This window comes from Cnephaeus nilssonii, assembly GCF_951640355.1.
Source record: "Cnephaeus nilssonii genome assembly, chromosome: 21".
In the NCBI taxonomy this organism is placed as follows: domain Eukaryota; kingdom Metazoa; phylum Chordata; class Mammalia; order Chiroptera; family Vespertilionidae; genus Cnephaeus; species Cnephaeus nilssonii.
In genome coordinates, this window is record NC_137092.1 from 39693784 (window position 1) to 39980663 (window position 286880).

General features: G+C 48.3%; 5 protein-coding genes and 1 pseudogene across 18 annotated transcripts; 4 read left to right on the plus strand and 2 right to left on the minus strand.

Annotated features, from left to right (window-relative positions):
* The first annotated feature begins 23284 nt into the window (after nt 1-23284).
* On the plus strand, nt 23285-41418 carry SLC19A2 (solute carrier family 19 member 2). The gene is made up of 6 exons (XM_079760699.1): nt 23285-23673; nt 30712-31314; nt 35622-35844; nt 36671-36863; nt 37212-37353; nt 39200-41418. The coding sequence occupies exons 1-6, from the start codon at nt 23470-23472 to the stop codon at nt 39326-39328; spliced, it is 1494 nt and encodes a 497-aa protein (XP_079616825.1). The 5' UTR covers nt 23285-23469; the 3' UTR covers nt 39329-41418.
* Nucleotides 41419-46715: 5297 nt separating this feature from the next.
* On the plus strand, nt 46716-74957 carry CCDC181 (coiled-coil domain containing 181). 8 transcript variants are annotated; one of them, XM_079760423.1, is made up of 7 exons: nt 46716-46923; nt 47640-47717; nt 52017-52136; nt 53227-54168; nt 58369-58515; nt 63638-63792; nt 65341-65674. In XM_079760423.1, the coding sequence occupies exons 3-7, from the start codon at nt 52020-52022 to the stop codon at nt 65498-65500; spliced, it is 1521 nt and encodes a 506-aa protein (XP_079616549.1). In that variant the 5' UTR covers nt 46716-46923; nt 47640-47717; nt 52017-52019; the 3' UTR covers nt 65501-65674. The 8 variants fall into 8 exon arrangements, with proteins under 8 accessions (XP_079616549.1, XP_079616544.1, XP_079616546.1 ...); XM_079760418.1 differs by having other exon boundaries at nt 47640-52136; XM_079760420.1 differs by lacking the exon at nt 47640-47717 and having other exon boundaries at nt 51997-52136.
* On the minus strand, nt 67013-85774 carry BLZF1 (basic leucine zipper nuclear factor 1). The gene is made up of 7 exons (XM_079760427.1): nt 85420-85774; nt 84399-84472; nt 79337-79776; nt 77286-77485; nt 74965-75093; nt 71365-71584; nt 67013-68350 (listed from the first exon to the last, which is right to left on the minus strand). Exons 2-7 carry the CDS (start codon nt 84427-84429, stop codon nt 68165-68167), a joined length of 1206 nt encoding a protein of 401 aa, XP_079616553.1. The 5' UTR covers nt 84430-84472; nt 85420-85774; the 3' UTR covers nt 67013-68164.
* Nucleotides 85775-85957: 183 nt separating this feature from the next.
* Nucleotides 85958-190836, plus strand: NME7 (NME/NM23 family member 7). 6 transcript variants are annotated; one of them, XM_079761037.1, is made up of 13 exons: nt 85958-86041; nt 103910-104017; nt 104702-104868; nt 109177-109287; nt 111533-111583; nt 112674-112881; nt 118425-118530; nt 130793-130857; nt 134268-134336; nt 136334-136435; nt 148618-148725; nt 183302-183487; nt 190005-190836. In XM_079761037.1, exons 1-13 carry the CDS (start codon nt 86039-86041, stop codon nt 190035-190037), a joined length of 1317 nt encoding a protein of 438 aa, XP_079617163.1. In that variant the 5' UTR covers nt 85958-86038; the 3' UTR covers nt 190038-190836. The 6 variants fall into 6 exon arrangements, with proteins under 6 accessions (XP_079617163.1, XP_079617165.1, XP_079617162.1 ...); XM_079761039.1 differs by lacking the exon at nt 183302-183487; XM_079761036.1 differs by lacking the exon at nt 190005-190836 and having other exon boundaries at nt 183302-184101.
* On the minus strand, nt 190091-211308 carry ATP1B1 (ATPase Na+/K+ transporting subunit beta 1). The gene is made up of 6 exons (XM_079761042.1): nt 210758-211308; nt 206315-206443; nt 195258-195413; nt 193595-193779; nt 192258-192338; nt 190091-191422 (listed from the first exon to the last, which is right to left on the minus strand). The coding sequence occupies exons 1-6, from the start codon at nt 210852-210854 to the stop codon at nt 191159-191161; spliced, it is 912 nt and encodes a 303-aa protein (XP_079617168.1). The 5' UTR covers nt 210855-211308; the 3' UTR covers nt 190091-191158.
* A 12910-nt stretch (nt 211309-224218) lies between these two features.
* On the plus strand, nt 224219-225307 carry LOC307093811 (zinc finger CCHC domain-containing protein 7-like; annotated as a pseudogene). Its single transcript has 2 exons — nt 224219-225107; nt 225250-225307. The product of its transcript is annotated as a zinc finger CCHC domain-containing protein 7-like (transcript).
* Nucleotides 225308-286880: the final 61573 nt, after the last annotated feature.

Genomic DNA, 286880 nt, shown 5'->3' on the forward strand with positions numbered 1-286880 from the left:
GAACCCAGGATCCTTCAGTCTGCAGGCCTGCGCTCTATCCACTGAGCCGAATCGGCTTGGCCATCATCATTACCTTTTAGAGCCGCTCTATTTTCTACCTGTAACTCCATGCTTTTCCCTCTAGGTGGAGAGTCTGATTCAACTGCACACCCAGCCAGAGGTCGGAGACTTTCATGCAGAGGCCAGGCTTTAATTATCCAGGCTAAACGAAGAATTGAACAGTTGCATAGACTTTCTTCAGTGGGTTTAACTGACCTAATTATGTTTTTCTCTGCGGTGGAGACTAGAAATTTTTTAAAAATATATTTTATTGATTTTTTACAGAGAGGAAGGGAGAGGAATAGAGAGCTAGAAACATTGATGAGAGAGAAACATAGATCAGCTGCCTCCTGCACACTCCTCACCAGGGATGTGCCCGCAACCAAGGTACATGCCCTTGACCGGAATCGAACCTGGGACCCTTCAGTCCGCAGACCGACGCTCTATCCACTAAGCCAAACCTGTTTCAGCTGGAAATTTTTTAACAATAGATGCAGACATTAACATTACATCCTGAGTCCACAGCCCTAGAATGTGATCCAGAAATTATTGTAAACTATCCACAGACAAATTGGATAATGTAAAACAGTATTAAGTAGAAATTTACTCAATGAGAAAATTTAATTGTTTGCCAATTGGTTTAAGGAGGCTTAAAACAGGGAGAAGTAGGCCCAGCTGGTATGGCTCAGTGGTTGAGCATCAACCTATGAACCAGGTAGGAGGTCATGGTTCAATTCCTGGTCAGGGAACATTCCCAGGTTGCAGGCTCAATCCCCAGTGTAGGCCTGTAGGAGGCAGCTGATCAAGGATTCTCTCTCATCATTGATGTTTCTATCTCACTCTCACTCTTCCCTTCCTCTCTGAAATCAATAAAAAACAAACAAACAAAAACAGGGAGAAGTAGATATATTGCTAGAGTCTAAATGGGAAAGAATGGTCAGCACGCTAGATTGCAGGACTGTCTAGATTCACACGTAGACTGTGAAGACAGGACTTTTAAGCAATGCACCATATAGGTCTTTAAAAACTGCTAGCTGATGATAAGAGTGTGGTTTGATATAGTCAGGTTATTACAAAGAATGTTCTCTGCCCCCTTAGCAGCTAACATTCTAAAGCAAAGGTTCTCCTACTTCTTCAGGTGGCAAAGTAATTGGAATGCACCATGCTCTTAGCAAAACAGTAACACATATATACAGTAATACCTATATATATAAACAGTAACACATATATACAGTAATACCTATATATATAAAAGCCTAAGCGACTGAACAACTGACCAGTCAACTTGTCGCTATGATGCACACTGACCACCAGGGGGAAGATGTTCAACACAGGAGCTGCCTCCTGGTGGTCACTGTGCTCCCATAGCTAACCTTCTGCAGGCCCTCCCCCCGGCCGGTTGGCCCTGATTGGCCCCCATTGCCGGCCAGGCCGAGGGACCCCACCTGTGCATGAATTCATGCACTGGGCCTCTAATATATATATATATATATATATATATATATATATATATATATATATATATATATATATATTTGTCTCATCTTATTCCCTCAAAAGATTTAAGGTTGCTTAAAAGAAAAACATAAATACTACTAGATAACATATGTTAGAAGTATGAGAGAAAGCAGTGACAGAGAGAGGTAGGCACCTACACAAGGAAGCAAGAAAGAGGATGACATGATTGTGCCAGTCACCTTGCTATGGGCTTGGGTTTAGCAGGAAGTGGTGTTTGTTTTTTTAATAGCAGATGCAAAAAGAAAAAGTGTATTAGTTATACAATAGCATGTCCCCCCAAAAAAAATATTCAAAAGAGGCACATTTCTTTAAATTGAAATTAAAAATAAATCCCTCCCAAGGGTCCACAAAAGAGGTCACCATGCAGTGCAGAGCATCTGAGCAAGAGCAGGTTCAACAATGCTGTTTCCTGCGCATCCTCAGGATTCTCATCTAAGCGCAGCTCAATAACAACAAGACCTGGAAGGCCACACTGTGGGGTCCAAGTGCATGGCTCTCCGCTGGTCTGGCTTAAGCCAAAGGCAGATTTTATAGTTTCTAAAGGAAAATCGTTTTCCTTCAGACAACAGCTCATATCATAACTATTTTCTCTATGTCATAGTTTTGATAGCCATTCCGTACCAGTGAGCTCAAGATTGTAAACTTTGCAAAGTATAACAATTGAATTTGTGCAATGGTGTTATGCTCTTACACCAGAATCCATTAAGAACAATTTGTAGTAAAGCCAAATGTTTCAGAACAATTAATGAGAGAAAACAATTTAAATGGAGAAAATCATTTCCATTCACCTAATTTTTGCCTGTAATTGTAGAGTAAAGCAACATTCTGTTTTGGTAATAGAAGACCATAATCTGGCTCTCAGAAGAATATTCATATGAAACACATCAACATTGTGCATACAGACATAATTTGACTCTTATTTATAACAAGTGGCCCAGTGCATGGATTCATGCACATTGAAAGGGAAATACTCGGAAGAAATATTTTCATATTGCTATTTGCCTTTTCTCCCTCAGCACCTGGGAGCCGGGCGGCAGCCCCGACCTCCCGCCGCTACTGCTGTTCGCCATCTGCAGGGTGATCAGCAGGGCGATTGGGCGCCCGCCTGGTTCCCTCAGTGCCTGGGAGCCAGGTGGCGACCCCCCCCCCATCCCCCGCTGCCGCCGCTGGTCACCATCTGCGGGGTGATTGGTGGGGCAATTGGGCCCGTGCTCACACCTGCCTTGGCCTGGCGACACCCACTCACCTGTTCCACTATCCTGCCACGGTCCCCTTCTCATTGGGGCCCATCGGGGCTGGCAGCACCTCCACTGCCGCCTGCTGCCAGTGCCACATCACCAATGCACGCCATGTTCTGCACCGCCCCCTGGTGGTCAGCGCACGACATAGTGAGCAGTTGAACTCCCAGTGGAGGGGACAATTTGCATATTAGGCTTTTATTATATAGGACTAGAGGCCTGGTGCACGAATTCATGCACAGGTGGGGTACAGCCGGCCTGCCCCAATCGGGGCTGATTGGTCTGGGCTGGTGGTGGGGAGGGGGTCTCAGGAAGTTGGCCCACCGGCCTCACCCCCTGGTCGAACTCCTGGTCCAACTCCCAGTCAAGGGGACAATTTGCATATTAGCCTTTTATTATGTAGGATTTATTTCATTGTGCAAAGATTAATCATTTCAAATCATCCTCTTTCCTGAAAATGAATATAACATGTTTGATATATTTCAATTCAGTTAAACAAATATTCACCGTTACTCATTTATAGCAAAAGAAGTCTATCTACTGCAGAGAAGTGCCTGGCAAATGAAGAGTCCTCAAGGAATAATAGACTTATCTACAAATGTCTACGTATTAAGGCCTGGTTTGAGCAATTACATATTAATTTCTTCTTAACCGTTAGCTCCTTAATATTTTATGGTTTGCCATCATGTTAATGCTCAGTACAAGAGACTCTAAATAAATAGTTTCTCCAGAATTTGAAATGGTTTGGACTCTTGCCTTGATTTTGAAACATAAATAATGCTATAAGCTCCATGGACAAGGTGTTTGCTTTAAGAAGGTGGCATTTATCAAGACTAAAGCTTTGCCAATAAAACCAGGTTTATATTTAACTACCTCTCCCCATTCTCCCCTCCATCACACACCCTTTTCCCTAATACTTCACTAACTGTACTTTCTCAATACTCACAAGATGCACGTTTTTTTCTCTCTTTTTCTTATTAAGAGAACTTCTTTAAAAGTATTGTGTGTTTTTTTATTACCTACAAGACACATCTTAGCCCCCTTTTAAAGTGCTGGCCTACTTAAACCTAAAACCACACTTTAAAAAACATCCTTTCTACTCATCTACTCCTCTGCTGATGGGCACTTGGGCTGTTTCCAAATCTTAGCTATTGTAAATAGCATTGCTATGAATATAGGGATTCATATATTCTTTCTGATGGGTGTTGCGGGTTTCTTAGAATATAGTCCTAGAAGTGGAATTGCTGGTCAAATGGGAGTTCCATTTTTAATTTTTTGAGAAAACTCCATATTATTTTCCACAGTGGCTGCACCAGTCTGCATTCCCACCAGCAGTGCACTAAGATTCCCTTTTCTCCACATCCTCGCCAGCACTTGTCGTTTGTTGATTTGTTGATGACAGCCATTCTGACAGCTGTGAGGTATTACCTCATTGTTTTAATTTTCATCTTTCTGATGATTAGTGATGTTGAGCACTTTTTCATATGTCTCTTGGCTCTTTGTATGTACTCTTTGGAGAAATGTCTGTTTAACAGTATGTCCTCTGCCCATTTTTTGATTGGATTGTCTTCCTTTTGTTGAGTTGTATGAGTACTTTATATATTTTGGAAATTAACCCCTTATCAGATGTATCATTGGCAAATATGTTCTCCCATAGGGTGGGCTCCCTTTTTGTTTTGTTGGTTTCTTTTGCTGTGCAGAAGCTTTTTATTTTGATGTAGTCCCATTTGTTTATTTTCCCCTTAGTTTCCTTGGCCCTAGGAGATGTATCCATAAACATATTGCTATGAGAAATGTCTGAGATTTTGTTGCCTATGGTTTCTTCTAATATTTTTCTGATTTCATGAGTTACATTTAATCCATTTTGAGTTTATCCTTGTGTATGGTGTAAGTTGGTAGTCTAGTTTCTTTTTTTTTTTTTTTTTGCATCTACCTGTCTAATTTTCCCAACACCATTTATTGAAGTGACTTTCTTTACTCCTTTACTCCATTGTATGCTTTGCCTCCTTTGTCAAATGTTAACTGAGTGTAATGGCTTGGGTCAATTTCTGGGTTCTCTGTTCTGTTCCACTGATCTGTATCCTGTGGTACATTTACGCAATGGAACACTATGAGGCTGTAAAAAGAAGGATATCTTACCACTTGCAACAGCATGGAGGGACCTGGAGAGTATTGTGCTAAGCAAAGTAAGCCAGTCAGAAAAAAATAAGTATCACATGTTCTCGTTTATATATGGAAGCTAATGAACAAAATAAACTGATGAAGAAAATAGAACCAGGGACATAGAAGCATGGAACAGACTGTCAAATCTCAGAGAGAAGGCAAGAGTGAAGGGAGAGGGGAAAGGTTAACCTGGGAACTTATCTATATACTAGAGGCCCAGCGCACGATTCAATCGTGTGGGTAGGGTCCCTAGGCCTAGCCTCCTGCGATCAGGGCCATCTTCTGCCTGTTCGCCAGTCCCCAGGCCCAATGTGCCTCCGCCGCCGCCACTGAGCTGCCAGGCTGTTGGGATCCCCAGCTCATCCCCAGCCGCTGCCGCTGCTGCTGGGGCTTGAGGCGCTGACGAAGGGGAGCACGGCAGGGGATCCGGGTGCGGACAACCGGCTCCCCGCCTCCGATGGCAGCGGAGCTGGGTGTCCAGAGTGTCCGAGGCAGCCCCCCTCAGCGGCCGCCAATCCAGCCGTTGAGAGGCAGGGCGGGGAGGGGCAGGAGTCCCGCGCCTCTCAATGGCCGGATATGCCACCCCGAGTCCCGCCCCCCAGCCTCCCACCGCCCAATCGTGGGCGTAGCGGAGTGATGGTTATTTGCATATTGCCTTTTTATTATGAAGAATATAAAAGACTAATATGCTGAGTGTCCGACCACCCAGGTAATGACGTCGCATAGCAACACATGGCTTCCTCTCCCTAGTGACCAGCCTCCTTGCAGTTTCTTCAGCCCAGGAACACAACTTGTTTTACAGCCAGGTGGAATCCTATTTTCTTTTCATTAGCCAGAAAACAGAGATTTAGAAAGCTTAGAAACTTGACCCAGCTGAAAAGAAGTAAGAAATGGTGGACCTTGAAAATGACTTCAGGTTTTTTCACTGTGCAGAATATAGTCAAACACTGCTGCAGTTAAATATTTTAATCTTTGTTCTCCCTGTGTGATCCTATATAATAAAGAGATAATATGCAAATTGACCATCATGCCCTCACACAAGATGGCTGCCCCCATGTGGTCACAAGATGGCCACCACAACATGGCCAGCAGGGGAGGGCAGTTAGGGGTGACCAGGCCAGCAGGGGAGGGCAGTTGGGGCAACCAGGCCTGCAGGGGAGGGAAGTTCGGGGCAACCAGGCCTGCAGGGGAGGGCAGTTGGGGGTGACAAGGCCTGTAGGTGAGGGCAGTTGGGGATGAACGGGCTGGCAGGGGAGGGCAGTTGGGGGTGACCGGGCTGGCAGGGGAGGGCAGTTAGGGGCAACTGGGCCAGCAGGGGAGGGCAGTTAGGGGCAATCAGGCCAGCAGGGGAGCAGTTAGGCATCAATCAGGCTGACAGGGGAGTGGTTAGGGGGTGATCAGGCTGGCAGGCAGAAGCGGTTAGGGGCAATCAGGCAGGCAGGCAGGCAAGCGGTTGGGAGCCAGCAGTCCCAGATTGTGAGAGGGATGTCTGACTGCCAGTTTAGGCCCAATCCCTGTGGGAGATTGGAGAGGGTACAGGCTGGGCTGAGGGGCACCCCCCTCCTGTGCACAAATTTCGTGCCCGGGCCTCTAGTCTACAATAATAATCTACTTCGTGTTGATATTTATTGCTGTGTTGCTGACAATTACCTGAAAAAGAAGTTGGGGTGCTTCACTGGGCTGGAAAATGTTTAGCTAAATCAGAAAGCAGGTCTAATTAAGCAAGTTTATCCTTTATCTATAAAAGGCTAAGTTGACTTGCACATGCACGATACATATAAAACTTGCTGGCGCCAGTCGTGTGTGTTTCCATCTGTCATTGTCAATCATTAATTTGGTTGACACTTCTATTATGGAGAAAGGGTGAATAGCAATATTAAAATATTTCTTCTAATTAATTTCCTTTCAATGTGCACAAATTCGTGCACTGGGCCACTATTATGCATATATGCATAGCCCATGGACACAGACAATAGTGTGGTGAAGGCCTGGGAGGGGTGGGTGCAGGTTGGAGCGGGTCAATGGAAAAAAAAATCAAAGGGTACCTCTGTAATACTTTCAACAATAAAGATAAATATTTAAAAATAAACAGTATAGAAATGTATAAAGTAAAGGATAAAAAATAAAGTATATTATCTGTTCTTTCCCTAAAAAAAATAAATTAAATTAAATAAACACGCTTTTTAATGATGTGCTGAAGTTTCTTTCAAGCTAAATTTGTATAAATGTGGAGGGATGTCAAATTTGATGGCTGGAGGGACAGGCTTCTGGCTGATTTCCTAAATCCTCCTCCTACCTCTTGATTTTCTCTCCCTGACCTTCGGTCTGCCTCAGTCTTTGGACTGTCAAAGATCTGTTAGTAAACATTAGCAGCATTTCCTTTCTCCTCTCTTCTGTCTTTTTAATTTCCCCTTTCCTTTTTCCAGATAAAATGACCTTTTTGTCACGTCTTTTTCTCCTTTGTCTCTCTATGGAAGCTTGCATTCCATTTCATTTCATCGTCAGTTGTGAGCTAATATCTCCTCAGTCAGTTCCTGTATTGGCTGCTTATAAAGTGCCAGGCACTGTTCTAGGTACTGAAGAGAACAAGAGACCAACTCCTCCTCTAATGGCGTTTACTGCATGTTGAGAGACACATACAGTAAACAATAAGAACAACACGTTAGATGTCAGACAATGTCCAGAGGCAAAAATACATTCGAGGAAGGAATATGGTGTTTGTGGACAGGAGCAGGTCAATAATGTTAAATGGCATGGCCAGGGAAGGCCCTGGAGTGGAAGGTGACATTTAAGCAAAGACTAGGAGGAGGAGAGGCAGTAAATGGCACAGGTGTATGGGAGAAGGAATTAGCAGGCAGAAAGAACACCTGTAAAAGCACGCAGGGGTTGATTCAGGAACAGCAAGCAGACCAGCAGCTGAAACCCACTGAGCAGGGGTGGTGGTGGAGGGAGCTGGGAGGGTGATGTGGTGAGAAGTGGTGGGTGGGTGGGGGAAGGGGGTGGCAGCGCGCCCTTGGCAAGTCCTGGGACTTGTTTCCTCAATGAGATGGGAAGTTGCTGAGGAGTTCTGAACAGAAAAGTGATATGTGAGGTATGCTTTAAATGGATCTTTCTGGCTGCTGGATTGAGGACAGATGGTAGGGGAGCATGGATAGTCACAGGCAGACCCCTTTAAACGCAACCGCAGATAGCCAGATACAGGGATGGTGGTAGCAATAAAGGTGGTGGGATTCTGGATGAACTTAAAACCACGAAATTTGCTGCTGGATTGGGCAGTGTTCAACATAACAGCTGTATGCCCAAACAGTGGGGAATCCTCCCCAGAGAAGCGTGGGCAGTGTTTTTTGACAGCCCTAAAGGATCCTGTCTTTGGGTGCTGATTGGTTGTTAACTGATCACTTTGCACTCCGCTGGACTTCAGCTGCCAATTCCTGTGAGTGTGACCTGAACCTTGTCATCTCTCAGAGCAGGTCCACCTGTTAAACCCAGCCAGCCAGAAAGTCCTGTGGCTCTCACAACCCTCACCCACCCACCGAGGCCTGTTGTTATCTCAACCCCATTGTCTCCCGCCTCCGGCTCCCTCATGGCTTCCCTCCCACGGGTCATCCTTGCAAACCCGCAGAATACTCTGGTCTCTGACCTTCTGTCCCTCACCCATGTCCTGAGAAACCCTCAGCCGTGGCTTCTCCATGGCACAGCCAGGCTGTGGCCCAGAGGCAGGCGGGCTGAGCTGGGCAGTCTCCATGCACATGCCAGTCACTCCCACATAAGCTAGTTTTGACTTTCATACGCTATGGCAGAACCTGTCCCATCCCTGTTTACCCTTTCCTCAGTACATTCCTAACCTCCTAGCACGCAGGAGAAAGAAGTAGATAACATCAAGGAATACTTTCAGTGTTACTCACACTCCTACCCAGAGCCTGTGCACCCACATTTCCATCCACCGGCCCTTCTTCCCGAGGGAAAAGGAGGGCTCCCAGGCCAGACCTGGCCTTTCACTTCTAGGTTCCAGGAGCTCCCCACCTCAGAGGCCTGTTTCAAAAACCCCTGAATCTCATCCTGGTAGTTATACAAGCGTATATATTTGAAGTATACACTTAAAATGGGTGAGGGTTTTTTTAAATATATTTTATTGATTTTTTACAGAGAGGAAGGGAGAGGGATAGAGAGTTAGAAACATCGAATAGAGAGATACATTGATCAGCTGCCTCCTACACACTCCCTACCGGGCATGTGCACATGCCCTTAACCAGAATCGAACGTGGGACCCCTGAGTCTGCAGGCCGATGCTCTATCCACTGAGCCAAACCGGTCAGGGCAAAATGGGTGAGTTTTACTGGATGAAAATTATACCTTAATAAAATTAAGATTTAAAAAAAAAACACACCTGAATCTCTGCTGGTCTGAACACTCCAGCCTCTGACAAGACAAATAAAAGCTCCATTTGAAAGTGTAATCTGTATTTGCTACCTGCACAAACATGAAAGAGTTCCTACTATGATCCCTAGTAGGTTCTCCCCTAAGTGGGAAGCTGACCCACTATGGTACTTAGAAAATAGTAGAACTTATTTGTTAGATCAATGTTGTGCCAAGCACTGTGCATGGCATTTGTCATATCTAACTTCATGTAATCCTCCCAACTCCCCTAAGAAGTAGTTATTATTATCTACATTTTACTTGGAAAGACTGAGTGTTAGAAGGCTACCAAAGGGACCGTGGGGGAAAGGGCCCTAAACCCAGGTCTGTCTAATGCACCTCACCACTAAGCCTTCATATAGGCCAGGTAATGAGGTTTCAGGTGGTGTAGGTACGGAGAGAGAACAGATCAGAACAATCAGCTGCTCACAGGTTTATGCATTTCTCTAGGCTGTGTGAAGCCCCTGTTCTCCTTGTCCTCATTCCCGAGGACACATCGGAGTGCTGCCAAACAAACTATCCCGCCCCAGAATAATTAAGGCGCAGAGTCCTTAGTGGACCACCAGACACAGTACCCTGAATCTGTAGGTCCTCTCTTATATTTCAAAGTAGAAAGAGCTTTTGCCCTGGAACACAGGGCGAGAGCTAGACAAGGTGAAGTTAGAAATACAAACTGATATGAGTTACAGGTGAAAGCATGTATGAATTGTTCTTCTTAAAAGAAATTCATATTCTAATACAGACTTCCAATGTAGATGCAATAGCCTCATATTGGAAGAAGATGACATCTAGGGTTTTCATATCAGAGATAAGTCAATGTCTGGCTTCAAAGCTTCAAAGACAGGCTGACTCTCTTGTTGGGGACTAATGCAGCTGGTGACTTTAAGTGGAAAAGTGCTCACTTACCATTCTGAAAATCCTGGGGCCCTAAGAATTAGGTTAAATCTACTCAGCCTACATGGGACAACAAACCCAGATGACAGCACATCTGTTTACAACATGGTTTACTGAATATTTGAATCTGACCTCTGAGACCTACTGCTCAGAAAAAAGATTCCTTTCAAAATATTGACAATGCACCTGGTCACCCAAAAGCTCTGAAGGAGATGTACAACAAGATCAATGCTGTTTTCATGCCTATTAACACAACATCCATTCTGCAGCCCACGATCACAGAGTAATTTCAACTTCCAAATTTTATTATTTAAGAAATACATTTCATAAGGCTTTACCTGCCATAGCTAGTAATTCATCTGATGGATCGGGGCAAAGTAACTTGAAAACTTTCTGGAGAGGATTCACCATTCTAGATGCCATTAAGAACATTCATCTGTAATAATAAAAGGGTAATATGCTAATTAGACCAGACATCTTCCGGACATCCTTCCTGATAAAGCCAGGGCCTGAGGAAAGCCAGCCAGGGTCCTGGGTGCCTGCGGGCAGCCCGAGGGAAGCCAGCCCGGGTCCCGGATGTCTGCCAGCGGCCGGAGGAGGGAAGCCCGGGCCCCAGGTGCCAGAGGGAAGCCGGTGCCGGCAGCCAGGGGAAGGAAGGCCTACTCTTGCATGAATTTTTGTGCATCGGGCCTCTAGTAATTTATAAAAAGAAGTCAAAATATCAACATTAAGAGGAATTTAGAGGAGGGTAAGTTCAACCCTCATGGATGACTTAGAGGAATTCAGGATCTCAGAGGAGGAAGTAACTGCAGATGTGGTGGAAACAGCAAGAGAACTAGAATTAGGAGTGGAGCCTGAAGATGGGGCTGAATTGCTAGACCTCATGACCAAACTTGAACATATGAGGAGTTACTTCTTGTGGATGAGCAACAACAGTTAAGATGGAATCTGCTCCTGGTGAAGGTGCTGTGAAGATTACTGAAATGACAACAAAGGATTTAGAATATGACATAAATTTAGCTGGTAAAGGTGTGGCAGGGTCTGAGAGGATTGACCCCAATTTTGAAAGAAGTTCTACTGTGGGTATAATGCTATCCAAAGGCATCGCGTGGTACAGAGAAATTGTGAGAGGAGGAGTCAATTGATGCAGCAAAATTCATTGTCTTATTTTAAGAAATTGCCACAGCCACCCCAACCTTCAGCAAGCACCATCCTGATCTGTCAGCAGCCATCACCGTCAAGGCAAGACCCTCCACCAGCAAAAATAATATGACTCACGGAAGGCTCAGATGATGGTTAGCTGTTTTTAGCAATAAAGTATAAGGCGTAGACTTTGTTTTTTGGACAAAATATTATTACACACTTAATATACTACATTAAGTATAAACATAACTTTAATATGCACTAGAAAACCAAAAATTCATGTGACTCGCTTTACTGCAATATTCACATTTTTGCAGTGGTCTGGAACTAAACCCACAATACCCCCAAGTATGCCTGTACTAGTTAATACACAGAAAGAAGAAAAAAAAAGGCATGAATGAAAGTTGAAAGGATAACTCATGAGGTCTGGGAAATGTGTCCGACACAGGTCCAACAAACGTTTATTGAACCACTTCTATGCTGAAAGCACCAGCGTCAACTCAGGGGATACAAAGATAAAGATGACATTCCGTTTCTGAACATAAAGCCCACAGTGGGTGGGAGAGAAGTCATGCGTACAACCACCCGGAATTATTTACCAGGACGATGTGACAAGGGCCGAGCACAAGTACAGGACCCTTGAGTAGTCATGTCCCCTCGTACCTGAATACCTCACCAAGAACTGACCCCGTCCTCTGTATTATAAGGAGTCCATCTAAGACGCCTCGCCCTAGAATTGGGAGGAGATGAAAGGTGAACGTCTGAGTGGGAATTTGGGGGTGTGAGGGCCTGCCCAGGAGGTCCTGAGTCAGTACTCAGATTAAGGGCTGGGAAGAGCATTTCCTTTCTCTCTCCTATCTGAGTAGACTGTAGATAAAATGTTTTGAACCCTTAATTTTCCATTGGAAAGTGTTTTGAAAGAGCTCACCAAGCCACATGGAGAATACATAACTGAATGAGAGGTGAGAAAATAAGCACATGATTGTGTCTGTATCTGTTTATACACTGTTGAGAGGAAGGTGGAGGGTGACACAGAGGAAACATTTGAATTCATAGGGCCTGACTGTGGCTGTGGGAATCTCATGAAGCACTTGATCTACTCCTGGGTCAGTCACGTGGCCGCAGATGAATATTAGATGAGAGCAATCAGCATGCCCTTTAGTTCATTCAGGATTGCCTAACTTATGACTCATTCACAAGTGGTTGTGCCTGCCGTTTTGGGAGGCTGCCACAAGAGGCCACATGCTTTTTATAAAATAGGGCTTAGAACACTTTTCTAAAAAGTGCTATGCATTCTTTAAAAAAAGATAAAGTATATCAGAAGGCAAATTACTTCACCACCTGACTCAGCCACATAGTCCAGTCAGTTCTGGCCTCAGATGTATAATCCATTCTCTGTGGTTGGCCTGACATGAGCAGGCTCTTCAGCTGAGTCACAGCCAGGACTTCCCGCGCTGCTGCCTCATGAGTGACTGTCTGCTCCCCGGGTGCCCCTGGCTATCTCCAGGACCCCCGGGAACTCTGAAGGACGCACCCTGAACCCTGGGCCACACTAACCTAGTTCTCAGAAAAGCACCGTGTAGCAGAGCTGAGACAGCCAGCACAGTGCTGGCAGGTTCGCAGCCCCTGGTTAAGCCCTGCTCAGCTGCACATATTGCTTACACCCCACTGGAGGGGCTTCCCCACACCTCCCCACTTCCCTGCCATCTGGTGAGAGCCCAGCTGCTGGCAGGTTGAGGAAAGCAAATGGGATTTGAGGCCCAGGTCCAGGCTCTGCCAGGTGTTACACTCTGTCGTCACACCCTCAGCATGCAAGGTCATTGGTGTTGACAGATAATGCGTTCCTTCCCCAGACTGAATTTATTTTTGACACTTGGGGACAATCTCCCAGCTGAGTCGGTTGATGGACCTTCTTAGCTGGAAAGGCTTTAAGAGATCATCTGGTCCCAATTCCCATGTTAGAGGACCTGAGTGCCAGCTGCAGCCATTTATCCAAAGTCACACCTCCTGTTTGTAAAAACAACCCGAGCTAGAACTTAGGGCTCCCTATCCAATGCTCTTGTCTGCCGCAGTGAGTTTTATCCTTAGACTGGCTCCTAGAGTGTGTATGATGTCCGCGGACCCCAATGGCCAGGCACTGTTCCAGAGCAGCAAACAAAAACAAAGTCACTACTTTTATGGGACTTTCATTCTAGTGCTCATGCTAGGAAACATGAGAGTACAACAAAGGAATATGTAAAATAGCAAGTGGGGGTGAGTACTAAGATGTATATAAAGCAGGGTAGAAGGACAGAGTGGTGCCAGGATGAGGGTATGTGCTATTTTAAGTAGGATTAAGGTGATAATTAGGCAGAAAGTAGGGAGGAAGGGCATCATGCAAGTTCCCAGGAAGAAACCGTCCCAGGCAGAGGGGGCAAGTGCAGGAGTCCTGAGGTGGGTGCTTGGTGCCTACAAGGAACTCTGAGAAAGCCACATGAGAGGGGAGCTGGAGTAGGAGATGAGGTCAGAGATATACTGAGGTGGAGGGAGCAGACCAGGCAGGGCAGCCTGACATGGTAAAAATTTAGAATTTAATTCTAAAGGCAATGGGGAGCCAGAAGAATGGCATGATTTGATTAGGTGTTAGGAAGACATTCTGGCTGATATGCACATAGAATAGTGGGGAAAGTGCCCTAACCGGTTTGGCTCCGTGGATAGAGCGTCGGCCTGTGGACTGAAAGGTCCCAGGTTCGATTCCGGTCAAGGGCATGTACCTTGGTTGTGGGCACATCCCCAGCAGGGGGCAGCTGATCGATGTTTCTCTCTCATCGATGTTTCTAACTCTCTATCCCTCTCCCTTCCTCTCTGTAAAAAATCAATAAAATATTAAGAAAAAAAAAAAGAATAGTGGGGAAAGGCTAGGGTCCAGAAAACAAGCTTCGGGCTACTATAGTTTCTCAGTGAAGAAATGGTTATGGTTTGGACTAGGGTTGTAGTGATAGAGGAGATATGATATCTGAGCAGCATCTTGAGAAATTGGTGGGCACCTCATAGCTGAATATAGGGAGTATGTGGGCCAGTAGTGGAGAATGAGACTAGGGGGGTTAGCAAAATTCAGAAATAAGCACCCAAAACTCTTAAACAATCAGAGGTAAGGACAAGGGTAATAGTTGATTTTAGGAAGATTAGTCTGACGGTTGTATGGAGACTGGCCTAGAGGAGGGAGGGACTAGAGGCAAGAAGGTTGTGGTTTAATAATGTCTGAGTTATCATTAACAACAGGTTCGTTCTCGTAAGGGGCACTGCTCACACTGAATGGAAGATTTTAAGGTTGGTGAGTGATTGAAGCATTCCAATTTAGATGCCAAAGGATGGCAGAAGATAGGGGCGGCGGGACGGAGGACTGAGCCCTTTTCCAAAGGGCCTTCCTGGTGCCAACGCCTGGCCTATAAGGTCCCACATTCCCAGCCCACACAGGCTGAGCAGGCTGATGAGTAGGCACCCCTTTAGATGGGATGTCCCATGACACAGCTCAACTGTGGGCCAATGTCTTAATGACTTCATACAAAATTCTGGGTCAAGTATGTAAGAAACAGGGAGGAGGGTCACTTGTGAGCTGAGTTGGCCTTTTACTGAATAGCACAGCACAGTCATTGAGTCTATGATTATTGTCAGGATACAACTTGCTTCTGTTTGTGACAAAGGTCATCAGTTTAGGGGCATTTCAGGGGCACAGCCTGGAGTAGGACTTGGATGCCTGATTCACCACAGATTATCATATGAGTGCCCTGAGGTGGGGACTGTCTTTTCATTGTTTCCCTATGGCACCAAGAACAAGGCCCTGGACAGTAGCTCATGTTGAGGGAATAAAGGTCACTTGGAAGGACTGAGATTCCCTGTCCCCCAGTATTTCTATCTATAATCTAAGAAAAATGTCCATTCTACTTACAGGGATAAAGTCAGAATAGAAGTTCTAAAAAATACATTTGAAAGGCACTTCAATATTCCAATTTCCATGATAATGTCTGTGTGGTAAAAAGTAAAAATTTTTTTATTGAAAAGTAAAAAAATAACAACAACAAAAGCAAACAATCTGATTAAATAATGGGCAGAGGACCTAAACAGACATTTCTTCAAAGAGGAAATACATATGGTCAAAAAACATGAAAACATGCTCAATCACTAATCATCAGGGAAATGCAAATCAAAACCACAATAATATACCACCTCACACCTGTCCGAATGGCTAGTATCAATAAATCGACAAACAACAAGCATTGGCTTGGGGGTGGAGTAAAGGGAACCCGCAGACCCTGTTGGTGGGATTGTAAATTAGTGCAGCCACTATGGAAAATGATATAGAGATTCCTCAAATGTTAAAAAAAAAAAAGAATTTCCATATGATCCAGCAATTCCACTTATGGGTATTTATTTATCCAAAGAAATTCAAAACACTAATTTGTAAAGATACATGCACCCCTGCATTCACTGTAGCATTATTCACAGTAGCCAAGATATGAAAGCAACCTAGATGTCCATCAATAGATAAATGGATAAAGAGTACATCATGTGTAATATATGCATTATACATATATACAAATATACATTAGGTATACAGAATATTATTCAGCAATAAAAAGAAATTAAATATTGCCACTTGTGACAACATGGATGGACCTAGAGGGTATTATGCTAAGTGAAATAAGTCAGACAGAGAAAGACAAATGCTAAATGACTTCACTCATATATGGAATCTAAAACAACAACAACAAAATAAATGAATAAACAAAACAAGAAAAGGAATATTAACTGGAAAGAAAACATAAAAGGCTACTTGGCACAGAGGATTAGTATTGGACTGTGAGTCTGCACAACCAAAGACTATTTTGAGTTTGTTTCTACTTCTCTTGGTGATCTTGTTAAATGGATTTACATTTCTTGGCTTCAGCTTCAATATTATTTCCAAAATTAACAGTCTATGGTTATGATTATGTTTTTATAAACTCTGTTATTTCTATTGTACAACAAAGGGCAATTTGGGCCAGCCATCATGCTTCCAGTTTCATCATATTATGTCCCTTAACTTCCCTGATCCTTAGAGTCTTTCTCTAGAACATAATGTAATAGACAAGCTATCTTAACTCTTCCATTTGCTCCAGAATTCTGTATGTCACACAATGGGGTTGGATCCATCTTTCCTGCCTACACTACACGGTAGGTTAAAAATTATTGACTCTCTCATTTTTGTAGGTTACTGCTGGCTCATGAACTGTCCTTGAGGTTTTATAATGGCTCACTCTAGAGATTAGAATCAATGATCTCGGGAAGGCCATTCATTCACCAAGATTCATTAAGTTCCTTCAGTTTGTCAGGTGCTGTGCCAGAAAAACAGGAGATAAACACAAGATCTCTGTTCTCAGTCCAGTAATCTCCTCAATAAGATCAAGTTTATAAATACAACCATTTTATCATTCTGTTCTTATTTTTATATTTTATATTAGTGCATTTCCATTCTTAGTTGAAAGGTTTCCTTGTCCTCTAGAATACAAGGTTGTCTTCTAGATTTTTCTTGAGGATTATTAAATTTAAGTCATTTCTACATCTGGAACTTGTTTTATAAATAGTTTGAAAAAAGTTGTTCCAAATTTAATTTCCTTCATATTGATAGACAATTTTTCCAGTAACATTTATTAAGTTATCCATCCTTTTTTCATTTTATTGAACAAAATAGTTGTCACTTATTAAATCTTCATATATAGTAAGTCCTATTTTTTGATTCACTAGTATGTTTCACTTATATATTTGTCTATTTCAGTTATATTGCCAAATTGATTTGATTCTAGAACTTTTAAAGTATGTTTTGATATCTGGTGAGGCAAGTATTCCCTTACTAGTCTTATTCTGCAAAATTTTATTCTTGTGTATTTATTATTCTATATAAACATTAAGGTAGTTTGGATTCCTATTGAAATTTCATCAAAGTTATAAAATTAGCTTTAGGGACGTGAATATTTTTATGCTATTTTCTTATCCAAGGACACAGTATTTCTGACCATTTGTCCAGACCTTGTTTTATGTTCTTCAATAAGATCTTACTATTTGGCAAAAGATATTGTAAACAAGTCAATATAAGTATATTTGAAAAATAATATTTTCAATGAAGAAGACAAATAAAGGGTTTATAAAATAAAAAGTGTTCCTATAACTTGATGAGAGGGATAAACAACCAAAATAAAAATGAGCGAAAGGCATGAATGGGCAATTTATAGAAGAGTAAATCCAAATAGCTGGCAAATATATGGAAAGATGCTCAGTCACCCATCAAGATTTTCAAATTGAAGATAAGATGAGGTCTCACTTTATACCAGGGTTTCTCAGCCTGGGTACTGGTGGCATTCTAGGCTGGATAGCTCTGTTGTGGGGGCTGCCTTGAGTAATGCAGGATATTTAGCAGAATCCTTGGCTTTTCCCACTGGAAACTAGTAGCACTTACCCCCAACTATGATTGACAGTTATGACAATCAAAAATATCTCTATCTCCAGACTTTGGCAAACATCCTAGAGGTTGGGGGGTGATGGGGAACAAAATCATTACAGGTTGAGAACCACTAATTTCCACCTATCATACTAGCAACAATTTAAAACATAACTTATAGTTTTAAATAACTTATAGTTGCCAGTAAAAACATAACTTATAGTTTTTATGGAAAATGACTGAAAAATGCCTACCCCTCTCCTGAGAATAAATCCCATAAAAATGAAGCAAACAACACACAGACATATATTATATAAGGATGTTAATTTCAGCAGCTGGCAGTGACCAAAAACGTAAAGACAGAATGAATGACTATAAATAGGAAATGGTACACTCACACAATAGAACATTAGAAAGAATTACAACTTAACCTTATCACATGAAATGTTTCCATGAATTATTCCTGAGTGAGAAAGGCAAGATTCAAAAGGGTGTGTAATGTAATTCTATTTTTTGTTGTTGTTAATCCTCACCCGAGGATATTTTCCGTTGATTTTTAGAGAGAGTAGAAGGGAGGAGGAGAGACAGAGAGAAAGAAACATCGATGTAAGAGAAACACATCGATTGGTTGCCTTCCACATCGAGCCTGCAACTGAGGTACGCTTTTGACCAGAATCGAACCCAGGACCCTTCAGTCTGCAGGTCAACACTTTCCACTGAGCCAAACCGGCTAGGACTGTAATTCTACTTTTTGCAAAACACCCATCCCCACATGCTTTTATAGAGAGAGAAAAATGTCTGTTGACATTGTATTTACCCCTACAAAGTGGGCAAAAATATTTGCACATCATCTATCGGACAAGGCTTTGGTTTCCAGAATATGCATATAATGAACTCTTACAACTCTACATCAGAAAAACAAGCAATCCAATTAAAAAGTTGGCAAAAAACTTGAGTAGACATTTTCCCAAAGAAGACAAGCAAATGGTTAATAAATACATGAAAAGATTCTCAACCTCATTGATCATTAGGTAAATGCAAATCAAAACCACTTTACACTCCCTGGAATGGATTTTGTTTTTTTAAAGAGGAAAATAACAAGTGTTGGCAAGGATGTGGAGAAACTGGAACCCTCATACATTGCTGGTGGGAATGTTAAAAGGTGCAGGGTCTGTGGAAAACAGTTTGGCAGTTCCTCAAATATTTAAACACAGAATTATAAAGTGAGCTAACAATTCCACTCTTACATACCTCAAAGTATTGAAAACAGGTATTCAAAGAAATACATGCACACAAATGTTCATAGCAGCACTATTCATAATAACCCAAAAGTAGAAATAACCCAAATGTCCATCAACTAGTGAAAGAATAAACAAAATGTGATATATAGATAAAACGGAATATTTTTCAGACATTAAATGGAATTACGTACTGATTCATACTACAATGTCCATGAACTTTGAAAATGTTATGCTAAATCAAAGCCAGACACAAAAGGTCTCACATTGTATGATTCCATTTGTATGAATTATCCAACATAGATAAATCCATAGAAACAGAGAGCACATTAGTGTTTGCCAGGAGCCATGGGAAGGTGGGGGGGGGGGGGGGGCGGGGTTAGGGAGTGATTGCTTAACGGGTACAAATTTCCTTTTGGGGTGGTGAAATGTCTTAGAACTAGACAGTGGTGATGGTCGCACAACATCGTGAATGTACTAATGCCACCGAGTTGTACACTTAAGTAAGTTTAATGGGTAATCTCATTATGTAAGTATTACCTCAATTTGTAAAATATACAGTGACCCAAGAAAATGTATATACACACTTTGAGTAATTATAAAGGCAGTGTTTATTAAAATACCTACATTTCATTTTCAAAATTGAGTTATCAGCTGTTAAAGAGTATAATACGTTTTGGGGAGACACCCTGTATATTCTCTTTAGCTCTGTGTTAGTTCCCTCTTGCTGCATAAATTACCACAAATTTAATGGCATAAAAAATTATAATAACTTAGCTCACGGTTCTGTAGATCAGAAGTCCAGGTGGGCTTGGGTAGCTCCTCTAGAGTTTTACAAGAAGAAATCAAGGTGTGGGCCGGGCTGGGCTCTTCTCTGGAAGCTCTGAGGAAGAATCTACTTCCAAACTCCTTTCGGTTGTTAGGAGAATTCAGGTCCTTGTGAATGTAGGACTGAAATCCCTGATTCCTTACTACCTATCAGCCAAGAGTTAATCTCAACTGCTAAAGGGTACCCCATCCTTGGCACGTAGCCTCCTCCAGCACCAGTACACCAAGTCTCTCATTCTTCAAACATCTCTAACTTCCGCTTCTGCTGCCAGAAGAAAAGTCATTGCTTTTAAAAGGAAATGGCTGGTGTGATTAGATGGGGCCCATGTGGATATTCTCACTTTTGCCATATAATGTAACAATCACAGTTGTATTAGATCATCAAATTGGATTCTACCCCACACTCAAAGGGGGAGGGATTTTACAAGGGCAAAGATCAGTCTTAGAATTCTGTCTACCTTGACCTCTTGGAGAAAAATTGTAAAAAACAGTTTGTACCCAATTCAAGAACAATTATTTGTTAACTAGAGGCCCGGTGCATGAAATTCGTGCATGGGGGAGGTCCCCTCAGCCCAGCCTGCACCCTCTCCAATCTGGGACCCCTCAGGGGATGTCCAACTGCCGGTTTAGGCCTGATCCCTGTGGGACATCCCTCTCACAATCTGGGACCACTGGCTCCTAACTGCTCACCTGCCTGCCTGCCTGATCACCCCTAACTGCCCCCCCTGCTGGCCTGGTCACCCCTAACTGCCCCCCCCCCCCGATGGCCTGGTTGCCCCTCACTGCCCCCCCTGCCGGCCTGGTCACCCCACGCAGCCTGCTGTTTGGTCGTTACTGTGAGGGCATCCTGACCAATTTGCATATTACCCTTTTATTAGTATTGATGCCCAAAATTGCAAAGGTATGAGGTGTCTGTGATTTATACCAAGGAAAATGTTCAGAACCAGTGATTTACAGGTTAGCACAATTCAGGGCTGTAGGCCTCAGGCAAGAGACAGAGTGGCCTTCTCTTTCTAAGGCCTCTCCTGGTTTTCTTTTTCTTCCTTCTATTGAAGCACTGAATGTTAATGCAAAGCAACTGCCAAGAGGACCACTGGTGCCCGCTCTGTAGTCATGATGAGGGGACTACATAATTGTATTATGTACATTAAAAGATCTCAACTTTTAGTCTTAAGACTCTCATTTTTGAGGACCCTAAAGATTTTATTTTTGTGGGTTATATCTATTGATAAATGCCATATTAGAAATTAAGTCTGGAACGTTTTTTAAAATATATTTTTATTGATTTCAGAGAGAGGAAGGGAGAGGGAGAGATAGACTCATCAATGATGAGACTCATTGATCAGCTGCCTTCTGCACATACCCCACTGGGGATTGAGCCTGCAGCCCAGGCATGTACCTGACCTGGAATTGAACCTTGACCTCCTCGTTCATGGGTTGATACTCAACCACTGAGCCACACTGGCTGGGCAAGTCTGGAAAATTTTTTTAAACTTTATTATTGAAAGTATTATATATGTCACCTCCCCACCCCCCATTGACCTCTTCTAACCTACCTCCACCACCACCCTAGGCCTTCACCACCTTATTGTCTGTGTCCATGTGTTATGCATATGTGCATTCAAGTTCTTTGGTTGATCTCTTCCCACCCACCTCCCCCCCCCCCCCCCCCCCCGCCTTTCCTCTGAGATTCCACAGTCTGTTCCATGCTTCTATGTCTCTGGATCTATTTTGTTTATATGTTTATTCTGTTCATTAGATTCCACATATGAGTGAGATCATGAGATACTTATCTTTCTCTGACTGGCTTATTTCGCTTTGCATAATACTCTCTAGGTCCATCCATGCTGTTGCAAATGGTAAGAGTTCCTTCTTTTTTTACAGCCATATAATATTCCATTGTGTAAATGTACCACAGCTTATAGATCAATGGGGGCAGAATAGAGAACCCAGAAATTGGCCCAAGCCAATTAAACACAAAAATACACAAGCACACATTCTCTTAGCCTTTGGAGTGATGATTTCCTCACACATCATGTGGTCTCTAGAGTAAAAAAGGAAAGTCTTCGTACCATTATGAAAGTAGCTTGACCTGGAGGAACTCTGAAAAGATCTGAAGGACCTTCTAGGGCTTCCTGGACCACATTTGGAGACTCTTTGATAGATGTAAATGCCAACAATTGGATTTCTTCGGAGATTAATTATGTCATATATTTTGGCGCATTCACTTGTACAGCCTTCTTCCCTTTCACTAGTATTGTTCCATCTAGGAGACTATATTTGTGTGTGTGTGTGTGTGTGTGTGTGTAGCTGTTTGCAAAAAGTATCCTTTTGGCAAAAAGCCTCATTTGCTTACAAGAGGAAAATTGAGGTAGATGGGCCGTAGCATACATTAAAGCAAAATAGAGAGTTAAAAAATGTCTTACTCTGCAAATACTGCACAGAGAAAATTGCTTTAAGCGGCGCAGCTTGGTCTGCAGTGGCAGGACTGGGAAGGAGCCGGGCTGTGAGTCAGGCCGAAAGAGGCTTACAGCAACATGAAAGGAAGCACGGGGACTTCTTGTCTCTATTTGCCCTTGAAAACTATGCCAAGTCTTTTTTTTTTTTTTTTTTTTTTTTTTTTTTTTAACGAACAAATAGGTAGTATTTAATAACTGCTTTAACGATTCAGAATTTCCCACTTTCCTTTTAAACACAGGCTATGGCATTCAGTTGTGTTTGTTCTCTTTGTATCCTGCTTGCGAAAAGTGACAAAATAGAGCTAAATCCCTGTGACTAGCACTCCATGGAGGTCCTTCTGTTAATGACGAGCTGGCTCCTGCTTCTCACAATGGTTTATGCACTTTCTTCCGGTTCGTTCTCTCGGTAAACGCTCCCGGGCTTCTCACCTCCCTGCGGCCGCTGAGCACCGCGGAGAACAGGTGAGGCAGCCCCTGCCCCAGGTGTAATCTCTGCCCGGCCTCGCCCGCGAAGGCGCCGGGGAAGGAGAATCGGAAAGGGCGTCCAGAGGGACGGTGGCCATGAGAGACCGTGGCGCCTTCCTTTCGGTGGGGAGGGGACCCACACGGAGCACCCCTCACAGGTGAGCGGCGGCGTGCAGGGCGAGCGAGCCCCCGGCGCCCGCAGCCCCTTTGGCCGTGCGCCCGACCAGCGCGCGCCGCCGCCACAGCTCGGCTGTCCACCGAGCCCGTCCTCCACGCTTCAGCCCGCCGACGTCAGCCGTCTGGCGTGCCGCCACCGGCCAATGGGAGAGAAGCCAGGTTCCAAACCTCTCCTGTGATTGGCTCCCTGCCTGGAGGCGGCGGCGGAGGGTGGGCCTTAGGGCGTGCCTGCCCTGGGCCGCGCGTCGCCGGGCTGCACTGGAAACTCCCGGCGCGGAGGAGGCCGGAGCGACACCCAGGACGGCCGGGCCCTGCCGGGAGGAGGCGCCGCGGGTGGTGACAGGTGCCGGCGCTGGGGCGACGCTCGAGCCTCACTTCAGTTGGCGAAGGAGGAAGAGGAGGAGGAAGGGGCCGGGTCTCCGCCCCTCGCGCTCCGGATGGATGTGCCCGGCCCGGTGTCCCGGCGGGCGGCGGCGGCGGCGGCCACCATGCTCCTGCGCACGGCGCGGGTCCCGCGCGAGGGCTGGCTCCTGCCCACCTCGCTGCTCTGCGCCTACGGCTTCTTCGCCAGCCTCAGGCCGTCCGAGCCCTTCCTGACGCCCTACCTGCTGGGGCCCGACAAGAACCTGACGAAGAGGGAGGTACGCGCGGCGGGGAGCGGGCGCGGGCGCGGGCGCGGGCGGCAGGTGTGCGGAGGGGCTGCGGCGAGGGAAGGGGCGGGAGCCTTTCTGGGCAGATTTGTGACTTTTCCCCGTTGGAAGGCGGCCCGCGCTGTGCGCCGCAGTAATTCAGGCTGTCTGCCCGTTGGTTTTGGGGGCGCGCCTTCTCCGGGCTCGGAGCCGCGGCGCTGGGGTGCTCCAGGCCGGCAGTTCCTGCCGGGGCCGGGGGAGGGCTGGCGGGGAAAGGGGGATGTGTTTGGAGAGAAAAAAAAAAAAGTGAAAACAGCAAGCTGTACTTTGCACACGGTGGAGGTCTAGTAAATATTTGTTGTTTGAAAGCGGGGACCCACATGCTGAGTAACCCCTGCTTTTCTCAAAGGATCCGCCCTCCCGCTCCTGCAGCCCCTCCCCTCCCATCCCTTACTTTGTTTTCCGTTGACTTGATGGATGTGCTCAAACTAGGACAGTCCGGGACAGCGAGAGCCCGTCGTCTTAATTTGCCTTGATTCTTAGTTGGATGGGACTGTGTCCAAGGGTATGCTCCCCCCGCCCCCCTCTCCCCCCCCCCCCCACACACCTGCTGGGATAAAAGCAGATACTTAGATGGTATCGCAGAGTTGGCCCTTAATTACAGTTTTTCTTGCATTGTGAATTGTTGCTTCACAGATGTTAGTTTTGCTCAACTGCACGGTGAGATCTTGCAAAACTGTCCCTCTGTGATGTGCAGAGTGATTGGGAGCCCGCAGTCCGTGATCAAGAACTTCTTGCTGGTTGATTTTCCCCAGATGAGGGGCTATACGTACTTCACAAGTGCACTGTGTACTTTAAAAGCGTCCCAACTCTCACACCTTATGGTCAGCCTCAACACTTGTGTTTTCTGAAGAAGAAAGACATTATATTAACTGAAAAAGGAACGACACTCAGGGTGACCCCACAAAACCAGAAGAAAGCAGGTTCAACATGCTCTCCCTTGAAGGCTACAAAGCCTGAAAGCTGAGGTCTGGTGCTCCTTTCTGGAACGCTGGGTGGGACCTTGCTCGCTCGCCCGTTTTGCCCAGGCTCACTTTTCCTCCCAGTTGCGGTGACATGCTCCTGTCTAAACCTGGCTCTTCTCCCTGATTCATCACCTCTCAGTATCCCTGCATCACAGGTCAGAGCAGGGTGGCATTACTCACAGCCCACTCTGTTATTGCATCGCTCCTCCGTTTTCAAGGTCCCTCATCAGGGAATTGAAGGTTGGGTGTTGAAGTCTGGATGGAGGGTTTCATTTGAGTTTCTCATAGTCTCACCTCTAGCAAGTATCACTGACTTTGACCCAACTTCAGGTCTTCTACTTTGCAGTCTTATGGCCCACTCCACTCCACAAGGGACTGCAACGGTTACTCATTACATATTTGAATTGTAATGCTGTAATAAAATGGAAAGGGCCAACTCCTGTGAACAGAGTGGTTTTACAAGAAGAAAATTACTGCAGTAAATGTGAGAGAATGATCCTGGACACCCCACACAGCCACTGGGTCAGAGGTGTAGGCACTGAAGCAGAGGTGATACTGCTGGTGAGCTGCTGACAATTAAAGTTTCATGTGAACTGCCATGTGATCAGTGTGTGTGCCTTGCCTGACCAAGCGCAAGGCCAAGAAACATTCTCCCAGTGTTGATGTTTGAAAGGCAATCTGTTTTGTCACGTGCCCTGGGCAAAGAGTTGCTGTGGGATGTTCCATGCTGTGGGACGTGCCCTGTCTTACCAGCAAGCTTTCGAGGGTGAGTGAAATATGTTCAGGGGCACAGGAATAAAGCAGGGGGCGGGGGTGAAGGCCCTGGAAGTATTTGCTGATTGTGTAACAAAACCATAGCACACTTCTGTTATTGCAAATTAGATAAGGAAGAGGGCAGGGTTTGGAGAGAAAGCGAGTGTTTGGAAAAAGGGATGTCATTTGTCTCTGAGGCCTCTGGAATTAGGGCTGAGTCTGTTGGTTGTGTGCAGTGTGGCTCTGTTCACCCTCTCCAGAATCCTAGATTTTTAAAAATAATCTAATAATTGAAATAAATAGAACAATGTGTTCTTTCTGACTGAGTGCATGCTTTCACCGATGACAGTGAAATAAAAATCTGACATGGTTTTCAGGCAGAGTGAGTGTTAATCATGCTCAGTGATGTTTGTGTTGAAGTTTGTATTTCCCCCTAGAAGACTTGAGAAGGGCCAAGCTGGATCGCCTTAAATAGAGCAGTTGTTAGCCATGTCCAAAGACAAAAGGAGGGAAGGAAGGACAGACTCTCAAAATATTTTTTTCTTATATTTTAGGAAAAATGTTCACCTCTGTTAGGCACCACTTTATAAGTTTTAAACAGGTTAAAATTTGATTGTTTCCCAAGAGTGGAAAGACAAACATTTAATAAAAGAGAGCTCTTTACCTACAAAATATTTTTAATCCTTTCATCTTTTTTAGCATGTGATTTGACAGACATTCATTACCTTCCTTTGATTTCCTTAAAAAAACATTCCACCTTCGCTGCCTGGTATTCAGAGCCTTTCAGAATTTGGCTCTGAATTCCGGAACAGCCTTATTTTCCACTGCCTACACCCTTCTTCCCCTTGCCCTCTTCCCCATGCCCTAGCTCCTTCCACATTCATCTCAGAGTCCTAAGTCCAGCACGGCCAGGGACTCATCTCCTGGTCTATACTCGAAGAGGAGATCTCAGCTTGGAGAAAGCCTCCCGTACATATGTATCCATTGATACCATATCTTTCTGTTCGCCTCCAACTTCCTCATCCTTCAGGTCCATCTCACAGAAGCAACCCCGTATTTCTGATCTCCCTGATCAATAGTGTGTGTGTGTATTCCACACTAGTTCACAGCTCTTGGAGAAATGGTTTCATTTTATTCTTTTTTCTTGTAATCTTCATACAGCTTGAAAACAGTGTTGTGCAAATAAATGCTTATTAGTTTAATTGAACTTGATTCTAAAATAAAGTCTAAATCTGAATTAGAAATCAAAACCGAACTCTTCCCCCTTGACTTTTCTATTTCAGAGGAAAGCCACAAACAAGTCCTGACCCCAAGAGTTGTGACAGGTGCCTTACAATAAAATCAGTTCCTTTTCCTCACATGCCAGGTTTTACCTGGCATCAGACATTGTCCAGGGTCTGGACAATAGAGCCTGTAATTTGTCCATTTTTGCATGTAGGAAGTTCCCCTTCAAGATTCAAAGTATCAATCAAAGAAGTATTTTTGGCGTGACAACTTCTCCTTGGAGGCATTGAGAGAGAAGGGGTCCTTTTTTTGGAGACCCAATGGCTAACCTCTGGAGATGTGGTCTTTATCTCTTCATGAATACCCTATACAGGCGCCTCAATGCAGGCTGAAAAGCTGCTGTAGCCCTAGTCAGTGTGGCTCAGTTGGGTCAAATGTCCTACCATGGACCAGAAGTGAAGGGTTCAATTCCTGGTCAGGGCACATACCTAGGTTGCAGGTTTGATCTCTGGCCTGGGTGCATATAGGAGGCAACTGATCGATGTCTCTCTCTCTCTCTCTCTCTCTCTCTCTCTCTCTCTCTCTCTCTCTCTCTCTCTCTCTGGAAAAAAAGCTGCTGCAGGCATTAGAAGTAACCTTGGAACACAGTAAATGATCAATAAGAGTTTTCTGATTGAAGAAATGAGGCATTGAAGTGTGGTGGATTCAGAATATCTAGGTCCAGTTTCTCCCTCTGCCAATTACGACCTATGATAACTTGGGGGACAGTTTATGTAACCTTTCTCTGAGGCCAAGTTCCTCAGTTTTAAAATAGGGATGACAAGCATTTCCCTCCTGGGGTTGTTGTTTGGATTAAATGGGGTCATGTAGGTGTGATTAGCACAGTGTGTAGCTCCTCAGTAGAGATTTGCTGTTCTAATGCAGGTCATACTGTGAGAGGGACATTCCTGTTAGGTGGATCCTCTCTCACAGGAGGAAAGTCTGGGTTCCTATTTACAGTGAGTTAAAGAGAAGCCATCTGGTCTCTGCCTGCTTGCCTTTTGTTTTTGTTTCTACTTGGCATTGCAGGTCTGGCAATGTTACTTTTCCTCATCTTCATGATCTATATTGTGGTTTTGTATTAGGAATAGCAACAGATTTGTAAGTATAAACACTTTAAATCATTAATTAAAAGGATGAGATTTATGTAATGAAAATTTGGCAGGTAATCATTTGGGGACAATTATTATTGAAAGGTGTATAAAGCTGAAGCTGGTTTGGCTCAGTGGATAGAGCATCGGCCTTCGGACTGAAGGGTCCCAGGTTCGATTCCGGTCAAGGGCATGTACCTTGGTTGCGGGCACATCCCCAGTGGGGGGTGTGCAGGAGGCAGCTGATCGATGTTTCTAACTCTCTATCCCTCTCCCTTCCTCTCTGTAAAAAATCAATAAAATATATTTTTTTAAAAAAAGAAAGGTGTATAAAGTCTCAGTACAGACCATATTACTAAAGTGAAGAAGTAAGTTGAAGTCCAGAGGGGTGTGGTAGAAAACAAAAGAAGGTGGGGTATTGAAGGAGGTGATGGAGGGCATTTCAAAGGAGAGGTGTGATGGCTAATAGCTTTGTGGTGCTTTGTTGGGGAACACAAGTTGGGGAAATGGGAAGGTGAAGAAACATGCTAAGTCAAACCCAGGAGGCACTTTCAAACTTAAGAAAACTGTAGGAGAGTATCTATAAAACTACAGGCAAAAAAGCAGTGGGAACTTGTTAATGGAACACAACTACGAAAAGTCGGCCTTCATCTCAGGGTATACTCTTGGTCCCTTTGGTTTTCTACTGAGAGGCATCTTCCACTGTGGTTAAGCCAGCTAAGTGTACTTTGTTCCTCATTTGCTAAAATTTCCACACTTCTGAATTAGAATAATTTCCACAGTTCTCGATTATTCTTTCATGCACATGTTCAGGTGCTAGAACATTTCCTGATCAAGTGGAGGTTGCTAAATGACTTACAAACACAAGTTAGATAAAAATTCATGAAGGTGAGGCTCTTAGATAAATCACTTTTGGTATTCGGCCAGTCAGAAAGAGAAATCAAGTCTGGAATGTATTTCAGATTATGTTTTACTTTTATAGTTGTGCTCTGCACTGGAAAAAGATTTCACAATAATTGTTTACTCTGTTGCTCCTCTAAAACCTTAAAACAGCCCATTTTATACTTGGGTAAACTGAGGTATACATAAAAGTTAAAAAGAAAGTCATCCTTGAACTTAGATTGTCAAAGTCTAGGGTTACAGTGCACCATTGCAAAGTATTTAGCCTGTTACCAAGACAACCTTTTAGAAAGCACTTAAAAACTGGGGCCATTGTTCTAGCCAGTTTGTTCAGTGGATAGATCATCAGCCCAAGGACTGAAGGGTTCCAAGTTCGATTGCAGTCAAGGGCACGTACCTCAGTTGCAGGTTCTGGCCCTGGTCAGGGAGGCAACCAAGTGATGTGTTTCTCTCACATCAATGTTTCTCGCTCTGTCTCTCCCCCTCCCTTCCACTCTCTCTAAAAATCAATGGGAAAAAATATCCTTGAGTGAGGATTAACAAAAAATAAATAAATAATTGGGAACATTGATGCAGAATTTGAAATGATCTTTAAAAACTGGCTGGTCTAGACCTTGCTAGACACGAGGCACATATAAGAGGAAGGAAAAGTCTCCTATGATGATTTTATTGGAAGAATGGGGATGACAGTTCAGTTAATTTAGCTAATTCATATTGTTCCAAGTGGTCTGTATGTTCATGTTAGTCCTCAAGTCTTCAGACTATGAATAAAGTGGAGTAAGTGATTTACACATATTCTCTCATTTATTCCTTGCAACAATAACCCTATGGTGTAGGTCTTATCCTTCTTTTATTGATAATGGAGATTAAGTCTAACGGGAACTAAAAGAACTTGCCTAGGATCACACAGCAAATGATGAAACTGAAATTCTAGCTGGGAGTCTTAATGGTTTAATGCTTATTTTAAAGATTATTTCTATTATATCTCAATTTTAAAAATACATTGAAAATAAATAGCCAACACTACTACTTTTCAAGCAAAAAGAACATCAAAATTGCCCATAATTCTACCACCCACAGATATTCTATCAAGATTGTAAACAGCCCAGCCACTGTGGCTCAGTGGTTGAGCATAGACCTATGAACCAGGAAGTCGATCCCCTGTAGGGGGTGTGCCGGAGGCAGCAGATCAATGATTCTCTCTCATAATTGATGTTCCTATCTCTCTACCCCTCTTCCTTCCTCTCTGAAATCAGTAATATATATATATATATATATATATATATATATATATATATATATATATCTTTAAAAGATTGTAAGCAGATTAACCCTCTTATTCCTGGGCTCCCAAAGAAATGAAACTTAAAATTAGAGGATTCAAATCATTCCTAATCAGTCAAGCAGAAGGATCAAGGCTTCCTGTCCTGTGCCCCGAAGAAAGAATTGTCAGTGATTCCAAGGCATTTATTTGTTTTGAAGACATTTATTGAGCCAGGTATGTCCTAAACAGTAGGCCGGCTATTAGGTTGTGCAGATGAGTCCATCCTTAAAGAACTATAAGGCAATGGTTCTCAGATCTGACTCATGTTAAAATCTCCTGGGAGGTTTTTAAAAAATTCTGATGGCTGGGCATCCAGAATTCTTAAAGCTCCTCAGGAAATGTGCAGCCATGGCTGAGAACCAGTGATGTGAGGAACTGGGAGATGACATGTACAAAGCAGTGTCCAGAGAGCTTTTGAGTGTTGTGGTACAAAGATTGTCAGCGCCAGCAGTCTCCCTGGACGGGGAAGCCTAAGAACGAGGCCTTGATGAATGGGCAGGATTTTAAGAAAAAGATGGAGAGGAAATAGGGAAGTATATTCCAAACAGTATTCAGAACTGTTGTCATGATTTCTTTGGTTGGTAAGGATGAGGTATTTGAGGTATTAGTAGGTTGTTTTATAAGAATAAATTGTTATGAATATTCCAGGTCCTTTGGTATCACTAATAAGTTTTTATCCTTCTTTGCCTGTCAGGTCTTCAATGAAATTTATCCAGTATGGACTTACTCTTACCTGGTGCTGCTGTTTCCTGTGTTCCTTGCCACAGACTACCTCCGTTACAAACCCGTTGTTCTGCTGCAAGGGCTCAGCCTTATCGTCACATGGTTCATGCTGCTCTATGCCCAGGGACTGCTGGCCATTCAGTTCTTGGAATTCTTCTATGGCATCGCCACAGCCACTGAAATCGCCTATTACTCTTACATCTACAGTGTGGTAGACCTGAGCAGGTACCAGAAAGTCACAAGTTACAGTCGAACTGCCACCTTGGTGGGCTTCACAGTGGGCTCAGTCCTAGGGCAAATCCTCGTCTCAGTGGCAGGCTGGTCCCTGTTCAGCCTGAATGTCATCTCTCTTACCTGTGTTTCTGTGGCTTTTGCCGTGGCCTGGTTTCTGCCTATGCCACAGAAGAGCCTTTTTTTTCACCATGTTCATTCTACCTGCAAGGGAGTGAATGGTATCAAGATACAAAATGGTGGTATTGTGACTGACACCTCAGCTTCTAACCACCTTCCTGGGTGGGAGGATGTTGAGTCAAAAATCCCTCTAAACGTGGAGGACCCTCCCATGGAGGAACCGGTAAGTCCAACTTTAAATGTCTTGTGGTTGCTACTCTGGGGGCCAGGCCAGCAGTGAAAAATCAGACAGGAAACCCCTTATGCTAGACCTTGTGTTCACGTGGATTCGGGTTTTATCCTGAGTTGGACGGAGGTTCATTCATTCATTGAGTCAAGATAAGGTTGATTTAAATTAGGAATGACAAATGTATTTTCCTCTGGAGTGAATGACCTTCAAGGTCAGACTGGCACAACATTCTATTGCTTGTGTCAGAGATGTTTTAGAAGCCACAGCAAGGGCTATCTCTTCTTTCATCTTTCAATCTTGGCATATAAATACAGCACTCAGAAGATTTTTGCAAAATGAATAGGTGAAATGATTCCAACAAATGATGAATATCTACTTCCAGTTTCTGACTTGAAGCCAAAGTGTTTACGGATAGGAGTTACTGTCCTCTTCTGTGCTGGAAATTATACTTTGCCGAAGTGCGTGGTAATGAATAATACAGAAGAGGATCAAAAGGAATAGTTAAGAAGATGAAATAATGTTAGAAGTGTGACTATGAAATTATTTCTTAGAAGAGGTATGGCATCAAAATAATTCATCCATCCATTCTCTCTAGACAGGAAGATTCACCGCCTCCCCCAGTCAGTCACCCTTTTCATAAAAGTGTATCTTTCTATCAGGTTATAAGCTATGAGGGGCAAGATTCATTTCAAACATACTGAATTAATCTTAGTTTTCCTGGGATGTGTTTGTTAGTAAGCCTATTAACATTCCATCTTTGTAGACGGGTTCTGTCAGGCATAAAGCCAAGCCCTGTATGCTTTGTGGGCTGTCTGAGAGTAAAGGACCAGCATGAATAGAGCCTGACTCTCCACCTGGAGTTAACCCAACTTGTTTCAACGTGGCATCTAATGTCCTCATCGAAAATTACTCTCTTTCGCCTTCCCCCATTCTTCACTCTGGTTACTCGTTGAAATGTAGGTTATCATCCCAAAGAGCTTGGGTCACACTGTAGAGCCTGGTGACACTTACCATAAACTCACTTTGACTGTAAGGGCAGCTTCAGTCAGAGTTACCAGGAACTAAGTAGAAATGAAACGCTGACTCCTTCAGTTTGTTAGGTGACGCCAGAGAGTCAACAAAGAGTTGTTGAGGGAGGGAAAGGTGTACGAGTGATCGTTCGATAGATCTCATGTAGAAGAAAGAATAAGAACCTTTTAAAAATCTGTTTCAAATGTGTCAAAATGGCTTTAGCTAAGACTAATATGTATATACATACCTATAATACATATATACATTTTTTAAATATTAACATATTGACCATAGTTCTAAAGATTTTTATAGACCAGTAAGTTTTAAACTTTTTTGAATATAAACAGGAAACTACTTAGTAAGAAACATTTTATGTAGCAACCAGTACACAGGTGTGTGTGTGTGTGTGTGTATGTGTATATTAGAGGCCCGATGCACAAAATTTGTGCAAGGGGCTCGGCCCTTGCCACTGCGGCTGCCTCGGGGGCTTCGTCCAGAAGTTTGTCTGGACGGTTGTTCTGCTGTTCGGTCTAATTAGCATATTAGCTCTTTATTATATAGAATATATATATATACACACACATATATATACACACACATACACATATGTGTGTGTGTGTGTGTGTGTATATATATATACATATATATACTTTATATGTAACTGAAACCATGGTTTTTAAAATACATTATTTTATTCTGACACATTCCATTCACTTTATTTTTTATCATGTGATCGTTGCTCACTAAATTGATTTTATTACCTACTAATGAGTTGAAACCTAGTCAATTAATGAGTTGAAATTTACATTCATAGAGCAACTTGATATTTGTTACTTATAGATAGGCAAAGTGTAAATACTTGACATGATGAATAATTATAACATTTTAGAGTTAAAAGTGATTCAAACCACAAGTCTTTGAATAATAAGAGCATCTTAAAGTTACAAGGGACATTAGATCTCATCAACCCTCTCATGTTAGAGAGGAGGATCAGGATCAGAGATCATGACTGTAGAATTACACAGATATACTCCTAAACATAGGTGAAGAATATACGTGAGATGCACTTCAACCTATACTGTGCTCCATGAAGTCTTTCACGGGGTGACAGCAGTCAGAACCATCCTGTTGGTTACAGTGTGGTAAAAATTAGGATTCAAACCCATACCATGATGTCCTTGGCTTTGCTCCTGGCACCCCAACAGGCAGGCAGTGCTGCTTGGCTCTTACAGCCCTAAAATACTGCTTTTCTTTGACAAGCTTGAAGGAAAGTCAAAATACGGATGTTGGAGATTGCACTGTCATTTTAAGTTGACAAAGCTCATAACTGAACCATAAGTTATAATTGAAGTAATTATGGTAAAGAAGAATATGTAGGTAGGTGGGTGGTTTGATCTTGATTTTATAGAAAGGAAAAATGGGCTAGCAAGTGATGTAGTATCGAGAAGTAATGATTGGTAAGAGTACTGAATGGCTTCTGAAAGCTGTTGTCTGAGTTGAGACCTGAGTAACATAAAGGAACTAGCCATGAAAATCAGAATAAAGTGCAGTCCTGACTTATAGAACCATATTTTGACAAATAATAAGTTTGTCAAACTTATTCTCAAAAATTTCCATCGTAGCCATTGGTTTGACTATAGATAAATTTCCCTTTGCATGACTGAGCTCAATAAAGAGTGGCCTTTCACTTGTAAAGTTATACCCTGTCAAGGTTCTATTTAAAGGAGAAGAGGCTACACAAAATTAACTCAAACTGGATTAAGATTTGAGACAGTAAGACCCGAAACATTAAACTCTTAGAAGAAAACAAAGGCAGTAAGCTTCGTGACATTGGTCTTAGCAATGATTTTTTAAACCTGACACCAAAAGCAAAAGCAGCAACAGCAAAAATAAGTGGGTCTACATCAAACTAAAAAGCTTCTGCATAGCAAAGGAAACAGTCAACAAAATGAAAGAGCAACCTACTGAATAGGAGAAAATATTTGCAAATTATATATCTGACAAGGGGTTAATATCCAAAATACATAAAAAACTAATACAACTCAATAGTAAATAAAATCCAATTGAAAAACAGGCAAAAGATCTGAATAGACATTTTTCCAAAGAAGACATGCACGTGGCTAACAGATACATGAAGAGATGCTTCTAATCACCAGGGAAATGCAATCAAAACCACACAGACCTGTTGGAATGGTTGTTCTCAGAAAGATAACAAGTGTTGGCGAGGATGTGGAGAAAAGGAAGCCCTTTGTCACTATTGATAGAAGTGTAAACTGAATATCCAGATGATCCAGCAATTCTCCTTCTGGGTATTTATCTGAAGAAAACAAAAACACTAACTCAAAAAGGTATCTGCACCCCCATTTTCATTGTAGCTTTAGTTAAAATAGCCAAGATATGGAAACAACCCATGTGTCCATCAGTGGATGAACAAATAAAGAAAATGTGTATAATAATGAAAAATTATTAGCCATAAAAAATGAATTCTGCCCTTGCCGGGTGACTCGATTGGAGCTTTGTCCTGTGCACCAAAAGGTTGCGGGTTCAATTCCCAGTCAGGGCACCTACCTTGATTGTGTGTCCGATCCCTGATTGGGGGAGGTATGGGAGGCAGTCAGTTGATGTTTCTCTCATACATCAATGTTTCTCCTTTCCTCTCTCTCTAAAAAATAAATACATAAAAACATATCCTTGGGTGAGGATTAAAGGAAAAAAAAAAGAATGAATTCTTGCCATTTAAAAACAACATAGATGGACTTCAAGTATATTATGCTATGAGAAATAAGTCAAAAAGAGAAAGACAAATACCATATCATTTCATTTATATTTGGAATCTCAAAACAGAACACACACACACACACACACACACACACACACACACACAACCAAAAATCTAAAAGCTCATAAAGACCAGATTGGGATTGGGCGGTAGGAGAAATGGGTGAAGGGGGTCAAAAGGTACAAACTTCCAGTTATAAAATAAATAAGTCCTGGGGATACAATGTGCAATATGGTGATGATAGTATTGCATATTTGGAAGATGCTAATAAAATAGGTCTTAAAAGTTCTCATTACAAGAAAAATTTTATAACTATGTATCAAGAGTTCATTCTTGTATTTATTATTGTTATTTTCCATATGAACAACTGTGAACCTACTTTTGCCCCACCCTGTATATTTTTCACAAAGGAAAAGAGTAACACCTGTTAAATTAAATATTGAGTCTATACAGTTGCTTCCTGTCCAGTTGCCTTCGAGATGGTTGAGCTTTCTTCCCTTTGGTTGTGTAGGAGCCCCAGCCAGACCGGCTCCTTGTGCTGAAGGTACTGTGGAATGACTTCTTGATGTGCTACTCCTCCCGCCCTCTGCTCTGCTGGTCCGTGTGGTGGGCCCTCTCCACCTGTGGCTATTTTCAAGTGATCAACTACACACAGGGCCTGTGGGAGCAGGTGATGCCTTCTCGCTATGCTGCTATCTATAACGGAGGTGTGGAGGCCGTTTCCACCTTACTGGGTAAGCAGTGCTGAATTAGGGATGGTAAGGAGGGGGATTCCTCTGGTAGTCGTCAACCATAATCAGGTTTTCTCTCCTCTCCCAAACGTGAAGTAACTCCAAAGAATGATTTACCTATTTTGAGCTCAGATATTATAACTTATGTATATTAACTCAGTCCTTACAAAATTCCTGAGATAGCTGCAATTGCCATCCTACTTTACAGTTGAAACCATGGACAGATATGTTATTAACCTGCCCAAGGTAATATAGATGGTAAGTAGTGAGGTTAAGACTTGAACTCAGAGCCGGTGTCATTGACTGCTTTATTCTGTTGTCCCTTTCTAATTTGTTGACATGCCTCATAAGGTTTTTGGAAGACTTTACATGATTTCTATAAACACTTATCACTGCACCTGTCACTCAGGAGCACACCATACATTTTAGCTGTCATTATCATTGTCATCATTTTACCAAAGGGCAGAGATGCCCTTTTGCCATGTTCTCAATGGCTCCTCAGGGAGGAGAGAGGCCCTGTCCTGCCACGGTGCCAAGCTTAGGAGCAGTAGTTCTTTTGGACATGGCCTCTGCCTCAGCCGCATTTCTTCATCAGCCTCCCTGGATCTGTGGCCTCCTTTCCCATCTCATTGCCAACTGCCCTGATTCAGTCTCTCATCCTCTCACTGGCTCTATAGCATTTATTCCATCAAGTCAATTCTCTGCCTCCCTTTCAAGGCCCTCCCTAATAAGTTCCCTCTATATAAGTTCCCAGCATTAAAATGGAATAATCTAAGCTGATTTGAATTTTTTTAAATAGTCTTTCTTTATTGCTCTTTTCATTCTGCAGGTGCTGTTGCCGTCTTTGCAGTTGGTTACATAAAAATTTCCTGGTCCACCTGGGGAGAAATGACACTGTCCCTGTGTTCTCTCCTGATTGCGGCCGCAGTGTACATCATGGACACCGTGGGTAACATTTGGGTGTGCTACGCGTCCTATGTTGTCTTCAGAATCATCTACATGTTACTCATCACTATAGCAACGTATGTATTTTATTCAAAGAAGTATTAGGAAAAGTTGTGATTGGATAAACCTTTTGGTTTCTTTACAAAGAAATTAAATTTTCTAGTTAAAAGAGGCAAATGGGAGAGAGCACTGTATTGTTTGTTTTCTCCTGAGGAAGCATTTAGGCAAGGTTCATTTAATTCCTCGTTCACGTGTTCCCGCTGTTTCCAGATTTTGCATGAGATTGACATCATTTAGCAACAAAATACTTTTCACTTGGTTGGGAAGGTGATTGACAGTAGAAGGAAGGGGGTACCCTTCCCATTTAAATTAAAATTTTACCCAGGAAGAAATTCTTATCTATTTATTCTTCTTTATTTGTTAAGTTTTCAGATTGCAGCAAACCTCAGCATGGAGCGTTATGCCCTAGTGTTTGGTGTCAACACCTTCATTGCTCTGGCCCTGCAGACGCTGCTCACACTCATTGTAGTCGATGCCAGTGGCCTTGGCTTAGAAATTACCACGCAGGTAAGAGCTGTTTTGCACTGAAGAAGTTATGCCTTGATCAGGGTGACACAGTGGGAGATGCCTAATGAAAAATTCAAACAGTATAGACTGACATAACATAAAAAGTCACGGTGTGCCCTCCTGTCAATCCTCCCCCTTCTGTAGTTCTTTGCTACCTGGAGCATGTTGGGGGCAACCTGCCTTATCTTGCAGCTAAGTCTCCTCCCTTCTTTATTTGATTCCCCTCCCCCAGATACAGGGTAATGACTTGCTGTTGATGAATAGCATTCTGATTCTCAACACACGACCTATTGAGAAAACACCTGTAACAAACACCCAAGATTATGTGAACACATTTCTTCATTGAGGGATCGTATGGTTGCATATGCCTTCATGCATTGTGAGCCTATAGGTAGGGTTTGCTCTGTACAGGCGATTAAATCAAAAAGTGCCCCATCCCAGGCCAGAAAATTGCTTCTCGGTCATTCCCTCCATACTTCCACATTAGTTTTGTTAGAATAGAAAGTCCCAACATATCAGCAGTAATTAACTGTATTTTCACTGGTGAGCTCTAAAAGAGAAATCATAATAATAGGTAATGTGCACTGAGCGCTTTCTACGTACCAGGTACTTTATACAGGATTTTGTAGAGTTGTCAGGTTTAGAATGGAGAAAATAATCTGAGAGTTAAATAATGTTAAGTGTTAAGGTCACCGAGTCAACAATAGTGGCGCAGAGCTAGGATCTCAACCAGAATCTAACTCTGAAGCCTACTTGTCTCGCTCTGCGTTTGCTGCCTCCAAAAGGTGGAGGGGGGAGCAGAGGAGGGGAGCTTATTACTTTGTATGTTTCCCAGTTACTACTGGAAGTAGAAACCTCAGGAGACCTTGCAAGAGTTAGGTGCTTCATTAAGGATGGAGGGTAGGACAGAAACTAGAACCTGCTATCCTGCTATAAAATTAGGGGTTTAGACATATGGGGTAATAAGAATGTGTGGGCTGTGCTACCTCTAGCTACCGTGATTAACAGATTTCCTATAGGAAAATGTATCCAATCTTTTAAAAATCTAGTTCAGAACTTAGAGCTACTCTCTTCTTGAACCCATGAACCAGCTTATGTATATTTAGTAAGATATTTTAAGAAGAATATGGTGGTGACTATGTTGCTAATCTATATAGCCACATTAAAAAGCTGGCTTAGAGAGGATCCATATAAAATGTAATCCTATAATGGAATATACAGGGTGGGGCAAAAGTAGGTTTACAGAAACACAGTTTATTCATTATTATTATGTATTAATTATTGTATTATTTTCCATACAAACAACTATAAATCTTATTTTGCCCCAATCTGTAGTTGACCTTCTACTGCCCTCTTCTGGGGAAGAATCTAAGTTCTTGATCTTCAGAACTTGGCCTGTTAGTCATACCCAGGTACCAATCTACCAGCTTGAGGGTAGAGACCATGACTCAGTGACAACAACAAAAATACCAACAGTAGTATTAACAGCATCGGCATGGTACTAATAAACATTGACATACATGATCTCATCCTTCCCAACAACCCTGTGAAGTAGGAAATATGAATTCCATTTTGTAAATGAAGTTAAGGTTCAGAGATTAGGTATCTCAGTCAAGGTCACACAGCTAGTCAAGGGTGTCAACAGGATTCACACGAGGCATCCAGGCTTCTGTACCACCGCACTCTGCTGCCTCTGTGTTTTCAGTGCCTCGTACATTGGGCACACTACTTTTTAAAGTTCTAGTGAGAAACTGAATTCCTTTTAATTATAGAGTATGTTTTCATATGTGTGATACAACAGCTCTTCTTACTAATAATTCTCTACGTGACTTGTTTCCCCCTTTAGTTCCTGATCTACGCAGGTTATTTTGCACTCATCGCTGTGGTTTTCCTGGCTAATGGTATAGTCACTATTATGAAGAAATATACAAAGCAGGAAGATCCAGAGTCAAGTTCTCAAGTAACCACTTCATAATTCACTACTGACAAGCTTCTTATAGCAAGAACTCCGCACAGCCACAGTCCCTGGATGTATTTAATTTTTTAAGGTGTAGAACATATATTTATGAATGTGCATTTCATGGCTTCAAAGCAGCCAAATGACTATACCCGTGTTCCCAGCGTAACATAATCGTGTTCAGAGGAACAGAAGGAAAGTTTGTTTATTTAAGGATGACTTTTTTCTGATTCAGAAGTGAACTTGATTTTGAAAACCAAGCCATGGCGAGCAGTAAAACAGCACATGGTGTTGTATACTTGATAGAAAGTGAGCTTGGTGTCTCATAGGTCAAGTACTTCTACATCTGATTAAACAGAAGCTTGAGACCAGGGTCTCACAGGGGCCACAGATGTTACAGGTCAAGATAGGAATATGTTGTAACAGCACCTGTCTCTGTACAACTTAATTCTTATTTTGTGTTACTCATGTGCACTTGCTTTCTACAGATGAAAGTTGTTCCTATCACAGGCAGTATTTGCCCTAGTTTGGTGTCCTGCCCTCTAAGGAGTATGTGTTATTTCTAATAAGTTATGTTTAAGAATTCATTGTATGAATGTTCTCAGTTCCCATCTTGCCAGTTACGTATTTGTGTAGATTTTTGTTTGAAATACATGTTTGCATCATTCTATGCTTCCCAGAGGAGCTCATTTAGTTAGAAAATAAGGCACGTTTTGAAGCCTGCTAATAAGCTGAGTGAAGAGACCTAATCAGAAAATGCAGGTAGATTTCCTCGTCTTTTACTCCTCCATAGGAAGGACTGTTAATTCCATGATGAAAAGTTAAAATTTGGGCTAAAGACACAACTAGCCCACTCTGTGTTTGCATTCCCTTTTATTTCCAAAATAAAATGAAAAAGTCTTTTTTAAAATAACTTCATCTCCATTTATAACTTTTATATTTGTCCTTCTTATCCAAGATAAGGTTGTCATTAGGAGTTGGATTATTCCAAGGCCTTTTTCACAAACTGAGCCTTTTTGATTTCAATGGGACAGGAACCAGGATAGAGACGATTCCTGCATTTTGTACATTAAATCTGCCTTTGCTCTAAAGGTGGATCATCTTTAATATTTGCTTAAAATAACTGCTAGTGATTCCAGTTCCAAGGTACTTGAAAAAATATTATGTATACATTTATACATTAACAAATCAGCCAACCTACCTAGTGGCTGCTAGAATATGTGAGACGTGAAGAGGACTTTAAAGCCAATTTTGTTGCCTTATCTTGAAAAGAACCTCGTTAGCCACTTTCATCTGGGGGTGTTAATATTTTTCGAATGACACAGCTAAACTGTGAATAATAGTGTCAAGATTGCAAAATTGACATATATTTGGTTTAAGCAGGAACTCTAAAAGTAAATGAATAGAATAAGAATAGGTCATTTTCCATTCAACATCTTTTTGGATATAGGGAAAGGAAAAGAACACTAGCTATGGAAGGGAAGGGGACGTGATGTCTTAAAGTAACAGCCTGGAATTTTATCTTTTATCTTTTATTTTATTTTGCTATATAGGGAATTGTTTATGAAGAAACAAGAGTGGTACTTGAGGGATTTTATTTAATCTTTTTAAATAAAATGGACTGTTATATAATCAAAGTGTTCACATTACCAAAGCATTATCTCCCTGGAATTTAATTTGAAGTCTGTGGCACACAACTGGAGCCTTTACTTATTAAGACAGTAACAGGTTCACGTCTTGGTGGGTGGCCATGTTTGCAGAATGCTGAACACTATTTGCAAGTTGTACTGTATGCAGTTTTGCAAAGTGGAAATAATTTGTTGTACTTTTTATTCAATTCTGTATAGCTTATAAAATTATTTTTATTAAATAAATATTTTACGGTATATTTCCCTTTTTAAATCAAAATCATTTTAAATTTATCTTTCGTTTCAGTGGGACCTTTGTATTATACCTTTAAATCTTTTAATAATTTCTCTTAAGACAAATTTCATATTAAGCCTTCCCCTCACCTGACCTTCCTAATTAACCTTGATGTCTTATTAATTCTTCCATTGTTTTGTGGTCTTTACCTTTGACTCTTCCCCTTATTTCTGTTGATTTCCTATTTTTTCTAGCACTGCATTGCACTGTTCATTTTTCTTGATCTTCATCTTGATATCTCTCATCTCTGTTTTTAAAGCATTCTCCGTTTTAGAAACCGAAAGGCCCACATTCTCATCGGTGTTAACTGCATTTTTAAAATAAATGAAATCAATTCAAGGGCAGAGGCTATCATCTTGTTCTGAAACTTCCCAGCTTCTTTGTTCCCGCCCAGAATGTTCTGACACCCAGGGAAGCATCTTCCTGCCATCCGTCGAGAATCATTTGGTCATCATGTCCCAGAAACAAATCCATCTTTTCTTACAACCAATGAGCACCTTCCCTTTAATACCCACTTTCAAAGCCTGCTTCATTAAGGCATTTTATTGATTATCACCAAAGACTTGGGGATTTTTCATGGAAACACAATTTTTTAAAGATTAAGTTTTCTGTTCCTATAGTTCTAACCCTTGTATGCCTTTCCAATTGTATGCCTCCTGTGCAGGGATCCTGTCTTATTTTTGTCTTTTGTTGCAGAATACATTCCAGTGCCATATGAATATCTATAATAATAAAAACATAATATGCTAATTAGACCGGAAGACCTTCCGGATGAAGCCGGGGCTGTGAGGGAAGCCCGGGTCCTGGGTGCCAGAGGGAAGCAGGTGCCGGCAGCAGGGGTGGGGTGGTAGGGAAGGCCTACTCTTGCACATATTTCATGCATTGGGCCTCTAGTTGAATTATATAAGTGATATGCAATGGGCTCAATATAGCCACCTGCCAGTACAACAGCTAAATGCCCATTATTTTATAAAACATTAAGATTAAAATGATTACCAATAAGCTCTAGTCCATGGGACGTTTTATTCAAGGCATTGTGCTTCAATGATAGAAACTGGTTATTATTTTACTTAATCATGGCATCCTCATAATTAATACCTTACATTTGTATAACATGATTTAGGTTGGGAAAGGCGTTTCTGGACATCATCTCCTTTGATTCTGGAAAAGGATCTTGTAGTACTAATTCCTCTATTCTTTTTTTTCATTAATATTGATGGGAGGGAGTTCAGAATGCTAGGTTTTTAAAGAGTACATCTTTGCCAACTTCCTCATACTTTTGATCAGTATTTCTATGATCCTTCTGTATTCCTTGCTCAGAACTCAGGCCAATTATGGTTGAGACGTTGACGGGAACATTTTCTGCTGACTAGGAGAAATCGAATAGTTGCCACCTGTCATAAGCTTTGAATTTCTCTGGAGTAATGTTTGGTTAACTACCCCCTCTCTGCCCCCAATATAAACTTCAATTAATGTAGCAGGTCTGCAAAATATCTCAACAAACACAAAAATACAAAAATATTCTATCTATACGGGTTAGAAGAAATGAATGATACACTTAACTTGCCCAAAGATGGTACTGATTCTAATAGAAATGTTTGTTCATAGGTCGTCTTGCAGTGGTTTTCACCATATGTCTGTGATATCTCAGAGGCTGCCACAGCAATTGGGGGTAGATTGCATGTTTATGCCCCACCCCACCTTTTGTGTTTTATGCCAGAGATTCTGAACTACCTAAAGATCCTGGAGTCAACTCGATGGGCCCTCACAAATGCCACCATCTATCTGTGTACAATGCCCTGCCTGCCCTCTTGCAGTCTTTTTATTCTTCAGAAGTCGGCGCTGACATCAACGCTCTGCAGAAGTCTTTTTATTGTCACCTTTCCTAATCCCTTTTTATTTCTTAGCTAAATGCACCCTTGTGCACCCTGTGCTCCCTCTGTTTAACCCCATCTTTCTTTAAAGTGTGTGAGCTCCTTCATGCAAATATTAGGAATTAGTCTTAATATTTCTCTGCCTTCTTAAATGAGTGATAGTGAAATAAACCCTTTTTAAAGTGGCTCAGGTTTATCACTGCAGATTGTACAGTGTTGTAATTTAGTGTTTGTCTCTGCTTGCCTGTAGAACAGATGAGCCAAGATTTGAGTTTTATTCTAGGTAGCCTCTGCTTTGAACTCCTTTTACTTATTCTCCCTATTTGTCAGTTTGTCACCCTTCTAGTTTTTTGTTTGTTTTTTTTTTTTTTTTGGTGTCATTGTTTATCTACTTTTAACAAATCACCTCTTTTCCTTCCTTTCCAATGATCACATTCTAATTTCTGGGCTGGGAACTCACAGACCTGAACCTATACATATAAAAGCCTAAGCTACCGAACCACTGGTCAACCAGTTGCTATGGTGTGCACTGACCACCAGGGGGCAGATGCTCAACACAGGAGCTGCCCCTGGTGGTCAGTGCGCTCCCACAGCCAACTTCCTGTGCCCCAACCCCCAGCCGATCGGCCGGATGGCCCCGATCTGGCTGGCCAGCCAACCTCCTGAGGCCCCCATTGGCCCCTATTGCTGGCCAGGCCAAGGGACCCCGCCCATGCACGAATTTATGCACCAGGCCTCTAGTTTATTATAATAAGGACTGTGAGAGACTAACAAACAGCTCCAGCTTAGCTCACAAATTTTGTAGTAATTTTTTATTATTGCTTTCAAGTGTTTTTACACTTGTTTTTGTTTGCAACTGGATTTGAGGTAACTGGAACTCTAACTTCCATTTAAGTGGGGTGTAAATCTAAATTTTACGGAAGAGATAATCCAGGTTTTATACTCACTTAGATAACACAGGGCTCTGATGATTGTAATGTTTCATGTACATTTCTTTGCAATGGATACATCAACACCTAGCTATTTTATATATTAGTTAATAAAATTATATAGGTTTCAACTGTACAATTCTGTACAAACTGATAATGTAGAGAATATTTTTGTAGAATTCCACACATAATTTAAAATAATTCTTATTTTCATTTTGGACATTTAAAGATATTCACTCTAGAATCTACTCTCATCGTTTTTGAAAACTATGTAATGGTAATAGTCACCATTTATTGAGCACTTTGTATGCATCAAGCATTGTGCTAAGGCTAAGCACATGATTACCTTACTTCATCCTCATAGTTCTAAAGGCAAGTGTTAACATTATCCCTGTTTTAAAGATGGTGTAACTAGACTTCGAAATTAAAATCTATAAGCTAGTTAAGCACAGGACACAGGACCCATATATTAATCTTGAAAACTTTCTTTTAAAAAAATTATTTTCAACTCTCCAGTGATGGTTTGCCCAGTATTCCATTAATATTTTTATAATGTTTTTTATTGTTGACATATAATTCATAGACCATATACTTCATCCTTTAGCAGTCACCCACCCAATTGATCTTCAATACCACCCAGTCCTAGGCAACCACTAATCTACTTTCTGTCTCTGTAGATTTGCCTGTTCTGGATATTTCATAAAAATGGAATCATACAATATGTGGTCTTTTGTGTCTGGCTTCTTTCACTTAACAATGTTTATAATTTAATGGTTCATCGATGTTGTAGTATTTACCAGTACTTCATTCCTTTTCATTGCTGAAAACAATTCCATTGCATGGACATAACATTTTATCTATCCAGTCATCATTTGATGGACATTTGTGTGCCGCGCCGGCACGGCCAAGGGTGAACCTGAGTGGGGGCAGCTGAAAGGCTTAGAAAAGACAGACAAGAGAATGAAAGCTGGGTCTCGGTGGGACACTGTTTCCTGAGAGACAGCGCCGCACCCCACAAACCGTGTCTTTATTTTATAGCAGATGCCACGGCAAAGTAAGGGTGTGGTCAAGATGTTTACAACATTCTCATGGGTTTCAATCCTACTCAACTACATGCACCTGAACTCTATCACTCAGGCATGTGGGGCCACGTGTTCGGACCACAGGTTCACGCTTACAACTACAGCTGTTGGCTATAATTGTGCTGGGAGGGCCCTGCCCTTCAAGCTAGGACTTGCATGTGGCCACGAGAGGACTGTGCCCTCTCATTAGTCCAAGGCTTGGACCTATCCAAACACTGTAGCCACGCCCCACATATTTGTCTCCAATTTTTGGCTGTTATGAATAGAACTGCTATATCCCATTAATATTTGCAACAAACATTTCCAAGTATTTCGGAGAGTCAGTGGAAAAAATATTAAACTAGGAGTTCTGAAACCTAAGGTCTACTCTAGCTTTGGTAGTAATTCCATGTTCACTAAAGGAGATTTGACTAAAATTCCTTTGTCCTTCCATAGTAAAAAATTTCATTTTATTTTGTGTCTTTTTTCAAGTGTGTGGCCTCAGACCAGGTCGTGCAGCAGAAGAAGCATTAGGTCATTACAACTCTAAGTTCTATACTGCAGCTAGGAAATGTAATCGGTTTTAACCCTAAATTTTTTTGGTGAACTTACAGTTTGAATAATACTTAAAAGCTTAATTTTACATTGCTCCTCTTTTTATGAAAAGGTGCTCTATTATATCAAATGATAGAAATTGTAATAAAAATTTTAAAAACAACGAACACTGGGTTGTACTAAGTAAATATTTTCATTTATCCTCATTTTTATTTATTTCTGGCAGGGAAGAGATAGTCCTAATTTCTTTCATTTGTCACCACAATCTAAATTCATCTTGCTTTCGCTTTTTAAAAAATATATATTTGTATTGATTTCAGAGAGGAAGGGAGAGGGAGATAGAAACTTCAATGATGAGCGAGAATCACTGATCAGCTGCCTCCTGCAGGCCCCCATCTGGGGATGGAGCCCTGACCATGAACAGTGACCTCCTGGTTCACAGGTCAACGCTCAACCACTGAGCCACGCGGGTGGGGCCATCTTGCTTTCTCTCTATACATAAAGAGGATGTTTGAGGATTGAAGGGAATTCTAGTTGGCCATTTTTATGCATTTTAAAAATTAAATTTATTAGGATGACAGTGGTTAATAAAATTCTATAGGTTTCAACTGTATACTTCTAGTTGACCGTTTTGACATGCTTGAAGGCTGGAGCAAACATCCGATTTCCTTTGACCACTCGGGTAAATTCGGTTTTGATTCTGGTTGGTGGGCGGGACGGGGAGACCTTCTGGCCCAAATCTGATCACTGGTAAGCCTGTCTCCTACGCTTACCTACCAAGGAGACAAACTAGTTTTTGACGTTAACAACTAAGAGAATAATGTACAGAAACATACTCTATGACGTCCCACACCTTCCAAAAACTGGCGAGAGGCAGGTACCCGTGGGAAAACTCCCAGCCGAGAGAGAGAGCGGCCCTCGGCCCGGCGCCCACGCTCGGGAGACCTGTGTGTGTGTGTTGGGGGCAGAGGCGCTCCCGGCTGTCTCCCTGGAAACCGCAGGGTGGCAGGTCCGCCGAGGCCACCTACCGAGAAGCGCTGCAGCTGCCAGGGCCGCGGGCTGCCGTCTGCGCCTGCGCGTGCCCACAGGCCCTCCCGTGAGAGAGGCCCGGATGGAGGACGCGGAGACGCGCCGTTGCCATGGCAGCCGGGTCCTGGCTGCCTAGGTAGCAGGTGCCGGGGTCTCCCTCACCTCCTGGTCAGAGCTAAGAAAGAGGAGGAGAGGAGAGCACCCCCGGCCATCGCTGTGACCTCAGCCGCTGCAGCTCACAGGCAGGAGGGGCTGTAAAGGGACTGCGGGAAGGGTGGTGCGGGCTTGTTTGCGGGGGAGCGGGTGGAAAGGGGGAACGGCCGGGGACAGGTGGGAAGAAGGGTGGGCGGAAGCCCCGAGGGAGGAGCCTTCCTGTTGGCGCCACATCCTTCCGAGTCCCGCGTCCGCGGAGCCCGGCAGCGCCTGGCTGGGCTTTGCGTCCCTGTCATTGTGGTCGTGGTCTCTCCGCTCGCCACGTCGCCGCCCCGGACAGAAAACTCACTCCTGGGACCTTAGCTCCCTTCCGAGAGGAGGCCGAGGCCGTCCCTGCGTCCGTGGCACCTTGGATACAAGGGAAAACGATCACCTGGTGGTGGTTCACTATGATTTATCCTCGGGCTTGGTGTGACAGATTATAAGTTCTTTTTTCTTTGTTTTTACTGTTGACACTATTACAGATGTCCCTAATCACACCCCCCTTTCTTCCCTCCACTCAGACCCCGACCCCCCTTCCCTCTGGCCATCACCACACTGTTGTCTGTGCCCACAGGTTAAGCACATACGTTCTCTGTGAATCCCCTCGCCTGCTCTCAGTCCTGGGAATGAATCACAGTCTGGGCAGGATGCAGCAGGAAGAAGGGGCCAGGTGGTCGCAGGATGTTACCACGGGTTCAGTTTTGCTTAAGTCCTTATTTTATATTAAAAGGTGTTCTCTCTGACATTCTTTCAATTTTCTTAGATTTTTAAACACCCTTGTGTTTAAAAGGAGACGAGATAAGAGTGGAGTCTATGAACTAGAGGAAACTACATTTGAAAGGTTTGAATCCTGAAAGTCGCACCAAAATTGTGTGTACCTCTGGGCTCAGACTCAACACTAAAAAGATCTGCAGTCACGTTCCCTCATGGGAGTTAGCAGACACCAGGGAGAAGGAATTAATTTCTGTCTCTTACTACAGTTCCTGTTAAGAAGGTAGTTCTCGACTACAAGTTTTTAATGAGGATAAACATGGAAATTTAAATGTGTGAAACTTACAGGAAATGTGTTGTTGGGTGATTCCGTTTGTGTAAGGAGTATTTTTCTTCGAGCACGTTGACTGTGTATCATGTGGCCAGTACCCTGGGAATGAAGATTAAAGGAACTGAAGGGGATTGAATATCCGGTGACGCACTTGAAAAAGGCTTAGGGGACTAGGTAACGGGTTTATGATTCATGTTCTTTGTTCACTTGGGAACTAGCCATGAATTTTTTAAAGTTATAGGAAAAGAATGGCACTTTTGATTTGACGCAACCTATCAATTACTTCTCAGAGTCACTTCAACTGTGGCTTTCTTTTTTAAGTATGGCATATTAGTATGCTTTAATAACACCTAATATGTTTAATTTGTAATCATTTTATTTTTATTTATTATTTTTATGCTATGGCTTGGCTTTAAATTTGAGTTTTCCCATGAATGAGATTCTTTGTAAGTAATAAAGCATATTAATGAAAGTCTTTAGACAACCATTTATTTACAAGTTCCACTCTGTTTATTATAAAATTAAGGGAAAGCACTGAAGAGTTCCATACAAATCTTATTCTAACGATTAGTTATGTAACTTAAACATCTTAAAATAGTACATATCAAGGTCCCTGCTCTGAAAAGAAAGCTGGGGGTCCTAAGGCATTTGTGACTGTGGAAAATAGAACTATGTATGTGTTTTGAATCACAATGAGTTTCAGTTTATTCTGCGTGACTCATGGCAACCTTAGTTCACTTGCTAGGTAAGGAGGCGTACCAGTTGATGTGGTTCAGTCTGTCTTGCTGGTAGGCAGTGGTGAGTAACCTCACTCTGCAATACTGACTTGGTTTCTCTAGGTCCCCTCAAAGTATTATTGCTCTCAACCTCTGACTTATAAATGATCACAGCTTTACTCTGAGTCCTTTAAGAAAGCTATTTTGTAATAGAAGTAATTATAGTCCAAATAATACATTAGAAATAGTTATAATTATCCAGTTGAATAATTGACATTTCAGTTACCGAAGACTAACTTTGTCTTGAGAAGGAAAGGAAACCAATATGAAGAACTAGACAAAGAAAGATGACATTTAGATGAGACAGACTCCACGGTGTTTTTAAATCTTGAACTTATTTAGATACTATTTATTTTATTTTTTGAAGTATACATATATATTTACATTCAGTATTCTTTTGTGTTCGTTTCAGATGTGCAGCATAGTGATTAGACAACCATATACTTTACCCAGTGTTCCCTCTGATATTTCCAGTACCCACTGGCACCATACAGTTACCACCATATTATTGACTGTTTTTCCTGTGCTATACTTTACAGCCCCATGACTATGTTATAACTACTCATCTGCACTTCTCTCTCTCTTTTTCCATCAGAGTTTCCCTTTTTCATATTCTGTTTTGCTCAACCCCTCCCCCCTCTCCTCCAGCCTCCCATTTCCCCCCTGACAGCTGTCCTCCTGCTCTCCATGAGTCTGTCTCTATTTTGGTTGTTAGATATACTTTATTGTGGCGCTATACATTTGCTTTTAAAATTCTCTTGCTTTTCATGAGTTGGCAGTTATTTGTTAATTTGCATCTTATGTAAAAGGTTAAAAGCGACCTTAAGAGTCACCTGGCTCAACTTTTCTAAAGCCTCGATCTCCTGGAAAACATTCATGCCCGAGTCATCTTCTAGGCACTTCAATGGGCGTCTCGGCTCACTTCCGGACAAGGTTTGAAATGGAACGTCTCTCTTCCATGTACCTAAGTCTGCCCCACGTTTCCAGCCCTCCGTACTAATTGTACTACCTGACGTGCTACAGGTCCACTCCCCTTCACGTGGCAGCCTTTTAAATAGTGTTGAACAGGTGCCATCCAGGTCCTGTGTTTCCTTAGACTGACATTCGAGTGCTCCCCAGCGTCTGCTGTTAAGACACTTCACTCTCACAACCTCCCTTCTTCCCTTCTCCCCTCTTTGATCCCCTCTCCTGGCTTGCTAGCCCCCGAGCGAGTCCCAGCTGGTCTTCTGCTCTTTAAACGGCAGGAGCACAGGAAACGGGTACAGGGCTTCCTGTGTTGCCTGTTTCTCACCCACAGTCTCAGCCTTGGAACTCTTTTACGTTTGGGGTGTCTCCATTTTTAAACTCATTTTGAACCCAGTGTCCACTAAAGCCTGTTGCAGTTTGTCACATGTAGTGCTGACACGCCCTGCCTCTTGTCGGGTGCAGCCAGTGGGAAGATGTCCTCCCACACGCTTCCACTGTCAGTTCTCGGTGAACAGTGGAAGGAAGACAACTTAAATCTCACTTTAGTGAAATTGGTACCAGGACAAGGTGGTCTCCTCAAATGTTTGGGAGAGTCAAGTGAAGCTAATGGCTTAAGCAAAGTTCAGTTGGGGAATTTATCAATTCAGCCACAATAGCTCTCATGTTACATCTTTACAAATGTGCTGAGGTCTCTCGCGTTCTTGACATCCGTTCTTTCTACTTCCAAAACGGGTTTTAGGCACCTTATTCTTGGTGGAGGAGCCAGAGAAGCAGGTATGGGAACAGGCTCCCAGGTCCTTGGGGCCCTAACATCAGTTTTCTACAGTTTTTTTGAAACTGGGTCTGATATTCTGTGTACATTTAGAGAGCATGGCTATTTTGTTTGTTTAAGTCAATAGTGGGAAGTGTGTAGATTATCGATACACAGTTCTACCTTTGGTTATTTTGTGACAAATCTACATAAACAATTTTCCCTCAACCCTTTTCTTTGTGAAAGATAATATGACATCAAACTGACCCCTCCATATTCCTTCCAGATCTTTCTTTAGTGGCACGTTTATGTTCAGTTCCAGGCTTGTCCGTTTGTTTGTTCTTTCTCGTGCTGTTGTGTTTGTGTGGAATAACTGATGGACTCTCAGACTCAGTAATCAAACCCTGCTCAGCTTTCCACGGTGTTTCCAATTTAGACTGAGTTATCTTATCTAAACCTCATTTACTTACATTTTTATTTTTTCCTACATTTTTAACTAATGTGTTTTGTTTATGTTTGCCTTCTGTACCAGACTGAGTAGGCCAGAGGTCTTGTATAATCTTTATAGGAATACTAGAGGCTCAGTGCATGAAATTTGTGCACAGGCAGGGTCCCTAGTGGCTGCCAGCTGGCTGCCGGCCAGGGCATTCCCTTGTTCCATGCTTCCCCCTGGTGGTCAGCGCACGTCAAAGCAAGTGATCGAACTCCCGGTCGAACTCCCAAGGGGACACTTTGCATATTAGGCTTTTATATATATAGATTATAGCTGTTTAACAAGTGTGTGCCAAATTGTACATATATGTGGTATGTTCACACACATATACAGACACATTATAGGTAGAGATTTACATGTTTCTTTTGTTTGAAAAGTTATGCACAAAAAATTAACATGGCTATGTACTGACCTCAATTTGAAGATAACTTTAGCTTAGCTCTCTTAAAAATGAATGAATTTACATGTCATTTTGCAAACATTTATTAACTTTCATCTGACATCTCTATTTATTGTCACTGTTTTCTAGTATTAGGCATCAGTGTTTGTTTTTATAACAAAAAATGTTTTATTTAGAGTTAATAACAGCCTGACTTCTGTGGAAATCAGCATTTACCATAAATGAGAATTAGTTATTACTTAGTTAAAAAGCTCTCAGGTCACAAATTATAGTTACGCCTATAAATGACTAGATCTTTCTTCAAGAAGGATCGAGAAACTGAGGATGGGAATTGATATACTTGTGTTCATTTAAACATAAGAAAATGCAGATGAGTGAGACTAAGAAGCTGAGTCATGCGCTGTGAGCTCTCTGACGCACAGGCGTTTTAATGCTATGCGGGGAATGTGGAACATCCCTCTCTAAGCCGCCAATAGTCTCCTTATCTGCCTCTTAGTCTCCTTGCAAATTCCTGTTTCAGGAATTGGGGGGGAAGTGGTTAGGAGTAGTACACTTAAAAAATGTCTGGCCATTGTAAGTCTACAGGTACATGTTTATTCTGAGCACCCCATACTTAGTGCGTCTATGGGTTAATTAGCTTATCTTTAACATTGGTCTCACACTACACCTGAAGTGCACATTTCGTCTCACAGCATTATTCCCTAACACACAGAAAATGGATGAAAATAAAGATACTGATTCCAAAGAAACTGGAGAATATGAAGATGACTTTGAAAAGGACCTGGAGTGGTTAATTAATGAAAAAGAACAAAGTGATGTCAACATAATAGAGGTATATATAAATTGCCAACAGCATTCATAATGATATTAACAAAGTGTTTTGTAATTCTTGAAGAGTTTCACATTATCTCATCTAAACCTCACAAAATTTCTTTAATGTACATAGAACAAATGACATCATCCCATCTTATAGATGAGAAAATTGAGGCACGGAGAGTTTAAAAATATCATAAGGCATAGGGGTAATTAGTGAGAGAACAGGGATTAAGTTAGTACTTAATAAAGCTAAAATTATAATTCTAAAATTGTAATTTATATAATATAAATAATATAATTAATTGCATTAACAGTAAAAAAAATGAGTACAATTCATTTCTAGCTTATATAAACTTGGGTAAAATCATGGAGGTTTGATATAAATGATAAATGAAGCAAATCATCAAAAAACATGGTCTTTTGGCTAATATTTGAAACCTTAAGAGTAAATAAGGTCTGAGCAACAAAGAAAAGACAAGTGAATGAGCTCTTTAGGGAATTAATATAGAAAAACATGAAGGGTCTATTACTTTTTTTTTACTCTAGAAAATCTAGAGGTAAAAATTGATCTGGAATTTTGGGTTCTGCAGAAAATGGTAATAATAATCTCAAGGGATTCTAAGAACCTCAAAATAATTAAGACCTGACCAATGGCAGTAACCTTTCATGGTCTTGGGGAGAAAGATACTTTTTTTTTTTTTTTGAAGAATACAAGTATTATAAAAAGAAAACATTTTAAAAATATACTTCTGAAAATGTAAAGGGAGGACAATTTTATAGAGGGTAGAATATTAAAATATTATTTATAGTTACATTTTCATGCATTGGAATAAAAATTTTTAAATATCAGTATAGCACTCAATACCAACAAATACAAATTTAGAGTTAAATTTTTCCTAACTGCTGTTGTCCATGCATTTCCCCAGGGGTGCTCACAAATATGAGTTAGAATATTATGAGCAAAGAGTGAGCAGGAAGCATGTTATTTTTCCATTTCTAAAACAAATTACATGAATCTGAAAATCCATTTCTGATTTTTACATATAAATAGACAAAGTGTCTCCATTTTACTGAAAAGAGAACCTCATATTTTTTTTTTTTTTTAGATGGCTTGTGGGAATGAAGAGAGCATTAGCAAAGAGTTAAAAGAGAATGAAACCGAAGCCGAACACACCAGACAGCTTTCTGATCCTGACACATCCTCGAGGGAAGAGGTTTCACCAAGAAGAAAGGACTTCATTTCCGTACCGAGTAGCCAGTCTTTGGAACCCATGTCAGATTCAGACAGTGAAAACTCTTTCCAGGAATCCAAACTGGAAAGCCAGAAAGACGTGGAGGAGGACGAGGATGAGGAAGTGAGGAGATATATTATGGAGAAAATTATACAAGCCAACAAGATTCTACAGAGTCAGGAACCTGTGAATGATAAGAGGGAGCGGAAACTGAAGTTCAAGGACAAATTAGTGGATCTAGAAGTTCCTCCGCTGGAAGACACTGACGACTACAAAAATTACTTTGAAAATGAGAGTAATGTGTCTGGGAAACTGTCGCAGTTACGTATTTCCAATGGATTTGGCCAGGAAGGTGTGCTGCTGTCGCTCCCTGGCGGGAACTGTGAAGAGAGCAAGGACAGGAAGATACTGGTAGAGAGAGACGGGAAGTTTGAACTTCTGAATCTGCAAGACATTGAGAGTCAGGGGTTCTTGCCCCCCATTAGCAATGTCAACAGTTCAGAAAATGAGGCTCAGCAGTCATCGCCCAGGTCTTCCAGCTCAGCGCTCAGTGGTGTCAAGAAGGAAGAGCCTGCAGCAAAGACCCAGGGCTCATCCACAGAGGAGCCAGTGGCTTGGACCGCTCAGTCGCCGCCCAACCCCAAGGCTCGGCCAAACTCCGCTGCCAGCTCAGAGCCCAGTAAGGGGAATGGGAAGTCTAATCACAGGATACAGTCTGCCATTGTATCTCCAGTGACCTCAACGTATTGTCTTTCTCCGCGACAGAAGGAACTGCAAAAGCGGCTGGAACAAAGGAGAGAAAAGCTGAAGAGAGAGGTGAGAGCCGCGTGGGCACTGGGTTGAGAGGAGAGTCTGTCTTCGTGTTTTACAGGTGCAGCAGCCATTGAAACGGTTCCTCAGAGTGTTGGGTATATTGGCTGCTTGTTCTGTTTTTCTATCGTTAGATGAAGGGTTGAGGGGTGAGGATGTGTATGGATGGGATGAACACCATGGCTACCTTGGTCCTTGGTGTAAGGCTCCCAAAGCACAGTGAAGAACACCTGGGTTAGAGCTGGGGTTGAGTGCAGTGGGGACTTCATCTGATCCTTTCATTTTAAAGGTGAGGCTCAGAGGAATCAGGTGACTGCTGAAAGTAACCTGGATGCGAGACAGGTGAGAATCAAATGTCAGGGGGGAAAGTGCAGGCAAGCTGTGTTGGGGTTTAGGAGGCAACAGGTAGAATTGGATTATAATTCTGTGGCATGTGTATGTTTCATGTATCGTCTATGCCGATAATCCCTTGAGTTCAGGGATTTTATTTTATTTTTTAAAAATATATTTTATTGATTTTTTACAGAGAGGAAGGGAGTGGGATAGAGAGTTCGAAACATCGATGAGAGAGAAACATCCATCAGCTGCCTCCTGCACACCCCCTACTGGGGATGTGCCTGCAACCAAGGTACATGCCTTTGACTGGGAATTGAACCTGGGACCCTTGAGTCCGCAGGCTGACACTCTATCCACTGAGCCAAACCGGTTAGGGCGAGTTCAGGGATATTAGTTTCAAATTAAGAATAGAACTAATAACCTTAGTGAAATAGCTCCAGAATGCCTTATGGAATCCAAAATTATTATTTTGGGGTATTTCTTTGCTCTTAAAATAAAAGTATTTTATAATTGAAAACTCCAGGTGCCAAAACTGGCGTGTTTTCTTGAAATGACTTTAATCAGTGCCCCAAATTCTCTGTTTTACTGGATAACTAATGGTATTAAGCTGAACCACACAAAATGTCTAACTGTAAATACCAAACCTCAACAGAATCATGGGTTAATAGAATATTACAGTTAGAGGAAAGCTTAAAGATCATGTTGCAGATCAGAAAACTATAGCGTAGAAAGTTTAAGTAACTTTACCAAAGTCATTCCACTCGTTTGCAGCAAAGTTGGAGTAAAAAGTCCCAGTTTTCTTGGCATTCATTGAGAAATAGTACATTTTCCATTTAGGTAGGAAACTACCGGGGGAATTTCTTCATTTATCAGGAACTCACATTCGCAGAAAAAGTGAAAAACAGAGTCAGCAAGAACATGGAACCCATAGCACCCAGGCCGGAGTCTGAAAGGATGCAGACTCACGTGTTTTCTTGCTCGGCCACTGGTCTCTAAGTTCTAAAAGTCAGGCTCGGTTTACCTGGGTCAGATACGTAACAATACTTAAAGGGCTCTGTTAACTTTATGACAATACAAAATTCTTTGTTGAGAATAACTGCACGCACACATCCATGCATAGGTGTGGGTGTATTTCTATAAAAGTGATGGAGGAGGTTTTACACCATTTCAGGGTCTCTCACCAGTGAACTAAGGGTGACTGTGACTGCTGTGGCTGGTAGGTTGTTCTGTTTGCATTTGAGCCTCTTTTCTGGGCATCACACACACTGTTCTTTCCTCGGTCAGAGATCCGCATAGCTGTTTCCCTTCCCTCGTGTACTTGCTGAAGGCACGGCTTTAAGTTCTAAGGCTTTAAAAATATTATTTAGCTTCTTTCACAGGCTTTATTTTTTTATGCCCGACAAATTATTGCTGGGCCGGGCTGCTGTACTCTGGCTCTCTGCTAAGGAGCCATTTCCCCGTTCTCCCTGGCAGCTCTGTTAGCTGGGCCCTGGCTGATGTCATCTGTGTACTAGTAAGTGTCTAAGCAGTGGTTCTCAAACTTTCTAATGCCGCGACCCTTTAATACAGTTCCTCATGTTGTGGTGACCCCCAGCCATAAAATTATTTTCATTGCTACTTCATAGTTAATGAATCATAATGTAAATATCTGTGTTTTCCGATGGTCTTAGGCTCTACAGCGGCGGTTCTCAACCTGTGGGTTAAGAACCTCTAGCAGGGTTGCCTAAGACCATCGGAAAACACAGATATTTACATTACGACTCATAACAGTAGCAAAATTACAGTTATGAAGTAGAAACGAAAATAACTTTATGGTTGGGGGTCACCACAACATGAGGAGCTGTATTAAAGGGTCGCGGCATTAGAAAGGTTGAGAACCACTGGAAAGGTTCCTTCTGGAGAGATAATCATCTTGCCATGCTGTCTGTGTGCATGCAAGGCATCCAACGTCCTTTTTTCTTTTCTTTCTTTCTTTTTTTTTTTTTGTAAAAAGGAACTATATATAATGTAAGCTCCATTAGGGTTTAGAAAATAGTAGACAGGCATGTTAAAAGGTATTATTTGCTGTTAAGGGGATAGGATTTTGCCTTTCCTTCCTATATTGTGTTCCATCCAAAGGAATCAGAAGGACTTTCTCTATTGTCAAAACGTAAGGAAAGAATTCTGACTTCCATTCTTTGAGAAAACGTTAGCATGGACTGTGTAGTTCAGTTCATTTCAGTGATGACTTGAGTACTGGCAGAGACTTGAGACCTGTGAAGGCAGCTCACGTTAGAGATGAGAACACTGCGTTAAGTGGCAGCGTTGAGTGCCCCTCAGGTCGAACTTGCTGCTGTTTCCACCGCCGTGCAGCGTGGCTCCCACTCGCTGCCTCGTCGCTATATGTAACTGGGTCCCATTAAGTACCTCCCTTCAAGTTTAAGTCACTCCCTTTTGGAACATTAGGCAATAATTCACATTTAAAATTTCATTTTGTTCTTGCATTTAACTAATTCTATAAACACTAGAGGCCCGGTGCACGAAATTCATGTGTGGAGGTGTGTGTCCCTCAGCCCAGCCTGCACCCTCTCCAATCTGGGACCCCTCAAGGGATGTCCAGTAGGATTGGGCCTAAACGGGCAGTCGGACATCCCTCTCACAATCCAGGACTGCTTGGCTCCCAACTGCTCGCCTGCCTGTCTTCCTGATTGCCCCTAACCACTTCTGCCTGCCAGCCTGATTACCCCCTAACCACTCCCCTGCCAGTCTGTTTGCCCCTAACTGCCCTCCCCTGCAGGCCTGGTCACCCCTAACTGCCCTCCCCTGCAGGCCTGGTCCCCCCCAACTGCTCTCCCCTGTAGGCCTGGGTCCCCCCCCCCCCCAACTGTCCTTCCCTGCAGGCCCAGTCACCCCAACTTCCCTCCTCTGCTGGCCTGGTCACCCCTCACTGTCCTCCCCTGCAGGCTTGATCGCCCCCAACTGCCCTCCCTTGCAGGCCTGGTCCCTCCCAACTGCCCTCCCTTGCTGACCTGATCACCCACAACTGCCCTCCCCTGCTGGCCATCTTGTGGCAGCCATCTTGTTTCCACATGGGGGCAGCCATCTTTGACCCCATGGGGGCAGCCATCTTGGGTGTTGGAGTGATGGTCAGTTTGCATATTACTCTTTTATTAGATAGGATTTTTCCTGATAGGAAAATGTTAATTAATGAATATATGCTATTTGAAAATATTTTTAAACATAATAATAAAAAAATCCAAACATATCTGAAGGTGCAACTAACCCCTCTGTTCTCATCATCCGGATTCAAAAATCACTGAGATTTTGGCGTGTTTGCTTCATCTCCTTCTTCAGCTAAGGAATTTTTAGAGCAGGTCCTAGATAGCACATGATGGCTCACCTGTACCCTTCAAAGTTCATCTCTGACTGTAGCCTTTTCTTTTGCAACCACAATGCCATTTATTACAATGAGCAAATGCAACAATAAAATAAAAACATTTAGGACATGTCTCTGCTTTTATGGACATCATACAGTGCTTTTGTGGCTTAGCTGCAATTTAAGACCAAAATTAAAGTAGGAAGTGGAGGAGTGATTAAAGGAATTGCTGAACAGTATGTATTGTACATCCATATAATTGTAGCCTTTGTCTCTGCAGTTTAATCTATCTTAAAAATCTTCATTCTCTTCCTAAGCAAATTAGAGGCATTATTATTATTATTATTGTTATTATTATTATTATTATTTTATTAAAGAACACCTAGCTTTTTGATGGAAAGTTTCAGAGGCAGGGAATACTAACTTCAGATCTCAAAAATATATCTCTCTACTCTTAGGATTCATCTATGAGTTTTAAATCTTTCATTCATGCCTTTTGATATTCTTTCCACCAGGAAGAACAACGGAAAATAGAAGAAGAGAAAGAAAAGAAAAAGGAGAACGACATAGTGTTTAAAGCGTGGCTGCAAAAGAAAAGAGAACAGGTCATGGAAATGAGGAGAGTTCAGCGAGCAAAGGAAATTGAAGACATGAGCAGCAGAGTAAGTAAAACTTCTATGAAAATTAACTTCATACAGAGATGAAGGTGGAAGTTGCTTACGGAAGGGCATCTGGATGTCAGACTAAGAATGTCTGGGAGAAGTAGAGAGAGTGGTCCAGGAACCACCCTCGCAAAAGATGCATCAGGCACATCCTAAGAAGCCTTGCAAAAACCCAGTGATTCCTATTTCATTTAAACTTTCATAGCACCAAGTAGGGAAAGCTACCAATTTTTTTAAAGACAGTGTAACTTTTATATTCAAACTAGGGGCCCGGTGCACGAAATTCGTGCACTGGGGGTGTCTCCTCAGCCCAGCCTGCCCCCTCTCACATACTGGGAGCCCTCAGGGGATGTTCTACTGACAGCTTAGGCCCGCTCCCCATAAGGAGCGGGCCTAAGCCGCAGTCTGGCCTCCCTTTGTGGGAGGCGACCGGGCTGATCAGGGGAAGGCACCAGCCCTATCACCCCACTGCTGCAGCCACTGTCAGTCACCGCAGCCACCAAGGTGTTTTCATCAACACGGACTCCAGTCCCTTCACCAAGAAAAAATGACAACTTTCTTTAGGCATTTTCAAGATGTGTCTCTCATAGAATATGACATTTCTTTCTTTCTTTTTTTTTTTTTTTATCCTCACCTGAGATTATGTTTCCATTGACTTTTAGAGAATGTGAAAGAGAAAGGGAAAGAGAGAGAGACATCAAAGTGAGAGGAATACTTAGATTGGTTGCTCCTGCATGAGCCCTGACCTGGGCCCCAGCCAGGGAGGAGCCTGCAACTTAGGTACATGCCCTTGATCAGAATCTAACCTGGACTCTGCGGTTGGCAAACCTAGGCATTATCCACTGAGCCAAACCGTGTAGGGCAGGTTATGACATTTCTTAGCCCTCCATCAGCGGACCTTCGTTTTTACCCCCAGGAGTGTGGTGGAAAAAGCCCTAGATCACCTTTTTGGATTCTTCTACCCAAGTTACTAAGAATATTACCAGTGGCATACAGGGAGCTTAGCCAATGAGCGGTCAGAAAAGGTATTTCCTCTGTAGTTCACACCTATCTCCTGTGATCTCTGGCTCCACCCCTGCCAAGGCCTAAAGCCTCCAGCCCTTGGCAGGGGACCCCCAGCTGGCTCGATCGCCAGGCTCCACCCCTGGCCAAGGCCTCAAGCCTCTGTTTGAGGCTTGGGTCCTGGGCAGGGACCCCCAGTTGGCTCCGATCGCCCTGCTCCACCCCCAGCCAAGGCCGCAAGCCTCTGTTTGAGGCTCAGGCCCGGGCAGGGACCCCCAGCTGGTTCTGATCGCCCGCAGGGACCCCCAGCTGGTGCAATCGCCCGGCTCCACCCATAGCCAAGGCTGCAAGCCTCGGGCAGAGGCTTGGGCTCTGGACAGGGACCCCCAGCTGGCTCCAATCGCCTGCAGAGACCCCCAGCTGGCTCAATCACCCGGCTCCACCCCCAGCCAAGGCTGCAAGCCTCTGGCTGAGGCTTGGGCCCTGGGCAGGGACCCCCAGCTGGCTCCAATTGCCTGCAGGGACCCCCAGCTGGCTCAATCACCCGGCTCCACCCCCAGCCAAGGCCGCAAGCCTCTGGCAGAGGCTTGGGCTCTAGGCAGGGACCCCCAGCTGGCTCCGATTGCCTGCAGGGGACCCCAGCTGACTCTATCGCCTGGCTCCATCCAAGGCCAAGGACGCAAGCCTCGGGACCCCCAGCTGGCTCCGATCTTCCCCTCTGATCTTCGGCTCCAATCGCCCAGTTCCAACTATGGCCGCTCTCCAGGCTGCAGCCATCTTGGTTGATTGTATTTGCATATTCGCTTTCTGATTGGATGGTGGGCGTGGCTTGTGAGTGTAGCAGAGTGATGATTTGCATATTACTGTTTTATTAGATAGGATAGGGCAAAGATAGTGTGCACACACAAAACACCCCCTGCACCTGCATTGAGAAGTGTGCTTTCAAGTGTTTTTATTTTTACCAACATGACAGGTAGAAAATATTGTTGCGTTGCAGTGTTATTTTCAGCGAGACTGATCACCTATGAGCTGTTTGAATATTCTTTTCATAGAAAAATTCTTTGTCAACTTTTCTGTTAGGAAATCTTCTTTGAGAAATCTACTGCATTACTTTTTTCCTTTGTTCTTTTATTTATTTTTTGTTTTGTTTTATAATGAATAAATGTTTGGTTTTATATGGTTGTATTTATAAAAAAATATAAAAACAAATCCTGGAAATATTAAAAAAAAATCTATTAAAGCATGATATAAAACCCTACATTCAATCTAGGAGAACGTTTTGTCTATTCTATCTTCAACTTACATCCCGAGTCCCACCATCTTCATCTAAACCACCACTGTGTGTTGCCTGACCCACTGCAAAAGGCTGATAACTGCTCCTCCTCCTTCCACCTTGCCCCCAACTCCATTCCGCTCCAGCACAGCAGCCAGAGTGAGCCTCTGAAATGCGGAGTAGATTGCGTCACGAATGCTCAGAAACCTCCAATGGCTTCTCATCTCGAAATAAAGTCCCAAGTTCCTACCACCGCCTAGAAGATTGTATACTGTCGGATCCCTGTTATTCTGACTTCGTCTCCTTCCACTTGCCAGCCCCTTGGCCACCGCTTCATTTTGACTTTGCTTTCTATTGAACGTGGAAAACACAACCCCTTGTCAGGTCCTGTGCTGTGCTACCAGTGCTTGGAAGATACTTTGTCCAGATGTCTCCAAACTCGCTCCCTCACTTTCTCTCTAAATGCCTTCCTTTCTCCTCACCTCCCCGTTATTAGTCTCTCTCCTTACCACACTTTTCTTTGAATCTGAGTATCAGTCAGTCAATCATCTATTTTTATCTGCTCGTCTAGAACAACATTCCCAGTGTGACTTTCTGACCTGATGGAAATGCCCTGTACCTGTGCCTGCGACCAAGCCACAATATGGCTATGAAACACTGGAAATGGAGCTAATGTGACCCAGATGCTGAATGTTAAATTTTCTCTGTCAGTAGCCACATGTGACTAGTGGCTACTGTGTTCTACAGTAAAGGCTTAGGATGTATGGGAGAGAGGACCTGGTTTTATCATTGATGTGACCAAGTACTCATGTGCCGGTAGATATTCTATATAATAGATACTCTGTAAATATCAGTTGAATGAATAAATGTAGAGATACCCGTCAATCCTGTTCATCCCTAAATTCCTGACTCTTCTGACCTATAATTCCAGATGAACACTTTTTGTCATCTGCAGCCACTCCGCGATTTCTAGATGTTCAGCAATATCCTTTAGGTCCACGAGTCCTCTTCACCAGGTTCAGCGTCATACACGAAAGAACCTAAGTTACATGCATTTCATAAGTGAGATCAGTATGCTTTGCCATGTGGATCACAGGGAAAGGAAAATGCCAGACGCAGGAGAAGGTCTTCTCTATCACAGGGCTCATATTTGGGGAAAGTATTAAATGAGTGTTCCAGCCAGTCATCCACCCCAAGGCTCCAGATCTGTCCCTTTGCTCTCTTTATTCTCCCAAATAAGCTTTTTCAACACAACAGGCTACTCCCAGTAGCTGCTGCAAATGCTAAAGCCACTCCCCATAAGAGTAATTACAGCTTTGGAGGTGGGCTGGGCAGCTAGATGCTCGAAAAGCTAAAAATTAAAGTTGGGATCTCGTGAACTTCCACGGTGGCGGCGGATGAAGTGGAAGCTACACTGACACACTCCCAGGACCAAACTAAAATTACAACTAAAATATAGAAAAACCATCCTGAATAATCAAATGAAGACTAGCTGGAGAAAACCCTGATAACCAAGGGTGGAAAATGGAGACCGCATACAAACTGGTAGGCAGTGTGGAATCGCCCGGAGGCTGCCCGGGCAGCAGCTGAAGTTCCGGAGGGATAGCTCAGCTATGGGGTTCCCACTGAGAAATCTGGGGTCTGATCCCCAAAGTTAGAATCTAAAGAAAGGCTGAATAACGTTAAGTGTTGGATCTTTGGTTTTCAGACTGGACGTTCTTCAAATTGCTACAAAGACCTCAACTCTACTCATACTGCCTTTCTCCGTTTGTTTGTTTGTTTATGCCATTGTACAAAATTATTTTCTTTGCCAAAGGGCTCAACTTTGCAAAGTTTGCAAGTCACTATGTTTAGACCTTCATTTATTGATGACAGTCGTCCCCCAGTATCTGTGTGGGATTGATCCCTGGATCCCTCTGCAATACCAAAATCCCTGGATGATCAAGTTCCTTATATAAAGGGTGTAGTATTTGCATATAACCTAAATAATCCTCTCATACTTAAATCATCTCTAGGTTACTTATAATACCTAATACAATGTAAATGATATGCAAATAGCTGTTGTACTGTATTGTTTTCTTTCTTTCCTTCTATGTATGCATGCATGTATGTATGTGTGTATTTTTTATTGAGAGAACATTAGTTAGTAACATTTTATAAGTTTCAGGTACGCAGGATTATAATTCCATGTCAGTGTACACTGTAGTGTGCTCCCCAGTTATCACCACTCAGTTGACCCCTTCACCCATTTTGCTCTCTTCCCAATGCCTTCCCCTCTGTTACCATCTATCTGTTTTCTGTACCTGACATTGTTTTTATTTTGTTTTGTTTGTTCGATTCTTTTTTGTTTTATATTCCCCATAAAAATTGGTGAAATCACGATTTTTTTGTCTTTTTCCATCTGACTTATTGCACTTAGCATAGTACATTTGAGATCCATCCATGTTGTCATCAATGGCAATATGCCATCTTTTTTTATGGCTGAGAGGTACACCATTGCACATAAATGCCACATCTTTTTTATCCACTCACCTATCACAACTTAGGTTGTTTCCATGTTGGCTGTTGTAAATGATGCTGCAATAAACATGGGAGGGCCATGCTCACTAAGACTTTTGAAAGAAGCCACATGGCAGTGAATTGAGTGCTGAGTTTTCTGTCAGGGGGTAGTCAGTGTTGCTGATTCAAATGTGTTGTATTTGGTTTGGATATGAGGAGTGCAGGTCATGGGCTGGCATTACTATGAAACATTTATGAGTGGGACATATTCTTGTAGGGCCCTATAGGCAGGGCCTCAGAAAGTAGTTGTGGTTTATTAAATTAAGCAAAGCTTGTTTTCGTATCTAGCAGGAGAACAGAGACCCCCAACAAGCTTTTCGATTATGGCTTAAAAAGAAGCATGAAGAGCAGATGAAAGAAAGAAAGACAGAAGAACTACGAAAGCAGGAGGAATGCTTGTTCTTCCTCCAGGGGACAGAAGGCCGTGAACGGGCCTTTAAACAGTAAGTCAAAGGCAGAGCGCGCCCCTCCCTCACGGTCGTTTTAGAAAGTTATATATCGATAAAGCTTGGGGGAAAAATGCCAAATATTGGATCTTTGACATTGCATCCTATTCCATTTTAAATTCACTTTAATAAATGTGTGAGATTCTTTAATTCCACACTTGGCACAATATTGATACCATTCTTTCAAGATCGTTTTCAATACTAAAATGGTTTCTTATGGCACAGTGTGATAGCCTTTGAGAGCCTACCATTCATTCATGTGTTCGTCTGTTTGTTGATTTGTTCATTTCTTAGAGAAATGGGCCACAGATTGGTTATAGCTTCTCTTACATAGTCCTCAGAAAAACTGCAGAGTTCATTTACCCAGAACAATTTTTCTGTAAGGAAAGGCAGTCAGACTGAGGAGGAAGATCTGTATAGACCAAATGAGAGTAGATTTGGGTACATATTTTGGTGGCTAAAGGCAATCCTGATCTCCAGTATCTGGGTAAGATCCTGCATTACCTGGCTGGTTCTGAGGAAACACACCTGGCTTATAATTTTGCCAGCAAGCCAGTGGGAGTCCTGTTGTTTGAAGTTACTTTCATTTCTGTTTTTGTTTTTTATACATTTCTCTTTTTTTTTCTTCGTCTCTTTCTTCCTTTTTAAAAAATATATAACACTTTATTCTAGAAGTAGTAAATATTCATTGTGGAAATGGAGGGGGAAACATCACATTCTTATCACTAAGAAATCACTATTGTTAGGACCTTAGTGCATATATTCTAGATATTTCTCTGTACTTATAATTTAAAAATAAAAATTGAGATCATACTTACAAACTGTTCTCAATTGGCTTATTTTCATTAATGACCTCATCTACCTCCAGCCCAGAGCCATTTCACACACACACACCCACACACCCACACACCCACACACGTACTTACATACTAGATATGTGTGTATACAATCATTTTTTATGTTATTTTACCTAAGCAAGATTTATAGACTTAAATTTGTTAGAATGTGGACTTTCCATTTTTTGATGTTTTTTATGCGTAGGCTTATTTTTCTGCTTTAAGGAAGAACTAGTTTATGCAATGAAAATCAAGAGCTCTGTAATTTCCCACCAAGAAAAGCAAGGCAACATTGATGCATGCTCGGATTCTCAGCCTGGTTAAATAAGGTTTTAGCATGCAGCTAGTTATAAAAAAATTAGTTATTTGGAAGCTATCACATACTTATTTACTTATAAAACCATATTTTTTCAAAAAGTATAGGACCCGTATCACATATAAATCAGTGTTTATTACTAAAAAATATTATGTTTGCAATTTAATTATAAGACAAACTTAATTCAAGCATTTAATATCAGATATAACTATGTTTTCTTGTGTGGGTCTAGGGCATAAACCTGAAATTTTTCAGTTAATACTTTTATTTGTGTTGTGACTATAGTATTTCATTGTAAAGACATTAAATTTCTTTTGTCTATAGCAGTAACTTTATAGCATGAAGCATATATGCTGGTTGACACCAGACCTGATCACATGTCTGTTCCTGCAGGTGGCTACGAAGGAAGCGGGTGGAAAAACTAGTGGAGCAACAAGCTGTCAAGGAAAGGACTAGACAGTTCCGACTGGAAGCAAAGCGTTCCAGACAGTTGCAGAATCAGTCATATATGTCCGAAGCCAAATCCTTCCGTTTTACTGATCATTACAACTGAAGGTATCTATTAAATGCTTCATTTTGAAGCCACAATCCTCAGAATTTTGGATATTATTTTTTTATGCTCATGTGCTTTGGTTATACTCTGAATTATGGAAATGGTACATATCTTTTTGGTGATGTTGACAGTGATTTATCCTTTCTTTTTTACACTAGAACAAAATAAACTTCTTCTCTTGATATGTGGGAATGTGTTATACCCTTTCTTAGGCCATGCAACAAATTGAATAATGAATGAATTCTGCATTCTTTATTCACTTACTTCTAAATTATTTTAATGTTTCTACTAGGAAAGAACCACAAGGCACATATTTCTATTCTTAGTTCTTATTATCATGAAAAATTGCAATAGGACATTTCATAAGGCAAGAGGAGTTGCCTCTTGAACAAGCCTGGCTCAAAGCCTTATACAAAGTCCTATTTACATCAATTTTAACCTTGACTAGCTGTGGCAAGCTAAGCAATAGGATAGGCCAGTGGTCGGCAAACTGTGGCTCTTTGACCCCTTGAGTGTGGCTTTTCCACAAAATACCACGACCTGGGCGAGTCTATTTTGAAGAAGTGGCGTTAGAAGAAGTTTAAGTTTAAAAAATTTGGCTCTCAAAAGAAATTTCAATCGTCGTACTGTTGATATTTGGCTCTGTTGGCTAATGAGTTTGCCGACCACTGGGGTAGGCCTGGCCTACTTCTTGAAAACAAAGTAACAATTATGCGTAATACTGTTTTAGGTGTTACAAAATTAGCTAGCTCTTAGTGTGTAATGTGCCTGGTGCTGTAAATGCTTTACATAAATAACTGGTATGATGTTGGTAACAACCCTAATAGTCTTGTTTTGTCCATGAGGCCAGCAGTGTTAGGTTAAGTGTTTGAGGAACTGCCCTACTGTCTTCAATAGTGTTTGTACCATTTTGTATTCCCACCAGCAGTGCACAAGAGTTCCAATTTTTTCACATTCCTGCATTGTTATTTTGCTTTTCTGATAATAGCCATCCTAATGGGTATGAAGTACTCAATTTACATTTCCCTAATGATCAGTGATATTGAGCATCTTTTGATGTACTTATAGGCCATTAGTATTTTTTTTTTTTTTTTGGAGAAATTTCTATTCATGTCCTTTGCCCATTTTTTAAATTGGGTTACTTTTGGTTCTTGAGTTGCAATTCTTTACTTATTCTGGGTACTGGACCCTTCTTAGATATATGATTTGCAAATATTTTCACCCATTCTGTGGGTTGCCTTTTTATTCTGTTGGTAGTGTCCTTTGATGTACAATAGTTTTTAATTTTGATGAAGTTCACTTTATCTTTTTCTTTTTGTTGCCTGTGCTTCTGGTATCGTATCTAAGAAATCACTGCCAAATCCAATGTCATGAAGCTTTTCCTCTATGTTTTCCTCTAAGTTTTATACTAAAACTAAAGGACAAGCTGAAGAATCAATTGTAAATAGTATAAGCTAGATGAAGACTTGAAATGAAATACATCATTCCGAGGGGAAAAAAGACAACATTGAATAAAGAAGATAGAGAAATTTATTGCCACATGAAATTATAAATATAACTCAGATGAATCAGACCAAAAAAATCACTGGGTTGACATTAAAATACAATGTACTTGGACCAGATTTGTTTCTTGAAGGCTTCTCCATTGACAGGCACTTCTGTAACTAATTAGCATAATTTGGTACAAACATTTTATGGATAGTTTTAAAGGCCTATAAAAGGGTGTTTTGTGGTTATCCATCATAAACAATAACAGATATTACATAAATTAATTGATGGGTTACATGTTTGCGTTTGTACCGTATCCTAGAAAGATCCTACTTACCCCACCTTATTTTATAAATATCAAATTGGATATTTTGTTGCTTTGCCAAATTGAGCAAATAGTTAGAACCTATTTCTTCTATATATGTATCAAGTGGCGTCCACTCAAAATATGGAATCCTCTGCACAAAAACAGAACACATTTTGCTGAAACTTTTTTTTTTTTGAAACTCTTGTTAATGTGGCTGTCAATTCCTAATTTTCCTAATATACAGCATTTATTTTTAAAAGATTTATCCCTTCACCTACTGTATTTCCTAAGCCTCCTTTGTAGCACCCCGCCCCCCAAATTCACCAAAAAGAGGAAAAACACTTCCTCCCCTTCCCTCTGCTGATTACTTTAGAGAAGGGGCCAGTAACGGGACGAATAGGAAATATTTTAGGCTTTGCAGCCTGTTTCCTCTGTGGAGCTCTGCTGTGGTACTACAAGAGCCCACTGCAGACAGCAGTAAATGATGGGTGTGGCTGCCTAAGGCCCATGGCTCTAGTTTGCCAGTCATTGATTTTGATTACCAAAATTAAATCTGCTCATATAAAATATATAGCGAGATAAACAATAATTTGGGGCCTAAAAGAAGGTATATCATTTTTCCCTTTTAAAGCCCATTAGGAAAAGCATCGTGTAATGCCTGGGAAGCATTCTCCACTTTATATATATTTGCACTGCTTCGTTCTTTTCTTACCCTGAGACATTTATTAAGAAAGGGTAACCTGGAGTCTAGTACATGAAACATTATTCAAGTAGAAAGTGAGATTACAGCATTATAGGAATCCCCACTCCCAATAAGAATGACTCCGGGGTAGCAGGCTCGTGCCTGCAGCATGCCCCAATGTGACACGTTAAAGGGCAATAAGTTCTCCCTGGCAGTTGTTGCAGCAGTTGAAGGTGATGTTTTCATATCTGGTATAGGGATGAAATCGCCCAATATTTTTCTTGGTAGCAAGTAAGGTGGTTGGTGAAGACTCAGAAAACGGATTATCAGGTGAGCTTTCTGTACTGGTAGCTGGGTCCAAAATGTGTAGCACCTAAGGAAAATAAGAAGTGATGTCAGAAATATGCAGCAGGGACTGTAAACCCCTGGGTTTTATTGAGGTATAACTACCTATGTAGCTCCATTTCATTAATATGTAACTATCATAAAAATAACATCTGAATAAGGAATTAGATGAGAGAACTTATTTCTTTTCTCAAAAAGCTCTAAATTTAACAATGATGTCTAGTTATTACACTACCTAGTTTATGTATTTTTTAAAAATGAAGAAATTGATGTTCTCTTATGGATACTGATGAAAACATAGAAGAAAATAAGGTTATATCAATTCTACCTTAAGTTATGTCCATTTTCATCCTAAATCAAAAGTACCCCTATCTTCTTCCTTTAGTCTTTCATGGAACTGCTTGGAATCAGGATTCTACCCGGATTCTTCTACTGAAATCCTACTTCACAGTTTCTGATCACTTACTTATAAAAATCAATGGCTTTTCATTTCTCTTACACCATGCTCCCTTATTCTTCTGCTTTGACTTTCCCTATTCTGTTGCTTTACTGAGGCCCACAGCAGGAGGAGCTCTTGAGTTGAAAAACTCTCCAATAAGGGTCACATGATAATGCTGGCTATAGTTCCTGTTTCTCATGTTCATCTCCTCCCGCCTGTCATCGTGTGATGAGGACAGGTTGGTGGGAAAGAGGGAGGCAGTGCCATTGGAAAGGAATTGGGAAAAGCACTGGTTCCATAAGCCAAGGGAAGAGAGTGCTACAAGCAAGAAGGAGCCGTCAGGTCTAGCCAATGCTGCGGGCAGCAGCTGCAGAGCGAGGGACACAACTTCCCAACAAAGAGAATGGAGGAGAACAGAAAAGTAAAGATGATGGGTTTAGTTTTAGCCACTGATTCATTTAGTAAATAAATGAGTACCTACTATGTGCAAAGGATTATACCAGACCTTGAGGACACATCAGACATAGCCCCCGCCCTTAAAAAGCTTATAGTTTGGGAGATGGAGAATCAAACAGTTGCAATTTTACATGTTAAAAGAGCTATAATACATATGTACAAAATGTAATGGAAGCCTGGAGGAAGAAACATCTAGGTTTGCCAGTGAGATTCAGGGAGGGCTGATTCTTCAGGTAGAGAGGTACAGGAAGGACGGTCGAGGCAGAAGGAATAGTATGTATAGGTGGGTGAGACACAATGGCCTATCTGTGGAATAACAAGTGTTTAAATACTGACATGTGAATTATGTGTAAATGTGTGTATGGGGTACACCTGGGAAATGATCCTTGAAAGGAAAAATGGAGGAAAGATTATGAAAATCCTCCTATACAATATAAAGAATTCAAACTCAATAAGGGAGGCTGGGAGCTGTTTGAACAGGAATACTAGGAGGAATGCACTAACATTGGGGGCTGGGGAGTGTGGAATTGACATTTTTGAAATAACTCTCTGGTAGGTGAAAAGCAAGACAGGGATATTAGTGAGGAGGCTCTTGCAATAGTTGAGGTTGGAGGTCAGTGGTTGAACTTGGGATAGAGCACAAATGATAGGATTTGTAAAACCAACAGGATCCGGGGGATGAAGGAAATAATAAAAATGATAGCTAACATTGATTGAGAAATTATATCACACTGGAACCTGCTCTGGGGTCTATATGCATTCTTTTATGGAATCCTCAGGACATCCCTATATAGCAGGTGCAGTTTACTAAGACAGGGAGTAGTGGAGAGGAAGGGGGTGGCTTTCCTTCTCCTTCTTCGTGGCGGGGGTAGAACACATGTGCGAAAGCAAGGAGAAAAGTAATTGTTCTATTTCTAGGTGTCTGTGGGACAAACATAGAAATATCCACCTGGATATGTCTTTTGAACAAAAAAAAGTCTCAGTTAAAGTCATAAGCAGAAAGCTTCGGGATAAGGAGTCTGCTGTGTGAGGAAATGCTCAAGAGCGGGCACAGGGAAAGGATGCTCCGTTCCTCAGATCGCAGGAAGCATGGTCACAGAAACAGCAGAGCCGTTGCAGAATCTATGGAAGTTTAAAAGCATGGGGAACAGATTCCTGTGGAACATCAACATGGAGAGGAGGAGACAAGGTTATGACAAGGAATTCAGTGAGGCAGCATGGGGCCGGGAAAGAGTAATGTCACAGAAGTGACATGTAGTACATAGGACAAGAGTCATTCAACACTCATGACCTTGGTAAGGACCTGGAGAACAGTGGAGCGAGAAGTCTGCTAGGGTAAGTGACAGCGGGAACTGAGGTGGACGGGACGTGAGAAACAAGTCATCTTGTCCAAGATTCTTGACTGTGAAGGGAAGGTGGTAAGGCCGTCTGCAGAGAACTTAGGGTAGAGGGAGGATGTTTCATTTTAGATGCGAGGCACTTGGGCACGTTCTTAAGCCAAAAAAAGAAAGAGCCAGTAGAGAGAAGGGGTGAGTGTTGGGGGAGCCTGCTGAGCCTGGAGGGGAGCTTTAGCGAGAAGGGGACACCTTTCCCAGTAGGAGGGATGTATGGAAAGCTGGCTGTCATGCAGGCAGGCGCCTAGATATCAAGTGGGACCTTGTGGTAGTTTTCTGCCTCTGCCCCCTTTTCCTTCTGTATGTGAGGAACCAGTCACCTGCTGCTGAGTTTGATGGGTATAGAAACAAAGAAGACAGAAAGTTGAACTGACAAAGGACTGGTCTATATGTGAGAATTAACAAGTAATTCCTTAAATCAGAAGTAACCTATTATCTACTCATGATTACTAAATGAAAAGTTCTACTTGGTAGTTTTCATATAAAAATGAATTCGAGAAAAGGCTAAAAAAAATAGGCCCTCTTTCAAAATAATTACATTTTTCTCTTTAAGGACAGAATAATGATATTCAAGGAAATTAAAGTTCAGAGGAGGAAATGATTTTCTCTAAGATCACAAGCTCATGTGCATGAGCTCATGTTGAAATCCCATGTTCCTGAACTCCAGTGCCAAGCACTTGCCATTACAACAAGCCACCCTTCAGCGAGAGGTCAGTGTTAGAAGTTCCACAGATCATACAAGGAATATTTTACCGTTTCAGCCATTTTTTCCGCTGGGGTGCTGCAGAATTCAACTGTTGGTGGACTCTTTTTTTGGCTGTTAGTTCCAACATTTCCCAGGAGATGAGCATTTACCGCTTTTGCCAGCTTGTGATTGGTTAACGCTAGTTCTGCTGTGCTGTGAGGCTGGGTGCTAGGGTAGTACGTCTGCTCTCTTCCCCACTGCAGGGAGACCAGGAGCTCCTCCAGTAAACTGCAGAGAACACGCATGCACACTGAACATTAATAGACAAAATACAAAAATCAGGAATGCTCAATGAATGAGAAACATATTTCTCAAGTTATATCTTTCTCCCGTATCTTTCTTTCAGAGTTCAATAAATCAGGAAGTCTGGGAAAAGAAGTTAAGATTACAAAAAGCACTTATCAATTTACTATATTATTATGTGGAAATAACTTAACAAGCAGTACTTTTTTGTCCTCATATCCTATAACAGGTAAAATACACTAGTATATCATTCAGTTGTACAGAACTACTGATTTGATTTGTGCATCTTACTCATATGGTATTTCCTGTGGTGAGTTGCATTAATTAATTTTTGAATGACATACTACCTACAATTCCTGGGCTAAAACTTACTTGGACATGACGTATAAATCTTTTTATACAGTCATGCTCCACTAAACGACAGGGATATCCTCTGAGAAATGCATCGTTACACAATTTCATCACTGTGTGAACATCACAGAGTGCACTACACACACCTAGACAGTACAGCCTACGGCATACCTGGGCTGTCTGGTACAGCCTATTGCTCCTGGGCTACAAACTCGTACAGCAGGTTACTGTACACAAGCATGTCAAACTTGCAGCTAGCAGGCTGCATGCCGTGAGTTTGACATGCTTGCTGTACAACATGAGATTAAGCAAGTGCAAGAGAAATTGATGCAATACAGAGACACTGGATGGATGAGGCTGCTGCTGGGGTAACATGGCGCACTATTTACTTGTTGCTTTTTGTAAGTGAAAGAGTACATTCTAAAATAATGATAAATAGTATAGAAATACATAAACCAGTAACATAGGTATTTATGATCACCAGGTTTATGGACTATACATATTGTATGTGCTAAGCTTCCATATGGCTGGCAGTGCATTCGGTTGGTTTTCACCAGCATCACCACAAGCACGCAGCCACGTCATCAGGTGACAGGAATTTTTCAGCTCAATTATAATCTTATGGGACCACTGTAGGTCCATCACTGACCAAAACATCCTTATGCGGTACATGACTGTATGTGGCTGGATTTGATTCATTAAAATCCTGTGAAGGATTTTTGCATCTATGTCATGAGAACTACTGGTCTGTAGTATTTTTGCAATGTCTCTGTCTGGTTTGGTATCAAGATAATGCTGGCCTCATATAATGAGCTGGAAATTGTTCCCTACTTCTCTATTTCCTAGAAGAGTTTGTGTAAATTTGGCTTTATTTCTTCCTTACATGTTTGCTAGTATTCACCAGTGAACCCCTTTAGGCCTGGACTTTCGTTTACTGGAAGGTTCTTAATTACAAATACAACTGTCTTAATAGGTTATGCTATTCAGGTTATCTGTTCTTGATACTCTTAGGTAGTTTGTGCATTTTAAGGAGTTTATCCATTTCATTAAGCTGCTGAACTTATTGGCATAGAGCTGTTCACAACATCCCCCTGTAAAATATACGCTAGTGTCCCAGTGCACGGATTTGTGCACATTGAAAGGAAATTAATTAGAAGAAATATTTTAATATTTATACAGAGCATGACTGTATAAAAAGCATGACTGTCGCTATTGGCATCTTGCTAATGAAAAGAAAATAGGATTCTACCGAGTCTCCTATCTACCTACTCCAGGACTTCTGTGAGGATCAAATGAGATGAGGCACGGGAAAATGCTTCACAGACATTTGATTAAATTGTAAAATGTTTGCACTGGCTATAAAGCAAGTTGGGTTCCTGGGCTGAAGAAACTCCAAAGATGCTCAAGGATGCTAGCCCCTAGGGAGAGGAAGCTGAAGCCAGGTGTTGCTACATGACGTCATTACCCGGCGCCCACAGCCACCGTTTTCGGGCTGAGCTGGGCTGTGGGCCACATTTTGCGCCATGGAGTCTTGGCAGCGTTGGCTGCAATTTGGTGGGGTGTTGCTCCGGGGTGGTAGCGGGCCTGGATCCCACTTGGAGGAAGCTGAGTGTTGGTTTGTCAGTGCCAGGTCCGTGATGCCCATCATGGCAGCTCCTGCACTGAGCGTCTGCCCTCTGGTGGTCAGTGCACATCATAGCTGCCGGTCGGACAGACGGACACTTAGCCTTTTATATATATAGATATTTAATCCTCACCTGAAGATAATTTTTTTGATTGCTTTTTCAGAGAGTGAAAGGGAAGGAGGGTGGAGGGGGAGAAACATCATTGTGAGAGAGACATCGACTGGTTGCCTTCCGCATGTACCCTGACCGGGAGCGGGGAGCGAACCTGCAACCCAGGTATGTGCCCTTGATGGGGAATCAAACCCAAGACCCTTTGGTGTGCTGGCTGATGCTTCAACCACTGAGCAACACTAGCCAGGCACTCTGTTATCTTTTTTTTATGTTTATAGAATCTATAGTGAGGCCGCCTCCTTCTCATTCCTGATATTGGTCATGTATTATCTTTTTCCCTGATTATACTGAGGTTTCTTAATTTTATCTTTTCAAAGAAGCCACATTTGGCTTTCTATTTCATTTATTTCTGCTCTCATCCTATTGTTTTCTTCTTTTGCTTAATTTGCTCTTTTTATTTCTTAAGGAGAATGCTTAGATTACTGACGAGACCTTTCTTCTTTTCTAAGATAAGCATTTAAAGTCATAAATTTCCCTCTAAACATTGCGTTAGTTGCCTCCCATAAAATCTGATATTTTCATTCTTCCAATTTCCCCTATAGTTTCAGTTTCCTCTTTGGCCTGTACTGATTTATTTTACAATAAATCATCGATGTAGCCCTGGCCGGTTTGGCTCAGTGGATGGAGTGTCAGCCTGCGGACCAAAGGGTCCCGGGTTTGATTCCAGTCAGGGGCACATGCCAGGGTTGCGGGCTCGATCCCCAGTGGGGGGCGTGCAGGAGGCGGCCGATCAATGATTTTCTCATCATTGATGTTTCTATCTCTCTCTCCCTCTCGGAAACCAATAAAAAGATATTTTTAAAAAATCAACGATGTAGAAGTACAAAGCGCTTTGGAGGGAGACCACAGATTTTGCCAGTTCTGGACATGAAAGCAAGCTCAAACACTGCAGAGTGGTCCTCCAAAAGACCCCCTTCCGAAGGACAAACAAGTACACGCTGTGGCTTCTATCAAAAGTTACACAGAAGTGCAACAAATATAATAAAAAATGACTTCTAAGTCCAGAGAGTTCTACGATAAATATAACTAATTCTCTCCAGTTAAGAATGTAAGCAGCAGATCTTCTATTCTTTTAGTCATCTGCCTTCTCCTGGGCATCTGTTTTGAAATGCTACTCAAGTATATACTCCACAAGCTATAAATGCAGCAACAGTACAGAACCGCCACATGCTGGGAACTGCAGGAGCGTAGAAGAGTCCGGATGTAAAAGGGCCATACGTGTGGGTGGCTTTCATTCCCTGGCGAAGCTGCTCCCGCTCACTCAGGAGGTCCTGGAGAGCACCCTGCGCGTCCCGGTGCTGACGCTGCAGAACTGCCCTGGAATTGGTCAACTCGTCTGCCATAACCCTGGAAGAGATTAAAATCTTACCTATAAATTCTCCGACGACAACACAGTGCAAAGAAGTTAATATATGACCTTGGCGACTGTCATTTTCAAAAGCTTACAAAGAATACTTAAAACATAGATAAATTACTTCTCAGTGTTTCAATCTTCACTAAGAAGCATTTAAAATGTTTACAAGCTGAGAACTCACTGAAGGGATTAAATTAAAATATTTACAAAATGACAAAGGAAACGGGCTTTCCTTATATATAGTGACTTTTGGAATGTTCCTCAATCTTCCTTCAGATTGACCAAATTTTGGAAAACATAACATTAATAAAACATTTTAAATATTAAACAGTTTAGAGGAAAACAAAAATGCATTATGTTCCTGCCATTTAATTACCTCTTTGCTCTTAGAAGAATATTAAAATAATGTAAAAAGGCTTCCACACAGGAAAACAAAGCCTTCTCTCTTGTCCAGGGTCCCATCCTTCTTTTACATGTAACCAGTACAGTTCCTTATACATTTTTCCAGAAAAAAAATTTATGTATATTCAACATAAAACTATGGGTTAAAAATAAATATATTTTTCACTTACAAAAAGGGGTTATTTAATATAAACTTTTCTATACTTTGCTTTTTTCACCTAATGTTTATCTTGGTGAGTTTTTAGTATTAGCACATATAGAACTATCTCATCTCCCTTTTTAAAAATAAAGCTTCATGTTTTCTTCTGATTGGATGTACCAAAGTTTATTTAATCAATTCCCTATTGATGGGACTGAAGCAAATTTTAGGTATGTTTAATCAGAGGAAAATCTTAGAACTAAAATTAAAGTCTCAAATCACAGCAACAACTAAATTCCGTAAAATAAAAATTTTCACAATGAATGATTAAATCAACTAAAATATCACTAAAGTATACTCTCTATTGCCCTTAAAACGTTATTGTCAGTTATGATCAGGATGTTAAAAAAGTTATATATTGCAATAATCTGTTGTCTCTTAAACTGTTCAAGGAGAATTAATTAACTTTCATTCTAAGACAATAAGCAGTATGTTCATTTCTCCAAACAGCATCCTATACTGTCATTTTCAAAAAGTTACAAAGAATATTTAACATAGTCAAATTAGAAAACAAAGTAAGGACTTTAAGAGAGTAGTCAATTACTAGAACGTAGCACAGGTATTAAGACATGAAGAAACATTTTCTTGAAAATTTATTCATCACAAATGTACAGCCTGAGTACAGCCTGGGAAACCTCTGGGGCTTTGTGAGATATCGCCAAATGATTGGATGTGAATCAACAGTTATTACTAGTAAGCATATTGCATGTGAAACACTGGCTAAGCACAGGGAATACACAGTTGGATAACCCCCAGACCCCATTCTCCAGTAACACAACGTTGGAAGGAGGAGGGGATCTATATAAAAGCCTAAGCAACCGGCAGATCAGCCAACCGGCCGGTAGCTATGATGTGCACTGATCACCAGGAGGCAGATGCTCAACCCAGGAGCTGCCGAGCGACAGAAACTTTGCAGAGTACCCCCTTGTACTCCGGGACCCCTCGGGGGATGTTGGACTGCCGGTTTCACCCCGATCCCTGCAGGCCAGGCTGAGGGACCCCACTGGTGCACGAATCTGTGCACCAGGCGTCTAGTAAATAGATAAAGAATCACAATTTCTTGCAGTTTCCCAACTATCAGTGTGTCCATGGGCCTGTTGGAGCGCAGCCTCATCCACTATGCATACATATGCCATCCTTCCCTATTTGTGCAAAGAGAGAAAAAGGCTGGGAAGCTCTATTATATATTAACAACTATGAGAACAAGCATGAAGGACAAAAAATACTATGTTACAGAGTGGCAATGACATGAGTTCTCCAGAAAATATTTTAGTTTTTTTAATTGTGATTTTAATGTTTACTAGGTATCTGAATTGACAATTTTGTTCTGGTATTAAATATTGTAGAGGGAGTGATTTCTACTATAGAGTAGTAACCTAGAATTCTGGAATGAGGGAGGATCCTTATATCTCTTCTCCCCTTAGGGAGTCTGTGCTTCCATCCACAGGAGTGAGAGTCCACATCTTCAATAATACATGAACAACCTGATCAGTTTGTCACTCTATAATTGACTTTCTTGTGTTACGGGTCAAAAGGCTAATAGATCAAAACTAGAAAATGGAAACTATTTAAAGCAGAACATACCTGCTCGCGAGGAATTTGCTTCGCCACACGTCACACTGTATTGACATTCGTTCTAACTGCTCGGCAAGCTGAGCTGTGTTCTGACCTAGGGCTTCATTTTCTAAAATAAGCTGATTTTTCTCACGGGCTAGACGTTCAAAGTGATACTGAAGATCATCACCAACAGAAGCCACCAGCAGCTTTTTTAACTCCCGATTGACCTAGAAGAGCACATAACAATGTAACACGCTCAGGGGCGTGTCAGTGACTACAATGTACAGAATGAACCAAAGAGAAACTGTCCTGTGTAATTTGAACCTCCATTATTTAAAGATCAAAAAGTGACAGTAAATATCTAAGTGTCATGATATACACATATTAACCAAACCTACTTCTATCTTTATAGCCCAGGTGGTTATAAACTGAGCCTCTTATAATAAGAGCACAAGTTATTGTCATAAAAATAACAAGCTGCTCCCAAGCAACACTTAAAGGGAAAAGTTAAAAAAATAAACAGTGAGTTTTGTTAAAAAATGACAGAATTTAAAAAAATATATATTTTTTAGATTTATTTTTAGAGAGAGGAAGGGAGAGAGAGAGATAGAAACATCAATCGAGAAATATCAACAATCGGCTGCCTCTTGTAGGCTCCCTACTGGGGATCGAGCCTGAACCTCTTGGTTCCTGGATGGAGCCACAAAGGCCAGTGGACAGAGAATGTTTTTTTAATCTTCTCTAACATTTAAAAAATAATTTCTGCCCTAACCGGTTTGGCTCAGTGGATAGAGCGTCGGCCTGCAGACACAAGGGTCCCAGGTTTGATTCTGGTCAAGAGCATGTACCTTGGTTGCGAGCACATCCCCAGTAGGGGGTGTGCAGGAGGCAGCTGATCGATGTTTCTCTCTCATCGATGTTTCTAACTCACTATCCCTCTCCCTTCCTCTCTGTAAAAAAAAAAATCAATAAAAGATATTTTTAAAAATAATTTCTTTGTGCCCTACGATTTTTCCTTTTAAGAATTTAACCTTTTGCACTCAGATGTCGAGATTAAAATTACTCTTGAAATGTATCAATAATTTGAAATATTAAAAAATCCAAATAAATAAGTTTGTATGAAAAGAAACTCGTTTTTTTATTCTACTGCCGCGCTTTGTAAAATCTGGGGTATTTAAAAAATTAAATCCCGAGTAGAATAAAGGAATCGAGAAAAAAGCAAGCGAGTGCAAAGGGTTAAGTAAAGGAAGAAACTCGGGATTCTCTACAAGCACATCCTTTACATTAATATTGAAAACACAGAAGTCAAAATATAAATGTCCAATCACAGGTATTGGTTTATGATGCAGCCACTGAAGAACTGTGGCTATTTGTAATAGAATATTCTGTGACATAAGACGTTAACAACTAAGGTGGCACTATTTGTAATAGAATGTTCTGTGACATAGGAAAACATTAACATCTAAGGTGGCACTATTTTCATTGTTTTCTGTATTTTTCAAATTGTTTACAAATACTTTTATAATTAGAAATTAGTTGTTAAAAATATATTTGGGTAAGAACCACTAACCAGTGTCACAAAAACTAAGAGGGGAAAAGTGGAAGCTAAGGCAATGTTGACTAAGATGAAAAGATTAAAGAAACACAATCAAACATTATAGATGGTTTCCATTTACAATGATGAGACCAATACTTATCCCACCATTCTCTTTATTCCAAGCATTATGTATATATAGGTAAAATACTTGGAATTCATGGATCCTTAAAACAGGATTTACGAACGAGCCAGTTTCAAAGCCTGAGTTGGCCAGTCTTTGGTCTGGAAGTTTACAACTGTAACCTCCTTTATAACTTTAGGTGTTCCTCACTCTTCCCTCTTCAACGTGGGTTAGAGTATAAGTTCCTGACATACACTAGTTCCATGTGAGGCCCTGAGAATGTGAAATCTGAGAGGAAGCATCTAGAGAGGTGACGAGCTGTAGTGAGGGGCACCTGCTTTCCCAGGAGGAATGAGTTCCTAACTCGCAGGCTCAGGGCCAGGTGTGGCGAGCCCCGCTGCAGCCCGGGACGGTCCTTACCTCCGTCTGCACGCGGAGCTGGTTGGAAAGGCCCTCTCGGTCCTGCAGCAGCCTCCTTTCCGAGTTCCTGAGCTTCTCCAGGGTGCTCTTCACCTCTGCGAGCTCCTTCCGGGGCTCGGCAGCTCCCTCGGACTGACCAGAGAGCTCCCCTTTCTGACGTCCGAGAGGCTTACCCTTGGCATTTTTGTTGGGGACAACGTGGGTGATAGCAGCTTTGGGAACCAATATTCTTACAGCTTCGACTTCCACCGCTTTCTCGGTGAGGATCTTGCCCAGCTGCAGGACTCCCGGGCTCTCTGGTGCGACTGCTTTCCTTCGTGGACTCGGAAGGACGTGGGGCTTTACAGGCTGGACTGCAGAGGTGACTTCAACAGACTTAGGTGGCTCCTCCGTTTCCATTCCATCTCCTGCTCCTCGGATTGGGGTTGAAGTCAGGGTGACTGAAAGAGGGAGCAAAAAACATCAACTACTTACTGAAAAGAAGAACCAGGAAAATGCCAAGGCACGTCTCACCCTACATCAGAATCACTGACATTTACAAAATGGAAATATTCAGACTGAAAGTAATTTTCAAAACCATCGTGTGTCAAAGAAAGACGAACTATGCCCTACGGTTCAAGCTTCCCTTAAGTAAATGGCCTCTCTCTTGGCAGGAAATGCAGATTTGGAATCAGGGTGTTTGGTTCTGACTTCTATTTCCTAGTGTGACCCTAGGAAAATCAGTTAACCCTCCATGAATCTCAGTGTCCTAACCTGCAAAACGGAGACAATGACAGTTGTGCTACAGGGTTGTGGTATGCAAAAACACAGATCAAGAGCCTGACACACCGTAGACACTCAATAATGTCGGCTAACTATAAAAAATATGCAGCTCTATATATGCATACTTGAAAACATCTACTTCAAAATAATTTATCTGTTGTTTGAACTCTTGGCAAAAAATGATTTGCACAAACTACCCAACTGAACTATTCAATGCTCTCTCTCCCAGGCCTCTAATCACTGTTCCTGCTGTCTTAGTCTCTTACGTGGCTTCTTTGGCCCTCACTGTGGTTCTCGGTTATCCCTAAGAAGTCAGCTTCAACTCCACACTTCACATTAAATCTTCCTGATTGTTCCGGCCCACTCTCTGAAGAATACCCATGGCACTTACTGTCTCAAACATTCAGTTTGAAGCTTAATCATGAACCAACATTATCATTTTAAGGGTTTTATACATGCTATTTTCTCTTTCCCAGTAAGTCTGATAAGCACATTAAGAGCAGACATTATGCCCCATACAAGTGGAAGGAACATGGTGCCATAGAAATGATAGGACTTTGGGGATCACCCAGATCTGGTGTGAATTCCTTTACACTATTACTATCTGGACAAAATCCTACAATGATCTCAGCTTTAGTTTTAACTTCCATGGAACTAATTTAATAATATTTACATCCAGGTAGTATTAAATCTGAATTTTAAATGAGAAAATATTAAGTAACAGGTAACCAACACTTACAAAACTTACCATGTGCCAAATACTATTCTAAATACTTTACATAGAACTCTTGTAATCCTTACATAACCCTGTGAGTAGTATGATTAGCTCTATTTTATTCATGAGGAAAATGAGGCACAAGGAGGTCCAGCAACTTGCCCATGGTCACACTACACAGCTAGTAAGTGAAGAGGCAGAAGTGAATTCTAAGCAGTCTGTTCACGAAGACTGGGGCCTTCCCCACTGCATATACTGCCTCTTCCAGGGTCCCGAAGTTCAAGTTCAGGTTAAAGTGTCCAGCACACAAGTAAATAGCAGGCATTCAATAAATAGTAGCACCCATCCCTGTCCTCCATGACGCTTAGTGCACTGCTGCACACGTTTACCAAACTCATCTGCTCAACGGAAATAAATGATCTTCCCTCAAGTAAGCAAGAAGGCAGCCCTGCTCACCAGCACACTGCCATTGCTCCAGTCAGTAGCCAACAGATCTGCCTCTTCCACCCGTTGTCTCACCGCCAGTGAGGAGTGTAAGAAAGGTGTCAGTCACCGCTCTCCAAGAAAGGGCTCCCTTTACTGCCTCAAGGCAGAGGTGGTTTAGCGCTGAGGAAGAACGGAGGGTGTGCTAGAACAGGAAGTGCTGCAGACCTTGAGGAGGTACTGAGGTGACACCTAACATACACGGAGCTCCTGAACTCATGCATAGAAACCCTTTGGCTCCACCTTAGATTCCTGCCATTTGACAAGTCCAGCACACACTGGAGAAGTGGGAGGCAAAGCCCACAAATATTACTAATTAACTTTTATTCAACTTACTGTGTGTGAAGGGCTTCTCTACGTCCTTCAGATGGGTGACATTTAACTTTTACACCTGTCTCATGAGGTAAGCACAACATACACATTTTGTAGACAGAAAAAGGGGCTTTGAAAAGTTGCACAGCTTGTCCAAATCATCTGTGTCAGACTGGGATTTGAATCCAAATCTGACTCCAGAGTAAGCTGTTAACTGGCCCAGGAGGCCATCCACAAACCACAACTACTGCCTTATCAACCTGAACTTAGTCTCTGCTAATGACACTACCTGGCAGACCATGGGAGCCCACAGAATTTATGACAGTTATAGTGAGCTTTCAAAATCATGCAGAGCCGATCTGCATCAAACCCTGGAATGGCCTCCCATCTCTCGCAGAACAAACAAGATCCTTAGCATGGCCTGCCCAGCTCTCCGAGATCTGGCCCTGCCTGTCTGCTGGGCTCCACTTCTGCCATTCACCCCCCAGACTCTGTATTCCAGCCTGACTTGCTTTTTGGAGGGGTCTCAATAGCAGCAAAAGTCTGCCTTCCTCTCCAGACATTTCTCTGCTTGAATATTCTTCCTAACACCCTCTCCCCTGCAGTTAGTTCCTACCCACCCTTCAAATCTCAGTTCACCCCTTCTTCCTAAGGATCTCTGGCTAATGTAAATTTAATTATCACCAGCCCACCTGGCATTTAAGACGTAATGTAGAATCATGAATTAACTACAATTTTTTTTTAAAAAAAAGAAACTAGCTCTAGCCGGTTTGGTTCAGTGGATAGAGCATAGGCCTGGGGACTGAAGGGTCCCAGGATCGATACGGGACAAGAGCACATGCCCAGGTTGTGGGCCTGATCCCCAGTAGGGGCATGCAGGAGGCAGCCAATCAATGATTCTCTCTCATCATTGATGTTTCTATCTCTTCTTCTCCCTTCCTCTCTGAAATCAATAAAAATATATTTAAAAAAAGAAAAAAGAAAAAGAAACTAGCCTGACTGGCGTGGCTCAGTGGTTGAGCACCGACCTATGAACCAGGAGTTCACGGTTCGATTCTGGTCAGGGCACATGCCTAGGTTGTGGGCTCGAACCCCAGTGGAGGGTGTACAGGAGGCAGCCGGTCAATGATCCTCTCTCATCATCGATGTTTCTACCTCTCTCTCCCTCTCCCTTCCTCTCTGAAATCAATAAAATATATATATATTTTTAAAAAAAGGAAACTAGAGCTTTACATTCAGGCCTGCTGAAGCTTAAAAGAAATCTCCTTTCAAACAAAATATGTTCAAGTTCCAATCAAATTCAATCAACTTGGTTCCACCACAGTTTACTCTTAGCTGCATTTAAACTGTCCTACTTACTCAAGGGCTTAGGAGTGCCAAGGTGTGCTACGTACCACGTGGCAGCTCCCTCTCTGTGATGGCTACGAAGCAAGCCTACAGGCACGCACAAGCAGGCACATGGGGGTCAGGGCTTCACATTTCCTCACCCAGTAGCTCACCTTTCATAATTCTATTTTTCTCATGACACACATAGAAACCTTTATTACACATGCACTGGGCACAATCCAGGACACATTCATGAGCAATGACCTTCTCCCCAGTGGGAGGACCATGATGTGTGGTACCAGCTCCGTAATTATGAGCAATGCTTACGTAAGGCAAAATGTCAACCCTATCCTTCTCCACTCTTTGAAGGGAACTGACAAAATAATTCAGTTGTGCAGCAACAGTATTTCCATCTGTGATCATTTACCAAAGATTAAAACATATCTAAGGTTTCTGGCTCATTCTTATTGTCTTCCCCAAGGATGCTGAAAGGCAGGGAAAGAACAAATGATCGGGGTTGGAAAACTTTTCCTGTAAAGGACCAGATAATAAATATTTTAAGCTGTTTGGACCATGAGACAAAGTTGAGCATATTACGTAGGTACTTATAAAAGAAGGAAAAAAAAATCCCAAAATTTTATACATGAAATTCAAACTAATAATTGAATAAAGTTTTTTTTTTTTTTAATATAGGTCTAATAATGAGAAGAACAGAGTTCTTTTTTATTTGGGATAACACTTGGCTTAAGTGGGACTCAGTTAGTGCTCCCTCTTATCAAACTGATTGCAAATGTTCGCAGGAGGCCCAAGGGCCCTAATTTTCAACCCTGCTCTAGAATACCGAGGCAAAAAGAAGATGATTTTGTAGTTTGTTATTAAACATTTCTCCTTTTCTCATAAAAGTGAAAATCTATGAAAACAGATGCCCTAAGTCAGCATGATGGTGCGATAGAAAGAACACCCAGACGCTGAGTTAAAATACGGTAACTCCAGTCCCTCCTGCCACATACTGTGTGACCTGGGGCAAATCCCTGAACTTTACCCTCCTCCCGCCTCAGTGCTTCCAGAGTAATGCAAACACCAGAGTGTCTTCAAATCATTGCTTTTCCTGCGGACTAGAGTGCTGGGAGCTGGTCAGGCTGGGGCTGCCTCCTAGCCTTTGTCTCCTCAGCTTCCGGACATGTGCTTGGCACAGAAAAGATGAATTGGTGCTTCCTCAAGTTCACTGACGTTAACACACTCCCTAGAAGATTTCACGTTAACAGCCAGTAACTAACTCATCCTAAAACTGCTTAATTTTTGTCCCCTCTACACTCAATCATCAGTGAAAAACTCAGCTATAGTCTGAGACACAGATGATTCCCCAGGCCTCTCTGAGATTTACTCCGCTGGCTCAAACATTCCTTTGCCCTATCATCATAAATGTCATGTTTTAAAAACAATTATCATCAAAAGAAGACTTACCTTTAGTTTCTAAACTCCCAAGAGTAGTCATTTTTAATCAATGAAAATGCACCCCAAGGCTTCTACTGAATAACCTAAAAACGTATAAAATGAAAGTTAAAACAATACTGTATAAACACATTTACCCTGAAACTTAAATATATTCTATTTACTTCTGTATTTAGTAACATGCATTTAGAAAGGGAGTATCCCTCATATCCCTTTTTTAACAGGTGATATTGTTAAAGCTACCAAATCTCTCTCACAAAAATAAAAATAAATCAGGTGGTATTTACGTGTCACTGTGCTCACCAGTATACTCTAAATTATTGGATGTGTGTCCTGATTTTTAGTTCAGAAATAGCACATTAGCTATTGCAGAGGCTCTTGCATCATTGATATAACAACTGGAAATTTAAAGTAATCCGTGCCAGCAGACATTGGCACTAATTTGTTCACTTTGTGTATCAGAGAGGAGCTTCTATTTAGATGTTTAACAAACAATAAAAATATTCATGATAGCTCAATTTGCACTTTCTCAGAAATAAGATTAAAATGGCATAGCGTGTACTTTCAGAAATGTATGCGTGGCCTTAAAGTATCGACTAAGAGTCCCTGCAGAACATGAGAAGGAAGGTGGTTCGAATGCAATATTAATAATATGTGGTGCACTGTACAGGGGAGAGCAACTGGTTTCACCACAAAAAACGATCACTCTGGGTACTCGCCGTAGCTCGGCACCGCGTCTCCGGGACTCCCCCCCTCGGCAGTCACCAACTCCGTCCACTGCCCCGAAAACAGGTCTCACAGTGCCTTCGAGGGGCAAGGAGCCCTCAAACCGCGCCGGGAAGATGCTGAGCGATGGACCAGCACCGCGGCGGGGTGTGTGGAGGGAGTGGGTAACTCCCTGCCGTCCCGGGGAGTCGTACCCGAAGTTCCCACCGGTCCAGCCTCAGACCCAAAGGCGTGGACAACCACACTCCAGCCCAGACTCCTCACCGTCTACGTCCCCTTGGCCCCAGCGGCCCGCGCTTGGACGTACCTCTGGGACTCTCACTCCTACCCAGCGGGCCTTCCGGTCCAGGGGGCTCGGCGCGAAGTCCTGGGGTAACTTCTCCGCAGTCAGTCCCCTTCCATTCCCAGCCGCCCGGCCGGCCTTCGCGACAGCGACTTCCCGCTCCCTCCTATCACTTCCGATGGATTACTCAGGGTTTCGTTTCCGGAATACGTTTCCAAACAAACAGGTAAACATACTCTGTCTTGCGTTTAAACTCAAGCAACACAGACCAGACGCTGTAGGCTTCAGTGAGTGAAAACTGGACAGATGCTTATTTTAAAATAAATTAGAGAATATTTGGACCTTAGTCGGATACTAGCTTGAACTTCCGGGTCAGCTGTCAACGAAACGGAAGTGATGACGCTGGAAAGACCTACGCGGTGTTCCGTCGTTCCGGGCCTCGGCGTCTGGGGCTGCGAACGTCGATGGGTGGGCGGAGCTTTGGTTACCACCAGCCAATAGGGACGAGGGAGAGGGACCGCGGCCGCTACGCAGCGTCCTGCAGGGGGCGGGGCTCTGTTGCCAGGGTAACCGGGCGTCGGTGTCAGAGCGGTGTCTTCCTGTGGCAGTGCTACCGATTTCTTTGTGCTGAGCTCCTGAGACTATGGTGAGTGCCAGCCGAGGCCAGAGAACGGCTCCAGGGTCCTGGTGTCGCAGTGTCCCCGGTCCTGGGGCGTGTGCGCACTCGGGGCGTCCCATGCACCTTCACCCTGTCGTCTCTTTGGGGCTGCGGAGCCCCTAGACTAGTAATGTGACAGCCTGAGGTGAAGCATCGTTCCTCAAACTCAGTAAATGTTTGCATGTTCCTCGTTGCATGTTTCAAGCTCTCAGCTCCCCCTCAGCGCGTTTCATCTAAGAGGAAGTGGTGGGGAGCACACAGTGGCTTCTACCCCATAGAACTTCTTGAGAAAAACACTTATTAGAAAAAAAATTACAAGTATAATTTGGGTTGCAAAAGAAAAATTACAAGATGAGGTAGAAAAGTAGAACAAAATACAGTGATCTGACCTCACCTGGATAGTCAGGGAAAGCCTGATAGATGTGTAACTTTTAAATCCTTTTCTTTCTTACTTGGGGAGACACACAATCGATGTAAATGAATGTGGACACCTCGTATGGTGCAAAGCATTGTGGGGAAAATGAAACCAAGTAGTATGATAATGGCAGCCTCCAGGGCAGGTGGTCCTGTGTGGGGCAGTGAGGGGAGGTCCCCGTTAGAGGTGACTTGAACACTGAGATCTCAAACGGGCGCTGGCCAGGTAGGGAGCTAGGAGAAGAGCATTCAGGCCGAGGCAGCAGCAAGGCGTAGGCTTGTTAGAGGAGCAGGAGGGAGACGGTGTGGCTGGGCCTGGGGAGGGGACCAGGGTGGGGAGAGGAGGAGAGATCTGAGCGGCCCATGGAACTTGGGGAGGACTTTGGAGTTCACTCTAAATGTAGTGGGATGATGCATCTCCTATGTTGTCCTGTTCCATCAAGACATCTTTTCCTTGGCTCTGCCTTATTTAAACTTCAGCCATATTAGTTGGTGCTTATTTTCATTCTACCTGTAAACTTTGGAAGACATTTTTCTGTTCTGCTTTTGTCTTTGAAGATCAGTGGTTCCTAATTTCTCCCCTTATAATTGCCTTTTCACAATTTGCCCTTTTTTGTTTCCATATCTTCTCTGAGGCATGACAAGCAGAGCTGCACCTGCAGGGAGGTGTGTGTCAGTTTCTACATAGGCAGTGTGTGTTCTGCTGTGGTTTCTCCTAAGACTCCTGGATGGTGCTGCAGCCTCAGGCGGAACTAACTTGTTCCCCAACACTTCCTATGAACCTTACGTCCACTTTCCTGCAAAAACTGCCTAAGTACTTCACTTTCAAAAGCTGTTGACATTTTAAGACTTTCTGTTAATTAGAAGTGAGAAACTGTAGCTATTAAAATGTACTGCTCAATCCAAGTTTATTTTTTGGTACTAGGTGCTTTGCCTAATTAAGTTGCTATTGTTCTCTCTCCTGACTCCTCTTATGTGTTGTGCCTTCTTCATATTGCTTTATTTTTAAAAATGCATTTCCATGTGTATGCATAATGGCTCTAGGTTCTCTGACATATGTAAATTTCAATTTCATTCTCTGTTTTCCATAGTTATTATACAAGTTAAATATACATATGTGCAATATGCATTTTATCTATCCTATCTAATAAAGAGGGAATATGCTAATTGACCATCATGCCATCACAAAGATGGCTGCACCCACAGCTGAGGCCAAGTTCCCATAAGGAGCCTTAACGAGCAATCAGCAGGGACCTGAGGCTGCGCCCCCCCAACCCCCCGCTACCTGGCGGGGCTTGACAGGGGATCTCAGGCCATGTCCCCCACCTGGTGGGGCTTGATGGAGGACCTCAAGGCATGCCCCTCGCCCCGGTCTGAGCTGGGGGACCTCAGGCCACGCCCTCTGTTCTGGCGCCGGGCCAGGGGACCTGAGGCTACAGCCCCTGCCCTTTAGGGCTTGACAAGGGTGGGACTGGCCGGGTCTGGATCTAACCCAATTGGGGGGGGGTGGCTGGGTCTGGGTCTCATGCGATTTTTGAGGTGCATGTGGGTGGGCGGGGACTTGACTCTGGGTCCCGTGGTGTGCCCCAGACTCTGAAAGGAGGAATGTTTTCATATACATTTTACTAATTTTCTTTCATCTCTGACACTTCTATTATAGAGAAAGGGCAAGTAGCAATATTAAATTATTTCCTCTAATTAATCCCCTTTCAATGTGCATGAAATTTGTGCACCGGGTCACTAGTATATATATAAAAGCCTAAGCGACTGGCTGACCGGCCAGTAGCTATGACATGCACTGACCACCAGGGAGCAGACGTTCAAAGCAGGAGCTGCCGAGCTGTGGTGACTTGGCAGCTGTGGTTCTAGGGTGACGCACCCGGAACCAGAGAGGAGGGAGCCTGATTCCGGGGTGCATCACCCGAGAACCTCCCTCTTGCAATCCAGGACCCCTTGGGGGGATGTCTGAGAGCCAGTTTCAGCCCGATCCCTGCAGGCCAGACCGAGGGACCCCACCGGTGCACAAATCCATGCACCAGGCCTCTAGTATAGTATATATATAGTAATTATACTGAATATATATGTAATACATATGTAATATATAATATATAAAAAACATATAGCATGTACATATTTATATCTGTATCAAATATTTAACTTACTCTGTTGTAGAAATGTAGTCATTTTTGGAGATTTTGAAATATAGAAATAAAAAACTATATAGTTAAATTAATCTGAAATATCACTGATTATATATAATCACTATTAATATTTTTGTATAATACTCCAGTCACACATACCTACATGCATATATATGTATACACATACATGTGTGTATCTTAAAATAAGTTTCTATTGTATAAATTATTTACAGATCTGGTTCTTTTTTAACTTAATATACCTTAGGCATTATCCCAGATCACTTTTAAGAACTATATTTTATTCTTTCATGTGCTCTTATTTAACCAATCCATTTATTAATTTGGTCTTTTAACACCATAGTTAACATATTTTTGCAGATACATTTTTACACACATTCGTAATTTTTTCCTTAGAATAAATTAGAAATGGAATAACTGAGAGGCCATGTGCATTTTTAAGGCTTTTTGATATTCATTGCCAAATTACCCCCAGAAAAGCCTTGCCAATTTGTACTCCACTAGCAGTATGCCATGGTGCCCATTTCTCCTAAGCTCTAACCTGGAACCTCTATACATTTCATACATACATAAAACAAAGGATATGAACTTTTAATAAAATGTTACCTTCCTTACTCCAGTGTGTTGAGAAAGATTATAAATGCTATGTGTTCTGTAGGTGAAATGCACTGTTAATACTTACCTGTAGTTATTATTTTCCATCTTTTATAAGTTGCTAAAACTCAGAATTTATTGGCTCTATGTACTGAAGAAGATAGAGGTAACCTTCCCCAGCTGTTATTCACAGACAGGTGTGCTAGCCCTGTCTCATCTGCCTGTTCTGCAGCGGCAGCCTGTCCCACCACAGAGCACCTGGTGTAGAGCTAGAAGCTAAGAGTTTCAGCCCTTTCTCCAGTCTCAGCCTCAACACTTGTTTACTGTGCGACCTGTAATCTTTCTGGGAAATTGTTTTCTCACTGATAAAATCAGAATAACAGTTTCTGCTCAGAATAAAGCATTTTTGTGAGGATCATGTGAGATAATGTATATGAAAGAAATTGATAAACTGTAACATACTACACGTGTGAATGCATTCTTTTCATATTCACTAGAATGCGGCTTAATGAGAAGATAGTTGGGAGAAATGGAAGGATATTAAAATCTAAAACAAGTTTTAGAAATAAATATTTGAGGTTAGTGGTGTTATTGTCCAATATTTAACTTTTAATGTATTAAATTTCTTCTCTTTCAATTTCTATTATAGTTCATTTTCCTGATGGAACAATAAAGGTCCGTGAAAAGGGAGAGAAGGAGGGGAGATGGCAGGAATAGTTCTTGAGACCTAAGTATGTCTGATCATATATTTAACAAGTACTACATCTGAGACCCATGAATTTATACTCAGCTTAAATGGATTATCTGGGAGTCTTGAAATTTTATAATTGGTGATTTAATTGTGAAAGTACAATGAGCCCATTCAGGCCTATCTGGTTCTTGCTACGTAGGCTCAGAGATACAACTTTGGGAACAAGGAAATTCCTCCTTTTAGTGGCAAGTACAGTTTATGTTAAATTGTCTTGCTCTTTAAGAAACTTATTGAATTTTGTGCCTGGAGAAGGAAAATCAGTATGTATAGATCAGAGAGGCAAAACCCACAGGGAGATGAGGAATGCTCTGAAAGACAGCTGAAAGGAGGGAAGTTACTTTCACTGAATTTCTCCTGGTCACTTTGGAGAAACCAGGTGTGGAGAATTACTAGGTGTACGGTTAATAATGCGGATTTTGTAATCAAAGAAAACATGATAATTTCAAGAGAAACATCAAAAGTGCTTTATTCAAAGTAATGTCCATCGCTAGCTACACATGCCCCCATCTTTCAGGTAATTTTCGGATACCATCCCAATAGAACTTTTCTTGTTTTGAGGCAAAGAATTCAGAGACCCAATTTGTATGTTTTGAAGTGCTGCTTAGAAAGTGCGTGTGCCATCGATTGGAACAAATAATCTGAAGGAGCAAGGTCTGGTGAATACAGTGGGTGGGTTAATACTTCCCAGGCAAGATCTTTTAGTATGTTTTTAACTGGTTTTGAATGTGTGATGGTGCATCATCATGAAGCAAAATTACTTTGCCATGTCTTCTGGCGTATTCTGGTCGTTTCACGATCAAAGTGTGGTTCAAATTGATTATTTGTTGTCGGTAGCGATCAGTATTAACAGTTTCACCTGGTTTTAGAAGCTCATAATACAGCACACCTTCCTGATCCTACCAAATGCAGAACATTGTCTTCTTTCTGGAGCAATTTGGCCTTGTAGTCAATGTTGATGGTTGACCTGAATCAAACCCATGATTTTGTGCATTTGGGATTCTCAAAATGAATCCACTTTTCATCACCCACAATTGGATGCAAAAAAGACTTTCTTTCGTGCCATGGAAGCAACATTTTACAGATGACTTTTCGGTTTTCCATTTGTCTTTCATTCAGTTGATGTGGCAGCCATTTTCCTTCCTTTAAAATCTTTCCCATTGCTTGTAAACGATTGGAAATTGCTGAGCAACATTTAATCTTTCTGCAAGTTGTTTTTGAGTTTGACATGCATCTTCATCCAATAATGCTTGTAATTGTTGGTCTTTAAACTTTTGTGGTTGACCTGGACTTTCTTTGTCTTTCACATCTAAATCATCACTTTTAAAGCGTTTAAACCAGCGTTCACAAGTATCTTGAGATGGAGCATGTTCACCATAAGCTTCCCAAAGTATATGATAACTTTTTCTTCAAAATAATGAATTAAAAATTCCCGCAAATGCTCTTTTTTTTTGGCACGAAATTTGACATTTTTAAGCGTAAACATATCTATGATGTTAACACCTTCAGCAAATTTGACATATGAAGTTTTGAAGCTTGCTGTCAACACAACAAAATAGCATACATATCAAATCTCATATATATCATCATATGTGTAACTCCATCTATTAAAAAAAATCCGCATTATTAACTGGTACACCTAGTATTTGTTCACCACCAGAGAAAACCTGAAATTCTAAGTAGAAAACAGTAGTCTTTTATTCTGAAACTCTAGATTCATTCATTTATTCAATGATTTTAAAGTTCCTCTTCTGTATGGGGCACTGTCCGTGGCACCCAGCTATAGCATGAATGACTTGGTCCTGCTGGTGTGGAGCTACAATTTCTGGGAGTAGGGAGTCACACAATAAACAAACAAACAGATAATGTAATGTTAGCATTGATCAGTGTTAGGAAACAATTAAACTGGCTGTGGGAGAAGAGGGCGAAGAAAGTAGAAGGATGGAATTTAGTTGGGACATCTTGGTCCCTGCCTGTCCCTCCTGCTGTCCCTGCCCCTTCCCCAAGGCCCTGGTTTCCTAGGAAGGCAGTGCTGGTGGGTGCTGGGCCCATCTGCTTTCAGATACACATTGTATGGGGAACTTACCTCCAACCTGCCTCCTGGCTTTCCCAGTGAGGGCTCCACCCTGAGCTGAGGACAGGGAGTGCCAGGAGGGCAGGGCTGATTTCTTAGGGTCCTTTGCATTCCCAGGCCTGGCCTAAGGAGGCCCTCAGTAACAGATAGCTTAAAAGACTATCCGAACTGATGCAAAGAGCTGTCAGGAGAATGCTCTTAATGTATTATAGCTAAATTCTTGCTTACACAAAGAATACATCTGTAATCTTAAAGATAGGATTAGCCTCAGAGGAGACTTAAGTTTGGAAAATTTGCAAGGGTAAGTTAATGAAATTAATCCAAGGGTTAAAAAGCATTCTTTTAATAGAAAACCCTAAAGACTCCATCAAAAAATTATTAGACTTAATAAATGAATTTGGCATTGTAGCAGGATACAAAATTCACACCAAGAAATCTATGGCATTTTTATATACCAGTAGTGAACTTACAGAAAGAAAGATTTAAAAAACAATCCCATTTACCATTGCACCAAAAAAATTAAGATACCTAACAATAAACTTAACTAAGGAGGTAAAAGCCTTGTACTCAGAAAACTACAGGACACTGAAAAAAGAGATAGAGGAAGACATAAACAGATGGAAGAACACACCATATTCGTGGATTGGTAGAATCAACATTATTAAAATGTCCATACTACCCAAAGCAATCTATAGATTCAATGTGCTCCCCATTAAAATACCAATGGCATATTTCACAGACCTAGAACGAATTCTCCAAAAATTCATCTGGAATAAAAAAAGACCCCAAATAGCTGCAGCAATCCTGAGGAAGAAGAACAAAGTAGGAGGGATCTCAATACCAGATATCAAGCTGTGTTAGAAAGTGACTGTTCTCAAAACTGCCTAGTACTGGCATAAGAACAGACATATAGACCAATGGATTAGAATAGAGAACCTAGAAATCAAACCACTGTGCTCAATTAATATTTGACAAAGGAGACAAGAGCATACAATGGAGTCAAGGCAGTCTCTTCAATAAATGGTGTTGGGGAAATTGGACAGATACATGCAAAAAAATGAAACTAGACCACTAACTTACACCATACACAACAATAAACTCAAAATGGATAAAGGACTTAAACATAAGATGGGAAACCATAAAAATCTTAGAGGAATCCACAGGCAGCAAAATCTCATACATATGCAGAAGCAATATCTTCACCAATACAGCTCCTAGGGCAATGGAAACTAAAGAGAAAATAAACAAATGTGACTACATCAAAATAAAACCTTCTGCACAGCAAAAGAAACCATCAACAAAACAACAAGAAAGCCCACTGCATGGGAGAACATATTTGCCAGTGTTATCTCTGATAAGAGTTTAATCTCCAACATTTACAGGGAACTCATATAACTTAACAAAAGGAAGATAAACAACCCAATCAAAAAATGGGCAATGGACCTAAATAGTTACTTTTCAAAGAGGACATAAGGAAGGCCAAGAGACATATGAAAACATGCTCAAAGTCACTAACCATCTGAGAGACGCAAATCAAAATGGCAATGCGGTACCATCTGACACCTGTCAGAATGGCTATCATCAACAAATCAACAAACGACAAGTGTTGGCGAGGATGCGGAGAAAAAGGAACCCTCGTGCACTGCTGGTGGGAATGCAGACTGGTGTAGCCACTGTGGAGAACAGTATGGAGTTTCCTCAAAAAACTGAAAATGGAATTTCCATTTGACCCAGTGATCCCACTTCTAGGAATATATCCCAAGAAACTAGAAACACCAATCAGAAAGGATATATGCACCCCTATGTTTATAGCAGCACAATTCACCATAGCTAAGATTTGGAAAAGCCTAAATGCCCATCAGCAGATGAGTGGATTAAAAAAACTGTGGTACATCTACACAATGGAATACTATGCTGCTATAAAAAGGAAGGAACTCCTACCATTTGCAACAGCATGGATGGAGCTGGAGAGCATTATGCTAGGTGAAATAAGTCAGTCAGAGAAAGATAAATATCACATGAACTCACTCATTTGTGGATTATAATGAACAACATAAACTGATGAACAAAAACAGATCCAGAGACAGAGAAGCATCGACCAGACTGTCAAACCTCAGAGGGGAGGTAGGGGAGGGTGGGGGTAAGGGGGAGAGATCAATCAAAGGACTTGTATGCATGCATATAAGCATAACCAATGGACTCAGACACCAGGGGGGTTAGGGCATTAGTGGGGGTTGGGGGGCAATAGGGGGATAAGGACACATATGTAATACCTTAATCAATAAAGAAAGAAAATAAATGAATAAATAAAAAGCATTCTTTTATACACATACTAGAGGCCTGGTGCACGTAATTCGTGCACGGAGATGTATGTCCCTCAGCCCAGCCTGCACCCTCTCCAATCTGGGATGTCCGACTGCCTACCAGGATTGGGCCTAAACAGGCAGTCCGACATCCCTCTCACAATCCAGGACTGTTGGCTCCCAACTGCTCGCCTGCCTGCCTTCCTGATTGCCCCTAACCGCTTCTGCCTGCCAGCCTGATCACCCCCTAATACTCCCCTGCCAGCCTGATTGCCCCTAACTGCCCTCCCCTGCAGGCCTGGTCACCCCTAACTGCCCTCCCCTGCAGGCCTGGGTCCCCCCCAAACTGCCCTTCCCTGCAGGCCCTGTCACCCCCAACTGCCCTCCCCTGCAGGTCTGGGTCCCTCCCAACTGCCCTCCCCTGCAGGCTTGATCGCCCCCAACTGCCCTCCCTTGCAGGCCTGGTCCCTCCCAACTTCCCTCCCCTGCTGGCCATCTTGTGGTGGCCATCTTGTGTCCACATGGGGGCAGCCATCTTTGACCACATGGGGGCAGCCATCTTGTGTGTTGGAATCATGGTCAATTTGCATATTACTCTTTTATTAGATAGGATGCCTGCACGCGTGTAGACACACACACACACACACACACACACACACACACACAGAGATTAAGCCATTTGTTATGTCATGAGGAAGATATTCTTGAAATAGTTTAACAGGATTCTTTAAAAAAGCATTGCTTTTAACTGTTTAAAACCTTGCTGTGCAGTTTATTAGATGTTAGAAAGCAGTGAAGAGCCCTCAGCTTCCATAAGAGCAGCTGTTTGAACCTGGTGATTTCTTCAGTGGCAGAAAACAGAAAAAGCTTTAACTGATTTAAACTTGCTTGGAACTATTTTGTTGTTGTTGGGGGATAGATAAGGAAACAAAAACAAAAACTCAGATTAGGCCTTTTTTCATGCAAGGGATTAGAAAGAAAGGAAATTGGTGACTGGAGAGGAATATATTAAAAACCAAAAGAAACTTACTGACTTATTGCTGGAAACCGAACATTGAGACATTGGAAGTTAAATGTGAAAAGGGAATCCGGAAGGCTGGTCAACCTTAATCGCTCTGAATGGTCAGAGCTAGTCACTCATTGTTTAGTTGAGACATTGGTAGTTAAAGCAACTCTCACCTGTTAATCATATGTAAATTTTTGCTGATTGTCTATTATTGGAATTTCCTGCCTAAAGGATATGGGTGTATGTCAGAACCCCAATAAAAGGGATGGCAAAGGCCAGAGCAGTGAGCAGTCCTCCCCCTAGAGGTGGACTCCCGCCTGGCCCCCCATTTACCCAAATTGATTGTTTTCTAGCTTCTTTTCATTTTGATTGCGGCCTTCTCCAGAAACCGGACCTGAACGGGAACCCTGAAACACGCGGGACGTGACAAGGGGTTCCACAACTTATAAATCAGGATGGGAAATCTATTTTTCTTAATTGTTAACATTTTTCATTTATTGAGTGCCTACTTCGTATTAAGTTCTTTTCATAGAAGGAAAAGAAGTTTTAATAAACCAAAACAAAAACCGCTCAAATTTATGCTACTAGTAAGTGACAGGGCCTGGCCTTGAACCTGTTTAGCCTCGAAGCCTGTGCTCCTTCTAATCTGCAGTTGGAGTCCAGGTGTTTATTTATTTTTTAGGAGTAACTTTCTTCTGCTTTTTTTGTGGCTGTAGAGAGAAGTGAGTACCGTTTACTCCCTTTTTGAAAACTGAATTTTTAGAGCATACAAGTGGCACAAATTTTCTTCAAAAATCATAATTTGTATTTTGATAATTAGGGCTTCTGCAAAATTATGATGATTTAATATATAATGACAGTGCTAACATTGGAGCGGTGGGGCTGGTTGTAAAATGGTTGAGGCCTGGATGTGTTGAAACCCACAATGAACACTAGATGGCACCCCTCCACCGTTGGACATTCTTTCAGGGTGTCCCTGATGGATTTGATTAGATGCTTGTTACTTTTAATCACTCTGATGTGGCATATGAATTCCACTCACCTAGGAAGCACAGAGTACGCAGTGTCACAGGTTATTTCTCATTCGGCCAAAGACACCTGCCGACGCCAGGCTCCGCTCCCACACAGGAGCCGTGGTGCTTGTGCCACTTGAGTCTGCATTGCTGGACCACACCGCGCTTTCTCCAAGGACTGGCGCTCAGAAACACTCAGACTCATTCCTTCTCTGGCTGGTTTCACACAACATTGTAACAGAGGCTCTAGGCATTGCCGTCAGGCAAGGAAAAGGGGGCTGAAAGTAAACCAGACAGGATAGGAAGAAGTAAAACTTTCTTTATTCACGGGTGATATGACCTTAAATGTAGAAAATTCTAAGGAATCTTCAAAATGAAAAAACAAAACAAAACCCACAACAAAACAAAACTGTTATAACTTGTGTGTTCAGCAAGGTTGCAGAATTTAAGATCAATATAGAAAGATTAATTATATTCTATATATTACAATGAACAATCTGAAAAGGAAATTAGGAAATAATTCACAACAGCATCAAACCTACGAGTGTTTTTAGCAGAAGTGCAAGATTTACACTGAAAACTGCAGAGCGTTGCAGAGGAAAATTGAATGTCTCCACAAAGGGAGACGAATTGCACCCTCAGGGACCGGCAGAACCAATACTGTGAAGGTGGCAATTCTCTCTTTAGTGGTTAATACATTCAGGGCAGCCCCTATCAAAATCCCAGCAGATATTTTGGCAGAAATTGGGAAGCTGATCCTGAAATGGATATGGAACATCACATCTGGCTCCCAGGAAACAAGTCCTAAAACTCCCGCCAAGTCACTTCACCTAGCTGACCTTCTGTTTCCTCGTCATTCCTGTCCCTTCGATGCCTGAAGTTCTGTGAAAATCAAATACCAAGCACAGAAATGTCAGGGGGCTGGGGCTGGTCTGGCAATACTTGTGTTTTCTTGAAGAGATCTAAAGCAGAGGTCAGCCTGGCTTTCAGAGGGAAGGCCCCCCACCCCGGTGGGCAGCGTGTGGCATTGTGTTTTTTACAGGGCAACAGGTAGACTTAAGTTTACGTAGTGATCTGCAGAAGCCTAGGAGGAAGAATGTTCAAGAAATCCACACCCGTGCTGGAAAATACGTAGAAAGCCCTTTCTTCCCTGACCCTGGATGTGTGCCTTTTTAAATGATTCCACTTATCTAGGGAAATGGATCTTTTCGGGCTTTTTTTGCTCGTTAGTTAAATTGAGAGTGCATACCTGAGTGTCACAGTTGGGGACCCACCTGAGCTTGTGTTCTGTTTACTCAGCTTTGACTTATTTTTCTGTTAAAGACCAACAGGGACACCTCTGACTTCTGCCATGTTATCTCCGATGACTTTTTTTTTTTAAAGAAAATACTATCTTGGCCCGGCTCAGTTGGTTGAGCATCAATCTATGAACTAGGAGGCCACGATTCAATTCCCGGTCAGGACACATGCCTGGATTGTGGGCTCGATCCCCAGTGTGGGGCGTGCAGGAGGCAGCCGATCAGTGATTCCCTCTCATCTTTGATGTTTCTTTCTACTCTTTCTCCTTCTCCCTTCCTCTCTGAAATCAATTTTTTAAAAAATACCATCTTGGAAATATGTTGAACATCATATTTTCACAAAAGGAGAAGACATCTGGCCTTAAACTGTAAATTAAGAAAAGATGAAAGTGATTGCAATAGACCTAGCCAGTTTGTCTCAGTGGATAGAGTGTTGATCTGTGGACTGAAGGGTTCCGGGTTTGATTCCGGTCAAGGGCATGTACCTTGGTTGCAGGCTCCTGGCCCTGGTCAAGGGCATGTGGGAAGCAAACAACTGATGTGTCTCTCTCACATCGATGTTTCTCTATGTCTCTCCCCCCCAACCCCCTTCCATTCTCTCTAAAAATCAATGGGGGAAAAAAATCCTTGGGTGAGGATAAAAAAAAAAAAGTGATTGCAACCCTTTTACTTAGTTCTTAAAGAATTTAAGGGGAATGGGATAATTAAGTTTAATAATTCACCTGCCTTTTCCTCTTATGCAATATGTTTGTCAGACTTGGTGAGAAACGCTAAGCTAGAACTCCACACGAAGGCTCTTTTCCCAGGAGCTCACCTTCTGCTTGCCTTTCAAGCTGGGTTCACGAGGGAGCAATAGCCCCCTGAGAACAATCGAGACAGGTCCACACCGGTTCTGAGTTAATATTTGACACAGTCCAATGTGCGAGAAATACTTGGTCCTTGAAAGAAGCCCAGGAGGAAGGCTATTTGGTAAAATCAAGTTAGCACTTGAAGCCCAGCCCGGTGGGAAGGGGAACATATAAACATTTTGGTGTTGTCTTTTTGTTTCATTGTACTTATCACTGTGGCATCGAAGTGAAGCACTAGGAATTGCTCTGTGTATTTGCCTACTGTGTCAGGTAAAAGACCTTCGATGGTCCACTGCGGCCTCAGAACGTTCAAGGCCAGGCGAAGGTTTTTCTTGGGAAACCACGTTCCCCCAACCGTCACTGGAAGCAGCAAGGGTTTCTCGCGCTCTGTGCGTTTCTATGATGCTGTCATTCAGGGTGGGTTTCTATTATGCTGTCATTCGGGGTGGAAGCCTGTGGAAATGTCAACTCCATCATCTATAGAGTTTACTCCAGAGTGTCTATGAAGTCCCACTGAAACAGATAATTGGCTTAAGATCGATTGAGACCATTTATTAACTCTCAATCATGCAAATTCTGAAAATCAGATTTGTGGTTAGTTCCACACTGTTCTCTGTGAGGTAGTATTTGAATCCGTTCCAGTGCGATTTGGGCAAGGGAGCACTTCCGTAAGAACAAAACTGTTTTGCTGCCTGTTGTGAAGGAGGTTTTCCTGAAATACAGCACCATAGAGTGCCACACACACCTTTCAGCGCCTGGATAGAACGACAAGTCTGACAGGATGGCCCGATTGTCATTGTTGTCCTGTTGCTTTCTAAGATCTGCTCTCATGGGAGATTAAACTGAAGGGTTTCACTTCGGGTTCTGGACCCCCAGCAAGCAGAGCCTGTGAGACTGCGGGCCCTGTTCCCTCAGCGCCCTCCCCACTCTCAGGAGGGCGGGTAAGAGCATGGGGTCTGGCACCAAGCCGGCCGGGTCCACGTGTGTATAAGCCATGTCATCTTGGACATGTTTTTTAACTTACCTGAGCCTTCGTTTCATCATCTTTAAAATGACATAATACCATCTCTCTCGGAATGTTGTTGTATAAAACACGTAAGGATTTAGAACTGTGTACTTGGCACATAGCAAGTACCTAATGGAAAGTGTGATCTCTGCACTATTATTGTTCTTGCCATGTTGACCTGTAATGATTTATTTACATATTTGGGTTTTATAGCATTGACCTCCTTTAAGTCAGGGATTGTTTCTTGGAATTTAAAGAATGTACCACAAAACTTGGCACCAGATAAACAGTTGAAAAATATTTTGGGAACGAATAAGTCAGTGCATGAATGGGCTGTCTGGTCATCTGTGGTCTCTTTCCCCCCCCATTTTTTTTATTGTAAAATACACAACATAAAATTTACCATCTTAACCATTGTAAGTGTACAATTCAGTGGTATTGAATACACTCGATATTGTGCAACCATACCACCACCCATCTTCGTTGCTCTTTCATCTTGAAACACTGAAACACTATAACCAATAAAAAAAAATACTCTGTATTAATGGAGGCGAAATAAAGACATTTCCAGGCCAACATCCGCTATGTCTTTGAACCCACACCACTACGCCATATTACTGTGGCCTCTGCATCTTTTCTCTGCCACGTACACCCTTCCATTCCATGAACTGATTTCCTTCTTTAGGAATCATGTCCCTTGCCCGGGCCTGGTAGGACACATCTTAAATGCAGGTGTCAGAAACTTACAAAAGGGCTCCCATGGCCTCCTACAACTCTCGAATGACTCTCGCTCTTTACACTGTTAGTGATCTCCTGTGATTTCTTATGGTCGCGGTCTCCTTGGTGCTCAGCGGCACCTGGTAGACAGCTGCCCTCTCTCACCAACCCTCTCTCACTGACTCCCTCACAGTTGCTCTCTGCCTGAGAGGACTCTTGGTTTCTTGGTTTGTTTTCGGTTGTTGTTTTGTATTCCACTTTTCTAGTTGTTCTTGGGAGATACCATGTGTTTGCTATAAGCTACTTTGTCAGCCAGAAACAATAGTTCTCATAAACAGTAGTCTATTCTTCATATGAATACTGTTTTCTGGATAGTGTATGTGCAGAATTCGACTACCTGCCTCAGAATTCGAGTGCCATGGCCAGTTCTGTGGGTAGGCTACCTGGATCAGTGGAGGTGCCAGGGGCCCTGGGCTTCCATTGGCCTGACCACCCTGCCCTTCGCCTTCCCTTTCCGGTAGGTAGATGTGCCTCCTTTCTTCCATTTTGTAGTGTTCTGTATTTATTTTCGGGCAAAGGCACTAGTTCAATCAAGTCTTTGAGTGGATGAATATTTTATTATAGATAGTAAAAATTTAATAAGCTACTAATATTCAAATTTTATATTAAAAGAGTACAATACTAGAAGGCACAGTGAAACCTAAGCTTTAAAAGTCTGTATTTATGCGCTAGCTGGTTTGGCTCAGTGGATGGAGCATCGGCCTGTGGCCTGAAGGGTCCCGAGTTCGATTCCAGTCAAGGGCATATGCCTGGGTTGTGGGCTTGACCCCCAGTGGGGGGCATGCAGGAGGCAACCAATCGGTGGTTCTCTCTCATCATTGATGTTTCTATCTCTCTCTCTCCCTCTTCCTTCCTCTCTGACATCAATAAAAAAATATATATTTTTAAAAGTCTGTATTTATAAGAATCAAGAAAAAACGTCTGATAAAAAGCTATTACAAATGTCATGGTTTGTCTTTTATTTTACTTTTATTTCATCTTGACTAATAAGCATTATTTAGCCCAGTCAGTGTGGCTCAGTGGTTGAGCATCCACTCATGAACCAGTAGGTCATGGTTCAATTCTGATCAGGGCACATGACTGGGTTGTGGCCTCGATCCCCAGTAGGGGGCATGCAGGAGGCAGCCAATCAATGTTTCTCTCTCATCATTGAAGTTTCTATCTCTTTCACCTTCTCCCTTTCTCTCTGAAATCAATACAAATACATATATTTTTTAAAAGCATTGTTTAAATGTATCATTTATGGATGATTGTGGGGAAAATGAAATAGTGTGTTAAAAACTATCTACATTATAGATATGAGTATACTCATAAACATAACTATTAGAATGTAAGTGTATTATTAACATAATTCACATTTATAAGTGAATTATCAACATTCATATACCTTAACCTGAGACTCAGACATTAAATCCAGAATTAGCAACAATACTCCTAGATTCCTTTTTTCATCCCTCTTGATTTTGCTATTGTAATGAAAGACTTTGGGGGCTAAGACCTTTTTAATAACATGTTTGATGGGAAATACTGCTTAAGTAGTCAAGGAGGGAGGGCCCATCTTAGACTAGTTTTTTCATCTTATCCTCTGTGTTAACCATAAGAATGCCCCTGGCAGACCTCCAACCAGAGGGAACTTGAATGACCAGGGGCCCCTGCGACTGTGCTCTGCTTTGCCGGTAGGGCACAGGGCGGGCTTTCCAAGGGTGCCCAGCCAGGGCCCGGGAGGAGCAGGGATGCCCTGGAAGGCAGGAACCACTCTGAGGGCTGACTGGCTCGGGCACTTTCTCTCTTGTGGTTGTGCTGAGCCTTCCCCAGACTGCCAGCAACCCAGGAGGATCCCATGGATCCCCCCACTCTGTCCTCCATTCAGGGTCGGACTTGTCCTGAGGTCCTCAGCTCCCCCGTTCCTCCCCCTTCTCACTGGCAGGAGTTTCCCTTGCAGAATCCTCCTTCATGGCATCTCATCTGCTTCTCAGAGGACCTGGACTTACACATTCTCCTACAATGTCTATAAAAAGCAGCCCAGCCGGCATGGCTCAGTGGTTGAGCATTAGCCTATGAACCAGGAGGTCATGGTTTGATTCCCGTTCAGGGCCATGCCCAAGGGTTGTGGGCTCAATCCCCAGTGAGGGGCAGGCAGGGGGCAGCCGATCAATGATTCTCTTTCATCATTGATAAGTCTATCAATCTCTCTCACTCACCTTCTCTGAAATCAATAAAAAAATATATGTTAAAAAAAAAAGATACTATCAGGTTAAATTACTAAGGAGAGAAAAGGTATCTATACTAATAAAAGGGTAATATGCAAATGGTCAGGATGCCCTCACGCGTAATGGCCGGTCAGCAGGCTGTGTGCACAGCAGGCGCGGGTGGGCGGGGACTTGCAGCATCGGGGACTTGTGTCACACTGTCACAATCCATCACCAGGAAGCCTGGGGCCCGGAGGCCTCCATGCGCCTGCGCCGGGGGTCCAGAGGCCTTCGTGCTATGAGGCCTGGGGGTCCCTCGGCTCCACACAGCGAGGCCTGGGGGTCCTGTGGCGCGGAGGCGGGACCACCGGCTCCAGCCTAGAGGCAATCCATTGAGGAGCCCCAGGTGGGTGGGCGGGGCCTACCTCTTTGGGGCGATGGATCACGGAGCTTCCACACTGTGACAGGGCACAGGCCAGCCTGGGGGACTCCCCCCAAGTGCATGAATTTCCTGCACTGGGCCACTAGTCTATTATAAAAGCCTAAGCGACGGTTTGACCTTTCGACTGGTAGCTATGACGTGCACTGACCACCAGGGGGCAGATGGTCAATGCACAGGCATGGAAACATGGAACAGACTGATGAACCTCAGAGGGAAGAGGAGAGGGGGGAAGGTATGAAGAGATTAGCCAACGATCTTATATGCATACTAGAGGCCTGGTGCATGGATTCATGTACTGGTGGGGTCCCTCAGCCTGGCCTGCAGGGATTGGGCCGAAACCGGCAGTCCGACATCTCCTGAAGTGTCCTGGATTGTGAGAGGGCACAGGACAGGCCGAGGGACCCCACCGGTGCATGAATCCACTCACTGGGCCTCTAGTTTACTAAAATTTTAATTGTAATAATATGCTATTACTGTTAGATACTTAAATTTAGGAAAGTTAAAGCTTTATGTAATTGAGAGCTAATCACTCAGAATTTTTTTTCCATGGCAGTTTATTGATTGTGTATGTGTAAACTTGCTTTTGGCAGGACTGAATTATTACAGTTCTAAAAAGTGTTTTAAACATGGTTGATTTACTCAGAAAGACTGAGTGGCTGTGAGGTATCAAGCGGTTCTTAAGCCATGTTCAAGATATCTAAGGATATTTAATAAATCAGGGGCGCATATCTGAGGATGTGTTGATAACTGATATATTGTAGAAAAGCAGAATAATTCAATATAAGTATAACAGATGGGTTGTTGTACATATTTGGTAACTCCTGTTTTCAATGTACCTTATTTTCTGGCGTATAAGACGACTTTTTAACCCAGGAAAATCTTCTATACACCCAGTCGTCTTATACGCCGGAAAATACGGTATATGATTTCTACAAGGGTGCCTATAATGTGTGTATTAGTGCTAAAATCTTCCTTTTTCTTGCAGAATCAGAGTGAAAGATTCGTTTTCATCACAGAGTGGTACGATCCAAACGCTTCACTTTTTCGCCGGTATGAGCTTTTGTATTACCCAGGGGACGGATCTGTTGAAATGGTAAATGAGCCTTTCTTTGTTTGCAAGTGGGCAAGGGAGCAAGGATGGGGTAGGGAGAGGAATGGGCTTGCCTTTTAGATAGTGTGTCTACAAATACTTTTCCATGTATATTTTTAATGGGGATTCTTTTTTGGTATTATAATTCCAGTTTATTTTTAAGTGTTGAAAAATAGGAATTAATATTTTTTGGTTAGAGAACTGATATTTAGTAGCTCTAGATAAGGCTGGTCATGGTCACAAATATGTCCCCGTTATTGAAAGCTGGCACCTCTGCGAAAGGCCCGATTGAAGAAGACCAAGCTGAGGTCCCGCTTATTTCTTCGCGTCCCTTCCTTGGCAGCCCCTTTTACGGGCGACTCCCTTTGGCATTGGAGATTTGTTTGGGTGAGAAAGCAGACATTTGGAGTTTCTCTGGGATGTCAGAGGTAGTGACTTGCTGAGATGATTTGGCAGTAAACACATCGTTATAGTCAGGGTTTTCTTAAGAAGTAGCACATTTGTAAGGAGAATTTCTTAAGTTATTACTGGAGTAGACTCTGAAGTACAGAAGTTATAAAAGAAATTAGGTCTGCTTGTAGCGAAGTGAAGCAGAATGTGGCCTGTGTTTAATAAAGCAGCAGGAAGGGCTCTTCCTAATCTCAGAGATGAACATTCCCTCCCATCACTGCTGTCGTTCGGCTCTAGCATGACGTGAAGAACCGCCGCACCTTTTTGAAACGGACCCGGTATGACGACCTCCACCTAGAAGATCTGTTCATCGGCAACAAAGTGAACATCTTCTCCCGGCAGCTGGTGCTGATTGATTACGGGGACCAGTACACAGCTCGCCAGCTGGGCAGCAGGAAGGAAAAGTAAGGAGCCGTGCGATAGTCTTTTCATTCTGTCAACATTGGCTGGGGACCGAATTTTGTGGTGTTTTTTTTCTCTATCTTGTTTTTACAATGTAGATGTTTTTCAGTGACCCAGTTCAGTGCTGAGACATTTTTAGAATCCCATGGACCGGATTCTGTGATTTCCTCCTCACGTGGCCACCAGGGTGATGCCCGTAGTCTGAGGCAGTGATTCTTTTCTGCAGGAAAAGAAATACCAACTTTATCCACCCACAGCAATCGTAGTAATATACATCCAACCGGAAGCAGAATATTGGAATAGAAAAAGTTTTGGTGTATGGGATAAACATGGCTTATGTGGGGAAAGTAGTACCTTAAGCTCTAGACTTTCATTGGTAGATAAGTACATGTACATTTAAATATGTTGTGTTATTGGTATTTTTGTACATATTTCTACCATTTTACTCCTTTTTTTCTTTTTTAGTTGAGGTCTAGGTTTGTGTCTGTCAGGTCAAATTTGTGATTATGGTGTTCACACCTTTCACATAGTCACGATTTTCCCCCCAGCTAATTCTGTCAATTACCAAGGTTGTGTCAAAATGCCCCACTATACTTGTCATCTGTCTACTTTTCCTCATAGCTATGTTCATCTTTATGTTATAATTTTGAGGGTATGTCACTAGGTTTTTAAATTGTTAAATCTTGGAAAATTGAACTTTTGCTATTATGAAGAGATGGTCCTTATCTCCAGCGATGGACTTAACCTTGAAGTCTCCCTGGTGAGGCAGTAGCTGCCCTGGCTTTCCTCAAATGATGTTTGCATGGTCTGCCTTCTTTCATCCGTTTTTAAAATTAATTAATTAATTACTTATTTATTTTAATCCTCACCTGAGGATATTTTTTCCATTGATCTTTAGAGAGAAAGTGGCAGGGGGAAGGAAGGGAGAGAGAGAGAGAGAGAGAGAGAGAGAGAAACATTGATGCAAGACACACCGATTGGTTGCCTCCCACATGTGCCGCCACTGGGGATGATTGCCACGTGTGTATGTGTGTGGGATCATGTGTGCTGTGTGTTGTTATGTGAAGTAGTTGAGATACAGGATGAAGTGAAGTTCCTCCTGGGAGGGACTGTGTCTGCTCCGACTGTTGCCAGGAGGCATTGTAGCAACCTGGATGACCGCTGAGTTCACAGTTGGAAGTTCCCAGACCACCTGGGTGAGGGGGACTTGTGCTGCCAGCGCATTCCAGGCCTTCTACCTGGTTCACCCTCAGGGTGGAGCCGCCCGCCCCAGATTACTGTAGAGCATCCTCTGTGGGGTCTGCTCCCTGCGCCCAGGGACCTGGGAGTTAAAGTTCAGATCTGCTCAGCAGGCGGTGCTGCCAAGTTAATGCAACGTTCATTCCCATTTTTCTTTCATTTTGGTAGCAATCATTGTTTAATACCTAGTCAGTTTATCTTTGCTTTAGAAAAGTACTTGTCCTTGTTTTTAGTTTTCCGTGGAAGGATTGCTCTGAATAGCTTTGCATTGCTGTGAGTGGAAAGCTCTGGCTCGGCCCTTCCCTCCAAACCACAGCTGTCTCACAAGGCTTCTCCCTCCCCCTGGGCAAGCACACACTCCGCCCTCGCCAACAAAACTTAAAAGAAACCGTAAATTGGGCCTCGGGTTGCTGTTTGAGGATGGGCTTCTTCATGCTTAGGGAAAGGATGAATACCTTTGGGAACAGTCACGTAAACTAACGTGGTGAAAGTTGACACAGGCGTTTCTGCAGGTGGGCAGCGTTCAAGGAGTCCACAGCGCTGTGCCGTCCAGGATGTCGGTGGGACAGTGTGCGATTTGTCATCTTCATCATATCCATATGCATCCATACTTGCAATTTCCATTCTGAGCCTGAAGGTGTAGGAAGAACATACTTTCTGCCTGACTGTGCGGATTGTTGCTTTTCAGAAATCCCTATCCTGCCCAAGTCTTGTGAAGGCTGGCCAAACTTTTTCACTCGCCACCTGCTGAGAAGTTTTAATGTCCAAGGACGGTTTTCATCCTTCTTGGTTTTCTTCTGAGAGCATCTCATGCCGTGTGCTGCAGAGCTTGCCTCAGAGCAGGTGTGGGGAAGGTCATTATGGTGATGCCCCAGGGAGCCACCCTTCCCGGCTGCTGTGTCCTTGACTGTCCCTTTCACCTTGACACTGGACTTCACTGTGTGGCTAGCATTGGCCAAAGAGACAGCAGCAAGTGTGGTCCAGGGGTTGCTTGCTAAGTGCAGGGACACCGGACACGCGGCTGTGCACGAAGGAGCCCTGCCTGGCCTCCTGAAGGAGGAAGGGCCACAAGGAAGGAGAGGCCTCACACCCAGCAAGCCCCCAGCCAGACGCAGCTGCGTGAGCGACCCCACGTGAAACCACTGCCCAGCCAGCCCACAGGATCCTGAGGAAGGGGTTCGAGCCGCTGCATTTTGGGGTGGTCATCCTACAGCAGCAAAAAGAAAGGCACTGTTCGTACTGGTGCCATCATCACTCTTCAATGACGCACATGATTGCTGATGCCTGTCTTATTTTCCCTCCAAAGTACATTCTAATTGTCATCTACGGAACAGTTAAGCATAAAAGATATGACCAGGGTTTAGGATTTTAATTGCAGTAAGCAACCCTTTGTCTCCTGTAGGCATTAAAAGAGAAATCAGAAATGCATCTTAAACTAAGTCCTGTCCATTTCGTGTTTTTCACGTTGCTTCTTGCTTGCAGACGCCGACGAGTGCTGATGTGTCTGTGTTTCAAGAGCTGTGGTTTGCAAAAGTTCTCCCAGAGTTCAGCATAGACAGTTGATGGGTTTGGCTTGTCATATTTAAATAATGTGAGCTAAAAAGGGACTCGTTTTCATTGTGTTCAATGAAGCCGTATGATATAAAATACTGTAGGAGACTCATCTGCTCCAAAACAAAGAAGAAAGATAGTCTGGTACTGAACAGACCAAGATGAATAATTTGTTTTTCAAAAGTTTTAATAGCCAGCCATCAGTTACATCCAGCTGTAAGTGAGGCTGTTTAAATCATGGAAGCCTCAGCCAAGTGCGTCTCATTGGAGAAAAAAAGCCCGACCAATCTCCATCTGTGGATCCGTGAGTTAATGTCGTGTCGTACAACTGAAAATGAAGTGGAAGTGGCTGCTGTTCTTGACCACAATCTTGGGTCATATACACTGAGTGACTCACATCGGTCTGATTTTCATCTTGCATTTGTAATTATTTCCAAATCAATGTATAGCATACATGTTAAAGCCAATGAGACCAGAAATCAAGCTGGAAATAGTAGCCTTGGGTTTTGTGATGATGTTCCTTTTAATAACATTAATCGTGACAGATCTGTGGTGCAGGAAAAGTGCAGACTGGGAATGTCGTCAGGTGGCTGTTTTGTTCTGAAGATGCCACTGTTCGGCTTTGAGATCTTAGCCAAGTTGCCTTTCTAGGACCAGTTTTCTCATTAGTAAAATGAGGGCACCCAGGTGGTCTCCATCATCAAAAGTCCATTAGTCCTGTGGCTTCGGAGGGGAGTGCATTGCTCTGGGGTAGCCTTGGAGGAGACAGATTTAACAAGTTAGGGTGGGCCCTGCCGGCGTGGCTCAGTGGTTGAACGTCGACCTATGAACCAGGAGGTCACGGTTCAATTCCCGGTCAGGGCACATGCCTGGGTTGCAGGCTCAATCCCCAGTGTGGGCGTGCAGGAGGCAGCCTATCAATGATTCTCTTTCATCGTTGATGTTTCTCTCTCTCTATTCCTTTCCCTTCCTCTCTGAAATCAATAAAAATATATTTTTTAAAAAGTTAGGGTGGCGTTTGCTGACCATGTTCATCACCAAGTGTGAAGGCATTTGGTTCTTTGTGCATCACTCATGCTATGAATATGAATGCGAATAATATGTAATTGTTAATAGAAGAATTTATAATTATTTCCCATCAATGTATAGCATACAAGTTAAAGACAGTGAGATCAGAAATCAAGCTGATAATATATTTAATACAACATTTTAGAAAATTTTTTCTTTCATAAAATGTATTCTAAGAACTAGAACTTTTAAAAAAGCGTTTTCCAACTTTGGCACATTAAAATGACAATTTTAATGTACTTTTCCCTAAGCTATTATTATTGTTATATTGGGTACCTTGTTTTGATTTTCTGGGGGGAAAATAGTTAACTTAGTTTGCAGAAGTTTTTAAGAGACCTTCAGTGCACTTCTCTTATAATTTATTGTGATGTTTGAGTAGGGAGACAACCACTGCTTGGGAATTAAAAGTAGAATCTGCTGAGCTGCTTTCAAACTTCTTTCTTTCTTTGCAGAACGTTAGCCCTGATTAAGCCAGATGCTGTTTCAAAAGCTGGAGAAATAATTGAAATAATAAACAAAGCTGGGTTTACTATCACCAAACTCAGAATGATGATGCTTTCAAGGTAATTTGTTGATAATTTTCAGTTACATAATGTCCAGTTCCCTTTTTTTTTTAATCACCTTTTATCATTCATCTCATTGTTTAAATTTTTAAAATCTCACACTGAACGATAAATAGAATGTTATCTAATTAGAATGAGAAACGCAAGGCAGCTGGCAAGCAGTAGCTGTCAGGTCCTACTGCCTCATTCCCTGTGTTTCTTCCACAGCCCCATCTGCAGTTGTAACTCACGGTGTGCTCAGTGTAATCTAATACATCAGTAGAACAGTGTATAGAAATGAAAGAAGGAGAAATGAATGTTGCATTATTCCCATTTATATGGGAGTGTTATTGTTGAGATTTTCAAAAGTGATACATTGGAAATGTTTGTATTTAGCTCCACCCAACCAACATATATGTAATTGGGAAATATACCTGTTTACTATTCCATTCTATCTGAGCAGGTGCTTTCTAAGTTTACCAGGAAGGCAGGAGGCTTATATTTCAGAGCACAGAGTCTAGAGCTAGTTTGCTTGTAACGGTGCCGCTAACTAGGTGTGTAACTGTGAACAGTTGATTTCTGTGCTTCAGTCTCTTCATTTGTGAAATGTAGGTCATCATAGCACCTGTGCCAGAAAGTTCTCATAGGGCCGATATGCGTTTACTGTATGTCAGGTGCTTTGAGAAACCCTGGCCCATTGTAGGTGTACCTCTGTGTTTGCCGTTAGTAGTAGTAGCATTATTACTAGTGATATCATTATTTCCTGGAAACCAAGGTCATGACCCTTTCTAAGTAGTCAGATTTGTCCCATTTCTGCAGGTATTGAGAATGCTTGCTCTTCTAGCAGGCAATGGGACTGGATTATGGAGATACATTTCAGTAGTTTCAGTGAGATGGAACATTTTTTATGTCGCCACACTTCCAGTGCCTGATGCTTTGGCATCAAACTTCCCATGCTAGAGATGCCCAAGAAAACTCTTCTCATTGTTCATACCATCTCATGCATCTCTATTAACACTACTCTCGAGTCTTGGTTTTACCCAGCTTAAAAGCTAATGAGGTAGCCTGGTGCTCTTCCATGGCTGCTGCAGAAGGCAGGAGACTTCTGGGTCAGAGACAGAGGACCTTGTTGTGGCACAGCAAGCAGCACGGACGTCGTGTTTGTGTTGGTTCCTCTTGCCTCCTCCGTGGCCATGGAAATAATGGGATATGGGCCCTGCTGGGTGTTGTATGCACAATTGATTGCATCACAGTGCGGAGCGTTGAACTTGGGTTACCACTGTTTCATCAGAAGCAGTAAACAAGCCTGCTCTTTGTACTGAAGAGACATGACCTCATCCCTCAGAGATAATCACCATGAACAGGCCTCTGAGAAGCGGCGGGATAAAGAGCGGTCAGGGCCTCACATTCCTAGCTTACCCAGAGAGACATGCGAGGCCCACCAGAGACCGTGGGAGGTCTGCTGATACTTCCGTCTTCTCTAAACTCACTGGCTCCAGCGTCAGTCCCTCCATTAGCATAGTCTCTCAGAGGCAGCCGCCGAGTTTCATCCTGCTTGGTCTTTCTAGTTCTTGGATCAAGGCTTCCAGTTAGTAAATACTTCATGGAAGAATCAGTGGTTAGATCCTGTGAGAGACCGGTGCGTTTCTGAATAAAACCAAGCAGCTCTTCTCCAGTGGTGATACACTTGTTAGTATCTCTTCCATCGACACGTTTTAAGGAAGAAGGAGATAAGAAGGATGGGGAAAATTCATGAACTCCCATCGCGGTTTCAGTTTTAGATTTTGAATGGAGATAACTGCGGGGCCAGGGACATGTAGGAAAAAATAATGAAACCGTTTTAGTAGTTTAGTAAGATTTTTCTTCTTTTCATTGATATTAAAGATTATGATTGTGTGTTTTTTCTCTTTTGGCAGTTCAGTTGTGTTGAAAGAATTGGTTGTTTTGTAGTCTTGCTGCTGACTCTTATGAAATACCACATTAATGAGTTTTTCTGGCATGCAGTGTTACCTCATTGTAGACTGCAATACATATATCCATTTCAGTTTTGTGAATTCTTTCCCTTAATCTCTAGAATTTTTTTGAAGTTAGTAATATGGCATATGCAAAAAAATGGAAAGGAGGGGTATTTGAGCAGAATATTTGGTTAAAAAATAATTCACATTCAGGTAAAATCAATAGAGGGTTTTATTTTTATTTTATTAATGTAAGCTAAAATAATTTCCTTATGTAATTGCTAAATGTTGTCATTTTTATTATTTTATAGGAAAGAAGCAGCAGATTTTCATATGGACCATCAGTCAAAGCCCTTTTTTAAGTAGGTACTGAATTGGAGGCTAATGGAGAATGTCCTGGAAAACGAGTCATAGTTTTACAATTAAAAGTTTTGTTATATGAGAATAATCTGTCAAAAGAACCCCAGCAACATCTTGCAACTGCAAAGAAGTATTTTATTATTTTAAAATATATTTTTATTGATTTCATAGAGGAAGGGAGAGATAGAAACATCAATGATGCGAGAGAATCATTGATTGCCTGCCTCCTCCTTGCACCCTATTGGGGATTGAGCCTGCAACCTGAGCATGTGCCCTGCCCAGGAATCAAACCATGACCTCCTGGTTCATAGGTTGATGCGCAACCTTGGAGCCACATCAGCCGGGCAGCATGAAATGATTTAAAAAGTCAGTACTGAAGAGGGTTGGCTCATGGGACGTGGTTCCCAGGGCAGGAAGTATGTGCAACAGTCAAGATTTAAAGGCACAGAGGGCTGTGGTGCCCTGCTCCTCTCTCCAGGAGGGTCCCGCCTCTCTCAGCTTAGGTGAGAGAGAAGCATGGGCTTTCTTTAAAAGTAGACTGTCTCCACTAAGCACAGGAGGAGAAACGGCATCTCTTAGCTCACAGTTAAACTTGTCATTGTTGCCTTGTACACAAATAAAGTAAAAAAATGAGGTTTTGTTTCTCATATCTTGGGGTACTGTCTGACTCGGTGTATGTGTAGGCTTTGAAATTTAAGATAGGAATAAGTCACTGCAGCTTTTATGCTAATAAAAGAGTATTTCTTGAAGGCCTATTGATTTTTTTATAACTAGACAAACTCAATGCTTATTGATTGAAGCATAGATCAACAGGATGCATTTTAAGGCAGCGAAATAGTCTCAGTCCAATGAAACTGTTTTTTCTGCTCATAGTAATTGCTTTGATAGCACTAGCAATTCAGGCCACTGCAAGACACTTGATTTATGAAAAATGCATCTTGTACACTTAAAATCCACTATACCCAGTAGTTTTGAGATTGTAATATCCATGTATGTGTTGAAATACTCATATTCTAATGTATCCTTGTTGTGAAGAGAGATGCCTAGTTTGCCAGAACAATGAAGCACATCCATCTTTCACCTGTTTCCTAGTGAGCTGATCCAGTTCATTACAAGTGGTCCTGTTATTGCCATGGAGATTTTAAGAGATGATGGTATCAGTGAATGGAAGAGACTTCTCGGACCTGCCAACTCTGTGGTGGCGCGTGCGGATGCGCCTGGAAGCATCCGAGCCCTCTTCGGAGCTGATTGCATCAGAAACGCAGCTCATGGCCCCGACTCCTTCGCCTGTGCGGCCCGGGTAAGGTGTTTCAAATACGGTCACTCAGTTTTGGTTTTGGGAAATGTTTGATGTCAAAGTTTAGCATTTCCGTCACTGCTGATGGAGGGTGGATCGATACAGCTGATCTCGTAGTAGAGAAAACCTTGACCTTTGCCTGGGATTAAGCAGTGTTTCAATGATACATCTCCCCCGGGAGCTGGTAATCTGGTTACAGCCAAGATAAGTTTTCTCCATTTAAAATATTTGTCCCACTTCTTGTTCCAAAGACTGAACTTACTAAGGCTCATCAATGTTTGAATTATTGAGTGTATGTGAGAGTACCAGTTTACAGACAATGAATATTCAAAAAGAAGGCATCATTGGATATGTTCTCTCCTTGGCTCCCAGCACTCTAATTCCAAGTTTAACATCCTTTTCTTTCCTATATCTACCTAGTGTTTATGAAAAAGTTTTCCTACATCATTCCTCATTTTAAATTCACACAAATAAGGTATTACACTGGGTTTATACTGACATTGAGTTAACGAAGTGCAAGTTTATTCTTGGCATCAAGAGACATTTCTCAGTTCATTTAAGATGGTTTTTAGTCTGGTCATGTTTGCAGTTAAATAATATTAGACAGTTTTATAATAATTGACTTTGCTTACAAGTCTATTAGTAAATCCCTTCAGCTGGCCTTTCAAATGAGACCTTGCATCTGATCACTGTGGTCCAATCACCGTTATATTTTCTGGGCAACTGCAGAAGCCTCCTGATTCTTTTCTTTTCTCCTGTTACTCAGTTTATGGAAATTTTATCCTGCCCAAGTAAAATTAACTGTGCCCAGGGTGGCCTTCTTAACAACAAATTGTATTAACAAACAATTGCAAACCCTTCCATGAACTTTTGTCTCTTGTGGCATAGCGTCCAAAGCTCCCCCCAACCTGGCCCCTGCCTCTCTCTACACTTAACCTCTCACCAGTCTCTCCCTTCCTGTGTCCCAGGTGTATGACCATCTTGCTGCTCCTACAATGGCCTGCTTCTGCCTGACTTATTCAGCCTACAGCCCAGAGGGCAGTGTGGTTGGATGGGGGGAGGGAGAAGGGGCAGATGAGGTCACAGAAGTGGTCATGTGGTCCTGTAGACCCTGGTAGTACAAGACTGTTGGCCTTAATGTATGTTAATTCTATCTCAACAGAACTTAAGGAAAACAGTAACAACTCTGCTTACCTGTTACCACTTCCCTGGTTCTATGCACGGCACCCTTCCTTGATGCTTGCTCCATGCCCACTGCATCCCTCTGATTCTGTATTTAGCCTCCTACTAGATGGGAATTCTTAAAGATGTCTAATTTATCTTCATACATCAAGGATCTAGATCACAGGTGTTTTAAAAGTTTTGGAATTAAAAATGATAAAAAAAAAAACCCTAATGTTTATCAAGGCTCACTGTGTGTATCACAGGCACAGCTCTAAGCAGTGGAGTGCCTCATTTAAATCTCAGACATCCTATGCAGTTGCTTGTTATCCCAATTTACTGGTGCAGAAGCAGACTCAGTGAGTTTACGTACCTGGGCCACATGCATGACCACTCCCTCCACTGCGTGTACTGAAGTAGTAGCCTACTCACCGTCTTTTAGAATGTGGAAGTCATAGGAATTAGAGAAAAGAAATTGTGTCATCAATAATTCTGTCAGCAGCATTTACAGTTTACTTATTTATGGCATACTAGAGGCCCAGTGCACGAATTCATGCACCAATGGGGTCCCTTGGCCTGGCCTGCAGGATCGGGCCGAAACTGGCTCTCTGACATCCCCCGAGGGGTCTCAGATTGTGAGAGCGTGCAGGCCAGGCCAAGGGACCCCACCGGTGCATGATTGGGGCCAGGGAGAGTCGTAGGAGGTTGGCCAGCCGGGGAGGGACTGCGGGAGGGCTCCAGGGCATGTCTGGCCTGTCTCACTCAGTCCTGATTGGCCGGACCCCAGTAGCAAGCTAACCTACCAGTCAGAGCTTCTGCCCCCTGATGGTCAGTGCACGTCATAGCGAGCAGTTGAGCGGCCTTAGCATGGCATTAGCATATTATGCTTTGATTGGTTGAATGGACAACCAGACAAATAGACACTTAGCATATTAGGCTTTTATTATATAGGATTCTTCCAGCTCGTTTCCTTGATTATTTATGTAACCTGCAAAGTAAACACCATTTTACATGGTTTTAACTTAATTACTTTTTTCACTTAATATTATACCATAACATTTTTCCATGTCACTAGATTACTGTCAAAAGAATACATTTTAATGGCTGCAGACTATTCTCTTGCATGGAAATAACATGATTTACTTAAATGTTTCCTTTTGAAGATTAGGTTTGAGGTTTTTCTCATATTTGTAAATAAGGGTGCATTGTTCATGCCACTTCATATCTCATTTCTTAGTGTTTTGGATTATTTTCTGATAGAAGGGTTTTTATTTGATATTAGGAGAGTATGTAGAGAGAAAGTTTGGTATTTTTCAATGTTTTAATCTGGAGCAGTTACAAAAATAATCTCTCTATATAAAAGCCTAAACGACCATTATGACCCAATGATCAGAATGACAGGAATGACAGGTCAACCAGTCACTATGACACACACTGACCACCAGGGGGCAGACGCTTAATGCAGGAGCTGCCCCATGGTGGTCAGTGCACTTCCGCAGCCAACTTCCCACGGCCCCTTCCCCCATCCGGCCCAGCCCCAATGGGCCCCAGTCGGGAGTGGAGCCGGCCGTCCAACCTCCCACTGCCCCTCCCCCTGACTGGCCAACCTCCTGCAGTCCCTCCCCAGAGCTGGTCTGGCCCTGATTGGCCCTGATTGCTGTCCAGACTGAGGGACCCCACCGGTGCACGAATTTGTGCACTGGGCCTCTCGTCCTATATAATAAAAGGCTAATATGCAAATTGTCCCCACGGGTGGGAGTTTGACTGACCAGGAGTTAGATGTGCGCTGACCACCAGGGGGTGACGTGGAACATGGCGGGTGTTGCTGATGTGGTGTTGGCAGTGGGCAGCAGTGGGGGTGATGCCAGCCCTGATGGCCCAACGAGAGCAGGACAGCAGCGGGGGGCGGGGCCACTGAGTGGGTGGTGCCAGTCAAGGCGGGTGTGAGCAGGGGCCCCTATCACCCCGCCAGTTGCCCCACAGATCGGCCCTGATCGTCAGCCAGGCCTAGGGACCCTACCTGTGCACGAATTTTGTGCATTGGGCCTCTAGTCCTCTCTAATAAAATGGTAATATGCAAATTAACCATCACTCCGCTACATAAGCCACACCCACCAGCCAAACCATGCCCACCAGCCAATCAGGGCAAGTATGCAAATTAACCCCAATCCAAGATGGCTACAGCCACAGAGAGCAAGGTTTCCCAGGTAACAGAGCAAGCCAAGCTTTCCATAGCCATTGCAGGCCTAAGCCTCCATTCAAGCTACAAAGTTTCAATTATTGAAGGTAAACAAATTCAAACAAATGGCGGCAGAATGGAGCTTGAGAGAGCAGGCCAGGGTTGCTGGCGGCAACAGGGGAAGCAAAGCTTTCCGCACACCCTGGCCGGGCCCACCCGCTTAAGGCTACAAAGTTTCAATTGTAGAAGGTGAATTAACTGCCACAGAAATGGCTGCCGGAGCCCCAGGCTTGGCCCCAGGCTACAAAGTTTCAATTGTAGAAGGAAAATAAATTCCAGATACCAGGACCTCCCCTTGGGTTGCCAGGAGGCATGGCCGGCCTGCAAACCACCACAGGCCCCTCGCTCAGGCTGTCCCACACCCCAAGGGAAACCCCACCCTTATCTGTGACACCCTTCAGGGCAAACGAGCTGGCCCCCACCCCTGTACCAGGCCTCTATCCTATATAATAAAAAGGTAATATACAGATTGATCATCACTGCAACACACAATATAGCTGCCCCCATGTGGTCAAAGATCCTGCCCCCATGTGGACACAAGATGGCCACCACAAGATGGCCAGCAGGAGAGGGCAGTTGGGAGGCACCCGGCCTGCAAGGGAGGGCAGTTGTGAGGGACCAGGCCTGCAAGGGAGGGCAGTTGGAGGTGATCAACCCTGCAGGAGAGGGCAGTTAGGGGTGACCAGGCTGGCAGAGGAGGGAAGTTGGGGGCAAACAGGCTGGCAGGGGAGCAGTTAAGCATCAACCAGGCTGGCAGTGGAGTGGTTAGGGGGTGATCAGGCTGGCAGGCAGAAGCGGTTAGGGGCAATCAGGAAGGCAGGCAGGCAAGCAGTTGGGAGCCAGCAGTCCTGGATTGTGAGATGGATGTCCGACTGCCCGTTTAGGCCCGATCCCACCAGGATCGGGCCTAAACGGGCAGTCGGACATCCCTCTAGGAGTCCCAGATTGGAGAGGGTACAGGCTGGGCTGAGGGACAACCCCCCGCCGTGCACGAATTTCGTGCAATGGGCTTCTAGTATTTATATAAATTACTATGTGCAAGTTTGGGAGAAACTTTTAACTGGCAACCATTTATTTTTATAATTAAAGATATGAATGTAGATTAGTCAAATGCTTTAGTGAGGTTACCATAGGATCTTATCAAGGTGAAATTTATGAAAAAGTGCAACTATATGCTTTACAATTTGTTAAATAAAATATAGTATAAAAGCAATATACTTAAAGCTTATCAAATTGAGTCTGAATTTTATTTAGGGGAGAAAATTATATATCTTTGTCCTTCCTTACTGGTCAGTTTAGGGAAAAGTAAAGGCTAAAAGGAGAGGAGCTTTATGGAAAATATTTAAGCAGCTCAAATCACAAAGTAATATGAAAATTTTTTTGTGTAACTTTACTTTCTGTGAAGTCTCTGAATTACCGAATTTTCCAGCGTATAAGACGACTGGGCATATAAGATTTTCCTGGGTTAAAAAGTCGTTTTATACGCCGGAAAATACGGTATATTGGACTATATTGATGGGATTAGATATAATGGATTAGATATATTGGACTACCGTATTTTCCGGCATATAAAACAACTTTTTAACCCAGGAAAATCTTATACGCCCAGTCGTCTTATATGCTGGAAAATACGGTAGTAAAAGTGTGCTCTTGCAAATTTCGTTTGGATTAATAGTGGTAGAAGCTTAGAGATAGGGAAGTGTGTTTAAATAATTAATGGGACTGATGAGTGTGACCATCTTTGACTAGTTCACATGGCTGGGTTGTTGTTTCAGTGAACCACATGTAAAACAACACAGCGTGGCCTGGCCGGTGTGCTCAGCGGTTGGTCGACCCATGAACCAGGAGGTCATGGTTCAATTCCCTCCTGGGGCACATGCCTGGGATGCAGGCTTGGTCCCTAGTAGGAGGCATTCAGGAGGCAGCTGATCCATGATTCTCTTTCATCATTGATGTTTCTGTCTCTCTCCCTCTCTTCCTTCCTCTCTCACACTTTAAGAAAACACTGCCTGGATCTAGCTACAAAATATGGTTCATTTAATTTAGTTTTATCATAGGACTATAGTGAGTATTTAGTTTTAACTAACAATAGTTCTGATTCTTGACCTCCATTTTACACATGTCAGTCATTTCTCTCTATTTCTAGGAAATGGAGTTATTTTTTCCTTCGAGTGGGGTCTGTGGACCAGCAAACAGTGCTAAATTTACCAATTGTACCTGTTGCATTATTAAGCCCCATGCCATCAGCGAAGGTAAGTGCTATGTCGAATACAACATGTCCAATTCATTTTGTTCATAGAAAAAATGAGCAAATCCTTTCGGAAATGAGATGGGATGTAATTTAAAAAGAATCCTTAAAAAACTAGAATATCCTATATAATAAAAGCCTAATATGTTAAGTGTCTAGTCATCTGGTCGCCCGTTCAACCAATCAAAGTGTAATATGCTAATGATATGCTAAGGCCGCTCAACTGCTCCCTATGACGTGCACTGACCACCAGGGGGCAGATGCTCCGACAGTTAGGTTAGCTTGCTGCTGGGATCTGGCTGATCGGGACTGAGTGAGATGGGCCGGACATGCCCTGGAGCTCTCCCGCAGTCCCTCCTCGGCTGGCCAACCTCCCACATTCCTCCCCGGCCCCGATAGTGCACCGGTGGGGTCCCTCAACCTGACTTGTGCTCTCTTGCAATCCAGGACCCCTCAGGGGATGTTGGCTGAGGGACCCCACTGATGGGCAAATTCATGCACCAAGCCTCTGCTTCTAAATAATAAACATAATTGAATGGATTAATTTTTTTCTTAGTATTAAAGTAATTCAGGTACACAGTAGAAAATATAAAAAAGTTTAAGTAAACAATAAAAGTTACCTGTTTTTAATTATCCTGAGATAGTCATTGTTCACATTTTGATATTTCCTCCAAATCTTTTTATTCTGCATATGTATGTATATGTGTGTAACTGACACATGTGAATGTAATTAACATGTTCAAGATATAGATCTATAGGCTGTGGTTTCAATTTAATTTTGGGAGCAGTTTTGGCTACACTTAATTCTTAATTAATATTTTAATAGTTGTACACTATGCAACCTTATAGATGTGGTATAAGAGTTGGATACTTAGATTGTTTCCGGTTTTTTGATGTTAAGAAGAAAGCTTTGAAGAATATATTTGTATGTAAGTATTTGACACTATCTCCAGGCTTTTCCTCTGGCTAGTTTCCTAGTAGTAGAAGTATTGGTTGAAAGGATATGAGCCTTAAAGATCTTGTTGCATAATTAATACTTCTTTGATTATCTAGGAAGTATTTTAATATCTTATAGATCCTTAGGACCATAATTAGAGGGGAGCAACATGCATGATGGGTAATAAACATTCATGGAGAACTTACCACTATGTGCCAGGTAGCAGACTGAACACTATCTCTTTTAATCTCAGCAATCATGTCAAATAGGTGGGTTTGTCATTCTTTCCCAGGTACATGAGGCTCTATGAGAATAAGTCATTTCCCAGGTTAGCAGGGAAGCCAGGATGCAGACACTGGTCTCCTGTCACCTCTGGTTCTTCCTCTACACCCACTGTTCGGCAGCAGTCCCGGCAGAGCATCACGTGGTGTAGCAGTAACATTTGCAATGGCTGGGTTGACAGTCTATGAAGAAAATGGGAATTTATGTTACCCTCACTTTTCTTCCCTGGGCATGGACACACACACACACACACACACACACACACACACACACAATCAATCAATCAATCAATCAATATACAGACACATTTTAATGTGATGAGGCAAATTCTTATTTAAGGGCCTCAACTTTATAAAAAGCTTATCTTTGTCACTTTAATACATTCAATTTGATCTTTATCTGATTTTATTTTTTCTAAGGAAAAATGTGATGCATGGAAAGAGAAATAAAATAGAATACTAGTTATAGCTCTTAATAATTGCATAGATAAATATAACAAATCTATTTAAAATGATTATATAATTGAAATGATGTCACATGACTAATTTTATATTTATACAGGTTTAAATCCTTTTTAGTCAGAGCTGTTTTTTAAAGATTAACTATATTTCATGTATTCATATTTGATACATAGCATTTGAGGTAAATGCGTTAAAGTAAAAGGAAATTTTGTAAAATTTAATCAAGTGGCAAAACACTTGAAACTTTGGCATTTCAAGGTGTTTTCCCCTCTTTTATTTCTAAACCTCAATTATAGGAATGCTTTAAGACTGTTTTGAAATGTGTAATTAACCCAATTTAGCTTAGAGTTAATAAACTGTGGCTACAATAAAATACAGTTTAAAGTTTCATATTGAATTTATTATTAGATTCAGTTGGCCCCCTTTCAATGGCTGGTTTATGTTTATCTTTTTCTATAATGATCCCATTTCCTGGCATATTTAATTTCACCCGTGGTCTAGTGTGGATCTGGGAGAAAAAGACGCTAAAGAAAAAGGTGTTGATAAGAGAGCAGCCGAAAAGAAGTAGGGTTGTTCCCTGAGGCTGACCACCAGCTCCCCCAAAGGCCAGGATAGCCTGCTGACCAAGCAAAGCGCAGTTGACTGCTGTTCCAGTGGAGAGAGCACACCTCGAGGAGCCTCAGGAGACTTCACAGGGAGAGGTCCTGGGCGGACTTGGTGGAGTGTCAGGTCCACCTTAAGAGACTGAAGGTGGCCTGTCAGTGCAGAGATCTGATGGACACTGGGCAGAGTTCGTGAGATCCGAGTTTAGGATTCGTGGAAACAGTGAGGCAGGATCTTAACCAAGTCTCCTGAGTACACAGTTGTTAGATCAGTGAGTTGTTTGCCAAGTTGAGGGGATATTGTGAAAGGGGGATCATTTGTGTGGTCTATTGTTGGTGTAAATGGACTTTGGGGAAGTTCCTGACATGTACAATGAAGTCATTTACTGATTTACAGCCTTATCTTGGTGGCTAGGAATTTCTTAGCACAAATAATAAAGTCATACGGATGTAGGCGCCTTAGTTCTTAGTCCTGTGGTTAATCTGTATGGATTCAGTGGTTAGCGTCTCCCTTCTGAGAGAGCTAGGAAAAAATACAGAGCGTAGTTTGTGGAACAGATGGTGGCATTCGTGGGCTTGTTATATATGTCGATTGAAATATATTTTGTCTTTTGGGGGACTCAGATTTTAAAAGGGAAGAAAAATAAGGCAAATATTTTTGTGTTCTTTTTTTCTTTTTTAACTTCGAGATGATGCAATGCGTTTGTTTTGATGTCCTCAGTATTACTTATATGTAGTTAGTTCAATTCCATTGATAAAATAAGTTAATTTTACCCTGAAATCAGGCTACAACAGGCTTGAATCCTGGCTCCACTACTTAATCTCCATGGGCTTCTGGGTAACCGACTTAGGTTAATCTCTTTCCGCCTTATTTCCTCATCTGTGAAGTGAGATTAGCAGTATCCCTTCTTCACAAGGTAACTATGCATTAAATGTAATGGTTAATAACTAACATTAATTAACTATAAGGATTGTCCCAGGCCCAGTGCCCAGGGCTGAGCTGAGTGCTGCGTCAGTGTTGGACATTCTTACTGTGATGAGTACTCCTCTACCGCTGCCATGACTCCTACCGTAACTCCTTAGTAACAATGCAGAGGCTTAAAATGCTAACAAAACCCACCATCCACATCTGCCACCCACAGAAAGAAAGAAGATCCATCTCATTGTTTGAGGAACTAAGCGCTGTCCTCAGTTAAAGTCTGGTGTGCGGGAAGTCCGTGACGCGGTCATTGCTTCTGTCTGGTGGACTAGCAGCGTCCTGCATTACCTGCCCTGGCGGCCCGGGAGGCTGGCACTGGGCACGAGGAGGTGGCGAATCGGGAGAGCGGCCTCTGCACTTGCCATGCCCCCAAGTTAGCCTTCTGCAGTATCAGAGCCCGAGTTCTGTCGGAAATCTTTTCTTCAGCAGATTTATGCATTGAACAGTTTGGCTGCGTTGTTCATAACATGGTCCTTTCTGAAATCCAGTTTCCTTTAGTCTTTAAACCCAGGTGTTCTCTTACTCTGTGAAATTGTGTAGAAAATTCTCATAAAAGATAATTGTGTTCTGTATCTTAATGTTATGTTTTGGCTGTAAACATTCTGTTTTCATGGAGGCTGTTGGAAAGTAATTTTAGATTTTATTTTTAAAAAGACATATTGTCTGTCTGCAATTCACTTATTAAGAAGCACATTATTTAGTAGAATATTGGCCACTTTGTAAATGTAACACCAGAATTATCTCTGATCTGCTAATTGAGCAGGAGGACTGTTCTCAGCAAGGTTATGTTCATCAAGTTCCTTACTTTTATCAATCAGCTGTTCTTACCCAGAGCCTCTTTCAGAGGTTCAGTTTCCTCCCTGAATGGTAATTTTGATGCTCAATAGGCCAAGAGCCCGAGAAACACATCCACCCTGTGGAACTTCCTGAGTTTGGGATGATTAATATGATTACATTCCCGCCTTTTCTATAGTAGATTTTCCTCAAATAATTTAGCCTCTGGAATACTGTGGTAGAGGTGTGAACTTTTTGGTGTAAAGAGATTGGATGTAAACATCGTAAATCTAACTCAGTTTCAATAAAAACTCTTGGAGTGGGCCCAGTTTTGCTTAGCATGTCACAGTTGCGGAGTTTTGTGGTTGTTTTATGTTCTATCTGAAACAGTAAACAGGAAGGGGCTTTATAAGATGGGACAGAGTCAGAGTGGCTTGCAAAACTAAAATATGAACTACCTAACCCTTCACAGAAAAAATTTATTGGCCTTTGCATACCGTGCATTTTTAATGGACCCTGCCGAAATTTTAGCACTTGTACCTAACTCTGAATTTTTTAATAAAATGTGGACTTGCTCACTCTCTCCAGATTTTTTTTCAAAGACGAAGATTTTAGAATGTTTAAAACAGCTACTGGAATCCCCTCCCATCTTCCAAGTTATTAATGTGAGAATGTCTGTTCTCCTTTCAAACGTTTTTACCTAACCTTATTGTTGTATAAATTATATAGCATAAACACACATGTTCTAAGCGTGCGGTTCTGATGTTATGTTACAGTGTCTGAGGTCTCAGTCACGAAGTCCTGCGTGTATAAACCTGGTCTTGTCTGATGCCTCCCTAGAGACACTCGGAGGATGAGTAGACAGACTGACTGTTTGAATCCAGTGTCACTGTGTGGAGGAGGACTGACCAGGCCCCACTCTGCACCTTTCTGATTAGTGGGGCTCTGTCCATGACAAAGCAATGAGAGGTCGCCCTGTCCTTTATCTTCAGGCGTCAGGCTTGCTCTCCCCACCCGACTGGAATAAAGAAGCAGCTGTTGCTAGGCAGCGGGCACTAGCACCTAGCAACCGTGATGTGAGCCTCAGGAACCGCGGTCTCCCTTCAGAGCTTAGTGATGTGTGTGACAAGCACAAGACCGATGCTCGTCTGTCTGAATTTGAAGGAACACAATGAAGGGATGGCCACGAGCCCGTGGAAGTCCTGGGCACCTGGCAGGGATTATTGTCGGATGTGGCGTTCGGATACGATTACCCTTCTATGGCTCGACGCTTGCTCGGAAAAATTTCTTAGCCTCTCTCAGGCCTCATTTTCTTCATCCGCAAGATGAAGGCGACAGGACCTACTTCATAAACAAGTTAATACATGTGATGCACTTAGAACAGTTTACATAGTAAGTGTTCAAGAAGGGTTAGCTATTAATAATAGTAATTGTAATGATTCTATCACGACACATTTTTTAAAACCTCGAATCAGCAGTGTTTCAGTTATCTGTTGCTTTATAACAAACCATCCCAGAACTTAGCTCCTTAGCAACAATGTGTTAGTCCACACACTTCTGTGCGTGCCCTGGGCTCCCTTGGCGATCCTTCGTGGTATACCTGGGTCACTGCGTGACTTCTAAGGTAGGCGTCTGGAAGGTCAGAATGCAGTTTTTAGCTTTCGTAACATTAGGAGTACACATGTTACAAACTAAAAATACTACTTGCAAGTGTAATTATTTAATTTAGTTTATATTCCATTTTTTTAGATTTTGAAAAATACTTGATTTTAAGTTTATGTCTTGGTAAACATTTTAAAAAGAAATGTATATAATGCAACTTTCAAATACTATTTTACTACATATTTGTAGCATGTGTCTTCTACGTTCCTAAAAGCTGCACTCAGACTTGTGGGACACCCTGTGTGTGTATTACTTAAGGGAACGTATGTAGTGGAAAGAGTGTTGTTTCATTTGAGAATCAGGTGGACACTTCATTGCCTCCCTTTTTCGCTTTCTTGAACATTAGGACTTAGCGGTCACCATTCAGGGCGTCATGTTCTGGAAGCTCCTTGACGCCTGCCTTTGAGCTCGAGAGCTGTTCACCCACCGGATCCCAGGTTGCCCAGGGTTCCAGGAGGAGCAGTCGCCGCACCTTTCCAGCGGAACTTGGGTGACAGCTCCATTCCCTCGCCTGCTTTGCATCTGCGTGTCTGCTAGAGGACCCTGCCATTTTAGGACGCTGAGCAGATCCACACTTGCTCTAGATGTGCATAAAACGGCTCTCAGAGAGTTTGTAGCAAAGACAGTGAGTCCCCACCCGCCGCGGAGGAGCCCCAGGCACTAGTTTCTGTGTCCTGTGACCCTCCCCTGCAGAAAGGCACAACTGCAGAGGAGGATAGGAGCTCCTTCTGCTTGGCCGTGGCTCTGCCCTTCGGACTTGACCTTCGTCCAGGCCAGGAGCTGACCGGTCCCTGTGGAGCTGGGTCCAGAGACCCAGGCCATGTGATGCTACTTTACCAGGAAATGTTTTAGGAATGAAAATTGAAGGCAGCACGATCTCATGTTTTAAGACTAAAAGATGATTGGAGTTACATGGCAGATTTTAAGTGCTGAGAGTCTGACAATGTAATTATAGTTGACTCCTATGAAAATAGCTCTGGAGGAAAAACAGGGGTGAGTAACCCACTTCCGCTCTGCACAGACACAGGCCAGCGTATGACAATGCAGATGCAGTAGGGTACAAACTGGTGATAGATGGCAAGTGACCCACCAACACAAGGGAGAGCTGTGCGCCGCGGGCCTTCCAGAGGAAGAAAGAGGCGCCGATACGTAGAAAAGCAGGGGACCGTTTATTAATCCGCTCACACATCTTTTCTTGCTGTGTGCCCTTTCCCACCCTCCTACTGCAGCCTTCCTTTCTCGGCTGCAGTATCACCTCCACACAGTCAGAGGCTGGGCGAGGACAGAGTGCACTCCAGAAACCCAACCTGAATTCCCAGTCCTGGCTCTGGTACCCAGACTCCGGTGGGAGGGAGGGGCCAGCTGGGCTTAGGGAGGACTCTAAACCGCCTCGGGCAATCTCCCGGGTCTCTGGCTTTCCTGTCAGCGGCAAGCTCTTAGATGCCCTTTCCCCAGCACCATGAAAGGGCGTGAGGGCTGCCAGCAATGAACTGATGAACCCAGTGGGAAGAGTGCTTTTTAACCTGGTTCTAATTAAAATGAATGAATGAATGAATGAATGAATGAATAATAAATAAAACCCCAGGGAAGGACTCTGGTTGGCTTGTGCAAACAATACGCCCATTCCTAGGGGAATTGCTTGGGTCTCAGAAGCTGAGTGTTAAGGCTGACCCTGTTTGGGTGGATGCCCACCTCATGACCACTCTCAGAGGCATGTTTTTGTTTTTATTTTAATATGTTTTTATTGATTCTTAGAGAGAGAGGAAGGGAGAGGAATAGAGAGAAACATCGATGAGAGAGAATCATCATCCATCGGGTGCTTCCTGCACGTCCCCTACTGGGATCAAGCCCACAACGTGGGCATGTGCCCTGAACAGGAATTGAACCAGTGACCTCTTGGTTCATAGGTCGACACTCAACCCCTGAGCCACACCAGGATGAGTGGCAACTTCCTTTCTAGTCAAAGAGGATGGAGGGGGCTCCTAGTCCCAGGAGGAGCAAGAGTTTTCAGAAAGATACTGTTAATGGTTGGATACAGGGTGGCCACTTGGAGGCTGTTGAACCATCCCAGTGAGGACTCTGAGGCTGTGAACTGAGGCACAGGAAGTGGAGATGGAGAGGTGATTGACATTCAAAACAGCGAAGAGGTAGCATTCACAGAGTTACAAGCAAACCAGGGGAACCAGTTAGCTGGGCGCACACCCGCCCAGGAAGCAGGCCTCGCCTGTGTGCCCTTCGAGCCTGTTGGCTGCAACGCACACAGTTTTGCATTTTAACTTCATTTGCATAGTTATTGGTCATTTTTCCAGTCACCTGAACATTTCCTATCTAGGCCAAAGTAAAGGACATGTGGTTATTGACAGTTTGTCTTTTCAGGCTGCCAAACACAGAACGGGGTTCTTAAGTCCTCTCTGTCCTGCCTCCACACGTAACCACAGAAATAAAAGCAATGTCCTTGCCGCGTGTCTGACTGCTCTGGGCAGAAGGCAGTGCTGCGGGACTAGAACTTTCCATTGGTTTATCTGTGAATGGAATTATTCTGTCAATGGCACATTCTGCAGGGCTGGTTTAATGTGGTTACGGACTTATAACAGGTATAGATTGTGATTTCCTTTCCTATTGGTTAATGCAGAAGGCTTAATACTGCTTTCATATTTAGATCAGGATTCTTAAATAGTCATGTAAAGCATTTTCTTTATCAAAATAAACAAGACCTTGATTTGTGCTAAGGCACCAGCAGTATCTATGAGGTCAAATCTGTTTACATAATGATACTAAGAGTTTATATTTGCCTTCTTAAAAATTAAATTGATAGGGGGGGCATTGGTTAATTACATTATATAGGTTTCAAGTGTATGCTTCTATGATACATCAGAGTTAAATCTCCTTCCATCACCATATATTTGACCCCCTTTACCCTTAACCCACCCCCACCCCTCTTCCCTCTGGTGATCCCTATACTGTTGTCTGTGTCTATGAGTTTTTGTTTGTTTGCCTTATTTGTTCATTGTTGTTTTTAGTTTTATATCCCACATGTGAGTGCAGTCATATGAAAATACCATGCTGTGGAAAGTGGGAAAGTTCAGAACCATATGATTTATTTGCCTTTTTAAATGTGTTGACATTTGCACAGATGGTGCGAGGGCAGTGGCCCGGGGAAACTGCCTTCACACAGATCAGACAGGCACACCAAGCTCGTAGTTTGCGCATGCTTAACTATCAGGTGCTGCAGGGGATGGCACTCTTACGTAAGAATGTCCTTGATGCAGCAATGGAAGTGAGTAATTTTTGACCCTCAGGTACAGGTCTTGCTCATACTCCGTGTGAACTAAGGGCAGTACACCAGGGCACTTGTGCTCCATACTCACATACAACCTTGTCTTTACGAAAAGCACTTGTGCCGTTGTTTGAGTTGTGAACTCAGTGAGGGGCCTTTTTAGGGAGTCCCACATTTACCTGCAAGACTGATAGCCACACCAGAAATATCCACTGCTTTGCAACGTAACTCTTTTCAAAATTAAGTAATCCTGTCATTTCAAAGACATGGCAGCTGACAACAGTTTGTTGCCCAAGATAAAGACCCAAGTGATGATAAAGTTCCCAGTGAACACTAGCATTATAATCTTGGAAAACTGTACTCACCACCTTGAGCCTGACAGCTCCCCATGCTTGAAGACTATGCTGATGAAATTGGTGGTGGTGTTAATTGGTGGTGATTTTTTCAGTGTGGCCCCATGAAATGAGTCAGCATTTGGAAGATTGCGTAACTCAGTGAGCTAACATTTCCTAAATGATCAATGTGTGAGGTTAGGAAATCATACACGAGTGAATGGTTCATTCAGAGTACAAGAGACCAGTGGATTTTGTCTCCCAGGGTAAAAAAAGTTCACTAGGAGAGGGTTGAAATTATATGTTATCTCAGTTCCCAGGGTCCTTAATCTCCGTTAAGTCTTAACTGTCCCTCTATTCTAAGAACTCCCCCTCCATTTGATGCTGTGATACTGCTGTCATGTCGCAGTAGTATCTTCTTTGTTCTCTTGCATGTCTCCTTGTATGTGTCTTTATTCATTTTCATTCTTCAATTCCCAAACTTTAAAACTCAAAGCTCTTTTTTGCCTTTGTCCTTCTTTTTGTCAAACAGTAGTCATCTATTCTCATCATTTCATCTCTAACCTCTCTGCACCTCATTATATCTCTGTCTGTTGACGGCACCTGTACCCCAAACCCCAGGGACTTCATTCCTTCACTACTCAGTGATCTTCTTCAGCCAATGGCCAAGCTCTGTCCTCAAGTACCCATCTGTGTCCTGCTCTAATATTCTGTTTCTATGTTCAGAATAATTCGTGTCTTTTCCCTTCATTTGTTTACATTACTCGTGTTCTTGTTCTTGTTTTTCTTTAAAGTGCCACATTCTGCCAGTCACTTAGACTCAAAACCTTCCTCCTTCCTCTTCAGTCTGTCGAGGTTCGTCCTGTTACATTTGTTTGGCAATGTCTTCTACTCCTTCCTTCCTTCTCTGCTGCTGCCACCCAAACCCAGTTGGCATGCTGATCATTTCAGAAGCCTTTGTTGTTCTTCTGTCCTTTACTCCTTCCCTCAGATCAGCCGCCCCATCATTGTTGCCTTAGTAACCTTCCTAGAACACTTCACGTTTGTCCTGTGTTGTCCAGCTCAGGCTTTCTGGGAGTCTCCATTGCTTTTGGCGGGGTTTCCTTTTATTTTTACATATTAAATTTTTTTAGAATTTATTTTTATTGATTTCAGAGAGGAAGAGACAGGGAGCGAGAGATAGAAACATCCATGATGAGAGAGAATAATCCATTGGCTGCCACCTGCACGCACCTACAAGGGACTGAGTCTACAATCAGGGCATGAGCCCTGACCGGGAATTGAACAGTCACCTCCTGGTTCATAGGTCAATGCTCAACACTGAGCCACACCAGGCAGGGTTTCCTTTTGAAGAAAAAATGTATTCCCAGTGTTAATATAAATTATTTTACTTATAATGCAACACAAATATGTCCAAATATAAAGCTAAATATGAATTTTTTCATGTATAACTGTTTAAAACAATTTTATAAATTCGGTACAAACAAAGCTATATAATGGATAAAATTTATAATATGACTAGAGGCCCAGTGCATGAATTCATGCATGGGTGGGGTCCGGCCATCCCGCCCAATTGGGGCTGATCAGGGCTGGGCCAGCCAGTGGGAGGGGCCTCTGGAGGTTGGCCACTGACCTCACCCTGATTGGGGTGGGGAAGGCCAATCGGGGGCGGAGCCGGCTGTGGGGGAGGGGCTGCGGGACATTGGGGTGGCTGATGAGGGCCCTGATCTGGCCGATTGGCCGCTGCAGTGCGTGTCATAGGGACTCGTTGTTCTGGTCGTTTTGGTCATTCTATCATCCCAGTGGCTTGGCTTTTAAATATATAGATGTTTGCCAAAACTAAACCATGAAGGTCAATGTGGATATGGTACAGACTGTTCAGAGTTTGACATGAGCCTGTTACATGCTCAGACTTCTGCACAGCCTTTGTTTGTACAGTGTGCTATGATGTCATTTGGCCTTCATGTGATACCAATGTGTCATTTGAGAAATAGATGGCACAGTTTTTTGTTGTTGTTTTTTTTTATCCCTCACCCTTCTACAAGGAAAATAGCACTGCTTGGCTGCAATAACAGTAACCTAAATAAGATGCACATCCAGACACTGGTCCTTACTGGTGATTTGGGATGACTGGGTGAGCACCCACATGACCCAGAATATGGTGAGTGTGTGTGTGTATGAGAATGTGTGTGTGAGTGTTAGTGGGTGTGTATGAGTGTGAGTGAATGTGTGTGAGCTTAAGAATGTGTATGAGAGTGTGTGTGTGTGTGTGAATGTGAGTGTGAGTTGGTATGTGTGAGTGTGAGAATGGGTGTGTGTGAATGTGTGTGAGAGAGAGAATTTTAGTTGACTTGAAAAAAATAAACTTTGAATATTTTTATAGAAAGTGAATGGAATCGGAAAATCAGTCCCAGCCTTGCAGCATTCACAGACCCCATTATACCAGTTCCTCCTGCTGACACCAGGGCCTTCATCCGTTTGGGTTCCATTTCTCTTTTCAGCTGTTTTTCTTTTTGATGTCTCACTGTTGTGAGGATGTGCTCACTTTCCCAGACTCACATGGAGCTTCTGCTGCCTCCTCAGTTATAATCCGATGTTTCTCCTCTGAACTTCCTGTGTACCTAGGACTTGGGAACTTCATTTTCTTGTAGTATTAGTCTTAGTGGTTTGATTTTCATGTTCTCTACATCACTGGACTTCAGGGGCCCTAGAGCAACATGGTATCTTAGAAGTGGTTTCGTCTTCAGGGTCACCCCTGCTGTTCCCGGAGCCCTTACTTCCCGGTGGATGGAATGGCCATGGCAGGCTGTCTCAGGGACTCAGTGTCCCTTGGGAAATGTGATTTCCTCAGAGAGAGTGTCAGCAAAGGAAAGTAACTTGATGCAGAAAATTTGTATTTCTAAGCAACCGAAATGCCTGAGAAGTTTTGCATTTTTCAAGCGTTTGTTCTGTATTTCCAGGACTGCTGGGGAAGATCCTGATGGCCATCCGAGACGCAGGCTTTGAGGTCTCAGCTATGCAGATGGTACGTAGTTTGCAATGAGTCACAACCTAGCGAGGAATTGTTTTTTTCTACGTAAGTTTTAAGATGTTTTACACTGAGTTTTCTCTGCATTAAAATACAAAAAAAAAAAAAAAAATAGAGTTACTGAACTTGGTAATCTTATAATACAAATGTTTTTGAAATTATTTTACCCATGAAATCCTTCACTGAGAAAACTAATTGTCAAGTTGTGCACCTAATTGAAGCTGGCACAGGTTTATGCAGTTCTTAGAACTTTGCTGGCAAATATGGGCTGAAATAAAGTATCCAGTTTTTACAAACAAAAGGTAGAATTAAGCCGAGTAGTTACAGTGACTTTTCTGTTGTCTGGGTCTGTGACAACAGAAAAGTCACTGTAACTACTCGCAGTGGGGGAAGAGACCATTTCGGATGGATTTCTCCCCACCAGGGCCTTGCGCTGGTTTCTGGCTTTCCCCTCTGGCACCTTCGCGTTGCAGCCCCTCTGTGGCTGGCAGACGGCCCGACTCACGTCTAGGAAACCGTTCACTGAGGAAGCAGCACCACTCCCTGAGCTCAGGCCTCTGTGCTCCACTTACCAGTGCACTTGAGGAGGAATCGCGTGCAAATGATTACAGGAACCAGATAAACAATGTGGGTGCTACAGTATCGAAGGCCGGCAAGCTTCTGCTGTTATGATAGTGAAATACTGATCCGATTGGTGGGGCTGTCCAGAGGCCAATAAAAAGGTCAGAGATATCCACTGGTTTGCAAAGCCTTCAGGCAAAAACTTGAAGACTGATGAGGAAGTTGGTATTTGAAGAATCTTATCTAGAAGAATCTTATCTAGGACTATAAAGAAACTGTGAGCCAAAACCTTCGCAAAGTAGCAGTGTGGCCGTGTATTTGTGGGACCTAAGCCTGCTTAAAAAATAACCAGTGTGGGAATTTTAGCTGTAAACATTGATCTAAGTCTGGCTAGATCAACCTATAACGTAACTCAGTGATTGACCCTTGTAGGTGCTCAGTGAAAACAAGAATAATTTTAAAAGGATTCATTGACCCTGTGGGAGAGGCATGGTGATTTAGTGACAATCACAGTCCTTTATTTTTGGAGTCCTAAAGATCTATTTATGAGTCACGGGTCAGCCGCTTTCTAGGTATGTGACCTTGGCCAAATGTCAAGCTTTTTTTTTTTTTTTTTTTTATTCTCACCTGAGGATATTTTTTCATTGCTTTTTAGAAAGAGCCCAGAGGGGAAGTGGGGGGAGAGAAACATCAATGTGAAAGGGGCACATCCATCAGTTGCCTCCCATATGGGGATTGGACCTGCAACCCAGGTATGTGCCCTTGACCGGGAATTGAACCCATGGCCCTTCAGTGTGTGGGCCAACACTCTAACCACTTAGTAACACAGGCCAGGGCTCAAATATTCTTATCTTCAGTTTTATCAGCTAAGCAAGGAGTCCATTATTGTCTGCCTAAGTAGATTAAATGAAATAACCCTACCTAATGGAAGAATTTCCATTGCAAGCATTGTGGAATTTCCAGTGCCAATTGCTAGGTATTTAATAAATTATATTTTTTATTACTACTTTATTATATTAATAGTACAGGTTGTGTGAATGAATATAGGATAAAAAAACAACAACAATCTGAAACCAAACAAAATTCCCTCGCTGAATTGTTATGTTGCTCATAAAATAAATCCCCCTAGTTTGAATTATTGTCTGAGTAGGCAGAAATTTCTCCATAATTGTCAGTCCTGGCAACAATAAGCAAAGTGAGTGGAGTGAGGTGGGAAATAAAATTGGAAAGTCTGAGGCTATTTCTGAAAACATTTAAGGTCTTAGTTTTTGAGACACTAAAACTTGATGAACTTTTACTTCTAACTAAATTTGAGTGCAGCTTGGGCAGGAATGAGTCTTTGTAGGCTTACCTTGTAAGCATATCTTACAACCCTTTTTGAAGAGCAGCAGGAATTCCAGGTGCTTTACCGTGAGCTAGACTAACCAGGGAGCGGAGGCGGGGCCAGGGGAGAAGGAAGGAGAGCGGGCTGGCGGAGAAGTTAGAAAAGCAGGGGGGCTGGCAGAGATCGCGGGGCGGGGGACAAGGGAGGAGAGCAGGCAGGGTGGGGTAGAGTGCAGCAGGAAACCCTATTGCAGGATTTTTCCTGCAACGGGAACGCTAGTCCTATATAATAAAGAGGTAATATGCAGATTGACCATCACTCCAACACACAAGATGGCCGCCCCATGTGATCAAAGATGGCTGCCCCCATGTGGACATAAGATGGCCACCACAAGATGGCCAGCAGGGGAGGGCAGTTGTGGGCGATCAGGCCAGCAGGGGAGGGCAGTTGTGGGCGATCAGGCCAGCAGGGGAGGGCAGTTGGGGGCAACCAAGCCTGCAGGGGAGGGCAGTGGGGGGTGACAAGGTCGGCAGGGGAGGGCAGTTGGGGGCGACCAGGCCTGCAGGGGAGGGCAGTTAGGGGCAACCAGGCTGGCAAGGTAGGGCAGTTAGGGGTGACCGGGCTGGCAAGGGAGGGCAGTTGGGGGCAACCAGGCCTGCAGGGGAGGACAGTTAGGGGTGACCAGGCCGGCAGGGGAGGGCAGTTAGGAATGACCAGGCCAGCAGTGGAGGGCAGTTAGGGGCAATTGGGCCAGCAGGGGAGCAGTTAGGAGTCGATTAGGCTGGCAGAGGAGTGGTTAGGGGGTGATCAGGCTGGCAGGCAGAAGTGGGTAGGGGCAATCAGGCAGGCAGGCAGGCGAGCAGTTGGGAGCCAGCAGTCCTGGATTTTGAGAGGGATGTCCGACTGCCCGTTTAGGCCCAATCCTGGGCAGTTGGACATCCCTCGAGGGGTCCCAGATTGGAGAGGGTGCAGGCTGGGCTGAGACACACACACACACACACACACACACACACACACACACACAAATTTCATGCACCGGGCCTCTAGTTTATCCATAAACACTATTGCATTATATATGTCTCTTTCTTATGCTGGGAATGAGGTTTAGTTCAGAGAGGTGTCATGCTGTGGTAAAGAGCATGACCAGTGAGGTCAGGCTGAGATGGAACCCAGGTTTGTGGGGGTTCCACAGTCCCTCTGAGTCTTAGCCTCATGCAAATCAGGGCTGGTACCACCCCTCACATGGCAGGGTGGTCGCAGCATCAAAGAAGATGTTGCGTGAACAGGACCAAGAGCAATGCTGACACATTAAGCACTCTAATCATTACATAATTTTATTATTGATGACCTAGCCTCTGATAACACTTCCTTCTTTGAAGAGTATTTGATTCATGCAAACTTTACATTTTAAAGTAAAGAAAGTATATCCAAGAGATCATAAATGTTGAGTGCTTAAGTGTAGTTCGTTTTCTTTGCTTGATCAACTTATGGTTTTGTGGTGTTGTGTGTTTTCTTAATATAGTTCAACATGGATCGAGCTAATGTTGAAGAGTTTTACGAAGTTTATAAAGGAGTGGTGTCTGAGTATAACGTAAGTATCAAACTAAACGTAAAGCATTCGTACTGAAAGCAGTTTGTGTGTCTCACATCTGGGGAATCTCAGGATAATCTTTAATGAGGAAAGTATTCTTTAAAGTATACAGGATTCTGCCAGCTGCCAGTCAATGGTACCCAGTGACTACGATATTCTACCCCTGAGAGCCACTGGAAACAGAAAATGCAAGGGGGACAAACCTTGCTGGGATATTGACACATTTTGACATCATCTGTGAAGTTTATAATATTCTCATGGGGGGAGACTGTCCCAAATGCTTTAGGAAGTTAAAAGCAAGTAGTTCTTAACATGATTGTATAATTTCATAGCAGCACTCACCATCTACTTTAATGACACAAATGTGGGTAGAGTCATCTGAAAATGTGGCGGAGACAGAAGAAACAAGACTAAAAGGGCCCTTTGAAACAAGTGACTATATTCAAGTACGCCAAATTGTTCCTTAAGATAACACATACTAGGCATTTCATCAAAGTTACTTTCCTTCCCCTCTCTATCAAATTGTCTCAGACACATTTGTGCTGGTGCACTGCCCCATTAGCCCTGCTGTTTCAGAGAGAGTTTTGACTTTTCTTTTTGCATGAAGTTCACTGTTCCTGACAATGAGACGAAACCTCCATCCCCTCCCTTCTCGGGGCCCTTTCCTTTCAACCTTCCTTCACCAGGAAAACTGGCTGGTCCCAGGACCGCTGGAGCCTGGGGCTTCCTCAGCCCGTGTGGCCAAGGCTGAGAGTGATCCTTCTATCGCGGCCTTGGGCTTCCTCAGCCCTGCATGTCCGTGCCCCCACCTCCCGCTTCTGAGAACTTGGCTCTTGTCATTTAGTGCAGGCGGAACTTCAGGAGCATGAGACAGGAAATCACACTCACCCCAATTACCCACCAAAATCAGTCACACAGGACCTTTGTGGATAGCAGAGTGGCTGCAGGGGATACAGTCAGGGCCCTCAGGGACAAGGCTCTGGGGATCATATTAATTATGACGTCCCCTCCCTCCTCTCTCAACTTCTGACACTTCTATTTGGTATGATGACTATATTGAGATTAGTATCGAAGTGGTGTCCTGTAACAAGTAACTCTTATTTTACTGTGGCATTGAGTACCATAAGCCATGCAAGGCCACAACAATGGCCCCCGCCCTGCATGGTCTGGCCCCGTCTCTGCTGCTTCCCTGTGGTCTGGCTCAGGACCGATGCCCTAGCTCCTTTGCTGAGCTCACCCCCCCCCGCCCCCCGAACTCTGTCCGATGCCCTCGGTGTTGTATGAGGGCTGGCCATTCCGCCCTCTCAGCTTCGTGTGTCTTTCTGAATCACTCCACATATGCTTCTGCGAGTTCTTTACCTCAGCCTTGGAGTGTGTCCTCTGCACACCAGTCTCTTAGCCAACAATTCAAGTGACGTTCTTGGCAGATCCCTGGGGTTACCTTCCCAGGGCTCCTGCACCCCCTCTAGTAGTCCATCCCGCCGAGTCTAGTCCATGCCCCGTCTTTGTCTCCTGGACTGTTGAGAATGCTGGGCTCTGGCTCCTCGCCCTGTCCCACTGTCTGCAAAGGGCCTCCAGGCAGGGAGCTGGGCAGTCGCAAGCTCACCTCGCTCGCTTCCCTTCTCCCGGGACCACTGGCCTGCCCTTCACCCAGTGTCTGAAGATGTGGCTCCATCTAGAGGGTCTGCTTTCCAGATGTTTAATGAGGAGATAAACCTCTCCCTGCCGTTTCTCATGTCTTTGGAAGGAGCGCTTTGGAATTCATTTCTTCAGAGATGCTTTCGACAGTGCTGTGCTCATGAGGAGAGACCCTTTGAAAGGAAGTTGTACTAGAAGATGAATTCAGATAGTGGTGGGAACGGAGATGAGAGAACACACACTTTTGTTGGGAAAGGGGACAAAATTTGGGAACTGCTTGGTAGGTAAGAGTGTAGGTGGGGAAGAAGTCAAAGGTTATTTTTACTTTAATTTTTAATATTTTATGTTACATATCACAGGAGATGGTGACAGAAATGTATTCTGGCCCTTGCGTGGCATTGGAGATCCTGCAGACTAACCCTGCAAAGACCTTCCGAGAGCTCTGTGGGCCTGCGGATCCTGTGAGTTACCGTTACATAGCGCCACGTCCGTTTCAGTCATTAACCAAATATCTCCACTGGTTTCATAGCTTCAGTTTGCTCTTTAAAAGAAATAATACAAATGGGGACACATTAGACAAAACTTTTTATTCCAAGTAGCATTTTCCATCATTTATCCTACATAATAAAAGGGTAATATGTAAATTACCATCACTCTGCTATGCCCACGATTGGGCCAGCGGGAGGCGCAGGGGGCGGGACTCAGGGTGGCCCGGGTAGCCGATTGGGCCGGTGGGACGCTGAGCTCGCGTGGCCAGCAGCGGCGCGAGCTCAGCGTCTGCACCATGGCTGTGCTGCGGCACAGAAGGGGCCTCTGGGGCAGCGAGCCCACGTCCTGCTGCGGACCATCAAAAGCGGGGAGCGAAAGTGGGGGAGCTGGCTGTCTGTCCGCTCCAGCACCAGGCCTTTTGAAAGCCTCCGCCGCGCCTGAGGCTTTCGAAGGGCCTGGTGCACCAGCGGACAGACAGCCAGCTCCCCCGCGATCGAAAGCGGGGAGCTGTGTGTTCGCTCCGGCACCAGCGGACCCCCTGCCATCAAAAGCGGGGAGCAGGCTGCTAGCAGTGTCCGCGGAGCGTGCTAGGCTTTGTGGGGCAGTGGATATGGCCTGGATGGCAGGTTAGGCCTAGGGGACCCTACATGTGCATGATTTAATCATGCACTGGGCCTCTAGTTTTTTATATAATACTCTAAGAAACAGTGAGTTTTTATTAGCCTAGTGATGGTACAGAATGGGCAGCAACATTTACTGTGGCATTTTCTTTTGTTGTTTCTTCTTGCTGAATTGTCGAGGTAAGTAAATTCATCAAGCTCTGTGGTGGAAATTGCCCAAGGTACTAATTCTCCTTTGACATAGGGAGGCCGTGAGTGAGCGGTCAGGATAAAGAATGTGGATCTGGTGGCCTCAGACCAGATCTGACACTAAGTGTGAGCAGTGGGACTTGGTGAAGCTTGATGTTCTCTGTACACCTTCCAATGGCTTTGGGCTCTCTTCACATGGACGCTTGGTGGCGAGGGTCAGAGAGCGGGTTGAAAAAAGAAGTTGCCTTAGGACACATGAGAAATCTCCACGCGTGTGGTACAGGCTGGCAGGGTCATGGGAAGTGTTACTGATTTTAAACACTAGCTAACATTTAAGATTTTTCTTTCATTTCACTACCACTTGTAAACAGTCACGGTAAATGGGCGCCAATCCACTGTGTTTTGATTCAGACAGAATTTATGGGAATGCCCATAGGTGTAGGACAGTCTGCTAGCAGCACCTGCTAAGGAGTCAGCTTGAGAAAGTGCTCTGAAGCGCTGTGGGGGAGAGCAGATACACAAAAGGTGTTTAGAATATTTACAGAGAAACCCGCAAGCAAGGACTAACGTTCGGGTGAAGTACAAGTGTCACGGGGTTGTTAGCAAAGGAGCAGTTATTAGGAAGTGGAAGTGACCGAGAAAACTTTGTCAGAGGAAGAGACAGACGTAAACGGGATTTGAAGAAGCGTCAAGGCACAGAGAGAATGGGGAAATCTCTGAAGCATGTGCAAAGGCAGCGACGAAGAAATCTGCACCTTGACTGGCCCACAGCAGGCATATCTGCTGGGCTTCGGTGGGCAGTGCATCCCGGGAAGCACAAGGAAGTACAGTAGCCGAGAGAATATGCGGGGGGCGGGTTGGGAGTGTGGGACGGGGAGCCTTAAAAGCCAGGCTGAAGATGGTGGCCTCTGTGTCGTTAGAATACATACGGTAGGAACTAGGACTCCCTGGCCTCTCGCTTAATTCTGAGAATGCCTAGCTATTCCTCGAGAGCAAGCTGAGTTGGAAGAGCTTGGCCACAGGGGTTCTAGAGTTGGGAGGACAGACCTTGACCTCAGAGGGAGGCAGCAGGACCTACTGTCTCGTTTCCGGGGAGCAGGAAAGATGGAAGCAAGTGTGTATGTGGCTGAGCCACAGTGACTGAGATGGGCTCTGCCGCGGAGGCGGCTTGGAGAGAGGGACGGTGGCAAGTGTTCACTGAATGTTACTCGTGAGATCAAGGTCAGAGAGAAGGGTGGGCAGACCCTTGTAATGACGTGAGAGTTTATGGTCTCTGTGTGAGACCATTAGTTTTTGAAGAGTTTGAGCAGAGTAGTGACACGATTAGACTTTCAACAGGGTCATTCTGACTAGTGAAGAACAGTCTGAAGGGAGACAGGGCACAGGTCGCAGTCCAGGCCCCAGATACTGGTGATGTGGACCAGGGTGGGAGCCGTGGGCATGCGGGGAAGCAGCCAGGTGGTGTTTACTGGCTAGCTTACCTCTTCTCTCTCTCTCTCTCTCTCTCTCTCTCTCTCTCTCTCTCTCTCTCTCTCTCTTTCTCTCTTAAAGAAATTCTTATTTTTCTTTACACTTTTTATTGATTTCAGAGAGGAAGGGAAGGGGAGAGAGATAGAAACATCAATGATGAGAGAGAATCATGGATCGGCCACCTCCTGCATGCCCCCACTTGGGACTGAGCCCACAACCCAGGCACGTACCCTTGACCGGAATCAAACCTGCGACCCTTCAGTCCACAGGCCAACGCTCTATCCACTGAGCCAAACTGGCTAGGAAGCTCTTCTCTTTATCTTGAGTGGACGAGTGGATAGAGAAGGAATGTGGAGGGCCCTCCGCTCTACGGGGTGGAAATCGGATGGAGCGGAACTCTCTTCACTGCTGGTTCACCTCAGTCTGCAGATGAGCCGAGTGGAGGGTGAGTCCCTGCCCCTCCTTGGTCAGTTCAGTGCCCAGCAACCATGAGAGGTTTTGATGCCCGACCAGAGGCCACAGCACACGCACAGGTGGAAACCAGCCAAACCACAGTTCCTCTTGCTAGTTTACAGTAAAATACAGGAAACACCTTTTCTTAGAATAACCAACTCAGTTATTTTATAAGCATTTCATTGATTTTGGCAAATATAAAAATAAAAAATACATCTCCAGAAAAAAAATTGAAAGTGTTCCAAGTACAATAAGAATGTAGAGTAGTTGCGCAATCGCGTGATAGTAATTTCCTGAATTTGAAGTGATTTGCATGCATTAATTTACACTAGCTATTGAGTGATTCAGCAATGAAAAATAATCGTTTAAATCATGTTTTTAATGAAGAATAACTTTTCTAACAAAAAACACCCCACTTATCTCAGTGTCATATAACCATCAGAGTAACCAACACTGTCCCAATTCGCCCAGGTTCAGCACCTGAGAAATCCCTCAGCCCCGGGAAAACTAAGATGGTAGGAACCCCCAAAATTTACCTCATTATTGCACGAGGTAAATCTATTTTGGAAGGTGAGCTTGTGGGACATGGTGATTCTGGTGTGGCTATGAGCAGCCAGGCGGCTTATCTACTATAGTAAACAGGTTTGTGATAGAAGGGACGGTTAGATTTTGAAAGAGATACAGAAACAGTGATTAAAACGCCAAAGCCTCTTTAATTATATTAATTCTTTAACTGTTCTTCCTGAGCTATTGATTTAAATTTCAGGTAATTATAAGTAGCTTTTGTTCCCAGAAGTAGGAGATAGAAATAGAAAAAAGCATCAGTCTTGAGTTTAAACTCTTACTTAAGCCCCGACCAGCTTTAGGAAAAGCGAACCCCTGGGTCTTCGGCAAAAAAGCTCTTGAGTGGCCTGTTCTGTTTATTCTGGCAGCAGTGGGCTCTCATCCAGATGCTTCAATGTTAATTTTAATTTTGAATATTCTTTTTAAACTCAAGTTTTGTAAAAACAAAAATGCTATATGTCACCCTGCTGTAACCAGCAGATGTTGTTTCTTGTTAGTTCTGCTTTGGGGATTATGCAGTGGGTGGAATTAGTTGATCAGGATCCTAAAACAGATGGTCGATGAAAAAAATATTCTTTAAAGGCTTACTGGGTTGAAATCCAATTATTAATATTTTTCTCCTAAATCTGTACCTCCATGAATAACTTTTTACCATTTTATTATCTCCTATAAATATGAGCCAACCCACTGAAGGTTATAATTAGAAACTGTTTAGGATCGTGCCCAGTTTTGGCCTTTAACCTTCCTATTAGCTGCCATAATCTGCTAGGAATTGTGATACCTGCTGAGATGTCCCATTAAGCATGCGCAGACTGCAGATGAGATGCTACTGACTCACTAGAGACCTGGTCTCTGTCGCTTCGGAGCTCCAGATGCCTGGACTAGGACGCGCCTGCCTCTTCTGCAGCGAGAGGGCTGCCCTGGTATTTCACTTTAAGTGGGACATGAACTAGACTTGCACTGAAGTTTGTGATAAACTTTCCCTGCGCTGGCCTTTCCCACTGCTCGCCTCCCTGCGCTATCGGCAGAGGGACGCGCGGCGACCTGCACTCAGCATTTCTTTCCATCTCTCTGCCATCCATTATTCAGTCGATCAACCCAGCGGCCAACCCACTGGCCAGCCCCGCACTCACAGACCTGCAGGTGCCCCGTGTTCTTGGGGTTGGCAATGAAAGGATGGAGGACAGGCTTCCCTGAGCCAGAGCGCCTTGGTCCGCGGGGAAGGAAACCGCCGTGTGGTCAGCAATCACCATGGAGTCTGTGGTTGCCGTGATGAACAGGAGTACCCATCTAATGGGAAAACCATTCATGTTCAAATGAGATTGAGAAATCCTGGGTTGGGTGAAGCTAATCCAGTTTCTTTACACGGCATCCTGGATCCCCAGGCACTCACAGAGCGCTTTCCTCCTTGGTTGCCAGAAGTTAGTGATGACGGCCAGGATAAGAAGAAAATCCAAACCAGAATTCCTGCTAAGCCGGTGCGGGCACCTGGGGAGACCATAAAGCGCTTTGAAACAGCTTTGCCTTTTTAGGGAGGAGAGAAAGAAAACCTAAATTTCAGAATGTGGCTCCTGGATTTGCAGCCTCAGCCTGCACCTCCCTCCCAGCCTTGGCCAGGGCCATCACGCTGCGCGCCTTCTACTTCTCATCAACGCTAGAAAGTGATCACTTGTCCTGTTGTTGAAACCTATTCACCCCCATATTCTAACACAGAACCTGCCTTGTAGGCCATTCTCCACTTACAGAGTGAAAGGGGTGTCTGCAGGTAAAGGAATTTGGAACAGTAGTTTTGTTTCCTTGGTTTGTTTTCTCTCCCTCCCCTTTTCCTGCTGAGAGGATGGAGGGGGCTTAGTTTGGAAATCCCCCCCCCCACCGCCCTGAGGACTGGCCTAGTGCGGGATTCTCGTCCCGGTGTTGACAGACCCTTCAAGTGTCGGGGAGTAGAATTTAGGACTCTGGATTTGGATGAGGGGAAACCCACACACTTATTTTCACTCGTCTCCTGCTGAAGGTTAGAATTCCCGCGAAGTGAGCATCACACATTGCAGTGCTGCACTCTGCTCCCAGCCGGAATCAGGTTCCACACCAACCACACCACAGCTGTAATAGCTCACCCTGTGCTGGACAGGCTTGCTCCCTGCAAAGCACAGTAGTTGTTGGCTCAGCTGCTAGCTCTTGATAAAGATGCACATTATTATACCACAACTTTAAAAATGTTTTGATGATTGCATTTCAAAATAACTCATTTCCTTTCTAATCCCATTGTGACATTTAGAAACAGGACTCCGAGCAAGGTTCTCAGACCTCATCAGACGAGGCCTAGGCACCAGCACGTGAAGAACCCCTGTCCTAGAGGCAGCACCGCAGGGTCCGATGGGCCCCTGGAGGTGGAAGGCCAGGTGTGGCTGGAGGCAGCCGCTTTTGTTTTACTCCTTTCCCAGCGTGAACCCTCCCACCCGCACGCTCTGAGCCTCTAAGGTCTGGGGAGACCCGCACAGCCGTCGCCACAGTCTATTGAGGACTGTTAGCATGTGGCCTCTGGCATGGAGCCCATGCTCCTGGCGGTGCGGGTGCTGCCGGCCCCTCTGTCTCTGCCCAGTTCCCTGCTCCATCCGAAGGTGAGCCGTGCGACCTTCCAGCTCAGTAACCCTCATGACACCACCCAGGTGGATTGTCACTGTTTCAAAGACACTTGTATCTTTTTGGATTTGGACCTTTCTGACTCTCCTAATATTTTTGAATGTTGTTTTCCCTGTAAGGTCTTTTGCTTTGCTCGCCCTCTGTTATGGCTGAAGACATCCCCTCTGCCCCCCCCCCCACCTTTGTATTATGGCTGAGACCATGTCCCCTCTGCCCCACCCCTCCATCCTCTGTTATGGCTGAAACCATGTCCCCTCTGCTCCACCCCCCCCCCCCCCACCTCTGTTATGGCTGAAACCATGTCCTCTCTGCCCCCCTCCACTCCCCGCCAGCCTCTGTTATGGCTGAGGACATCCCGTCTTCTTACATATGAGGAACCACCATATTATGGCTAAGACCATGTCCCCTCTGCTCCACCCGCCCCCGCCTCTGTTATGGCTGAGACCATGTCCCCTCTGCCCCACCCCTCCATCCTCTGTTATGGCTGAGACCATGTCCCCTCTGCCCTACCCAGCCTCTTTCCCTCACCCTTTATGCCACAGGTGCCACTTCGGTCCCCACAGGGGTTGAGAGATTTTGGTGACTATCTTTTTTTGCCTGTAATGGCCTTTTTACTTTCTTCTTCTTCTGAGTGTGTGACTATGTGTGTGTGTGTGTGTGTGTGTGTGAATGCATGTGTGTGTGTGTGTGAATGCATGTGTGTATGATTTTGACATTTCACTTGTTTTCATTTCCCCTTCCTTATATCTGCACCCCCATTTCCTAGTGCATTTATCTGAACGATCCTCCCAATAAGTTTCCCTTTAAGTGCCTTGTTTCCCTCTCATGTATTTCCCTTTTTATTTTTTATAACGTATTCCTCCTTGGTGACTCTTTACCTCTCTTTGGCTGCATGAAGTGTTTTCTCCCCAATGATACTATTCCCTTCAAGATCTCTTAGCTTAATAGTGTCCCTTTTTTCCCTTTTGTAAGAAATGGACCTCTGTGATCCATCTCCTGCATGGTCGGCTTCTGATGGAATTTGCGGAATTTCCCCAGGGCAAGCAGAATGTGGGGCCAGCATCATGGTGGAAACCCCGCCAGGCATCTGCCTCAGCTAGACAGGGGAGGTGGAGGCAGCTAGAAAGGCCTCAGCCCAATTCTTAAATGGCCCAACGTGAGACAGCAAGACCTAGGCGACGTATAGGAAACAGGTGGCCTCATAGTACCAGCCAATGAGGAACCAGAGGAGGGACTAAATAAATAGGCTATGATCCCTGCCCACTTGTGTGCATGTACAATGCCTGCTCTCGAGAGTGTTATTAAGAGTCTCATTCTCACCATGCTTCTGTTCCCCAGTCTTGTCATTTGAAATTCGGACAGGTGAGCCATTTCTCACACCCTTCCATTTTCTCTTTATTCATAGCGAAGATCACTTGCTCTGACTCTCTTTGAAAATAATCCTACTCCAATCAGACATGTCCCCATCACAGTCAGAAGGAGGGGCTAGAGTTTCCGTCCTGGGCTGGGCACAGCGGCCAGCAGAGCCCCCAGCATCTGAGTCCCGGGGGCTGCAGCCGCGGGCAGCCTAATCTCCCCAGTGCACACGCGGCTGTCAGTTTCGGGCGTCAGCACTGCACTTCCTAGAGACACAGGCTTCGTGGTGAGGCGGGAGGAATGTATTTTCAAACCTTCTCCAGACCCTGGGCAGTTATTGTTTTGGGACATGAAAGAGCCTGCCACCTTCCCAGGCTCTCGGTAGGTGAAAGCCCGGGCACCGGTGCCAGGTTTGGGCCCAGGATCAGTTGCAGTGGCAGGAACAGTCCTGAGCCACAGTGTCCTGGGGAGGCGGTTCCTAGGCGTTTTATTTATATCTTGGTGAGACAGTCCTACCACTGGCAAAGCCCAAGAAAGGGATTTGGGGCCGTAAATGTGACCATGCAGACAAGTGCCCCCTTTCGTGTTCATTTGTTGGCTTTTGATTGGTGACCGGAGATGGCAGGACAATGACCCGGCTCCTCCATAGTGAGTGTGGGTAGGGGCTTTTGAAAGCACTTAAAACATACTGAAAATATTAACTCAGTGCATACAACCTAGGAATTGACTATTCATATTATTTTGAAAGTCTGTTCTTTCCAATAGACTTCCTTTCAGGGGTGCTTCAAAAAGAGGTTTCCCTACATTCTGAGTAAAACCAAAATGTAAGATGTAGTGTAACAGTTAAAATGCATATTAGTGGGCAAAGCTCTGGGTCTGTCAGATTTACAAATCTGGATTTGTGCAGAGGGGGTGAGTTTGCCGTACTTCAGTTTCTCTGCTTTTCCAAGTTCTGTCTTTAAGAAGCACTAAGGCCCAGCCTAGAGAGGCTTTGTTTTCCTCAACCCCCTGCCTTTGATGGTCTGCACTTCTGACTGGCAGTTGGCAGGAGTTCCTTGTGTAATTTATCCTTTATGAATGCCCCTCATCTCCTGGTCTAGATGCTAATTCGAGGACCTGTGTTACACCTTTTAGGTACCTCCAATGCCACAAGTTCTAACACAGAACTTCTTCAACTTCCATGAACATAGGAAACCCCAGAAATCTTGTTGAATTGTAAATTATCTTTTCATCGGAGTAGGGTGGGCTGAAATTCTGCTTGTATGACAGTCTCAGGTGATGTGATCCTCTGGTCCATAGACCACACTTCAAGTCTCTGGCAAACTTTCAGCAGCTGTCTCTTGATTATGCTATTTGTTTCAAAATAGGACAAAAGATTTAAGTTTTATTAAATGCCTCATTCGTCTGCAATATGAACACAGCACTAGGAAGTAAACACAGATGTAAGTCAATTTCTGTGAATAATGCAAGGTGTAGGGTGTCCTTTTTGTTTTGCTTTTTTCTGATTCCTTTATTTGATCAATGGACTTTAGCGTATCCACTGAGTAGTTGCAGATTAGATGAGATTGTATGTGAATAATTCTACTTGGGCTTCACTACATTTAGGCTTTAAAACAAAAGCCTCTGTAACAAAATTGGAAGACATCTCTGTTCTTGGCGAGTGAAATGAAACATTTTAATGTAATTTTTATTGTTTTCTTTCTCATTACTGAAATCATTTATCGATTATCCCAACCCCATCCCCTGAAAAGCAAACAAACAATAAGGAAAATCATGGAAGAGAACCGAGACCCAACAACATAAAACAAAACTGTTGCTCTAGTTCCCAGAACCATTTATGAGGCTGCCCAGGGAGAGCCAGGGGTGAGGCAGAGCCCGAGGGAGCCCTGGCAGGAGCCAGCGTCAGGCGGGAGCCTGGCCCGCGGTGCCGCGTGGGCGGAGGAAAGAAGAGCTGGTGGCTCCGGAGTGCTAATGCTGAGAAGGCAGATGCTTCAGTGGTTCCTCAGATGTAAGCAGGTCGCCTTGTGAAGGGTATTCACTGTGGGCTCCCCGCTGGCTCGTTCATTGAGTCCTGAGTCCTGCCTGGGTGGGAGAGGATCCTTGGGCTGACAGATAGGAGCCTTTCCACCTCTTCTCCGCTCCCCTTCCCGCTTCCACTTCCTCCCAGTGTTTCCTTACCTTGTTTTAGTCGTGAGTCAGTCTGAGACTGCTTATCTCCAGGAATGTACAGGGAACTGCAACTGCCTGAGTTAACTCGCAGTTGCATGCAAACAGGGAAAGCAGCTTGCTTGTGAGCTTTGGTGAGATATTGCTGAGGTTTCCCAGGGGCCGGGAAGAGGACTGTTAATAGTGCTGGGCTCATTGTGGGGAGAACAGCGTGGATCTGTGCTGTTTTAATGGTGGCAGTGCTTCCTTGGCCTTTCATATTACGTTCTATTACCCTCGTTGCCTATTTTTTCCATTGATTTTTAGAGAGAATAGAAGGGAGGGGGAGAGACACAGAGAGAGAAACATCGATGAGAGAGACGCACATTAATTGGTTGCCTCCCCCACACGCCCCGAACAGGGCCAGAAATCAAGTCTGCAACCAAGATACATGCCCTTGACCAGAATTGAACCCATGACCCTTCAGTCCCCGGGCTGACACTCTAACCCACTGAGCCAAACTAGCTCGGGCTCAATTTAATTCATTTCTTAAGTGGAAGGTCATTTTATTCTTGCATATCTCTCCCATATTGTGGAGAACTGAAACAGAATGGCTTTATAATATATTTTATCAGTTGAATAGACCTATCTATAATAATAAAAGCATAATATGCTAATTAGACCGGATGTCCTTCCAGAAGTCCTTCTGGATGAAGCTGGGGCTGCGAGGGAAGCCCGGGTCCAGGGTGCCAGAGGGAAGCTGGTGCCGGCAACTGGGGGAAGGAAGGCCTACTCTTGCACGAATTTTGTGCATCAGGCCTCTAGTTATTCAATAAACAATAATGTTCTTTTTAATGCACACAGCAATAGAATAACTACATACACTTGCTCTTCCTTATTTTCAGCATTTTGCTAATCACCATTCTACTTAGTGCATTTTTCCACCTCTCAGATGTAGAGGTCATTCTTCAAGCAGAACACTTCCTCCCGCTGCAGGACTACCTGAGCTGAATTTTTAGTGCTTGTGATGTGCTGGGCACTGACCAAGCATTCGACGGGTTGGGGCTGAGCAGGCAGGTGGGCGAGGGGGTGAATATGGGGGCAATGTGGTAGAGCTTGAAAGATTGTTTAAACCCCTCACACATGCTACGATAAGTTCTAAACAGTTATTTGTGGTATTCAGTGAAAATCACAGGCTGGTACTTGGTGTTGCTTTTATGTGTCTGAGACTTGTTTTGGCTTCATCAAGGGTGGTGCCTGGGCCTGAGGATGGTTTTCACCATGGAGTCTGAGGAGAGGGAGGAGCAGGGAGTCCAGGAGATGGAGGGGACATGGTCTGTGGGGATCCAATGAGCTTTCACTTTTAGTATTACAGTATTTTTTACTTTCCTAGGCATATCTAATATTTTACAGTAATCAAACGTAAAATTAAAGTATCAATGTATTTCCCTAAAAAAATTACCCAAAATGAAAGCCTGGATTTTAACAGCAGCTGTGAAGTGAACACTTGCTATCTGTGCCTTTATGCTTCATCACTACCAGTCATCTAAACACAATACTTTATACCAGGAAACGTGGCTTGGGAACCCAGACAACCTGAGTGACCCTTCACCTCCATGACCACTGACCTCAGGAGGCCCCACTGCTGCTCAGCAGTCTTGGCACGATTTAATTTCATTAAAATTATTTCTGTTCATCAGAAAACATACTAAAGAAACTCAAAGGCAAGCTACATACTGGGAAAAGATATTCACGTCATATATAACTGATAAAAAATAGAAGTTAGAATATAGTAAGAATAACATTCAAAAGAAAAAGAATAACCTACTGGAGGAATGGAGGAAAGACAAGAATGGGCACTTTACAGAAGAGGATGTGTATGAAAGACGCTCAACTTCTTTAGTTTCCAGGGAAAGCTGGACCAAGGCCATGATGCTATTCATACCCACCGGAATGGCAACGTTAAACCCACCCAGCATCAGAGGTTGGCTTTTATATGGGTGGTGGGAATTCTTGTGCACAGGTGGGTGAGGGCAAATTGTTACAACCAATTTAGAAAATGGTTGGGCCTTAGCCAGTTTGGCTCAGTGGATAGAGCATTGGCCTGCAGACTGAAGGGTCCCCAGTTCAATTCCGGCAAGGGCCCATGCCCGGGTTGCGGGCTCGAGCCCCTATAGGGGGCATACAGGAGGCAGCTGATCAATGATTTCCTTTCATCATTGGTGTTTCTCTCTCTCTCTCCCTCTCCCTTCTTCTCTGAAATCAATAAAAATACTTTTTAAAAAAGAAAAGAAAATGGTTGGCAGTGCTTAGTAAAATTGAACACCCATGTGCCCTAGGATTCCAGAAAAATTCTTGTACGTTTGCACCACACCCCGTCCAAGAATGCTTGTAGCAGAATGTCTATCTGTGCAACCTTGTGTGTATGTGTGAAGTGTGTGTGTGTAGGAGAGAAGGAGAGAGAGAGAGAGAGAGAGGAAGCAGGAGAGGGAGAGGGAGAGGGAGAGGGAGAAGGAGAGGAGGAAAAGAATAAATTAGTTGAATGTCCATCAGCAGGAAAAGTTGTCATACATTCATGCTATTTCCGAGAAAAATTAGTCCCCTCAATGTATTTGTGTATTCCATAAACAAACAATTACAATGTTTTATATTGCTGGCATTTTTCTTACCAACCCCACTTGGCTGACTTGACCCATCTGCGTATGTGTGTTGAACAGGAAATTGCCCGGCATCTGCGTCCCTGCACCCTCCGAGCGGTCTTTGGCAAATCCAAGATCCAGAACGCCGTGCACTGCACAGACCTGCCAGAGGACGGGCTGCTGGAGGTGAGTCGGAAACACTTGCTTATAGCTCAGGTTCAAGAATAAGCTCAGCAGTCCTGGTGTGTAAGAACCTCTTAATCTTGGGTGATACTGTTACCGGTCATCTGATAACCTCAGACTGCAGCTTTAAAAGACCAAGCGGTAGGATGAGGTTTATAACTGGTTAGCCTTCAAAGAACGGTTATTTTTCTGATTGGCATATATTATGGCTTAAAAGTAATTTCAAAAGTGAAAAACTACAGCATTAATTAAATAGTATGAAACCTGTTTTAAAGTCAGGTGAAAATATCACCGTAAATGGCTAGGCATGGAAATCTATCAATGAAATCAGAAGTCTAATATGTAATGTGAGAGCATTGAAAGAAATAGCTACTGTTCGTTGACTCTATCAGGTTCTACCATCATAAGTGCTTCGTGTAAATTATTTCTAGGAATCACACAGCAACTCTAATAAGTTGGTATTATATCTGTTTTATCAGGAAAATGAAATTGAGACTCAGAGGGGTTAAGTAACATCCTCAAATCAAACAATACATATAGAACAGAGCCATGTTCTGACCTCTCATCTGTTCAACACGTTAAACGCCCAGCCTGTTTTGTCTTCCAGACGGAAAGTATTGTGTCAGTCACCAGTGACTGACTGGACACTTAATGTGTTAATTAACATAAAATAAGAAACAAAGAATTATAAGAAAATATAAAGAAAAATTGGTCAGGTTTGGGGTTAAGAAAGTCATTTGTTGGCCAAAGCAAAGAAACTTTAAGGAAAGGATTGATATTCTTTCTTATAGTTTAAAAATTTTTTATGTGTCTAAAGGAACTAATACAATGAAAAGACAAATGCTAAATTAAGGAATCTATATATATATATATAAAAGCCTAAACGACCGGACAACCGAATGGGGCGACTGAACGACTGGTCAACCAGTCACTATGATGCACACTGACCACCAGGGGAAGATGCTCAATGCAGGAGCTGCCCCCTGGTGGTCAGTGTGCTCCCACAGTGGGAGCGCCACTCGGCTGATGGATGTGCTCCCGCCTCCACAGTAGCACTACCGAGTGAGTGGCGGCAGTGGCAGGCACCGTGGGTCCGGGATGAGTGGGAGCAGCATGGTGCCCAGCCCTGGCTCGGGGCTCCTCCCTGGCCTCCTGCTGCTTCACGCACTACTACATCCCCGCCTGCAGGGATCGGGCCAAAACTGGCAGTCTGACATCCCCCGAGCGGTCCTGGATTGCAAGAGGATGCAGGCCAGGCTGAGGGACCCCACCGGTGCACAAATTCGTGCACTAGGCCTCTAGTTGTAGTATAAAGGACAGAAAAAGGATATCCATAGACATCTTACTTTAGTATTTTTTGTTTTATGTCAAATCTATCAATCTTTTATTTTATTTCTACCTTTGAAATCATATGTAGAGAAGACTTCCCCATTTTGTTTAATTTCCTTGCATTGAAATGCTCAGTGCACCTGGCACCTGTGTGGACACGTGGTGTAAGGGAGAGACCCAGTCAGTGTTACCACGTTGCTCATCAGCGCCTCTTTTCATTGCTGTTTCTCGTTGGTTGACGCCCATGCACACCTGTGCCTGTTTCTGAACTTTCCATTTTATTCCACTGGTCGGTGCCAGAAAAATACTACTTTACTACTGCAGTTAATTTATCCTTTAAGAAAGTTTTCTTGGTTATTCTCTTCAACTTATTCCTCCATGTGAACTTTGCACGAGTCTGTCGAGTTCTTTACCCCACCCCGCAGGATGCCAGAGGGCCCGGGCTCCGCTGTGTTTGTGATTAGTGTGGGGGTGACGTGTCTGTAGAGGCCAGCCTCCACCTGCACAGGTGGCTGCCCCTCCTGCCTGCCCTCCCTTATGCCCGCAGAGCCTTCTCTTTGTGCGGGCCTGGGCACAGCCTGTCACCTTCTCCCCGCCAGCTTTTGTTCTTGTTGCCGTAGAGAATGACTTCATTAGCTCCACTAAGATTTTCTCCTGTAATCCAGGGTGTAAATTGGCTAAAATCTTACCTAACTAAAATCTTATCTAACCCTGGTATGAAATACTGACATACTCCCAAAACGTAAAAATGGTACAAACGTCACCTTTTAATTACCCAAAGGATTAAGTGTTGGTTTTAAATTCCCACCTATTTTATGACTATTCCCTTCACCCTCTAATAGCTCAGGACCTGCAGTCTAGGTTTGACTACAGAGTGTTGTTCAGCGAAACTGAAACGTTATTAATCATGAAATTTATGCCCATTAAAAAATGCTACCCAAGTATGCCCGTGCCTGCTCATGCAATTTAGACTATTACCGCCTGCAGTTTACAAAGCCATTTACGAAATGATTAAAACCGTTCTAACCTGACTGCACAGGAGATTTAATTGCAAATATAAAAACCAATACAGAAAGTGGAAGTTGGTGCTCTCACAGCCTCCTGTCCTGTGGCTGGTGACTTATAGCTGATGTGACCTCGGGTGGGTGAGTCACTTTTTCTTTCCAGGCCTCACTTCTCTTATCAATAGAATGGAACAAAGAATGCTGATACACCAAGGACTGCTCTCTGAGTCAGGGATCAGCTAGTTGCAGATTACTTGGCTTTAAATGGTCAAGCAGTGGGACGACAACACATGGAGGCCAGAAGAGTTATCTGCTCACAGGTCTTCAAAGTGCAGGCCGGCGTGACACAGACACGAGCTCTGACCGGGGAACATTTGTACCCACACGTGCTGTTCCTGAGGGAGCATTCTTTAGTTGTAGGTGACCGTGACCTTTACTGCCCAGTCCAGGGCCTTTCCGAAAGGCAGTTCCCGTCGCAAAGGCCTACGCCAGAGCTGTCGGGGGCACTGGGACTGTGGGCTCCCCGTTGCTGTGGCAAGAAGGGGGCAGTTTACCCTAAGTCTTTCCCTCGTGATGTTTCCTGAGCCACACTTGTGCCAAATGTCCAGGAAGTAGGATTTCAATTTATATTTTGTCCTCATATCAAACCACATAGAGGGTTTTCTTTGCTGACATTGCGCTAGGAATTCAAAGCAATTCGACCCTTCCGCTGTTTGCACTGAGCTCACCGTAAGTGTCAGAGGTCGCGGAGGGTCTCAGCAGGAGTCTGGAGATGGGTTTCTCTGGATGCCTCTCATTGGGACACAGCCGCTCTGGTGGTTACAGGAGGAAGGACAGCGGCTGCAGGAGGACACAGGCCAGGGTGTCGTTTCACCGGGGTGTCCCCGATTCTCTGTCGGGAGTGACTGAACACCTTACGTTTCTGCTTTAAAGAGAGCGTGCATGGGAGAGGCCTAGTTTAACTAGTAATAAAAGAATACTAGTTTCTTCCGATGGCCACGCTTTAAAGTGTCAACGCCCACTTCCGTGAGGCTCCAGGAAAATGGACTCCTCAGGGGCTGGTGCCAGTGATGTGGCCACAGGGCTTGAAAGCCTTGGGTTGTTCCATACAACCTGCCCCAGAATGCCACTCCTCAGAGTTCACCCGAGGAGGAGGGCGGCGGGGTGCGAAGGGAGAGCCGCTGCGCGGTGTCATTGAGGAGGAGTTGCGGTGATTACAGCCGGACAGGGTGTGTGGCTGCGGGTTAGCTGGCCCTCCTCCTCTGAGAAAGGTCCATGTGTGCTCATAGCCCCTCGCTCCCTCCAACCCAGCAGCGCAGCCAACGGTGGGCATGGCTCTGCTCCCGGCGCTTACTCATCTCACTGACCCGGTTCCCCATCCTGTAAATGAAGGTCTGCGCAGTGCCTGCCGTCAGCTAGCACGGTCCCCAGACAGAGCCACCGCTGAGCAAATGCCAGTAATTGTGTCGTTACAGTGTCTGTCTCCTAATGTGTATTTCCCCGCGAGGCTGAGCACTCACAGGGAAGGGATCAGTCTTGCCTGGCATCTGAAAACTCCCCATTAAATCATTTTTGAGGGAAAGTGGGGAGGGTTTGGGTAAATAAGTTATGGTTCATGTACTCAGGCTGCAGTATGTAAGCTTTTTTTTAAATGATGGTCATGGAGACCTACCTGTAGCAGTGGCCTTGGTTCATGTTAGACTCACCTCGGCCACTTTTAAAATCTGATGCTCAGACCACCCTTAGAGAGTCCAACTTTTTTCCTTTTGGAATAATTTCAAACTTACAGAAGAGTTGCAAGTACTAGACAAAAACTTTTTTTTTAATAAACATTGTGGTTAAGTTGCCAACATAATGCCCCATAATCTCTGAATACTTTAATGTATATATTTATTTATTCTAACCCAAGGATATTTTTCCATTGATTTTTAGAGAGAGTGTAAGAGAGAGGGAAAGACAGAGAGAAAATCAATGTGAGAGAGACACATCGATTGGTTGCTTCGTGCATGCCCCCAACAGGGGATGGAGCCTGCAACCTGGGCATGTGCCCCGACCAGGAATTGAACCGGTGGCCTCTTGCTTCCTGGCTCTATGCTCAACTGCTGAGCTAAACCAGCCAGGCCAGGTATTTACATTTTTAAAAAATTAAAACACAGCAGTAGACAGGATACATGTAGCTCTGCCCTCCTGGAGCTTGTCTTCCAGGAGTGGTCACCATAGTCATTGTTTTTTAGAATGACCAAAGTATGGCTCTGTTTATCTTTGTCAGATAGTTTGTCACTTGGTTATATCATGTTTGTGGTTATAATATAAAAGGTTAAGAAAATACGTAATCTATTTCATGGTGTATATAGGCGATCAAAACAAATCTGGATTTGGCTGCATAATTGTTTCTGCATGGTTCTGGTTGCAGGGTACTACATCAACCAGAGCGAACAGGTGCAGGGAGACTAAGAGATTGGCGCCCTGGGCCTCCTGGCGCGGCGAGCGCAGGCTTCCACACACACCCACACTCGTAACCTATCTTCAGTTCTAGTTTCTATCTTGAGGGAAGAGTTGTGATTTTTACTAGTACCTCGTCAAAGAGGAACAACTTGTACAAAGACAAGAGCAGCGTTCTCTTAGAGATCTAAAAATAGCTTAGTAAGCCCTGGGCTTGACCCTGAGGGAGAAAATGGCAGGAAGAGTCAGCACAGGCCTAGTACCGACACACCAAGACATCTGGGGAGGATTGGGTCACCCCGGGGAGGATCCCGGTCACCCCGGGGAGGATTCGGTCACCCCGGGAGGATTCTGTAGCCTGAAAGGAAGTCGCAGCATGGATAGCCCAAAGCAGAGCTTCCAAAGGCGTTTCGGACGGCACAGCTGACAGCCTCAGAGACCAATGGGTGTGAAGGATAACCTACAGGAGACAGGATTAACTCGCATCCCCAAGTCCAGGTGGTGGTAGAGAGGCTAATGGGTACCTTCCTCTGTGATGCCGACCTATTTCGTAAGTTTGATGGCAGAGCCCAACCTGATCTGACACGTGTATGATTTCTACAGAACCCACCTGAGTGACTGCCCACACCGTGACTGACATTGTGATTGACACTGTGACTGCCCATGCTGTGACTGACACTGTGATTGGCACTGTGACTGCCCACGCCATGACTGCCCACGCCGTGACTGACACTGTGATTGTCCACGCAGTGACTGACACTGTGACTGACACTGACTGCCCACACTGTGACTGACACTGTGACTGACACTGTGACTGCCCACACTGTGACTGACACTGTGACTGACACTGTGACTGACACTGTGACTGTCCACACTGTGACTGACACTGTGACTGCCCACACTGTGACTGACACTGTGACTGATACTGTGACTGCCCATGCTGTGACTGACACTGTGACTGCCACTGTGACTGCCACTGTGACTGACACTGACTGTCCACACTGTGACTGACACTGTGACTGCCCACACTGTGACTGACACTGTGACTGACACTGTGACTGCCCATGCTGTGACTGACACTGTGACTGCCCGCTCTGTGACCGCCCACTCTGCTGCACAGACGCTGGTGTGGAGGGTACGGGAGCTCCCAGACTCCGGGGAGAGTGTGTAGTATGAGGTGTGAGCACCACATCGCTAGTCCCCATTTCAAAACGTCAGACACCAGGAGCTGTGAATAAAGACAGTGGGCAGCTCTGAAACAGCCGTGGAGAGGGGCTGACCACAGAATGGAACCTCTGGGTGATACTTAGGCTGCGGGGGGTTGGGGAGATTAGGTGCATCGTGACGTCGTTGTTTCTGATGAGCAGGTGGATTGACGCGGGCCAGGGCCTGCAGGTAGGGCGCTGAGGAAGGACCATGCTGTCAGCCAGGGAGGGGAGTGATAAACCAGGGAGAGGCGGCAGGGGGCGCCGCAGCAGCCTTCCCAGGAGGCCTGGGGCACGGAGGAGCCGTGGCCAGCGCGGACTGTTAACTTCAGAGTTTCAGTATTTGTCGAGGGCTTCAATACATGATGAATAATTGAGTGAAGATGATTAAGAATCATGAAGGAACCCAGAGGCACAAAGTAGAAAGAAGTTAATACTGACTCATCTCAGAACTACATAATCTACGTTTCAAAAGATTATATTATAACCAAGTATGACCTTCTAGCGATCGACAGAAATGTGTAACTAAAATAGTAACCCCTCTGAGTTAAATATTATTTAAAACAAATCAGTAAGCGTGCTCATGGGAGCTCTTATTTCCCATCAGCACGGAGTTTCTGAAAGACCTTCCAGGCGCTGTGGCTCTTCACCTGGCACATTGATAAAGCTCCAGCCGCACCTCCCGGGCGGCGTCCCTTCCTTTCCCTGATGCTGGAAAAGGGCGGCGTTGGCCTTTGCACTCTGCACTTTGACCTGGACTCTTGCCTTTGGTTGCACACTGCCTCATTTGCCAGCCCATGACTAAGCGTGAGCTGCCTTGATAAGTAACTCTCAGTGACTAAAGTCCTTCCAGAGGGGACAGAAGTCAGCTTCAGTGACCTGGTCAAGTCCACCCTCCTTCCATTCAGAGAGCATTGCTGCTCCTCCTGCTTTGGTTTTAGAGTGAAGGTTGCTAAGCCCACGACTGTTCTCTGCCCATTAGACAGTGAGGGACGTTTCTGTTTTAACAGGGAAAACAGAGGGATAGTCCGACAGAAGGAAATGCCAGGCCAGTGTTTCCAGAACAAACGTATAGAGAAGGTTTGCAGGTGAGGGAAAGCTTTTAAACTTGAAAGGCCTTCAGGCCTCATGTCAAATACCACCACTACCACAGAGCGTCCGCAGTTTTCTGCGGGATGATTGTGAGTAACTGACGAACAGGGGCTGTTTCCTGTTCCTGTTTAACCTGAACATCCCGTTAGCCATAAAGGTAGCGCCGACGTCTTGCCAGTGTCGTAGGCAGCAAAGGCCACACATTCTTTCCTTGATGCAATTACCAGTGAAACCCAAAGTGCTGTGGGTACTATTTTTAAATCTTATATTGGACACATGTTTACTTCAAGGTAGGAACTTGATACAGTGTGTGGCTAAGTGTAAAAGATAGCTATGCTGTGAAATTGGTTTGTATTAATTCCTTCATGTCATCTGCTTACTAATTTTATATTTTTATGTATGTGTATGGGGTCAATATTGGCTAACTTTAGGGGTACTTACCATGCGTCAGGCATTGTTCTACATGTGTTACATACATTAACATATGTGACTTTCAGGGGAGTAAATATCATTACCCTATTTCTGGCTCAGTAACTGAGGCATGGAGGGTTAAGCAACTTTCCCAGAATCACACAGCAGAACCCAGCAGAGAGGAGCCCAGACCGTCCACGATCCACTCTCCCTACCCCCCTCCAAGGTCACACAGCAGAGAGGAGCCCGGACCGTCCACAATCCACTCTCCCTACCCCCCCTCCAAGGTCACACAACAGAGAGGAGCCCAGACCGTCCACAATCCACTCTCCCTACCCCCCCTCCAAGGTCACACAGCAGAGAGGAGCCCAGACCGTCCACAATCCACTCTCCCTACCCCCCCTCCAAGGTCACACAACAGAGAGGAGCCCGGACCGTCCACGATCCACTCTCCCTACCCCCCCTCCAAGGTCACACAGCAGAGAGGAGCCCGGACCGTCCACGATCCACTCTCCCTACCCCCCTCCAAGGTCACACAACAGAGAGGAGCCGGACCGTCCACAATCCACTCTCCCTACCCCCCCTCCAAGGTCACACAGCGAAGAGGAGCCCGGACCGTCCACGATCCACTCTCCCTACCCCCCCTCCAAGGTCACACAACAGAGAGGAGCCCAGACCGTCCACAATCCACTCTCCCTACCCCCCTCCAAGGTCACACAGCAGAGAGGAGCCCGGACCGTCCACAATCCACTCTCCCTACCCCCCCTCCAAGGTCACACAGCAGAGAGGAGCCCAGACCGTCCACGATCCACTCTCCCTACCCCCCCTCCAAGGTCACACAGCAGAGAGGAGCCGGACCATCCACGATCCACTCTCCCTACCCCCCCTCCAAGGTCACACAGCAGAGAGGAGCCCGGACCGACCACGATCCACTCTTCCTACCCCCCCTCCAAGGTCACACAACAGAGAGGAGCCCAGACCATCCACAATCCACTCTCCCTACCCCCCCTCCAAGGTCACACAGCAGAGAGGAGCCCGGACCGTCCACAATCCACTCTCCCTACCCCCCCTCCAAGGTCACCCAGCGAAGAGGAGCCCAGACCGTCCACGATCCACTCTCCCTACCCCCCCTCCAAGGTCACACAGCAGAGAGGAGCCCGGACCATCCACGATCCACTCTCCCTACCCCCCTCCAAGGTCACACAGCATAGAGGAGCCGGACCGTCCACGATCCACTCTCCCTACCCCCCCTCCAAGGTCACACAACAGAGAGGAGCCGGACCATCCACGATCCACTCTCCCTACCCCCCCTCCAAGGTCACACAGCAGAGAGGAGCCGGACCATCCACAATCCACTCTTCCTACCCCCCCTCCAAGGTCACACAGCAGAGAGGAGCCCGGACCGTCCACAATCCACTCTCCCTACCCCCCTCCAAGGTCACACAACAGAGAGGAGCCCGGACCGTCCACAATCCACTCTCCCTACCCCCCCTCCAAGGTCACACAGCAGAGAGGAGCCCGGACCGTCCACGATCCACTCTGCCTACCCCCCTCCAAAGTCACACAGCGGAGAGGAGCCCGGACCATCCACGATCCACTCTCCCTACCCCCCTCCAAGGTCACACAACAGAGAGGAGCCCAGACCGTCCACGATCCACTCTCCCTACCCCCTCCAAGGTCACACAGCAGAGAGGAGCCCGGACCGTCCACAATCCACTCTCCCTACCCCCCCTCCAAGGTCACACAGCAGAGAGGAGCCCGGACCGTCCACAATCCACTCTCCCTACCCCCCTCCAAGGTCACACAACAGAGAGGATCCTGGACCGACCACAATCCACTCTCCCTACCCCCCTCCAAGGTCACACAGCGAAGAGGAGCCCGGACCGTCCACAATCCACTCTCCCTACCCCCCCTCCAAGGTCACACAGCAGAGAGGAGCCGGACCGTCCACGATCCACTCTCCCTAACCCCCTCCTCCCCGTGTTATAATCTGAACTCTTCTCCAGGGCCCTGGGGCAGTGCTGAGTGACAGCAGGACAATTCAGCTTGGGGGCAAAATGCTACAGGATGTTGAGCCAGAATAGTTGGCCTCCCTCAGAAATAGTGAGGATGTGTGGATATTTACTTATATTTTATCCTCACTGGCTTCTACTTTTATTCATGAACTTGTCCCCCTCAGTTTTAGATGAAACATATAAAATTGTTTATTCCTCAGAACTCTCTCAACTAGCAGGCTCTGCACCATCAGCAGGGCAATGGTGAGGTCACGTGATTATTGATAAGCACGTTGGTTTTGCTGACTAGGTGGCCCAAATCCATGTGGCATGCAGATTTCTGTCTCCCAGTGGAGACGTAGGCTGGGAGGTCTGCCTTGGAAAATGATGGCCGATTTCTTTGAAAAGCCACAGATGTTCCTTCATGTGAGGCTGCGTGCAGCATCGGTACTCTTGTCTGGAACTGTTAGGTACTGTGTCTCACCTGGTGCCCCCCTCTCCCCGAGGCTCGACCACTCCCCAACCTCATCACGTAGCCCAGGTCACTTCTCGGGTGCACTGTGTGCCCACAGCCAAAGGGCTTTACAACTCTTTTCCTACATGAGTCAAGTTTCGTTTTTAAATTCCCATCGACATACAGGTCGGCTTCCATCTCTGTGTGAGCACGGTCTTGTCCCGTGGTTTCAGCCTTTCACCGCCCGTCACTCCATGTCGTCCACTCGTCCATCCGTGCTGTCTCGGTTCCCGCGGTGACTTGAGCGGGAGTGGGGGCTGGAATGGAAAAGGGTGTGTCATCTCTCAGTGGGGGGTGGGGGTACTGTTCTTCCATGGAAGCATCTGTTCCCTGCCTCCCCCCACCCCCACCCACTGTGCGGCTCTAACTGCCCGTAGGACAGCGAGTGACCCTGACACGAGAGAAGAGCCCCAGCGTCAGTAAAGCCAACGTGGGGCTGGTCCCGCTCACTGACCCTCCCAGCACACTAAGAGCCCGTTGTGTAAGGGGTGCACGCCGCCGGTGATAACTGCTGGACCCCTTGGCACAGCCGCAGAACCACAAGCCGCGTAAGCCGCTCCGTCAATGAGTAACCGCTGCAGGTTTAAGGTGGCAAAACAGTCCTTTGCTCGGACATCATTGAACATAGTTTCTGTGCAAAGTTCTCCGCTTGGCCTGGTACACATTAACTTTCCGTTACGGTGCGGTCAGCACCTGAGAGCTCGCGTCTGCTGCTTCCTCGCGGGACAAGAACGTAAGGCGTCGCAGGGGCCCCGGTGCGGCGCGGGCCTCCGGGCCACCGCAGTGTGCGCTCTCGGCGTCGGACAAAGAAGCCGTTGTTCCCTGATAATTTTCTGCAATCGACACCCGTGGTGACACTGATATCTTGGGCTCGCTTTTTTTTAGGATAAAATAACTTTATGTGTCTCCTGTGTTAGTAGCCTTTGCTGACAGTTATCCACTGCCGACCTCTGCTTATTTGCTGGCCTCCAGCCTGCCTTCTCCCCTGAGGGATAGTGTCTGTGGATTCTCTGCGATCCAGCCCTCCTACCATCCTTAGCATTGGTCCTTCCCTGTTCAAGTTCACATATAGTTGTCAAAGGCCTGTTTGTGCCATTCACTGTTCCAAACACCAGGGGGAACTCACAGGATTTGATGTTCTCTGGGCAGGACTGTAAACTAAATAGATCTTTCACATCAGGACCCAAGTGCTGGGCAGCTGAGCCTCCACTGGGTCCCCCCTCCCAGCGCGGAGCGGAGTCAGGGCGGCCCCTGGAAGGTACCAGCTCTGCCTGAGTGATGGTGGGAATGGCATTCCAGGCCGAGGAAACCGTGCGTGCTGGGGAGCCACGTGCAACTTGATATATTAGAATTTAAAATGACATTGGAGAATGGCAGGTGAGCTTGGAAGAGTAGCCCAGGATCATGTGAAGTGACTGATTCATAGCATATCTAGGAGCTTGAAATTTATCCATAAACTAACTGCCTGAGACTGTTTGCAAACTATAGTGAATACATTCATTTCCTTGGGGGAAAAAAACAAACAAAAAACATCTAAAGCTTTTATTAGATCTCTAAGTGTTCTACCACCCAAACATTGTTCAGAATATTTGCACTGGAAGGTTTTAAGTGAACGACCATACTGTTGGTTAATTAGACTGAAGTAAAGTCTTTCCATATCCATATTTCACGTAAGAAATTCAATATACAGACCTATGTCAGTTCAAAGGTTAAAGCTGCCAGGAAAATGCCTGTGTACACCAGGTTCTCAAATAATATCGTTTCATTCAATGGCGTTTCCCTATAACGTTGATGGGATGCCTGGGAACTTAACTCGTTTGTATCGACTGGCCTGTGGCACAATTAGCTGCATTTTGCTTCAGGTTGCAGAACCTATTGACATGTTAAGTGAGGACTTACTGTGTAGCCAAAACCAAACCTTAAGTTCATTCATTGAACAAACATACCCTGGCACCGTGGAGAATTTCCAGCTTTCTTCACCAAGAGTGTCACATTTCCATAGCGGGTCGTTCATAAACGGCCTGCGACGCTGCGGGGGGCGCTGAGGACAGCGGTGACCCAGAGCCTCGCGTTTAAGGAGGAAAGCAGACAGTCACCAGGTGATCACAAAGTGGCCAGTTCCAGCCGCCATCAGCTGTGTAGTGAGACAGGGGGAGGTGCACCAGGGGAACCTGACCAGAAGGGGGTCACGGAGGTTTTCTGGAGGGAATGACATTTGAACTGAGACCTGAAGCAATTAGTTCCGTGTCAGCTGGGGAAGGAGGAGAGGCCCCAGACCACGGCGCTGATGCAGGAACGCAGTGGGGGGACCCCGGGAGGCAGAGGTTGGGCCGTGCAGGGCCTGCTGGGCTGTCCCTCTGCTAACGAATACGGGTTTTACCCCGGGCACTGACATGGTCCGGTCTGTGCTTTCTGAGAGAGCTTCCTGGTTGCTGTGTAGAAAGTGGAAAGTGGGCTGAAGGGGGCCCGTTGGGAAGGAGTGACCAGATCATGTCTAAGTGTAAACGCTGAGAGTGCATCGGTGCCGTGCGCTGGGTTTTGGTGTGTGGCTGGTTATAAATCTGCTGTGTTCCTCTCAGCTCAGCCTTCCCCACAAGTGACCGAGGCTGGTGCCCCGAGACAGGCCGTCCTTCAGCTTTTCTCCCGTGCCCTCCGTGAGCCACACGAGAATTAGCGTTTTCTGGGAACCGGGCGGCGGCAGCGATGGCGAAGTCCTGCTCTACTTCCCTTTCTCTGTGCTAACACTTCATACTGCTAGGCTTTGAGGGGCTCACGTTCACACTTAACCCCTTGTTTTCCCAGAGGAGAGTGGCTGGCCTGGCGCTGGGCCGGTGTGTGGCGCTCCAGCCTCCTGCCCAGCGGTGCCGGGTTCTCCGGGGCGTCGCCTCTATGGCCCGGGAGCCGGCCGACTGGCTGCGGTTATCACTGTCAGGGCTGCAGGCGCTTCTGTGTTTCCTTTGGTTGCGAACAGAGGTGCAGTGTATTCTTTCCCGAAGGCTGGTAACAATGTATTGAAGACATCAAGCCTCTTTTTACTCCAACCTGAAGCTGAAACTTCTGCTCCGCGGGGCCCTGGGGAACCTGACCTCTGTCGTTCTGACGAAGCTGAGAGGTTGCAAGAGCAGCACTCCTGCTCCCAGCAGTGCAGAGTCCATGAGCTGACACAAGTGGCGACTAGGAAGAGAAATGAGCTGAGCTTTTCAGAACTTCCACTTGATTTGAACTTGAGTTCAAAGGTGAATCAAAAGTTTAAGTTGCATGTGCATGTTACTGTGTCCCACGGGCTTCACTCAGCCTTAACGAAACGCTAGCGCACGAGGTGGGCCCCAGCGCTCACCCCACCCTCTCCGCCCTCCGCTTCAGACTCACTTTCCCCGCTTGCAGAATAGAAATAGCGATATTTCAGCCCTGGCTGGTTTGGCTCAGTGGATAGAGCGTTGGCCTGAAGACTGAAGAATCCCAGGTTAAATTCTGGTCAAGGGCACATACCTCGGTGCAGGCTCTCCCCGGCCCTGGCCCCAGGCCCGGCCCTGGTTGGGGGCATGCAGGTGGCCACCAATCAATGTGTCTCTCTCACTTTGGTGTTTCTCTCTGTCTCTCCCTCTCCCTTCCACTCTCTCTAAAAACCAGTGGAAAAAATATCCTTGGTGAGGATTAGAAAAAGAAAAAAGAAAGAAAGAAGGGCATTCACATTAAGCCCTGGATGAGACGACCTGTGTAAAGGACTAAATCAGCAGAGCTCAGGATAGAAAACAGACCCTCGAGGGATTTCAGCAAGAAGGGGGTTTCCTACAGGGGAGACCAGAGAAGGGCCGGGGTGCCGCAGGGGCCCTGATCTCCCGCCACATCACTGTCCTGTGACCAGGGTCAGCGCGGCCTTGGTGCCGCCGCAGCCACGGTGCTGACTCCCCTGCCTCTCGCAGCCGCGAACTGAAGACGAGGCCGGGAAGGCCGGGGCCGGCCACTGCGAGCACCGGCCTCCGCCTCGCTGGCCGCAGCCACGGCCTAAGAAGGTAGCCTGGTCTCGCCTCTCTCCCAGATTTCACACGAAGCCAGCTAATGGTGGAGCCTGGTTTGTAGCAAGACCCTTAGCTGCCAGGGAGTTTGGGAAATATAGTTTGTAGCTTTCCGGCTACCAAACAGAAGGCGGATGGAATGGAAATTGAGATGTTGGTTGTGCCGCCGTTGTTATATTAGTACAGCCAGTCCTCGGTTACATCGGACTCGATGTACGTCATTTCGTGGTTATGTCGCCATCTCCCATTTATTCATAAAAACAAAAGTTCCGTCACTTCGACGTATGTACATATGTGCTGTATGGTTTTTATTATTTATTTACCACAAGTGAAGGTCAGGAATTGTTATCTTCCTGTTATCTTCCTTTTAAATTGTTTTTACTGCTCCACTTCAGTACTGCTGTGTATGTGCTTCATGTGAGTGACATAGGTGCTTATGTAGGTGGGTTCCAACTTATGGCAAAAATTGCCTTACGTCGTGCTGTAGGAACGGATCTCCGATGTAACCCGAGGACCTACTGTAGCAGGAGGACAGGTATCACTTAAGGTCAACTCCTAATTTACTATGTAACCTTTCATTAACCTTAAGAGGTTGATTTGCTTCTAAGGGAATGCACTAGGGTGCAATTAAATATAAATCCTTACGTTGTGAACCCATTGTTTATAAGACCCCTTTTCTCCCCACCAAGAGGTAGTAAATAAGGGAACCAAGTTCTTTTTATTTTATTTTTTATTTTATTTTATTAATTTTTTTACAGAGAGGAGGGGAGAGGGTTAGAGAGTCAGAAACATCAATGAGAGAGAAACATCGATCAGCTGCCTCCTGCACACCCCCTACTGGGGATGTGCCCGTAACCAAGGTACATGCCCTTGACCGGAATCGAACCTGGGACCCTTCAGTCTGCAGGCCGACACTCTATCCACTGAGCAACACTGGCCAGGGCAAGGGAGCCAAGTTCTGTGTATGGTCTGATTCAGTCAGCGAAGTTCCCTATTTACTGATGGGTGTGCTTTGCAGCATTCAGGTGTGAACAGCTACTTGGTCTTATTTGCTAACTAGAGGCTCAATGCACAGAATTCGTGCAAGAGGAGGCCTTCCTTCCCCCGGCTGCCAGCACCGGCTTCCCTCTGGCACCTGGGACCCAGGCTTCCCTCTGGCCGCCGGCAGGCACCCAGGACCCAGGCTTCCCTCGCAGCCCTGGCTTCCTCTGGAAGGTGGTCCGGTCTAATTAGCATATTACGTTTTTATTATTATAGGTACTTGGTTGGGGAATGTTTGCATCTATTTCCATGAGAGACATTGTTGTGTAGTTTTCTTTTCCTGTTGTGCCCATCAGATTTGAGTATTCGAATAAGGCTAGCCTCATTGAATGAGCTTCTGTCTTCTGAAGGAGATTGTAGAGAATTGGTATAATTTCTTAAATGTTTGGTAGAATTTACCAGTTTGGGCAGAATTCACTCATCAGAGCCTAGTGCTGTCTATTTTGGAGTTTATTATTTATTGATTCAATTTTGTTAATAGATATAGGCCTGTTCAGATAGTCTCTCCTTTTGCAGGTGTCTTTAAAGGAATCAATCCATTTCATCTAGGTTGTCTGATTCGTGGGCATGGAGTTTTTCATAACATTCTTCTCTTATCCTTTTGATTGCCATGGGATCTGTAGTGATGTCCCCCCCCCTTTCATTTCTGATATTAGTAATTTTTGTTCTTTCTTTTTATTTCTTAGTTGACCTGGCTAGAGGCTCCTCAGTTTTGTGGATCTTTTCCAAAAACCAACTTTTAGTGATTTTTTTCTCTGTTGATTTCCTGTTTTAAATTTTATTGATTTCTGCTTTCGTTTTTATTATTTCTTTTCTTCTGTTTAATTTGGATTTAATTTGCTCATCTTTTCTGGTTTTCTAAGGTAGAAGCTTGGATTAACATCTTGCTTTGTTTAAGCCTCCTGGGCAAATGCAAGTCTGTGTGCTCACATCCCGAAATTCCTCGCTGTTATTGCCACAGATGCACAGTGAGCTCCTTCTGTTTCCTGGGGACCCGAAGCTGTAAGAGACACGTGCATATGAAGCAATATTTTGTCAGACTAGTTATATCCTGTTCTTAATTCTTAAAATATATCCCCGTGATTTATCTTCCCATATAAATACAAATAGAGACCAGAAAAGAGAAGTTAGAGGCCGCAACAATTAGGAAAAATCTTATAAGGAGACTTAACTAGACATGAAATGGAGGTAAGAAAAGTTGAGCACTACACAAGGGGAGAGTATGTTGAGTAAAGACGTGGGAGAGCAATGCACATGTTCACAGACATGAGACTGCCCCTGCTGGCTGGAGTGAAGGGCTGTGCAGCAGGAACAGGTGTGGACGATGAGCTTAATTAAGCAGGTGGGTGCCAGAAGGTAGAGAACCCTCCATGTGGGGCTTGGAGTTTAGAATTTCGTGAACAGCATGGTCATTTCACATGGACACCCAATGCAGGTTTGTAAAACACGCCCCGTCTTTTTAGGGGGATGGTGGCTCTGGCTCCATGAGCACAGCACTGGGCTCTCCAGGGAGCGTGAGGTTACAGAATGTGGAGCCTCTGTGGGAGGAACACTTCTCCAATATCTCATTTATCGACAGAAACGCTGGCTGGTTGCCGGCAACTGGGAGTGCAGTAGAAATCCTGAAACGGATTTCAGCAGGAAAGTGACCGTTTTCACAAAATGCGTTGGTGGCATTTTCTGGACAGAAAGCGCTCTGGACCTGGCCGCTCCCACTGCCCGCCTGGAGTCCAGCGGCTCCGTCCTTGCTGTGACCTGATCTTAGACTCACCACCAAAGACTTAGTCCATCATGGGACTAATGAAGCATGAGCTACTGATAGGAATTAAATGAAAACAAAGATGTTCTGTATGAGTCACTCGGTGGCCACATCTGAGTGCCGAGTTGCTGGACCGTCTCCACACTAAATCCCCAGCGATATTTAATGGCGTGGTAATGGGAACCAGGTAAGAGGTCATGGAAATTAGCTTCATTTCATAATGGCTATACCCCAAGCATCACTGGGCATCCACCAGCATTATCATTTCTGGTCAACAGTGTTTTAAATTGTACTCAGGTTAAGAGAGGTTCATTTGTACCCATGCTTTTCTTGTGTCATCAAAAAAGAAGGATATAGTTTTTAAAAGAAAGATGTAAATAATGTGTTTATACACTAAAGGAAATGAAGCAAAGAATATGTTTTCTATGCAAAGGGACACGTAGAGATTTTCACTAGTTCTTTGGGAATGACCGCAAAGCACATGATAAGCGTGTCATCGCTGGGGATTTTATGACTAATTCCATTCCCATGAGACGAATACATATTATTTTTCTTCCTCCAAGCACATGCTGTCTCAGCCGTTCAGTAACTGTCACTTCGGTTTAGGGAGCATTTTTTTTCCATTATAGTCAAAGGTTAGATTCAGGTTCCCTAACTTAAAACATGATGCTGTACATTTAAATCCATAGCTCTAGACAAAACCAATAGGGAATAACCTATGCAAGTAGAGATCAGTGTTTCTAACTTATTATTTTGCATATTAACTTCCAAATTAGAAGCATGGTCGAGTTTTACAGTGTTGCTGGAAGGGCGCAAAAATCCCCTCCACTACCAACTAAACCCACAAAGAGAGAAGTAGGAGGTTCGTGGAGATTACAGAGCAGCGTGGACTAGCAGTCCCCTGGTATTTGGTGAAGGTAGAAGCCCTCAAGGCTGATGTACTTACTTAATCTCAGCCTTAGAGTCCAGAGCCCGTGGCTCATTCTTAACACTCCTTTTTAACCAGCGGTTAGGTTTCCATAGGAGCTGCAGGACCTCCTTTTTTTACATGCAATAAACATTAATATTTCAAGAAAAAAAGATTTTAGATATAATAATATTACCAAAACTGTACTAACATAGAATAATATCACAAAAGTTGTAGGAAATATTAAAAATCTGCAAATAACAGGATTGCTTCTATTATAGTCTAAAATATTTTTCCCCTCTGGCTCTATTTTTGTTCATCAGTTTATGTTGTTCATTATATTCCACAAAATGAGTGATATCATGTGATACTTGTCTTTCTCTGACTGGCTTATTTTGCTTAGCATAATACTCTCCAGGTCCATCCATGCTGTTGCAAATGGTAAGAGTTCCTTCTTTTTTACAGCAGCATAGTATTCCATTGTATAGATGTACCACAGTTATCTATTTTTATTTTTTTTTTGCTGGTGGTGTTCAAACACAAACACACTTTTTTTTCCATTTTTTTATTAAGGTATTATATGTGTACATATCTTACCATTGCCCCCCCCACTCCCATACATGCCCTCACCCCCCAGAGTTTTGTGTCCATTGGTTATGCTTATATGCTTGCATACAAGTCCTTCGGTTGATCTCTTATCTCCCCCACCTCTCCCTAACCTTCCCGCTGTAATTTGACCTTCTGTTTGATGCTTTACTGTCTCTGTATCTATCTTTTTGTTCAACAGCTTATAATTTTCTTTATTATCCATAGATGAGTGAGATCATGTGGTATTTTTCTTTCATGGACTGGCTTATTTCACTTAGCATGATGTTCTCCAATTCCATCCAGGTTGCTGCAAATAGTAGGAATTCCTTCTTTTTTATGGCAGCATAGTATTCCATTGTGTAGATGTACCATAGTTTTCTGATCCAGTCATCTGCTGACGGGCACCTAGGCTGTTTCCAAATCTTTGCTATTGTAAATTGTGCTGCAAAAAAACAGTGTCTTGATAATATAGCTTGATATCTGGTATTGTGATCCCTCAAACTTTGTTCTTCTTTCTCAGGATTGCTGTGGTTATTTAGCATCTTCTTTTATTCCATATTAATTTTTGGAGAGTTTGTTCTAGGTCTGTAAAATATCCTGTTGGTATCATAATGGGGATTGCATTGAATCTATAGATTGCTTTGGGTAGTATGGACATAATGTTGATCCTATCAATCCATGAACACGGTATATTCTTCCATTTGTTTATGTCTTCCTCTATCTCTTTTTTCAACATCCTGTAGTTTTCCGAGTACAGATCTTTTACCTCCTTAGTTAAGTTTATTCCTAGGTATCTTAATTTTTTGTTGCAATGATAAATGGGATTGTTTTTTTAGTTTCTCTTTCTGTGAGTTCATTATTGGTGTATAAAAAAAGTCATAGATTTCTGGGTGTTAATTTTGTATCCTGCTACATCGCCAAATTCATTTATTAAGTCTAGTAGTTTTTTGATGGAGTCTTTCGGGTTTTCTATGTACAATGTCATGTCATCTGTGAGTAATGACAGTTTTACTTCTTCTTTTCCAATTTGAATTCCTTTTATTTCCTCTTCTTGTCTGATTGCTATGATTAGCACTTCCAGTACTATGTCTAACAGGAATGATGAAAGTGGGCATTCCTGTCTTGTTCCTGTTCTTAGGGGAAATGGTTTTAGTTTTTGCCCATTGAGTATGATGTTGGCTGTAGATTTGTCATCTATGGCCTTTATTGTGTTGAGATATGCTCCCTCTATTCCCACTTTGCTGAGAGTTTTTATCAAAAATGGGTGTTATATTTTGTCTAATGCTTTTTCTGCATTTATTGATATGATTATGTGATTTTTGTCATTCAGTTTGTTTATGTGATGTATCATGTTTATTGATTTGCGAATATTGTACCAGACTTTCGTCCCTGGAATAAATCCCATTTGATCATGGTATATGATCTTTTTATTATATTGCTGGATGCGATTTGCTAATATTTTGTTGAGGATTTTAGCATCTGTGTTAATCAGGGATATTGGCCTGTAATGCTCATTCTTTGTAGTGTCTTTATCTGGCTTTGGAATTAAGATAATGCTGGTCTCATAAAAAGAGTTTGAAAGTGTTTCTTCCTCTTGGATTTTCTGAAATAGTTTGAGGAGTTTAGTTGTTAGTTCTTCTTTGAATGTTTGGTAAAACAAGCCGACCGGACCTGGGCTTTTGTTTGGTGGGAGTTTTTTGATAACTGCTTCTATTTCACCAGTTGTTACTGGCCTAGTCAGGTTTTCTGATTCTTCCTGATTCAGTTTTGGCAGATTGTATTTTTCTAGGAATTGACATATAGTTGTTCATAGTATTTTCTTACAATCCTTTTTATTTCTGTGGTGTCAGTGATTACTACTTCACTTTCGTTTCTCATTTTATTTATTTGGGTCCTCTCTCTTTGTTTCTTGATGAGTCTGGCTAATGTTTTATCAATTTTGTTTATCCTTTCAACCAGCTCTTGGTTTCATTGATTTTTTTGTATTGTTTTTTTTTTTAGTCTCTATGTTATTTATTTCTACTCTAATCTTTATTATTTCTTTCCTTCTACTTTGGGCTTTTCTTTTTCTCTTTCTAGTTCTTTAAGTGGTAGTGTTGAATAGTTTATTGCTGATTTTTCTTGTTTTTTTTTAGGTAGGCCTGTTGTGCTGTGAACTTCCCTCTCAGGACTGCTTTTGCTGTGTCCCAGAGATTTTGGGTTGTTGTGTGTTCATTTTCATTTGTTTACAGGAAGTTTTTGATTTCTTTTTTGATCTCGTTGGTAACCTATTCATCCTATATAATAAAAGTCTAATATGCAAATCAACCGAATGGCAGAACATCTGGCGGAACGACCAGTCGCTATGACATGCACTGACCACCAGGGACAGACGCTCAACACAGGAGCTGCCCCAGCCTGCAGGCCCCAGGCTGGCCAAGGCGGGTGCGAACAGGGGCAGAGGGAGGCAACTGGCAGCAGCGACGGGGGAAAAGGCTGGCCAGTGGTCAGTGGCAGGCCGGCCAAGGCGGGTGCAAGCGGGGGGGCCGATCACCCCACTGGTCGCCCCACAGATTGGCCCTGATTGCCAGCCAGGCCTAGGGACCCAACCCATGCACAAATTTTGTGCACCGGGCCTCTAGTTGTTTATAACATGCAATTTAGCCTCCATGTGTTTGAATGTTTGGGGTGTTTTTACTGTAGTTGGTTTCTAATTTCATTCCACTGTGATCTGAGAAGATGCTTGCTATGATTTCAATCTTCTTGAACTTGTAGAGATTTGTTTTGTGTCCTAACATGTGGTCTGTCTTTGTGAATGATCCATGTGCACTTGAGAAGAATGTACATTCTGCTGTGTTGGGGTGAAATGTTCTATAAATGTCAGTTAAATCCATCTGCTCCAATTTGTCCTTTAGGGTCTCTGTTTCCTTGTTAAGTTTTTGTCTGGAAGTTCTATCCAGTGAAGTCAGAGGGGTGTTAAAGTCCCATACTATGACTGTATTGTTGTTGATCTCTCCATTATATTCCTCTAGAAGTTCCTTTTATATATTCAGATGTTCCTATATTGGATGCATATATGTTTACCAAGGTTATATCCTCTTGTTGGATAGATCCCTTTAGTATTATGTAGTGACCTTTCTTGTCTCTTCTGATGGCCTTCATTTTAAAGTCTATATTGTCAGATATGAGTATTGCTACTCCAGCTTTTTTTTTCAACAGGGTAGGGCAGTTGCTTCTGCCTGGAGGCTAATTGTTATTTTTAATCTCTTAATTGGCCCCAGGGCAAGGTGTTTTCCAATAGGGTGTGTCAACTCTTCCCCCCAGGCAAGGCAAATGTCTATGTGGGAAAGATGTCCTCCACTGCGTGAGGGAGTGACTCAGCCCAGGAAACTTGGGGTGTCTGCCTTCTAAGCTCTATCCCCCGAGTCCGCAGTCCTGGCTTCTGCTCTCACAGCTCCAGTCCACTTCACCCTCCCTCTGTTAGAGTACAAGGTGAGTGGCTCCACAGGGAATTTTGTTGGTTGGCCCTTTAAGAGGGTGCCTGAATTTTCTGCTGTTACTCTCTGGCAGACAGTACCTCGCTGCTTTTCACAGCCAGATCTTATGTATACCCTCCGCAGTTTTGTCCTCTCTGCTCGGGACCCAGCTTGGGGAGTAGATTCAGAGTTCTCAGTGGCACCACCCCCGCCCCCCTGAGCTGAGTTATCTCTCCAGGACTTCAGTTGCCATCTGTGGGTGCCAGGCCAGCCCTTTTGCACCTCGGCCCCTCCTGCCAGTCTCTATGTGGTCTCCACTTTCAGTCTTCGGGTGCCAGGGTCTCTCCTGTGTTTTCTGTTGATTATTCAGGAAGTTTTTATGTATTTTAGTTGTAATACCAGTTTGTTCCTGGGAGCATGTCTGTGCAGCATACACTTACTTTGCCGCCATTTTTAATTTATGGCATTCAATTCATTTTTTTAAATATTTTTATTGATTTCAGAGAGGAGGGGAGATGGAGAGAGGGATAGAGACATCAATGATGAGAGAGAATCATTGATTGGCTGCCTCCTGCACACTCCATACTGGGGATCAACCCTGCAACCCGGGCCTGTGCCCTGACTAAGAATTGAACCGTGACCTCCTGGTTCATAGGTCGACGCTCAACCACTGAGCCACACCAGCCGGGCTCCATTTTTAAAGAAAGTAAAAAAGGTAACAATTAAAATTGTAGATTTTTATGTCTTGGTTTTGTTCTATTCTCATAACCTCGCATAATTTAAATTAAAGTTTCAATAGAATGTCCCTTTTTTTTTACTAAAAGAAGATATTTTAGATTTCCAGGGTCAGAGATGAGGGTAGGCCGTCCTCGATGCCCAGATCCTGTGTTCTTAGGAATAGCTCTTCTTGATATCATCACTGAGGCTGCCTGTGGGTCAGTCCTCTTTTCATTGGCTTTCAAGCTTGGGGTCCCCACTCACCCGGCTCAGCTTCCTGCGTGTACCAGCAGCACAGGGCGCATTGGAGGGTGCACGGTGGTTAATGTCACCCATGTTAGATGCTCAAACACATTGTGGTTCTGACCCAATAATACAAATAAGTGCAGCATTTATCCAGAGTATTTTAGTCCCTCTGACTCACTGTGGAGTCAGGCCGCTTATGAATTACTGTTCCCAACATCAGACACTCTCGTTGGGGAGGCTGGAAAATTTTCCATGATGCTACAACAGAGGATTCAGGAAGGTGGTGTTCCCTTTTACACACAGCTGACATTTTAACCCTAACCCGCTCCGATGCAGTGCCTGTGCTGCGTGTCAGAGGTCACTCTGATACGGCCTTTGCTCGTGGAGCTGGCTCTCCCAGGCGGCAGCAGCGCCAGAGTCGGAGGAGCGCCCACTGAGTTGGCACTGCAGGCGGCCTTACAGCAGAAAAGGGGCTCAAAATAGCGAAGCGTTTTCCCTTCTCGCTTGTCCTGTGAGATGCTTCAGAACTTTCCGGAAGAAAGAGGTCCGAGCGACGGAGCTTCATCTCCCTCAGCCTTTGCTGTCAGTGGCATTTCTGCTTGAAGTGTCCTGGGGTGAGCCGTGTACCTAGGAGCTTAGGCGTGGCCTCAGGCAAACCCCAGAAGGCCACCGCGCCCCGAGCTCCCAGAGCCGAGGCCCGGCTCCGTCCTCCTCTCCGTCTAGGTGGCCAGTGCGGCACCTCCTTCCCGGGCCCTCACAGCCTCGGCGTGTTAGCTCGTCCTCAGTCGCCATCATCCTTTCAGAGCAGCCATGCTGTTTGCAGGGCTTTCCCAACAAAGGACCACAGGCGGGCGGCTCCAACCACACACACTGACTTCCTGCGAGCTCTGGAGGCGGGACGTCGAGGGTACGGTGGCAGCAGGCGTGGTTCCTTCTGAGGACATTCCCCCAGGCTTGGAGGTGGCTGCCTCCTGTTCCACACATCATCCCTCTGTGTCCTGATCTCTTCCTACAAGGACACCCGTCATGGGTTCGGATCCTCCCTAAAGACCCCATCTGACCATAGTCACCGTTTAAAGATGTGTCTCCAAATACAGTCACATTCTGAGATACATATGGGTTTGGGGGGACCCAGCTCAGCCAGGATAGTAGCCGGACTTCTTTATCCTGTGGGTCAGCACAAGCTCAGAGCTTCACAGCGTTGACCGTGGTGCGGACCGGGGAATGGCTCGTCGCCTGTGGATCCACGGAGCTGCGCAGGAGGAGGGGTCCCAGGTCAGAGGCCTCTCCCAAGCTCTGCCTGCAACTCAGCCGAGACCTTGTCACGAAGCTCCGAAGGGCAACGGGATAAGATGTTCTGAGTGCCAGTGTGTACCAGGCTCAGTGCTGGGCGTTTACAGGCATCTGCCTGACTGAGTCCCTAAACAGTCCTGAAAGGTACAAACGGCCGCGGTTCTCACTTGGGAGCTGAGGATACTGATGTGCGCTGATGGGCCCAGGGTCCCACACAAGTGCACAGAGTGCTGGCATCGCGCCCTGTCTGCACTCAGGTTTCCAGTGTGCCTGTTTGCTTCTCTCTGCAGAAAACATGGTGACTGGCCACTTGTTATAGGTAAGCCCCACAGTACCCCGTTCTGCAGAAAATTACCCCATTCTGGAGATCTAGTTTTTCACTGTGTTCCTCTTGGCCAAGTCAAGACTGGGTCAGTAAGCTTTTTCAGGAAAAAATTCTTTTTTTTTCCTTTTTTTTTCTTTTCCTTTTTTTACTAACTCCAGGTGGAACTGTGTATGGTTCAGATATTCACTGCATTGGTTCCCAGAAAAGAAGTCACTTCTGTTCTTTGTCATCATTCAAAGTGTTTTGAGTACCTGCTGCTGCATAAATTACCCCAAACTCGGTGGCTTTAAAAAACGCCTTTTCTCTCTCAGCTCGGAGGTTCCCTGGGCTCAGGGCGGCTGACGTTCCCCCGCCACGCGGGCTCCCAGCTCCTCCTCCTGCGAGCGCACCGGCTGCCAGGCCTCTGAGGTCCTGAGCTGGCACTGTCCCTCCGTCACACTCTTGGCTAACGTGAGCCCGGGCCAGCCCAAGTTCCGTGGAGAGGGGATGCCCGGGGCCGCAGTTACTGGATGGCATGACTCATTAGGGCCACCCTGAGCGACTGGCTACCACTCAAGTTTGCTCAAGAACAGAAATGGAAAGAAGTGGGGGGAGAGGCATTAGCGGCATATCAAATACTGAGTGATTTCTCAATTCAGGATTAAATATAGAAATGGCTTTGAAGCAAGCACTTTAGTGCTTTTTCCCAAAAAACAAGGAGTGTTTTTCAGAAAGTAATATTCAAGTAGTATCAGTGAACTTATGTGACTGTAGCATATTTAATCTTTGTAGGAAACAAGGCCCCTGGAGACAAATAAGACCTTGGCCTTGGGCCACTGCAAGGTCTGGAGTGTGGACTAAGCAGCATAAGGCGGCCCAGTTTCACCAGTGCCAGCCTCCCCCTTCTCACGCAGCTGCAGGTGATAGGCTTTGTGCACTGACCAAAGCGGGGTTCTGGCGGCTCCTCAGAGTCAGACAATTCTCTTGGAAGAAGGAGGGAAGGAGGGAGGAGTGGACGAAGGGAGGAAGCGGCATGGAAACAAAACAGAGAACCTTGCACAGTTCACCAATAACAAGGGGCATGTGTGTTCCATCTGCGTTCAGTGGTGTAATCTTTAGCATTTGTTAAGTACCACAAATTGCTAAATGATATGTATCATTTACTCAAGTATGATCAATAGTCCTTACCCTAAAAAATGAGCTTTCATGAGTTTTTAAATTATTTTAATTAGATTTTTTTGGTAAGATGTATAAAGACATCCCATGTGGGAGGTACAACTTCTTGTGTATGATCAGTGTGATATTGCTATTTATTAACATACTCATGGGAACTGTTGTATGTTGCCAGCTAGAGAGGTGGATGATGCTGTTTAGACATAGCGTGATTTAGTGGGGCTCGTCAAACCATGGCCCATTAGCCACATCTGGCCCGTTCCCTGGTTTTATAAATAAAGTTTTATTAGACCACAGCCACACACATTCATTTACATAACATCAGCAGAGTTGAGGAGTTGCAACAGAGATGTATGGCTCACAATGCCTGAAATATTTACTGCCTTATCCCTTGACAGAAGGAATTTGGTGATCCCTAATTTAAATGCTTAGTCTGGCCACTTATCAGTTTTTTAAGTTCCATAAGAATTTTTCTTTGTTTTCTGTTTGTTGGTAGGTTGGAGGCTTAGAGTAGAGAATAAGGTCACAGGTACAGAGGTGGGGATGGGAGGAAGAGGCCTAGGAAGAGCATATGGGCAAAAGGAATGGTATGTCTGGAGACCCAGAAATACAGCATAAGGTGGAGTATTTAGGTAATTATTCAAGATCAGAGTGGCTAGAGTTTAAAATCCGAGAGAAACAAGTGGTTATAGTGGAATTTGGCCTAGAAGACTAGACCCAAGTAGTGGTGGGCGTGTCTTGTTTCCTTGGTAAGGAGGCATGAGAGGAAGGTCCAAGCACAGAGTCAGAGACATGCTCCTGTCTCCAGTCTTGCACGCCCTAAGTGAGTCTCTGACTAGACATGTTAAACATCACATTCTCTGTTGTCCATCTTTAGGAAATGGAAAGTGTGTAAAAGCAAGAAAGTAATGGAATTAAAGGGACTGTACAACATTCTCTCAGGTCTCTTTCAGTTCTTAATTCCTGTGATTCTGATTTTCCAAACTAGTCCATGAATTTCCCCAGTAGCCAGCATCCCCCCTTCCCCTCCTGTTGGCTGTCATGTTGTGATGGATTCAGAGAGGAGTCTGGTGAGAAAGGTCACTTCACACTTGGAAGGGGGCCTCACAGGCACCTTCCAGTGGTTGGTTTTGTTTTTGTTTTCAATCTCAACCCAAGTGCATCCCGCTGCAGGTAGAAACTCCCACCTGTGTTAGGGGAGCCCAGGTCCCAGGAGGGGGCATGGCGCCTGACTGAAGACACCACCACTGAAGCTGGCCCTGATTGGTGCCCTTGGTGATGACGTCATCGGCAAGGTCAAGGTTGGGTAGATCAGTGAAGACAGGTCTCATCCCAGATGCCCACAGGTGAGGACCAGGTGCACTCGAAATGCTCTGTCTGGTGAGTTAGGAAGTTGACAGACACAGCAGGAGGCTCTAAATTCTCACAGTGAAGATTTATTTTCTGGAACTGTTTGATCTGCCTTCACTCTTTTTAAACATTTATTTTGTATGTTCTAGGAATTTCTAAATTAAATTGGTTGAAGATAACGTAAGTTTCGGGTGTATAACATGAGCTCTGTGTACTCTATTGTGTGCTCACTACCCGAAGTCTAGTCTCCTTCCATCAGCGTCTACTTGACCACCTTTACCTTCTGGTCCCCCTCACCCTCTTCCCCTCTGGTAACCACCATTCTGTGGTCTGTATAGAGCTTGTTTGCTTGTTTGTTCATTTGTTGTTTTCTGTTTTATATCTCACAGATATGTGAAATCATACAGTTCTTGTCCCTTTCCACCTGACTTACTTCACTTGGCATGATACTTCTGAGACCCATCCCTGTTGTTGCAAATGACAATATTTCATCTTTTTTTATGGCTGAGTATTATTCCATTGTGTGTATGTACCATGTCTTCTTCATCCTCGCACACTGCTGGTGGGAATGTAGGTTGCTGCAGTCCTTGTGAAAAACAGAAGGACTTTGGAGGTCCCTCAAAAAATTAAAAATAGAACTACCATATGACCCAGCGATCCCTTTTCTGGTTATCTACCCCCAAAACTTGAAAACACTTATTCATAACAATATATGCACCCCTTGGTTCATTGTAGCATTATTCACAATAGCCAAGACACGGAGACAACCCGAATGTCTTTAGGAATTTATTGGAGAAGCCTGACTTGGAGCTGTGTCTAGCCTAAGGAGAAGCGGGGTGGAGAACAGTCCATGGGACCCCAGAACCTCGGCTGAGTGGCTGGCAGTCTGCCCTTACTTAGGAGGTGGGGGAGAGCAGGTACACAGTTACAGCGGGATTGCTGGGACTCATCTCCCAAGTCTGCTTCTTAGCTGAGTGTGGATCGAAGCCTCAGTTTCCCCAGCTGTCCACAGACATGGTGCTCACAGGTCAGTGAGCATCGTGAGTGTTAAACGGTGAAGAATGCGAGGCGTCTAGAACAGGGCTGCTATTGTCGCCGTTGTCGTGGTTATCACGGTTATTTATAGCCTTTACGAATTGGGCTGCTAGGAATAGAAACGCCAAAAATAGAACAAATGAGAGGTTTCTTATTGGGAAAGAAGAAGGAGGAGGTCGATGTGACAGCAGCTCTGGAAACCAGTCCCGAAAGCTCTGGGAATCTCAGCTTTTCCCTCGTGTCACTGCTCATTCCAAGCCAGCCACTCTCTCCTGCGTCACGTGCTCGTTCCAGGCAGAAAGAACCAAGGGCCAGGGCAAAGGGACACTTACACCTGCTGAAGGCCTGGTGTTTTGTTTTGTTTTAAATATATTTTTATTGATTTCAGAGAGGAAGGGAGAGGGAAAGAAAGATAGAAACATCAATGATGAGAGAGAATCATTGATCGGCTGCCTCCTGCACACCCCCTACTGGGGATCAAGCCCGCAACTGGGGCATGTGCCCTTGACCGGACTCGAACTGGTATCCTTCAGTCTGCAGGTCGATGCTCTGTCCATTGAGCCAAACCAGCCAGGCCTGGGTGCCTGGTTTTAAGGAGCTCCCTGGAAGCCTACCTGACAAGTTCTGTGTATGTGACATTGGTCAGGAATTCGTCACGTGCTCCCCTCCCGACACATGTAATGGCAGCAAAATCAGCCTCCTCTCTGTAAAGAGGAAGGGAGACTGAGGCCTGGGCGCGCACGTTGTTGCCAAAGTTGTTGTTGCTGCCATTCGGTGTTACCTTGGAACACGCCTCCTCTCTCTCCGGAAAGTTCCCGCAGACAGGCTCACGGAGAGAATACCTCCCTGTTCTAAACACTTCTTCAGTCGTCAACAGTAATCTCAAAAACAGCACCAGGGAGTGTGCCGATAGCCACGCCGCCTATACTTTCATTGGTTGTGTTCTAAGTAGTTTAGGAGAATATGAAACATTGATTAAAATAAGTCATCTAGACTTTCCTGGGCCACGCCCGGGGTATAACATTCAAAATAAGGCTGTAAACTAAGCCAAGCCACTCTCATGACATCCGATAAAGCTTTAGATAACTCATTGTTCTGTGCTATTCCAGAAACTCTAAGAACTTTTGGAATCTTTATGGGCCACTGATGTGATTAATTCATGATGGAAAAAGGGTTTGTCTCTGTCACGCGTGTCCCTTTCTGGAAATCTTATTTTCCTTCCTTTCCAATGGGAACGTGGTCACTCATGTCTTACCCTCCCGAATCCCCCCAGGCCGGCCCTGCCTGCGATGCCCAGTGTGGACAGCATGGCCTTCGCTGGCCTCGGGACAGCCGTTCCCCTCTGGTCGCGGACGGCGGTGTGCATGGTGGAGGCAGCAGCATGTAGGCAGGGGCAGGGAGGGACAGTGCGTGGAGCCTTTAACACACAGCAGCTGGAGGAGGAGGGTGAGGGCGCGAAAAGAAGAGCCAGCGAGCGCAGATGAGACAGTTGGTCCCGAACTTAGGGCCACTGTACGTGCAGGACGCGGTGCGCAGGAAGGAGCAGGAGTTCCAGGTGCAAAAGGACTGTCCAGGGGTGAAGCCTTGTTCTGCTCGTGAGCTCAGGAGGGAAGGAGGGCCTGGAGCCCGACACAAGCTGGTGTGGGGCCTGTCGGATGCTTGAGAGAGCCCCAACTGGGGTAACTGGGATTTGATGCAAGGCAGAGAAATGGGCTGCCAGGTTTGACCGGGAGCAGGTAGTATCCTTGAGGCTGCATACGTCTGTCCAGAGACTGCTCACAGTGACGGTGGTGGACAGAGCACAGGGGGCATGGGAGCCCCTGATTCACAGCACCCGTGACAGCGCCCTCTGTCCTGCATCTGTCTGCCAAGGCACTGGCCCCCAGCCCAGGGCCGCTGTCCCGTGCGCCTGCCCGGGGGCTGTGCCTAAGGAGACACTTGACATTTCATGCAATGTATTTAGCCAGGACAGCTTGATACAAGTGACAGCGGGGGTGGTTTATAGAAATACTAGAGGCCCGGTGCACAAATTCATGCACAGGTAGGGTCCCTCGGCCTGGCCGGCAATTGGGGCCTATTGGGGCTGGCCGGCGGAGGGGAGGGACCACAGGAGGTTGGCCGACTGTGGGAGGTTGGCTGTGGGCATGCACTGACCACCATGGGGCAGCTCCTGCATTGAACGTCTGCCCCCTGGTGGTCATTGCACATCATAGCGACTGGTCGTTAGGTCGTTCAGTCGCTTAGGCTATTGTATATATAGCTATAGCGGTTGCCTTTTAGGGCATTGCTATCAGAGATTAAGGGTATCCCTTCTGCATCTCCAGCCTGCCCTTCAAAAGACAGTATCAACATAGGTTCTGACCATTTGACTTGATATCTTTGGATATAAGAAAGTCATTTTTTTTCTTAAATCTTCAATTACGTCAACATTTGCTCTCTCCATTTCTTTCTGGATTGAAGTGACAAAGTCCATGCCACTATCCCCTCACTAACTATTAAATTCTGAGTTCGCAGTCTGTCAGCCTCGATCAGATCTGATCTAAGAGCCTTTCCTGACTTTTCTGATGTCCTTATAAAAGTGACGTCCTGTCTTCCAAGTAATTTTAGTTGTTTTCTAATTAGATTATTTCCCTTTGGAGCTTTGCAAACTGAAATGTGCAGGAACTGTGGCAGCAAGAGTTTTCCATGAAGAGATGTCCGGTGTGTTTTACAGAGGCCCTGGGTCCTCGGTGCCCTGTCCCATCCTCTCTGAGGCCAGGCAGCAGCATGACCGCGGACAGCAGCTGCCTCCGACCCAAGTCCTCAGGGAGCCCCAGGACCCCCTCCAGATGCTTCCAGAGTCACCGGCGATGCTTAGAGAACTCGCTCCATGAGCCCACTTTGATTTCCTTCTTGCGCATGCCCAAGTGTCCCCGCTAACCTTCCGCCTCCTCTTGCCCACACTCCCATTTCACTGGGTGAGGCCCCGCCCATCTCCTCCGCATGCCGCTCATGCCCAGGGCCCCATGTACCATGCGGGCCAGCAAGGCTGGTGAACACAAGATCTCATTCTCTCCCGAAGATCACTTACGATGGTGTTAGATGGGCCTGGGTCCAGCCCGGATTCTGGGCACCTCCGTTTCCTGATTCCCTAGGGCAGGGCGGTGTTTGCAGCCCAGGGACCGTGGAGAGCATTGAGAGATGGAGGGGATTATTTCTGTCTGTCCGTTACTGTACCACACTTCAGAGCATGTGCCCTAAAACACGGTACTCTGTCACCACAGAACAGGGACTCGAAATCAGGAAATCACAACAGCACTGCTCTGTGAGCAGCAAGCTCTCCAGTTTCCTCCACAATCATCTTTTGTAGCAAAAAAAGAAAACGTTTCTGGGCTAGGATCCATTCAGGGATCACATGCTGCATTGGGTTCTCATGTCTCTGTACCGCCTTTGTTTGCAAAGGTCTTTGTCATTGGTGAACTACTCAGTGATGCAGCTGTCCCCTAGGGGCAGGAAGTGACCTGCTCAGTGATGTAGCTGTCCCCTGAGGGGCGGGAAGGGATCTCAGTGATGCAGGCTGTCCCCTGAGGGGCAGGAAGGGATCTCAGTGATGCAGGCTGTCCCCTGAGGGGCAGGAAGGGATCTCAGTGATGCAGGCTGTCCCCTGAGGGACAGGAAGGGATCTCAGTGATGCAGGGTGTCCCCTGAGGGGCAGGAAGTGACCTGCTCAGTGATGTAGCTGTCCCCTGAGGGGCGGGAAGTGATCTCAGTGATGCAGGCTGTCTTCTGAGGGGCAGGAAGTGATCTCAGTGATGCAGGCTGTCCCCTGAGGGGCGGGAAGGGATCTCAGTGATGCAGGCTGTCCCCTGAGGGGCGGGAAGTGATCTCAGTGATGCAGGCTGTCCCCTGAGGGGCGGGAAGGGATCTCAGTGATGCAGGCTGTCCCCTGAGGGGCGGGAAGTGATCTCAGTGATGCAGGCTGTCCCCTGAGGGGCGGGAAGGGATCTCAGTGATGCAGGCTGTCCCCTGAGGGGCGGGAAGTGATCTCAGTGATGCAGGCTGTCCCCTGAGGGGCAGGAAGGGATCTCAGTGATGCAGGCTGTCCCCTGAGGGGCGGGAAGTGATCTCAGTGATGCAGGCTGTCCCCTGAGGGGCGGGAAGTGATCTCAGTGATGCAGGCTGTCCCCTGAGGGGCGGGAAGTGATCTCAGTGATGCAGGCTGTCCCCTGAGGGGCAGGAAGGGATCTCAGTGATGCAGGCTGTCCCCTGAGGGGCAGGAAGGGATCTCAGTGATGCAGGCTGTCCCCTAGGGGCAGGAAGGGATCTCAGTGATGCAGGGTGTCCCCTGAGGGGCAGGAAGTGACCTACTCAGTGATGCAGGCTGTCCCCTGAGGGGCAGGAAGGGATCTCAGTGATGCAGGCTGTCCCCTAGGGGCAGGAAGTGATCTCAGTGATGCAGGCTGTCCCCTGAGGGGCAGGAAGTGACCTGCTCAGTGATGTAGCTGTCCCCTGAGGGGCAGGAAGGGATCTCAGTGATGCAGGGTGTCCCCTGAGGGGCAGGAAGTGATCTCAGTGATGTAGGCTGTCCCCTAGGGGCAGGAAGGGATCTCAGTGATGCAGGGTGTCCCCTGAGGGGCAGGAAGTGACCTGCTCAGTGATGTAGCTGTCCCCTGAGGGGCAGGAAGGGATCTCAGTGATGCAGGCTGTCCCCTGAGGGGCAGCAAGGGATCTCAGTGATGCAGGCTGTCCTCTGAGGGGCAGGAAGTGACCTGCTCAGTGATGCAGGCTGTCCCCTGAGGGGCAGGAAGGGATCTCAGTGATGCAGGCTGTCCCCTGAGGGGCAGGAAGGGATCTCAGTGATGCAGGCTGTCCCCTGAGGGACAGGAAGGGATCTCAGTGATGCAGGGTGTCCCCTGAGGGGCAGGAAGTGACCTGCTCAGTGATGTAGCTGTCCCCTGAGGGGCAGGAAGGGATCTCAGTGATGCAGGCTGTCCCCTGAGGGGCAGGAAGGGATCTCAGTGATGCAGGCTGTCCCCTGAGGGGCAGGAAGTGACCTGCTCAGTGATGCAGGCTGTCCCCTGAGGGGCAGGAAGGGATCTCAGTGATGCAGGCTGTCTCCTGAGGGGCAGGAAGTGATCTCAGTGATGCAGGCTGTCCCCTGAGGGACGGGAAGGGATCTCAGTGATGCAGGCTGTCCCCTGAGGGGCAGGAAGGGATTTCAGTGATGCAGGCTGTCCCCTGAGGGGCAGGAAGGGATTTCAGTGATGCAGGCTGTCCCCTGAGGGGCAGGAAGGGATCTCAGTGATGCAGGCTGTCCCCTGAGGGACAGGAAGTGACCTGCTCAGTGATGCAGGCTGTCCCCTGAGGGGCAGGAAGTGATCTCAGTGATGCAGGCTGTCCCCTGAGGGGCGGGAAGTGATCTCAGTGATGCAGGCTGTCCTCTGAGGGGCGGGAAGGGATCTCAGTGATGCAGGCTGTCCCCTGAGGGGCAGGAAGTGACCTGCTCAGTGATGCAGGCTGTCCCCTGAGGGGCAGGAAGTGATCTCAGTGATGCAGGCTGTCCCCTGAGGGGCGGGAAGTGATCTCAGTGATGCAGGCTGTCCTCTGAGGGGCGGGAAGGGATCTCAGTGATGCAGGCTGTCCCCTGAGGGGCAGGAAGTGACCTGCTCAGTGATGCAGGCTGTCCCCTGAGGGGCAGGAAGTGACCTGCTCAGTGATGCAGGCTGTCTCCTGAAGGGAAGGAGGTGATCTCAGTGACACACGTTGTCCCCTGAGAAGCAGGAATGGCCTTCAGTCTCGGCTCTCTTGATGGCTCAGAAACCTGTGTCTTCATAGACTCACAGCAGGGTGGGCCATGCAGTGTGGGGATATTGGAGAACCAGTGATAATACTTCTTACGTGGTACTCAGTACCTGCTGGCACTGTTGTAAATGCTTTCCGTGATCTAATTGAATCTCCACAGCAACCCTGTGTAATAGGTTCACTTTGTCATAGATATGAAATCTGAGACACAGGGACATGGTTTGCTCAAGGTCATCCAGCCCGGAAGTGGCAAAGCCAGGCTCCACCTTCCTGTGAGCACTTAGGCTTCGGGGGACCCCAGGCACTCAGCCACGTGCCCCCAGGCAAGTTACCAGCTGTAAAAGCCTGTTTCATCGACTGAAACATGGGACTGATATCTACTTGGTAAACGTGTAAGGATCCTGCAGGATAATCTGTTAAAGCACTGAATCTGTAGCAAGAGTAAGTGAAATTTAAAATGTAAATATTGAGAAATTGGCATGACTCACACTGAGACATGGCAACCCAGTGCTTTTTCATCTGGTGGAAGGGGGTGCGGGGGGGAGAAGGGTACGGAAGCGACAAATGTCTGTTCATGGTTTCAGATTGTCTGAGGGGCTGGGCCCGGACTGGCTACAGCCAAAGCCACCTTCAGGAGACGAGGCCATTTGATAGTCACGAAGCCCAGTTTTAGAATGAGACTCCAGAGCCGTTTCCTGCGTCGGTAGTTACATGAGAAAAGGGGTGTCTGTTCCACAGGGAGAAAGGGCAGTGCCATCTATTTTGAGTTGATGAGTAATTGCCTCCCGCTCACAGAGAGCTGTTCCCACTAGCGAGGGGCCGTCGGAGGGTCCAGGGCTGGCAGAGAGAATCCCGAGCACATGGGCTTTACAGAGCTACTCAAGGCCTAGCACTTGATGCGACATTTTTGTTTTGTCTTACAGCCCTTCACATATGGCCTCTGTGCTCATGGGGAAGACAGTCATATGCGGGAGCTACTCCGATGGCTCAGGCCCGCTTTTGTACCTGCCACGGATTTGGGGGACAGCCGCAGCCCTAGGACGTCGGGGCCCCGTAGCTGTGATGTGGGCGAGGACGTCCTGTCACCTCCCTTCGGTCAAGGCCTGAAGGTTTCCTCCCAGCCCTGTGTCCGGAGCCTAGACTTCCCTTAGCTGAAGCGCCTACCCAGGGGCTGACCCAGCAGCGCCCGTGTCGGCGGGCACTGGCGGCACGGGCTCTCCCCCCTCCCCCCTCCCCCTGCGCCCCTCCCCCTGTCCACAGGCCTGCGCTAGAGGAATCCACGCTCTCCCTCGGGAAGGCACGGCAGAGTCCTGCTCTTAAGAAAACCGGTTTTGTTACGGTGTGGTGGTGGAGCAAGTGGCGGTCATGGTTTTACTACAATGTGGGCCTTTTCTTAGGGTGTGGGATTCGTCTGTGGCTGCCTTCTGTGGTCAGTAAGAGTTGGCACCTGAGTGAGACACTTACTCCCTCAAAACAGGTGATGCTGACAATCTCAGAGGGAAGAAGACAGAATTAAAACGCACACCAAGGTGTCTGCCTGCATCCAGCCTCCCCACCACAGTGGGCAGGAGATGGGTGCTAACAGAATAGTAAAGACTCATGTCTCTTTAATTCCCAGTCATCTTTCCTGGTGCTGAGCCTCGGGGATGGCAGGGACCACGTGTGGTCAGTGCTGCCCTGAAGGAGGAGAGGCGGGGCCTGGGGGATGGCAGGCACCACGTGTGGTCAGTGCTGCCCTGAAGGAGGAGAGGTGGGGCCTGGGGGATGGCAGGCACCACGTGTGGTTAGTGCTGCCCTAGAGGAGGAGAGGCGGGGCCTGGGGGATGGCAGGGACCACGTGTGGTCAGTGCTGCCCTAGAGCAGGAGAGGCGGGGCCTGGGGGATGGCAGGCACCACGTGTGGTTAGTGCTGCCCTGAAGGAGGAGAGGCGGGGCCTGGGGGATGGCAGGCACCACGTGTGGTCAGTGCTGCCCTGAAGGAGGAGAGGCGGGGCCTGGGGGATGGCAGGCACCACGTGTGGTCAGTGCTGCCCTGAAGGAGGAGAGGCGGGGCCTGGGGGATGGCAGGCACCACGTGTGGTCAGTGCTGCCCTGAAGGAGGAGAGGCCGGGCCTGGGGGATGGCAGGCACCACGTGTGGTCAGTGCTGCCCTGAAGGAGGAGAGGCGGGGCCTGGGGGATGGCAGGCACCACGTGTGGTCAGTGCTGCCCTGAAGCAGGAGAGGCGGGGCCTGAGGGATGGCAGGCACCACGTGTGGTCAGTGCTGCCCTAGAGCAGGAGAGGCGGGGCCTCGGGGATGGCAGGTACCACGTGTGGTCAGTGCTGCCCTGAAGGAGGAGAGGCAGGGCCTGGGGGATGGCAGGTACCACGTGTGGTCAGTGCTGCCCTGAAGGAGGAGAGGCCGGGGCCTGGGGGATGGCAGGGACCACGTGTGGTCAGTGCTGCCCTGAAGGAGGAGAGGCCGGGGCCTGGGGGATGGCAGGGACCACGTGTGGTCAGTGCTGCCCTGAAGGAGGAGAGGCCGGGGCCTGGGGGATGGCAGGTACCACGTGTGGTCAGTGCTGCCCTAGAGCAGGAGAGGCGGGGCCTGAGGGATGGCAGGCACCACGTGTGGTCAGTGCTGCCCTGAAGGAGGAGAGGCCGGGCCTGGGGGGTGGCAGGGACCACGTGTGGTCAGTGCTGCCCTGAAGGAGGAGAGGCGGGGCCTCGGGGATGGCAGGTACCACGTGTGGTCAGTGCTGCCCTAGAGCAGGAGAGGCGGGGCCTGAGGGATGGCAGGCACCACGTGTGGTCAGTGCTGCCCTGATGGAGGAGAGGCGGGGCCTGAGGGATGGCAGGCACCACGTGTGGTCAGTGCTGCCCTGAAGCAGGAGAGGCCGGGGCCTGGGGGATGGCAGGGACCACGTGTGGTCAGTGCTGCCCTGAAGCAGGAGAGGTGGGGCCTGGGGGATGGCAGGCACCACGTGTGGTCAGTGCTGCCCTGAAGGAGGAGAGGCGGGGCCTCGGGGGTGGCAGGGACCACGTGTGGTCAGTGCTGCCCTAGAGCAGGAGAGGCGGGGCCTCGGGGATGGCAGGTACCACGTGTGGTCAGTGCTGCCCTGAAGGAGGAGAGGCGGGGCCTGGGGGATGGCAGGCACCACGTGTGGTCAGTGCTGCCCTGAAGGAGGAGAGGCGGGGCCTGGGGGGTGGCAGGGACCACGTGTGGTCAGTGCTGCCCTGAAGGAGGAGAGGCGGGGCCTGAGGGATGGCAGGCACCACGTGTGGTTAGTGCTGCCCTGATGGAGGAACGAGGCACATTTCTCTCTTGAAATTGAAGATAAGGTCACTTGACTCACTCGATTAAAACTGGTCTTGACTGCTCACTGCGTAGCCTCCCTGTGTTCCCAAGGCCCTCCGTGCTCCGCAGGCCAAACAGATAGCCAAGCGTTACTAATCCCCTGGAAGCCAGCAGTTGGGCGGTCAGTGACTTGGAAAGCTCCTGATAACTGGATTTGGTCTCCGATCGCCGATAAGGTTTTTAATTTGGGCTTGGAGCAGGGCCCTCCGGGGATGAGTGCAGCCGTTGTTCTAAACCGAGTTCAAGTAGATTTGGCCCAAACAGGTACAGAACCGCCAACCTTGGCTTCTTTTCATGCTGTAATGTGAGCAAAGGTTCTTAAGTTCTCGTCAGCCATGTATCACCTGCGTGATTTTTACCATAGCTGAGAACCAGCCGAAATCTTACTTACTGCTGTTCTTTAAGTGCATTCATTATTATACTTAAATCTGTTTTGCTGCCGTAAGTGGAAAACGAGTATTACTTGCCCGTAATTAGAGGTCATTAAACAGGTGCAATGTAACAAATGACCGAGTTTGCCTGCACAGGGCCAGGCGCTGAGCCGGGGCCGGCCTCCTTCTCCGAATGGACCGTCCTAATGCTCGCTCCCAGGTGATCTGCCCACCTTCGAAAACTCTGGCCTTCGGAAAACTCGTTCCCTTCTAGTCTGTATAGGAATTCAGTATTGGGTTGGCTGGCCTTGCGTGAATACTCCTTTCTGGGGTGTAGTCAGGATACCATGAAGGAGGGCGATGACACTGTCCTTACACCCAGGACGTGGTCCCCGAGGGACGGGGCACCCTGATGTGAAGAGAAAGACTTGATGATGGTTTAGAAGCAGGAGTTCCACTTCCTTATTTGTTTGTTTCTTTGTTTATAGCTCATCTCCCAACTCCCCTTTGGCAACCATCAGCTTATTGTCTATATCTATGGGTCTGTTGCTGTTTTGTTTATTCACTTGTTTTTTTAGATTCCACATATTAGTGAGATCATCTGCTATCTACCTTTCTCTCTGTGACTTATTTCACTTGACATAATATCCCGTAGGTCTAATCCATGTTGTCACAAATGACAGGATTTCATTCCTTTTTGTGGCTGAGTAATGTTCTATTGTATCCCACATCGTCTTTATCCACGCATCCCCCATGGGCATCTGGATTGCTTCTCTACTGTGGCTATTACTAGTGATGGTGCAGGGAGCATAGGGGTGTGTGTATCTTTTCGAATTAGTGGTTTTGTTTTCTTCAGATAAATACCCAGAAGTGAAATTGGTGGACTATTTGGCAGTTTTATTTTTAAATTTTTGAGGGGCCTCCATACTGTTTTCCACTGTGGCTGCACCCATTTACAATCCCACCAACAGTGCACAAGGGTTCCCTTCTCGCCCAGCCTCGCCAGCACGTGCGGTTGATCTGTTGACGACAGGTGTGCGGTCTCTCTGGGCTTGCTTTGCATTTCCCGGAGAAGTGAGGTCGGGGTATGTTCATGCCTGTTACCCCCACCCCACCCCCCGGTGTGTCTGTCCTCTTGGCAGAGATGTCTCTTCGGGTTCTCTGCCCAGTTTCTTCATTGGATTGGGTTTCGGGTTTGTTTGTTTTACGAGTTCTTTGCTTACAGATTTTGGATATTAACCCCTTATTGGATGTATCATTTGTGGAATACCCTCTCCCATTCAGTGGGTTGTCTTTTCCTTTTGTTGATGTTCCCTTCACTGTATAGAAACATTTTACTTTAATATAGTCCTATTTGTATACTTTTCTTTTTCAAATATATATATATATTTCAGAGAGGAAGGGAGAGGGAGAGAAACATCAATGGTGAGAGAGAATCATTGATCAGCTGCCTCCTGCACACCCCACACAGAGATTTCCTGACCGGGAATCGAACCGTGATCTCCTGGTGCAATAGATTGACGCTCAACCACTGAGCCATGCCGGCCAGGCTGTTTACCCTTCCTTGTTTCCCTTACCCGAGGAGCATATCAAAAAGGTATTGCTGAGAGTGATGTCAGAGTTCACTGAGCATTTTCTCCTCGTTTATGGTTTCAGGCCTAACACTTAACTGTTTAACCCATTTTGAGTTTATTTTTGTATATGGTGCAAGCACGTGGAGGTTCCATTTTGTGCTTGTATCTGGCCAGTTGTCCCAACACCGCTTACTGGAGAGGCCGTCTTCCCCCCATTGTATTTCCTTGCTGCCTTTGTTTAGGTTAATTGATCGGATAAATGAGAAGTTATTTCTGGGCTCTCTGTTCTCTCCCATCTGCTTTTGTGTCAGCACCGTATCGTCCTGATTATTGTAGCTTCGTAGTGTCGTTTGCTCTCAGGAAGCATGATACCACCCACTCTGTCCTTTCTCAAGGGTTCTTTTGCTATTTGGGGTCTTTGTGATTCTCCATAGATTTTAGGGTCAGTTCTAATTCTGAGAAGAATGCCCCTGGCATTTAACTAGGGGTTGCATTGAACCTGCCTATTCCTTTAGGTAGTAAGGACATTTAACAGTGTTAATCCTTCCAATCCATGAGCAAGGCGTAGCCTTCCATTTATTTTTATCTTGTTCAGATCCTTTCTTCAATGTCGTTAAAAAAAGGCACTGTATTAGCTGAATTATCCAATAAGCCCCAAGATTTCAGTGGCTTAACAAGAAAAGGTTATTTCTTATTCACGACAACACGGTTAAAGCTACAAGTTAGAAGCAGTCTCCTCCCCGTGAGGTTGCAGGGGCCCAGTCCCTGATTCTGTGGCTTTGACCTCCTCTAGGGGACCGTGTGTGTCCAGCTGGTGCGAGGGGGGCTGGGGGAAGCAGCAGCAAGAGGTCTGAAAGCCGGCAAGTGCTTCACGCTAGGGTGTGAGCTGCGGCAGAAAGAAAACGTGTGTGCGCCTTGTTCTCTCCTGGACCCGACCCTCAGTGTAACCTGCTTGGCACAGAGCAGGCCGCCCACAAATACCTGCTTCAGAGTACTCAGCCCACTCCCCTCTCCTGGTTGGAGATCTAACCCTGAGGACCACAGGTGGGGAATAGGTGGGCAAGGGAAGCAAGACTGGACAGGAGCTTGAAGGGAGTGATGGGCAGAGTGTACACACACACACACACACACACACACACACACACACGTGTGTGCACACAGGCACACATGCATGCACATATGCAACGTCTCAGAACAGAAGGTATGTGAAAGCAGTAGGTCCTTTGTCTGACCAAGGCTATGACCTTAGAACAGCCTCAAAAATGCAAACCACTCCCCTGCCTGGTTTGCTCAGTGGTTAGAGCATCAGCCTGCAGACCAGTCATGGGTTCAATTCCCAGTCAAGGGCACATACCTCGGTTGCAGACTCAATACCCAGCCCTGGTTGGAGTGGGTGCAGGAGGCAGCCACTCGATGTGTGTCTCTCACATCAATGTTTCTCTCCCCCGCTCCCTCCCCTCCCCTCTAAAAAGTAAACATTCCCCTTCTTGTGCATAAACATCACACATTTAGGACCCTGTGCAATGAGGGGTTTCAGCAACACACCCCTCGGGTCACAGGAAGGATACCTTCCATTTCTGGGGGGAGAAGGGGCTACTCTCTGAGGCCGCTTCGTGCTGCTTCAGGCTTTGCCGTTTCCTCCGCGCCTCAGCCAGGCCTGTGCCCGTGCGCTCCTGCTGCTGTTCAATGGGGCCATTGTCCCTCCGGTATTAATTTGCCCTCACGCTTTGCTGCTCTAGCGATACCAGCGTCTCAGGTGATATTTCTAAAGAACAGACAGAGCAGCGGTCCGCGGGGCTGTGACGGAGCAGGCGCGGGAGCGCGAACGGGCTGCCGTTTCAGCCTCCCGCGGACCGCGCTTCCCTGGGGGGCGCGCTCACTGCCGGGCCCTCGGCCTGGCCTGTGCGAGGTTCCCCGTCCAGAAACATGAGCCCCGTCTCTGCCTGGGCATTCCCCAGCTTGGTTAAGCGACACCAACCCTTCAGCTCAGTTCTACCTGATGAATGTTCTGAAATATGGCCAAGTAAGGACGTGGGCAGACCCTGAACCCCAACGGCAAGGGAGGCGCCTGCTCATTTACCGAGCCTCAGGCCTAACCTGGTTTTTTAACTGAACTGTGACAACGGGGCTGTTTTAAACCAGACGCATCTGGTGAAGCACCGGCAGGAACCGGGGAGGGAGTATCCACCACGTCTGACTTGCAAACCCTCCTCTCCGGGCCTGCTTCCACCAGCCCACCTGTCTGGGGGGGGGTGTGGGGGCGAGCGCGGCCCGAGGCCTGGCCTGCCGTGGCCTCTGCAGGCGCCGCCCCGGTGACCCACACTGAAGCCATGCGTGTCTTTCAGGTCCAGTATTTCTTCAAGATCCTGGACAACTAGCCGTGGAGACGGAGGAGCCGCGGCGCGGAGACGAGGGACTCAGGCACGGGGGAGCACGTTCATTCTTTTATTGTCCACTGTTTGAACCTGACCGAGTACAAGATGAACAAGGGCGCTGCGGTCTGCGCTAGTACACACGGGGACGTGGAGGTGGCTGCGGACAGCACGGACACCGTCTACGGGCTACTGCGTTGCTTTTATAAAGTCCAAAATAAAGGTTTATTTTTCAAACAAGTGACTTTGGTTTATTTCATACATTACACTTTTTCTTGCAGAAAAAAAATAAAATTGTACAACTGCATAAATATAAAATTCTTCCACCATGACAATGGTTAACACATTCATGAAGACACAGCACCAGCACGTGATGCCTCAGAGAAAGGAAAGGAAAACGCTCAAAGCAAACACCTGGGCTGATCCCGGCCGGCGATGGCGAGCCCGCTCTCCTCCGGCGTCAGAGCGCGGGGACAGGGCGAGGGCAGCCAGCGTTCCCCACAGCACAGCACACCCCTCCCCGTCCGTGTTTCTCTTAGTGCAGCCCCCACGACAGCCCCCCAGCCCCGGGGGAAAAAGACCTAACACCACAGGAGAGACTATGGAGTGTGTGAAAACGCTCACAGGTGGGTCTTTATCTTTGAAAGAGCCAACCCCCACCCCCCAAAAGAAGTACCATGCCAGTTTCATTCCCATTGCATATTTACACCTTGGACAGCAAACTTGCTCACAGAAAGTAGAAAACAGATACGATAAAACATGGCTTGAAAATGACCGGCGTGCGCGCCCACGGGACGCGCACGAACTGAAATGCGCACGCAGCAATGCTCGGGGCAGGAACACTGCTCACCAAGGTCAGTATGGAATCATAATTTACAGTAAAAATGGGCACGTCCCAAGGCTCAATTTGTATTTTTTTCTTTTGTCATTTACAGTAGAATAAATATTTTGTTGCTATTGCTACACTTTAAATTTACATTCTAACCTATGAAATGCGGAAAGCTAGTGTGAAGCATAGAGATTAAGTGTAGGTCCCATACGTATGACAGTTTGTTCAAGACTAGTAGGTTTTTTGTATCTTTTTCTTAACTCTTTAAATGGCTAGTGGGAAAGGTTTGTGCTTGTGATCAGCTCTTAACTTCAATCTTTACATCAAAGCGTCCCTGAAAGCGGTCTTTCTCACTGTACCCAATGTTGTCCCCGTACGCCTTACACTCGACGCGGACCTCCGTGTCCATGGTGAGGTTGGTGAACTGCACGGCCAGCAGGGGCTGCAGGTACTTGGGCTGCAGCAGCTTGCCGTAGTAGGGGTAGTACTGCAGCGGGAAGCCGGGGTAGTTGCCCAGGCTGAAGTACTCCACGTTCCCAACTTTATCCTTGTCCTCGTCCCGCTAGAAACCGAAGGGAAATGAGACGTTAAAGGCGCAGGTGCTGGATGGGGCTTGTTCTCACACACACCAGTCCCTCGGGAAGTGAGCAGACGCTGACACGGGGACGCGGCCTGAGGACACTGGGAGGGGGTCTCACAGGCAGCAACATGGACTGTCTGTAAAAGCCGCCTTGAGAAATGGTCCCATCGGAGGCGATTGTCCCGCACACGTGGGAACAGCGCCCACCAGTGCTGCTCAGCACAGGCCCGAGGGCAGGGCGGGACATGGCTCCTCACGTGCCTTTCCTCCCCAGGAAAGGTGTCCGTGTCCTCTCTCGCGTTGCTTCTAAACAAGGCACCAGGCACCTGCTCTTAGGTCTACAGGGAACATGTGCTGAGTGTTACCCTGAATCTGCCAATATTTTTAAAAGAAAAACCAAAGACAATTTTTTATGTGAAATCACCAATGAAAAAAAAAAGGTTGGGCTCCAACTTTTCTCACCCCCAATGGGACCAGAGAAGTCCGTGTGGACTGGCCCACCTCTCAGCTCCACCAACGATATTCCTTCCACCTGATCAAATCCAGATTTCCCGCTTCCTCATCCGGGGGGAAATGACACGCGGTTTCACTCTCGTGACATCTTTCTGTTCTTTTAAGAAGTTCTACTCCATAGTTACAACTTGACTGACAGAGACTGCTCCCGGGAGCAATGTTTCTTAGGTCCCATAGTGAAGTTTTACCTCTAATTCCAACAGCCTCCCTCAGTCCCTGTCTCCCCTCACCCCGCCCCCGCCGTGTCCCTGCCGTGCCCCCGCCCCGCCCCCGCCGCGCCCCCTCAGTAAGTCCCAGCCCTCACCTTGCCGGTGCACTGGACGGGCAGGACATAGGGGCTGTACTTCAACATTGAAAGATTCTCCAAGGTCTCATTCTTGGGAGGCTAAAAATAAAACCCACAATGGTCAGTAATTTTGTAAATAACTTTTAATGCTCCCTCCCTCCAGCATGCCCTCCCCCTTCCTCCCCTCCGGTGGGGGCACTGCCCGGGCATTCCCGCTGTGAGGGACGCCCAGTCTGCACACGGGTAGGGGGGCCCTGCCCTGAATGACGGGGTCCAGGAGGGGTCCATCCTTGAAGGGGCCCGAGCACGCTTTGAAAATGACTCCTTCCCGACACGCGATGCACACACACAGCCTCGCGCGCAGTCAGACAGAAAGGGAGGACCGCATGGCACTGATACTCTGGCCTAGCCGCTGCGTGAGACCAGAAAGGAATGATCCAGACTGGACTCAGAACGCCCTGCCAGCAGTCCTGCAACGTTACACAGGAAAACAACACTGGCGGACAGAGGGCCAGGTTCCAGAAACGAAGTGAGCTTGGTCAGGACTCGGCTGCACCGCAGTCGATCCCATCGGGACGCACACTGCCCGCACAGCGGCGGTGCCCGCGCGGGCGGACGGACCAGGATCCTGCCGGCGGCCCGTGCTTGTGGGGGGAGGGCAGCATTAGCCGTTCATGGGAGAATACGGTCACCCGTTCTAGAAAAGCAGAGGCACCTGCCACCCCTCAGACCCCAGGACGGCCCCCATCGGAGGCGCAAGCCAACAGCCCCGTCATCAAGTTCCACGCAGGTGGTATTCAACGTTACTTCTGCAGGGGAATCCTCGTTCAGGAAAATAAACCGTTCTTTCAGATTACCGGTTAGTTTTTAAAAATACCCGGGCTCCGAGAGTACCGAAACCAGCGTACGGCTCTATGCGCAGGGAGCTTGTAAATGTAAAGATACCCTTTCCTATTTCTACTCGGAAAGAGTTCACGCTATAAAAGCCGTTCTCTGGAGCCGAGTACAGGGTGCAGAACGGTCACCCGCTGACCTGGGAACCGCGGTTCCCCCACCCCCCCCGAACCCCTGCAGAAAGCCAGACCAAGGAGAAGCTGCGGAACCTCAAGGTGGGCCCCAAGGTTTCAGGCTGCTCTACTGGCTGCGCCTCAAAAGCCCTCGCTGGTGCCCGCTCACACTGCCCCACGCTCCCGCCACACGTCTCTGCTCCGCCAGTGCCCGCTCACACTGCCCCACGCTCCGCCACACGTCTCTGCTCCGCCAGTGCCCGCTCACACTGCCCCACGCTCCCGCCACACGTCTCTGCTCCGCGCAGCGCGGCCCGTCTGCGCCCGCCGGGGAGGCGCGGGACTCGCCTTGGGTTTGAAGCCCAGGATGCGGTTGAGCTTGATGAAGATACAGGGCTTGCCCTCCTTGTAGCCGTACGACTCGTCGTTTATCCCAGAGCAGTTGCCCAGCCACTCGAGCTTGAACCTGCAGACCTTCCGCTCGCCGGGGTCACTGTCGAAGGCGCCTCGGTCTTTGAACTCACTGGGCACACCTGGAAATGCAAGCGCATGGGCACCCTGTCCCCCACTTCCCGCCCCGGCTCAGCGGCCGCTCCGCCCGGAATGCCGGGTCTGGGTTCAGCCCGGTTCCCAGCACACCGGTGCCGGCACATAACCCCCACCAGGGCCCCGGCAGGCTCGGTAAGGAGCTCATGACAGCTGGTCTCTGGCAATATTTCTCCGCCTTAAATAATGGATGACTCAGCTGTCGGGAGCCCGAGGGGAAACTGGATCGCCCGTCACAGCTCGGCCCTCGGAGGGCGGGCGGACGGCACAGTTAGAACCCAGGCTGGGAGGGTCCCCGCATCTTCAGGACCGGGAGGCCTGGGGCCAGGACCTCCTGGGGCTGTGCCTCTGGTTCGCAGGTTAAACAGGAAAGAGGGAAAGAATCGGTTTGCTTCCTTTCCAACCGCTACTCAAGGTTTTCTAAAAACGTTCTTTCGGATTTGAGTTCTTTGCCTTTCACAGCTGTGAGTTCTTACAAATTCTTTCAAATGAGAAGTTTCGTTGGAGCATTTTTTCTTATTCCTCATACCAAACCCAGAGAAAGAAGAAAAGAAATGTACATTTCAAAGTCGATACAAAACATCCTGCAGAATACTGAGGCAAATATAATTTATATTTATCTTCAAGGTCACAGATTAACTATTTTCCCTTCCCATGGTAACGTGCCTCAGTTCAATCCATCAGGCCTTCTAAGTTACTGCAAAGGGAGATGAAAACCTTTAAATTCTAAAGAGAAAAACGTAGTGAAACGTTCCTTTAAACTAGTGAATCTTTCCTAAAGCACTTACAAGGGCAGCCGCCCGCCTCGTGGGGCAGGGACACCCTGCAGGCAAAGGTGGGACTGCTCGGTGCTGGGGTGGGATCGGAAGGGCTGGCGTGGCGCCACCCGCCAGAGGCGTCCTGTGTGGTGGAAGCCAGTGCGGTTACAGATGGTCCCGCCAAGGGCCGCCGGGAGGAAGGCCCTGCGCCTCCGCAGGGCGGGCGGGAGTCTGGAAATACAGCAACTGCACTTCTCAAAAGCCATGGGCCCCGGGCCCGAGCGGGCCCTGTGGCTACATTGTTTCCTCCACTGCATCCAGGCCTGAGCCATAGAAAGTCTCCCTCCTTCAGAAACACACAAAATGGCCCTGGCCTGGTCGCTCCGTTGGCTGGAGCGTCATCCGGTACCCCGAAAGGTTGTGGGTTCGATTCCCGATCAGGGCACATGCCCAGGTGCGGGTTCAATCCCCAGTGGCTGGAGCAACCAATCAATGTTTCTCACTCGCATCAATGTCTCTCTCCAGTCCCCCTCCCTCTCTCTCTCTCTCTCTCTCTCTCTCTCTCTCTCAAAGAAATCAATTTTAAAAATGGCCCCTCAACATGACCAGAGGGCAATCTCTCATTATCCCAGGAGTGTCGTCCAGTGCTTAAATGGCAGCAATGGGGATGGAATGAGCCCACCCAGCAGCCAGAGTGAGTGACTTACTGCCGCAGTCTTCGAAGATCATGTCGTCCTTCTGCGCCGAGTCCTTGTACTTCTCCAGGAAGCGGACGATGTTCAGCACGTACGGCTCGTAGCTCTCGGGCTTGCTGGGGTGGAAGGAAATCTCGGTCTTCTGGATCTGAGGGATCTGTGTCAGTCCTGGCCCAGGCAGAGGCAGAAACACAGACCATCACCGGCGAGAAGCAAGTCAACCGAGAGAATCCACGGACGGCAGACTGTCCGCGGACACCCGCCCCCCTGCTCACCCCGCCTGCCTGAAGGGACGGGTTCGATCTCCACTCGGGAAACCACTCGGCGCCCAGAACAGCGTCACATTTCATGATCGGCGCTGTCTCCATGTTATGAATGAAAGCACGTCTTGCACGGAGAGGTCAAGCACCGGGCCCAAGGTCACAGGGGAAGCGGTGGGACCGGGGTTCCAACCCTACCACGCCGGCATCAAGTTCCACGCAGGCGCCCTCCCGCCTCACGGCGGGCCTTACCCCCCGGGTCTCCCCCTGCCAGTGAGGTCAGGCCACTCCAAGCCCCACAAGACACAAGACTCCAGCCTACCCCACAGACATTTCTCCGGCTCTTACCCTGAGCTGGAGGGTCGGGATGGATGCGAGGGACCTGCTTTCCATTCCGAAGTCAGTGGTTATTCTGAGCAGGCGCAGTGCCAGCCAGGGTACAGGTCTCAGCACGCGCACCCGGGGCGCCACGCTTCACCCGGGCCTGAGACTCTGTCATTTCCGGAAGACTCTGCCCTCACCAGACTCCTAGCCAGACGTGTGCACAGCAGCGCCCGGCCCTCCCAGGGGCCCCGGGGAGTGCCCGTCACAGTGGGATTCTGTCCCGGATGCAGGTGAGTGCAAGATGCCTGGCCACACCAGAAATCCTGATAAGCCACAAGGAACTCTGACATAAGCATGGCCTACATGTACATGGACACGTACTACATACATTACATGGGACACCCACCTAAAAGGTCACCTGTAATTGATCTTTAGCTCAAATGGAGCTGCACCTCCCGTATTTTTATTTGCTAACCTGGCAACCCTACTCCCAGACCTGCCCTATCTTCCAAAGGCTGATGAGAGCCTGAAGGAGCCGGGGACGAAGCTGCCAACGGGAGGGAGGGAGTCCAGGGGAAGTCAGCAGAACTTGCTCATAAAAACAAAATGTTTTAAGTCTTTGCTTAAAAATAAAGGAAGGTTACTACAATTAAGATAATTTTTAGACCCTGGCCAGGTGGCTCAGTTGGTTAGAGTATTGTCCCAACACACCAAGCCTGCAGATTGATCTCCGGTCAGAGCACATACAAGAATTAACCAGGCAGCCGGGCAGGCGTGGCTCAGTGGTTGAGCGTTGACCTATGAACCAGGAGGTCACAGTTTGATTCCTGGTCAGGGCACATGCCTGGGTTGTGGGCTCAATCCCCAGTCGGGGGTGTGCAGGAGGCAGCCGGTCCATGATTCTCTCTCATCATTGATGTTTCTATCTTGTTCTCCCTCTCCTCTCCCTTCCTCTCTGAAATCAATATAAAATATATTTAAAAAACAAAACAAAAGACTCAATCAGGCAGTACATGGATGGTGGAACAACAATTCGATGTTTCTCTCTCCCTCTAAGATCAATAAATAAAATAATCTACATTTTTTAAAATGCTCCCAAACCATAGAAAGTTATATGACCAAAGGAATTTAAATGTCCCCTGAACAAGCTTTCTACAATAAACTGGGAAAACTGGCTGTGGGGTTTGTGCTCAGAGGCACCTGGGTACCATTGACAGCTACCCACCAAGATGAAGAGGGAGATGAGCCCAGGTGAGGAGGGGCTCTCCGGGGACCCGTGCCTGGGCCAGCAGGTGCCTGGGCCCCGCCCCACCGTCGGAAGGCCTGTGAGCGGTGGCCTAGCTGGTCTGAACTGCAACAAGACACTTAAGTCGAGGTGACCTTCGTGGCCCCCAGGAAACAGGCAGCCAGGGCCAGAGGTGTCACCGAACCCGGGAGAGTGGGGTCCTCCCAGAGCAATCGGAGTGGGGGAGTGGGGTCCTCCCAGAACAATCGGAGTGGGGTCCTCCCAGAACAATCAAGAGTGGGGGAGTGGGGTCCTCCCAGAACAATCGGAGTGGGGTCCTCCCAGAACAATCAAGAGTGGGGGAGTGGGGTCCTCCCAGAACAATCGGAGTGGGGGCGTTGGGTCCTCCCAGAGCATTCTGAGTGGGGGGAGTGGGGTCCTCCCAGAGCATTCTGAGTGGGGGGAGTGGGGTCCTCCCAGAGCATTCTGAGTGGGGGGAGTGGGGCCGGGGAGAGCCAGGGCCAGGTGGGCCCCAGAGAACTCAGACAAGGCCTCTGAGTCTGCGGGCAGGGGGCTGGGAAACGCATCCCAGGTAGAAACCACCCAGGATTCTGTGTGCTGGGGCAGAAATGGGCAAGACCAGCAGGCAGGGCGGACAGTCCCCGGCTGGGGAAGCAGAGGCAGGAGGGTGGTCACAGAGGGGAGCACAGGAGAGCGGCCTCCCCGAACCTCAGGGATGGATCTCAGGGATGGATGGGGAACGTGGGGAGGACTGGCCGGCAGACCTAAGGGACCTCAGGGTGACTGGTACCACCATGCCGTCCACAGGCCATCAGCAGAGCGGGTGACACAGCAAAAACCAAACTGCTGACAAAATGTCGGCGATCCTGGGCCGAGCTTGGGGAGCCTCTCGGACAGTCAGAGCGGAAGTGAGCCCCGGAGCTCGGGCGGAGGTAACCCCAGGACCTGAGCTGGGAGGGGAGTCCCAGCTCACGGCCCCTCTGGCCTGGCTCCCTCACCGCCCCTGCCGCTCACCTGCACCCCCCCTCAGGCTCTCCCAGACCAAAGCGGGCCAGGAGGGACCTGCAGACACCTTCCGTTCCCCGCGACGCCGCAGGGGTCTCTGCCCAGACCCGGGACAGGCGGGAGCCACGGCACCAGCTGCCGCGCCCGCGCCTGGGCTTCACCCCCGGGCGCCCTTCATCCCGGAGGGCGCGGCCCAGCGACATCCGCGCTCACCCGGGGCTCAGCCCTGCAATGAGCAGCCAGCAGCGCCCCTGTGCTCAGCACCTCAGGCCTGATCTACGCAAATGCGGATGCGACTACATGCAAACAGCACCAATGGCCAGAGAGACAACTTGTCTCCATCTCCCCAGATGGGGCAAGGAGCAATGACAACCCAGGAATGGAATCACACGTTTCCCGAGCCCAACCCCCCCAGGCAGCATGGCGCACAAGCCACGCCTGTCCAAGCCTGTAGACAGGAGAGAAATGCAGATGGAAGGTTCTGGAAGAATCCTGACTTTGTTCTGTGCAGAGAAACACCAGAAACTGGTGACACCACGAAGCAGGAGGCGACAGGGACCGCTGAGCGCGGGGTGGGAATCCTGTGGCAGGTCAGGCCTGGGCGGAGGCCTTCCCGGCAGAGCCTGGGTGTGAGGGCGGGGGCCGCGTCCCCAGGGCAGGGCTGAGTCCCGGAAGCCCGCCCCGGCCCCTCTTCCACAGCTGGAGCTTCCCTCGCGGCCTCTGAGGCCTGAGCTACTGGCACAAGCCTCCGTGACCTCCTCCCGGAAAAGCCACTTCTCCTGTGGACGTTCCCAGAACAGCAGCACCAATGGTTTGGGTTTAGGTCATGCGGTCGGCTCTCCTGAACCCTCCCCTGAGGAGCACAAGACAGAAGCGCTCTGCTCTCCTCCCGGGTTCGGGAGGTCTCCCTGCCACCCCGTCGGCCCGCGTCCAGGGCCTGCGGTGGAGGGCTCGCTCCTGAAGCCACCGGGTCCCCGTCCGCCTGGACAGCCTTAGCTCGGCGACTCAGGCCTCTGAGCGCTGGGAACGCATTCCCCTTCTCAGTGACTCCCCGAAAGCAGTCACACCCCCAGGAGCCGAGGCGGCCCCGGACCCGCCGTCTACATCCTTTCAGCTACCTTGTCGTTTTCAGACGAATGGGGAGACAGAGAAAGGAGGGGGCGGGACCGGGCAGCCCGTTCACCGTGGGCCCCACGTGGGCCGGTTCTTCCTGGCCTCCACCTGCTGTCCCCTCCGACGGCTCGTCCCGGTGTGGACAAGGCCACGCTGTCTGCGGTGGTCACTCCAGACCGACAGCAGGACACCGCCCTGGCTCCCTGGCTGGTGGTTTCAGGTGAGAGTCCAGGAAACAGCTGACCTGCGGCCCCTTCGTGTCCGAACTGGCGTTAACCGTGCTGAGCTCTGCATGGCTTTGCAAATGTGACCCTCTGCCTTCAAGTACGTCTTGATTATAACTTAATGGAGCCCCCTGAGAGGACTGATGTGATCATTAGGATGTGCAGATTTTAACATCTGGCTTTTAACGCTGTTGTCAGCTTCCCATAGGATTTGGAAACCACGTGCCTTGCACTGGTCCCCGGCGCTGAGACACAAGGCGTTAGTGGGTGTTCGTAACCCGAGGGGAACGCAAGTTGGAGAAGGGAAAGGAAGGAGAAAGAGGCTTTTCATTAAGAAATAAGCATTATGGTGTCCATTAGGTTTATAAAACGTATCAAGTTGACAATTTCTCAACCTACTCGTGTGAAGTATGTACGTGAGACCGCAGCCACGGAACCTTGTAGCGGTGACTCACGTGAAGCCCGGAGCACAGTGGCGGGCGCCTGCCGAGCGGTCCCTCTGGCACGTCACAGACCCAGGACCGCGGCCGACTGGCGTGAGGGTTCTTTCAATTCATTGGAAAATTTTCTGGAAGTTTGTAATAACATGAAAAACTCACAGATGAATGATATTTATGGGTTTTATTTTGCCTCCGCAAGTTCAGGCAAAAATATTGTATTCTATAAATACTTATTTTAAAATTAAGAAAAAGTTAGGTATGTCATGAATGCATAAAATGTATGTATGTATTTTCTCTTCCGTATGATTTTCTTAATAACATCTTTTCTCTAGCCACTTTATCGTAAGCACGCAGGAGGCAACACGTCACACACCAAATGTGTTAATGGGCTGTTTATGCTCTCGGACAGGCGTCTGGTCCGCAGGCGGCTATGAGCGGTGAGTTTTGGGGGAGTGAGAAGTTAGATGTGGGTCTTCCATTGCACAGGGGAGCCAGCGCCCTAACCCTCCTGTTGTTCAAGGTTCACCTGCACTCTCTCCAAATAAGCCTCCTTCTCCACAGAAACCTCAGGCAGGCACCCATCTGACCACCAAGGGCAGAGAAACACTAGTCAACACAGCCACGGACACATTACCTGCATATCCTGTCTCTCCTGTGCGTTGAGAAGTAATTTTCAATAAAAAATGGGGGGTATATTTCATACACACACACACACACAGACACGTACCTATGTACACATATACACCTACATACACATGCACACTCATATGTGTGCACACATACATGTAACAACCAAAATGTGTGCACACACATGTGCATGCATTCATATGTGTACACCATATACAGGTGCATGCTCACTCTTGTACACACACTTGTACATATACATACATGTATACCTACATGGATGCATAGACTCACATATGTACACATATACACGTGCATGCTCACATTTGCACACACATGCACACCTATGTATAGACTCACACATGTGCGCAAGTACATTTGCATACATGCATGTACATGTGTGTGCATACATATGTGTGCATGCAGTTTCCCCCTTCAAATGCCACTAAGATATTTATGGGTTTTATTTTGCCTCCGCAAGGTCAGTATCAGTTTCCCCAGGTGAGCTGGGGCAAGGCCCCCGCGGCTGCCTGACAGGCACATGGTTTCACAGGGGCAGTACTGACAGTCTGTGCGGCTCCCAATGTGCTCCCTCCCAATGAGGTCTGGCACAGGAAAAGTAAAGGGGAAGCCAGCAGCCTTTGCCTCACCTCCCGCCGCAGGCTCAGCTTTGGCAGTGACCAGGGACCACCCAGACTCAAGGCCCCCCTCCAGGCAGCCCCCCATGACCTCCTCCAGACCCCCGGGAATCTGCCTCCTTGGAAAGTCCTTGAGAGACGAGTTGCTAGACTGTCTCTACAACCCATCTGGACGTTCAACAGCCCTCGGTGGACGGGCCTCTTCTTCCGTCCAAGATGAATGCCATGCTCGCTGGGCGGAGGCACTGCTTGGGCCGCACACGCACCCCCAGGTGAGCTGGGGCAAGGCCCCCGCGGCTGCCTGACAGGCACATGGTTTCCCAGGGGCGGCGCGGACAGTCTGTGCGGCTCCCAATGTGCTCCCTCCCAATGAGGTCTGGCTCTCACAGCGGGAGACAGAAACCAAGAGGCAGCCCCCAGCCTCTTACGTTAACTGTGCCTCCTGTCCAGGCCGAGCTGCGGGACAAGCACAGCCGTGTGTCTGCCTGCCTGGATACAAAACAAACGCTGGCCAAGGGGCCGATATCCTGAAACAGGACACCACGTTAGACCTGGTATTTGATTATGTCTATTCATGCGTGGAGGTGGGGAAAGGTGTGCTTTTCTGCTTGGAAGCCACTAGAAAATACTTCCCTACCCCTCCTTCCCCCCCAACTCGTTTGTGTCACATGGGCCCTCGGGTCACGAGATTACTACGATGAGGGCACTGAGGCAGCCGCCCCCACGCACTGCACCACCTGGGGTCGGAGGCCCTGAGGCCGGTGCCCTGTCCACCCCCCCCCCGCACCCCCCCCCCCCCCCCGAGCCTCCTGGTCTCTTTATCAGAGCAAGACCCATTTTTCTGGGGCTCCAAGAACTTTTTACGCTAACCACTAGGCTTCCTGTGCACCCAAGTGGGCTTATTGGTTGTACCCTTGTCTTTAGAAATGAAGAAACAGCAACATGGGCAGGTGGGGAAACCACTGAGACTGGGGACCCTGAGGGATAGGAACTGGAGTTTCAGCCGCAACCCTTTACTTAGGAAATCCTGCACTCCCCCCACCCCACCCCCCAGAGCCACCCATCGCGGCCTGGAGCTCAGAGGGTCCATCAGAGAGGGGGGGGGGAGGGGACACGAGAGGCCAGCGTGTTTGTTCATCATTTCGGCTCACAGATCACGAACTGGTGCCGTCTCATCGGAAACGGCAGGAAAACCCCTTCTTGGCTTTGAAGAAACAAGTCCTCCAAAACACAACGGGCCAACGGTTCCAATTCCCCCTGAGGTTTAAGGGAAAGGCCGTCGTCCGAGTGACGTCGTTGGGAAAAAGGCAATTCTGATGGATGCGATGACGTCTCAAGAAACCACTCATCTGAGCTGGAGCGGCAGTGCCTCGGACCCTAACAGACTTGAAGACGAGATGTGCCCTTGGCCATCGACACGCAGCCGAGGCCGCGGAGGGGCTGCGAGGTCTGGCTTCGCCGCCCTGTTCCCCACCTCGGTTCTGGTTACCGTCCTCCCACCAACGAGCCACGTGCCCTGAGCCCTCCGCACTTCAAAGCAAAACAAAGGCCACCCCCAACCTCGCGAGGAAGGACAAGAGTACAAGTTCCTACCTGCTCAGCAGGAAGCCAGAGCTGGCTCCACCTTCCCTGGCCCACGAGCCACACACAGGGACCTTCCTTCATGCCACTGCTGCTCAATGAGCTGGGGGCAAGGACCCAGGGGCAAACCAGGGCTGGGCCTGGGGGGCGTGAGCTGGTGTGCATGTGGGTCTCGGCCTGTCTAGAGCCCTCCCGCCGCATCATCGGGAGAGGACAGAGCTGACCACCATGGGACTCCCCTAAGAGGTCTGCCTGGGGCTAACCCCATGGGAGGTTACAGAACTACAATGTCATTTAAGTTTACTTCGTTTCTCAAACATGCTTCCTATTCCAATTTCTCCCAAAAACTTTTCACAGAAAGCCAGGATTCTATTAACCTCAGGAAAACGCGAGTGCATAAAGCGCCTCTGTTGTATCAGCCACAGCTCAGCCTGTCCGGGGGTTATGGAACGTGGCTGTTAATAGCTGCCTTTTAATGCCACCAGTTTGCCGTACCTACTCTTATTTAATCCTCCCAGGATAGCATGCCCATTTTGCAGAGGAGAAAACTGAGGCTGAGTGAGGTGAAGCAGTGCGTGCGGCTGTGTCCAATTCCAGAGGCCGCCTTCCCTGTCAGGTCAGCGTTACTGTGCACGCAGGTGGAATGGCTCAGCACCGCATTCAGGTGTAGGTTGGGCAACGTGAAATTGCCACCAGCAGCCCTTCTGACCCACAAGAACAGTACCGTATTTTCCGGCGTATAAGACGACTGGGCGTATAAGATTTTCCTGGGTTAAAAAGTGGTTTTATACACCGGAAAATATAGTAGTCCAATATATCTAATCCATTATATCTAATCCCATCAATATAGTCCAATATACCATATTTTCCGACGTATAAAACGACTTTTTAACCCAGGAAAATCTTATACGCCCAGTTGTCTTATACGCCGAAAGTACAGTAATTTAGTATGTCTCAACAGAACATCTCGGCCGAGGCTCTAGCCCGGGCCTCCCAGGCCAAGTATCCTACAGCAACAGCGCTTCGCAAGGAGCTCAGGATCGCCACAGGGCCGATGGCCACCACCGCCCAGGACAGTGGTCGGCAAACTGCAGCTCGCGAGCCATATGCGGCTCTTTGGCCCCTTGAGTGTGGCTCTTCCACAAAATACCACGGCCTGGGCGAGTCTATTTTGAACAAGTGGCGTTAGAAGAAGTTTAAAAAATTTGGCTCTCAAAAAGAAATTTCAATCGTTGTCCTGTTGGTATTTGGCTCTGATGACTAATGAGTTTGCCGACCACTGGCCCAGGAGCCTGGCCGAGGTATCTGTGTTCCCTTGACCTGCGTTTCATTTTGTAATCTAGTCCCGAGACTCGTGGTCAGCCTGTCGGCTTATCCAGTGTCAGAGACACGCAGGGCCGAGTGCTCTGCCCAGCTGCTTCCCTTGGCCACGGTCTCACGGTTCCGAATGCACAGGGCGGGCCACGCCCGGACAGGCCAGGCGGCTGCTAGACCTCCAATTCAGCCTCCATTTGTCCTCCATCGGTGACACTGGGCCAACTCGGCCACACTCATCAGGTTCGTTTGCTGAAAACTACAATTTTCCCTCTTTAAATGTCAGAGAGGCTTAGAGACATCGAGTTCAAGACCCAAAATGGCCAGGGTTTTCTTCTACACATTTGTTCCGCCTGCAGCCTGAAGGACAGCTTCGGCCGATCAAAGACACAGACCGCTACGATCTGCTCTCCACGAGGCCAGGAGGAGGGCGCGTGGGCCCCTCGGAGCACCTCAGCAGGCGGAGCTCTGCGACCTGGCCACCCCCTCCAGGCCGCCAGCGTTTGCAAAGGAATGCCACGTCCCTTGGCAAGGCCACGGATTGAGGGGGCTTGGCCTAGACTCCCCTGGCAAAGTGAAGGGCGAGGCGCGGAGGAAAAGGAGAGACAGAGAAACAACCAAGAACCTGGGTGACAGGCAGGGAAGCGGGAGGATGAGGCCTGTGACTCAGCCAAAGGACAGGACCGCATAGTTCCGAGATGAGCCACCGGCATTCCTGTGGGCCAGGGACCGCAACGGTTGCGAGGACGCTAAATATAGGCGCTAAGCATGTGCCTTCAGGAAGGGGCTGGCCGAGGCGGGAGGGTGGCGGGAGGACCAGCGCCTCGGCCAGGGGTTTCCCAGCAAGGTCATCTGCAAGGTCACCTGCAGGATCCCCCTGAAAAGGCAGGTACTTGGTCTCCCCTTGAAAGTAGCAGCTCCTTCGGCACAGGACACGGAGGAGATGCGGAACGTCAGCAACGGCTGACTCCCAGAGCCCACACCGTAAAGGACCATTTTCTAACTGTGGCACATGAGACAAGATGCTGGACTTTCTGGTCAACTGTGGTTGTAAATGTAAGAATTCTTCTAAAATAGCATCATTATTGAAAAATAGCTCTCAAATGGCAAACGAAAGGTCTGTACAAATTTAAACTAGGATTACTAATGCCCCCGTAACACTGGAACAGAAGAGGACGCGGGAAGACAAGCCACGCTTTACTGTGGCGGACGTTTCCCAGAATCCCCTGCAGCCTCCCACAGACGCCCTCTCCTTGGGGATGTTGCTGGAAACGGGGTTATGAAGAGCAGGTTTAAGTAATTTTATATACTTACATGTTTTCTTTTTCCACTTCCCACATCCCCTAGACCTAAACGGATCTGGGAATATTGGGGTTTCCTGACATCAGACACGACTTGACGTGAGGCTAAAAGGCCCGCTCGCCACCTCCACGTTCGGGGATGTTCTCAGAGTCCCTCCCACAGCCAAGGAGGTGGTGTGACCGAGGCTGCTCAGTGCCCGAAGACAGCCCAGGACTGTCCCCCCAATACAGCTGCTCCCCAACAGCTGCCCAGGGACACTGGAGGGGACACGCCACTGCCACCCCCAAGGTCACCTATAATGAGAACCTGGAAGTTATGCAACATTTCCTTCCCGCCAGGCCCCCCCGCCAGTGACTCTTCAGAGACAGGACAGCCACGCCCGAGGCTGCACGCCCTGCCCTGCGAGCATCGGGGGGTGCCGGCCCTCGTGTGGTCCTGCATTTTCCAGAAGCTTTGGGAAGCCACGTTTTCAGAGCTAAAGGAGACAGTTAAACGGCAGTGGGTCCCAAAAGCCAGTAAATAGATGCTCACTAAACAGGTAATAATACTGAGAATGGAAGTGGGTGCTTTTGTTCAAGGTCAAACTGTAGGTCAGCAGCAGGTGGGGGGATGGACCCCTGAAACGCTGGCTCCTCCCGTGTGAAATCAGTTCGCCTTTGAAAACAGGGGCCAAGCGGTGTTTTAAAGGATTTCTCTGAGTCACAGTCCCCTCGAGTAAGAGCCCCCTAACGGCCTGTGGCCCACAGGGACCGGGCCCAGGACGGAGGCCAGCTGGACCCTGTGGCCGGTGGCGGAGGCGGGGGGGGGGGAGCGGAGAGATGCCCCCTGCGGCCCGGCTCCGCCTGCAGCGAGGGCAGGAGCCGGACTCAGAGGGAAGCTGCTGCTTGTCCCCGCAGGCTGTGTCCTGCTGCCGCACGGACGGCTGTCAGAGAATCCGCCTCCACGGACCGCCCCCCGCCCCCCTCGGGAAGCACTGAGCGTGCGCACGCTCACGTTACCTGGCGGGGCCACGCGGTCCTGGTAGGTGGGCTTAAATTCACTGATGGTGAGCAGCAGCACCTGGATGGTCCCGATGAAGATGCCGGCCAGGCAGCCGTAAAAGATCAGGTAGAACAGAAGGATCTTAACTGCAAGGAGAGCAGACAGAACAGATGCTGTGATGCAGTCACGTGCTCAGAACGCCCCTCGAATCTTCCCAGGGAAGCGTGCACGCCTTCCTCCCCTCCCCCCCCCCTGCCACCCCCGCACCTGTGCCTGCAGGGTTCCTGCTCCAGCCCTGACCAGTATGACAGGCAGGGGGAGGGGGGAGGGGGGAGGGGGAGGGGAAACAGCCTCCATTGCGGTGTGCCTGTCAGGGGGGGTTGGGGTAGGAGGAGTGTTCAACTAGGACTAAGATTCTTTATAGGAAAAAATTGTATTCCCCAAATTTAAGAAATGTCCATGAAGGTCGCCCATGAAATCCAGGGCCCTGTCTGTGCTTCTGCAACACGCTGCAAATGGCAGCCTCTTCCCGCAGAACCCTGTGCGGTGCCAGCTTACCCGACACTTCCCTCTCACAGCCATGCCTCTGCTGCCTGTTCCGGCACATGGCGCTGCGGCCGCCAGGCGTGCCCAGGGCCGGTGGCTCTCCTGCTCGTCACTCACACCCAGGCTTCCCTCTGGGTGCAGCAAACCAGAAAAAAAGAAAACACAGCCCTGGCTGGTGTGGCCCAGTGGGTAGCGAGTCGGCCTGCGGACTGAAGGGTCCCGGGTTCGATTCCAGTCAAGGGCACATGCCCGGGTTGTGGGCTTGATCCCCAGTAGGGGGCGTGCGTGCAGGAGGCAGCCCATCAACGATTCTCTCTCATCATTGATTTTTTTCCCTCTCCCTTCCTCTCTGAAATCAATAAAAAAGTATTTAAAAAAGAAAAAAAGAAAATGCACTAGTAAAAATGGCCAGCCCATTTGTATTTCATCCTCTGACTGCACCCCGAAGAATGACATGACTAAGGTGAGCTGCATTTTCTTTTTCCCGGAACAGCAGAGGCTGAGATAGCTGAAGAAGCAAGAAAGCCAAACACCCGGGGCCGGAGGCTCCCTGAGCTGTCAGTTACCGTTTACCAGGATCACCTCCCGATTAGCTGCACGGTACCAGGCTGTACCAGGCGCGGCCCGGCCGCCTGCGCCAGCCACACAGCTCAACGCGAATGCGAAGTGGGGAGCAGTGAGAGTGAGGTTACCGTCTGCAACGTGACTGCAGAGGGGCCCTGCGTGGCGTCTAGAAAAGGTCCAGATCGCATGCACGAGGTGCGGGGTCCTTGGGAACAAGCTGCAGAGCAAACGTGTTATTGAAAAGAAGTGGACGAGGGTGGGGAGAGGGACCTGTGTGTGTGTGGGTGCGGGGTGGGGTTGGGGGGGCATTAGCCGGGTCTCCATCCATTTAAAACCCCAGCTTTCCTATCAGCAAGTAATCCTACCAGAGAGTTGTTAAAATAAGCAAACCATGCCAAAAAAGCACACCAAAGTGACTGATTATGACCCTGTCAGAAGGGGTCCAGGCAGAGGCCAGCGAAGGCAAAGGCGGCCGAAGGCAGAAGTCAGCTGCCCAGCTCCACCGCGGCCGCCCGGCCAGCAAGGGTTAAGCGCTGCGCCGTATCCAGGCAGCGGCAGGCAAATGGCAAGGCTGTGACGTCAAGAGATCTGGAAAATTTTTCCAGCGGCTGCTCCTGAGAGGTGCAAGGCTGGTGCGGCACGGTCCGCGAGAACACGCAGCCTCTGCGTGCTGCCCCCACCTCGGCCGTGCCCTTGGCTCAGCCACACTGGCTCCAGCGCCCAGAGCCTTTCTAGACCCGCCCTCGGACCCGGACCCCCCACGCCAACCACACGGGGAGGTGCATAATGGAGGCTGCCATCTGCAACACGAATGCAGCAGGGGGGTGGGGGAGAGGGAGGCGGCACGGGCCAGCCACTCTGATTGCACTTAAGATGCAGCCGTTCTGGTTGCCCAAGGTGGGCCCCTAGGGAGGCGGGAGGTGAGGAATTCCCCTCTTGCTCCAAGGTGTCACTCAGCAAAAGGTGCCCAGGTGCCGAGGCACAGCCCCTGGGGTGGGGGGTGGGGGTAACGGGCGGGGCCTGCACTGGCCCCCGGGGGCTGCTCAGAGGGAGCTGGGCAAATGGCACCAGCCAGCCAGGGCACAGGGGGCAGGCTGTAGAGGCGTTTTGCTCTGATGCAGTTTTTCTTCCTTTTAAAAAATATGGGTAATATAAAGGTTGTCCAAAGGGGGGAGGGGAGGACCCTTCAAAGGGGTCACAGAGAGCAGGAAACATGAAACCTGCGAGTCCTGTGAACGCAGTAAAGGGGGGGTGGCACGGGCGATGTGCATTAACTTAAAAAGGTGGGACTTCCTGCCAAGGTCCCCGCAGCAGGTGCCAGGAGGCTCCTGCGCCCTGGGTGACCATCTACCTGCAGGCGAGGCTGAGCCAAGGGCGCCCCGCCCGAGTCCCAAGGGCGCGTGCAGGCCGGGCTGCAAAGGTGGCCTTTCCCGGGGGAGGCCGCCGCCGCCGCCGCCGCTGCTGCCGGGGCTCTGACCTTTCCCACAGCGCCCAGCGCCGCGACATGTTAGCGCAGAGCAGACCCTGAGCTCCGGCCCAGCACCTGCCCGGGAGCGAAGGAAAGGTGGGCCAGGCCCACGGTCCCGGTGTCTGCGTGTCCATCCATTGTGCGGTGTGGACCCGAGACACAAACATTAACACACTCACTCCCTCTCCCTCCCTCCCCCTCTCCCCCCCCATCTCCTATGGGGGTGCTGCCCCCTTAAATGTTGGCTTAGAGAACAAGTACCTCCATACAGCTTTACCCTCCAAAGCAAATATTAGTCTGCAATTGGAATGAGGAAAAAAATATATACTTAGTCAGGGAGGGGGGGACACGAGAGGGCAAATTTCGCAATATTCCCAGAGTCAATGCGGCCACGGCCCCTGCCAACGCTGGAGACAGCCCACCAGGGCAGGGAGGTGCCGGGGAGTGGGAGAAGGGGGCCCCTCCGCAATGCACCCCCACCCCCAGGCCTCCTTCCAGTCACAGGGAGCTGTTCACGCCACACGCCCTGACGGCCAGGTTCCCTCCGCGTTAGGACAACGCAGAGCAGCTATGGCAATCATCCCACTGAAGAACAGTCTTCCCCCAAACACAAGAAAACGTAAAACACGAGCGAAAAGCCACCTCCGTGAAGATCTACATGTAACACGGCTCAGGGGCACCCGTGCTTCCCAGGAACACCTTGGGATGAGGTTTCACCTTGACTAACCTTGAAGGGTGATGCAGTATTAACCCTTCACTTTTCAATCAAGAGGGGCCTACACCACAGGCTGCATTTTCTTTTTCTTTATTAAAAAAACCATAGATTCTGGCTTCTTCCATTTCAAAATGTCAGCCAAGCGCTATTTCCCTGACTCATTCTGCTGATGCCCACAGAGTCTTCCAATCAGGACCCTCCGCCGGCCCCTGTCCGGGCTCCCTCGGGCTGCAAGGGGGTGCAGGTGGTGTCCATGATGGTGGTGGTGATGATACCAGAGGGGAGGGGGCAGTGATGCAGCAGGGAGAGTCCCTCCCTCTCTCACTGCAGTCACGACTCAGATTTGCCTACAACTCTGCCCTTCAAAATGACCTTTAAACAAACACACACACACACACACACACACACACATACACACACACACACACCTATGTCACCCTCCAGGTGCACGGAGGCAGAAGACACGTGTGGTATTTAATTTTCAATGGGGGTTGCGGGGGGGGGGGGGGGGGGAACGTATCCAGCTAAGCTACAGGCTGCCCAAAATCTTACACAATGACCTGCTTGTGCCTTTGTGCCATTTATTCCTGAGACAAACCCTTCACCATAACCCACTCAGCACCGGTGCCGCAGCTCTGAGTGGACATGGAAATCAACCAGACGTTGCGGTGATTCAGGGCCCGGGCGGGCGGTGCAGGCTGGGGGAGGTCGCGGGGGACTGGGGCATCGCTCAGAAATACCGCAGTGGGGATGGTTCCCGCCCGCGCCCGGGGCACCTACTGAGGCTGGAAGGCGCTAAAACACGCAGCCTCGCCCGCATTGCGCCCGATTGCCCTCATCCTCACGCCTCCTGGTTGTTTTGTAAGGACCTGGAACATGACCGTTGGGAGAGACCCATCTAGTTTCCCACGCCTGACCATTCCCAGCAGGGAAGGTCTCGATCGATAGACCGCAAATGACCCAAACAAGACCGCTACGGTGCGGAGAGCCCTCCGCCTGGCGCTCGGCCCCCACCCCGCGCCGCGCCGGCTTCTCCGCAGTCCGCCCTGGGCGACCAGCCTGCGGCGCCTCCACCCTCCACCGCGCGCGGTGCGGAGCGGAGCGGTCCGCAGGGGATGCGCCGCCCTGGAGACAGGCGCCGGGGGGAGCCGCGGCCCCCGTACTTACACCAGCTGCCACCGGTCCTGCCCAGAAACTCCTTCTTCTCCGAGTTCCAGATGAATTTCTTCCAGCCGCCCTCCTCCTTGGCTTTTCCGCGGGCCATGGTGGCGGGTCAGCAGCTGCCGCGGGGCTGCAGTGGGACTGCGGCGTGCGCCCTGGGTCCGCTGCCGCTCGGCGCCGGCCGGGATCTGCGCAGGCTGCACCCGCCGCTGCCGCTGCGGCGCTCCGAGTGCCAGACGCGCCGCGGAGGAGCAGGAGCGAGAGCGAGAGGGGGGAGGAGGCGGGGGCGGAGGGAGGGACCGCGGGCTGGGCGGCTCCGAGCCCCGCACCTATTGGTGGGCACGCGGCCGCTCACGGGCTCTCTTTGGTCCACCACCCGCTCCTCTTGCCCTTGGAGCTCGGGGGGCTCCGGGAGCCCGCAGCTGCCACTCCTGCTGCCACCGGGAACGCGAACTGGGCCCCCGCCTCCGGTGACCTCTGCGGAGACGGCCGGGGCCGGAGAAAGTCAGAGGGAAGGACGGACAAACGGGCGGGCGCCGGGCACGACTGCGACGCCGCGAGCCCAGCAATTGGCGGAGGGCGCACGCTCTACCTTTACTATATAGCGCGCCGCGGCGCCGCGGGACCCCGCCCACTAGCGGCCAAGCGGGCCAATCGCCGGCGCGGAGGGCGGGGCCCCGGGGCGGGCGTGGGGCCGGCACAAAGGAGCCGCGGTGGCGAGAGGGGTGGGCAGGCGCGCGGGGGCGCGGAGAGGGGCGGCGGGGAGAGAGCAGGCGGCACCGCGCAGCCCTCTCCTCGCTCCGGCCCGGCGCCCGCCAGCCCCTCCGTCGTGCGGGGTCTTGCACCTGCGTCGCCCCGGCGCCCCGCAGACTCCCGGAGCCCCGGCCCGGCTGTACTGATCTAGTCCCGTCCGCGCTCGCTCTCCCTGCGCGCTCCTGGGTTCCTCTGCCGCAGGTCCGCCCTCCTAGGCCCGGGCGGGTGGGGAAGGTCACTCCGGGACGCCTAGGAGTCGGGGACTCTGCCCAGCTCCGCCCCGCCTCCCCGCTCCTGCACCTGCCGCCCCCTGGGCGCTCCCCGCCGCTGCGGTTGAGGTTCCAGCCCTGCCCTCCCCTGGCTGCCCGGCTGCGCTCCGTGTGGGCGGCCCGAACCACCTCAAGCAGGACACTTGCCAGACCCACCCAGAGCGCAGCCGGGCCGCGGGGCCTGGAAGGTGAAGGAGGCCGACCGACCCCCACGGAGTCTTCCTTTGGAGACCAATGGCACTGCCAGGCGATCCATGCTAGTCTAGACCTCGGCGACCCTGTCCACACGTGACCCAGCCACCGCGGACTCTCCTGGGTGTGGAGTCCCTGGCTGGTATTTTCACTGACGTGCTTTGGCGTCTCTTTGCGGGTCCCGACCCCTTCGTTTGGTTGTGAAATCCCTGGGACTAAAGGGATTGGGAAGACAGCTCAAATGGCCAGACGTTCCGGGCAGTCCTGGGCATGCGCTCCCCTCCCGTCCCTATTGCTGAAAAGCCAGACTCCTTGGTTTCATCTCCCCCACCTCCCGGAGCCCCCCGGAGCGGCTTCGCACGTGCCTCTCGGGGCAGTGACACAGCAGAAAGGCAGCGTGCTCTGCAGTCACCACAGGGGAGGGGCATCCATCCCATCCCAGGGCAACAGGGCCCCTCGGGGAGGATTCCCAGCCCCGTGTCCAGGAATCACCCAGTCTGGGGCACCTTTGTCTCCAAGGTCAACCTTGCAGGTCTGAGGCTAAGCATGAACTGAATAGAATGCGCTCTTTCCCGCGAATCCTTCTTCAGACCCACCTGCAAGGCCTGGGCAAACCTGAAAAATCCCTGAAGTTTTGGAAAGCAGCAGCCACCTGTCTGCCCAGCCCCAGGGGGTGCTGCTGGCAGGGCTGCCTCAAGGGCGACCCGGAGACCAGTGCTGAGACCGGAAGCCGCCCTGCTTCCCCTGCAGTTGGTGTTGGCAGAGCGCCAGCTGCTGAAGCGCTGCAGGAAGAGGCTGCACCTGCAGACAGGATGCCCCGGCCCCGCCCACAGGAGTTGCCTCACAGAGGAGTTTCCAGCAGGTCAGGTCACTTGCAAGGGCGAGTGTGCATTGGACACCAGCTGCCCGTGAGAGGGAAGAGAGCTGGAGGGCAGCATGAGCAGGAATGGATGAGAGCGGAGGAGGTGGAACAGGCCGCGAGGGGAGGGGAGGGAGTGGGCCTCCCTGTGCACACTCGCCTTGTCCACCCTTCCCACCCCCACCCTGATTTCTCTGTCTCCGTCTCTCCTCTCTTTCCTTCCCAGTAGAAGCATGCCACAAAACAAAGCCGGTGGAGAAAGGCTCAGAGTGACAGATTTTTAATTAGAACCCCCACTCTGTCTTAAAAAGAAAAAAAAAAAAAGAGTTGTCTTAGCTCTCTAGCTCTGTGGGGCTGTAGCAAATGCCAAGGAGACTGCGTTTGGCCAGGATGAACTTTCCCTCTTGTCCTTGACCTGCTGTCTCCCTCTGGGGGATACTCCTCCCCCTTCCCCATCAAACTTTAGCTCCCCAGCTCGCTCCTTTTCCCTTCCCTGCGTGTAAACTCTGACAGGTCCTGAGGGTCCTGCCTTCTCGGCCAAAGAGGAATCTCATTCTAAATCAGCCTCCCCTAGGCCTCCGAGGAACTCCCTGCTCACCGCCCCCCTCCCCCCCGCCCTCGAACCCCGCATTGCCTATAGAGAACAGGATCTCAGCCCCGTGGGAACCCGGTGCAGATGCCAGCTTCCCTGGCACTCTAGACCTTCCAGAATTGTGTCACCCACCTAAGTGCATCACCACAAAGAGCCACCTGGTGAAGAGCAAGGCAGGCCTGCATTCACACTCCCAGCTGCCACCGTGCTAGCTGTGTGACCTGGGTCAAGTCGCCTGTCCTCACCAGGGCCAGCTCTCTCGGTTGTAAAAATGGAGTGCTACATTGTTGCAAGGATCAAATGGGAGTTGTGGCAAAGTGCTAACTAAGCACAGTGCCTATGCATAGCAAGAGCTCTTAAGTAGCTAGCTTAATTGTAATGAACTGTTTCCATTTGACCTCATCCAACCTCGGGGCTGTTGCTATGACTTTGCTACCTTCCCACTCGGATGCCCTTAGATACCCTTAGGAGGTCCCCATCCTCTCAGCACCTTTCTCCTTGCTTTCCAACGTGCTTTGCGCCCGGTGACCTCCTCTGACTCTAGTAATGAATAACTTGAGCACACGGTGTTCCTTTGGACTGCCCTGGGCTGGGCTGGGCTGGGCTTTTGTTCTGAGGCCCCTTCGGCAAAGGGTGCTGTAGCAGCGAGTTGAAAGTGGAAAGTTCGAGGTTCTCCGGAGGGCAGGGCACCTCTGGCAGGTGGAGAGTGTGGCTGGGCGTGGGGAGGGGGGAGGAGGTGTGGACCTCGGGAACCAGGCAAGTGGCTCAGTGCCTGCTTATGGAGATCGTTTTTCTCTGCAGAAAAGAGGATGGAGGAATTTGAAGCCTCGGGGGCAGGGGTGGGAGGGGGGAGAAAAGAGAGAGCAATTTTCACATCTCTTTTCTGTGCAGGTGAGAGGGGAGGAATGGGTCTGGAGGACTGTGAGTGAATGGTTCTGCCCAGGACTGGTGAGGTGTGCGGGCTGGGTAGAGGGGAGCAGAGGGCAGGAAGAGCAGCGGGTTAGGGACCTCATCCAAGTGAGGATGACAGGTTCAAACCCAGGAAACAGACTGAAATGGAGCTTCACAGGCCTGCAGAAGAGGGGGTGTGGCTTGGCAGGTGCATGAGGGAGATTCAGATCTAAAAATCAGACCCCACCCCCACCCCCACCCAAGCTTTTGGCTCTCTGAGCCCCTGGGCCAACAATGCAGCGTTCCCTGCAGAGGCCTCGGAGGGCAAGCCACCATCGGGGCCACAGCAAGCTCATGCACCTGCTGCTTTAGTGCCAGTGGGGGAGGGTGCCCACAGGGGAGGGTGCCCAGCGGGGGAGGGTGCGGATTGCATGATGACTCATCCTGGCAGCAGAAAGTGTGCATGCTGAGGAAGAGGACTCCATGCTCCACGGCAGGTCTGTTCGCAGTGGCGAGCGGCCCGGATGCACAGCTCTGCAGTGGGGTGAGGGCTGGGAGAGGGGAACCCTCACTGTGACATGGGGCCGACTGGTCATGCTGGTGGGATGTGGGTGGAGGCCTGGCAGGCTGGGTGGGAACCCCTCACCAGCCATCACGGGAGCCCCATATGGTGTCATTCGGTGCTTCCCCTTGGACCCTGTGTGTCTGATGGGAGACCAGGTCATCCTCTAGAGACCAGGGACCCTGAATGGGGACAAGTAGAAAGGTCCCTTCGGTGCCTGCATGTAAGTCATCTGCCCCTTGCCTGTCACTGGGTCTGGGTTGAGCGCTTGTTCTAGGTGAGGACGTGGTGTGGAAGTGTTAGAAGGAGGGGCTGTTTTAGAAGGCCCCTTGGTAAGGCGGACTGCGCCTGCCCTCAGTGGAAGGGACCTTGCCACCTTGGTCACCGGGCCCTGGCTGGCAGACTTCCAGAAGTTGCTTCCTGCTGACCTGGTCCCTAGCTTGTAAGTCGGGAAACATGTGAGTCCAGAGAGCATCGTGTGAGTCCAGAGAGCATCGTGTGAGGCGGGAGAGGCTGGGATTCCTCTCCACCATCCGGGTCCTTTGCCAATTTGTTGTAAGGCGTGTGCAGGTGGAGGTGGCAGAGTAGAGGGGACACACAGCGATGCGTGGTCAGCGCGGGGATCCTGGGTGTGAAGGGCGGCGGGGCGAAGGGCTGGGGGGCCTGGCCACACTGTGAGAGCCTCCCAGCCCGCCTGCCCTCTCCTTCCCGAGGGCTAAGAGGTCCCATTTGCCTTTTCCCTGGAAAAAGGTCTGGTACCAACCAGCACATCCTCGGCCTCAGAAAGTACAGTTCCTCTGGGGAATTCTCTCTAACAGATGACAAGGGGACCCTCTGAGAGGGTGGGCTCAGGGCCTCGGCCTCGGGCAGGTGCAGATGGGAATAGCGGGCATTTTATGATCCTTTTCTGGCGGGACCACTTGAGTTTGCCAGAGATCTGAGAAACGCCTGTGGTCGGTCCGCGGAGTCCTTACCTTCGTCCAGCAGCCTCAGCTCAGGGCTCCCGGCAGGGCAGGTCGCCGCGGCCAAGCCCACCGTGGCCAGCGCGGGCGCTAATGCCCGAGGTGTCCTAGCCCAGTGGTCGGCAAACCGCGGCTCGCGAGCCACATGCGGCTCTTTGGCCCCTTGAGTGTGGCTCTTCCACAAAATACCACGTGCGGGCGCACACGTACAGTGTGATTGAAACTTCGTGGCCCATGCGCAGAAGTCGGTTTTCCGCCTGGGCGAGTCTATTTTGAAAAAGTGGCGTTAGAACACTCAAGGGGCCAAAGAGCCTCATGTGGCTCGCGAGCCGCGGTTTGCCGACCACTGGGCTAGCCCATCTCCATCTCCCGGGACAGTCAGCCTCTAGGTGACTGTCGGGCTGTGACGCCCACCTGCCGGGGACATCCCGCTGCTGGAAGCTGAGCGGAAGCCTGGCTCCTTCCACCTGCGGCCCAGCCCTGCTGCTCACCTGGAGGGCGGGAGGCCCGGCGCGCAGCCCTCCATGGGCGACACAGCCCTCCTCCTGCTGGAATGTTCACCCTTCAGACGGACGCAGTCCCTTCTCCAGCCTCCTGTGAGGTGGTCTCTCACCTTCCCCGTCATGCTCAGCTCCTCTCCTCGGCAGTTTTCCACTTAGTTTTTGTAAATATATTTTTATTGATTTCAGAGAGGGAGAAGCATCAGTGATGGAAGAGAACCATTGATCAGCTGCCTCCTCAACGCCCCACGCTGGGGATGGAGCCCGCAACCCGGGCCTGTGCCCGATGGGGAACTGAACCGAGACCTCCTGGTTCATAGGTCGATGCTCAAGCACGGAGCCACGCCGGCGGCTCCAGTTCATTGACGTCCTTTTTAGAGCGAGGACCTGGCTCCGAGGCGGCCGAGTGGAGGGTGCCCTGGCCGCGGCACGGTCATCGCTAGTCCTCCCAGCACTGCGCCTCGTGGTTTCCTGGAGCCCAGGCCTCCTTCCGGCCGAAGCCGGGTGAATGTTTCAGAAAAGGCTTTGCTCTTGGGGAGAAATAGGAAGCACCCCTCCCCCTTCCGTCCAGCTCCAGGACAGGGACACACCTGACGCCCTCAGGGTGGGGCCCCGGGCTGCAAACACCGCCTGCGGGGGGCGGGTGCTGCATGGGGGGGGGGGGGCGCTGCCGCCAGGGGCTGGTCTCCTCCTCCCACCCCCTCAGCCGCGATGCCCCATGTGCAGGGCAGCAGCTGGGCATGGCAGCCGGCGAGTCTTGGCAGGGCCTGCACCCCTCGCCAGCGTCCGCAGCCCCTGCCGGCTGGTCCGGGCTTGCTCTGCCTTCAGTCTCGGTCGAGGCGGGGGTCAGGCCCACAGATCCCACCATCACCGGCCTCAGCACTGACCGCCGTGGCCTGGCGCCGCCCTCCACGTGGCTGGGACACGGAGGAGGGGCCGTGCCCTTCCCGGGGCTGCCGAGCTGTGGGGGGCACAGGACACACAGCAGCACGGAACCTGCCCAGCCTGTAACGCGTGCCGGCTTTTCCTCTTCCTGACGGACTTGACCTTTCCGCGTCCTTCTAGAAACACTGCCTGTTAAGGAGCTAGTCCGTAGGAATCAAACCCAAGGGGAGGAATGAAAAAGGCTGTTTTGCATTTATTTTACTTCGAGGAGGAGCTGGGAGGCAGGAAAATGCAAAAACAACAACAACAACAAAAAACCACAACACCATTTGCTGACAATTCCAACCTAATTTCTGCTCCTGCATACTGCAAAGGGCGGCTGGGGCGCTCAGGAGCAAACCCTTAGGGCGGACTGGCTGTGTGCGGGGTCTGCCTTTGCGGTACCTGCATCCCAGCTCGCTCACAGAGTAGCTTTTGTGTTAATAAAGGGAAACCCGCCTTTCGTACCCACCATCTACGTGGCATCGCCCCCACAACCCCCAGGAGGCATCGCCCCCACAACCCCCAGGAGGCATCGCCCCCACAACCCCCAGGAGGCCTGTGCCCTTGCCCAAATGTATGGATTGCAGGTAGCCTGTGTCCGATCACATGGCATAACACCCGCCAGGGTCCTCAGGTTCTAAAGCTGTTGGGGTGCCTTCCCTCACAGCGGCATGGAGGACGGAGCCCCCATAAGTGAGCAGAATGCCAGAAGACGGGCCTCCCCAACAGCTCCGGCTCCGTTACACCTCCTGCCGCCGGCCGACGGGAATCCACACGGATGCGTGCTAACTGCATGACGGACACTCCAGGCAGGCGCGGTGCCAAGTACTTACTGTGGATGAACTTCTCCTCCTGTTTTCCACGTCAGCCTTCTTAACAACTCAGGGAGGTGGGTCTGGTGACGGTCACTTTTCCATGTCAGTCGGCCTGGCCGAGTGATGCCAGGTGGCTGGTAAAACATGGCTGTGAGGGTGTATCTGGGAGAGACTGGGTTTGAAATGGTAGACGAGTAAGGGAGATGCCCTCAGCTGGGCGCCCAGCTGCTGAGGCCCGGGTGGGACAGAAGGCGGAGGCAGGGCTACCGCTCAGCCTCGGCTCAGGCCCAGGCATCCACCTCCCACCCTCGGCCATCGGGGCTCCTGGTTCTTGCAGACTCCCATTGGGGCTGCACCATCTGCCCTCGATTCTCAGGCCTTCAGACTTGGCCTGAACGATATTACTTGACCTGCATGATATCACTGGCAGATGGCAGAGTAGGGGGCTTCTCTGCCTCCACAGTTCCTATCATCTCTCTATATAAAAGGCTAACATGCCAAGTGTCCAACCGTCTGGGGAATGATGTTACATAGCAACGCCCGGCTTCCTCTCCCTAGCGACGACTAGCCTCCTTGCAGTTTCTTCAGCCCAGGAACATGACTTGCTTTATAGCCAGGTGGAAACATTTTACACTGTAACCAAATGTCTGTGAAGCGTTTTCCTGTGCCTCATATCATTTGATCCTCACAGAAGTCCTGGAGTAGGTAGATAGGAGACTCGGTGGAATCCTATTTTCTTTTCATTAGTTGGAAAATGGAGGTTTAGAAAGCTTAGAAACTTGACCCAACTGAAAAGAAGTAAGAAATGGTAGACCTTGAAAATGACTTAAGGTTTTCTCACTGTGCAGAATATAGTCGAACACTGCTGCAGTTAAATATTTTACCCTTTGTTCTCCCTGCGTGATCCACAATAATAGTATGCTTTGTGGATATTTACTGCTGTGTTGCTGACAATACCTGAAAGAGAAGTTGGGGTGCTTCACTGGGCTGGAAAAAGTTTAGATACATCAGAAAGCAGGTCTAATTAAGCAAGTTTATTCTATATCTATAAAAGGCTAAGTTGATTTGTGCATGTGCTATACATATAAAGCTCTTGCTGGCATCAATTGCACATGTGTGTTTCCATCTGTCATTGTTGATTGTGAATTTGGTTGACCTATTATAGAGAAAGGGCGAATAGCGATATTAAAATATTTCTTCTTATTAATTTCCTTTCAATGTGCACAAATTTGTGCACTGGGCCTCTAGTTAGATAGATAAATGGGTAGATAGACAGGTGATAGATAGATGATTGATAGATAGATGATAGATAATAGATAAATAGGAGATAAGTAGAGATATAGACAGGTGATAGATAGAAAATAGATAGATGATAGATGATAAAAAGATCTGATAGATAATAGATTGATAGGTACATAGATCTCCTATTGGTTCTATTTCTCTGGAGAACCCTGACTAGTATAGTCCAATTATTATTATTACTAGAGGCCTGGTGCATGCACTGGGCCGGGGCGGGGGGGGAGAAATCCCTCAGCCCAGCCTGCACCCTCTCAAAGTCCAGGACCCCTCAATCCCTGCAGGATCTGGCCTAAACCGGCAGTCGGACATCGCTCTCACAATCCGGGACCACTGGCCCCTAACTGCTCACCTGCCTGATCGCCCCTAACCACTCGCCTTCCTGCCTGATCGCCCCTAATCACCTCTGCCTACCTGACTGCCCCTTAAGCATTCTGCCTGCCTGATTGCCCCTAACTGCCTCTGCCTGCCTGCCTGATTGTCCCTAACCACTCGCTGGAGGGCGGCCACTGGGCGAGGGGCTGTGGTAGTTCTGGTCTCTCATTGTTCTGGTCGTTCTGCCATTTCAGTCACTGGGCTTTTATTATATAGGACTAGTGGCCCGGTGCATGAAATTCATGCACATTAAAAGGGAGACCCAGCCGAAACCAGTTTGGCTCAGTGGATAGAGTGTCAGCCTGTGGACTGAAAGGTCCCAGGTTCTATTCCGGTCAAGGCACATATCTTGGTTGTGTGCACATCCCCCAGTAGGAGGTGTGCAGGAGGCAGCTGATGGATGTTTCTCTCTCATCAATGTTTCTAACTCTCTGTCCCTCTCCCTTCCTCTCTATAAAAAATCAATAAAATATATATTTAAAAAAATAAAAATAAATAAAAGGGGGACCCAGAGTCAAGTCCCTTCCCACCCACATGAGCCTCAAAATTGCATGAGACCCAGACCTGGCTGCTCCCCCCACCCATTGGGCTAGATCCAGACCCGGCCAGTCCCATCCTTGTCAAGTCCCACCGGGCAGGGGGCGTAGCCTCAGGTCCCCTGACCTGGTGCCAGGATGGGGGACACGGCCTGAGTTCCCCCAACTCAGCACTGGGGGTGCACCTTGAGGTCCTCCGTCAAGCCCCGCTGGGTGGGGAGCACGGCCTGAGGTCCTCTGTCAAGCCCGGCCAGGCAGGGGGGCGCAGCCTCAGGTCCCCTGGCCTGGTGCTGGGGTAGGGGGTGTGGCCTGAGGTCCCTGGCCCGGTGCTGGGGCAGGGGATGTGGCCTGAGGTCCCCCGGCCTGGCATCAGGGCAGGGGGCAAGGCCTGAGGTCCCCGTCAAGCCCCACAGGGTGGAGGGCGTGGCCTGAGGTCCCCCAGCCTGACGCCAGGGCGGGGGGCAAGGCCTGAGGTCCCCTGTCAAGCCCCACGGGGGCAGGGGAGGGTGTAGCCTCAGGTCCCTGCTGATTGCTCGTTAAGGCTCCTTAAGGGAACTTGGCCTCAGCTGTGGGTGCGGCCATCTTTGTGATGGAGTGCTGGTCAATTAGCATATTCCCTCTTTATTAGATAGGATTACTAGAGGCCCGGTGCACAAAATATGTGCACGGGGAAGAGGAGGTGAGAGTCCCTCAGCCTGGCCTGCACCCTCTTGCAATCCAGGACCCCTCAGGGGATGAACTGGCTGTTGGACATCCCTCTCGCAATCTGGGACTGTTGGCTCCTAACCACTTGCCTGCCTGCCTGCCTGCCTGATCGCCCCTAAGCACTCTACCTGCCTGATCCTCCTAACTGCCTCTGCCTGCCTGATCATCTCTAACCACTCTGCCTGCCTGCCTGTAACCACCTCTGCCTGCCTAACCGCTCACCTGCCTGCCTGATTGCCCCTAACCGCTTGTCTGCCTGCCTGATCCCCCCTAAGTGCCTCTGCCTGCCTGATCATCTCTAACCACCTCTGCCTGCCTGATCGCCCCTAAACACTCTGCCTGCCTGCCTGCCTGCCTGATCACCCCTAACCACTCTACCTGCCTGCCTGTAACCGCGTCTGCCTGCCTGATCACCCCTAACTACTCACTTGCCTGCCTGATCACCCCTAACCGCTCGTCTGCCTGCCTGATCACCCCTAAGTGCCTCTGCCTCAGCCCCTGCTGCCATGGCTTCGTCTGGAAGGATGTCCGGAATGATATCCAGAAGGTTGTTCGGCTGTCCAGAGTAATTAGCATATTACGCTTTTATTATTATAGATTATTATTATTATTATTATTATTATTTTAGTCCTATTATTATATGCAAGGGGGCGAATGACAAAGTCCCGTGGCGGACAGCACTAACGAGAGAAATAGTGGGGATTTGGAGCAGAGGCACCCCTTGCGGAGGAGCTGAGCCTGAGCAGGGCTTTGATCTGTAGAGAACTGAGAGGCCACTCTTCTGACCAGGAAGATGAAGCCGCGGGGAAATGCCTGCCCCGTCCGTGTCCATTCCCATCGCGACTCCGCTGAGATGACCGGAGAAGACCACACATGAAGGTGGAGAGTACTGTTGTCTACATGTGAGGGGCCCTGGGAGAGACTTCCCTGTGACCCTCCATTAAAAAGAAAACAAGAACCCGGCTGGCGTGGCTCAGTGCTTGAGTGTCGACCTATGAACCAGGAGGTCACGGTTCAATTCCCGGTCAGGGCACATGCCTGGGTTTTGGGCTCAATCCCCAATGTGGGGTGTGCTGAAGGCAGCCGATCAATGATTCTCTCTCATCATTGATGTTTCTATTGCTCTCTCCCTCACCCTTCCTCTCTGAAATTAATAAAAATATATTAAAAAATAAAACGGTGAATTTAACACTAAATAAATTAAGAAAGAAAAGGAAAGAAGGAAGGAAGGAAGGAAGGAAGGGAGGGAGGGAGGGAGGGAGGGAGGGAGGGGGGAGGGAGGGAGGGAGGGAGGGGGAGGAAGGGAGGGAGGGAGGGAGGGAGGGAGGGAGGGAGGGAGGGAGGAAGGAAGGAAGGAAGGAAGGAAGGAAGGAAGGAAGGAAGGAAGGAAGGAAGGAAGATCCCACGACAATGTTATCCTTAGAGCTGGGGCTTGGCTGTGAGCAAGAGAACCCCACAATACAATGGCATCAACAGTGTGGGTTCCTCCCTCTCACTCAGTCCTGGAAGGTGGTCCCGGAGGAGGATGCTGGCTTTGTTCACTGCGTCCTCAGGGGCCAGGCCCCTTCCAGCTCACCCTTGACCATCCCTGGGCCCCTGCTCCCCTGGCCCCAGCGGTGCGTGGGCAGTCGTCACAGCCAGGCCTGAAGGCTGGAGCAGACAAAGGGCAGACGGGCCAGCCTGTTATGGAGACACCGCCCAGGTCCGTCTGCTGGGCTCACTGGTCAGAACGCGGCCCCAGGGCAGCGCCTGGCTGCAGGGGAGCTGAGGCGCACAGTCTCTATTTGGGCAGCCTGTGCAGGGGAAAATCGGAGGGTCTGTCCGTCTCTGCCACAGCAATCCGGGGAACGGACACATCGATTTGCGTTTTGAGTTAGTGTCATCCAGGCCCTTTTCAAGTGACAGAGCCCAGAGGGCTGCCATTATCTGACATTTGTCCAACAAGAGCATCAACCTCTTCCCTTTGTGGAGACAATGAGGAGCCATTAGAAGGTAATTCATTAGATGAGTAATTCATTAGAAGAATAATCCATTAGGCGTGTCCAGGCCACGGGCCAGAGGAGGCTCTGGAAGGAGCAGGGCCAGAGCTGGACAGGGTCTCAGAGGGCGGCCGGGAAGCAGACGCAGGTGCTCCGGGCACGGTCTGTGGCTCTGCCCCACGGGCAGGGCTGGGCTGCTCACATTCCCGCAGCCTCCACGGGTTCAGTACCACCAGCCTCCCTGGGGCTGAGGGACGTGGACAGCTGCTGCCTAATCTTAGTGCGCACAGGGCACTTAGCACCCGGGGCAGCTGGCCTGCGGGGTGGTGGCACGGGGTGTGAGTTACCCACCCAGCCTGCAGCTGCCTGGTCAGTTGCAGCATGGTAACTGACAATGGGTTTTATTTATTTATTTATTTATTTATTTATTTATTTATTTATTTATGTTTAAATATATATTTTTATTGACTTCAGAGAGGAATGGAGAAGGAGAGAGAGAGAGAGAGAGAGAGAGAGAGAGAGAGAGAGAGAGGCATCAGTGATGAGAGAGAATGATTGATTGGCTGCCTCCTGCACGACCCACACTGGGGATCGAGCCCACAGCCCTGACTGGGAATTGAACTATGACCTCCTGGTTCATGGGTCGATGTTCAACCACTGAGCCATGCCAGCCAGGCTATTTATTTATTTTTTAACCTTTTGCACTCGGATGTCGAGTGTGACTCGACACGGTTAGCATTAGAATAAAGGAATCGAGAAAAAAGCAAGCGAGTGCAAAGGATTAATACATTTTTATTTTGTGTGTTTTTTGTTGTTGTTGTTAATCCTCACCTGAGAACATTTTTCCATTGATTTTTAGAGAGTGGAAGGGAGGGGGAGAGACAGAGAGAGAGAAGCTTCGATGTGAGAGAGACACATAAACTGGTTGCCTCCCACGCATGTCCCCACCAGGGCCAGGGATCCAGCCTGCAACTGAGGTACGTGCCCTTGACCGGAATCGAACCTGGGACCCTTCAGTCCACGGGCCAGCACTCTACCCACTGAGCCAGCTCCCATTCAGTTGTAAATTAAGCTCCTGGAGAACAGGGACCTTGTCTGACCTGCCCCCCACAGTTCCCAGCACAGGGCCTGGGACTCAGTGGTTTGAAGAATTACCGATTGAATAAATGACTAAAGGAAGGATCTCCAGTTTTAACCAGGTTCCTCACGGATTCAAGAATAGATGACTTGACTCAAAGGGAGCTCTGATTTACAAAAGGGGAAGATGGTGTAAACTGGTTCATCAGTGACAAAGACGTTGAGGCCCAGATATATAATAACAGATCATCTGGAAGAGGGACCCACCGATACCATACAGCAAACAAAGTCGTCACCTGTAGAAATTGTGACAAATGTGGCCATATGTCAAAAAATTGCCCCTTTCCACAAAAAGTCCGTGCCTGCTCCCTCTGCTCCGAGAGAGAGTATGCCCGTGCCGCCCGCTTTGGCTTAGGCTGTTCTTGGCCTATGTCTTCTACGCACAGGTGTCATGGAAGACCTTCCTGGAGAACAGTGTGACCGGTGTGATATGCTGGGCCGCTATGCTGATGCTTGCCCAGAAACCTGAAGGCAGTATCACCTAACAACTCAACCTGGACCCCCCAAAGAGCCGAAGACCCCTCTGGACAATCAGCCTCGATGTACTGCTACAGCTGTGGTCAAGAAGGCCCTTATGGACATGAGTGGACAGAACGGAGAATGTTTCACCAGACCGCTCCAACATCTCCATTCATCTACTACTGGGATGACAAACAGGAAACTCGGGAGCAAGAATACAAAATAAAACGAAAAGTAAAGAACTCCAGAAAAATGGGGATTTTCCAAGGCAGTTCAAGAGGCCGCATATGAAAGCAGCGAATCAGAGGTCCCACCGTGACACGAAGAAGAGGCCGGCCTCAAGGAGAAACAGCAGGTGGCCTCAAGAAGAGAAAGAAACCCCAAAAGAAGCGACGAGCAGGAACCAGAGAGAGCGTGGAAGCACAGGAAGGCCCACAGGTGTCGTGACGTGGACGAGGACTTTCCCAGAGGCCCCAGAACCCACTCTTCCCTCGGCACCTGCAACACCCAGAGCCTCGCAGTCCTTCCACCACTCCCTCCAGCACAGGCCCGAGAAGACAAGCTGCGGAGAGGGCCACGGGCGGCTGAGGAGCGGAGCGCTGCGTGGAGAGGAGGGCAGGATAACTCTTCTCAGTAAGCAGAGGAAAAAGGGTCTAGGCTGTGAGACAGCTGCCGACTTGCCTTTCCAGCGTTGGTCTGCGCTTCGTGTCTACAGCATTCTGCCAATCTTCTTACGCATTAAAGTGAGTTTTGTTTTGTTGTTTTGTTTAATCTCCGCCACACCCAGAGCTGCTGAATGAAGACCTAGAGATCTGTTCTCTGTGTCCAGCAGGTTCCTAGGAGGAAAACAAAGATCAACTCAGACTTCCCCTGTTCCAGCGGGCCATTTGTACTCAGACTCCGACAGGTAGGAAGAATTCATCTTTTCAAGAGAGTTTTTAAAAAATACGTTGAAAAAGTTAAAGCTCATCCAATGTAATTCATCTGCAGTGTGCCTGTGTAAATTAAATCCTTGCCGGAAGAGAAATTATTATGAAAAAATTCGTTGATCTTTTTCATCATCACCCTCTCTTCCACATCGGAAGGATGATAGTTACAAACCTAAGCTTCACTTGCTTCCGAAGCTGGGGCAGATCCTTCCTTTGGTCGGAGCATCAGGGCCGCACCGCGAAGGCGTCCCCGTCGAAGCCCCGAAGGAGCAGGGAGTCGGCTGCTGTGAAATACGAGCAAGGAGTCCACCCAGCATCCCTGTCACAGGACAGGTTTCCCGAAACAAGTGGAAAAGAGTCACAAAGATGTTGATGTCATCACAGTGAAATACTTCCTGCCGTCTTACAGCCACACTTCAAGAACGCTGTCACTCAGCTATACAGAGATGAGTATTGCCCAACTGAAAAAAATTGTTTTGTTTTTATGGTGTTTTTTCCTAAAACTGCATAGCGATACAGAAATGTGTGTACCTGTGAGCCTTTTGTACCTATCAAAGCCTAATGTTAGAACTGGAAAAATAAAATGTCTGAAACAGAAAAAAAATTAAAAAGGATAGATGCCTGGCACTAGGCAAACAGCATCCACCAGAGAGGTGAGAGGAAGACGCTTACCGACGAGCACCCTCCAGGCAGAGGGCTCTCAGGAGCCTAAGCGGAGTGATTGATGTGCGTTCAGCTGCGGACTCACCTACCCGGCCCCAGGCGTGGTCTGTGGGCTGCAAGTCCTGCCCGAACTGCCCACTCAGGCCATTATAGACCAAACTAGTGGCCTGGTGCATGAAATTCATGCACATTAATAGGGGATTAATTAGAGGAAATATTTTAATATTTTTATTTGCCCTTTCTCTATAATAAAAGTGTCAGAGATGAAAGAACATTAATAAAATGTATATGAAAAATCTTCCTCCTGTCAGAGTCTGGGGTGCGCCGAGGGACCCAGAGTCAAGTCCCCGCCCACCAGCGGTGCCTCAAAATCATGTGAGACCCAGACCCAGCTGGGCGAGATCCAGACCCAGCCAACCCCACCCCTGTCAAGCCCCTCCGGGTGGGGGACACAGCCTCAGGGCCCTGCCTGGTGGGGGACACAGCCTCAGGGCCCCCATCAAGCCCCACTGGGCAGGGAGCACAGCCTCAGGTCCCCCGACCCAGCGCCGGACAGGGGGTGCGGCCTGAGGTCACCTGGCCCAGCACCAGAGTGGGGGCTGCAACTTGAGGACCCCGTCAAGCCCCGCCATGTGGGGGGCATGGTCTCAGGTCCCTGCTGATTGCTCCTTAAGGCTCCTTATGGGAACTCGGCCTCGGCTGTGGGTGAAGCCATCTTGTGTTACGGAAACCCCACCTCCGCTGTGGGCGCCGCCATCTTTGTGATGGTGTGATGGTCAATTTGCATATCCCCTCTTTATTAGATAGGATGTGTGTGTCCCCCCAAACTCATTTACTGAAGTCCTACCCCCCAAGGCGATGCTGTCAGGAGGTGGGACCTTCGGAGGAAATTAGGTGCAGATGAGGTCGTGAGGGTGGGGCCCCGTGAAGGGATAGTGTCCTTCTAGGGGACACCCGAGCCTCTGTCTCCGCACCCCGAATGCGGCAGGACTGTCTGCAGCCAGGAGGACGGCCTCGCCAATCCCCCGCCATGCTGGCGCCTGGTCTGGAACTTGCAGACTCCAGGACGGAGGAATAGTGTCTGTTGTGTCAGCCTGTGGTACTGTCACCGCAGCTCGAGCTGATTAAGACCGTGGGCCAGGGTGGCCCTGCCCCAGGGAGGCTCCCTCTGTGGGCTGGCCCCCCCGCATCCTTGATCAGTGAGGACGAAAACCAAGATGCTGCAATGGAGACCTCAAGATACAGTGACTCAAGCCCTGGCCGGTTTGGCTCAGTGGATAGAGCGTTGGCCTACGGACCAAAGGGTCCTGAGTTCGATTCCGGTCAAGGACACGGACCTCAGTTGCAGGCTCCTCCCCGGCCCGGACCCTGATCAGGGCTCATGCAGGAGGCAGCCGATCGATGCATTTCCCTCACATCGATGTTTCCCTCTGTCTTTTCCTCCCTCTCCCATTCTCCCTAAAAATCAATGGGGAAGTATCCTCGGGTGAGGATTAATAGCAAAAACAAAAAAGATAAAGTGACTCAAAAAGAGCCGCTCGCTTTCCTTCAGGACAGGCCGGAGGCGAGCGGAGCGCAGGCGGTCCTGCGTGGGAGCTGTCGGTTCTCTGACCCTGTGCATCCCCCGGACCGTCCCGGCCCGGCTACGGCTGGTCCACAGCGCACCTCCAGCCCGTCTCCCTGCAAGGAGGAGATCCAGGACGAGTGGCTTTGATTTGAAGATGATGCCACATGTACACATCTCGCTTCCATTTATACCCCGTTACTCACACAGTCACCCCAGCGGCGAGGCGGCTGGGACCCGCAGGCACCACGGCAGCTGTGCCCCCGGAAGCACAGGGTCTGCCATAGGAAGAAGGTCCTGAGATGGACCCTGGGAGACAGAGGGCACCTCTGCCAGGCCTGGGGCAGCTGCCCTGCCTCCGCCTGCGCGTGGGCCCAGCCCTAACCTTGGGTGCCGGTGAGACGTCTGTGTCTTTATTTGATTATTTTTATTTGAGGAGAGAGAGAGAGAAAGAGAGAATGAGGGAGAGAGAGAAACATCGATCTGTTGCCTCCAGCACACACCCCGACGGGGGCCAGGGATTGAACCTGCAACCGAGGTACATGCACTTGATAGGGACTCGAACCTGTGACCCTTGGGTCCGAGGGCTGACACTCTAACCACTGAGCCAAACCGGCCAGGACTGAACCCGCCGCCTTTTGCTGCCAGGATGACGCTCCAAGCAGCTGAGCCACACTGGCCAGTAACCCCCTTTCCTTGAATTAGTGAGTGGAAACTTCTCTGGTACCAGATGCTGCAGATTCGAACAACGTACCTCCAATCTCTCAGACCTCAGTGAAGGTTGCAATACCCTGATGTCACTGGGGGGCTCAGAGCAAGCCCTGAACACAAACCCTGAGAGGACAGGTCTGGCCCCAGGATGGCGGTGGTGGGTGGGGGAGGTGAGGGGAGAACACGCCTGTGAGCCGACCTGGGCAAGGTCACCTCCACGAGAGCCCCGCGCCAGGCCCCTGGGTGCCTGACCGTGACTTTGGCAGCCTTCGTTCTCTCCGTATTTTTGCCCGCGGGAGCCCTGCCTTACCTTCCCACATCCGTGCGTTCCCTCCTGGGGCCCTCCTGCGGGGCGGTGGGGGAGGAAGGCAGGGTGCGGGGACTCCTGGGGCTCTGGGGGGGAGGTGGGGTGCGGGGACGCCTGGGGCTCTGGGGGGGAGGTGGGGTGCGGGGACTCCTGGGGCTCTGGGGGGGAGGAGAGAGGTGGGGTGCGGGGACTCCTGGGGCTCTGTGGGGGAGGGAGAGGTGGGGTGCGGGGACTCCTAGGGCTCCGACATGTGAGTCTCTAGTAACGGGCCCATTTCAGGCCGGGGGGCATCAGTCTCGGTTTATCGGGGCTCTTGTTGCTCTGCAAATGGCACCCAGCCAGGTCCTGGGTGCACGTCGCTGCAGCATCCCTCCGTCCTCTTCAGAGGACACATGTCTGTAAGAAATGAGCCCTCTTTCTCCCTGTGGGGTTACTCTGTCCTGTAGAACGGCTGGCGGGGCCGCCTACCAACACCCCGGAAGTGCTGGGTCAGCTCAGGGCCGCAGGTGCAGGGCAGGGGGCGGGGGGAGCAGGCGCGCCCTGGCCTCGCCTCCCCAACCTGGCTCCCTTGCCCTGTGTGACCCCAAGTGCAACCAGGCCTGCGGGGCGCGGCGCCCAGTGAGGGCTCTGATCAGCTGAGGGACCCCAGAAAGCCTTGTGGGAGCTGGCACATTCGACGCTGAAAACAGAGTCAGTGTTTAGACTTAACCCGCTCAGCACTGTCCCGGGGGCGCCATCCTGGGTTCCTGGCGCGCTCTGCGGGCGTTTGCCCTTCCCCGGGCGTGGTTTTCCGTGAAACAGCGCATTCTGTCACGGCAGGCTTCTCAGAAGGAAGGGAAGGAAGAGGAGGGGCAGGTGTGGGCGACGTGCGCTGAGCGGCCAGGACCTGCTGGGCCAGGCCTGGAGAGGAGCCCTGGCCAGTGCTGCCCAATGGTTAGAGTGTCAGCCCGCACACCCAAGGGTCTTTGGTTCAATTCCTGGTCAAGGGCTCATAGGTGGGTTGCAGGTTCGATCCCAGGCATCCAATCTATGTGTCTCTCTCACATCGATGTCTCTCTCTCTCTCTCTCTCTCTCTCTCTCAATTCCTCCCTTTCCCCCCCCCCCCCCCACCCCCGTCCCTTCCACTCTCTAAAAATCAATCGCAAAAATATCCTCGGGCGGGCGAGGACTAACAACAACAACAAATAAGACAATACTCCCAGTGTTTGGACGGCTCGGTAAAAATCTAGGCGCAAGAGCAGGTGCGAGTCCAGCAGACAGGAAGGCGTAGGTAGGAAGATGCAAGCGGGTTCTAAGGGCACTCCACACCGAGCGGCTTCGTTTCGCTGCCGCACAGATTTAAGCTTCTTACCGGTGAGCCCCATGTCTTCGCCAAGAACTCCTGAGATGCTAGAGCCCAAAGGGCTTGAGCATCATCTAGTCTAGCCTCACTTTTTGGCTGAAGACAGTCTTCTCCTGTTTCCCTGACATGCCCGGCACCTTCTTGGTATACAGCAGGGGCTCATTAGGTAGCAATTGAATAAATGGTGCACGTCCTTTCTGTGGTTTGTCATTGGACCTCACCCGGCACCCCTGAGCGAGGGAACGGGAGCCCGCTGGGCCGGGAAATGCATTCCTCGCATCGTTAGGCAGCCGTGGGGTCCGGCTGTGTTTGTGAGCGTTTCTCCGGGAGTGACCTTCCCTGCGGCTCGGTCTGGCTCAGAGCATGAACTCCGTGCATCCGAGCGTTTTGTGGACAGCATTCTGGTCCCCACGGTTGTCGTAGGCTCACAGTGATGACACAAACCGTGTCTGAGCGACACTGTGGACCTGTGCGTCCGCGTCCGCCCTCGGCGTGAGCTCCTCCACGCGGCTGGGACCCAGCGGCAAGTTCGCCGCCGCCCCTCCCTCTGGAAATCATCGCTTCACCAGCGGCCTCGCATTTTCCTGTTGCCCAGCATCCTGCCAACCACAGAGCCTGCGCCCTCTCGTCCCTCGCCCACCTCTTCCCCAGGCGGGGCCCTCATGCCCACGCGTGGTAGGATCGAACCCCTGCCAGACCTGGAGGATAAGCTGGCAGGTGCCTTATTCCAAATAGGCTGCTTCCTGTGCCCAGGCGCCGCTGCTGGGACGGAACGACGCGTTAATCCCACACGTGGAGCCCGAGGGCGGGGTGTGCTTGTCTCACCATCGCCCGAGCCTGGGGATTGCCCCTCTGATCTCGCAGCAGGTGCACTGAGGACGGGGTGCATGGGGGCTCCCCATGGAATCCTGATCGTGACGCCAACGCCCCTCCCATCTCCTGCCTGGGGAACCCCCTGAGATCCAGCGTGGCCCGAAAGGGCGGGACTTGGCCCACCGCTCTCACCCTCCCTTCCCGCGCCTCTCACGGCTGTTGGGCTGACAAGCAGGATTCTTATTCTAGCTCCCAGCTTTCCGTTACCCAGCTAGAACCCAGGACCGCCCGGGGAGCTGGGACTGAAGGGGCATCATCAGCCTGGGGGGTGTGCGCAGGGGCGGGGGGCGGGTGAGCAGACTGGCCACCAGGGACCGCTGTGCTCGGGACACTGTGTCCCAGCCACACGTTGTCACAGGAATGGCTGCCACAGGGTCATTTTCCCCCTACAAACCTCTGTCCAGCATCTGCTGTGCACCAGGCGCCGTACCAGGCACTGCAGAGACAACCAGGAAGAACACAGCTCCTGCTTTCCGGAGCGTCACAGGCGGCAGAGAGCTCAGACGCGGCCCCTTCCCCCCACGTTTCACCAGGCTGGTGGGGAGGCCCAGGGGCCGGGGGTCAGAGCCGCTGTAGGCGGAATATTATTCTGAAGCTCACGCTAGGCTGGGCCCCGGCTTGGGTGGCACCCCTGCACCCGTCATGGTTTGCATCCTTGGACTGGTATCTGGCCAGCCTCATTCCATCTTCTACCTTAGCGAACAGAAGCACAGCTTTTAGCAACGGACACGAAGGAGCGTCCATAGCAAACAAGTGCTGCCCTGAGGGCGTCCCCACCGGGGCCTGGCTGCAGTGCTGCCTGAAACCACCGGGGTGTGGCAGCCTCCAGGAGCTGCAGCCAGGGGCGGCCAGAGCTCTGCTCACAGATGCAGGAATGGAGCACAGCCTCCGTTTCCATGGCGACAGTGATAACAGCCTGTATTTATAGACCCTCTATCTCTAAGGAGCTCAAAGTACTTTACAGACACATTATCTTCTGGGGGGTGGGGGGAGAAGGAGGGAGAGAGAGAGAAAAAGAGAGAGAGGAGAGGAGAGGAGAGGAGAGGAGAGGAGAGGAGAGGAGAGCGGGAGGAGGAGGAGGAGGGGAAGGAGGGAGGGAGGAAAGGTGAGTGAGAGCAGGGAGCAGGGAGGAGGGAGAGAAGGACACGCGGTGCTGTATGCACAGCTCACAGATGGCAGGGAGTGAGGACTCGGTGCCCGAGGTGCAGGGGAAACCAGTGACAGGTGGCAGATGCACGGACCATGGCCCTCTAGCTCCTGGAGCCCTGGCTGCTGGCCTTGGGCAGATGTCAGGGCTGGGCTGCCACCTCGCAGTCATCCAGCTCCGGTCAGGGTCACCTGGGACATCCGGTCACCCTGGAACATCAAGCAGAGTGGCTCACCTGCTGTGACAGGAAGCACAGGGACAATCTTCCATGGAGCGCTGGGGAGACGTCCTAGTCCTATAGCCCGAGGGCCACCAGCAGCTCCCGAGGGCATGCCCAGGTGTGAGGCTTGGTGTCCTGCGGCTCTCAGACCCAGAGGGCTGCAGCGCAGGGGCCTGCACACGCCATGGTGGGGCCTGCACATGCCATGGTGGGGCCTGCATATGCCATGGTGGGGACTGCACATGCCATGGTGAGGGCTGCACACGCCATGGTGGGGGCTGCACATGCTGGGGTGGGCTCTGCACATGCCATGGCGGTGCCTGCCCGCGCTGGGGCGGGCTCTGTACATGCTGGGGTGGGGCCTGCACACGCCATGGTGGGGCCTGCACCCTCTGGGGCGGGGTCTGTACACACTGGGGCGGGCCTGCACCCGCTGGGGCGGGGCCTGCACTGGAGCCCTTCAGTGTCCCGGCACGGTGGGGGATGCTTTTCGATGTTTCTCACCGCCTCCCTGAGACCGGGGGCTCCGTTAGACATGTGATGTTGCTTAGACCAACTTCACAGCTGTTGCCTATGAAATTGAAAATGAGCCTGGCTGGCATGGCTCAGTGGTTGAGCATCAACCTATGAACCAGGAAGTCATGGGTTGATTCCTGGTCAGGGCACATGCCCAGGTTGTGGGCCTGATCCCCAGCATGGGGCATGTAGGAGGCAGCCGATCAATGACTCTCTCATCATTGATGTTTCTGTCTCTCTCCCCCATCCTTCCTCTCTGAAATCAATAAAATATATTAAAATGAAAGAAAATGAGTTGTCAGTCCTGGAGGGTGGGCATGGCTCTCGAGCTCCTGGCCCGGAGCCATTTCTGTCCCCGCTCTTTTTTGAATCCAACCCCAGTCCCCACTGCCAACCCTCACAGACCCCTGTCCCCCTTCACCACCACCTCGCCTCCCATTTGGCCTTTGGAAAATAGCATCTCTTCTCTCTTTGGAAAAGAGCCATTATCTGCAGGGCATTCAGCGAACCCAGCTACCATTCCCATGGCAACCCTGGGGACAAGGGCCACCCTCGGCAGGTCTTCAGGGTCTTTAGGAACAAAGATGCCATCCCCACAGCCCGGAACCTCAGGCCCAAGCCCGGACCTCAGGCTCAGCCCGGACCTCAGGCTCATGCCCGGACCTCCGTCCAAGCTCGGGACCTCAGGCTTAAGCAAAGATGAGGTCTTACTCCCCTTTGGCCGTTCAGGTTTCAGCGTCACTGGGTTAAGGGTCTGTAGTTCAATAGTGTAGGTCAGTGGTCGGCAAACTCATTAGTCCACAGAGCCAAATATCAACAGTACAACGATTGAAATTTCTTTTGAGAGCCAAAAACCGACTTCTGCGCATGGGCCACGAAGTTTCAGTCGTACTGTACGTGCGCGCCTGCACGTAGTATTTTGTGGGAGAGCCACACTCAAGGGGCCAAAGAGCCGCATGTGGCTCACGAGTCAGTTTGCCGACCACTGTAGGTGGTTGAGCCACAGGTAAGTTTAAATGCTTGATTTACAATGGGCTTCCGACCCCAGAGCAAAAAGAAGTTAAATACAGGCCCCTCGAGGAAGAAGACATGGCTGGTCCTAACTGGTTTGGCTCAGTGGATAGAGCGTCGGCCTGTGGACTGAAGGGTCCCAGGTTCGATTCCAGTCAAGGGCATGTACCTTGGTTGCGGGCACATCCCCAGAAGGGGGTGTGCAGGAGGCAGCTGATCGATGTTTCTCTCTCATCGATGTTTCTAACTCTCTATCCCTCTCCCTTCCTCTCTGTAAAAAATCAATAAAATATATTAAAAAAAAAAAAAGACATGCTGGCTGAGGCTCTCATGTCCCCAGCGCCGCATTAGGCACTTCATGGAGACCGAGTGGGACCCTCCACCCGCCGGGATGGGTGTCCTCACCCTGAACTTCTCTCCTGTTTCCCCGAAGAGACCATGCCCCCTCTTACCTCCTGGCCTTGGCCTCCGGAGGGAACCCTGTTCTGTTCATTGTTGTCTGGGCCCCGGCTGTGCGCCTGGTCCTCCTCTTTTTCTGGATTTCCCTGATTCTCCTCCAAAGACCCCCCCCCATGCCCAGAGTGGGGTGTCCTGCCTCTCCCCGACGGCATTCTGTCCCTGTCACTCACCTGTCACACACCTGTCACACACCTGTCACATGCCTGTTGCATACCTGTCATACACCTGTTACACGCCTGTCCTCACTGGGCATCTGCTTCTGTTCACATCAGTTTTCAGTTGTCATCGGAGGTGCCTTTTGTGTGCAGAAAACATCATTCAAAGGCTCACTTTCTGGATTAAAAATTGATATTGTACTTATTAAAGTTCAAGTAAAAACTAGAAGAAGGGTTTCTTTTCGTTCAGCTTACAGGTGTAATTATGCGATGTTTCCAGTGGAGCTCAGCAACCATTTCGGAAGCGCCTATGAATAAAGGTAGTCAGTTACCTCCGAACATTTTAAGCTGCGGTTATAAACCTTATATACACACATACTAGTATATGCATACCACACACACACACACACACACACACACACACACACACACACATTTGAATTAACTAACAGCTTTCTGGAGTCCTTCAATGCTTATATACATTACCGCCCTTTAATTTAATGTATAGGGTCCTAAAGTTCTCTTATCTGATCCAATAAACCTGGTAAAAAATCACTTCACAATCATAAAAACTCCACGTGAATTACCCCGTTATATTTTAAATCCTCATTCCAAGGCTCTCATGCTAATTGGCCCAAATCTCTTAAAATTAAAAATACACAGAACACCATTTTCTTCTTCAGACCATATTGTCAGCACTACATGACGCGCTCTCAGATCTTCGCAAACCGAATTCCCCGTCTTCCCGGGGCGGAGACCCAGTGCCCTGCGGAGAGAAAAGTTTCCAGCCCTATCGCCTATGAGCGAGTGGAGCGGGGACGGACGGCCCGTTGAATGCATGGAGCTGAGGCCACACTGCGAGTCCCGTCTCCCGCTGGACACGCTGGGTCTGCTGCTTGTGGCGTTGGGGGTAAGTGCACAGGGTGTCTCGGTCAGAGGAGCTGGGAAAGGATTTGGGCTTGCTTGTTTGGGGGACAGGGCATCGGGTTTAAAGGGGCAGGACTTTGCTCTGTATCAGCTGCTGCCAGAGGCGATTCTGTGACTGGGGATGGGAGTCATCCTGAAGCATCGGATGACGTTCATGTTTTTGCCTGTTCAGACATGATCCCGGCGCCCTGGTTTGGGTCCCGGGCCATCATTGCACGGGGACCCCTGAAACACGCTTGTGTGACACTGTCCCCGTGCACCTGGGTGTGCGGGCCGGGCCGGCGCCTGGCCACACCGCGGCTGAGCGGGGGACCAGCTGGCCCCAGTGTGGCCTGGAGGACAGCTTGGTGGTCCCTGGCTGTGCCCCCACACCTCCTCTTGCTGGTTTGTAGGAGCTCAGTGCCTGGTGCCTTCGCCCTCCCCACACCTGTCCCCACTGAACCTTTCAATGCTGCCACGCTCTCTGCCTTGGAGTCCGGGGAGCAGACGGGTGCCCAGCTGGAGACGCTGTCCGTCCTTGAGGGGTCGAGGGGCTCGGAGTGCCAGCCTGCTTCTCCCCCCCTTGCTCACTCTCCACCGGTGCTGGGGTCAGCAGAGCTGCCCGGGCCAGGCTCTTGGCCCCTGGCTGCTGACTTGCCACATTATTAATGCTACACGGTGTATTCTGCAGCTGGAATTCAGGTGGACCATGTCTGAGCAACAGTATCTGGGGGAAGGTTGTAATTTCCCACCAAGGCAGGAGGTGCCGTTCTGGGAGCGAGCTGCTCCGCATCAGCCCTGGTCCTGGCCTTTATCCCAGGCCTCAGTGCGGGCACTTGGAAACCAGTGAGAACCCCAACAGGGAGCACGTGGCGTGCACAGGACCCCAGAGCTTCCGCCTTGGGAGCTGTGGTGCCCGAGGTTTTTGCTGGGGGCGGGGGTGGGGGGGTGGGAGAAAAGTTCAGAACAGGATTGTTTGTATCGTTTATCTCTGACAAGCATGTAGCCCCACCGTCCACACTCAACAGTCATGCAGTCCCCTGAAAAATGTAACTTTTGAAGAAATGCTCAAACATTTAGAAGGCAAGATATATATGATATATATTTTTTCTTTACATATATGTATAACTATACATATATGCATAATTATATATGTATATAATTTAACTTTTATATGTATGTAAGTTGAAGAAATGCTCAAATATTTAGAAGACAAGAAGGGATATATATATATATATATATATATATATATATATCTCCTATCCAATAAAAGAGTAATATGCAAATTGACTATCACTCCAACACACAAGATGGCTGCTCCCATGTGGTCAAAGATAGCTACCCCCATGTGGAAACAAGATGGCTGCGACAAGATGGCCAGCAGGGGAGGGCAGTTGTGGGCGATCAAGCCTGCAGGGGAGGGCAGTTAGGGGTGACCAGGCCTGCAGGGGAGGGCAGTTAGGGGCAATCAGGTTGGCAGGGGAGCAATTAGGCATCAATCAGGCTGTCAGGAGAGTGGTTAGGGGGTGATCAGGCTGGCAGGCAGAAGCGATTAGGGGCAATCAGGAAGGCAAGCAGGCAAGCAGTTGGGAGCCAGCAGTCCTGGATTGTGAGAGGGATGTCCGACTGCCCGTTTAGGCCCGATCCAGGTGGATCGGGCCTAAACGGGCAGTCGGACATCCCTTGAGGGGTCCCAGATTGGAGAGGGTGCAGGCTGGGCTGAGGGACACACACCCCCTTGCACGAATTTCATGCACCGGGCCTCTAGTATATATATAATGATATATGCTTTTTCATTACATATACTAGTATGAATAACTCTATACATATATGTTCAATTATGTATGTATATTTTCTTTCTCACATGCCTGGTGTTGTGATTGCATTAGTGATAACAATGACCTTCTTTGGAAATGCTCATCAAAACTCCAGCATAAACCTTGGGAGGCTTTGATTACCTCTTGGATTTGTAATTCAGTTGCAGAGTATCTTTAACCAACCAACCAACCCGACCACCTGACCACCCGAGCCTCTTCCAACCCGACCACCCGACCACCCGTGGGCGTGGAGAAGTGAGCTGTGAGCAGGAGCGGAGAAATAGGTAGGACGTCTAGATTCTTTATTATTTGTGAACATTGGCCTCTTATAGACTTGAGCTTTAACTTTTTTATATGAATATATCAAGGGCAAAGTACAGAATCCAAGGAGCGTCCTGGTATAGTGGAACATTAACTGCTCTGAGAGTCAGGAGACCTGAATTCTAGTATCACCTTAGTCATTAAACATCGACCTTGAACAAAAAATGCCTGCGTCTCAGCTTTTCTAACACGAGAGGAATTATACTAGCTGACTTGGTAGGTTCCTTACAGCTCAGTACTCTAGATCTCATAGGTACAAATGCGCTTCCTCAGTCATTTAGTACAGGAAGCTCACAAAAAAACACCTGTGCAATTAGTGCCCGCTGCCATCAGGTGAGGGGAGGCTTTGTCTGTCAGGCATGTGCTCCAGATGGGAGGCTTTCGCCATACCTATGTTGTATCCAAAACGTATGTACACTCCCTCTTTTCACCTGTGATGAAACAAATATTTGTTTAAACATTAAGCTTAGCCATTATCACATACTTGCTAGCTAGAGTCATAATCTGTTCATGGTCTGATTTTATCTGTTGCCTATTCGTGCTTTCCGGCCTGGCCTCTGGGGCTGGGTTCCTGCTAAGAATAATGTGGGGCGTGTCTCCATCAACTGTGACCATGACATGGAACCTCAGCCAACCAGAAACGAGTCAAAGACCCGGCTGGATTAGATGTTCACTAGAAATGGAAACCTCACAGCAAACTGTTTTGGTAAGAACATGTTAGGTCCACTTCTTAGTGACATCTTTTACTTTAAAAACCTGCCTAGGAAGTGACTATTGTAACAATATCCTATCTGAATAAAGTATTTGTTTATTTTTGCACACTGTATGTTAAAATAAAACTATAAGTTCATGAGGAGAGAAGACCCTTACCATACATTTGGTTTGAGGGCCCCAAACTTAATTCTATGACCTTCAATATGACCTGTGGCCGCTGGGACCAAGCCCGCTGCGGGCACACACACCTACTGTGCTGACTTGGGCACCGGGCCCACCTTGTCCTGCCATAGAGTGAACTGGAGTTGAGAACTGACTGGCAGCCCCGTTCTCTCGGTCCCTCTTCTCACCTGAGTTGTGCTCCGATTTGGCACAGCTCAATGTGGCAGAGCCCTCTCTTCCCTCCTGTCCGGGTCAGGGCCAGGTCAGGACAGGGCAGCCCCTCCCCAGGCTGCCGGGGGAAGTCACTCACACTCCACAGGTGTCCGCTTAGGGAAAATTAAACTTCTGTTTACTCTGCAAAGTGTGTTCAGCGGTGTTCTGCCTACAGACGTGGGTGTCTGGTTAGTCCAGTTGGGCAGAACAGAGCAAACAAACAAGAGGCGCCGTGGGGACACGTCCCAGCACCTGCCGGGCCAGCTCAAAGGACACCCTGACCTTGCACAGCTGGGAGATCAGGGGACAGGTGTGCAGGGGAAGGTGGACAGAGGGCGCCCAGAGGGGCACGCGGCCGGTGAGGCCTAACCCTGCAGGGCCAGGGGAGGGGAGCTCGTGAGCGACTTGGCCAGCATGGGCTGATTCCTCCAAGGAGGAAGCATTTCCAATAGAAGCTCCTCGTGCTCCGGGCAGAGAGGCAGAGTCCCGCTGGGAAGGTTCCTGCCCAAGGACACGCAGCTCATTAAGGGACACGCCGACACTGAGCAAACCTGTTCCCGCCTGTCAGGGCACCGCCTGCTTTACTTACAGAGCCTCCGGCACCTTCGGGGAGAGGGTCCCTCAGCCCGGCCTCACCTCGGCATCTCGGCCTGACTCCGGGCAGGCCACCCTCTCCAAGTGCCAGTGTCGCTCTCTCCAGGCGGGGACAGCGCCGGCCACGGTGACGGTGGCGGCCTCTGGGGCTGGTGTCCGGTCTCTGGGGAAAGGCTCCTCTCCGTGTCCTTATCCGTGTGTTTCTCGTGGACAGGGAGGTGGCTTCTCGTGGTTTCTTCGTGTCCTGATCGGAGCTGTTAGGGCAGAGGAATCTGCCTGCTGTGTCTACTCGGTGCTTCGCTTCCAGAAGTCAGCCGCGTCCCTGAGCGCGGCCGGAGCACGGCCTGTGGCTGCCCCGGGAACCGGGAAAGGAAACCACCACACACGCCGTCCGGTGCTTCTTCAGACGGCGAGATGGCTCCCCTGGCCAGGGCACGACAGAGAACAACGCTGTGGGTTTTCTGCTGAAAGCACATCTGCAAGTTACTACGATGTGAACGCCCAGAGCTGAAGCATGAGCCGTAGTGAGTATCAAATGATGCTGTCCTTTCCTCGCCGTTCCTTCCATAGGCGGGCTGGAAAAGGCAATTCGCTTGGCGCACAGTTACAGCACCAGCGGGACCAAATATCAGCAGTCATTCAGAACCACACTGACCCATCCTAGTCATTCAGAACCAAACCACATGTGCCCGTCCTAGTCGTTCAGAACCACACTGACCCGTCCTAGTCATTCAGAACCAAACCATATGTGCCCGTCCTAGTCGTTCAGAACCACACAGACCCGTCCTACTCGTCCAGAACCACACTGACCCATCCTAGTCGTCCAGAACCACACATGCCCATCCTACTCGTCCAGAACCACATGTGCCCATCCTAGTCATTCAGAACCACCCGTGCCCGTCCTAGTTGTTCAGAACCACACTGACCCATCCTAGTCATCCCGAACCACACGTACCCGTCCTAGTTGTCCAGAACCACACTGACCCATCCTACTTGTCTAGAACCACACGTACCCATCCAGGTCGTTCAGAACCACACGTACCTGTCTTAGTCGTTCAGAACCACACGTACCCATCCTAGTCATTCAGAACCATACGTGCCCATCCTACTCGTCCAGAACCACATGGCCCATCCTAGTCATTTAGAACCACACGTGCCCGTCCTACTCGTCCAGAACCACACGGACCCGTCCTAGTCATTTAGAACAACCTGTGCCCGTCCTAGTTGTTCAGAACCACACTGACCCATCCTAGTCATCCCAAACCACATGTACCCGTCCTAGTTGTCCAGAACCACACTGACCCGTCCTACTCGTCCAGAACCACACGTACCCATCCAGGTCGTTCAGAACCACACGTACCTGTCTTAGTCGTTCAGAACCACACGTGCCCGTCCTACTCGTCCGGAACCACATGTGCCCATCCTAGTCATTTAGAACCACCCGTGCCCGTCCTAGTTGTTCAGAACCACACTGACCCATCCTAGTCATCCCGAACCACACGTACCCGTCCTAGTTGTCCAGAACCACACGGACCCGTCCTAGTTGTTCAGAACCACCTATGCCCGTCCTAGTCGTTCAGAACCACACGTGCCCATCCTAGTCGGTCAGAACCACACTGACCCGTCCTAGTTATTCAGAACCACACTGACCCATCCTAGTCATCCTGAACCACATGTACCCGTCCTAGTTGTCCAGAACCACATGTACCCGTCCTAGTTGTCCAGAACCACACGTGCCCGTCCTAGTTGTCCAGAACGACACGGACCCGTCCTAGTTGTCCAGAACCACACGTGCCCGTCCTAGTGGTCCAGAACCACACTGACTCGTCTGTGCCGCAGTCCTAGTGGGCTCGGTCTTCTTCCATTATTGACTCACTTTAAAGATCTTGAAAATGAAAACAACGTGTATCTTTTGTAAAAGGCACATATAATTATTCGGAAAGGGTAGAAAGTTGCCCCCTAACCCTGCCACCCAGAGACGGTGACGCTGCCACCGCGCTGTGCACCTTGACAGAGCTCTGTGTGACATGCTGACAGCACCACGTGACAGCGCAGGCGATGCCGGGGTCTGCATGTTCCTCCAGCCTGCTCTTCTGCAACGAGGCGCTGTGCACAGCCTTCACGTTGATAAACACACACGGACAACGTGTTATAAAAGCTACAGTTTGCATGCACATTTGTACGTATTTATGTCACTGACGGGCTGTGGTCACTTGAAGTTGCTCCCGACTTTTATCTACTACAAATGGACATCTTTAAAACTAAATATTTGTACATGTTCTCGATTACTTTCTTACAGTAAATTTCTAACGTGGAATTTCTTGGCGAGGGGGCATTCTGATTCAAAGGCTCTGGATACTCATACATCATCAAACTGCCCATGAGGAGAGTCATACCCAGAAATTGGTGAGTGATTATTGTTCTCTGCACCACAATAGCCATGTGCATTCACTTTTTTTTAAGACTTTAAAAAAATTATTTATTGACTTTTAAGAGAGAGAGAAAGGGGAACTGGGAGAGAGAGAGAGAGAGAAAACATCAATTTGTTGTTCCACTTATTTATGTATTCATTGGTGATTTGTGCATGTGCCCTGACCAGGGATTGAACCCACAACCTTGAATTATCAGGATGATATTCTAACCAACAGAGCCAGCCGGCCAGGCCCTGAGTGTTTTGACTGCCCTAAAAGTCCTCTGTGCTCCGCCTAGTCATCCCCTCGTTGCCTCCTCCTCACCCCAAATCCTGGCAATCATGGATCCTTTTTGTCTCCACAGTTTTGCCTTCTCTAGGATGATACATAATTGGAATCACACACAGAGTATGAAGCTTTTTTTCCATTATCAAAGGTGATTCTAGAACTTAATTTGATAGATGAGAAAACAAATATTTACAGAGGAAAATTATGTTGGCCAAGATCATAGAGGTAGAAAGAGGAGAAGTCAGGATATCATTGAAAGAAAACAGTTAAATGTATCACAACTGAACAGAGAACATTTCTGGAACTATAATGTAGTAGGAAAACATGGTTTCATTTTTAAAAACCAAAAGAGAATCTCCAAAAAATAAAACTTTTGTGGGAGGTGAACTCCCCCAGAGCACTCTCTGAAGTCTGGTTTCCACCTCCCACCTCTGGCTTTTTTGCTGATAATACCTAAAATATCACCCCCACTGTTACAGAGAACCTGAATACATCAAGCAATGCTCAGAGAGTTTGGAGTCACACTTTATTCACCGCGGTGGGCTTAGAGAAAATGAATTCGAATTCTAAGCAAAGCTACAAGCAGAACTTCCCTTTTTATTAAGGAGCCAGCCCTATGTGCGCTTAGTGGTTATCTCTCTGCTGGCCTTGAAAACAACACAGTTCTATCCAATTAAAAAATGCACCTGGCATGGCATTGAGAGCATGGGCATATCTAGTCTCTGGCCTACAAGGTCAGACAGCTACGTTTATCTTCCTCATTATTCAAGCAGGCTAAAGCAGGCTAGAAAGCAAAGTTATTTTTTAGAAGAAGAGGCCATCTAAAAAATAGCAGAGAATTCCAAACAGTAGTTTTACAAACTAGGGGTTAGCCTTCTCACCACCAGCACCGTTTCTCGGCATATGGGAAAACACAGCATTTGCAGCAATGCTGGTGGCTATTACGCTTTTCTGACCTATCACAGATCTCATGGAACCCCCTACCATTGCCGAGTGCCCAGTCTGGGGCCCTGGAGCCAGCACTTCCTGCCTCCCCTGTCATTTCCTGTACAGACCCTGTGAGGAAGGCCTGCAATGATCACCATCTCCGTTTTACAAACGAGGGCACCGGCTTAGCAGGAGCGGGTGGGGCCTTGCGCAGGCCCGCACAGCCCGGGAGCCGGCGGCCAGCCCAGCTCCGTCTTCCTGGACAGGCCCGGCCGACCGCTGAGAAAAGCGCCTCGGCCGTGTCTCTGGTTTCACACCCTGGGAAGCTCCTGGACACCGTGTCAGGAGCCAGGGAGTGTCCTGTTGTTTTTGAGTAGCTTCATCTCCGGCGAGTGACGGGCCCGGAGCAGCTCGGCCGGCAAGCCATCCTCAGGGGAGAGCTAAGATTTCCCTCGGCCTGTTCGGTGTGTTTTTTGTCCCCCTCTCTTTGCCAATGTAAGTCGGTGCCAACGGAAGATCATCGGGTTGCGGGAGAGATGCCGATGGGGCTGCTATAGGAACGCAGGCCCGGCTGTCTGTGTCACTGCTGGGCGCCCGGGGCTGAAGCTCCCGGCACGGTGCAGGCTGTGGCACCCAGAGTCTCCTGCTCCTCCAGAGACTTCCAGCGTCGGGGAGGAAGGAGAAATGCACATGGAAATCTCTGTCTCCCCTTGGCCGGGAACCGAGGCTGCCAGGAGGTCACCAGTGTCAGACTTACCTGTAGCAACCTTGCGAAGGTGTGGGCCGGTGTCGGGGGGTCTGGAACAGCCTCTCCCCAGCTCTGCGGAGCCACAGGCAGCCGGGGCGGCGGGAACCTCGGGCACCCACAGCTCCTAGGGTCAGAGGCCTGGGCGGAAGCTTAAACCACCAAACAACCGCAGGCCTCAGAGCCCGCCTTCGCAAGATGGGCATGAGACAAGCACGCTTTGCAGGGTTTTCGGGAGGATGGTGAGACCGGCGGGAAGGATCACAAGTTCATGGTAAATGTGTCCACACCTCCGGGAAGCCATCCCCTCTGGGCCAAGCTGTTGGTTACTAAGGAGGGACCCCACCCAGGGAGAGAGAGGCCGCCTGGTGCTGGGGGAAGAGCAGCGAGCGGCTCTGCAGCGATGGCCCGTGTTTCAGTCATCTTGGGGCATGTACGATGATGTGAAAATGCAAGTCGTTTGCTCAAGGTCAGATGGGAAAACTGATTCTGACTCAGGTCTGTCTGACTTTCAAGGGTTTGCACACGTGGTGACATGTCTCAGGGACACACTTTTCAGACAGGAGAGGTAAAGAGATAAGATGCTTCCGTGAACGCACTGCCTCGCACGACCAAGCCGCCCTGGTGTCAGGAATCCGAGGCAACAAAAGTGGAAAAGTCAAATGCCTTCAGGCCAGGCAGGGAGCCCTCCCAGGATGCTTGACAGCAGGGACGCGGGTAACAACAGCAGCAGATCCAGAGCCCGGACACGTCTCATCCTCTCAACCTCATCCTCTCCATCTCATCCTCTCCATCTCATCCTCCCCACCTCATCCTCTCCACCTCATCCTCTCCGTCTCATCCTCCCCGTCTCATCCTCCCTGTCTCATCCTCCCCATCTCATCCTCTCAGTCTCATCCTCCCCGTCTCATCCTCCCCACCTCATCCTCCCCGTCTCATCCTCCCCACCTCATCCTCTCCGTCTCATCCTCTCCGTCTCATCCTCCCCATCTCATCCTCCCCGTCTCATCCTCCCCACCTCATCCTCTCTGTCTCATCGTCTCCGTCTCATCCTCCCCGTCTCATCCTCCCCACTCATCCTCCCCGTCTCATCCTCCCCGTCTCATCCTCTCCATCTCATCCTCTCCGTCTCATCCTCCCCACTCATCCTCCCCGTCTCATCCTCCCCGTCTCATCCTCCCCGTCTCATCCTCCCCATCTCATCCTCTCCGTCTCATCCTCCCCGTCTCATCCTCCCCACCTCATCCTCCCCGTCTCATCCTCCCCGTCTCATCCTCCCCGTCTCATCCTCCCCACCGCATCCTCCCCGTCTCATCCTCCCCACCTCATCCTCCCCGTCTCATCCTCCCCATCTCATCCTCCCCACCTCATCCTCCCCGTCTCATCCTCCCCGTCTCATCCTCCCCACCTCATCCTCTCTGTCTCATCCTCCCCGTCTCATCCTCTCCGTCTCATCCTCTCCATCTCATCCTCTCCGTCTCATCCTCCCCATCTCATCCTCCCCGTCTCATCCTCTCCATCTCATCCTCTCCATCTCATCCTCTCCGTCTCATCCTCCCCATCTCATCCTCCCCGTCTCATCCTCTCCGTCTCATCCTCTCCATCTCATCCTCTCCGTCTCATCCTCCCCACTCATCCTCCCCGTCTCATCCTCCCCGTCTCATCCTCCCCGTCTCATCCTCCCCATCTCATCCTCTCCGTCTCATCCTCCCCGTCTCATCCTCCCCACCTCATCCTCCCCGTCTCATCCTCCCCGTCTCATCCTCCCCGTCTCATCCTCCCCACCTCATCCTCCCCGTCTCATCCTCCCCACCTCATCCTCCCCGTCTCATCCTCCCCATCTCATCCTCCCCACCTCATCCTCCCCGTCTCATCCTCCCCGTCTCATCCTCCCCACCTCATCCTCTCTGTCTCATCCTCCCCGTCTCATCCTCTCCGTCTCATCCTCTCCATCTCATCCTCTCCGTCTCATCCTCCCCATCTCATCCTCCCCGTCTCATCCTCTCCATCTCATCCTCTCCATCTCATCCTCTCCGTCTCATCCTCCCCATCTCATCCTCCCCGTCTCATCCTCTCCGTCTCATCCTCTCCATCTCATCCTCTCCGTCTCATCCTCCCCACTCATCCTCCCCGTCTCATCCTCCCCACCTCATCCTCCCCATCTCATCCTCCCCGTCTCATCCTCTCCGTCTCATCCTCTCCACCTCATCCTCCCCGTCTCATCCTCCCCGTCTCATCCTCCCCGTCTCATCCTCCCCGTCTCATTCTCTCCGTCTCATCCTCTCCGTCTCATCCTCTCCGTCTCATCCTCTCTGTCTGCTGTGCGTGCAGCCGGTCCCGGATTGCAGGCCGTGCTGAGGGAGGAGGGGGGAAGGCAGGTACTCCCACTTCCTGGGAGAGAACAGCTCTCCCGTTTTCCATGTGGTGCCTCATTAAAACGAAAGGCACACACTAGGGCATGGGCATCCGAGAAAGGGATCTATGAGCCTGTTTGGCCCCGGGGCTGTCAGGTTGTGATTTGTGTGAACAGAAGGGAACTGAGGCACAGAATCCTTGGGGAGTGAGGATGCTGCGGTGGTGGGTGTGGTGGGGAGGGGAGGGGAGGGGCATCGAGATGATGCTCATCCTCTCTGGAGCTTGGGGACCCAGGGCCTGGCCTAGAAGTCAGGCTCCTATGAAGCCGGCCTAAGCAGGTCCCTGCAGGGCCGGCCCTGCCTTCTGCGATGACCTCTTAGTACTTGAAATCCCCCTGTTCAACTTGGCTAGAGGTTCTGCTTTGTAATTTTTTTAAAAATTACCTACGTAAAAGAAGAATGTGTTACTGACTGTAAAATAAATACGGTTTTGTGTTGGAAAATTAGAAAAACTCAGACAAGGAGAAAGAAGGAAATGACCCTTCCCACACCCTTCGTCTAGAGACCGCTGATAGGGTTGTGGTGGGGTTCCATCCAGCCCTTTCCCCTTCGTGTTCATCCGTCTGCTGTGGGCGGTTAGACAGACGTGAGCAGACAAGGGCGGGCGATGGGCCAGGCACAGAAGGCCGCCAGCGTAGAAAGCCCAGGTGCCCAGCAAGGGACGATCAGTTGTAGGGTGACCTTCCCTCCCCCAGCATATGTAGGGTGACCTTCCCTCCCCCAGCATATCGCGGGTCCTCAGGACATTGGATACTGACCCCCGCCCTGGCGCTGGCCAATCCATCAGTGGAGACCACAACCCTGAATGGACACACCTGGAAAACCACTGAAAATTCTATTGAGGTCTTCCCCTGAGACCTCCCCTAAAATCTCCACCCTTAACCCTTAGTACACCATAAGCGTCTATAGAGGCTTTTCAAAATTAAATTCAAAATACCGTGGCGTGTGGGGATGGTTTCCGTTTTGGATGTGTGGCGGTGAACTAGTTAAAACGTTTAGGATGGAGGACCCCTGATGCTGGCGCCAGCGAGCGTCCCTCCTGAAGGCCTTTGGCAGGAAGGGTTCTGAGTCCGGCCAGGCTGTGACCTTCCTCGGGGCTTCCTGGTTTCAATCTTCTTTTCCCAGTAGCCGCTGACCCTGCGGCCAGAGCTGTTGCCTTGGGCTGCTGCCCCGGGTGTGTCCCAGGTGGCTTAGTTGTGACCGTGCCTGGGGAAGATCGCTTCTGAGGTGGAGTAACTTCAAGTAACGTCTGAGATGGAGTAACCGAGTCTAGTGGGAGAAGCATTACTCACTTTTACCAACGTATTGAGTTCAGCCCAAGGGGGAGGGAACCTCCGGCGCCAGGGCTGTTTGCTCACCACCTCCCCTCCATCTCAGGCTGGTCCACCCAGCAACCTCCACCCCACGGGTTCTGTCCTCTTTAGGACCATGGGCCCCACCCAGCCCCAAGGGCGACTCCTTGCTGGCCCTCCGCCTCCCCCTCCTCCTTTCAACCCCATAGAGATGCGGAGAGCACCCTGTGTCAGGCCCTCACATCAGTGGGTTCTTTGGGTTGGGCCCCCATTTTACTAATAACCATCCCCAGGGCTGCTGGGTGCTGCTGCCCACCTCCCCCTCCACAGCCCACAGTCTGGCTCTACTGTCCGCTGGTGGACAACCACCAGCAGCCGGGAGAGGTCGCTGTCACTCCGGGTCAGGGTGAGCGATGGAGGCCGTGCAGTTAGGACGTGGTGCGGCAGCAACGCTGATCCTGGCCGCTGTTGAATTTTCAACCCTTAATTTTTAAACTCCTCTCCTTTCTCATCTTCATCTCTAGGTCCTGGCTGCGGGTTGGGACTTCCACTTCTCTTCCCTGAAAAAGGGCCACACACAACTGACACTGAAAACTTAAATCTGAAACTGGACAACCAAGGAGTCCAAGCTGCCTGTCGCTACCTGAGCCAATTCAGCAGGGACAGGGTAGACTCATATATGAGCGTTTATTCCAATACTGCCGGCGGCGTGGAGAGCAGCGGGCCATCCACAAAAATCTGCTCTGTCCCCCCCATAAGCCAGCTGCTTATATTGGGTAGGACAAAGATTACATGGGAAAGTAGGCAAAAGGAAGAAGAATGGGTATAATGGTTATAGGTTACAGGTGATGTGGGGCGGGGGGGGGGGGGGGGGGGACTCCATTCTTTGGGCAACAAGGATGTAATCTTCCCATGATAATGGACCACATTCCAAGGTTGACTCCCAGGTCCCTGGGCCATTCTACTCCCAGCCAGGTTACAATGAGCTTTCTTTCATCAGAACGAGGTAATCACAGTTACAGAGCATGGTTTGTGGACGAAAAGGGGCTGCATGCTCACCTGACTAACTAGGGGAGGCCTGAGTGGTGGCCCTGCAAACTCAGAGGACTAACATAACCACAAAGGATGGTCTAAAATTAAAACTTTTAAAAATATACACACTGAGTGGCCAGATTATTATGATCTCTGAATGCATAATAATCTGGCCACTCAGTATATATATATATATATACATATATATATATATATATATATATATATTTTAGAGGCCCAGTGCATGAATTTGTGCATGGGTGGGGTACGGCCAGCCTGGCCAGGGGGAGGGGACATGGGTGGTTGGCCGGTCTGCCTACTGGTCAAACTCCTGGCTGAGGGGACAATTTGCATATTAGCCTTTTATTGTATAGGATAGATATACACTGAGTGGCCAGATTATTATGCGTTCAGAGATCATAATAATCTGTCCACTCAGTGTATATTTTTTATTGATTTCAGCGAGGAAGGGAGAGGGAGAGATAGAAACATTAATGATGAGAGAGAATCATTGATTGGTGCCTCCTGCACGCCCCCTACTGGGGATTGAGCCTGAAACCCAGGCATGTGCCCTTGACCAGAATCGAACCCGGGACGCTTCAGTCCTCAGGGCACACTCTATCCACTGAGCCAAATTGGCTGGGGCTGAAATTAAAACTATTTAATTAAAACGCAGTTTATAGTGGGTAGTCCTAGACCAGTATCTTCCCTGACAAGGATCCACTTTATTGTCTTTTTGTGTCTAAGACAACATACCTGTGGAATGTCAGGGTAACTTGTAACTTCCCTCTTTCCGGAGCCCTCTGGGCGCAACAAATGGCGCCAGGGCACAGACCACAAATTCCCTTTGTCATTATCATGTTAGCTGTTGACTGTGGAAAGGAAGCACCGTGTGTCTATCGTGTCTCTTTTTCTCCAATCCCAGAGCTTCCCAGCTTTGCTTCCTCCCGCCTCCCTAATCTATCACCAACGGATTTCATGTAACCCACTTACGTCTCCTCCTTGGATAGTAATTTATAAAAATAGGTTAAAAAATGACCATTTCCGGGAGCATTATCCCAATCTGTGGAGAGTCTGCTTCCCGGCAGTTGTCGACAGTTTGGCTTAAATAAATTAAAAAGTTCTTGACAGGTGTGAATGTTTCCTTCAGCAGGGACAGGGTAGACTCACACATGAGCATTTATTCAAATATGAATCAATATTTCTTGTGATTCATATTTCTTATAACTACAGCTGGTCCCCATTATTCTACTTCTGCCCCGAACAGTCCCACGGACACCAGCCTGTGGACGCTCCTGTCTGCAGGGACCGGGCTCGGTGCAGCCAGCGGCCTGGCAGGGGGGAGCCTGGGTCTCAGACAAGCACAGCCGCGCAGACCGCGCTTTTGGGAACTGGCAGGCCCTTTGGCAACACCCGGCTGCTTTCTTGGGGTGGTTCTGTGACCCAGTTCTTCTCCAGACTGTTCCAGAAGGAACCTGCTTCTGTGGCCGGAGCCAGAACACACCCGCCCTCTCTGGAGGGAACAGTGGGAGAAGGAAGAAGTTTCATAACGTGGACAGTGGTTCACGGCTGAGGAATCTGAGCCCTGCTTTGCAAGTGTGGGGTGGAAGGGAGGCTGCTGTGGGAGGAGGGTGCGTGCCCGGGAGGACTTCCTGGAGAGGGAGGAGGATCAGAGGAGGCTCCCAGGCACCCTCTGTTCCCTGGGCCCCTCTGAGAAAGCCAGGATGGAGGCCTGTGCTTTAGGCAACGGCGGCCCTGCTGACCCAGAGAGCAGGCATCAGAGAGACAGCCCACCCAAGTCAAGCGAGTGATGGCGAGCGGCGGGGAGGGCCCACAGGAGGACAGTCCGGTCTCCAGGACACACGGGCTCCCGGCCTCTCTCTCTTTGTAGAAGTGCTACGTTTTTTTTTTCCCCCACAAGGTTTTCAGTGTTTTGATGAGAACCTTCACAAGCCCTCGCGGAATCTCCAGTGGAGCGGCAGGCACTTCTTATCCCTGAGAGTAAGCTTTCTCCAGACAGGGACACTGGCCGGTTTTATCCCACAGTGTTGTAGTAAAATATATAAATGTTTAAAAATGCTTAAAGAATGTATAAAAACGTTAGGAAGGTTTTGAAATGTTTCCTTGAAACTTAAAGTGTGATGTTAAGGACACATTCCCCACTGCCCTGAAGCGTGTGTACCCCACAGATAAGGGTTTGAACTTCAGTTACTGACTCAGAGTGACTTGCTAAGATAACCATATGTGTGAGTGGTGTACTCCCCCTAGATAACCACGTGCAGCCCCTCGCCCTGTTTGAGGTTAACATGTGTGCATTGACGTAATTCATTGATAGCCACCTGAATAGGTCCTGGCCAGCTAATGGTGCTCGCCTGTCGAGACCGCCACAAAGGCACGTCCTTTTGTCATTCCGGCAAGCGACGCCGCTCCATGCTCCTCTCCCTGCCAGACGACAGAAGAACGGCTAGTGCCTCCCGATCGAGATGCAACCGAGCTCTCCGGTGAGGAACGCTGGCCCCCTGCATCCGGACCGGACCAGCCCAGCTGCCGGACCCCAGAGGACAGCACCACCGGGACCCCATTAAGCCTGCACCCGCAGCATCAGGAACTTTGTGAGTAATAAAGTGCTGTGTGATTTGCAACTGCATATGTTTCATGTGGTGTAATTCCTCCGGCCATTAATTGAATTATTTTGGGTACGCTTAAAATTAATATTAAAGCTTCTGGTCTTTTCGGTCCTAAGCCTGCCCTTGGTCCTGCTTGCGTAGAGTAGCCTCTTTGATAGCAACTACTTGAATGTCCCAACACCTGCCCAGTTAAAGTTTATCAAAAGGGACGCCTTAGATAAACACCCCAGATCCTTTCCCGGGATCTACTTGGGACACACAGGCAGAAGCTGAGGCCAAGCCTCTCCGCTTCCGTCCTGACATTGATCTGCAATCGTAGCCGGACAGCCAGGGGGTCCGGGCTGCCTGTCACTACGTGAGCCAATTCAGCAGAGACAGGGTTGAATCATATATGAGCTTTTATTCCAATACTGTCGGCAGCATGGAGAGCAGCAGGTCACCCACAAACAGCTCTCTGCCTCCCATAAACCAGCTGCTTATATGGGGGTGGGACAAGGATTACATGGGGAAGTGAGGTTACAGGCATGGGGAAGTAGGCTATGCAGGCTGGGGTGGGACTCCATTGTTTGGGCAAAGAGGTTGCCAATCTTTCCATTGCAATGGGCAGTTCTTCAATGAGAATGGACCACATTCCAAGGCTGACTCCCAGGTCCTGGGGGCGTGCAACTCCCAGCCGGGTCAGAATGTCCTTTCTTTAACCAGCACAAGGCACCATGGTTAAGACAGCATGATTACTACTTCCCATAACCATAGCTAGTCCCTGTGGACGGAAGGGGCCACATGCTGACCTGACAAGCTCAGGGGAGGCCTGCATGGCAGCCTTGCAAACTCAGAGACCTAAAGTCACCACAAGGATGGTCTGAAATTAAACTTTATTTTTTATTTTTTATTTTTTTAAATTTCTTTATTGATTAAGGTGTCACATATTTGTCCTCATCCCCCCATGAAATTAAACTTTAACTAAAAGCAGTTATGGTGGGCAGTCACATCCTAGGCCGGTATCCTTCCTGACAAGGTCAACCTTTACCTTAACTGAGCCTATCTGTCTTTTTGCATCTATGATAACGTATCCTTGAAATGTCAGGGTAACTTGTAACTTCCTGGGCACCAGGACAGAGACCATCAATTCCTTCATTGTTATTGTTATCATGTTATTGTTGACTGTTAACTATCCTGCACCCACCTAAGTATGTGCCTATCATTTTACTTTTTATCCAACCCCAGAGCTTTCCCCACTTTGCTTTCTCCCGCCTCCCTAATCTATCACCAATGGAGTTCATGTAACCCACCTACGTCTCCCTGCTTTGATTGCAATGTATAAAAATAGATGAAAGACCAACATTCTCCAGAGCACTATCCCAACCCACTGAGGTTCTGCTTCCCGGCAATTGTCGACAGTTTATTCTTCACAGGTTTGAATGTTTTTACTTAACATCCCCAATATTCTATTTTTGGCCCTAACAGAATCAGGATGTGCACACCATCGAGCATGTGCCTGACTCAGTGCCACCAGGAGACCCTGCTCAGTGCGCCGTGAGCCTGGCAGAGGCTGCAGGGGCCTGGCCACGGAGTTGCCCGCCCACAGGGATGGTGTGGAGCCCTCTGAGTCATCACTGTGGGGGGCTGGGGCTTCATCTCCTCAACGGGACACAGCGCTGAGCGAGCAGGATTCTGGTCTTAGAACAGTGTGCTTTCCCGGAGTATAACATTGCGATCGTTTTCCGTTCCTCCCTTAGGAGGGCGATGGGCCACCTGCTCCGCACAGACACTGTGGATGCCCACAGGGAGCCGTCCTCCTCGCTGCCTGGCGGGCAGCCCTGGGGGGTGCTCTCCTCTTAGGGTCATGTCCTCTTCAGCCCGTGGGCTCCGCCCAGCTCCCTGGGTGACTCCTCGCTGGCGCAGGCCGCTGCAGGGGCCTCGTCTTGCCTGGAGAGTGCTAAGCGGGGTGGGTTGTGCTGATTCTGGCCAGAGACCTGGGGACATCTGCTGAGGGACACGAGACGGGACACCATGAGCAAAGGGGGACAGCAGAGGGAGGACATGGGGAGGACCTGGGTCCTCGATGATGTCTCCGCCGCTCACGTAAGTAACGTGGATCCTCTCCACCTGGGACGCTCCCACTGCGAGAGAGAATGGCCTGTCCCGCTGCCCAGGGCCCCCGGCTGGTGCCTAACGGCCGTGTGAAGCTCCTCAAGGTGCCCACCCTCCCCTCCTGCAGAGCCTTTCAAACCAGGGCGCGAGGCGGGGGGAGGGGGGAGCCCCCACGCCCCGGAGGATTGGGGAGCAGAGTGGAAATCCACTCAACGTCCATCTTCAGCTTTGGAATTCATGGGACTCTTCATTCTAGTTCCTAACATTTTTCCTCACTTAGAGCTGATCTTTTCCCCACTTTCCAGTTAAATGGCTGAACCCCCTCGGCACGTTGTCCACATGAAGCAGCTGTGCCCGGCCCGGGCCGCACGCCACAGGCGATCCCAGAGGGCGGGCAGCACCTGCCGAGGCCCAGGCGGCGACGGTTGCAGACACCAAAGGGCGGAGCAGGAGGAAGCACCTGGGGTGGATGTAGCAACTTTCCCTTCCCCGGGATCCTCCCTGGAAAGCCAGGGCAGGTGGTGATGACAGAGCCCAGCTCCGGCCGCATTCCTGCCTCAGGTGAGGTCTGAGGTGAATTCCCAGGTTGCATGAAGGACGCAGTCATCACAGCTGAGAGCCCAAACTGCCCCCCCCCACCTCCCCGCCTTCATTCAATAGCAGGGCGTGGCCTCCCCCTGGGTTCCAGAACCCTGGCTGGCTGGGTTCAGGCAAAAGGACCCATCACTGACCTTGCCCTGGGTTCCTTCCTGTCTCCCCGCCCAGACTGGCCTTTGTGGTGACATTAAGACCCTCCTTCCATGAAGCCCCTAGGATGTTGCCCCTGGGGTGGGGGGTGGGGGGCGGACTTTGCAGGTCTGATCCCTGCAGGCTCCCAGCGCCCTAGCTGTCTGGCGTCTCCTGTGTGTTTCATGAGTATTTCGGAATGACTGGCTTGGATGAGCTTGGATTGGGGGTGCTCTGAGCCCACAGCACAGTGGGAGAGAGGAGAGTGCCCCATGCACCTGGACTCTGCGCAGAGTTAGACGGCAGGGTAGAGAGAAGTGAAGATGGAGCCTTGGAGGGGGCCGGCAGGAGCTGTGGGAGAAGGCAGGGTGGCCCCACCCAAGTTCTCATGAGCCACGTGCGAGAACAGCTCACCTTTACGTGCGTGGGAACTTCTGCTGGCCTGGGTCCAGGTCCGGGCCAGGCCATGCTCTGTGGGCCCAGGACAGAACCGGGCTCCCCCCTTAGCACCCCCTGTGGCCCGGCCAGCACTGAACCTGATGACAAGACTGTCCTTGGTCCCTGTTCCGTCACTCAGCACATTCCCAGGGTGGTTTCCAGAGCCTGGAGGGACGGCTGTGGGGAAGCCCCTGAGTTATTCCCGGAGACGAGCTGGAGGCAGGCTCTCCTTAGACGCCGTTCGGGCCCTCTGCCGGCCCCGCTGCCCGTGTCTGTGTGGGGCCTCGCCTCCCTCTGCAGTCTCTCCATCAACACCCCGGCCCTTCTCTTCTGACTCAGAACCCCTCGTGTTCCTGGCTCTGTTGCCCCTGCTTCACCAGGGACTCTGCTCTCAGCTCCTTGCCAAGGACGGGAAGGATTCGTCAGAGGTTCTCCGCTGAGGACCGGCCGAGATGGCCGAGGCAGCGGCTCTGCCCTTCCCAGCGCTTGTCCGGTGGGCTCTCTCCACGCCTGCAGAGGGCAGAGCCCTCCGCCAGGGAGGTGGCCGAGAGAAGCCCACGGGGCTGTGCTGAGGACTGAAACAGAGAACGCACAGAGGCGTTTACCAGGGGCTGGCACGCAGCAAGCGACCAATGAATGCCAGCCATCTACATGTGGCTTCTCCTTTCCATCGTCTTTGTGTCTCTCGCCTACACTGATCAGAACTTCGCCCCCTTACAGGATGGGAGTTTGTGGGGAGTGGTGATGAGAATGGAGGGGGCAGAGGTTTCTGTTTATTTTAAATCACCAGGTACATTTTTAACAACAGTCGTTGCTTGTTGAAGGCCAGGCCCCCTCGGCTGCGGTGGGCCTCCTTGCAAAGCGGACTCCACAGGAGGAGAGTCTCATCCCATCTTGACTGTGGGCGGAGGAGGGGCCAGCGTCTCACCAGCGGAAGCCGTGCGGTGGCGCCTGGAGACTTGGGGGCCAGGCTGGGTGTCTGGGGAGCCCTGTCCCCCATGGAAGAAACCCAGTGGTCCAGCAGGGGCCGAGGAGGAAGGCCGCGTGGCAAGGCAGCCCAGGTGCAGGAAGAGGCCAGGGAGCCCAGCTGCTCCAGCCCAGGCCTTGGACCCGGGAATGAGGAGGCTCCCAAAGTGACCCTACTCGAGCCACCAGCTGACCGCGACCCCCTCAGAGACCCCAGGTGAGCAGCTGCTCTCAATTCCTGGCCCACGAGGCAGCTCTTGCTCTTGGAAGCCACTACATTTTGGGCAGGTTGGTCAAGTATTCATCGATCACACGAACGCGTCACCCACTAGGAACTGCGTCACGGTATTATCTCTGTTTTACAAATGAAGAAACTAAGCTTCAGAGAATCTGAGGAGCACGTGTAAGATGCCACCAGGAAGATGCAGGGACACAGACGGCGTCCATGTGACTTCAGAGTCGCTCCCGGCCCTGCGCGGGGGCAGCCTCATGCGTCCTGCGGTAGGTGGGAGGAATGGGGTGCCAGCTCCTGGCGGCAGCTGCCCCACAGGCTGCTCACTGGGCTGGCTGCACGCGCTCGCCCTGTGCTCGGAAGATCACCACCTGCTCGGCTCGCTCAGGCTCTGCCACACGGCTCCTGTGTGACAGCTCCGGACTGAGCGGGGGCTCGGGAGGCCAGGCAGGGGAGGAGGCTGGGAACGGCAGGCGGGAGGAGCCACATGGTGTGCGGAGGCATTTAAACGGACGGTGACTCTCCTGCGGACGGTAGCTCTGTGAGCATCGCCGGTGGGGAGGGCTGGGCAGGCTCACCTGGCTGCTGTGTTGCTGCCTCAACAGCGACGTTCTCTCTGTGGCGCTGGGTTCTCCCTTTCTCTCGCTTGCAAGCCCTCGTCTCCGCCAGGGCCCGGCTGGGAAGCAGAGCCTATTGCTCCTTCCTCTGCTCACACCCCGCACAGTTCCCCCCAGGGGCAAAGGCCGCAGCCCTAGTGACCAAGTCCGACCCGCTTCCTCTGAGGTTTCACCCGTTTCTGTTCCCTTCACTCACGTTGCTCCAGGGCCTCTGACCCGGGGCTGGTCCCCTTCCACCCCAGGCACACTCCCCACCCCGGGCACCCCCACAACCTGGGGCACCCTCACCACCCCGGGCTCCCTCATCACCCCGGGCACCCTCACTATCCTGGGCACACTCACCACCCCAGGCACCCTCCTCACCCTGGGCACCCCTACGACCCCAAGCACACTCGCCACCCCGGACACCCTCATCACCCGAGGCACCCCCACTGCCCAGGCACACCCTCCACCCCGGGCACCCTCACTACCCTGGGCACCCTCACCACCTGGGGCACCCTCACCACCTGGGACACGCCCACCACCTGGGCACACTCACCACCTGGGCACACTCACCACCCCAGGCACACCCTCCACCCCGGCACCCCCACCACAGGGCCTTCGCTCAGCCTGTCCTCCCTCTGAGTGTGCTCTCCCAGGCACTCGCCTCCCGCACGCCTGTGCTAAGATTGCCTTCTCCGAGGCCCATCTGGACGAGCATTGTTAATCCTGCCCTCTCCCAGCAGCCCGGCCCTGTCCACCCTGCACGTCTCTCCACAGCATCCCACCTCTGACAGCATTGAGCGCGACTTTATTTTCAAATGCGTGTACACAGAATCCGAACATATCCGATAACTCAGAGCAGGGCCTTCCTGAGGCGGCGCAGGCCCCTCGGTGCACCGGGACAGGAGCCCTCGTGAAGAACATGCAGAAACGAGCCAAAAGAAATGAAATGATTGCTTTCGGCAAATGAGTTCAGCTACCTGCAAAGGAGCTTTTTATTCTAAGTTTTACTTTCCGCTGTTTATGCTCAGATGGTCACGTGCGCCTGGTCATTGAAAAGCGGGTGTCTAAGAAAGAGACAGACAGTGTCTGCACACGGACCCTGACACTGTGGACGGAAGGGGCCACACGCTGACCTGACAGCTCAGGGGAGGCCTGCATGGCGGCCTTGCAAACCCAGAGACCTAAAGTCACCACAAAGGATGGTCTGAAATGAAACTTTAACTAAAGCAGTGATGGTGGTTGGTTATGTCCTAGGCCGGTATCTTCACCGACAAGGTCAACCTTTACCTTAACTGAGCCCATCTGTCTTTTTGCATCTATGATAACGTACCCTTTGAAATGTCTGGGTCTGCCGAAACCGGTTTGGCTCAATGGATAGAGCGTCGGTCTGTGGACTGAGGGGTCCCGGGTTCGATTCCGGTCAAGGGCATGTACATTGGCTGCGGGCACATCCCTGGTAGGGGGTGTGCAGGAGGCAGCTGGTCGATGATTCTCTCTCATCGATGTTTCTGGCTCTCTATCCCTCTCCCTTCCTCTCTGTAAAAAATCAATAAAATATTTAAAAAAAAAAGTAATGTCTGGGTCACTTGTAACTTCCCTTTTTCTGGACCCCCTGGGGCACAAGGGGGCACCAGGACAGATGCCACAAATTCCTTCATTGTGATCATGTTAATTGTTCCTGCACCCACCTAGGTATGTGTCCATCATTTTACTTTTTATCCAATCCCAGGGGTTTCCCCCCACTTTGCTTTCTCCCGCCTCCTTAATCTGCTGAACGTGGCCCACATCCGGCTTCCACGGCAAGTTCTTCCTCACTGGCTCACTCACTGCGCACCCCGCCCTGTGCTGGGACTCTCCCTGTTTCCACCGCCTTAGAGTTCAGGTCAGCTTGGTGTGGGCGGGCTTGAACCCAGGCCGTCGGGACACGGAAAGGACTCCACTCTCTGGGAGCCAGTGCTGCGCAGCCAGGGCCTGCCTCTCCCTCACCTGGGCCGACATGCTGCCCCAGAGGCGCCCCCCTCCCCCCCACTCGGCTGGTCGGCCTCCTCCAGGCCTCGCCTTCCTCCACGGATGTCACATGGCATCGCACGGTACCTGCCACCTGCTGAGGTTCAACAGAAAGACCGCGATCAAGAGCAGAGGACAGCAGCAAGGAGGTTTACTTCGACGAAGAAAACACGTCACAATTCACTTCCTGTATCCAAGAGCGACGTGGTTTCTGCAGAATAGTCCCTGCAGCCCTACATCGAGGGACGAGGCCCAGAGGCGCCCATCGGCCCACATCTCGCCCGGCCTTTACTAGCTCGAGGGCTCGCACATTTCCAGGCATCTACACTAATAAAAGAGTAAGATGCAAATTGACCGTACCAGCCAATCAGGAGTGAGTATGCAAATCAATCCAACAAAGATGGTGGTTAATTTGCATATGCAGGTGTTGAGCGGCCGGCAGGCATTCCGCACTGCCCCAGCCGCTCCAGGCCTCAGGGCAGCGTGGAAAGGCGAAAAGGTGGCTCTGGCAGGAGTGAAGGCGGTGCCGGCAGCCAGGGGAAGGAAGGCCCATTCTTGCACGAATCTTTGTGCATCGGCCTCTAGTTCTAAAATAAGTGTCAATATTCACTGTTTGGCTGCACTCTTTATAATATCTACGTTGACATCAGCAGGGGGGGGGGGGTACTGTAGTAAGAACTTAATTTTAAAATAGAAACCATCCCCTACAGCCAAAGAGGGTATGGTAATGTTATGTTAAATAAAAATGTGTAACCCTATTGCCATTTTACAAAGGAACACTGAAGCGTGAGTGTCAGAGGCAGAGGCAGGTCAATGGGTGCGGCCCTGGGTTCCGAAGGGGTCCTGCTCGGGGCATTAAAAAGGTATGAACATCCCCCACAGAATGTTATGCCATGTGGTGGGATTAGAGGACATTTTCATGTATTTAAAATATCGTTCTGAATTGCCTGAAATTTTAAACGCGAGTCTATTGCTCCTATAACCAGGCGACTGAGGAGGCTGTGCACCAACAAAGGAAGAACCCAGTGGAAAGCCAAGGAGGCCGGCCTGGCTGGTCCGGCCCTCACTGGCCGGGGCGGGGCTCCCCCTGCAGCAGCCGGCACACCTGGCTCTGCCCCGCCCAGGTGGGGTGTCTCGTGCTCCTGCTTCTTCCGGAATGAATGGGGCCCCGCAGGTCCCCTGGCTCTCTGACCTCAGCCTGCCCCGCTGCCCAGCATGGCCCCTCTGGTGAGTCCCAGCCCAGCCTTCTCACTGGGTGGTGGGGAAGGGGGGTTCAGAGCCGGAAGCTGGGGTTCAGGCCGTGGCTTTGCCCGGCAGGCTGTTGAACAGGGCAGGTTAATTGTTTCCTTATCTCTAGAGGGCAGATGATAACACTACCTTTTGTGTTTGTTTTAATCATGAGAGAGAAAAACGTATAGAGTGTTTATCAAAATGCTTGTCATCTCCTCACTCTGTTGTGTGTCTGTGCCACGTGCGCCTCGCCTCTGGGCATGGCGAGAGGGAGTCTATGTGGTTCTTCAGGGGAATATGTGTTTTCGACTCTGAGTACAGACACCTGTGCACAGCCTTTCACAGACTGGTGCTCGTGGTCTGAGCTGTGCTCCAGAGCCGGCGATCACCGCCTCACGTGTGGCCGCTGGGTTTTACTCTTTTTGAAAGGCAACGCGAAACTAGGAACGAGAGAAAAAAGCTATCATAGTTAATACCACTTTGGAATCACAGGCTCTCATTTATGGAAAAGGTAGGTTCATTGTTCAGACCTCAGGACCCCAGCGCAGATTGTGAAAATGTCCCTAGTTGTCAAAGAGCCAGCATCTTACTGTAAATGCTACGGGCAGTGGGCATAAGAAAGGGAAGATAAGAACATCTTCTTAAGAGAGCTGAAATAAGAAAGCAGCGCGGGAGCTGACGCCAGGACGGTCTGCAGGTCTCGGGGGACCCTGAGTGCTCACAGGAACCAATGGTGCTGGCAGTTGCTACACTTTTTATGTGCTGGGCGCTGTTCTAAGGACGAACTACTTTAACCCTCACTTCGGAAGCTGTTAGCATCCCCCTCCACCCACTTTAAAGGTGAGAAAACTGAGGCACGGAGGGAGGTTCCTGAGGCGGGTCACAGGAGTGCATGGCAGAGCTGGGGTTCGAGCCAGGAAACTGCGCTCTGAAGCCGCGTGTCTTGTGCTACATTGGATGTGCGTGTTGGTTACTGTGGGCCCGCACTACAGACTCATGAACAATCGGACTTGTTGACTAGTTTTTTGTTGTTTTTTTTAAAAATATATTTTTATTGATTTTAGAGAGGAAGGAAGAGGGAGAGAAGATAGAAACATCAATGTTGAGAGAGAATCATTGATCGGCTGCCTCTTGCATACCACCTACCGGGGATCAAGTCCATACCCCAGGCTTGTGCCCTGACGGGGAATTGAACCATGACCTCCTGGTTCATAGGTCAGCGCTCAACCACTGAGCCACGCCAGCCAGGCTTCCCACATTGGTTTTATCTCTTTCCACAAGCATGCACATTCTCACACATATTCCTGGGCGACCTTTTTGAGAGTTGGTTCCACAGAACCTTGGCACATGTCTTCTAAGAGCAAGGACATTATCCTACATAACAGCAACATAAAAATTACACTCGGGAAATCTAACATTGAAGGCATGTTATTGGATACCAAGACCAAATTCCAATGTCCCCAACTGTCCCAATAATACTTTAAAATGCTTTTTTTGTGTTCAATCCAGAATGGAATCAATAAATATTAATCCCATTAGCTGTCCTTTAAAAAATCTAGGATATAGTTCCAGAGCCTAAAATAAAAATTTCTCTTATCACCTTGACATTTTTAATGAAAAATCATTTATTTTGTCAAGACAAGAATAGTTACAAAAATTTTTGTTGTTGTGATAAAGACTTTTAAGATCTACTCTCTTAGCAACTTTCAAATATGCAACGTCGTATTCTTAACTATAGTCACTGTGCTGTACATGCCATGCCATGCCATTTATTTTATAACCGGAAGTCTGTTCAATTGATCCCTTCACCCATTTTGATCACCCCTTCCCCCGCCTCTGACATACAAGTGAAAGCGAATGGTATTTGTCTTCCTCCATCTGACTTATGTCCTCGAGATCCATCCATGTCGTTTCAAATGGTGAAATTTCCTTCTCTTCTGTGGCTGAATAGTATTCCATTGTGTGCGTATAGAAAACACTTTTCCTCTGCAAGAAGTAAGGCCACGTGAGGGCACGGCAGGCAGGTGGCCATCTGCAAGCCCAGGAAAGAGGCCTAGGAGTACCCACTGCCCCTACCTTGACCTTGACTGCTATGCTTCACAGACTCCTCACAGCACAAGTCATCTTCCTTGTAAGGCGTTAGAAACGCTCAAAGGAAAGGCGTGAGCGAAGCATTACACATACAGCTTAACCGATTGGCTTCAACTTTACGGCAGGTCACAGAGCACAACACCGTTCTCAAACCTGTCTTTAGACAGCAACACACCGTCACTGTTGAACACTGTGCCTGGAGGGGAAGGAGCTGGGGGCCGGTTTTGGTCTCTTCGTGGAATCTATCCAGCCAGACCCTCATGGGCCCGGGTTTCAGGAGAACAGAGGATTCTCCACGAGAGGCCCTGGGAGATGGTGAACCTGACCCTCCGCCCACAGATGGGCCCGCGGCCCCGGAAGCATGGGCCCCTCCGGGTGCCCGCGGTGCCTGGAGGCAGAGCCAGCCCCTCGCCAAAGCCCGGCCTCTGCATTCATGGCACAAGGCTGGTGAGTCCCAGCGTCGAGCACGGAACATGTCCAGTCCAGGGGGTCCCTGCCGCTGTGTGATGGGCCGTCCTGACAGGAGGACAGCGTGCCCACCTTCATCAGAAGCTCCTGAGCTGCTCATTCCCAAACAAAAACCAAACAAACGCGGTCTCCGGGGCCTGCCCAGACCCAGAGCCGGAGCTCTGGCTCCGGAATCTGCTCTCACAAGATCCCGGGACTGTGGCTCACACTGGCATCTGAGAACCACTGGCCCAGGGACAGCGGAGGTTTCTACAATGGACTCCTCCGGCCACCACCCTTTGCACCTCATCTCTCCCTTTGGTCCTACCCATCCTCTCAGGCCCAGCTCACACCCTCCCCAGCTCACACCCTCCCAGGGGGTTCTTTTCCATCTGGTGACCCCTCATCTTCCCACTGCCGAAGCGACCTGCCTCTCTTCCCCCCTCGCTGCTCCCCTGGGTTCTATGCCTGTCTCCTCGGAGCTTCCTTTCCGCTCTGGCCCGCTCTCCTCCCTGCCTGCCGAGCCCCGGCTAACGGAGCTGGATCAGGCGGGAGCCGGGGGCGGGAAGGCCAGCGAGCCGCCTTCCGATGCCAGAGGGCCGCCCAGGACACACCGGGCAGGTCAGAGCCGGCCTCCGCCCGGGCCTGGAGGACAGAGGAGCGGCAAGGGGGTGAGGCGGCGTGCGGATTTATGACACCGGAGATTCCAGGAGGAAGTCGCCCAAGGGCCCAAGGGCCCAAGGCCGGCGGGCAGGGTGTGGTGGGGCGAGCCCTTCCTGCACCCCCGCCCTGCCCTGCCCTCGGTGACTCCTGCGTGGCGGGCGCAGGGCCACTGAGAACCAGGTGCGCGCTGCTGACAGGCCTTGCCAGATGCATCCCCACGTGGTCGCTCTACCTGCCTTGGGGGGTGTTCGCATTGGTCAGGCTTTTTAGGGAAAAAGGCTAAGTCCCATGGATGGGGAGCCTGGAGCAGGCGGGTGCAGCTCCCCCCATGCGCCCTTCACGCACACCACACAGGTGTAGAGGGAGGACGCCCGCTCCGAGGCAGCTGTGGGGCGGCTGGTGGCCAGCTGTGGGGCGGCACTGGGCCTTGGGTAAAGCTCGGAATGGAGGAGGATTTCATTTGTCCAATGAGATCTGACAAGCCGCTGTCCAAGCATGTGTTCTCACGTGTGGACGGGTACATGTATGGAAGGGCACACGCCTGTACTCCGGCACAGGGGAAGCTCTCTCTCAGTGTGGCGGCTCTTCCCTCCTGTTAGACACTCATCTTCGCTCTGCCACAGGCCTGTGCCGATCCCGTCGGGTGGCTGGAGGCCTGCACCTGGGACCTCTCACAAGGAGGTCTCTGTGTCAGATCACCTGCGAGGACAACCAGAGGCCATGTTCTCCACCCCCCACCCCGCCCGGGGGCATATGCCATTCATGGGGTGCGGCTGGGTCCTTCCGGGTCCCGGGTGGAACCATTTGGCTGTGCCCTGCACTTGGCCCGGAGGTGTGGCTCCTTCCATAAACTCCAAGGGACGGGACAGCCCCTCGGGAGGGGCCCAGCAGTCCTCTCCCAGGAGCCCCCCCATGAGGTCCCCACAGCGCGACCGAGTGGTGGCAGCTCTGAGGCAGGGACTCAGGAGGGCGCTCCTCTCTGGTCTGATGAGCCAGACGTGGGCCCCGTTTCCTTACTTCCTGCCTTAGCTCCCTAGAGACCTCCCCTCAGGGGCCTGCACCCCTGGTGGGGGCCGCCCTGCCCCCACCTCAGAGCCTCTCTTCCAGGAGTTGTATCTGAATTTTTTTTCTTAATCTCACCCGAGGATATTTTTCCCTTGATTTTTAGGGGGCGTGGAAGAGAGAGGGAAAGACAGAAAGAAATATTGATGTGAGAGAAACACATCGATTGGTTGCCTCCTGCACGCGCCCAACCAGGGCCCGGGCAGGGGAGGAACCTGCAACCAAGGTACATGCCCTTGATTGGAACCGAACCCGGGACCCTTCAGTCCACAGGCCGATGCTCTAGCCCAGTGGTCAGCAAACTGCGGCTCTCAAGCCGAGGTTTGCTGCTCTGCTGACTAATGAGTTTGCTGACCACTGCCTTAGGGAAAAACACTTAAAAAACATTTTAATAATGTACTAATGTCTTTAACCTGAAGTCAAAACTTCTGGGTAAGGGTAATGCCTTACGCAGTGGTCGGCAAACTCATTAGTCAACAGAGTGGCAAACCGCGGCTCGCAAGCCGCAGTTTGCCGACTACTGCTCTAGCCACTGCGCCAAACCAGCCAGGGCTTGTATCTAAACTTGCATGTGAGTTTCTGCGCCCTGTGTGTGCTTCCTTCTAGAAGAATCACAGGTGGGCCCAGTTTGGCCTCTTCGCCCTTCTTCCGCCGCACTGCGCCACGGGCCACTCTGGCCCCCCCACGCTCCATCCTCGCTGGCCTTTTCTCTGGCCTTCTTCTCTGTTGGAAACATCCTGCTTGCTCCCTGCTTCTCTTAACCCACCAACCCGTCCGCTCACATAGGGCTCAGCAGGGCCCCCGCCACCCCCACCCGCAGGCCCTGCCCCTCCTCCGCTCTGCTTCCCAGCACACGCCTGTCGCTGCCCTTCTGGTGTGACGTCGGGTGTTGGCACCTGTGGCAGCGTGCGCTCTGCAGGCCTTTCCCGGTGACCCCAAGGCCAGGCTCACGGCTCCCACTTACTGGTGTCTCGGGATTGACTGCATTTTATTCCCACAGAACTGTCCACAACCTCAATGCGCCCCCTCTCACTAACCCCAAAGATAAGTGCCCGGAAGGGTCAGTTAATCTGCCCTGTCACCACCCAGAGAGGAGGCTGCCTGCCCTGCGGCCTCCTGAACTCCGAGGTGACAGACACTCTCCTAAATCACAGGGGCCTCAAGTGACAAGGCTGCTCGGGGCCCGCTCCATTGTGCTGTGATCTCATTCATTCATTCATTCATTCACTCACTCACTGTTCGGGCCTCCCCTGGCCATGCCTCCTAAAGCAGGACCCTCTGCTCGTGTCGGTCAAAGCGCCCGCTCGTTTTCTTCATGGCCCTCACACTCATCCACAGTCATTGGTCCCGTGTTTGTCCGCCTCCCCCATGGGACGCAGATCCTGAGAGGACAGCGATGGTGTCTGCCGTCTCGTGTGGCGCCCTCGGCCCCAAGGGCAGCGCCCGCTGCAGGATTTGCGCCTGGGTGATGACAGGGAGGGCACCCGTTTCACTGTCCCCGTGCCTGGCGCCGGGTGGTGGGTGCGGATTTGAGTGGGTGCACTGGAGTCTGAGGAGGCCTGTGGAACAGCCACTTCCAGAGACGTTAATAAAGAACAAAACCGTCGGTTTTAGGGGCTCCCCTGAGGGCTTAAACAGGCGAGACAGGAAGAGCCACTTGGAACTGAAGCAGGGATGGAATGACTGAGCTCACTGAGGGACGAGTGTGTACTTCCTCTTGACAATACTGGTGCCGAAGGTAGGGTTGGTCTTATGCCAACACAGGCATTTTTTTATTGTTGATTTTAGAGAGAGAGGAAGAGAGAGGGAAAGGGAGAGAAACATCGATTGGTTGCCTCCAGTGTGCACCCTGAGCCCTAAACCTGGGCATATGCCCTGACTGGGAATCGAATTAGTGACCTTTTGGTGCCCAGGATGACGCTCAACCAACTGAGCAACATTGGCCAGGGGCTGACACCCTTTTCCCATCTTCTGTCTGCTGGGCCATGTGCCCTGAGCTGAACGGGGATTAGGCCAGATGACGGCTAACCTTCCTCCCAGTTCTACGTCCGATGAAAGGACAGATGCAAATGTTCACAGAAGCATCATTCGTAACAGCCAATAAGTGGGCATAGATGGACGGCCCATGGCGAATGGATACAGAAAGGTGGCGTAGCTCCTCAATGAGGTAGATTGTTTGGTAATAAAAAGAAATCAAGTACTGATACAAGCTACAGCACAGGTGACCCTTGAAAACATCATGATGGTGAAAGAAGCCAGACAAGACCACACGTGGCAGGACTCCCCTGATAGGAAAGGCTAATCAACAGAGACAGAAGGTGGGTCCGTGGCTGCCTCGGCCTGGGGTTTGGGAATTAATGGGATGACTGCTCCTGGGTACAGGGTATCTTTGTGAGATGATGAAAATGTTCTAAAATGACTTGTGGTGATGATTGCACAACTCCGTGAGTATACTAAAAGCGATGGAATTGTCCAGTATAAGCGGGTGAATCGCATGGCCTGTGAATTATATCTCAACAAAGTTGTTATTGTTTCTAAGGAATGTTAGGAAAGAAGTTTTGTTGTTGCTGTGCATCCTCACCAGAGGGTATTTTTCCCCGTTGATGTTCAGAGAGAGTGGAAGGGAGGGAGGTGAGGAGAGAGAAGCACCAGTGTGAGAAGGCTGACTGGTCTGCACCCACCCCAGTGAGGGCCAGGGATGAACTTGCAACCCAGGTACATGCCCTTGACCGGGGCTTGAACCCTCAACCCTTCGGTGCACAGGCTGATGCTCTGACCACTGAGAACACCAGCCAGGGCATGAGAGAAGTTTTAAGAGAAAAGATCGTGGCTCCGGGCACAGACATACATGTTTCCGGACCTGACAAAAATGTAGGTGTAATTTTGACTCATTCCCACCACGTGGTTATTACAGTGTTCGCTGTTGCCAGCTTTTTATTTGACCAGTTGAAAATCACTGCTCCAGCTGCTTACCCAGCTACAACTCATGCTAGATTTCAAGTTCATTCATCCATGGGATTCATCTAGTCACTCACTCACTCACTCACTCACTCACTCACTCAGCAAACGTTTACTGAGCATCCATTATAGACCAGACGCCTGGCTAGATGCGGGGAACAGAATCCTGACTCTTATGACATGGATGTTAAGCTAACAGTCACACAAATTTCACAAAGAACTACATAATCACAATTATGATGTGCTGTGAAGGATAAATATGGGGCATTGTTCTACGATGCGGCCCCTTCGTCCTCACCTTTCTTTCTACACTTACTGGCTACAGAAGCCCATAGGAAAATACTAGGAGGAAATGTCAGATTCCCGAATATTTGAAGAGACATTCACATTTAAATCTCTCAAGGAAGTGCTTTAAGTAGCTCACGGAGAGGTGGCCCTGGCTGCATGTGATCACTCACTTGCAACAGCAACATTGAAAATAGCGAACTTCGTGACTTTTAATGCCAGTCTGACCTACGTGGGGAAAAGCGTGGGGGTCGTATGTATACAACCCCATGATGTTTTCACAAACTGAACACAGCTGTATAACCAAAACCTAGGTCAAGACACAGAAGCTTTTAGCAGCCAGAAGGTCCACTTCCGTTCACCAGACCCAGCTCACCAGCATTTCGAGCATTTTCGACGCGGCGGGCTCAACGGAGAATTTTTCATATCACGGGAAGGGCAGTTTATTTTCCCCTCTTGGGTATGTTGTGATTCCCTGGGGATGCGGTGGACCGTCAGCCAGGAGCGCACGCTGCATGCTGAGAGCCGGAGCGCACCCCGCCAGCACGCCAGGCTCCCGGAGTCTGCATTCCTGGAGATTTTCCACACGAGCAGAAAATTTCCACGGGGCAGAGGCCCGAGCCACGGATGGAGGCCGGGGTGGCAGTGCCCTGGTGGCTGGGTGCCAGCCCCTCACGCAGGGTGGTGCCAGGCTTTCTTCGGTTGCCCTTCTGGGCCCCCTCCTCCCCTGCGGGGAAAATGTCACCCTGTGTGTCTCTCCCCACCCCCTCTCCACACAGTCCTCCTTGAAAATGACCGGGCCTGGCGTGCTGATCCCCTGGGCTAGTAAGGCCTGCAGGGTGTTTGTTAGGCTGTAATCACCGAAGCGCTGAAGAGGTTTACGTCTAGTTTGGGGGCACCGTTCCTCTGACTCTGGTAGGGAGTGTTAAAGAGTGTGGCTGGGGCCCTGGCTGGTGTGGCTCAGTGGATAGAGCGTCGGCCTGGGGACCGAAGGGTCCCGGGTTTGATTTTGGTCAAGGGCACATGCCTGGGTTGTGGGCTCGATCCCCAGTGGGGGGCATGCAGGAGGCAGCCGATCAATGATTCTCTCTCATCATTGATGTTTCTCTCTTTCTCCCTCTCCCTTCCTCTCTGAAACCAATAAAAATATATTTTTTAAAAAAAGTGTGGCTGGGGAGAAGGAATCTGAAGGATCGTGGGAGACAGAGGGACAGAGCAGCCACCTGCTGCCCGAAGGAGGTTCGGCCTTCGTGGAATAACCCTAAGAAAGTTCACGGGCAGCGGTTTCTGCTTCAGAGACCAATCCAGGCCAGGAGGCGGCCAGGAGCCACGCCTCGTCACGTGGTGCAAGGAGTCCCGGGGACAAGAGTCCTCGAAGGTTGCTTGCACAGCCCCGTTCCTCATGCCACCGCGACGTATTTTTGCTGTTTGGGTTGTTTGGTGCCTGACCCAACGTGCCAGTGATGGGTATGGTTGGTCATGCTGCCATTTCTGCACATTCGGTGGGTGTGATTGCACACAGACCCTTCCTGTCTCTTTTGATGCCTTGCATGGGGAGCCCCCTCTCTACTGGCGGCTTCCCTGGTGAAGACGTATCCCTCTGAAAACCGCTGCTGTGGCCCTGGCCGGTGTGGATGAATGGTTAGAGTTTCGCCCTGCACACCAAAGGTTTGTGGGTCCAATTCCTGGTCAAGGGCATGTACCTGGGTTGCAGGTTTGATCCCCTCATGCGGGAGGTAGCCAATCGATGTGTCTCTCTCACATCAGTGTTTCTCTCTCTCCCCCTCCCTCCCTCCTACTCTCTCTAAAAATCAATGGAAAAAATATCCTTGGGTGAGGATTAACAAAAAAGAAATAATAAATAAATTAATTTAAAAAAAAGTAAAAGCCCCTGCTATGGTGTCATCTCAGCTGTGACGTCCTCGCCAGCCTACACAGGGAGAATTAGTGTCACCGTGTCCTTGGCAGTTTGTGTACACGATTCTGTGTATGGTTACATGAGTGGAAGAATGGACGAATGAACCCAGAAATCTTATTCTTCCTGGTAGTTTCAGAGCTTTGCCCAGGACCTGGCCCAATACCCATGGTCTCACATGATGATCATAAGAGATTAGGGTTAGTGGGAACTTCCAACAGCATCTCCATTATACCGCTCACGGCAGAAATCAAGCATTGTGCTAAGTGAAATAAGCCAGTTAGAGAAAGACAAGTACCATTTCATTTCACTCACCTGTGGAATCTAATGAGCACAATAAACTAACCAACAAAATAGATAGAACAGAATGACAGCTGTCAGAGGGGAGGGGCTGGTGGGATGGGTGAAAAAAGTGAAGGGATTAGCAAAGAGAAAACACCCTCACAGACACAGACAGTGGTATGGTGGTTACCAGAGGGAAGGGGGTGGGGGAGGTAGAAGGGGGTTCAGGGGTGACAATGGTGAAGGAAGGAGACTTGACTTGGGGTGGTGAACACACAATATAATATACAGATGGTATATTATAGAATTGTATACCTGAACCTATATAATTTTATTAACCAATGTCACCCCAATAAATTTAATAACTTTTTTATTCATTAGAAAGAAAAGGAAGTCCTCTGTAGCGCGGGTTCTGTTGTCCGTTTGAACACCCCAGGCAGTGGGGCGCTCACTAATTCATTGATAGCATGATTTGTAGTGGCTCAAAGTGCTCTTTCCTGTCGAGCTGAAAATTGCCTCGCTGCAACCTTTACCCCTATTGGTCCCTTTCCTCCCTGCACCTCCCCCCGCCCCCACCAAAAAAAAAAAACAAAACACAAAAAACTGGGTACTAGCCATCCTAACCTATTTGGAAACTGCTGTCGGGTTCCCTTTAATATTCCCTTTTCCCCAAATGGGCCATTCTGTGCTGAATCAGACAGCAGTCCGTCAGAGCACAGTTTCTGGTCATTCCTCGTCCAGCCCTGCTTTGACGTCCAGCTTGTCCCCGTGGTTCTGTGGGGAGTACCCAGGAAGGTGGTATGGTACTGAGAGGTCAGAGGCATAGGTCTGACCCCTGATCGCGTTTCTGAGCCTCTGAGCCCCAGGGCCGAGCACTCGGAGGGCGGCACCTGCTCTCACAGCAGCCGCTGCAGAGGCGTCGGGCATGTTGCCACCACAGTGACCTGGCGCCTTCCCCTCCGGCACGGATAAGAGAGCTTCTCTCTCGTTGGTCTTTCCAAACTGAGGTGCGCTGCAGGGAAGGAGCCTGCCCAGCGAGGACAAAGGTGACATCGGGCTCCGTGATCACTGTCAGGGATGGAGGAAGCCGTGTGTGGAGGGAGGAGGCTGAGGAGCAAAGCCAGGGCCCCGGGGTGGCGGAGGGACTGGCTCAGCCCTGCACTGATTTCTGAAACGTGCGAGGGGTGCGCGTGGGAACTCTCACTTCAGGAGCAATGCTCTGGCGGAGCAGCACTGGCCACGCCTTCACCGTCTCTGTGAGTCCTCAGCGGGGGTGAGGGGGGAGGCACAGTGCAGAGCAGGTGCCGACCTGAGAGAAACTTCACTGTCCTTCCCTCCCTCAGTGTCGGCTGCAGATGCACAAACACGGCCGGCTAAAACCCGACCCAGCGAGAGATGCTTTCAGCAAGGCCTCTGTCCTTCCCACTCCCGGGCGGGGGGTGCGGGGGGGTCTCCCTGCCGAGCACCTGGCCACCCCAGAGGCAGCGCTGCCCTTCTCGCAGGTTCCTCTGATAAGATCGGGGTGGGGGGGGCATGGACTTATCTTCAGGAATGTTTGCAGCTGGCAGTGTATTCCCAGACTCCAGGTCATCCCCAGTCAGGGCGCGCACAGTGAGACAGAGCTCTTCAACACCAAAACCAGGCGGCAGAAGCAAAGCGCAGGCCTGGGAAGGAAGAAGATGAAGGGAAGCTGACTGCTGAGCGAGGTCACCTGACTCACCCGGAGCACAAAGGAGTCATGGGTTTCGAAGGCCAGGCTGGCCCTGTGCCGGGGGCGCAGCCGGGCAGGAGGATGCCGAGGCGGAGCCAGAGGGGGCGGCGGAGCGGGGCGCCCACAGGTGCCGTGTGGCAGGCTCCGGTCCTTTCGGTGTGTGTGACACCTGAGGGCAGAGGCCACGTGACAGGGCGCACGGGGGACTCTGTCTGCGGGGAGAGGCATGGCGTTGGGCGTTGTGTCGCGTGGTGCCGGGGAGGGGACACGCTGGCCACCACACGAGCTCCTCGGCTGGGTCCCTGCGGCAGGAGGGCCGCTCAGCATCAGTGACGACTCCACTGTCCCTCTTCCCGAGTTCTGCGAGCCGTTAGACGAAGACCTGAGCTGGCAGCGGCCCCCGCGGGGGAAGGTGTGCCCCGAGCGGCACAGTCCTGCCCCTGTCCCCGGCTCTGAGCCGGTCACTTCGTCCCACCAGGAAGCACGCGCTTGGGAAAGCGGCCCCTGTGCCGGGCCAGCAGCCGCAGGGCCTGGGGGTCTGGCCTGAGCAGCGCTCTGATCACCCCAGTCCACTGACCATCATGGGGGTGCTAGACCCCCCTCCTCTCTTTCCTTCCTTTCCTGCCCGGGACGTCTTTTGGCACAGACTTTGGCCTTAAACTCCTGCCACCCGACCCTCCTCTGCCCTGAGCCTCCCCGCCCAGCGCAGCTGCACCGCACGCCGTCGCCACAGCTGAGAGCCCACAGGGCGTCCCCGCCTGGACACTCACAGGGCAGGGCCCCGCCCCTCCGGCCACTGGGCCTCGAGGGAGCCCGGGCTTCTGGCTACTTGGTGGAGGAGCGCCAAGGTCAAGGAAAGCCGGGCAAGGACAAAAGTAAATGTTTATGGAAAAGCACAACCAGCACCGGCAGGAAGCACTTGCTTCCTCGTGTGTCTTGCCCGTCTTGAGTTTTGGGTTTCCCAAAAGGAAACAATTCTGTTTTTGGAAAGCACACACACACACACACACACACACACACACATGCATGCACGCGTGTGCACGGCAGGAGGTGACCAGAGCCAAAGCATCAGTTCCCACAGTCTCTTCCCGTCACCTCTGTGCCCAACGAAATGGCACAGTGGAAAGCAGGACGGGCCGTCTGGCACTGCGGGTCCTGCAGGAGCCCCCCAAAGCCCCACAACCCAGGAGCCACGAGGCGTTTAGTCAGCTCAGTCTGAGGAGGAGCTGCTCCGAGAAGCCACTATCTCGTCATCTGGGGCTGACGGAAGCCGGGGACTCGGCTGGGCCTCCCGCTGCCCAGGGGCTAAGCGAACAGGCAGCCGAGGCTACCGGGCCTGTGAACAGTGTGGACGGGCATCAGGATCCGGCCTTGGGGTGCGACTCCGGGGCCTTGCCTGGGATGGCCAGCCAGCGTGAATCCCCTCATTTCCTCTCCGCTGCGGTCTATGTTGAAGTTCCTGTTGGACCCAATGTTCCGGGAGGGCCCGGCTCTCCGCACGGGCCGGGGGCATCGGGACCTTGACTCCAGGTAGACCTGGGAGCAGAGGCCAGAGAAGAGGGTCAATCCCCCTCCACAGACTCGGAAATGGGCGTCCCTGCGGGCGAGAGGGGTCCTGGCTCCCCGGTCCTGCTTCTCCGGGTGGCCAGCCCGGTGCTTCTTCCTTCTCTCAGGAGGCGAGGGGCACGAGGACGCGTCCGGAAAGCCTCGTGAGTTTCCGGAAGAAAAGCACTGTCTGGGTCTGAGAGGGAATGTGCTGGACAGCTAGGTATCGAACCCAAAGCAAAGGAAGTCACAGCCGGGGGGGAGCCGGCACCGGGGAACAGCACCTCGGCATCACAGTCGGGTCCAAGTGCCGCGTGGCCTGGTTTTGAGGTCAGAGGTCAGGAGAAATGCAGTTCCCGCCAAAGAGAAGCAGGCAGCCCTGCAGTGATGAACCGTTTGCCAACTACTTGCACACACCCCGTCTTGTTTCTCATCAAGGACACAGACCCTGTGAGATAATACCGATTCTCCCATCCTCTAACATGAAGGGAGCCTGAGGCTCAGGGAGGGCACGTGTTAGTCAAGTCCCTCAGCTGTTACGCAGCAAAATCAGCAACTGAATACAGATGTTTTGGTGCCAAAATCCATGCATTTTCCGCTCCGTGGGGCTGCCTCCTCAGAGAGCCGAACACCCCTGCCCTCCGACCTCCTGCCCTCTGACCCCCTGCCCTCACAAAGGACTCCTCTCCAGGGAGGAGTGAGCAATCGGATCCCAGAAGCAGCCTAGAGTCCCCACCGGCCAGGAAGGAGCGACTTCCAATGTGAAGTCTGGTCCCCCAGACCCACAACATCCCTTCCTCTCAGAGCTTCAGAGTCAAGTAAGTCCAAATTCCAAGTCACCAAGTGAAATACGTTTCAATCCTAAGTCACCAAGAACAGTGGTCTGTTAGGCCACGCCCCCGCCGATACACCGTGTTTAGCTGTGACTTATGGTCGCCTCCCGGTGCTACACGTTAGCACTTTACGTAAGTCCCTTGTCACTGCCAGCATTTACTTTTTGAGCACCCACAATGCTCCGGGCACGTCTCTAAGAGCTTCAGGGAAAGCAGTGAACCAAAGGATCAACCCCAACCTGCCGTGGGGGGGGTGTGTGTGTGTGTGTGGGGGGGGGTGAACAATATGCAAAATAAACAAATAAGTAACATGTCAGGGTGATACGAGGTGTGGCATACATTCCGTACTCAAGAGGGCTGGGGTGGCGGGCCGGCTGGGCCGGGGCCCTGTGGCGAGGTGGAGATGTGGTTGGGCAGGTCTCTGCCTTGAGCAGCTCACCCGAGGACACGGGAGGAGAGAAGCCAGGTGGTTGTCTGGGGACAGGGTTTTCCCGGCGGGAAGAGGGTGCGTGTCCTCGGAGAGAGGGCAGGTGCGTCTGAGGAGCGCCTCCAGACTCGCGTGGCCCGAGCAGGAGGGGCGGGGAGACAGGAAGAGGAGGGTAGAGGTCCAGGGGGCATGGCAGCCATAGTCTGACATGGGTCTCCAATGCAGCTTCGCAACAGTTACGGCGGATTACCCTGGTTTAAAGTTAAGAGATGTGCCAAGAGGCATTTCACCGTCTCGCAAGGTGGCTGCAGGCTGGTCAGGGGTTTAAGTGCAGAATTTCTGATTCCAACGTTTTCTCTCTCTCCTCCTAGCTGAAGACCCTGCTGCCCCCCCAGTCCCGAATAGAGACTCCCGACAAATAGCTGTGGCCACAGCACTTGTAAGTCTTGATGCACGTTCCCCAAGGGTAGCTATTAAGAAAAAAGTCATTCAGGGCATCGTAACGAGAGGCAAAGTGCATTCTGAGACGTTGCGTCCGCTGCGATGGGGGTTGTAACCCAGACAATGGGCGCTTTGTCTGCAGCGGCAGGAAGCAAGAGGAGGAGAGGAAGTGCGGCTGCCAGTCGGGAGACGCTGAGCCGGGCACCTGAACGGGCAGCGATCAAAGAGGCCGGTGAAGGCAGCCCCTCGGGAGGCCCGGCCGGGGCCCTGAGGACCAGGCGGAGGTGCCCTGCACCCGCTGCCCAGGAACCTCCTGAGATGCCCACAGAGAGAGCGCTGTCCCGGGCTCTGGTCCCGGGGTCTGGTCCCAGGCCCTTCGGCCCTGGCCACCGAAGCCAAAGAGGCAAATCTCTCCTCCCCAAGTATCTCAGCATCCCGGCAAGCACAGTGGCCAGCCACGGCCTGCCACCCGGAAAGCGTCCCTGTGATGGCGCTTCCTGCTGAGCCGAGGCCCCGCGCTGACTCCCGAGCTCACCTCCCTCGTTCACGCCTGGGCTCCAGCTCAGGTACCCGGACTCCTCGGTGTGACCCCCTGAGGTGCAAGCCGTTTCCTGTGCAAACTAATGGACAGGAGAGTTTATTTTTATTTTATTATTTTTAAAATATATTTTTATTGATTTCAGAGAGAAAAGGAGAGGGAGAGAGCGATAGAAACATCAATGATGAGAGAATCATGGATCGGCTGCCTCCTGCACGCCCCAACCTGGGCATCAAACCCGCAACCCCGGGCATGTGCCCTGACCTGGAATTGAACAGTGACCTCCTGGTTCATAGGTCGACGCTCAACCACTGAGCCACGCCGGTCGGGCCAGAACAGTGTATTGACCCTAAGAGGCAGCGGATGAGAGCACTGGGCTCACTCCTGCAGAGGAGCAACCTGCCGTCCCCCCCCCCCCCCCCCCCCACCGGGATGGGCTCTGAGGCTCCCAGCCCGCAGGGCCTCCATCGGAGCCGCTCATCTCCCGGGGGCTCTGTATGTTCCCCCCGGCTGTCCCGGCTTCCTGTGGGCGAGTGAAGGGTTCAGGGACTGCATCCTGGAGGGGCCCCCGGGCAGCACAGGCTGGTGAGGACAGTTACAGGAGAGTCGGGGTCCGGGAAAAACAAGGGAGCCATCCTGGTGTGTGTGTGTGTGTGTGTGTGTGTGTTGGGGGGCAGTGTAGTGCTGTCCCCGCAGAACCTGACCGACACCCTCGGAGTCTCGCCTGTGAAAGGCCGAGGGGACTTGCAGCTTCCTGCGTGGGGTAGTTTCAGGAACGCCAGGAAAAACCCATCACGCTCTTGGAACTCCTGCTGGCTCGGCCGCCTGGGATTCCTTTCACTTACCAGCTGCGGAGTGAGTATAATTTGAGGCACCCCTCTCCCCCCAAAACCTAGGAACAGCAGCATCTCCGTGTCAATTCCTGAGAGGAGGTTGTCGTGGGGTAGAGGGATGAGATGGTATTGGTTGTCTATTGCTGGCATAATCCCCAAACTTAGAGGCTTAAAACAGCACACACTTACTGCCTCATGGTCTGCAGATCGAACGTCTGGGCGATTGGCTGGGCCTGCTCGGGTCTCACAAGGCCAAGATCAAGGTGTCGGCCGAGCTCATTCCTTCCTGGAGGTTCTGGGGCAGAGCCCACCTCCGGGACCTCCCAGGTTGTTGGCAGAATCCACGTTTCCCAGTTGTAGGACCGAGGTCCCCATTCCCTTGTTGACTACTGACTAGAGGCGGCCTGCATGCCCTGGCTATGGCCCCCTTTGTCCACGTTCAAAGCCAGCGATGCAGGCTGGGTCCTCACGCTCACCTCTCCTCCGCCTCATCGCTCCTGCTGCTTCCTCCACGGAGTCTCCCCAGCTCCAGCCGGAGACGCTTCTCGGCCCTTAAGGCCAAAGTGATTCGACTGGGCCCATCTCATCTCCGTCTACAAGTCTGTTGCCTTAACTATATCTGCAGAGTCTCCTTGGCCTATAACCTAACATACTTGTAGGACCCTGCATTGGATTGTGGGCATCATTGGGAAGGGGCCATTATGTGCTCTTCCGCAGAGGTGAGGGGTAGAGGTCACGCACACAATCCCTCTTTATCCTCACAATTCCAACGAAGCAGCCGGAACTCAGCAGCGTGAAGAAACGTAACCCAGGTCGTAGGGCTGACGCTTGGCCGCGTTGCAATCTGCTCACAACTATGTCAGCGCGGAGGCAAACAGAATGTTAGCGCCAGGAGGGCCTTGCCGATGGTCCAGCCCAGGAATTCCTGCCCTGCGTCTGTTGGTTTGGAGCCCATGGGTCCATCAGGCAGAGGGGAAGCCAAGAGAAATCAAGAACAAGGATGAGTACAAGTAAGAGCAGGCCTTCTTTTTTCTTTTCTTTTCTTTCTTTTTTTTTCTTTTGTTTTTGAGATAGGGTTTATGGTTTTCATAAGAACCTCAGAGATCGCCCACACCAAAAGGATTAAGAAGCACCAATCTCCACGCTTCATTCATCGAGTTTCTTTAATCATCACCAACCATTTTGTGCCTCTGAAACTCAGACACCTAGATTTCTGCAGACCTTCCGCTTACTCACCTCCATCAGCAACCGCATTTCTTTCCTACGTTAGTTCCATCTATCAACAGCCATGTCGTCCTCCAGGGAAGGGGTGTGTAAGGATGGGAGCTGACGAGATAGCATGTCCCCTCGGCCTTCTCTTGTCATTGCCATCATGCGTCTCCATGAGCACGGGGCTCTGGGGACCCGGGGAGGGGAGGGAGCCTGGGAAAAGGGCAGGGCTGTGTGGCTGTGAAACGGACGGGTAGAATTTCTCTTTCAAGGTCAGTAACTTTAACCTTTTCCTCAACCGAGCCTTTTCAGCGGATTTTATTTGCTGCTCCTTGCTTTTCTGTGCCAGCCTCCTGCACCCACTTCCTGGCGCGCCCACCTTTCCCCACTCTGGGTTTTGATGCCCTCAAGGGCGCCCCTCCTTTGTGCCAGGCCTTGCCTTTAACTCATGAAGACAAACAGGCGTGGCTTCGGCCTCCACAGAGCTTACAGGCTAAAGTTTCAAGAAATGTTTTCCTTTCACACTGAGTCGTCTTAAACGGACAGTGCACACGTATTGGTTATATGACGATTATTGGTAATAAAGAGATTGATCTCAATCACTGACCAGAGATTTCAGCCATAATATTACCTCAACATCATATGTGAGCGAATTCAGCAAAAATAATTATTAAAATAATTTACTGACCAGTGAGATAGCAACAGGAGGCCATTTTCCATAATTGTCTGGTTTCAAGGTAATATTATATACTAAGAGAATAAAAACTAATAACACAGTAGCCCTTTCTTTGATTTTTCTTTTAATTGTGGCAGAATAAAATGGAAAATAAACAATGGAAGTAAATGCCCTCTGGGACATATATAAAAATAAAAAATGTGGAAGCAAAAAAAAAATCCATTCAAATAAAATTATCACCCTCTAGATTTGCACAGTGGAAACAAACAGAATGGTATGACTTAAAAACTCTGAGCTTCAGTTTTTCTCATCTGTAAAATGATGATAATATCTGCCCTTCTGTAGTTTAAGAGTAAAATTTAAAAATTAAATTATATTGTGTATCTATAAGAACTACTATTTCAATGAGACGGCATATGCCACCGTAAAATCCCTTGAAAACAGAAGTAGGTTTTTCAAAGTACTGTTAGTGTTCGATTGCACTGTACCTTCTTTAACACCCGGTGACAAAGGGAGCTGTGACAGACCCAGGGGGTATCATGTTCTTAAGAAAAGAAACCACTCCAGGCACCTGTAGGAAACCCAGGAGGAGCCATAGTTGTTTCAGTTTTGCTGTGACTTCCTAAGGGGATCTTTGTCTCTGGGGATTTTGGCAATCACTAACACATCCTGTGTCTACCATAAAGGTAAGGGTCCGGGCACAGAAAACAGGCAATTGACTTAGGGGGACGCAGGGCAGCGTGGCTGTGTGAGCCCTCCGTTGACTTGCTTGTGCTTTTGTGTGACGTTCAGAGCATGAAATTAACGCATGGGGACTGGCGGAACTCAAAGGACAGACCTGCAATGCAACCTGCAGAGAGCCTCCCGTTATTGCCGGGAGATGACAAAGGTGAGAGTCACAGGTGCTTGTTGTCATCGTCACTGCCTCAAGGCATCACCTCTCCTTGCCACAACTTTGCAAAAGCCTGTCTTGCTCATGACGACATCTTGAAAAAAGTGGGTCTAAGTAAATACTTGTTGAGTGTATGAATATATGACTCAGCTTTTACAGAATTATTTGGTTCAAATATCCTATACACTGAGTGGCCAGGTTATTATGACCACCTGACGTTTGTAGGCACATTAGCCGTACACTGCATCGTTTGGGATATGGAAGCCGAAGGCCTGTTCGAACACCTTTGCTGTCTGCAGTTACCAAGATAAAACGTCTCCAATTAGCACAGGAACACAAGGATTGGACAGTCGAGCATTGGGAAAAAGTCATGTGGTCCGATGAATCACGTTTCCGGTTGCATCACGCAGTTGGCAGAGTGAGAATTTCGTGGAAACAGCATGAAAACATGCACCCCACATGCATGAGTACAACCCTTCAAGCTGGTGGGGGCAGTGTTATGGTTTGGGGCATGTTTTCCTGGCATGATTTGGGCCCTTTAATTTGTGTGGAACAACGTCTGAATAGCACAACATACCTAAGTATTGTTGCTGATCAAGTTCATCCTATCATGTTGATGGCGTATCCCAATGGAGATGGCTTCTTCCAACAAGACAATGCACCATGCTACGGTGCTCGCATTGTGCAGGAGTGGTTTCAAGAACATGAGGGAGACTTTACCTTGCTTAGGTGGCCCCTACAATCACCAGATCTCAATCCAAATGAGCATTTGTGGGACGAAGTTAAAAGAGCCATCAGGCAGCTGGTTCCACAACCATCACTTCTCACAGAACTGGACAGTGCTATTCATCAGGCATGGTGTCAGATTCCTCGCATCACCTTTCAACATCTCATGGGGTCAATGCCAAGAAGAATCGCCACAGTATTGAAGGCAAAAGGTGGCCCAATGAAGTACTGATGGGGTGGTCATAATAATCTGGCCACTCAGTGTATAATAAGGAGGTAATATGCAAATTAACCCTCACACCCTCACAAGATGGCTGCCTACAATCAGGCCGGTAGGAGGGTTAGTGAGGGACGACCAAACAACTGAACAGTAGGATGCATGGGGTGACCAGGCCGGCAGGGGGGCCATGAGGGGTGACAAGGCCGGCGGGGGGGGGGGGCAGTTGGGGGCAACCAGGCCAGCATGGGGGGCAGTAAGTGGTGACCAGGCCAGTTGGGGGGCAATTATGGGCGACCAGGCAGCGGGGGGGGGGGTGTGTACTTGGGGGTGACCAGACCAGCAGGGGGGGCAGTTGGGGGCAGTGAGGGGCAACTAGGCTGGCAGTGGGGGCAGTTGGGGGTGATCAGGCTGGCACACAGAGGCAGTGAGAGGTGATCAGGCCAGCAGAGGGGGCAGTTAGGGGTGACCAGGCAGGCAGCCAGGTGAGCGATTAGGAGCCAGCGGTCCAGGATTGTGAGAGGGATGTCCCACTGCCGGTTTAGGCCTGATCCCCTTGGGCCTAAACTGGCAGCCGGACATCCCCCAAGGGGTCCCAGATTAGAGAGGGTGCAGGCTGGGCTGAGCATGAATTTCATGCACCAGGCCTCTAGTATTGAAATAATACCAGAACAGCTAGCTAAGCTGCAAAGAGCTTTATTGTCAATACCATGACATGCGGATCAGCTCTCGGGGCTGTGATCTACCATCATGGCTCTCCGTCACCATGGAGGCCAGCCTCTCTAGCAAAGGAGGACCCCTGACTCCTCAACCAAGCCTCCACTGTGCACAGTTCTCCTAAGCCAAGAGCCGGGGGATGGGAGGAAGGAAGGAAGGAGAGAGACTGGCTGACCTGTGCGTAAGCCCTCATATTACCACATAAATGACTTGGAGTCGTGTGTGAAATGGAAGAGTTTAGGCTTGTTTTCTTTTTCACAATTTATTTTTTTCTTAACATCCTTTAAAGCCCGTGAAGGTCAGGCAGATCCAGGTTCCACAGCTTGCCATTGTGTGCCTCCTGCGTGGTCGGCAGCTGCTCATCCTTGAAAAGCCTTTGATTTCCACTGCAGATGGAGGGCAGTGTTAGAGTCAGGGGCAGATGTCCATTCGTGGGTAGGCACCGATAAGGTAACGTCCCTTTTAACTGTTGGAGAGAGACTTTAATTAATGTCGTCCCCATGGACAAGAATCTTCCGGTTGTAAGTCGAGGTCTTTGAAGTCTTTGTCTCCTGGGGGTACTGTGAAATGAATGCTACTAATTTATCAGACCCTATTACCTTATTAATGAGTCATTGATGATAATGCAGAATATCTCCTATTAGTTTTCCTTATATTTGGAAAACAAAAGGATTTTAAAAGTCAGCAATATTTAAAACAGAGTCATAAGAATAATAATTGTCCTTAGTTCATTTTTGTCCCATAACCATTTTTGTTTATCCTGATTACTTGCCAGCATTTTTTATGAATTCAGTTATTCCTCAGAGTTCTATAAGTCTTCATTCAGTTCAAAGATATGCCCTGCTTGGAAGCCTGCAATTTAGAATAAGTCAGAGTCTTTTACATGGATTTTTCTAAAGCTGTAACATATCTGCAAATGCATCAGCGTAAAACCGTGACTGCCTATAAATGACAAAGCCTGAAGTGACGTGGTTATAGATTTGATTATAATGCAATTGATAAAAAGCTTTGCTTTTCTATAAGATATAACATTTCAAGACAACAATTTCTTGGTAAATAATAAAATGACAGAGAATAATATAAAGACTATATATATTTAGATTCAATACACAATTTTAACATATAAAGAACAAATGATGTGCAAGATTTTAACACTCTGTACATGGTTTATCGGAAGTGTGTATTGAGCATTGGAAATAATTCACCAATTCCCAATGTGTGGGCCGCAAGTACCTGGAGTACCACTGTCGGACGCCCCCACAGGGAGCCAGCACTCCTGGCTTGCCTGGTGTCCCCGACTGGACGCCTGCTACCCCTGAGAGTTTCCTGTTTGAACTTGGCTCTGAAACTTTGCAAGTTCCTTTCTGAAGCAGACTGAAACTTCCAGAACACCCATTTCAGTAAAATATAAGTACACAAATAGAACATAATAATTATTATTAATTTTCATTTGACAAAGCTTCCCATGTAATTTCAAGTATATTAAATGGACCTAATTTAGTTTAAAAACGTTTCTTTTATTTTTCTTATTTTTAAAATGTATTTTATTGATTTCAGAGCGAAAGGGAGTGGGAGAGAGAGGTGGAAACATCAATGATGAGAGAGAATCATTGATCGGCTGTCTCCTGCACGCCCCACACTGGGGATCAAGCCCGCAACCTGGGCGTGTGCCCTGACCAGGAATTCAACCGTGATCTCCTGGTTTACAGGTCGACGCTCAACCACTGAGCCACGCCAGCTGGGCAAGATTTTTTTCAAATAAACTTAAAACTTTCACAAACTTTTATAACCTTCACCACATTTAATAAACCTCCTACAACTTTCACAGCCAGGCTCCTGGGAAAGGGGGGGGGAGGGGCAGTGAGGAGAATGGAAGTCACCAGGCTCCGTTGCCCGGATGTGGGCCTCTGGAGGAAAGTGCCTGATTTAGACTCCTGCTCACCTCCAAGCAGGGGAGGAAAAGGCAGAACTAGTGAGAGTGGTTCAGGGGGATCTGGACCAACCCCAGCAGTGACGGCCTCAGCCTGCTTGGAAGTTAGGTGACACATGCAGGCCACCCTAGGGTAGACCCGGGCTGAGTGAGCACTAGCAGGTGCTTGCTGCTGTGATGGGCATTTTTGTCATCTTCTCCAGGAATTAGTCACGGCTCTCACGGCTTCCTTCCAAGCAGGGGAGCTGTCATCTGTGATGACACTGTACCATGCGGGTGGGTTTGCTTTTCGTTTATTCAAAGGGTATTTATTGAACAATACCATGTTCTATAGGAGAAACAGACTCTCTCTCTCTCTGTGTGTGTGTGTGTGTGTGAGAGAGAGAGAGAGAGAGAGAGAGAGAGAGAGAGGGAGGGAGAGAACATGGTTCAGAAGACCCCTCGCTTCTCTCCTAGGCAATACAAAGTCAGGAGTGAACAGAAATTGTGTCTCTGTCCATCTGTTCTCATCTCGGGCCACTTGACCCACTCCATTCCTAGCACCCTCCATCCCCGCACTGACCCTGGCCCTGCGAGGCTGACCTTCAACCTTTCACCTGATGTGTGTCTAGCTCTAAGCTTGGTGGTTCAGGTGGGGGTTTGTGCACAAGAGACAAAGTAAGACCCAGTCCTGGGGACACGGGACGTGCATTCAGAAAGCTGCCGGGGACCCGAGACGTTACAGTGAGTGTGAAGTTGTGCGGACAGAACGGTGAGCGCAGGGGGTGGAGAGAAGAGATGAGGGAGGCTGTGAGTCCAGGGCATAAGCCGCCCTACCTCACCCGGTGAGTTCCATCGCACTTCTTTCATTATTTCTGTTTTATTCCACAGTAATACCCCTTCATGATTAAAATTTAATGTGTTCATCGTAGAAAAATTGAAAGAAGAGACAAACAAAGAAGGAATTAAAAACCACCCATAAGCCTATTACCCAGATGTAACCACAATGAACACTTTGGTATTTTTCCTTCTGAACACACACATTTTTTACTTTACTGGAACAATTCTACTTTGAAACTTGCTTTTTTTTTTCCATTTAATATTTTATCCTTGAACTTTCCCTACATAATTAAGTCCTCTCATACAGCACACTTCTTAGTGGCTGTAGAATATTTTGCCATATTGATGTGCTATAATTATCTGAGCAAACTGCCCTTTCCTCCCCCAGATCGGTCGCCCTGCCTCACATTCCCATGAAAGTCAGGCTTGGAAAGCCACCCTCAGGCCCCGGAAGCCAGCAATACATGGTCTGTGCTAGTCCTTCCCGAGAGACCCACTGTCACGTCTAGATCCACAGCCGCTGAAGTGACAACCGAGCTTGAGGCCACCACGCAGGTGGATGGAAGCGCAGGCAGGTGCTGGGAGCGGGTGGGCTGGGACGAGGAGTGCCAAGGCCAGATTGCGGGCAGCACCGAAGCCTCCCTCGCAGACCTCGCGCAGGAGCGAACGCTGCCAGCCCCTCAGGGCCGCTCGGAAAGGCAAAGGAAGGCACATGTGAGAATGGATTTGGCTCCATTTGCTCTAGGGAAGGTGGGCGGCTTCGCTGCCTGGGAAACGGGCTTCGAGCCTGTGCTTCCTGGAATTCTTCATGCTCCTCTCCCGCTAGGCGCCCGTGTTCCTGAGTAAGGAGTCTTATTATTTGGCATTTACGGGCAGCCAAGTTTTGGCAATGCCTGTCCAATTCCTCTCCTGAAGCCTGGCTGCCGACCTCGCTGCTCCCCCCACCCAGCACCTCCAAAGCTTTGCACGAAAAGAAGCAAAACTCAGCCCGAGACGATGCTACCCCTGCATGGAGGTCGCGGGTGTGGGGCCGGAGGGGCGCAGGGACCCACTGATTCCCGCTGCTCGGGAAATCGTGCTTCAGCAGCTGCTGCAGAATCAGTAGCGTGGGATCCACTGCGGGTAAATGAGACGCGTGCCCACGAGCCCGGTGAAGCTCGGCACCTGCTCACACTTGGTGCACTGCAGTACCTGCTCGCATAGTCTGAGTCTCACTGGCCAGGCGCTGGTGACGCATTTTATACCTAGTAACATGTTTAGTCACTAAAGCCACCGTTTGGAGTAAGTTACCCCAACTTTAGAGATGAGATTAAGTAACGGGCAGTTAAGTAATTAGCATAGATTAAGTAGCCCTACAGAGAAGATTCAATGCTTTGAATATTATTTAGTGGACTTCTCCTTATCTGTAGGAGCCCTGTCCTTCTCAGCAAAGACCCGCCGAGCACTTGACCCGACCACGGCTGCTCGTTGGGAACCACGAGAAGGGAGACGGAGCTGTGATCCTAAGAGCATTCCGGCCCAGAATCCTCACCAGAATCCCATTGGTTCAGCCGCTGCAGGTGTTTGGGGATCCTGTCACTATTTCATCACACACACACACACACACACACACACACACACACACACACACACATCTCTGCATTCAAGAATCTTGAAATATCTTATGGATAAAAAAAATCACAGATATTTTTTTTTTGGGGGGGGGGAACACACCAGGATAATACAACACAATAACTAGACTTAGACTTACCATTCTAAATTCTATAGGAATATAAAAATAAATGTTCCTTCCTCAAGTATTTTGTGATCTTGCCAGGAAGATAAGATAAAAATGCAAATAACTATAAATAACTGCATTATAATGTGAACTCTATGAAAGCAGGAACTTGACTAATCTCATTCATGGATACAGTCTTAGGTTCTTGACAACCAACATGGGTTGGCATCTACATAATAAACACATCAATAAATAATCATTGCATGAATGAATTAGCACATGGCCAGTGGGGTTGGGAGGAGCTTTCGAGCATCGATGTAGAGGTTCAATGTTATCTGTTTCTGGGAAACAACTCCAACATTGAGCAGGCTAGGACTCTGCAATGGCCTAGCCTGGTGGTCCTGGCTCAGGGTGGCCCTGTGGCTGCGGCCAGGCTGTCGCTCCCGGCCAATGCCAGTGGCCGGAGGACTGCTCCTTGCTGGCTGCTGGCTTCCCTGGCAGCCTCAGTTCCTCACCGTGTGGCCCACTCAGTCGGGTTGTTCAACGTGGAAGCTGGTTTCTCCCGAGAAAGAAAAGCCGCCAAGATGGAAGCTGCGATGTCTAGTGTAACCTGTTCTCAGCAGAGACATGCTATTCCTTCCGCCTCCGTCTACTGACACAGAGCACTAGACACTGGTGCATTGTGGGAGGGACTCCACAGAGGGCAAGTACCAGGACGCGGGATCATGAGGGGCGTCCTGGAGGCTGGCTGCCGTGGCCCTAAAGTTACACTGTGTGGGCTCATATCTCAGAGACAAGATAGGCTGGTGCTGAAATCCAGTGCATTATTCACGAGGCTTATTAAAGCTTAAAGAATTATGTGTGGTTTGATTTCTGGTAAACTGAATGGTGTTTTAAATGTATGCAGGGAGATTATACATACACTAGAGGCCCGGTGCACGAAATTCGTGCATGGAGGGGGGTTGTCCCTCAGCCCAGCCTGTACCCTCTCCAATCTGGGACCCCGCAAGGGATGTCCGACTGCCCGTTTAGGCCCAATCCCTCTCACAATCCCTCTCACAATCCAGGACTGCTGGCTCCCAACTGCTTGCCTGCCTTCCTGATTGCCCCTAACCGCTTCTGCCTGCCAGCCTGATCACCCCCTAACCACTCTGCTGCCAGCCTGTTTGCCCCCAACTTCCCTCCTCTGCCGGCCTGGTTACCCCTAACTGCCCTCTCCTGCAGGGTTGATCACCTCCAACTGCCCTCCCTTGCAAGCCTGGTCCCCCTCAACTGCCCTCCCTTGCAGGTTGGGTGCCTCCCAACTGCCCTCTCCTGCTGGCCATCTTGTAGTGGCCATCTTGTGTCCACATGGGGGCAGGATCTTTGACCACATGGGGGCAGCTATATTGTGTGTTGCAGTGATGATCAATCTGCTTAGTACTCTTTTATTAGATAGGATAGAGGCCTGGTACAGGGGTGGGGGCCAGCTGGTTTGCCCTGATCAGGGTGGGGTTCCCTTGGGGCATGGGGTGGCCTGAGCGAGGGGCCTGTGGTGGTTTGCAGGCCGGCCACGCCCCCTGGCAACGCAAGCGGAGGCCCTGGTATCTGGAATTTATTTTCCTTCTACAATTGAAACTCTGTAGCCTGGAGCAGAGCCAAGCCTGGGGCTCCCTCTGAGGCCCGCAGCCATTTGTGTTGGGGTTATAATTGAAACTTTGTTGCCTTAAGTGGGTGGGCCTGGCCAGGGTGTGCGGAAAGCTTTGCTTCCCCTGTTGCCAGCGGCAACCCTGGCCTGCTCTCTCAAGCTCCATTCTGCCGCCATTTGTTTGAATTTGTTTACCTTCTATAATTGAAACTTTGCAGCTTGAGTGGAGGCTTAGGCCTGGCAAGGGCAGGTGGAAAGCTTGGCTTCCTCTGTTACCTAGGAAACCTTGCTCTCTGTGGCTGTAGCCATCTTGGTTTGGGTTAATTTGCATGCTCGCTCTGATTGGATGGTGGGCGTGGCTTGTGGGTGTGGCTTGTGGGTGTGTCGGAGGTATGGTCAATTTGCATATTTCTCTATTATTAGATAGGATATGTGTGTGTATGTGTGTGTGTGTGTATGTGTGTGTGTGTGTGTGTGTATTATTTTGAACAATTTTTTTTGCAGCAAATAAGCATCTCTACATTATCAAATCAGGATTTTGATATTTGTTTATAAATAATGTCCCCATATAATGGTCACCATTCCTCAATTTCTTGGATGCTTGAGAGTATTAGGGAGGGGCTAGGCATGGCACTGGGAACTGGAAATGCTGTTAACATAGCAATGGAGGCTCAATGGGAGTCACTGATGGGCTCGCATTCCATCGCAGGAGCTGACGCTTTCGGCAACTTGCTCAACTTCCCTAAGCCTAATGGGACCAATAATATTCTTATAGCATAGGAGTGTCCTGGCACTTGCTGAAAGCCCCTTGCCTGGAACACCGAGACAGCAAAAATGTCTGTCTTTTGTTCCATCATCTATCTATCTATCTATCCTGTATCTCTTCTTTAAAAATATATTTATTAAATTTGTAATGAATTAATTTTAGAAGCCCGTGCTCAACCAATTGTGTGAGCTGACAAACTGGGCCCTTTGAACCCGCCAATGGTAAGACTTACTGGGGCAGATCTATGAGAAAACTGCCCTCACCACCCTGTGCTCATGGTCTAATGCAGTGGTCGGCAAACCGCGGCTCACGAGCCACATGCGGCTCTTTGGCCCCTTGA

Bases quoted from the DNA above. Each gene is read 5' to 3' on its own strand.
- ATP1B1 (XM_079761042.1), bottom strand. From the start codon at position 210,854: ATGGCCCGCGGAAAAGCCAAGGAGGAGGGCGGCTGGAAGAAATTCATC. The intron at 192,339-193,594 runs GCGAGTCCCGCG...TTTTATTTTTAG, and splicing joins TCCTGGGCTTCAAACCCAAG to CCTCCCAAGAATGAGACCTT. The intron at 191,423-192,257 runs GTGAGGGCTGGG...TTCGGTTTCTAG, and splicing joins CCGTCCAGTGCACCGGCAAG to CGGGACGAGGACAAGGATAA.
- CCDC181 (XM_079760418.1), top strand. From the start codon at position 52,020: ATGGATGAAAATAAAGATACTGATTCCAAAGAAACTGGAGAATATGAA. The intron at 52,137-53,226 runs GTATATATAAAT...TTTTTTTTTTAG, and splicing joins GTGATGTCAACATAATAGAG to ATGGCTTGTGGGAATGAAGA. The intron at 54,169-58,368 runs GTGAGAGCCGCG...TCTTTCCACCAG, and splicing joins GAGAAAAGCTGAAGAGAGAG to GAAGAACAACGGAAAATAGA.
- NME7 (XM_079761036.1), top strand. The intron at 109,288-111,532 runs GTAATTTGTTGA...ATTATTTTATAG, and splicing joins AGAATGATGATGCTTTCAAG to GAAAGAAGCAGCAGATTTTC. The intron at 130,858-134,267 runs GTACGTAGTTTG...TTCTTAATATAG, and splicing joins AGGTCTCAGCTATGCAGATG to TTCAACATGGATCGAGCTAA.
- SLC19A2 (XM_079760699.1), top strand. From the start codon at position 23,470: ATGGATGTGCCCGGCCCGGTGTCCCGGCGGGCGGCGGCGGCGGCGGCC. The intron at 23,674-30,711 runs GTACGCGCGGCG...TTTGCCTGTCAG, and splicing joins AGAACCTGACGAAGAGGGAG to GTCTTCAATGAAATTTATCC. The intron at 35,845-36,670 runs GTAAGCAGTGCT...TTCATTCTGCAG, and splicing joins GGCCGTTTCCACCTTACTGG to GTGCTGTTGCCGTCTTTGCA.
- BLZF1 (XM_079760427.1), bottom strand. From the start codon at position 84,429: ATGACTACTCTTGGGAGTTTAGAAACTAAAG. The intron at 79,777-84,398 runs GTAAGTCTTCTT...TCCCTCTTTCAG, and splicing joins TGGGAGTTTAGAAACTAAAG to TCACCCTGACTTCAACCCCA. The intron at 68,351-71,364 runs GTAAAATATTCC...TATTTTCCTTAG, and splicing joins CGGAAAAAATGGCTGAAACG to GTGCTACACATTTTGGACCC.